The 201915-nt window shown below is 45.1% G+C and overlaps 3 protein-coding genes across 8 annotated transcripts; 2 read left to right on the forward strand and 1 right to left on the reverse strand.

The window, feature by feature from the left end:
- Positions 1-9187: 9187 nt before the first annotated feature.
- On the reverse strand, positions 9188-144332 carry PIK3CG (phosphatidylinositol-4,5-bisphosphate 3-kinase catalytic subunit gamma). 6 transcript variants are annotated; one of them, XM_048500086.1, is made up of 12 exons: positions 47520-47964; positions 40725-40790; positions 36728-38719; positions 25944-26009; positions 25618-25843; positions 24230-24333; positions 22116-22262; positions 20008-20098; positions 19168-19298; positions 17287-17398; positions 12906-13063; positions 9188-10395 (listed from the first exon to the last, which is right to left on the reverse strand). In XM_048500086.1, the coding sequence occupies exons 3-12, from the start codon at positions 38705-38707 to the stop codon at positions 10114-10116; spliced, it is 3297 nt and encodes a 1098-aa protein (XP_048356043.1). In that variant the 5' UTR covers positions 38708-38719; positions 40725-40790; positions 47520-47964; the 3' UTR covers positions 9188-10113. The 6 variants fall into 6 exon arrangements, with proteins under 6 accessions (XP_048356043.1, XP_048356040.1, XP_048356045.1 ...); XM_048500083.1 differs by lacking the exons at positions 40725-40790; positions 47520-47964 and adding an exon at positions 144225-144332; XM_048500088.1 differs by lacking the exons at positions 40725-40790; positions 47520-47964 and adding an exon at positions 73710-73762.
- CCDC71L (coiled-coil domain containing 71 like) lies at positions 75763-77765 on the forward strand. The gene has a single exon (XM_048500089.1). It carries the CDS (start codon positions 76075-76077, stop codon positions 76870-76872), a length of 798 nt encoding a protein of 265 aa, XP_048356046.1. The 5' UTR covers positions 75763-76074; the 3' UTR covers positions 76873-77765.
- A 377-nt stretch (positions 144333-144709) lies between the features above and the next one.
- On the forward strand, positions 144710-172959 carry NAMPT (nicotinamide phosphoribosyltransferase). Its single transcript, XM_048500061.1, has 11 exons — positions 144710-144900; positions 152589-152745; positions 156055-156158; positions 157606-157734; positions 158862-159020; positions 159341-159477; positions 163275-163500; positions 164789-164908; positions 168396-168536; positions 168671-168802; positions 170089-172959. The coding sequence occupies exons 1-11, from the start codon at positions 144835-144837 to the stop codon at positions 170200-170202; spliced, it is 1485 nt and encodes a 494-aa protein (XP_048356018.1). The 5' UTR covers positions 144710-144834; the 3' UTR covers positions 170203-172959.
- The last annotated feature ends 28956 nt before the right edge of the window (positions 172960-201915 follow it).

The raw sequence follows: 201915 nt of genomic DNA on the forward strand, positions 1-201915 counted from the left end.
TCTGAAGCTGCCGAATTCTTACTTTTTTAAAATTGGCGTCCACGCCTGTGTGTTCATAATAATGGTTAGATCAGCAGGTGAAGCTTCATGCAAAGCAATCTTTTAAAAGTAGTGCAGCGGCCGTTCGGTTGACAGCTACCTGATGAGAGAAAGGGGGCTGGCTCTTTCGGGGTGATTTTATCTAGATGTTAAGCATTACTAAGACGGGAATCATGAATCCCAAGGAGTTTAGGCTGGAGTAACTTTCCCTATTGCAGTTAGTATTACTGTATTCCTATATAGAGTTGTTCTAGGATAACCCTGCCAATTTCCATTCATTTTTTAAATTTCTTTAGTACAATTTATCAGATTTATCTATTTGTCAGATTTATCTATTCAGTAGGCTTAGACTGGGGTAACTGCATACTGAACTCTTCAGAACAAACCTGCAAACTATACAGAATGATCTTAAAAAGAGTTACTCCCTTTCAAGTCCACTGACTTACATGAAGGATTTCATGTAACTCCACTATGGATTGCTCTTTAGGACTTTTAATTTCCAGGCATGCTAAATTTTAGGCTGTGCTCTAGAGAGCCAGTATGGTGAAGTGGTTAAAGCGTTGAGACCCACTGTACTGTGCAAATCACTATGTAAACTGTGGGACAATCACCCTCTCAGCCTATGTTACCTCACAGATATAGGAAGGGAAACTAATGCATGCCAGCTCTTTGGAGGATAAAATGTGCCCAATAATAAGTAAATAGTACTCAGCTAATTCAGCTAAATTTCACAGAGAATGAAGAACAGAGGCACCTCCTAGAGTGCGCACACATTCTCCCCCATTTGGCAGCCACATTTAATATGTCAGAATGGCCCTCTTAGGCTCTCTTGTCTTCCACGTTGGGTCATCCAGAAAATCAGTTCCCCTTCTCACATAAGCTGTACATAGACACACACACACACAAAAGTCTGAAGCTTCCCACATGGACCTATGCTGGCCAGTGACTCTCGCAAAAGAAAAGAAGGCTTTTGCCTCAAAGTAGTTCACACCAGCAGGTCCCAGCGTTACTGAGTAGGGAGGATGACCCAGCCTACTTGTGTCTACCTCACACGTGCTGCTCCATTGGTGGAGTGTGAACATCATGTTTTCCCACTTGAATGTGCAAGATTTATTTGTCAGTGGCCTATGGATGCTTTCTGGCTGGTTGCCCAAACAGAGAAACCATCACTTTCCATGAAGGGTACATTTATCTCCTTTCTTATTTAAGAAGCTCCAGCTGGAATGCCAACATGGACTATTTTTAGTACTGACACTGTGAAGTTGACATGCTGGGGAAATTATTGTGATGCTACTCTGTGATTTCTCCCTCCATCTCCCCCCCCCTCCCAAATCTGTTTGCATTAGAGAATGAAGATGTACTTTGTGTCGTAAAATTTCCAGACTGGTTTTGCATTTTTTGCAGCAGACCTGTGAGTTCAGGTTGAAAAGGATAACATAGATATGTACATGGACTAGCAGGGGTAACCATGGCTTTTTTACTCCCTTCCCCATGGGGATCAGAGCAGCATATATCATTCTCCTGTCCTGTTTTTTATCTGACAACAACTCTGTGAGGAAAGTTAGTGTAATTGGACTAGCAAACTTCCATGGCAGAGTGGGGATTTGAATCTGGGTTTCCCAAAACCTAGCCTGACACTCTAACCATACATTACACCTCACTGGCTCTCAGCATGACAATAGCTCCCAGCACATGTATATTGTGGCATGCCCTTTTACCTCTTGTTTGTGGCAGGCTCAGGCAGCCTCCGAATTATTCTGGGCATGTTCTCCCATATTTTCTAATGACTGAGCTGTTTTGATGGTAGTGTATGAAGTGTTCAAAGATATTTGCTCAGCCTTAAGAACTCGAGAAAGAGGAAGGGAGCCTGTTTTTCCCTTTTATGACAAATCCCCCTTTTCAGGGCACCAGAGAATTGAGGCAAGTTCAAAAAACAGAAGTGAAATGTATTGAAGGAACTAGAGATATCAGGAGATATTTCAAATGGATGGAAATCAAGGGAGAGATAACTATTTGCAAATATCAGTTTTCAGCATGGGCACAGTTCTTAATCAAGCTTTAATTCTTCAGTTGCTTAAATGTAATGAGAGATTTTTAAAGGTGATGCAGTTAAGTGTTCCTGGCTAATGGATTCATGCTGATTTTGCATTCTAATAGGCTGGCACCCTTTCACAGAGTACACATACAGCCTTGACACTGTTAGATACCCACTTCACATAAATCTCCTTCCTGAGATAACTTTAGCAAAACACCAATATGCCGGACTGGGAATCTACTTGTGTGCATAATTCCCATATTAACTGGATTAAGAATTCTTCACCCAGAAGGCATATTCCCTTCCCTTTTATTTATGGTCACTTCTGGAAAGTCTCAGTACTATTCCACCTTCAGTTCTGATCACTTTAAAAAATCCTCCCAGTTCTCTTGTCTGTGTATTTTCTGCTTTCATCACAACTAAACTCAGTATATTTCAAGTCAAATTCACTCTCTCACTAAAATTCCCTCAGAGTAGATATTCAACACATGCAGTTAAAGGACTTTGATGTTAACTCACAGGAATCCATACCCAAACGTTTTCCTCCGCACAGGACAGGTTACCCAATCAGGATGCTTTCCCATTCCTATGAAGTTAGCACCTTGTTCTACTGGCTGACTTTTAAACTTCATTTTTGTGCAGTCTGTCAAACGCATCATGGGCTCACATTCTTTCAACTATCATAGGACAGTAGGGGACCAAAGGGTGCACCACATTTTCTGCCTAATGTGTGAACTGGCACGTATCTTATCCCCCAATATAATTTTTCCCAATCGGATCTAAAAGCAATATCACAGGCCATGCAACAGTATGCTTTATCTCTGACACATCTCAGCACCCTTTCCTTTGACTTCTAAACAGAAATGTTTTTTTCATGGACCTTCCTCATCTCCTTCCTGAAGAGAAGGAGAGACTGGAAATCATGTTCCTGTTTCTCATCCACACAAATTAAAACAGTTAAAGCCAGATTTATTTCTCACAACATAACTAGTTCACATGCATACTACTTCCTAGTATAATGAAAAGAATAATAGCTGTCATTGCGATAACTTAAGTCATCCCCAGAATGTAGCTGTGCAAAGGAAACCAGGATGCTTTAGAGCCTAGAAATGTCTCCTGTCCAGCATTACATTTCTGTTTTCAAGTATGGCATTAAAGGAAATTCTGATTAACCCCTATCTGGAAATGTGCAGTGGGACAACTTTTTTGGATTTTAGGATATTGCACAGGAAATGTGCATTTGTTTGTCAGAGTGGGAGAGGACAAACATACCTGCAATAGCTAGGAGAGCCAGAAGACAGCAAACAGCAAATGCAGAAATCAATAGCTGCTTCATAGTCTCTTCCCCCCAAAACACACACAATATTTATTTGATTATTTATTCCACCTTTCTCATTGAGACTCAAAGAGGATTACACAATGGAAGTTGATAACAATCCATATGAATTGGGATTTTACATAGGAAAACACTGTGTCATGTAAAATACAAAGAGAATATGTTAATTTTATTTTTTAATCCAATTTCAACTCAATGCAAGTAATTATAGTTGATACTTTCTGCCTTAGGGAGGAGCAAGCAGGTTGGCAGACAACTGTCCCACAATAGATTCAGTCTCAAAATATCTGCTGCCACCTCAACCCCCTGCCCAGCTCATCTCAACCAGCCTCAGATACATTCTTTTTCCCTTGTCAGATTTAAACTGCACAAAACCATTCTTTCAGCCCCACTCCAGCAGGTGAGCACGACACATTCTACAGGATTGGAAGAACCCTGACCCATCAGAACGCATTCATGAACTCTGTTACTTAGTATCAAGTACAGAAATGTCCTAAAAACTTGAGACACTTGTCATCACACAACACCCATTCCCCATTCTTTGGTAAATGTCCTCATGCAACATAAAACCTGCACAACAGTTGGGTGGGGGGGAGAGGGGAGGCTGCACAATAGTGAGAAAAAACACGACCTCATTCCTGTAAAGTAACAGTTATAAATGACAGATGTCACAAAAGACAGGTCAGTAAAAGAATGTATGTGGTAGAATCAATAAAATCAGTGGTAGGATCAATAAAAACTCATAGTAAAAACAGGATCAGCAGCGCAAGAAACTTGAAAAGGGTAGAAAACAAAATTAAGCAGGATCAAAAGCCTGGTAATACACTGGCAAGATATGGTGCTGGTATTTGCTGCCTCTCAGCAACTTCGTGCTGATGTCTCTGAGATTACAGCAAGGATCACAGTGCCCAAAACTAATTTTTTCCAGGAAGGGATACAGCCAGTTAATCAACCAAAGCTTACCAACCAAAGCTTATTAACTATCTCATTCTAAGTAAAGCCACAATCTTCTAAGTCTATTAAAGTAAATACATTTAGAAGCTTGTAACTCTGCTTACAATTGCATTGCTATTTGCCACAGCAGAAATTTGAAGTAGGACTGGCAAACTGGCAAACCTGGAGATTTGATGGTGGCTTCTGGGGGAAGGGAGGCATTTCACCTTCCAAAGCAGCCATTTTCTCCAGGAGAACTGATCTCTGTAGCCTGGAGACCAGATCTCCAGACACTACCTGGAGGTTGGCAGCCATAATCTAAAGGCATTGATCCAATTACACTTCAAGCTGTAAACCTGTTTCTTGGACAGAGGGGGAGGTCCAGCTCAATCCAGAACAAGCTGCCTCCTCATTCCATTGGTAGCAACTTTATCAACAAACAACTGGTGTTTTGTTTGTATTCAGTTTTAGTTAATTGGCTCTTGTTCAGTACCATCTCTTGACAGTCCTGCTGGTCTCACCAGAGTAAGACAGTCAGTATCTTCTGGTCACATGGCACTTTCAGATTGAAAGCTTTGTTTCCAAAAAAAAATTATGTTGGATATATATGAAAGAAAAGCAAAGAACAGTTTGGAAATATCTCTTCAGTGCTGCTTCTGCGTTTTATTCTTTGCGTAAAACAGATCAGGGTCTACTTCGCACTTACCAAATAAGACCTATTATGCTGCAGGAAAGTGTCCTTTTGTGTTCTCAAAAATGTATCCTGCCTCAGTTCATGCTGATTCCAAAGTGGCTGTCTATTCTTTTGTTTCCCCAGGTGGCTTTTCTGGTGCAGTGACATCTTCCTCTTGCTTCCTTAGATTTCCAAGATATATAGCATCAGTCTTTCATTCAGCAATACACTTCAAACAACACCTTTGAAACGTTGTTAAGAATAAAATGGATGCCTCTTTGAGATCAGCACATCTTATTCAAAAGTTTTTGCCATCTGAATTTTCACTGAGAAAAACATCTGCCTTTCCACTGTAGCAGAATGTTTTGTTGGATATAATAGATTCACTAATGCACCTAAATACATAGAAACTGTAGTTATGAAACAAATTATAATTTGGGGTGATTTTTCTTGCCCTATCAACATCTTGACAATTATAAAGCAGACAACTGTGTAAATAAATAATACCTAGCATTTATATAGCATTTTGGAATGTTTCAAGTGCTTTTTGTCCTAATTCATCAAGCAACCTTTTAAAGTCAGCAAAATTATCCTCCTAACCACTATTCCTTGCCTTTTAAAAAATGAGCTCCAAATGATCAAAATCCATCTTAAGGCCAAAGTATTTCCCCTTCATTTTTCCTACTGTAACTAACCTGGTTGCTGGTAAGGGAATGTAGAATTCCCTTTGATACTTCCCGATGCCATCTACAATTTCTCCTTAATTTAAATGCTTTCCCAATTGCTAATTGTCCGGAGGATATCTCTCCTTTCCCAGTGCAAGAAAAGGGGATTGTGCGTTGCCAGTAACAATCAAAGCAGCTCCAAGAATTCTTGAACAGATTGTGGTGGGTTTTCCAGGCTGTGTAGTGGTGGTCTGGTAGATCTTGTTTCTAATGTTTCGCCTGCATCTGTGGCTGGCATCTTCAGAGGTGTATCTAAGAACATAAGAACATAAGAACAAGCCAGCTGGATCAGACCAGAGTCCATCTAGTCCAGCTCTCTGCTACTCGCAGTGGCCCACCAGGTGCCCTTGGGAGCTCACAGGCAGGAGGTGAAAGCAGTGGCCTTCTGCTGCTGCTGTTGCTCCCAATCACCTGGTCTAAGGCATTTGCAATCTCAGATCAAGGAGGATCAAGATTGGTAGCCATAGATCGACTTCTCCATCAATCTGCCCAAGCCCCTTTTAAAGCTATCCAGGTTAGTGGCCATCACCACCTCCTGTGGCAGCATATTCTCCTTCGCCCTCTGACTTGTTCAGTAAAACAGAAAGAGTGAGAGGGAATTTGTTCATGAGAAGGGGGAAAGGGGAGGGGAAAGGGTGGGCAGGGAAAGGAAGAAAAAGGATAAGGAGGGGAAGGGGAGAAGGAGAAAGAGAAGAGGGGGGCGTGGGGAGAAGGGGGGGAGGCCAGGCGCATTGGTAAGACCCCAACTGCCTCCCTCCCTCCCGCCCTCCCTTTCCAGTTGGGGTTCCGCAGCATTGCAATGAAGAGCCCTGCGGGCGTGGGAAGCGAAGCGCTGCACCCCTCCCTCCAGGGGTGGGCTTATGCCGGGCTGGGGGTCCAGCGGCTACTGGGGGGTGGACGGGGGGCGGGGAGCTGGGGCGCCTCCTCTCCCGGAGACAGCCGAAGGCCGAGCGGCCGCTTCGGGCCCCTCTGGGGGGTGGACTCACCTCCTGCCCCGCAGCAGCACCATGGGCCTGCCCACTGCGGGGGCCGTGGGAGGCAAGGGGGCGCGGCCCGGCCGCCGCCGCCGCTGCCCAGAGCTCTCAGAGCAAAGTCTGTTTCACACTGTGTCTAGTGAGAAGGAGAAAGTTTAGTGGGGTATATTGTCCATGTCCCAGGGTGGGGAACCAATCAATAAGTGTTTGGGTGGAACTTGCTATGCAAAGGTGTGGTTGAGTGCATTGTATTGTGGGTGGGATTATCAGTCCATTTGTTAACTACTGGTGGCCAAGCTTTGCTAATTTTCAGAGTCTCTTCTTTCTTGTTGGTGTTTTTGAATTTCAATGGCCTCCCTGTGCAGTCTGACATAGTAACCTCCCAAATTGTCCAGAATTTCAATGTTCTCAAATAAAATGTTATGTCCAGTTTTGTTTAACACATGTTCTGCAACTGCAGATTTTTCAGGATGGTTAAGCCGACAGTGTCTTTTGTGCTCCTTAATGCGAGACTGAATGCTGCATTTTGTGGTTTCTGTGTAGACCTTTCCACAGCTGCAGGGTATGCAATAGACTCCTGCAGAAGTGAGGGGGTCTCTCTTTTCCTTTGCTGAGCATAGCACTTAGCATCTCGGGCTTACGTATTTTCTTCTGTAGTAGGGAGTTTGAAGATGATGGTTTGTACGGAGTTGTGTTGTTTTTCATCAGTTTCCCTGTTTGATCTGTAATTCCCTTGATGTATGGTAGAAATGTTTTTCCTGTACTGGACTGTTTCTCCTCAGTCCTCTGGGTTTCTCTTGGTCTTAAAGCTCTTCTGATTTCTGTTGTGGAGTAGCCATTAGCCTGTGGAGTCCAGTCTAGATGATTGATTTCATCAGGGAGGAGGTGAGGTTCACAAATTATTTTTGTCAGTTTTGATTATGCCCCTTTTCTGTTGTAGATGATGGTTGGAATTTTTATGTAGATACCAGTCTGTGTGTGTCGGTTTTCTGTATACTGTGTGGCCCAATTGGTGGATTGTGATGATATATTATGTTGTTAGGATATTTCGATACTGTTATATTAAGAATTGTTATGATGTTATGTTTTATTATGAGGGTTTGTCATGTGCTACCATGTTGATTATGTTTGAGTAATGCTGATATTGAAATATTGTCTATGGTTTATTGATTGCTGTTTATTGCTGATGTTGCCACTGTTATGACTATTGTTATATGTACTGTATTATTATATTGTTGTGCACTGCCTTGAGCTCTTCGGGGGAGGAGGGTATAGAAATTAAACATTCTATTCCATTCCAATTATATTTAACACTTCAACATAATTAAATAATGTCCCTTTCTGTAAATCCTCTGTTTTTAACACTATAATTGAAATAATGAGGAACTTCACTATCACACAAATACAAAACTAATCCTGTTGTCTGGACCATGTGTTTATTTATTTATTAAAACATTTATATCCCTCCTCTTGGTTCAAGGCAGCATGAGATAATAGATACATTATCCCCAACTAAAACCAAAGATAGCAAACTTTAAATTTCTCCCCCACCTCCCTTAAAATATGTTTGCCATTAAAAACCCCTCCAAAGTCCTGGCAAACTGGCAGGCCATTTGCAATAAGGTAGCCCATTCCATAGAGCTAGAGCCATGATGGGAAAGAGCTGGGCTCTAGTTGATGCTAGATGTTAAGTGGTGGGATAACCAACAGATGGCTGCCTCGTGACCATAGTTGTTGCATAGGGACATATGGAAGGAGATCAGTCTTCAAATGTGGATCCCAAATCATGAAGGGCTTTAAAGATCATAACCAGCACTTTGAATATAACTTGGAAACACACTGGCAGCTAACATAGCTGTTTCAAAATGGCCAACATACGTTCGCAGCAGTTAGTCCTGGATAGCAGTTGGGTTGCCTCATTCTGGACCAACTGTAGTTTTCAGATTATCTTCAAGGGCAGCTCTAAATAGAGTTCATTGCAGTAATCCAACCATGAGGCTAGAGAAGCGTGGATCAGTGTGGCCAGATCAGCTAAGTCTAAGTAATAAGAAAGTTGGCCTATCAGATGCTGTTTTTAAGCACTCTGGCCACCATGCCAACCTGCTTTTCAAAAAGCAAGGTAGGGTCCATGAGCATCCCCAAGCACTTAACCTTCTATGGAAAAGTCATCCAGGATAAGTGAATTCAGTTCCTCCAGAATATCAGTCTTCTTGACCAGAATGGAATTTGCCTTTTTCACAACAGCTGCACCCTGGGTTGACAATATTTTCATTGAGCTATCCACTGCCCCTCCAACATCCCTTTCATGGACTGTTGCTGCCAGCTCAGATCCCAACAACAGTGCATACATGAAGTTGGGATTATTTACCCCAGTATGAGTTACTTTACACCTGCTCATACTGAATCTCATTTGTCATTTTATAGCTCCCTCTAAACAAACAAACCAAACTGGAAAAACAACACATGACATGATCACCAGGAAAAACAAACTTTATTCAGGAATGTTTTACAAGGAAATAGCAATCTGATGAGCCGCAAGCTGAGGAAACCTCCTTGAGAAACAGCGAATGGCAGTAGAAGGGAATCTCAACTGCAGAAAATGGCGGACACAAGCTGCTGTGAAAATGGAAGTCAGTGCTCTCACAGGGGAACGGGGGTTGAAGACGGGAAAAATGAGACGTCTCCTGGGCTGCATTCTGCAAAACCAGGCAGGAGACATCTTAAAGACAACTCCTGGAAAAGAGGTCCACATTTTAGTGACTTTTAAATAAGATGCCCTGAGTACAAATAAAACATCCTAAGGACTTTTTGAGGAAAAGCTGCTTGGAGTTTTCCACCAAAATGCTTCTTTTAATATCCTCAAGACATTTTATTTGTTTATTATATAATCAAAATTGTTCTTTTAAGACTTCTTCAGGATGTCTTATTTGTGCTGCGAAGAGTGAACAAGTATTTAGAGGTATTACAAGAGAGTACAATTTACTACTACAAAAAAATAGCTTAGGAAGGATAAGAGAATATTTTGCTTTTAATGTTATACTGAACAGTAACATCTCAGAAGACTGGCTCCCTTCACCATATTATCTTCAGATGGCCTATCTAAATATCACATGTAAGTCAATCAAACAATACAAAGTACAACTTCAGGAAGTTCCATCTCATATTTAATGCTGCCTATAGCCAGTAGGAAACATAGAAGAATCGGTAAAACGTTTGTCTGTCTTAAATAAATTATCACTTTGTACTGTCAGTAAATGCAAAAATGAGATTTTACAAAGAATGCCTTGTTTTTAGACAGACAAGAAAGCTCTAGGAGCCCTCTGCACCACCCTGGTTAAAAATTATAAACCCTCAAAAGCTGAAGAAGATTCCTTGTTCAAAGCTACCTTGAGCAACCATCAGGCAGAATGCTTTTCTACCCCTTGTTTGATTCCCAGCATCAGGTGTAGAAACCAATTGAACTGTACTGTCCAGCCTTTGTCTCTACAAACTTCAATCTGGTCCAAGAAATATTTTTTAGCATCTTCATCATTTTTCCCCACTGTCAGTGCATCACGGATGTATTCAATATCTTCTTTGCTAGTTAGCTGAGGCATGCCAGTCATTAGCATCATAGAAAACAGGATGATGAGGAGGTTTGTATGATTCCGAAGAGCCAGATAAGCTCTTACACAGATGTCCTAGAAAACAGAGAAGAAAGTTCTCTCAGTATGGCTGTGAATCGAAGGGCTCAGAAATGCCACTGGGTTCGGAGTTAGGACTCCCTTTTATGCCATCAACTTGTGAGATTAAGATGATGCTGATGTAAGCTCTTCCACACTAACGGACAGTGCACACATCATACCCTCCCAGGCATTATGTTTCCAGCATTTCTGTCTCATGGGCTGGAAGGGTACACCACACATGACTCTTATTTTGTATAAAAATGGCAATGCATGTATTCAGTGGCTTCAGAATGTATAACTGCATGTACTAATATAGCATACTGTGGCTGGTAAACACACAAAACAGCAATTGAGTGTACCAAGAAAACTCAGTGTAAAGAATTTGTGAGGAATGCCTGAATGCAGGTTTTGAAAAGTTATATCTGAGGAGTACTGTAGCAGAAACAAAGGGAAAACAGAATCTAAGAAAAATGCAAGCAGCTATATTGTAAATAATGATATTGCAAGGGATATGGAAATTCTTTTGTACAAACAGGCAACAGGTCTGTGGTTCCTGACCACTGGGGACCAGGAACCCCTATGGGAGAAGACTACAGAGTTATTGCAATGGGTCCATGAATCTGTATATGCTCCAAGCTTCTCATTTTTGTCATTATGTATTTTCTTGATCAACAGATACTAATAGTGCAATTATTATCAAACAGGGGTCAACAAATGTTTTTGATGTTAAAAAGAGGTTCTCATATGCGAAAAGGATGGGAACTATTGTAATAAACTAATTAGGATGTCAAAACCTTCTGGCATCTCAGAAAATGTTCTGTTTATTTCTATACAAGGAATATGCTACATTGAAGACAGCTCTGGGATATGTTTAAGGAAACACACTCCAGCCATGTAGAGTGCCAGCCAAGCTTCTTGGCCAATATTATTATACTGACTTTATTATTTAGTTACTTCATTTATACTCTTGACTTCTCCCCAATGGGAATCCAAAGTGGTTTACACCATTTTTCTCTTCTCCATTTTATCCTCACTTTCAATGTTGTGAGGATGGTTGGGCTAAGAATGTATGAGGGACCCAAGGTCTCCCAGTTACTGAACTATGTATATGTGCTAGAATGAACACACACATCTTTCTCACAACTGTGTATTGTTCAGAAAGATTAGTAATGTAGGCACACAGTGTTTCCAGGAAGAGCATTTGCCATTTCTGATCTGCTTATTGAGGAATTTCTGGTTATTTCTTGGAATCTATAAACAGCAGATTGCTTAAAAAAGAATTATTGCAATTGATGAATGGAAAACTCCCAGGATTTCACAAGCAGTTGGAGCTTCAGTGTCACCATGCAGAGCTTTTCAAGACAGATCCCACACTGTTTTGATTTTTAGCAATCAAAGGTCTTGAATTCAATCTCAAGTATATGGAAATTTATCTACCTCAATATCTGCTCATATACATTTATATGCATTTATATGTCTCTGAAAAAATGAGCTAAAGTGCTTAAATAAGCCCTGTACAAATGACCCGCCCATGCACTGACTGACTATGCAGGGTGGAAGAGAGGGCATGTACATGCTGGCCCTGCCCCATAGGACTGGGGTCAGCAAAACCGGAGGTGAGACACCTGCCCAGATCCAAGACTTTTGGCAGGGTCTCTGGCACTGGCCATTCATCTTCCCTGCTTCCCACCAACCCTTTCCATGATCCAGACGCACACACTGCCAAGCATAGTCATGTGGATTGGGCAGGCATCTCTGTGTGCAGGTGAGGAAAAGATGCAGAGGCATGTGGTCAAGTGTTTTGGAAAGAAGGCATGGGATGAGTGTCTGATGGTAGGCAGTGGATAGGAAGGGAATCCTGGGCACTCTCTGTTCAGAGCCCTCCAAAATTTTTAACTGGCCCTGCCGCCAGCCCCGCATCTCTCCTGAGCTGTCAGCACAGAGTGAACGTGCTAGATAAGAATCTGTGCACATACTCCCTTCTCTGTGATCAACTATATTCAGAAACCAGATCTGGAAGAGGGAGTGTATAATCAGATAGGTCCTCTGCACACTTGCTCCATACAGAATCAGCAATTGTGAAGAGGCAGAGGGTGGGGCCAGTGCACTTATGCACACTCTTCCGCCTCACAAGGTTAGTCAAAACACGGGCGGGTCATCTGTACAGAGCTAGACTGAGCCAGGATTAGAGTCAGCAGAGAAATATTCCACCTCAAGAGACATTGAGGGAGGTGTGGAGCCTAATCGCTATGAGGTTATCTGCTCATATCTGTTAGTTTTTATATCTCTAAAGAAATACATGGTCTACCATTAGAGAGAAGCACACAACCTTCAGAGATCGTATTCTTTCAGAAGTTCTTTCATCTCCTTTCTCCACCATCTTGTATCTATTAGATTAAATGTTAGCAGCCAGAGATTTTGTTTACTTTGTTTTACAAACTGGGATGGTAACATGGAGCTCTTTTGAATATTCTACACTTCAATCCTAAAAGAGCATTCTGACTTGCTCATATTTGCTTCTTTACCTGAAAATTCTGAAAGCGGGGGCTTGTTTTCTTCCCAGAAGTTCCCATGACAAAAAGAAAATCTGGTGTCAACACAAACGGAACTCTTTCCTTGTTGATTCCAAGGAAACTTTTGTAATTTCCAAGGATATGGCCAAAATCAATATGAAAGAGGTTACCTTAGGAAAAAGAAAGTGGTATTACAAGACTGACTCATTAAAACTTCTTGGTGATGCTGCTTATCAGGTGGGGAGGAGAAAGAAAAGGGTTAAATTTAATTTCCAACAGTATATCTAATATGACTTCTTTCTTGAACTTCTTCAGCCTTTCCTCCGTATTTACCTTTCCAGGAAAGCAACTCTTTATTTCTGTCACATTGCTCAATAAATACACATACGTTATTCTCTCTGGAGGGGAGCTCCAGAAAAAAAATTGAACTAATCCAAGCATGAACTGGAGGCAAGACGTAGGTAAGGGGGGTGGGGTTTCCTCGGGTTCAACCCCCCTATTCATGTCCGAAGCTCCGCCCACCAGTTTGTGGGTTTTTAAAATATTTTTAGTGTTTTTTGTTTTTTGCCTGCAGGGGGCGCATTGTTTAGGCTAGCAGCACCAAACTTTCAGGGATTATTCGGGGGAATCTCCTGATGACACTACCCAGGTTTGATGAGGTTTGGTCCACGGTGTCCAAAGCTATGGACTCCCAAAGGGGGGCCCCCATCCTCCATTGTTTCCAATGGGAGGTAATAGAAGATGGGGGCTACATCTTTGAGGGTCCATAACTTTGGACACCCTTGACCAAACTTCACAAAACCTGGGTAGTATCAATAAGAGACTCTCCTGATGATACCTGCCAGGTTTGTTGAAGTTTGATTCAGGTTGTCCAAAGTTATGGACCCTCAAAAGTGTAGTCCCCATCTTCTATTAGCTCCCTTTGGGAGTCCATAGCTTTGAACCCCCTGGACCAAACTTCACCAAACCTGGGTGGTATCATTAGGAGAGTCTCCTAAAGATATCCTAAAAGTTTGGTGCTGCTAGCTTAACAATTGCAACCCTGACAGCAGGCACCCCCCAAATTTCCCCAGATTCTCCTTTTAAATCCACCCCCTTCGGCATGGATTTGAAGGGAGAATCTGAGGTCCTCGGTTTAGAAGAAGAAGAAGAGTTTGGATTTATACCATCCCTTACAATCTCCTTGACCTTCCCCCCTCACAACAAACACCCTGTGAGGTGGGTGGGGCTGAGAGAGCTCCAAAAAGCTGTGACTAGCTCAAGGTCACCCAGCTGGCCTGTGTGGGAGTGCACAGGCTAATCTGAATTCCCCAGATAAGCCTCCACAGCTCAAGCAGCAGAGCGGAAAATCAAACCCGGTTCCTCCAGATTAGAATTCACCTGCTCTTAACCACTACGCCACATTGAAAGTGATGCTGTTTCCTTGGCAGTGGTAGGGGAATCTGAATCCAATCCCAAAACAGCATCACTTTCAATGTTGTTTAACTGGGGACCCCAGATTCTCCCTTTAAGGTGGATTTAAAAGGAGAATTTGGGCTCTCTAGTTTAAACACCATTCGAAGTGATGCTGTTGGGGGGTGGATTCCAGCATCACAGTGGCTGCCCGGGGGGGGGGCGGCAAAACTCAGATTTTGCACAGAGCTCCATTTTCCCTCTATGCCTTTGCCCAGAGGGGAGGACAGAAGGAACTGCCAGCTGCCGGCTGGGAACCCAACTGGTGGGGGGCAGGGGAGGTCAGGGCGGGGGAGTCTGCCGTCCCCGGCCTTGGAGAGCTGCTTTTATAAGCGGTAGGCCGGGGGCGGGGTTTAGAAAGGCGTGGCCATGCCCTAGGGGTGGGTGGGGGTGTGGCTCCACCCCCAAACCCCCCCCCATAAAAAATCTATACCTACGTCCCTGACTGGAGGGAGGGAGCTAGCTGTGAGAGCCACCTCTAGTAATCATGAGCACAACAACATACTTTACTTCTCCAATCCATGAAGAACTTGTATGTTTAAAAAATAAGATGAAGGTGGAACATATAAAAAATGAACCTTTTTTTAAAGCAAATCGACTGCCTAATTCAATAGAAGATGGGCAACAGTAGGAGCTGAGACTAGAGGTGTCTGTTTCCCATTCAAGTTATAAGTCAGGTTCTCACAGTGAGCGAAGAACCTGCTGAGAGTACTGCTGAATCCACCATCACACAAATACTGTTGTCACTTCTTAATCTTTTTCCCCCACAGAGCCTTCGGCATCCCCTTTACCATCACTTCCTTCTAGCAGATAGCATATTAAAAAGACAGCCCAAGCCCCACAGCTATTTCTTCAGCCAGCTAGGTAAAAGCAGCACCCAGATCCATTTGCCAAGAATTCCATAGACAGTGTCTATTTCATAGATCACAAAGGAACTCTGAACTAACAAAACAGAAATCCATACTACAGAGGCATAAAATCCTGCCCCAGTTTCTCCTCCTCTCTTTCCCTAGACAGCAGCATCACAAACATGAAAAAGCATTTTGCAAAACTGCAGAGAAGGAGTTCCCAACTTTTTTCACTCACTTACCCCTTGACAATCCCTTTCCCTAAAATTGTGCCCCTGTATTAGTAAATCATTATGAAAACTTTTTTGCATACAGCCAAATGCTCTGGCGCATACCCTTGTGGGTACACACACCCCAGCCTGGGAATCACTGCTGTAGAGGACCACAATCCAGAATATCATGCAGCAAGTATCCAAGAAGAACAGAATTGCACTTTCCTGTGTAACAGTGGTTTATCAAGTGGACTTCTGTGCAGGCCTTCATATTGGGGACTGCACATGCACAGGCCTGCCTTCAGAGACTAGAAAGCTTATTTCTGTTCTGTTGCTTTAAGAACACTCGCTCCCCCTAAACACAGCGTGGTAAAAAAAAGGGGTGGAGAGTATCCCACTTCAACACAGTCTGCGTTGTCAGCTTGAAACTCTTGTGCTTGACCATAAAAGGACAAAGAGGCTGTCATCTCTGCAGAATGTCTTTGGGTGGCTGATGTAGAACAGCAGGTCCAACATCAGGTCCAACATGTGAAGGGTTGGCTCAGGCTTTGTTGCTGGATTAGGGCATAACACCAGCAGCACAATGTCTTGGGCCAAGTGAAACAGTTAGCTGGGGCAAGGAATCACCTTATCACTATGGAATTTGGTGAATGGGGAGTCCCAGTGCAGAGCCCTTAAATCTCCCACCCTCTGGGACAATGTTATGGCACTAGGAATGCCACCTTGTAAGAAAGCACATCCAGACTGCATGAGACCAATGGCTCAAAGGCCCTGCTCATGAGTCTAGAGAGGACCAAGGTCAAGCTCCATTGTGAGACAGCAGGCTTCACAGAAGAGTATGTATTATTGAGCCCTCTGATGAATCTTTTCAAGGAGGGATGGGGACTGAAAAGGAGCAATATTCAATGTGAAGATGGTGGAAACAGAGTGCCCCAAATCAGCTGTTGTGGCAACACCAAGTATCTCGATGCCATGGCACCAGGACAGATTTGTCTCCTTGTGCGGCTCCTGCCCCTTGGTTCTGATGGTGGCTGCAGATACCTGGATAGAGAGCAGCAATGGGGCACCTTTGGATCTGGAGACCCTCGTTATCTCAGTGGTGGCCTCTTCTTCTCCCGATGCTTTTCTCTCACTTCTTCTTTCTGGCCTTTTTTAGCAGAGGCTCAGAAACAGCCCTAGCGAGGGACAGTGAGACAGAGACTGAGAAGCCAACCAGCACCAAGAGGGCAGAAGGAAATGATTTGTTGCTTCGCTCCAACCAACAAAGAGCCCTCTCATAAAGAGTTGCCTTCAGGCAGGAGATCCTACCTTGAATAGCCCTCCAAGTGAGGGACAGGCAGGCTTTACAAGTGGATGGATCTCACCCAAACTCAGGAGACATTCCCTGTGCAAGTCCATCTTTGCCATCTTCATACTACATATAGCACACTTTTTGAAAAGCGTGGTATCCTTCTTTGGTTCAGCCATTGTAGAAGGCCAAGAACCTGACAACAACAGAGCTACAATCGATCAATCTAAACTCCGTGGCAGCAAAGAAAGTTCCCACCTGAACAAAGGAAGGAGAGGCAAATTCCCTTAAAGAGATGGAACAAAAATAAGCTTTCTATTCTCCAAAGGCAGGTCTGCACATGCGCAGTCCTCAATGTGGGACTGTATCAAAGTTCCACAAAGATGAACAAAGAAATACATTACAGCAATAATCAAGCTCAGACTGAACCTAGTGCTCTAACTTGATTTAAGTTGCAGTATTTTAAGAAAAAGGTCCAGGAATGTGGACAGCAAAGATGCAGTCATTTTAAATGACAACTGGAGGGGGGGAAAGGCTTGGCCCACAACCAATTTTAACTGAAATATCTGCTAAGGAAAAAAATCAACACTCACCTGACTCTGTAATCATAATATTGTCATTGTGCCTGTCTCCTATTCCAAGTACAAAGGTTGCCACACAGTAACCAGCACAAGAGTAAACAAATCTTTCCACAGCTGCCTGAAACTAATAATTTAAGGAAAACAGCTTTAGGAAGGTTGGTAGCCATGAAAGTATTTCAAATCCATTTGACTTCCTCAGGAATTCCCAGGGTATGCTGAGCTTTAGTGCTGAGTTTCTTCTATTCCAGGGCATATCTTATTTTAAAGCCACCAGTCAACCGTTAAAGATTGAATGTCACACAGTAGCTTTGAATTTAAAATTTTTTTGCTCAAACCATCAAAAGTTCTGCTCAATGGTTGGGAAGTTCCACTCAGTAGTGGGGGGAAATTAGATGGAACATTGATGGCAGGTCTTTATGAGACTCAAATCAGCAATCAGGACAAGAGCAAGATGGTATATTTGCACTGGAAAGGAAGGGCTTTCCTTTTCTCAAATGTTCCACCTGGCTTTTGGTGGGCTTTGGGATGTAAAAGTCCACAGGCTTGAACAGGAAAGGAAGGACTTTTCTCTCTTTCCTCCATTTATGAAGAGCTGGCTTGCTCAGGAGTTGGGCAGTAGCAGAACTGGGGAGCAGAGCAATTTCACAGGCTTGTGTGGTGGAAAGCTTTTCTCTCTGAGAGAAAATTGATTTGAATGGGCAGGAAGACCGATAATGTTGAAAATGCACAGCAGCTTACCTTGTCATTCAGAGGAATTTTTTTGTTGTGGCTGCAGCTGCAACCCCGCCCCCTTTCCCCAGCAACATTTAAAAAAAACACCTGCACAGCCCATCAGAAACCCTGCTGTGCAAAAATTCCAACCTGGCCTTGCCCACTTTCCAGCGACACTTGGCCAATGTATGTCTGTGGGCACCATGTTAGGGACCCATGCTTTAAACCATTACATGGAGATTAAAACTTCTGCTCGAATTAAAGTAGTGCATTAACCTCTAAACTACAGTTCACATTGGTGACCGAATGCTCCCTGAAAACATTCAATCTTTGCAGGGCATAGCCTTCAAGCTTTAAGGGAGAAGTTGAGTTTTATTTTTATGTTCCAGGTTCAAAAGTGAAAATCTCACATTTCCAAATAATGAACAGTAAATGTATTAATTAAATCTTTAATTTAAAACTAATCTGGTAACTCTAAATCTATTTGAACAAAACATTATCAAATACATATACTGCCATACCCTCATAGAAGTCAATTCTATATAAGCAGACCTGTGCTTCCTGTTGTACCTAAATTGCTTTTGCTTTTAAGAAAAAAGGATAAAGTTCTAAGCTTCTTATCCAGAACTTTGCCAAAATAGGCAACAGCATATTTCACTGAATTCCAAATCTGAGATACTCATGGTTTATAGGATGTGGCCAGCTTCTGTAAATGGTGTTACGAGGTCAATACATGACTTTACTGAACTTTCTGATTCATGTCCTCTCAGGTGTGATATAATGCACTTCCGGTCAAGGAGCAGAGTTTTAATCTGCTGCAAGCACTGCACTCGCTCAGTGAAATTAAAAATTACAGTAACCCCCCCTTCTTTCCATTACATTGCAAATTGAAAATATCATCAAGGGAAAATAAAATGCTACTAAAGAATGTAGGTTATATCTCAGAGGATATTTTAAACAAGTCTTTACACTATCATATATATATTGCACACTAGATATAAGGTCAGATAGAACTACACAGTGACATTCTTGAATCCTTTTAAATGGATATCAAGAGGAGTCATACTTCGGGGGGGGTCGGGTCATTGCTACCCAATTCCAAACGCAATTAACTTTTTCTCATAAAAGCACCAAACAAGTGTCTTAAACTGAAAAGCAAAATAGGCAGGCCAACCATGTTACCTTTTCTTCAATTATACACTTCTCCTTGAGCCACTGGTTTAGTATTTCATCCTTAAAAGCTCCCGTGTTTCCAACTGTACTTTGCTGGATTTTAGCAATTGTCGTAGCATCTTTTACAATCTCTATCATTCCTATAAAAGGAAAGCATGGTGAAATTCTCATTGTAAAGCCTTCCTTAAACCTTCAAACAGAATCAATACTAAAGGAAATAATGTGTATGCTGAAACGTGAAATGTTAGGTGACTTTATTGGGATGAAAGAGATATATGCTGGAAAGTGCAGTCAAATCACAGGCAACTTACAGCTGCCCTGTAAGGTTTTTAAGACATGGGGAAAACAGAGGTGGTTTGCCATTGCCTGCTTCTGTGTGGCAACCCTGGGCTTCCTTGGGGGTCTCCCATTAAGTATTAACCAGGACCAACCCTGCTTAGCTTATGAGATATGATGAGATCATGCTAGCCTGACCCACACAAGTCAGGGTGCAATACATACATATACATTAATTTCCTTCCCAAGTGACTTCCACATTTATGTTAAGTGACTGTTGGTATGATATTAAACCAGTGTCTACCTCACAAATCAAGAGCTGGTTGAAGAATACAGACAAAATACTGAGGAAACAGTATTGCAGAACTTTGAAATGACAGACAAGTTACTTTAGAGTTCAGATAATGTAATTTAATTTCTTTAATTCACATTCCTCTGCCTGGAACATCATTTCTGGTGTAAATAAAAATCAAACATGACTGGTGTATAAAAAACTAGTAACTAATACAAATCCAAACATTACACCATATACTAGATAAAATGAAGACTGAAAGTCTGGTTCTGAGCGCTTACCTATTTTATTTCCTGTAGAAATACAACCATATGGTAATAAACATAAATCCAAGGATTCTTCTTCCCAGACTGACTCCATTATTCGTAGAATCTGATAAAAAAGGGGAATGGAGATTAAAAAATATTTTACTGTGATTAAATGCCATCTATATGTATAAAAAGCTAACAGTGTGTTTGTTAATGATAGTATACCTCAGTAACTGCTGGGCCAATTCCTCTGAAAATTCCCAGCCACTATAGTCAGCCAGGTGAGAGTGTTTTTAGATGTTCACATACCTGAAATTTCACAGCTGGCCCAGGTAAAATGCCTTTTTCCTGGAGCTCCATGGTGAAGGACATGCAGCTGCCTGTGTGTAGTCACCCTTAGAATGTCCATGCAGCTTAGAATGTTCACTCAGATGGCCAGATATGAGCAGTGAAAACAGTAGATAGGCAATAACTCGAGTGGAAGTGAAACACATACACACACATACACACGAGGGAGAGGGAAGGGAGGGAGAGGGAGAGGGAGGGGTGGCATGCAAGGGAAGAGGGAGGGAGAGGAAAGGGATGGAAGGGAGGCATGCAAGGGAAGAGAAGTGAGAGAGGGGAGAGAGTGAGGGGTGGCATGCAAGGGAGGGGAGGCAGGGGGCCCAGCATCTTGATATGACCCACCCACCCTAGCGGAGGGAAAGGGGAGGGAGGGCGAGTGAGGGGCGACATGCAAGGGACGGGAGGGAGAGGCCAGGAACCCTAGATTCCCTGAATACTGCGGTTACAGTTAAGAAAACCAGGCACGCGTTATTCAGGAGTAAGTTCGGTAAAGCAACCGTGACATACTTTGAATGGCTGCGTCGCGCCCCTCAGAGGGTTTCCTCAGAAGCGACACCCATTGCCACCAACCAAACTTACTCCCAGGTAAAGGATCATGACCAGTCAGCCTAGATGTGTGGGAGGGGTGCCTTTCCACCCCCACCCCCCCAGGAATGCGGGAACACACATCACTGACATCGCACAGTATCAGGCTGCGTGTTTGCATGAGCATGTACTGCTGGCCTCTGCAATTTATTTGCTGCTACTGTTCCTTTCCCATTTCACCACAATAAGCCACAGCAACGCATGGCCGGGCCACGCTAGTCTTCTTTTAAATCTACAGTTCAACAAGGATAAGTGATGAGTTCTACTGGGTAACAAAAATGAGGAACACACATACTGCACGGGACATATACTACTTAGTAGCAGTTTGTATGAACAAGATCTTGGAGTATGGTGGACCATAAGTTAAATATGAGCACCCAGTATGATCAGTGACAAAAAAGGGTAATGTGATCATGTGGTGGATCAACAGAGGCCTAACATCCAAACTGCAAGATGTCCCAGTCCTACTGTACACTGTATTGGTCAGGCAGTACCTGGACTATTGTGTGCAGTTCTGGAAATGTGGATAGAATGGAGTGGATGTGGAGGAGAATGATTAGGATAATCAGGGCCTGGAGACCAAGCCCTGACCAAGCCCTGAGAAAAGGATGAGGGACTTGGGAATGTTTACTCTGGATAAGACAAGGTTGAGAGGGGGCACAATTGCTCTCTTTAACTATTTTAAGGGATGTAACATAGAATGGGACAGGAAGCTGTTCCTGTTGGCAGAAGAGGACAGGACTCATGATAATGGTGTGGCTGGCATTCCAGCCAATGATGGAGTATGGGCAGGGTCAGGATGAGGCTGAAAAGGATGGGGGGGATGAGAAAGGCAGGAGTGAGTGAGACAGGTGTTGAGGAAAGCTGATGAGAGTAGGAGTGAGCATAAGAGGAAGAAGAAACATCCAGAAACTCCTTGATCAGCTGAAGCCAACAAAGCAGCAGGCCACTGGAAAGACTGGCCAACTCTTGAAGCCTGCACCACATCATGGGATTACTCATCAATAGGGAAGGCAACAGGGGAGGCTGAGAGCCTGGAATATAAAAAGCTGCAGCTGGCTGGCTGGAGTCTGGCAAAGCACCGGCCAGTAATTTGCTAAAGGGAAGGGCCCGGATTATGCACAGAACTCTCTATTATCCAGGGCGCTTGCCATAAGAAAAATGGACTAAAGATCAATGAGCATTTCAGTAGCATAGCATGCAGACAATACCTGTAAAATAAGCATGTCCTGTCGCAGGTCATCTCCATGTTTGAAGATAATGCCAATCGTTTCATTGGACAGGGATGTAGGATCTGCGCACTTAAACTCTAGCCAAAGTGGTTTTTTCTTAGATGCCATTATTTTACACTTTTCTATCTGCAAGAAACACATTTATGTATTTCATACAGCTGTAACAATGTCAAGGCTGAAACAGGCTTTTTAAAACTATGTGTTTACTCTTAGGTAAACAAAATTGAAGTGTTCATCATCTCCAAAATTAATTACCTCTAGTCAAAACTATGTTCATGGATCTTATTAAAAGATCTGTTTATGATCAAGTTTGTTCAAAACAAAAATCAACACTTAAAATGTCATGACAATAACACAGTAATGACCAAAGCTAAACTAAGGGACTCTTTGGCCAATCTGGTTGTCTTTGTGCTTAGCTCCTACTCTACTTCCTCACATGGCTTCATGATTCCCCATCTAGCATGAAATTTTGGGCTGCACTTGATTCACAGTACAATTATGTAGCTTATTACCTCAGGACAATGAAATTGAACATAACGAGATTTACCTTTAAGTAAACATGACTAGGATCAGGCCATGACAGAAACTAACTTGCAGAAATAAATTCAAACTTTGGGTAGGTGGAGGAAGAGCTTTGAATTGTGGCTTTGTAGAAACAAGGCCACACTGTGTCAAAGACTGAAGAAGATCACAAGAAGAATTCTGCTGGATCAGACCAATGTTCAGCAACTTGCTTTCAATCTGGACAAACCACAAGCAAAGGTCCAAACCTCCCCTTTTTTGCATCCCCTGGCAGGATAATTTTGCACATGGAGGTTCTATTTAGTCACCTTGAGACACTGATAGAATTATCTAACTTGTCTAATACCTTTTCAAAAGGGGCTACACTAGCTGCTACCATTTCAACCAGTAGGAGAGTTCCAAAAATGGAATGTGTAAAGTTCTTTTCTCTCTTCTCAATCTGCCTCCTATGAACTTCATAGTGTTCCTCTAAGTTCTAGTACTTTGGGAGAAGAAAAGGTCGCAATATCCACTCTTCTGCATTAAGTTCCACTGAACTCTGGCCTCAATGTTGTACTCTGCATAATGGATTAGTCTTCATACCTTCTCAGTTCTTAATCTGGGAACAAGCAGATTGTGACATCATGGTTTCAACATCTCTGATACCTACACATTCTGGGCCTTTATAGAAGATTTCCTTTACTAGGCAATCCCACATTCTCATACTCAAGAAACAAATTTTATTAACAGCCAATCCAGACTGCTCAGGCAGTGGGACACGAGGCCATTGTGGAACGAGCCATGCTGCCTCTAAAGGGCTTCTCCACAGCATGGGAAGCACAAGAACAAAAGGTAAACCCAGGCCGTTCAAAATTCCCTATAGGAGATAATGGGCATATGCCACAAAAAATGTGGCATGCATCTGAGGCTGGTTGCATCGGCGCATGGGGACTGGGAGGGCAGTGGAAGCTGACTGCAGTTGGCTCCACCCCCTGGCATGCGCCTATCCACACTGTCACATCTTTCTGTACTGACAGGGCTGGGGGATGGCAACGGCTTCTGGGGTTCGATGCCGCATGGCATATTTACCCTTGCTGCCATTGCATTTGCCTCTTGCACTGGCAGGATGGGCACCCATGTCAGCACAGGGCTGAGCTGACTCTTTAGATGAGTCCGCACCCCCCTCTGGATTGGGCTGTAATTCCCCCCCAAAAGCCAAGGGAATACAAGGCTCAGTTTACAAGTTTCTTTTTATCATCATGTTTTTGCTTGGTATTCAGAGAGTTTATCTTCTTAGCTGTCTCTCCACCATATTTTAAAGAGAAAGTTTGAAGTCTGTTGTAGACCAACTTAAAGAAATCTGCTCTCATCAAAATGCAATATTTTTCCTCAGCTACCTTTCAAATCCCTTGTCACCCAAGCTACTTTTTAAACTTAAAGATTAATTAAATTTGGAACACTCCATGAAGTATCTGTCCGAAAGGAAATAAACAAAAGTGTAATTTAGAAGTGTATACATTTTAGAAGTTAATTTTAGAAGTTAAATACATTTTCAGAAATACAAACACTAAATGAGCATCCAGTATATTTACCACGAGGGCTCCTGCTTTCAATCCAGGGTCATATGGAACTCTAAAGCATTCAGGAAATTTACTGTCCTGCAGTTTCTCAAGTTTTTGTTTGAGTTGTGTGATAACTAAAAATTGTAAATTAGAAAAAAATCAAAAATTAGTTCGGAAAGTGGACAGATTTTTCAGTGTTGTGTGCAAGCTGAAAGAAAGGTTCTGTCCTTTAATGTACATTCACGGTACGTTGTTTCAAAAAGCCTATTTGACTAGACAATCTTCAGGAAACAATGGAAAGCAAGGGCCTCCCTCAGAGCACTTCTAGCCCTCTCAGGATCTATCTGCAGCTTTACCCAACTTGACCTTTGAGGGAACCATGACCTAGATTAAAGGTAAAATGTGCTGTCGATTCACAGCTTAATCACAGTGAACAACACATGGAGTTCTAACTCATGGAGCTTTCAAAGCAAGAGATGAGGAGAGGTCGTTTGCCACTGCATTCTCTTCCCAGCAGCCCCAGTCTTCCTTGATGGTCTCCCATCCAAATACTAATCCTGTTTACCCTCCAAGGTCTGATGAAATCAGGCGCTCCATCATCTAGATTGGAAATTACCAAAGTAACTGCACAGTTAGTGAAACTTACTCTGTGGCTCACAGCGAGCCACATCCCTAACTAACGTCAACTAAAAGAGCCACATTACTACAGAATGTTGTGTCACCCCACCAAACACACTCATACAGTGATATAAGACAGAGTTGTTAAATATATAACAGTATCTATAACCTTTTCAATTATCAAAATACCTCTGAATGTGTGGGGTTGTCTCCCTCCATCAGTGTTGTACCCCAGCCAGCCCTTAGGTATGAAGCAAGAGCAGATGCTTACAATTCAACCACAACCTCCACTAGGCCCACTCTTCAGGAACACTGGTGGCATGTCAAACAGCCACACATGACTCCTGAGTCACTTACTGTCCCAAAGTTTTTTCAAAATGTAAAACTGTTCATTCAGTCTACTTTTGACACCAAGTGGTGTCATCAAGGCTGGACTTGGGGATAGAAATTCAGAGTCCCAGATTACAGGATTGGGGGGGGGGGGGGGGGGGTCAAATGCAAACTGTAGTTAGTAAGACTTGTGGAACACAATGGAACTTACTTCAGTGTAAATATAGAATCCAGTCACACCAGGAGTACTGATGTCAAAACAGTGGGGACAGACAGGACAAGTTTTTTGAATGTTCATGGCATACCTCTCATTTGAAGCATGCATTACCGTCTAAATAAGGATGGGGCCATACATCTAAAATGATCTAACTGCACCACTAATGACTTTACATAATTTTACAGCTTACCTTGCTTTGTACATATAGTAGGAACACATTACAACTAAGATACTGTGTAAAATCCATTCATACCTTGAGGAGTGACATCATATTTTTCAGCAGAAACCAGCTTTATCTCCATTGTTACTTTATGTAAGAGCTCAATTACTTGAGCCTGTTTCAGGAAGTCTTGAAGCATTGCTTTTCCACAGCCTCTAAGATAAGCCTCTAGGATCACAGCAAACCTTTGCTGATAGTGCATAGATTGTGCAATCTCACTTCTTAAAAACCAAAACAAAAAGTGTCCAATTCTTTTGTTCTATGGGAACAGAGGGGTGTGGGGGAAGGCATTAATACACAGGACATCTTCAGATTCCATTTTGTCAATATTTCCATTTTTAAAAAATCCAAGCACTTACTTTTAAGCCTCGTTTAAGAAGAAATCGGGCTAATGCACTGTCATGATAAGGCTCAAATTTCACAGCCTGAAGAAGAGATAAACAGGAAAGGGTTTATTTAAGTTTTCCTATCATTTGATATAATCGGACTTCAATGCAGTGTATGAAACAAAAAATCCTGATTAAAAATAGATTTAAAAGGAAACAACATCTAATAAGTCTGGTTCAGGAAGAAATGTCTCAAGGGATCCTCCCCATATACTGGATCTATTCTTCAGAAGAAACAATGGGGGTTTTGCAGCATTTCACTGCATCTGACAAAGTGGGCTCAATGGCCACAAATGTTTACGTTACAATGAACATGTTAGTTCTTAAGATCTGCATAAACCTCTTGTTCAAAGTGTCTACTTGAGGATAATCTGGAGTTCTCCTAAAAGGAGAGGGAACAGTTGCTTTGTAGTAGACAGAGACATTCTGGGAAAGAAAGGAGCAGACCCTTCCTTAAGGGTCACTTGACTGTTCAAGAGTAGTGGTACTTATACCCAGTTAATACTCCCTCCCTCCCTCTCTCTCTCTCTGCCGCCCCTCCCAGGTCGGACTCGGGGTGATGTACAACCAAAATTACATTACATAAAAACTGTCCATCTTCTTCCCTGCTTTAACTTATCTCTGAATGGTTGTTGATGCAAGGACAACACAGACAGAATAGGAAATGTCTGTTCTTGAATTTTTCAATCTGCTGAGTAAACATATATGACTAGCTTAACATGAGATCACTTGGTCACCTGTATTACTACAAATATGATGTAATTTTTTTCTTGCTAAGCTTCTGTTGACAGTCATTTGCATCAGCAAACAACAAATGAAGAACTAAGTGGGGGAAATTGTACAATTTGTTCAGAGTTTTGAAGAGTTTCTTTTTCCTGCTTTTCTCTATAATTTTTCAAATTTCACAATACCCACACTTTATGTGCTTTGAAACATTTAAACACTGCAGTTTTCATTACATTTATTAATATGTTCTTTATGGTTTTATGTCTTATGTATTTTATTTCATTTCTATCCCAACTTTCTTTCCAATGGAGACCCAAAGTGATTTATAGCATTCTCTTCTCCATTTTATTCTCAACAACAACCTTTAAAAGTAAGCTAGACTGTAAGAACATGATTAGCCAAAGGTCACCAAGAAAGCTTTAATGGCAGAATGAAGATTTGAACTTGTGTTTCTCAAGTCCCAGTCAGACACTCTAATCATTGTACCATGCTGATTCGAAGAAACCATAAACCAGAATTCTCTTAAGTTACATTTGCTCATGTGAATGGGGGTGGGATGAATGCATATATAATTGTTTATTCTAATTCATAAAGCAAGTCTTTGTGGAGGAGATTTCTACATATTGATGACAGCTGACTCCAAACCTAAAAATGATCCAGGGTGGCCAACCTATGGTGCTCCAGATGTTTATGAACTACGATTCCCATCAATCCCTGTTAATGCATTTGATAGTCTAGATCTAGTTTGATGTATGTTGTTGTGTTATCACTGCTGTTATTACTATTAGTATATTATTAGATTTGTAGTGTTAAGTCGCCATCTGAAATTGGACTTTATTTTAGTCTTATGTATTTACCAGTCATAATGTTATAATGTATTTTATTTACCTATGTTGTTAGCCGCCCTGAGCCTTCAGGAATACGGCGGGGTACAAATTAAATGGATGATGAGGATGATGAGGATGAGGATGAGGAGGATGAGGATGATCATCATCATCATCATCTGGGGCACCAGAGTTGGACACCCCTGATCTAGTTTAAAGGCTTTAAATAAAACTGACAAACCTGTGGGATAGAATTGCACTGTGTGGGACCCCATAGGATAGGACCCACACTGATAATAACTGATCTCCAAATGCAATTCTTTGAGTCTGGTCAGCGAGGAATGATTTGATCCAATCCAAAGCACAATCCCCTAATGCCTACTTCTGCATCAAGGAACCTCAACAAGAGGGTATGGTCCACTGTTTCAAAGACAGCAGATAAATCCAGCAGAAGCAACAAGGAGGCCAGCCTTTGCATTGAGACAGAATTTGTCAACTAAAGCCAGTAGGGCCACCTCCATCCCATAGACTGGCCTAGTTGAGGAAAGTTGTTGGTGACAGATTTATAATAGATACTAAGGATTAGTTGACATAGGCTGATTCCGCATGGGCCAAAAACAGCAGTGTGAAACCGGTGTGAAAATGGTGTAAAAGGGTTTAAAACAGTGTAAAAGGGTTTATACTGTTCTCACACTGTTTTCACACCGCTGTTTTTAGCCCATGCGGAATCAGCCATAGTCTTTACATGATTTTAGAAACCAGATAGGAAAGGATCCAGGGCACGGGTAGTGACCTCCACTGATCCCAGGAGTTTGTCAATGTCCATCACAGAAACTGGGTTAAAAATTCTCAAGACTGGAGCCAGAGCAGTTGTCGAATAATGCGAACACAACGTGATAGGTAAATAACTAACTATGGACAGCTGTGCTTCGTATACAACTGGAGAAAAAAAAACCCTTTAGAGGTAAACTATATTTGTAATCTCCTTTTCAAAAAAACAAACCTATGTTTATTCATTGCTCACCATTCTGAAGTGCACAGATACTTTTCCTTCCACCACCAATAGACCTGAATATATTAGAGGTACCAGTTGGTGGCCCAATTTATTATGAACCTCTAATCCCTATTAAAACCTGTGAGCTCTGTTCTAAGAAGAGGTAAATTACATGTTTGCAAGATGCCCAGTAAGCTTTCAGGTACAATGTTTTCTTTTGTGCTACTAATGTAAGTAGCATAATTTGTTCTCTGAAATTCCACAGGGTTGTTATTTTTCAAAATCTCTAGCAAAAAGCAAATTTGGCAATAATAGGACCTCCAAACCATTCACTGAAATCATTTGTTGTTTTTAATTGGCTAAGTATGGTTTGTCAGCACAGTGAACAAGTGACTTATAGATCATGCCCATCAGAATTACACCCTTCTAAACTGATTTACTTCTAAGGTATTTGAACAGTATAATTCTGCTTGGGATGACATTGTTAGAGGCTGTCCCTCTGCAGTCCAACAGTCAGAAACAAAGGTATCTTCATCTGTCAATGCCTTTCCCCCAATCAGACCTGCTAAGTCCAATAGGTGTCAATGGAATTGCTTCTAGCAGTAGTAAACAAAGTAACACCATTCTAATTCCACCGAAATCTATGGGTCAAAAGGATGTAATTGTAAATCACTTCCATGTTGCACTGTTGCACTGAAGCAAAAGAGCTAGTATAGTGTAGCATAGAGAGCCAGTGAAGTGTAGTGATTGGTGAAGGTTAGATTAGTGCAGGGGTAGGGAACCTGCGGCTCTCCAGATGTTCAGGAACTACAATCCCCATCAGCCTCTGTCAGCATGGCCAATTGGCCATGCTGGTAGGAGCTGATGGGAATTGTAGTTCCTGAACATCTGGAGAGCCGCAGGTTCCCTACCCCTGGATTAGTGGCTGGAAGACCTGGATTTGAATCCCCACTCTGCCATAGAAGCTCCCTAGGTGACCTTGGACCAGTCGCACACTCTTAGATAAATCTATATCTATAAATACCACTCACTGACTGACTCATGCACAGAACTCAAAAACCACCGAACCTACAAAGTTGAAATTTGGCACACCGTTTCAATATGTGGTTTAGGTGCTCACTAAGAAAGGATTTTTTCAAAATATTCAGTTTTACTCGAGTTATTACATATTTACTGTTTTAACTGCTCATCTCTGGCCATTTGCGTGAACATTCTAAGGGCAAACCAGCCCCTCAGTCCACAGACATGCTGCACGAACATTCTAAGGGTGACAGTTAAACACCACCAGCTTCAACAACAAACAGGCTGCAAAAAAAGCATGCTGAAAGTCACCCGGTGCTAACAGACATTGTGGCTGTGAAAAGTACTCCTCCAACTCCACCCTCACACATTAAAACACTGCTACAGCCAAATACAATCAAAAACAGATTACAAAACCACACTCATCACCTTTGGACTCTACCAAACATTTGTCAGGTTTTGCATATGGACATCAGATTGATTACTGTGCAGACAAGTTTACTGCTCTCGGCCTCCAATCACCCTATGCTTGGTGTCGTGCTCTGAAGTGGCAGGATGAGTCCCCAGGAATGTGCTGCAGTGGCGGTACATTCCAGCTCCCTGCCCTTCAACCCTGCCCTGAACCTCTTCACAGCCTGCTCACTCATCAGCATCCAATGACAGAACACTCCCTTTCTGCATCCTGAAAATACAACGGCTGCTTCCACATGACATCTTTTGGAGCCCACCAGGTGAAAAAGAGCAATAACACATTGCATTAGAAAAAGACAACTACAGGAAGCTGCTGCAACATATGCGAAAACAAACCCATCAGTCCACAGACAGGCTGTGAGAAAATATGCTGCATGTCACCCAAAAGTTCACAAACAGGCTGTGAAGAAGTATGTTGAATGTCACACCAAAATTCATAGAGAGCTTGTGATGAAGTATGCGTAGCGAAGCACAGGTGCCCTGCTAGTAACTTATATCACAAGGTTGTTGAAAGGGTAAAATGGAGGACAGGAGAATGTTGTAAGCCACTTCAGATCCCCATTGGGGAGAAAGTTAAGGTATAAATGAGTTAATTAAATAATAATCGATAAGATTAATTTAGAATAAATGGTTTGGGGATCATGTTACAGATAAATAGGTAGTACAAGCAAGGGGCTTGTGAAGAATCACCGAAGGAGGAAATAATTTATAAAACATAGACCATCCCACGTGGCGTAGTGGTTAAGCACTTGCACTGCCACTCACACAGTCAGGAGTTCGAGCCCCCTGTGGGTCAGACATCCTGGCAGCTGGCTCATGGTCAACTCAGCCATCCATCCATTTCTTGGTCGGTAAATGAGTCATAGGTCATAGCTAGGGGATAAAGAATAGCCAGGGAAAGCAATGACAAACTACCCCACAAAAAAGGTTTGCCTATGAAATCACTGCTCACAGTGGTACCCCAGGGTCGGATAGGACTGAAGGGGAAATTTTTACCTTTACTAGACCATTCCACAACATTTCCTCCCCAGGGTTCTCCAAAACCAGGGGTCTTCAACATTTCTGTGCCAGTAGGCACCTTTGAAATTCTAATACATTGTGATGTGCACAGCCACAAAATGCTTTCCATGAAACGGTTGCTGGAGAAGGTAGAGCCAGGCAGAAAATGGCTGCAGCAGTTTACCTTCAGTTTCAGAAGGCAATTTCGCACATGCAGAATAATGCACTTTCAATCCACTTTCACAATTGTTGGCAAGTAGATTTTGCCATTTTGCATAGTAAAATCCAGCAGCAAAGCAGGGGCGAAGCCACCAGGAGAGGGTGGGGTGCACGACGCACAGGGCGGCACACCTTAATTCATTCCTAATCACGGGAGGGGTGGAAAATCTCCTCCCCACCGGCAAGAGCTCCTTCACCAGGAGCTCCCCACCACTTACTTTTAGGAATGGAGCAGGCTGGAAGCCTGCCTGCGTTGCCTGGGCCTTGTGGGAACTACATTTCACAGGGGCTCCTGGGAAATGTAGTTCCCACCAGGCCCAGGCAATGCAGGCAGGCTTCCGGCCTTCTTCTCCAGCCTGCTCCTTTTCTAAAAGTAAGTGGGGTGGGGCGCCGCAAGGGGGTGCCGCGGGGGGGGGGGGCACCGGGGGCGAAAAAGCCAGAGTGTGCACCAGGTGCACTCTGGTCTAGTTACGCCTCTGCTGCAAAGTGCACTGAAAGTGGATTGAAAGTACATTAATCGTATGTGAAGATCCTTGTGATGAAATAGCAGCTATTGCCAAAGCAATGTCTTTAAAAATTTGCTCACCTAATCAAATATCTAATGGCCAATCAGAAGTCTTGCAGGGGAAAAGTCCTACTTACCCTGCCCACTTTCTAAAACATGTGGTGGGCACCAGAAAAGGTATCGAGGATGCCATGGCACCAAGGACGTAGGTAAGGGGAGGGTTCTCAGGTTCAGACCCCCCCATTGCATGTCCGAAGCTCTGCCCCCCGTTTGTGGGTTTTTGTATTTTTAAAGTGTTTTTTAGGTTTTTGGCCTGCAGGGGGCGCAGTGTTTAGGCTAGCAGCACCAACATTTCAGGCTATTGTCAGGTGACACTCCTGATGATACCAGCCAAGTTTGGTGAAGTTTGGTTTAGGGGGTCCAAAGTTATGGACCCCCAAAAGGGCTGCCCCATCCCCCATTGTTTGCAATGGAAGATAATAGGAGATGGGGGCTACACATTTGAGAGTCCATAATTTTGGACCTCCTGAACCAAACTTCACCAAACCTGGGTGGTATCATCAGGAGAGGCTCCCAAAGATACCCTGAAAGCTTGGTGCTGCTAGCTTAACAATTGTACCCCTGACAGCAGGCACCCCCCAATTTTTCCCAGATTCTCTTTTTAAATCCACCCCCTTCAGCATGGATTTAAAGGGAGAATCTGAGGTCCCAAGTTTAAACATTGAAAGTCATGCTGTTTCAGGGTGGGGGATAATCCACCCCAAAATAGCATCACTTTCAATATTGTTTCATCTGGGGACCTCAGATTCTCCCTTTAAGGTGGATTTAAAAGAAGAATCTGGGCTCCCTAATTTAAACACCATTGAAAGTGATGCTGTTTGGGGGTGGATTCCAGCATCACAGCAGATGCCTGAGGGGGGGGTGTGTGTGCAAACCTCACATTTTGCACTGAGCTCCATTTTCCCTAGCTACCCCTCTGCCTGGAGGGGAGAGAGAAGGAACTGCCGGCTGCCAGCTGGGAGCCCAGCCGGTGGGGGAGGCGGGGTGGGCGGGTCACGGGAGCCTGCCATCCCTTGCCTTGGAGAGCTGCTTTTATAAGCACTTAGGCTGGGGGTGGGGCTTGGGAAGGCGTGGCCATGTCCCCAGAGGCAGGTGGGGGCGAACCCCCCTATAAAAAAATCTATACCTACGTCACTGCATGGCACTCAATTCATGCTCATGCTCTAAACTCTCAGGGGCTTGGCTAAACTTTCCATGAAATGGCTGCTGGAGAAGGTGGAGCCAGGCAGAAAATGGCTGCAGCAGCTTACCTTCAGTTACCTTCAGCACTTTCTCCTGCTGCAACCATATGGATACAGTGGTGGCGAACCTTTGGCACTCCAGATGTTATGGACTCCCTGCCAATTGGCCATGCTGGCAGGGACTGATGGGAATTGTAGTCCATAAAATCTGGAGTGCCAAAGGTTCGCCACCATGGGCATAGAACCTCAACTGCTATAAGCCCTCTGTCCCTTCTGTCCTCATCAAGCATTATTGTGTGAATCGAGGAATGCTGCTGTAAATTTCGTTGTGCGTGCACAATGACAATAAATGCTTATGCTTTAGGTTTTTTTTATTTATTTTAGGAAGGTTTCCCCTCAACACCAAGAACATATGTTATATGCTCAACACACAAAAAAAAGTGAGTACTGTGTTCAACCACAGATGGCACATCTTTGCCCTACATGCTCTGCCACCATTCATCTCCCCACACTCAGCAATCTGCCTTACTAATTACCTGTATCACTTTTCCCTCCAACAGGACTAGCTGCATGCTAAAAAAACAAAATATCTCCTAGAATGCTTCACTGGACTATACAAAATGAAATCTTTAAAATAGGGAAAGAGAAAGTGAAGAACAATGTTTAAGCCATAGGGAAAGACTCCAAACCTGTAGCTTTGTTACAATGGAGAGTAGGGTGAGCAGCAGTTAATCCGTGGTGAGGGATACAAAATGCACCAAGGGCAAAGGTACAAAGAAGACTTTTGACTTGTGCTCACTAGTTTGTATTTTGGTTGGTCCTAATAAAAAGGCATTATATTATTGTTGTTGGGTTTTTTCTCTATGACCAATGTGGCTACCAACTTTTTTCATCCTGACAGTAATTCTTTAAAAATAGTGCCCATTGATTTTAATGTGGCTATGGTAGAGTCCCCCACTACATAAAGTATTCAAATAATGAAGCTGCAGAAACCCTTCCCCCATCACTTTTTCTATTTCAAGTGTCAGATTTAACCAGCACAAATTCTAATGACAGGATATACAAGGCTAATTTTGGAATCATGTAAACATGCAGAGTCATACGGTATATCCTGTTCTAAAGCTCACTGCTTTTCTCTTCTTAAGAAAGGTGTCAGGGCTATCCTTAATCACCACCTCCTACTCTTTATCCATAGGCCGAAACAAAAACTGGCAGCACAGCCATTTGTGAGCCCATCAATTCCACAGCCATTTGTGAGCCCATCAATTCCAGCTACAGTTATGTAATTGTCAGTTTTCCCAAGCAGGAAAAGCAATCCATCAACATAATTCAGAGGCAACCTCTGTTTCCACTCTAACAGAAATATACCAGAATGCAGAATTTACATCCATGGCTTTGGCCCTTAATTATGCTGCATCCAAATGTTAGAAGAAACCTGTGTCTTCTCTTGTTTGCATTTGTTCAACCCTCTTCTCCCCCTTGAATAGATCATGAGTGAAGGCATTTTGGTTTCAGAACCATAAAATATATGTTTTCTACAGGTGCAGAGTGTAAGTTTAAATGTCCCATGAATCTGCTTAACTAATCAGCCTCTGTAGTGCTGTGAGCCAGCACACCAGGGGCCACCCCAGCTCAGTCCTCATAGGCAGAGCTGGTGATAGGTAATAGCTTACACATTGCCTCTGATGGGAGTATAGAAATACTCATGAGCTATGGTTGTTGCTGCAGAAGGATCTGAGCCAAGACATCCTTGCAGAACTACAGGAGCTGTGGGGGCTTGACCATCAGGAACTTGCCTGGCAAATTAAATGGCCAATCTGCCCCTGTCTTTTCCCCTACAAGCTGGGATTTTAAACTGTAGATCCTGTTATCTCAAGGGATACATAAGCTGTCTTATACTGAACCAAAATTTTAGTCTACCAAGTTTAATATTGTCTACTCAGACTGACAGCAGCTCTCCACAGACTCCTCCGATGGAGGCCTTTCACATCACCTACTGCCTGAGTCATCATGCCAAGATTTTTATACACTTTTGCTGTCCCTTTAAATTCTGGCTACTTGACTTAGATGTAAGTGGGACTGATGCAATTCTCTTTTACTTTGGCCTCTTTGTTATCACAGCTGTACATGGAAAGTTGGATCACAGGTATCTTTGGAACTCTATTCATGAGCTTTTTAACTGTGTTGTTGCACTATTCCTTTTCTTTGTACTTCTGACAATCCACTAAGCTTGTATTTCATTTATTACAGATTTGATTTAAGTGTTTTTTCTTCTAGGTTTGGATGAAACGAACAATGTGTTATTTTCTCTGCTGTAATGACTACACTTATATGTTGTATCATGCATGTAGATATTTTCATCCTTGTTTTTATAGACCGTTCACAACAACTGCACAAGGCTAGACTCCAACAGGACCATAACAGGAAAAAATTTTTTGAAGAAGATATTGAAACAATGGTTTAATTAGCTGGCAAACTGTCAAGGCATTTCATATATCAGGACATTTAGTCTTGCATAATTTGCATTCTATTGCTAAGAAAATGTTACATGTATTGCAATTTGTTATCTAGACATTTAGTGTTGTGCAATCTATACATTCATGCCAAGAAACTGTTATAATTTACTGGAGTTGTCTGCACTGTATAAGATTTTCTGTTACAGCAGTGATCTATTCTGTGGGAATGATTCTGAGTCTTTTGTAAGCAGCTCGTTGCTGTTCAGATTTGGTTACATTTATTGAGATAATAATAATAATTTGTTATTAACTCAGTTAAGTAGAATTGTCCTTTTCCTTTTTGTGGCCTCTGGTACCCTTTGCATTTTCTTACAGAGATGTCTCTCTTTTTTGCATTGTCAAAAGGCCAAGTTTCCATATGATAGAGACATAGCAACTCCAGACAAAGAGGTTTTTCCTTCACAGAGAGAAAGAGATCTCCACATAAGCTAACAACCAGGCTTCTCCAACTGCCTCTTACACGCACTCCGACCTTCTCTCAGTTTTTCATCAGGCTACCTTCCTTTCCTGCCTTAAACCTAATTTCTTCCACCAACCCCTTCTCTGCATGATGGGTTGTCACTTTCTTAATGTTTCTTAAAAAGCAGCATGACTGTTCAGTTAAAACCTAAGGAAGTTTTTGGCTGGCACGGTGTGTAGAAATGAGGAAAATCATACCTGCTACATTTTAACACATTAAAGGCACCCAACCTCAACTAGGAACTTTGCATGCAAATTCTGTATCCTTATCAGGCTGTTTCTACCATTTGTGCTGCTGCCATATCGCAGTCAACTTATGGCAACCCAGTTAGGTGTTTTGTTGTTCCCTTCCTCTGCATAGCAATCCTGGTGTTCTTTGGTGATCTCCCATTAAAGCAGGTGAACTCTAATATGGAGTAAATGATTTGTTTCTGCACTCCTACATTCCTGCTGGGTGACCTTGGCTAATCATTGTTCTCTCAGAACTCTCACACACACACCCCAACCTCACAAGGTGTCTGTTGTGGGGAAAGGAAGGAAAAGGAGTTTGTAAACCACCCTGAGTCTCCTTACAGGAGAGAAAGGTAGAGTATAAATCAAAAGTCTTATTATTATTATGTTATATTAATTTTACTATGGTGGTTGTGTTCTGTTCTAAAAGAGCAAACAACAACATTCCTGTCTTGAGAATGATCCTGGAAGCATGTGTCAACATTCAGAAGTGTCAACATTCAGAATGATCCTGGAAGTATGTGGCAACATTCACAAGGACATTTTCCTTACCTGAACTAGCTGCAGAAGATAATGAAGAACATCATCATCCTCTAAACCCTCCAGTTTTTGCACTGCCATGGCTCTTACATTTTCATCTGAGAAATTGCAGTCCAGAAGTTGCATCGTCAGTCCAACATCCAAAGGGCTACAATCCCAAGCATCTCTTTTAGCTAACAATTGGTATGTTTCAGCAACAATTTCTTGTTGTCCCCATTTCACTGAGCTAAGCAGTTTCGGGTATGCCTTTGGATGCTTTACACTTTCATATCTAAAATGCCACAACAATTCTTTGTCTTCAGGGGTAAGTGGATTAAGCGGGTCGGTAGCTATAATCTCTTCAAGCTGTTTCCGCAGCTGATTGGGCATTTCAGCTCTAGCCCTGTCTCCTAGGGGATCAGTAGCTATCCTGTGTTTAGGTAAAGCTATTGGGTGGCAGTATTTGTCTAGAATAATTGAAATAGCCATTGAGTTTTCTTTATCTGGATTGGTAGCTGATGTTAGTTTATCTGCATTGATGCTTCCTTGATCTTCCCCTTTGCCCGGGATTTTCCACATATGAAGCACATAGTCACCAGTCCGTAACAGGGAGCGGTGATCAATCAGCAAAATATTTACATAATAGAGAAGCTGGGTTTTGCTTTTGGTATTGGAACTGGAGGGATCATGTGACTGGAGATTAGCTTTAGTGGATGGTGGAGGTGCTTTGCCACAATACACCTGCAGGTTCAACAATGCCCCTTTGGGTAAGTCTTTAATCTTGATGTCAAACTCAAGCCAAACATTCCACAGGACTTCTTCAGTGAATGGTTTAGCTGTTGTTCTTCTCTGAGACAAGAGCTGTTGTCCATGTTGAATATTAGCCTCAATAAATACAGTCAAATCTGTGTTTCTTGGTAGTACAGGGATATCAGTGCCAATTATCTTAACCCTAAATTTCCTGTTGCAGTCCCACAGTGAAATAGTGAACACTTTCTCATGATCCTTGCCATCTATTGTTAGCTGCTCATGATATCCTGAGACTCCAGTGCAGTCATCAACTAAGGGCCACTCTTCTCTCTGAACTTCATCCTGATTTGGATCAGGTGGACTGTCCAGCACCAGGTGAATCTCCTCCCCATTCTTAAGACATTGTCTTATCCAGTGGAAGTTTCTGATAGGTATCTCCCCGACGATATACTCATCTCTGCCACTTGCCCTGAGAACAAAATCTTGCTCACTGTATTCTTCAGGAATATTCATCAAAGATTTCTTATTTGCCATTTTGGTGAAAAACCTCTGAAGGATTATGTCTGGGGTGTCATCAATGGACACTTTAATCTTCTGGCTGGTTGTTCCTCTGTGTATATTTATTAAAATGTTGTTATTGGTAATTCTACTCATCAAATATTCTGGAAGAGGTTTGGATGTAGTCCAAGGGTGCATGGAATACAATTTTGGATCTCTGCAGGATGCTTCAATTGTCCGTGGAGTGACTAGCCTGCGGCGAGCAAATTCCAGCTCATCATCATGTACATTACTTACATCTGTGACATCATAGCCAATCAAATAATTGAGTTGCTTTTGAAACTCCTGAACTTCTTCTGTGGGTTTTTGCTTTTGGACTACATGGATTTTGCCTACCTTCTTCTGTAGTACTTTCCAGTACAATATACAGTCCAGGGTCTGTATGATTTGATGTTTGTCATAAATTTCATACCACTGTCCTTTCTTTTGGTATTGAAGAATAAATTGATCTGGAGTGAATTTATGATAGAAATCAGAGTTCTGATTCCTCTCTATTGCTCGCATCCAAATCTGTGCTTTCATCTGCTCTACTGTACAATTGCCAGCTATGTCTATCGGCATGTTGCCTGTAGGCAGAATGAATTCAATGGATATTAACTCTGTTGAAGATAAACCACTTGCTGTACAGTAAGGCTTCATCCTCCTCCTCCGCCGTTTATTATCTTCTCTCATAACAACAGGTTGTTCATTGTTCTCCAACTCCATGCCATAGGAAATCTAAACAAATACACAAAAGAAAGAAAATGTGGTCAGTTTCTTAATCTACTTGCCTTCACATTTCTGCTGATTCTTCATTCAATACAATAATCAAAATAATGTTTCCCTTTTAGTTTTTCCTTTTAGTTCTTGTCAATTTTTATTTTTTCATATTAAAATTCTCTCCATTAAAAATCAAAAATCCAACTATGAACATGAAGCTTGCTAAAATGACTCCAATTTATTTTACTAAATACTTTCCATTTTCTACATTTGTAACTTCCTGCCCCATGTCAAGAGTTTAGAGCCAATACGGCAGTTCAAGTACTGGCAAGGCCCACCTAGTTTCAAGAGGAGAATGGCATCAGTCATTTTGAAACCATTTCTCTGAAGTGCAATTCCCCACTTTAGCTCTGATTTTTATCTTGTTCTAGATTACATGTTTAGACAGTTCTTCTGTGAATCCCCAAAGCACAAACTTAGTATTTTTAAAAAATTGTCAAATACCATTTGCTCAGAGAAGATAAATTATGATAGCATGCTAGTTGAAAAATTACCAGTCTTTAAAATATCCCAGGATATGGTTGCCCAGGTACACAGACATTTGACATTGGATTGTACAAGACTGATGCTTGTGCGTAGGCCTACGAATTATTTTTGTAGCCTTGCTTAAAAGATATTAATAAGATAGCTAGGGAATGGAACAGTGGTGGGATTCAGCAGGTTCACACCACTTTGGTAGAACCGGTTGTTAAAATGGTGCTTGTAAACAACCAGTTGTTAAATTATTTGAATCCCACCACCAGAACCGGTTCTTAAATTATTTTAATCCTACCACTGGAAAGGAACTTATAGATTCTTTGCCACCCCTTATTTTCAAATATCCTGTCCTCTTTAATAAGAGATGGTTTTGTTTTTTTTCCCTCAGTAGTAACAATTTTTATTTGGACTTTACAGTCAAAATCCAAAACATACATAAGGACAAAAAATTGATCAAGTTATAAAGTACTTATTTCACAGAGACTTCCAGTTTCCTCTGCACCAAATATTAGCCTTAAAAACCTAAACTTCCAGCGCTTGGCCATTAAACATTTTAGTAAAAAAATGATCAAAGCTCCCCAAATGTCAAGCTACCATCTTCTGCTAAACATACATTAGATATCTTTACGTTATTCATCTTGAGTGGTTATCAGTGTCACATTACTTCACATTATTCATATCTGACAAAGAGAGCTTTGGTTCTCAAATGCTGAAACCCAAAAAAGCTTGATGATTTCTCGAATGTAGCTGTTTTACTGCAGCCCAACACAGATACCTTCTGAAACTATCTTCACGTTATTCAGGTATCTGACAAAGTGAGCTCTGACTCAAAAGAATTTATGGTAAAATAAATGTGCCAGTCTCCAAGGACTCCTGTTTTATTTTCCTGCTGCAGACCTAACATGTCTGGGATTCATATTACTTGATAACCACAAGTGTTTTCAAAACAGCTTTACTGTCAGTCCCAATGACTGATGAAGTGACACCCAGCTAACATACAGAGAATCTCTCTCTTTCTCCCTCCCTCGCTATTAAGGAAAGCTGTTGGTTCTGCCTAATCCCACCTAGTCCAACATTTTCAGGGCAGTTGTTTCTGGAAGATCACAAACAGGGTGTGAAGTATTTTCCTATATGGTCCCAGCAAGTCCTATCCAAATTAAATAATCTCCCTGAAGTCAAGAAAACACAAAATGGATTTTCTCCTTTCTCTCCTGCATTAGACAAGCTCAGAATTGCCAGACACACAGTTGATTTTCCTTCACTTGTATGCCCCATGCTCCTTCACATTAAGATTTTTCAAAACAAACTTGATGCACAAATAACCTACCTGTTCCCCATCCTCTGTCCCTCAAACAACCTTAGAACAAATACAACAAAACCCTCCTATACCAGAATATACAGGGGTTTTTTATTATTATTTCCTGTAGGTTCACTTATTATACAACATAATTTTAAGAAATAAATGAACTGTTTAACAAAACATTACCTGATCAAAAAGCAGAAACTGAGCAGCAAAATACGGTTCATTTATTTAGTTTTTCAGTCCAATTATCTGAAAACAAGAAGTTTACAATAGGAAAAGATGTTCATGGAAATGGTTCTGCTTTTCTTATTTGCCTTCATAAGCAGATGCAAAGGAAGTGCTACCGTAACCAGGAAGGAAGCTTTAACCCACTGGTTATAAACACTGTTGTGTTTTATAGTCAACTTTCTTCCTGTTAGAATAGGCAAACAGATGATTACAGTAATGGCTACCCCACAAAAAGAGGGAACTTGCTGGTAAAAAGATGGTTAAATGTGTTGTTAAGAAGGGGGGGGGGGAGGGAAATGAACAAATTTAACATTTATGGAAATAAGAGATATCAATGCAGTCCTGTGCAGAGTTACTCTATTTGAAGCCCACTAAATTCAGTGGGCTTCAACTGGAGCAACTCTGAGCAGATTGCAATGTAAGGCTCATTCCGCACACGCAGAATAATGTACTTTCAAACTGCTTTCAATGCTCTTTGAAGCTGTGTGGAATACCAAAATGCACTTGCAAACAGTTGTGAAAGTGGTTTGAAAACGCATTAATCTGCGTGTGCGGAAGGGGCCTTTGTCTCATATTTGGTGATATTTGATACTGCTTCACTGAATGATTCTCAGATTCTGGGGCAAGCTCCAAATGGAGGGTATGGAACACTGGGATTGAGGAGGATGAGCCAAAGTAAAACACTGTTGAGGCAACATAACTCTTCAAAAATCAAGTTGGGATGATGAGGAAGTAAAGGAACCCTCACCACTGTAAATGCAACACAGATCAATAGGGACTGTCTCCAAGACAGCTGTTAATTAACTGTGTCTTTGATGCTGGGGTGGGGGGAATGTTCCCACTGCTTCAGAAACCAATCACTAATTGTAATTATGTATGTAGTCTTGTATCTCTAGTATTTTATTACATTTATTGCACTGTTGGTTTTAAATAGTCAACTCCCTTGAGTTGAGCTGGTTCCATATATAGGAAGCCATGAAAACTCTCCAGGAAAAGAGAGTATTTCATTTCCAGGTTACAGTGTGAAGAGACCAACTCTTTTACCGTATAACCTATTTTTATGTTTTATATAAAAGGAATATAGCTTTAGTAAAATGGAATTTCTCATAAGGGTGTTTTTATAAAGGAAATAACATTGTAAAACAGAATAAATCAAGAAGGCATTTTTATAATGAACATACAATTCAACTTTAATGTGTGAATTTTAAAGCAATTTTATTTTAATCTTGTATATATCATGCTGTTTTATGACATTCTCCTCTAAAATTGTGTTCCAAGGTTGTTGGGGTAGGTGGATTTGGACTCTTTTCTGCATGTGTTTCAGTATGTTATTCCCTTTTTTATTTAAAATATTTATATGCTTGTCTTTCCCTAAGCATCTCAGAACCCAGTATGAGAACAATATTTTTTATAAAACACACATTAAAACAGAAGATATTAAAAACTGAAAACCAACCTAAAAATATCTTGCTCACAGCATCAGGGTATTCCCCTTTTGCCCAGGATCAGACTTCCCCTAAAAGCACTCCAGAATAACTTTGTTTTGCAACCTTGCCAGAAAGCCAGGAGATTTAGGAGCCCTGCTGACCTCTCCCAGGAGGCTGCTGCAGACTTATGGGGTGGCCACTGAAAAGGCCCAAGCCCAGTTGTAGCCAAGTGCACACTGGACAAGAAGTTACAAGGTAGACCCTGCTGGGAATAACACAGTTTGCCACAGGCAAACATGCATGGAGAGCAGGTCCTTCAGGTGATTGGGTCCCACACATGAAGGGCTTTAAAAATGAGCATCAACTTTTTTAATCCGACCCCAAAAGTAATGGGTGGCAAGTGAAGGGACTGCACAACAGAAGTGATATGAACATACCAGCTAGCCCTGACAACAAATAGGCTACTACATTTTGCATCAGATCATCTTCAGGGGCAGCCCCATGTAAAGTGTTTTACTGTAATCTAGCCTCCATATTACTGAAGCATGGGTCAGCATGGCCAGAGCTGTATCTGCAAACTGGGAGCCAGCTTCCCAAGTCGATGAAGTGGGGGTGGGGGGGGAGGCATTTTTCAGTGCCATGGAACCTACTTCTCAAACAGGAGATCAGGATCTAGCAAGATTCCCAAGTTCTTAACATGACTTTCACTATCTTGCAATTGTAAGATATTACATTGTTTTATTGTATTGTTTTCCTCAATTCTCACTGAGAAAGGCAGACTATAAATGAAGTAAATAAATAAAATAAATGGGAAGATTTATACAGAGCCTTTGATTATTAAGGCTTCAGAGTCATGTTTTTCAGCTCATGACTTTGGGATCATACGCTCACTCACACAAATGCTCAGGATGCCCATGTCCACACTGATCACTGGACCCTCAGGTGATCTTTTTAATAGCACTATCCTTAGTAATGTTTTGCTCTGCTCATCCCATTTGATTTCAGTTAAATTAGAAAGGTGCAACTCTGCTCAGGATGGCACTGCTGTGTGAGGTGTCTACAACACCGGTGGGACAAGAATCCCAGAAACTGTTTCTTTTCTTCAGAAAGGAGAACAGAACCTCAGAAAAGATAACTGCAAGACTGGAAAGGAGATGTAGAAAATGTTTCTTTCAATATTTGTTTCTAATAAGCTTGAACAATATTTAGTAATATTAATAAAACATGCTATTCTCTAAGCAAATGATGCCTGTTCTTATGGAGAACTATAATCTCCAGCACTCGTCAGCTTAATATAATTCTAAAATCTCGTGGCACCTTACAGATCACATTTATTTCAACATTAACTTTTTTGACTCACAGCTCACTTCTTCAGATATATATAGAAATTAAACACAGAATCTTTCTTATGCAGCAGGTTACTGGGGAGGAGGGAATGTTGCTGGACTTCTATTTTGTAACAAAAGACTAACATGACTACACTTCTACATACACCTAATAGTCAAAACATTTCAGCTGTGCTTTGAAACGAATAGAAAATCTTCGTAATGGAAACTATTCTCATCTTCGCAGGACTCCTTCCTCAATGTAAAAAAAATCCTGAAGAGCAGCTCTACAAAAAGAACAGAAATGACAATATGATAAACCACGTAGCACTTGACAGAGCTCCACTGAGCAGGTGCTCGGTGGCAAGGGATTTCCACCATGTCTTCCTCTTTGTCAAGGCAGAACTAGAAGCAAAATTATCTAACAGAAGTTGCCCAGCAGGTCTCACGAGACAAGAGCCTATTCTGAGGCAAGCATGATGTGGAAAATAAAATAAGCATGAAAAGGAATGTTTAAAGCCAAGGAAATCTGAAAACCAGATTCATTCTGCCACACAGATGCTGTCATGCTCAGCGTCTCTGGTAACTGTCACAGTTAAAGCAAGATCATGTGCCCAAGAGATAGGGTCAAAAAACCTGGCTTAATCCTGTCAACCACGCAATCCGAATTACAGTCTCTTAATTTATGAGGGCCAAAAAAGTGACTGGATGTCATGTAATAGGGGTATTATTGCTGACCTCACCACATATCCACCTCTACCATTTCGACACTAGTACAACACAGGCTACTGCAACACTAGAACTGCATTCACTGTAGAACTGATACAAACCATAGGTAAAATATATCAAGGTATTGCACCAGTAATAAAATCCTTCTGTCCAGGCTCAGTTTGGGGGCTGTGGCTCAGAGACAGAGTATCTGCTTGGCATGCAGAGAGGCCAAGGTTCAACCCTTGCAAGTAGCAGTTGATGCGAAAGACCTCTGCCTGAGACTCGGCAGAGCTGCTGCCAATCAGAGTAGATGATTCTGACTTCAATGGACCAGTGTCTGACTCTGCAGAAGGCAGCTTACAAGATAGGATGAAACAGTCACGCTATTGTGCACAGGCTTGCAAAATAGCCATTTGTATCTGAAGTGCAAAGACAAATTATGTTTAACAAAGAGGAAAAAGCTCCCTTATGCCTAGATTCGTGAGGAACCTTAGAATCTTTCTTGGTGCCGCTAGTGAACAAATTACAGGTATATGTGCATGGAAGAACTTAATGAAAATAACTGAAACAGATGCAAACCAGATACTTGGGCTATAACTGAGTTCTCTCAGAAATACCAAATAAATTCTGTTGTAGCCTCAAGGAGTGTTGGGAATTACAGTGTGAGTAGGTTTGCCAGCTCCCTGGAAGGAAAAAAAAGTCTTGTCCCTTTAAAAGAGGCTGAATGGGATATTATCAGGTGACCTTATTTTCCCTCATGCCAAGAAAAGTTCACATTGCCAATTTCCACACATCAAATACCCTAGCAAAGGGGCTCCTAGCCTGTTAGCACCCTTAGCACACTGGAATCAGAAGTGGTCTGGGCTTGGTCCTCAGTTTCCCAGTTGCCTACCCCTACTTCAAATCTTTCTACAATTTCATCAATGTCTACAATGCAGTCAAAATATTGAGATTTGAGGTTTCTTATTATTATGTTCTGATAGTTATATTATGAATCCAAGCCTGGCCCATTGGAAAATTATGTTATGCATTTCAGGAAGTACTGAAAGCATTTATGGTTTAATCAAAAGCTTTTAGCTGACTGAGTGAAGTAGTTTTTTAGACCAATCTGATTCTGGAATTTAACAGGAATAATAAGAACATGATGACCACTTTGTCTAACAATGAGTTAACTTACAGTTCAATAAACACATTTTTAAATGACTCACTCACATTTACTTCAATATCTCAGAACAGGCATCCATAGCACAGCTTGGGTAATGTACAGATTTACATACATGTGAGTAATCTCCTGCCTGTTTACCAATTAATTAACTGGCACTCAACTCAATTAAAGCAAGAGGATAATTAAAAAACCAGAGGTACTGCAAATATATATGAGCACTGCGATGGAAGAAAAATGAAATATTTAAAGTAGAGGTCATCTCTGGTTAAGGTCTTTTTTTTAAAATGAACTCTGTTCCAGCCTTCTAAACTCACTTTGATTCTAGTTCCTGGAATAGCATTACACAAATGAAATTTCTGCCAAGAAGATGGCTAGAAGCATGTACAAGACCAGACCCTTCTGCTGCATACATGATCAGGGCACGGACACTATCTTCTTGGAACACAACACTCTGCCTACTCGGAGCTCTGTAAGCATCAGAGTATAATAAACTGTCTTGTTCAATACTGAACATCATGTCTGTGTCACAGGCAATGACTGCTGCACACAAGACCCTATATTTTAGCTTTCAGTATATATTTGAGTAAACGTCAGTGAGAACAGTAACATCAAAACAACTGGAGATGCAGTCTTTGGGTTCATTAATTATTTCCCTCCAATACAGAATTAAGTGTGCAGTAACACTTTCCCCCAGACTCACTACTACAAAATGAAAGCCTCTCTGTCAGTTTGTCACAATTAAAAGCAGATAGAGCATCTTACATGTATGTTTTTCTTCATGCAATAAACAGTGTAATAGCCATTTTTAATTATTTGGGAGTAATACATTCACATGAGCAAAGGCAAATACTGTAGGGTACTTCTATGGAAATTAATGAGAAATATATACCTCTATGGAGATGCAATGTTTCCTCCTTTGAAAAACATTTCCATGTAATGGCATTTCTTTTTGCACTCAGGAGTACAGCTGTCAACAGGCCTTAAGAGGTGTCCTGTCCCTTTAACAAAGGTTTCATGTGTGAAAATGGGCTGCTGAATGAAGCTTTTCTTGCAATTAAAGTAAATAACATGCCATTGAGCTTTCATTAAAGGGACAGTACACATATTTCCTCCAGACAATGAGAAACCTAAGAATACACATGATTATAGACTACAAAGGCACTTTCTCAAGCTGACATACCTGCAGAAGGACTATTAAACCCCTTATTCCCCACAGCAGCTATACCTACAGGAAGCACTCTAATAAAGCTGCACGGGCAGCAAAATATAAAAGAACTTTCCCAGCATTTTCTGTCATGTGGAAAGCAGAAGTGCAGTCAGTCTTGTTGGCCTTCAAGCCCTTTGCTTAATCAAAATATGGTGACAAGTAAAATCTAGGTTTAGTTCATACAACCCAACTTTAATTTAATAGATAATGCTTATCTATTAAAAATCAAGCAAACATGCATCAATCCCAAATAATTAAGTGTGATTTATGCATGCTTAATACGTCCTGTATTGCTTCTAAAAGTTTGTTTATTTTTACAACCAAGCTATCTAAATGTTAACTCTTCACACCAGGGAACAACTTTCATTTTCCAGATCCAACCCTTCAGTTCTAGAACAGGTCAAGTTCTAAGATCTTGTTTTTATCCCTTGATTTTCTCTACCTTTTAGGAGTTCTGAAGTAGGTTACAATCACTTTCTCTTCCTCTCCCACAACATACACCTTGTGAAACAGGCCAGGCTAAGAGAATTTTGAGAGAATTGTGTGCAACCCAAGGTCACTCAGCAGGCTTCATGTGTAGGAGTGGGGAAACAAAACCAGAGCGTTTTCCTTTAAACATGTATGAAGCCACTTCCTTTATCAGAGAATGACCAGAACTAGCCCACACCAACATAAAAGGATATTTAGTGTCTGTCACTCGGGGTGCTCCCACCACTAGAAGTGATCATGGGGGTGGAACATTTCCAAGATGGAGTAGGCCCCACTTCAAATGCATATGGTGCATTTCACAGCCCTCAGCCCCCCTACTGTTTACACTTTCCCCCCTTCATAAGGAAGGATTTTATTAATAGTTGCAAACAGCCGAGTCATAAACATGCACCCCTCGCACCAGGGTCATTTACTCTGGAAACAAACCTTGCTTGCCTCCACAGGGCCAGCTACCTCCTGTTGACGCCTTTATCTGTTGCCACAGAGGAAGGAGGTTTCGTCTGCGGAGACCTCTCCTGCACTTGGGCCGGAGTGTCACGCACAGGTCCTGGAGAGCACCTCCACTGGCTGCAGGTCTCCTCGGGTCTGAAACCGGCCTCCCTCTTCAATAAGAGCGCCTGCGAGTCAGGTGAGGGGGCCGGCTACTTGCACCAACCTGCAGCCGCTCTTCTGGTCGGCCGACGCGAGAGGGGGGCAGCCCCAGCTGGGTTCCCGCCGGGGTCGGACAGAAGGAAGGCCAAAAAGCGCCCCCGCCCGACTCACCGCCCTTGCCGACGTCTAGGGGTGCAGAACCGGCCGCCGCGGCCACTTCCTCGTCCTAGGCGGGCGGACAGGCGGTGCCTTCCCAGCGCCAGCTGACCCGGGCCCTTCCTCTTGCCGGCGCCTGCACAGCACCTGCCCCGACAACTCAGGCGTCGCACTGTCCCGGAAGCCGAGGTAGCGCCCGGAGAAGAGCCAAGGAAGCAACAAGCGGCGGAAGGCGTTGATGTCCCCCTTCACTCACTGTCGCCCCCAAAATGCCTTCTGGACTACATCTGGGTCCCGCTTTCCTTCGCGGAACTCAGGAAGGCACTCGTTGGCCTTTCCTCCTGCTTCCTCCTTTCACAACCTTGCGAGGTAGGCCAAACCCAGATAGAGCAAAGGTCCGCGAGTGGCAGAATGGAGTTTTCAAGTTAAATTTCGAAGCTCCAGAGCGTTAGTCCTGTTTACAGGTGACAATGAACACACGTCCTGAAATTGCAAATGCCTTAACAGTCCAGGTGCTCCGGAGCAACAGCCGCAGAAGGCCATTGCTTTCACATCCTGCATGTGAGCTCCCAAAGGCACCTGGTGGGCCACTGCGAGTAGCAGACAGCTGGACTAGATGGACTCTGATCTGATCCAGCTGGCTTGTTCTTATGTTCTTATGTCCAATCCGTATAGAGTGTACTCTTGATTTTATTCTGATATGCGTGTTGAGTAATTCTCATGTTACAGTAAGTCAACACATATACTGCTGAATGTGTGCTACAAACCCCACATTTATCCAGGGACTTATTCTTGGTTTCATTTGTGCAGTGAATGTGCATTGGCTTTTTCTAACAATCAGATGCACACACAAACAGACAGGATGGTTGTGCCCTCACTACATTCACTGCAACCCGACCTGGACTACTGTCATAACTAAGTAAACTCCTCTGACTGCAATGGGACAACCTAGTGAGTGGGCTACTGAATCCAGACATGTTTACTCTGAAGTCATTCTTTCAACATCTATTTATTTACAGTAAACCATTCATCATTATATTAATATTTCTGTATTTGAAACACTTTACCTATGTTTTACAAAGAAGATTCAAAGTGGTTTGCAAAATAGATTAAAATTGCTGTACTAATTCAGCTTGTGTTTCAGAACAATGCACATTTGGTACATATTCATGGATCCCAAGCAAAGGTCAGCCTCCATGTATCATCAAATGCTCTCCTGAATAGTTCAATTTTACACCACATAATCCTTCATCAAAAGAAGCAGAATATAAGTATTGGGAAGTAAGGAAACCCTGCTGTGTTCAGTAGAACATATTTCCTATAAAACAGCCTACAGCTACCACCCTTTCCCCACCCCCAGACAAAGCTTCTGTGTCTTTCTAGTTCCCATCAAATCACTACATGACAAGCAGAAGCTCAACAGGTATGGCTTTAATTCACCTATTAAACACATAGAGGCCCACAGCCTGGATAAATAATGGCAACTCTTGGGGTATATAAAAAGGTTGCTGCAGGTCTAGGATTGCAGCCTCTCCTTTTCAGACAGTGTAGTTGTCTGTTATGCATGAATTCAACAGGTGAAGCTGGAGATGCAGCAATTCAAAAAGTATCATCACTTCACTTTGCCTCTCATACAGTGCATATAAGGCATGGGAGATTTGTCAGGTAAAAATACAACAGAAGAAGACCGCTGTCTAGCCCTAATCTCTTGACACATCATTTTCTGTTTATATTTAACTTATGGCTACAATTATACTGTCACGTCTGCCCCGTGTTTTCTTAACAAATAAATTTCCATTGATTTCAGTGAGACTTCCAAGTAAATAGATTTAGGACTATTCATCTCCGGTGGAACCTACCTAGTTCACTGTATGTGTATTTAGGGATCAGAGTTTGTTGAGTAATAACATTTTGAGGAGTAAAATTATCACTCTGGTTCAAGCAATTTGCACCCTTGTTGCTAAAATTTACCAAGTGGTTAACAGTTAAGTAGAAAAAACAAACTTATGTGTAAATAAAATGATGCTGTTCCAAATTAACAGCTATGGTTTATTTTCTTTCACAGTAGGCTGAATAAGGACATTGTGTATCAGGGCCAAACACAGCTCTTGTATCACATCTGGGTCTGCCTGAAGATTTTCTTTCAAATGTTCACGGAAAATTCACCTCTAAAAACTCAGTTCCCAGAAACACAGGAGCAAAATCCAGATTGGGACCATGACATACACCACACCATTTTCCCAGACTGAAATTGGCCTGTGGGGAGAGGGGCTTGCCCATTGGGGCATCCACATGAGCTGGTACTTTACACATATGTTTTTCCAAATAGCATTTCTTGGGGCTGTCTGATATTGGGAAAAATAGTTTAAGTATCTTCTCTTCTCACATTGCGGTCTCAGTCCAGACTAGCCTTAACACACTTGGGAACTGAGTTCTCCCATTGGTGAACATAAGGCACTTTTCTGATAGAAAATCCACATAGCACACCTAAACAGCGCACATTGTCTTGGGCTACAAATGTTTTAAAAGCATAGCCAACATTGTTTAATGGTAAATGTTCATGTGGAGTCATGGAGTGACAAACTATTAAATACTATGCTGAAGGAAGTTTTTTTTAAAAAAATAAAAGAAACAATTGGTAAAACAGGATTTAACAGAATGGGGATACTTGTAGTCATAGTTTATTTTTGCAGTAAGTTTTTAAATTTACTTTCCCATGACTCTATGCAAAACAGGGTCTTGCCAGGAGGATCCATCCTGCTATCTTATGCAAATAACTGGGTATTTTTTATATAGAGACAGCAACAGTCTGAATAAGTTGTTCAGTTCATCAATCCTCATGTCCCTAGGAACTGGGTTCTCCACCAGGAAAAGTTACAGTTCTAACTTAAGAACAAGACGATGGGATCTACTGCAGCGTTTCCCAAATGGTGGGTCGTGACCCAAAAGCAAAATGCTGGGTCACCTAATGTCCGGGGCTGGGGCCAACCACCACGCCACCATCCTTGCTCAGAAGGCACCACCCACATGGAGCCCAGGTGTGTGGTGCCTTCTGACATCCTTTTTGTCTCTGCTGTCTGAACAAAAAATTAGGAGGCGGCTTTTTTAAAGACATCCCCATGAAGTCTTATTTGTGCTGTGTGTGATGGACCTATGTTAGCCAAATGGACAGTAACTGCAGGATGTATAAATTAGATTTTGAACAAGAGAACTTTAAATTCTATTTTTAAATCAAAACAGGCCCTCTAAAATTATCAGCCTTTAAAACAGATAGCAAATGTTGTTGTGCCAATCCTTATTATATTTTGATTTGAGCCTTCATCAAGAAGCTTAAGAATGGTATACTTAGCATTCTCAGAGACTTCCTCTTATATCTTGGCCTAGCAGTCCATAACTTCAGAGAGGGAAATACCCATTCAGAAAAGAGCTGGATAGAAGTTACCGCCAAGCACTGGCGTTCCTGCCTAGGGATATGGGGTACCCCTTGTCCCCGGGCGCATCGATTGAGGTCACATGGGGGGCGCCAAAACATCTTCCTACACAGGGAGGGATTGAACAAGCCCTAAAAAGCAGCCACTGAAGCAGCCCACTGCTCCCACTTTGCCTCTGTCCCGAGAAAGCCCTGCCTACCCACTCTGTGCACGGTGGCCTGGGTGTGTCCAGAGGGGGGCGGGGAGAAATCTCACTGGGCTCCCAGGAGCAGGACTGGGGAGCTCCGCCTCCCCTCCCTCTAACCCAGCATGCCTTATTCGCCTTAAATGAAGTGTGGCATTACTCAGGGCGCTGGCAGGCACAGGAAAAGGCAAGCTGAGCAGGGAGCCCAGAAGCAGCAGCAGAACTGAAGATGATGCTGATGTTTGCTTGGTAAACCTTCAGATGGGGGTGACTTTTTTGAGAGAGATTTTACACTGCAACAGAACTTAATTCCCACTTGCACTGGCTTGGGAGGCTGTTTCTCAGGCTAGCAGCCTACCTCCCACAGGAGTTAGTGTGAGGGACACAATTAGAGAAAGTGGTGGGGAGGAGCCATGTCTGTTTGCTGGGGGTAGGAGGTGATTTGTGAGAGAGATGATGCTGATGTTTGCTTGAAGTAAGAAGCCTTCAAGAAGGGGAGGGTGACTTGTAAAGAGAGATTTACATTGCTTAAAAGTTAATTCCCTTGCACTGGCTTGGAGCTGTTTCTCAGGCTAGCAGCCACTACCTCACAGGAGTTGGTGTGAGGACACAATTAGGAGAAGTGGTGGGGGAGGGAGCCATGTCTGTTTTGCTTGCACAGGGGTAGGAGGTGATTTGTGAGAGATGATGCTGAGTGTTTAGCTTGAAGTAAGAAGCCTTCAGAAGGGGGTGACTTGTGAGAGATTTACACGCTTAAAAGTTAATTCCCACTTGCACTGGCTTGGAGCTGTTTCTCAGGCTAGCAGCCTGCCTCACAGGGTTGGTGTGAGGACACAATTAGGAGAGTGGTGGGGAGAGAGCAATGCCTGTTTTGCTGGGGGTAGGAGGTGATTTGTGAGAGATGATGCTGATGTTTGCTTGGTAAACCTTCCGAAGGGGGTGACTTGTGAGAGATTTACACGCTTAAAAGTTAATTCCCACTTGCACTGGCTTGGAGCTCTTTCTGAGGCTAGCAGCCTACTTCACAGGGTTGGTGTGAGGACACAATTAGGAAAGTGGTGGGGAGGGAGCCATGTCTGTTTTGCTGGGGGTAGGAGGTGATTTGTGAGAGATGATGCTGATGAATGTTTTGCTTAGTAAACCCACAGATGGGGGGTGACTTGTGAGAGATTTACATACTTAAAAGTTAGTCCCCACTGCACTGGCCAGAGCTGTTTCTCAGGCTAGCAGCCTACTTCACAGGGTTGGTGTGAGGACACAATTAGGAAAGTGGTGGGGAGGGAGCCATGTCTGTTTTGCTGGGGGTAGGAGGTGATTTGTGAGAGATGATGCTGATGTTTGCTTGGTAAACCTTCAGATGGGGGGGGTGACTTGTGAGAGATTTACATGCTTAAAAGTTAATTCCCACTTGCACTGGCTTGGAGCTGTTTCTCAGGCTAGCAGCCTACTCACAGGGTTGGTGTGAGGACACAATTAGGAAAGTGGTGGGGAGAGAGCCATGCCAGTTTTGCTGGGGGTAGGAGGTGATTTGTGAGAGATGATGCTGATGTTTGTTTGGTAAACCTTCAGATGGGGGGTGACTTGTGAGAGATTTACATGCTTAAAAGTTAATTCCCACTTGCACTGGCTCAAGGAGCTCATTTCTCAGGCTAGCAGCCTACCTCACAGGAGTTGGTGTGAGGACACAATTAGGAAAGTGGTGAGGGAGGGAGCCATGTCTGTTTTGCTACAGAGGTGAGGAGGTGATTTGTGAGAATGTGATGCTGAGAGTGTTTGCTTGGTAGAAAAGCTCAGATGGGGGGTGACTTGTGAGAGATTTACATGCTTAAAAGTTAATTCCCCTTGCACTGGCTTGGAGCTCTTTCTGAGGCTAGCAGCCTACTTCACAGGGTTGGTGTGAGGACACAATTAGGAAAGCGGTGGGGAGGGAGCCATGTCTGTTTTGCTGGGGGTAGGAGGTGATTTGTGAGAGATGATGCTGATGTTTGCTTGGTAAACCTTCAGATGGGGGGTGACTTGTGAGAGATTTACATGCTTAAAAGTTAATTCCCACTTGCACTGGCTTGGAGCTCTTTCTGAGGCTCATAGGGTTGGTGTGAGGACACAATTAGGAAAGAGAGTTGGTGGGGAGAAAGCCATGTATGTTTTGCTGGTGGTGGGAGGTGTTTTGTGAGCTGGTGCAAAAAAATCATTGTTTGGTCGTTGTGGGGGAGGGTGGTCGTCCATACCTGGGGTGGGGGGCACCAAACTCAGATTTTGTCCCCGGGCTCCAGTTTGCCTAGATTCGCCCCTGCCGCCAAGGAAAACGTAGGTGTGCTTATTTTGCTTTTTATGGTTGCTAATTTTTAAAAATAAATCTTAGGTTAGCCTTAGGTTACCAGCTTTTTTTTACTGAGCCTGTTCCTTCACCTTAATTTGTACAAACCATGTTTAATGTTGTGCCGAAAAGTGTTAGCAGTGGATTCTTGCAGTTCATTTCTGTTAAAAGCATAGGAGCAAGCCAGCTTCTTTTGGATCGAATGGCAACCTTTGACAGAATTAGCTGAACACATTGTTTCATGTCTGTTGAGATTGGAAGGGGTAGTGTTAACGTTTTCCTCAAGAATAAAGGAAAGAAAAATCCAGGAATGCCATCGATACACTCAAGAAATTCACAGACTAATGAAAGTGGAGGCCCTGATTTGGTATTCAGATGAAGTATTTTTAATCAAAATTAGTCATGCAAACAGGCAATCACTATGTTAATATAATCTAGAGGAACAACATCAGAATGCATTTGTCAGCCCTGTATTTCATTGGTAAAAATAATTATATGAGGCATGAACAAGCATAGAATTTTTCAGTTACACATATTTTAGTTTTCCTACATTGTGTTGTTACTAGAGGGTTCATTTGGCTTTTAAAAGAGCATCTTAAGTTTTTTCAGGAGAAGTTATCAGTGGATAATCGTTACGAGTATGCCATGGGGTTGCCAGTTTTGTTTTGTTTTTCTGACAAGCAAACATTTAGCTGGTGAAGATTTTCCCAGCTTTTTCCAGCCACAATAGAGACCATTCCCAGACCAGAAAAAAACTGATTTGGAATGCACACAGCTTTCCATTGTCCTATCGTATATACTGGGTCTATTACAATGCCAGATATTTGTACAAGAGAACTGCTGAAAAGCATGTGAACATGCAAAGGAGGGTTCTGTAGATAGCTTTAATAAACCACTGACATATAATAAACTTGTGTAAATATGATGTTGCAAGTCATTTAGAAAGCATTGCAGGGGAAAAAAACGACGACTGCTTTCAATGCTAACTGAAGCACAATGTATAAATTCCACCTGTAATAGAGGCTTATGCCAGAGAGCATGTTGGATATCTGATAAGGGGTCTCTTTATCTCAATTTCTCTGATCCATGTTAAATTACACACTTGTCATTGCTTAATGAGGAGAGAGGAGGGAAGTACAAAGATACCTAATTTATACAGCCCGAACTCTATCAGAAATAATGTACTACAATAGTTAAAGAGTCAGACTTGGATCTGGGTCACTAGGTAACCTTAAGCCAGTTATCTGTGTTAACCTAACTGACCTCACAGGGTTGTTGCGAGGATAACATGAAGAGAGAATTATGTACTCTGAGCACCTGGGAGGGAGAATCTCATCAAATATACTCATTTTCTGTGACAGAGAAACAGGTTGTACCACCACCAGCAATTCAGTCCTCAGAAGTGCCTTTTGATTTCTGTTGAACAATGCAAGCAAGTTTCACATGGGATCACAGAGTTTCTTCCACCTTGTCTGGGGCCTATATTCAGCAGAAGATGTTATTCTAGTATACAGATCCCCATTTCAACACTTTTAGATGTCACTACCAGAACAAGGGCAATTGTGTAGCTCTAGCAAATTAATGGTTGGTTGCTTCTAGCAAAGCCGTGAAGACGGACCTAATAGCTGAATAAATGTGAGAGAGCTAAGCTCTCATCTTGACCTCATTTGTCATAGACCAAAATCTGTAATCTCTATTTTGAATTGTTCCAATGAACTGAGAAGGCCCCCAACTTTGAGTAACCACACTATTAACCACTAACACTAAAGAAGGTTCACTGAATAAAGATGTGAATTCATGCAGAGACATTTGGATAACTTTTTAGTGTAGTTTTATGGCTGTGAGGAAGAACATCCTTGTCTTTAAAAAAATCATCTAGTGACATCTGCTGGGCAGGTGGAAAATAAATGAGTTGGACTCTCCCAAATGTGATTTCTATCATAATTGATTCTAGTTTTTCTGAACTGTAAGGGAATTGAAGGTATAACAAATACTATTAAAGATTTCTCAGACAAACTATATAACCACCATGAATCATCTGTTGCAAATTTATTTATGGACTCTTTGTGGTCATGTCATACTCCAAACTTTAAAGAATAACCATTCTTTTATTATAAAGAAGTTGGTTTGTTGGTAATCATTATGTGTTGCACAGATTGCCTCATAAAAAACTACACATTTTTGAACACTATTGAAATGTACATCTTTAAAATGATTGCCTACCAAATTATATATTATTGGAAAAATCTGTGGCATCAGTATTGATTTACATTCACTAGTTTTTATAATACTGCTTATTATGGGACAGAGAAAGGATCTGTGTCCAATAGGTGTGTTAAGAATTGAACTTGCTACACTTCTATCATTCCACAGAATGTGCAAAACAGAAATATTTGAGCAAGCATTTCTATAAAGGGATTAGAGCTGTAATATAATGGAATAGCTCAGGCGGCTGCTTTTATAAGAGAACTGGATTGTTGTCTATTGCAATATTTACTGTATTCATTACCTTGCTTTTGCCGCACTTTCTTCTACCTTCATAATCTACTTCCTGCATTTTTTCCTGCTTTCCACAATGGAATGTTGCTGGTGACTTTGAGCCAGTCACATACTCAGCTCAACCTACCTCACAGGGTTGTTATGCGGATAAAGTGAAAGAGAGGAGACTAATGTAAGCTTCTTTGGGTCTCCATTAAGTAGAAATGTGAGATATTAAAAATAATAATAATTAATATAAATAAATAAAAGGTCAATGAATACATATAAACATTACAGTGATATACAGCACACAGACTTCTGTTTCACACTGCAGCTGTAGAGAATATTTTAAACTCTTTGTGTGTATGATAAATATATTTTATGTTATATATTGAGAGATGTAGAATGGTGTAATATAGCTCAACCTTATCGGATCTCAGAAGCAAAGCTCGGCCAATCTGATACTTGGAAAAAAGACCTCCAAGAAAGACACAGTAGAGACAGGTAATGCCAAATCACCTTTGTTAATTTCTTGCCTGGAAAACCCCACCAGTAGTTGTTCTAAATCCACTGCAACTTGGCAGCACTTTATACTCATGTTATATCTTGAACTGAAAGAACAAACACCCCCCAATGTTTTAAAGCAGGAGAAGATGGTATAAATACTATAAAAGGTGCAGGGTGCTTGGTACAAGAACTGGGAGGGTAATAATGTGCCCCTGCTTGTGACCATGAAACATTGGAGAGTTGTTTGACTGTTGTGGGTTCCAGGCTGTGTGGCCATGGTCGGATAGTGCTTTCATCTGCATCTATGGTTGGCATCTTCAGAACATGTTACGGTAAGATGTATTTCTCTCCATGGCACAGTGTGAAGCGATAGTGTGGTGGGATATATGTTTTGTCCTCCTCACAGGGGGTGAGACGTATTTGCATGTCTCCAGGTGCAAATTAGGCACATTTCCATAGTTTCATTTGTTGATGCATTTGCAATCACATTTGCAATTGCATTAGCATATGTCTGGGTGAAGTCCATTTGCAGTTGCATTTGAATGTCTCTGGTTTTGTTTTTAATTTTTTTAGTGTTTTTTAGTTGAATAGTTGTACTGGCAATCCTAGAGCCAGCAAGAGGAGGGGATCTCAACAGAGGCGTTTCTAGGCAAACTGGCGCCCGGGGACAAAACCTGAGTTTGGCGCCCCCCCCCCCCCCCCCCCCCCCCCCCCCCCCCCCCCCCCCCCCCCCCCCCCCCCCCCCCCCCCCCCCCCCCCCCCCCCCCCCCCCCCCCCCCCCCCCCCCCCCCCCCCCCCGCCCCCCCCCCCCCCCCCCCCCCCCCCCCCCCCCCCCCCCCCCCCCCCCCCCCCCCCCCCCCGCCCCCCCCCCCCCCGAGCCCCCCCCCCCCCCCCCCCCCCCCCCCCCACCTCCCCCCCCCCTCACCCCCCCCCCCCCCCCCCCCCCCCCCCCCCCACCCCCCCCCCCCCCCACCCCCCCCCCCCCCCACCCCCCCCCCCCCCCACCCCCCCCCCCCCCCACCCCCCCCCCCCCCCACCCCCCCCCCCCCCCACCCCCCCCCCCCCCCACCCCCCCCCCCCCCCACCCCCCCCCCCCCCCACCCCCCCCCCCCCCCACCCCCCCCCCCCCCCACCCCCCCCCCCCCCCACCCCCCCCCCCCCCCACCCCCCCCCCCCCCCACCCCCCCCCCCCCCCACCCCCCCCCCCCCCCACCCCCCCCCCCCCCCACCCCCCCCCCCCCCCACCCCCCCCCCCCCCCACCCCCCCCCCCCCCCACCCCCCCCCCCCCCCACCCCCCCCCCCCCCCACCCCCCCCCCCCCCCACCCCCCCCCCCCCCCACCCCCCCCCCCCCCCACCCCCCCCCCCCCCCACCCCCCCCCCCCCCCACCCCCCCCCCCCCCCACCCCCCCCCCCCCCCACCCCCCCCCCCCCCCACCCCCCCCCCCCCCCACCCCCCCCCCCCCCCACCCCCCCCCCCCCCCACCCCCCCCCCCCCCCACCCCCCCCCCCCCCCACCCCCCCCCCCCCCCACCCCCCCCCCCCCCCACCCCCCCCCCCCCCCACCCCCCCCCCCCCCCACCCCCCCCCCCCCCCACCCCCCCCCCCCCCCACCCCCCCCCCCCCCCACCCCCCCCCCCCCCCACCCCCCCCCCCCCCCACCCCCCCCCCCCCCCACCCCCCCCCCCCCCCACCCCCCCCCCCCCCCACCCCCCCCCCCCCCCACCCCCCCCCCCCCCCACCCCCCCCCCCCCCCACCCCCCCCCCCCCCCACCCCCCCCCCCCCCCACCCCCCCCCCCCCCCACCCCCCCCCCCCCCCACCCCCCCCCCCCCCCACCCCCCCCCCCCCCCACCCCCCCCCCCCCCCACCCCCCCCCCCCCCCACCCCCCCCCCCCCCCACCCCCCCCCCCCCCCACCCCCCCCCCCCCCCACCCCCCCCCCCCCCCACCCCCCCCCCCCCCCACCCCCCCCCCCCCCCACCCCCCCCCCCCCCCACCCCCCCCCCCCCCCACCCCCCCCCCCCCCCACCCCCCCCCCCCCCCACCCCCCCCCCCCCCCACCCCCCCCCCCCCCCACCCCCCCCCCCCCCCACCCCCCCCCCCCCCCACCCCCCCCCCCCCCCACCCCCCCCCCCCCCCACCCCCCCCCCCCCCCACCCCCCCCCCCCCCCACCCCCCCCCCCCCCCACCCCCCCCCCCCCCCACCCCCCCCCCCCCCCACCCCCCCCCCCCCCCACCCCCCCCCCCCCCCACCCCCCCCCCCCCCCACCCCCCCCCCCCCCCACCCCCCCCCCCCCCCACCCCCCCCCCCCCCCACCCCCCCCCCCCCCCACCCCCCCCCCCCCCCACCCCCCCCCCCCCCCACCCCCCCCCCCCCCCACCCCCCCCCCCCCCCACCCCCCCCCCCCCCCACCCCCCCCCCCCCCCACCCCCCCCCCCCCCCACCCCCCCCCCCCCCCACCCCCCCCCCCCCCCACCCCCCCCCCCCCCCACCCCCCCCCCCCCCCACCCCCCCCCCCCCCCACCCCCCCCCCCCCCCACCCCCCCCCCCCCCCACCCCCCCCCCCCCCCACCCCCCCCCCCCCCCACCCCCCCCCCCCCCCACCCCCCCCCCCCCCCACCCCCCCCCCCCCCCACCCCCCCCCCCCCCCACCCCCCCCCCCCCCCACCCCCCCCCCCCCCCACCCCCCCCCCCCCCCACCCCCCCCCCCCCCCACCCCCCCCCCCCCCCACCCCCCCCCCCCCCCACCCCCCCCCCCCCCCACCCCCCCCCCCCCCCACCCCCCCCCCCCCCCACCCCCCCCCCCCCCCACCCCCCCCCCCCCCCACCCCCCCCCCCCCCCACCCCCCCCCCCCCCCACCCCCCCCCCCCCCCACCCCCCCCCCCCCCCACCCCCCCCCCCCCCCACCCCCCCCCCCCCCCACCCCCCCCCCCCCCCACCCCCCCCCCCCCCCACCCCCCCCCCCCCCCACCCCCCCCCCCCCCCACCCCCCCCCCCCCCCACCCCCCCCCCCCCCCACCCCCCCCCCCCCCCACCCCCCCCCCCCCCCACCCCCCCCCCCCCCCACCCCCCCCCCCCCCCACCCCCCCCCCCCCCCACCCCCCCCCCCCCCCACCCCCCCCCCCCCCCACCCCCCCCCCCCCCCACCCCCCCCCCCCCCCACCCCCCCCCCCCCCCACCCCCCCCCCCCCCCACCCCCCCCCCCCCCCACCCCCCCCCCCCCCCACCCCCCCCCCCCCCCACCCCCCCCCCCCCCCACCCCCCCCCCCCCCCACCCCCCCCCCCCCCCACCCCCCCCCCCCCCCACCCCCCCCCCCCCCCACCCCCCCCCCCCCCCACCCCCCCCCCCCCCCACCCCCCCCCCCCCCCACCCCCCCCCCCCCCCACCCCCCCCCCCCCCCACCCCCCCCCCCCCCCACCCCCCCCCCCCCCCACCCCCCCCCCCCCCCACCCCCCCCCCCCCCCACCCCCCCCCCCCCCCACCCCCCCCCCCCCCCACCCCCCCCCCCCCCCACCCCCCCCCCCCCCCACCCCCCCCCCCCCCCACCCCCCCCCCCCCCCACCCCCCCCCCCCCCCACCCCCCCCCCCCCCCACCCCCCCCCCCCCCCACCCCCCCCCCCCCCCACCCCCCCCCCCCCCCACCCCCCCCCCCCCCCACCCCCCCCCCCCCCCACCCCCCCCCCCCCCCACCCCCCCCCCCCCCCACCCCCCCCCCCCCCCACCCCCCCCCCCCCCCACCCCCCCCCCCCCCCACCCCCCCCCCCCCCCACCCCCCCCCCCCCCCACCCCCCCCCCCCCCCACCCCCCCCCCCCCCCACCCCCCCCCCCCCCCACCCCCCCCCCCCCCCACCCCCCCCCCCCCCCACCCCCCCCCCCCCCCACCCCCCCCCCCCCCCACCCCCCCCCCCCCCCACCCCCCCCCCCCCCCACCCCCCCCCCCCCCCACCCCCCCCCCCCCCCACCCCCCCCCCCCCCCACCCCCCCCCCCCCCCACCCCCCCCCCCCCCCACCCCCCCCCCCCCCCACCCCCCCCCCCCCCCACCCCCCCCCCCCCCCACCCCCCCCCCCCCCCACCCCCCCCCCCCCCCACCCCCCCCCCCCCCCACCCCCCCCCCCCCCCACCCCCCCCCCCCCCCACCCCCCCCCCCCCCCACCCCCCCCCCCCCCCACCCCCCCCCCCCCCCACCCCCCCCCCCCCCCACCCCCCCCCCCCCCCACCCCCCCCCCCCCCCACCCCCCCCCCCCCCCACCCCCCCCCCCCCCCACCCCCCCCCCCCCCCACCCCCCCCCCCCCCCACCCCCCCCCCCCCCCACCCCCCCCCCCCCCCACCCCCCCCCCCCCCCACCCCCCCCCCCCCCCACCCCCCCCCCCCCCCACCCCCCCCCCCCCCCACCCCCCCCCCCCCCCACCCCCCCCCCCCCCCACCCCCCCCCCCCCCCACCCCCCCCCCCCCCCACCCCCCCCCCCCCCCACCCCCCCCCCCCCCCACCCCCCCCCCCCCCCACCCCCCCCCCCCCCCACCCCCCCCCCCCCCCACCCCCCCCCCCCCCCACCCCCCCCCCCCCCCACCCCCCCCCCCCCCCACCCCCCCCCCCCCCCACCCCCCCCCCCCCCCACCCCCCCCCCCCCCCACCCCCCCCCCCCCCCACCCCCCCCCCCCCCCACCCCCCCCCCCCCCCACCCCCCCCCCCCCCCACCCCCCCCCCCCCCCACCCCCCCCCCCCCCCACCCCCCCCCCCCCCCACCCCCCCCCCCCCCCACCCCCCCCCCCCCCCACCCCCCCCCCCCCCCACCCCCCCCCCCCCCCACCCCCCCCCCCCCCCACCCCCCCCCCCCCCCACCCCCCCCCCCCCCCACCCCCCCCCCCCCCCACCCCCCCCCCCCCCCACCCCCCCCCCCCCCCACCCCCCCCCCCCCCCACCCCCCCCCCCCCCCACCCCCCCCCCCCCCCACCCCCCCCCCCCCCCACCCCCCCCCCCCCCCACCCCCCCCCCCCCCCACCCCCCCCCCCCCCCACCCCCCCCCCCCCCCACCCCCCCCCCCCCCCACCCCCCCCCCCCCCCACCCCCCCCCCCCCCCACCCCCCCCCCCCCCCACCCCCCCCCCCCCCCACCCCCCCCCCCCCCCACCCCCCCCCCCCCCCACCCCCCCCCCCCCCCACCCCCCCCCCCCCCCACCCCCCCCCCCCCCCACCCCCCCCCCCCCCCACCCCCCCCCCCCCCCACCCCCCCCCCCCCCCACCCCCCCCCCCCCCCACCCCCCCCCCCCCCCACCCCCCCCCCCCCCCACCCCCCCCCCCCCCCACCCCCCCCCCCCCCCACCCCCCCCCCCCCCCACCCCCCCCCCCCCCCACCCCCCCCCCCCCCCACCCCCCCCCCCCCCCACCCCCCCCCCCCCCCACCCCCCCCCCCCCCCACCCCCCCCCCCCCCCACCCCCCCCCCCCCCCACCCCCCCCCCCCCCCACCCCCCCCCCCCCCCACCCCCCCCCCCCCCCACCCCCCCCCCCCCCCACCCCCCCCCCCCCCCACCCCCCCCCCCCCCCACCCCCCCCCCCCCCCACCCCCCCCCCCCCCCACCCCCCCCCCCCCCCACCCCCCCCCCCCCCCACCCCCCCCCCCCCCCACCCCCCCCCCCCCCCACCCCCCCCCCCCCCCACCCCCCCCCCCCCCCACCCCCCCCCCCCCCCACCCCCCCCCCCCCCCACCCCCCCCCCCCCCCACCCCCCCCCCCCCCCACCCCCCCCCCCCCCCACCCCCCCCCCCCCCCACCCCCCCCCCCCCCCACCCCCCCCCCCCCCCACCCCCCCCCCCCCCCACCCCCCCCCCCCCCCACCCCCCCCCCCCCCCACCCCCCCCCCCCCCCACCCCCCCCCCCCCCCACCCCCCCCCCCCCCCACCCCCCCCCCCCCCCACCCCCCCCCCCCCCCACCCCCCCCCCCCCCCACCCCCCCCCCCCCCCACCCCCCCCCCCCCCCACCCCCCCCCCCCCCCACCCCCCCCCCCCCCCACCCCCCCCCCCCCCCACCCCCCCCCCCCCCCACCCCCCCCCCCCCCCACCCCCCCCCCCCCCCACCCCCCCCCCCCCCCACCCCCCCCCCCCCCCACCCCCCCCCCCCCCCACCCCCCCCCCCCCCCACCCCCCCCCCCCCCCACCCCCCCCCCCCCCCACCCCCCCCCCCCCCCACCCCCCCCCCCCCCCACCCCCCCCCCCCCCCACCCCCCCCCCCCCCCACCCCCCCCCCCCCCCACCCCCCCCCCCCCCCACCCCCCCCCCCCCCCACCCCCCCCCCCCCCCACCCCCCCCCCCCCCCACCCCCCCCCCCCCCCACCCCCCCCCCCCCCCACCCCCCCCCCCCCCCACCCCCCCCCCCCCCCACCCCCCCCCCCCCCCACCCCCCCCCCCCCCCACCCCCCCCCCCCCCCACCCCCCCCCCCCCCCACCCCCCCCCCCCCCCACCCCCCCCCCCCCCCACCCCCCCCCCCCCCCACCCCCCCCCCCCCCCACCCCCCCCCCCCCCCACCCCCCCCCCCCCCCACCCCCCCCCCCCCCCACCCCCCCCCCCCCCCACCCCCCCCCCCCCCCACCCCCCCCCCCCCCCACCCCCCCCCCCCCCCACCCCCCCCCCCCCCCACCCCCCCCCCCCCCCACCCCCCCCCCCCCCCACCCCCCCCCCCCCCCACCCCCCCCCCCCCCCACCCCCCCCCCCCCCCACCCCCCCCCCCCCCCACCCCCCCCCCCCCCCACCCCCCCCCCCCCCCACCCCCCCCCCCCCCCACCCCCCCCCCCCCCCACCCCCCCCCCCCCCCACCCCCCCCCCCCCCCACCCCCCCCCCCCCCCACCCCCCCCCCCCCCCACCCCCCCCCCCCCCCACCCCCCCCCCCCCCCACCCCCCCCCCCCCCCACCCCCCCCCCCCCCCACCCCCCCCCCCCCCCACCCCCCCCCCCCCCCACCCCCCCCCCCCCCCACCCCCCCCCCCCCCCACCCCCCCCCCCCCCCACCCCCCCCCCCCCCCACCCCCCCCCCCCCCCACCCCCCCCCCCCCCCACCCCCCCCCCCCCCCACCCCCCCCCCCCCCCACCCCCCCCCCCCCCCACCCCCCCCCCCCCCCACCCCCCCCCCCCCCCACCCCCCCCCCCCCCCACCCCCCCCCCCCCCCACCCCCCCCCCCCCCCACCCCCCCCCCCCCCCACCCCCCCCCCCCCCCACCCCCCCCCCCCCCCACCCCCCCCCCCCCCCACCCCCCCCCCCCCCCACCCCCCCCCCCCCCCACCCCCCCCCCCCCCCACCCCCCCCCCCCCCCACCCCCCCCCCCCCCCACCCCCCCCCCCCCCCACCCCCCCCCCCCCCCACCCCCCCCCCCCCCCACCCCCCCCCCCCCCCACCCCCCCCCCCCCCCACCCCCCCCCCCCCCCACCCCCCCCCCCCCCCACCCCCCCCCCCCCCCACCCCCCCCCCCCCCCACCCCCCCCCCCCCCCACCCCCCCCCCCCCCCACCCCCCCCCCCCCCCACCCCCCCCCCCCCCCACCCCCCCCCCCCCCCACCCCCCCCCCCCCCCACCCCCCCCCCCCCCCACCCCCCCCCCCCCCCACCCCCCCCCCCCCCCACCCCCCCCCCCCCCCACCCCCCCCCCCCCCCACCCCCCCCCCCCCCCACCCCCCCCCCCCCCCACCCCCCCCCCCCCCCACCCCCCCCCCCCCCCACCCCCCCCCCCCCCCACCCCCCCCCCCCCCCACCCCCCCCCCCCCCCACCCCCCCCCCCCCCCACCCCCCCCCCCCCCCACCCCCCCCCCCCCCCACCCCCCCCCCCCCCCACCCCCCCCCCCCCCCACCCCCCCCCCCCCCCACCCCCCCCCCCCCCCACCCCCCCCCCCCCCCACCCCCCCCCCCCCCCACCCCCCCCCCCCCCCACCCCCCCCCCCCCCCACCCCCCCCCCCCCCCACCCCCCCCCCCCCCCACCCCCCCCCCCCCCCACCCCCCCCCCCCCCCACCCCCCCCCCCCCCCACCCCCCCCCCCCCCCACCCCCCCCCCCCCCCACCCCCCCCCCCCCCCACCCCCCCCCCCCCCCACCCCCCCCCCCCCCCACCCCCCCCCCCCCCCACCCCCCCCCCCCCCCACCCCCCCCCCCCCCCACCCCCCCCCCCCCCCACCCCCCCCCCCCCCCACCCCCCCCCCCCCCCACCCCCCCCCCCCCCCACCCCCCCCCCCCCCCACCCCCCCCCCCCCCCACCCCCCCCCCCCCCCACCCCCCCCCCCCCCCACCCCCCCCCCCCCCCACCCCCCCCCCCCCCCACCCCCCCCCCCCCCCACCCCCCCCCCCCCCCACCCCCCCCCCCCCCCACCCCCCCCCCCCCCCACCCCCCCCCCCCCCCACCCCCCCCCCCCCCCACCCCCCCCCCCCCCCACCCCCCCCCCCCCCCACCCCCCCCCCCCCCCACCCCCCCCCCCCCCCACCCCCCCCCCCCCCCACCCCCCCCCCCCCCCACCCCCCCCCCCCCCCACCCCCCCCCCCCCCCACCCCCCCCCCCCCCCACCCCCCCCCCCCCCCACCCCCCCCCCCCCCCACCCCCCCCCCCCCCCACCCCCCCCCCCCCCCACCCCCCCCCCCCCCCACCCCCCCCCCCCCCCACCCCCCCCCCCCCCCACCCCCCCCCCCCCCCACCCCCCCCCCCCCCCACCCCCCCCCCCCCCCACCCCCCCCCCCCCCCACCCCCCCCCCCCCCCACCCCCCCCCCCCCCCACCCCCCCCCCCCCCCACCCCCCCCCCCCCCCACCCCCCCCCCCCCCCACCCCCCCCCCCCCCCACCCCCCCCCCCCCCCACCCCCCCCCCCCCCCACCCCCCCCCCCCCCCACCCCCCCCCCCCCCCACCCCCCCCCCCCCCCACCCCCCCCCCCCCCCACCCCCCCCCCCCCCCACCCCCCCCCCCCCCCACCCCCCCCCCCCCCCACCCCCCCCCCCCCCCACCCCCCCCCCCCCCCACCCCCCCCCCCCCCCACCCCCCCCCCCCCCCACCCCCCCCCCCCCCCACCCCCCCCCCCCCCCACCCCCCCCCCCCCCCACCCCCCCCCCCCCCCACCCCCCCCCCCCCCCACCCCCCCCCCCCCCCACCCCCCCCCCCCCCCACCCCCCCCCCCCCCCACCCCCCCCCCCCCCCACCCCCCCCCCCCCCCACCCCCCCCCCCCCCCACCCCCCCCCCCCCCCACCCCCCCCCCCCCCCACCCCCCCCCCCCCCCACCCCCCCCCCCCCCCACCCCCCCCCCCCCCCACCCCCCCCCCCCCCCACCCCCCCCCCCCCCCACCCCCCCCCCCCCCCACCCCCCCCCCCCCCCACCCCCCCCCCCCCCCACCCCCCCCCCCCCCCACCCCCCCCCCCCCCCACCCCCCCCCCCCCCCACCCCCCCCCCCCCCCACCCCCCCCCCCCCCCACCCCCCCCCCCCCCCACCCCCCCCCCCCCCCACCCCCCCCCCCCCCCACCCCCCCCCCCCCCCACCCCCCCCCCCCCCCACCCCCCCCCCCCCCCACCCCCCCCCCCCCCCACCCCCCCCCCCCCCCACCCCCCCCCCCCCCCACCCCCCCCCCCCCCCACCCCCCCCCCCCCCCACCCCCCCCCCCCCCCACCCCCCCCCCCCCCCACCCCCCCCCCCCCCCACCCCCCCCCCCCCCCACCCCCCCCCCCCCCCACCCCCCCCCCCCCCCACCCCCCCCCCCCCCCACCCCCCCCCCCCCCCACCCCCCCCCCCCCCCACCCCCCCCCCCCCCCACCCCCCCCCCCCCCCACCCCCCCCCCCCCCCACCCCCCCCCCCCCCCACCCCCCCCCCCCCCCACCCCCCCCCCCCCCCACCCCCCCCCCCCCCCACCCCCCCCCCCCCCCACCCCCCCCCCCCCCCACCCCCCCCCCCCCCCACCCCCCCCCCCCCCCACCCCCCCCCCCCCCCACCCCCCCCCCCCCCCACCCCCCCCCCCCCCCACCCCCCCCCCCCCCCACCCCCCCCCCCCCCCACCCCCCCCCCCCCCCACCCCCCCCCCCCCCCACCCCCCCCCCCCCCCACCCCCCCCCCCCCCCACCCCCCCCCCCCCCCACCCCCCCCCCCCCCCACCCCCCCCCCCCCCCACCCCCCCCCCCCCCCACCCCCCCCCCCCCCCACCCCCCCCCCCCCCCACCCCCCCCCCCCCCCACCCCCCCCCCCCCCCACCCCCCCCCCCCCCCACCCCCCCCCCCCCCCACCCCCCCCCCCCCCCACCCCCCCCCCCCCCCACCCCCCCCCCCCCCCACCCCCCCCCCCCCCCACCCCCCCCCCCCCCCACCCCCCCCCCCCCCCACCCCCCCCCCCCCCCACCCCCCCCCCCCCCCACCCCCCCCCCCCCCCACCCCCCCCCCCCCCCACCCCCCCCCCCCCCCACCCCCCCCCCCCCCCACCCCCCCCCCCCCCCCCCCCCCCCCCCCCCCACCCCCCCCCCCCCCCACCCCCCCCTCCCCCCACCCCCCCCCCCCACCAGCCCCCCCCCCCCCAAAACCCCCCCCCCCCCCCCCCCCCCCCCCCCCCACCCCCCCCCCCCCCCCACACCCCCCCCCCACCAACCCCCCCCCCCCCCCCACCCCCCCCCCCCCACACCCCCACCCCCCCCCCACGCCGCCCCCCCCCCCCCTCCCGCCGCCCCCGCCCCCGCCCCCCCCCACCCCCAATTTTTGCTAGAGGTAGGGTTCTGCCACTCCTTCCTAATTCGCTGTTCGAAGGCTTCTGGGATGGAGAAGCACGATTTGTCTGTTCCATCCTGCTGGAAATAATCCTGATTTCCCTTGGGTCTGCCTTTGATTAATTTGAGTTGTTGAGAATTTCAGTAATCTCCTCTGCCTCTGCAGAATCGGGCGGAGATCCGGTGGCAGAAACGGTTCCCCAGAAACGTTTTGAAGGTCCTCTAACTTGAAAAATCTGGGGGTTTGCTCACTGGTTTCAATCTGACTATCTTCTGTGTCAGAAAACTTTTCCTCTTCTTCTATACACTCCCCCTTGCTGATGCCTGCTTCGCTCTCTGATTCATGTGTTAGGAGTGGGTTGAACTGGACTCCAGCCGATGCAGTTAGGGTGCATGTAATTGGAGTGCCCTCTGCTGTTGGAGTTGTTGGATAAGTAAGTTAGCAAACTGCAGGGGAGAAATAGAATTCCAGGCGTTTGGGTTATCTGAAAGGTTGACCTGGCCTCCCTCCTGAAGGGAACCGGAGTTTGGTTGCCCGACATTAACACTCCCCTCGGACACATTTACTTGCCGTGGTTCAGGAGTTTGTTGCACCTCGGTCTCGATGTGCTTGCGCTTCTTTGTCGCCTTGCGTCCCTGGGAGGCATCAGGGGGCCCCACGCTTTTAGGGGCTGTGCCCTTACGCGTTTGGGGTTGGTGGTCCGCCGATTTAGAGCGCCCGGATTTGGACAACTGACGGCTGGACTTAGCGGCTGCGTCTGCTGAGGGAGCATTCCTGCCTGCCTCGGATTGAGTGGAGGAAGCTCTGGCGGTAGACGCTCGAGTGGCCTCCGCCGCTGTGCGGGTGTAGGTTTCCCTCTCAGGGGAAAAACGGCCATCCGCCATCGTTGCCGGCCACTATACCGGAAAAAACGCCTCCGAAACGAGCTCTGAGGGAGCGTGCGTTTTTCGGCGAGAGAAAAGCGGCGTTCAAAATGGCGCCCGTCTGCGAGCGCGCCAAGAAACGGCCGGCCGGATCGTCGACGAGCCGCAGGTTTGCGCTACTAAAAAGCAGCTGGGCAAGGCGCTTTGCAGGAGAGCGCTTTGCCCTTCAGCCCTCTGCGTGTGGAGCTGCGAAGCTCCGTGAAGCTCCGGGTGTGGACGACGGGAGCCCTTCTGAGGTGAAAAATAGTCTAACATTCGCTACAGTTGAGGGAAGAGGAGGGGGGGGGGATCACAAACATACATAAGGAAATATGAAAAGGGGAAGCTAAAAACCTAGAGTCCTGAGCGTATTGAGGAGCTCTGGAAAAAGCCTTGCTCTCCTGTAGAGGCAGGAAGTCAACTGGGGATCTTAACCCTGACTAGGGGTCAAAGGGAAGCAATTCGTTTTAAGAAGATCCTGCCTCCTGGTAGCAGACAACAGGAACACCCATCGCAGACTTCCTACGTCTACCGGAGAATGGCAAAATCCACTTGCAAACAGTTGTGAAAGTGGTTTGAAAACACATTATTTTGTGTGTGCGGAAGGGGCCTAAGTTTCAAGTAGCTGGCTTAAGGTTAACTCAGCTGTCTATCCTACTAAGGTTGGTAAAAGGAGTTCCCAGCTTGCTTGGGGGGTTAAGGCTAGCTAGGTTGACTGGGGAAGGCAATGGCAAACCACCCTGGAAACAAAGCCTGCCTAGTGGACAGCATGATATGATGTCATCCCATAGGTCAGTAAACCCTTGCACAGGGGATTATCTTTAAGCAGAGTCAGCTCTGGTCAGCATTTGGGTGGGAGACCACCAAGGAATACCAGTCGCTATGCAAAGGCAGGCAATGGTAAACCACCTCTGAATGTCTCTTGCCCTGAAAAACCTACAGGATTGCCATAAGTAAGCTTTTTTCACTTAGGAAAAAAGAGCGGTTTGTTACTATTCTTAGAAGGGCTCGTTCACTTCTTAGGCTTGAGACCTAAGGATATGTACCTGTGAGTAAGCCTTACTGATTAACAGGGGGCTTACTTCTAAGTAGACCTGCTTAGGCTTGCTCCCAAGAAGCAGGTTAAACATCTTTATACTGGAAGAGGCTTTATCTGCTGAATATGTCTTGCTCGTTTCACTGATTAACTCTAAGGATCGCCCCATACCAGAAAAGAGAGACAATACTACTGTGCATAATAGAGAGGGGTGGGGAGAAGATTAATTACTTTCTGAACCAATTGAGAAAGAACAGAGGTTTGAGGTCTGCAGACTTTCTCTACAGCAAAACCTACTCTCTTCTTGTTAGGTATTGTTGTTCACAGACTAATGAGATCAATCGGGTGAAGATAAGAAAGTAGTTTAATCAAACTGGGAAAGAGATAATTTAATTACTTTGTTTTCCCAGCTGTGTAATCTGTCTATAGCCTAAAAGGGAAGGGACGGATCCCAAGGAGAGACTCTACACTCTCTGAAGCTGCAACTTCTTTACCTAAGATTTAAATAAACCCTCTCCATTTTTAACCTAAAATTATCAGAAAGTACATCAGCATATTATTATGGGACGGGGCTGCAATTCCAAGAACACATTCCTACTAGTAATCCTCATTGAATAACTTTGAGTAGGTCTAAATAGTATAAGTGCCCCTCCCAAGTATATTTGGGGGGGGGGGGTTGGTGTGTTCAGATGGAAGATATTTCAGAGGGAATTGTGAGTTTTGTCTTATGACAAAAATGAGTCCTGTGGCCAATAGACTGCAGTATAATGTTTCCTGTGCTGAAGTCCATTTGGTTTGATTTGAGTAAGAAACAAAGGAAGATAGTTGTTGTTGTTTTTTTAAAAAAGGCATGCCAAGATCTGAAAGCACCTCTGGCAACAGAGGTAAAGGTCAGGCCAAAACTTATATAATACCTATATTCAAAGATAAAGAATGCATTGGTTGAAATTTAGAATGAACTCATCTTCTTATATGCCTTTCAATTCATTTAAAACAATATAACTGAATTTTCAAAACAGCACCATCTTCATTCCTGTGTGCTCAGAAGTTGGATGCAAGAGGTGAAAAAGTGGTATTCATTGGAGTGGTGTAGTGGATAGAGAGTCAGATTAGAATTAAGACAAAACCCCTATTCTGCCATCAGCTTTCTGGGTGACCTGCAGTCAGTGACCCACTCTCAACCTGACCCTACTTCACAGGGTGGCTGAAAAGATAATATAGAAAATGGAATTGTGTAGAGGAAGGACATGGTACAGATTACTAGATTTTAGAATTACCTGTCAAACTGGATTTTGAATTACCTGTCAAAATATTATTTCTTTAAATATCAATATTCCGAGTTCTGTTTCCACGAACATGAATTTCTTCTGTTAACTTAAATAATTTCCCATGGAACATGGTTCCTTTTTTCTCTTACTACATACTTTCATAAACTTCTAATAGTAATGCACCAGTTGACATCCATTGTAAGGCCCACTCGTTTCTCACTTTCTTTCATACACTTTGAGTCTCTGTGGGCATTAACAGTCATTGTAAATCCACAAGCATATCAGGCAGCAACACCGCCCAGAGCTCTTCGAAGTATATCAAGCCCAATAAAAAATAAGTTAAAACTGTAAATGCAAGTCATTGAAACAATTTAAGGAAGTAATGCTACCAGTGAGTATCTAGAGAATTTTCTGGGAAGATACATGAGGAGATTTTGTGGTGAGTCAACTTGCAGTCATTCAGGGAGTGTCAAGAAAACTAGACAGAGTAGAAGGAAAGTAGAAGAGTGGAATAGGTCGAGCTGCACGGTGACCCATGCACCAGTAAAATAGGAACAGGAAATGCCCCAAAATTGACAGTCCTAAGCACAGTCCTAAGCACATTAAAAGAAAATGCAAGTTACTTCTAAGTAAACTTGGATAGGATTAGTGATTTTTAATCCTTAATTCAATTTGAAATTGGTTTGGAATTTATGGATTTTCTCTGGAAAAAGCTCATGGGTGTTTTCAGAGAGTCCTTTTTTAGCTCTTCATATTGGCACATGGATGCTACTGTGCACAATTCTACAGCCCCCTCAAAACAGTAGTTTGGTTTCCCCCTCTGCACATAAATCAGCCCCCAACCACCACAAAATAGCACACACTGGAATGGCAAAGGGTTTTAGACCTTGATGGAGGTAACATCTACATGAAACATTTCCCAAGAAATGATCAGAACTGAGCATGGTGTAGAGATTAGAATGTCAGATTAATATCTGGGAGACCTGGGTTCAAATTTTCACTCTGCCATGGAAGTTTGTTGGGTAATTTTGAGCCAGTCACATTGTCAGCCTACCTACCTCACAGAGTTGTTGTGAGGATAAAAAGGAGAATATTGTAAGTCCTCACTGGGGAGAAAAGAGGGGTATAAATTAAGTAAAATAAATAAAATAGGCAAAATACAGTTTGGATATGAAGTCTGGTTAACATCATTTGCAGTAAACAGTGATAATTCCAGTTAGTCTATTAGTCTGTGAGTGAGTCTGTTGCAGCAAAAGAAAGAAAGAAAGAAGGAAAGAAAGAAAGAAAGAAAGAAGGAAGGAAGGAAAGAAAGAAAACTGGACTCTGGAGGCACCTGAAAGACTGATAAAATTTGATTTTGATCCATGAAAGACTCCCCTGCCCCACCCTCACCAGCTGGGCTCCCAGCCGGCAGCCAGCAGCCCCTTTGCCCTCCCCTCTGGGAAAATGGAGCCTGGTGCAAAATCTGAGTTTTGCACACACACCCATTGGGCGGCTGCTGTGATGCTGGAATCCATCCCCAAACAGCATCACTTTCAATGGTGTTTAAACTAGAGAGCCCAGATTCTTCTTTTAAATCCACCTTAAAGGGAGAATCTGGGGTCCCCAGTTAAAATAGCATTGAAAGTGATGCTGTTTTGGGGTGGATTATCCCCCACCCTGAAACAGTATCACTTTCAATGTTGTTTTAACTGGGGACCCCAGATTTTCCCTTTAAATCCATGCCGAAGGGGGTAGATTTAAAAGGGGAATCTGGGGAAATTTGGGGGGTACCTGCTGTCAGGGGTGCAATTGTTAAGCTACCAGCACCAAACTGTCAGGGTATCTTTAAGAGACCTTCCTAATGATACCATCCAGGTTTGGTGAAGTTTGGTTCAGGGGGTCCGAAGTTATGGCCCCTCAAATGTGTAGCCCCCATCTTCTATAGCTCCCTTTGGAAACAATGGGGGATGGGGCACCCCCTTTGGGAGTCCATAACTTTGGACCCCCTGGACCAAACTTCACAAAACCTGGGTGGTATCAGTAGGAGACTCTCCTGATGATGCCACCCAGGTTTGGTGAAGTTTGGTTCAGGGGTCCAAAGTTATGGACCCTCAAAGGTGCAGCCCCCATCTTCTATTAGCTCCCATTGGAAACAATGGGGGATGGGGCACCCCCTTTGGGAGTCCATAACTATAGATCCCTTGAACCAAACCTCACCAAACCTGGGTAGTACTATCAGAAGAGTCTCCTAAAAGATCCCTGGTGCTGTTATCCTAAAAATTGCTCCAACACGGTGGGTGGAGCTTCTAACATGTAATGGGGGGTTGGAACCCAAGAAACCCCAACCCTTACCTACATCCTTGGGTGTATCTAACTCATGCCAGGAAACAACAAACCCATAGACCAAAATTTTATACTACAGACAAAGGGGAAACTCTATAACAGTACAAAACAGGATAAACATAAATAAAACTTGTCTCCTAATTTTTAATTTCCAGCTAGTTGGAGTGCAGTCCTATGCAGAGTTATGCCCTTCCAGGGCTATTAATGTCAATGACATTAGAACAGGGTTGCCAACCTTCACATGGTAGCTGGTGATCTCCCACTAACACAACTGTTCTCCAGAAGAGACAAAGATCAATTCAGCTGGAGAAAATGGCTGCTTTGGAAGGTGGACTCTATGGCACCACACTCCATTGAAGTCCCCTCCCCTCAACCCCAGCCTCCTCAGGCTGTACCCCCAAAATCTCCAAGTTTCCCAACCCAAAGCTGGCAACCCTACCTTGGAAGCTGTTTGGGGTTAGATAGTTAATATATTAAACAGCTTTAGTCACACTGATATTCGCTGTCCTGAGCCCTTCAGGGGAGAGCAGTCTATAAATAAAATAAATAAATATATATATAAATGTCACATTCTAGTCAAAAGGATGTGTGAGAACACCATAAAGGAGGAACTCCATTCCCTGCAATGTTATCTACCTGTCACACTTTTATCCTGCCCTTCCAAGAAGCTTATCAGCTACTGTATGTACTGTTGCAACAAACTACAGTCATACCTTGGCTTTCGTTGCCTTCAGAAATCGTTGGTTTTCGTTTTTGCCGATGAGATCCAGCCATTTGTTGTCTTTGATTTTCATCAGTCGCAAATCCGAGGTGACTTTTGCATAAGTTGCTACGCCAGATAGCAGTCTATCTGAGCACACAGCAATCTATCTGAGCAGTCTATCTGAGCACAGAGAGCTTGGAATTTGGATAGCAGCACTGCAAGGGATCTCAACTGTTCTTCACTTTCCCTGGTGCAAGAACCTGGCTAGTGGTGATGGAAAGACACAGAATTCTCCCTGAAAGGGTGGGGGGATTCTATTTATAGAGATCACATTTCTCCCATATTTTAGCATTATTTGCACAGTGACAATAACTACAAACAATTACTATCCAAATCAAGCAGAGATAGACAAGGGAACCATTGTTTCAGAGTGGCAATATGCATATTTACATGTCCTTAAGCACCATGCAGTTCCATCATAGCTGTGTACTGTTGCATCTATACTTATATGTAGGATATGGATATAAAACATCTTAATGCTATGTGAAAAAATGTTAATTTGCATCTCACCAGTTATTCTACATGTATTCTGTAATATAAAACAATACATATTACCAGCAACTGTCAGGAGAAAATCAGTCATCTCTAAATCTAATGGAAATTGCTGCACCAAGTTACTTGCAAGTCTGACCAACTCAAGTCAATAGGAGTCAGGCTGCATTTCTATAAACATGTGCAACCAAATTCTATGCATGGATATGATTTTAAAAAATCTTTAATGCTATGAAACATAATTGGGAATGAGCCTAAATTAATCCAATGGGAAATTTTCAAACAAGTATAGGATTGGACTTCACTGTCCACTGAGTTCAAGGACACTTGCTTCCAAGTATATATAGGACTGCAGTCTTTGGGAATTGGAACAGAGTGGCATAGGGGCCAGAGCGTTGGACTGAGGTGACCTGGATTCATATCCCCATTTTGTAATGAAGATGGGTTAGCCTACTTCAGAAGACAGTTGTAAGGATAAAATGGAAGACCGGTGAATGAAGTACACATCCCTTTGAGGAAGGTTGGGGTCAAAACTATAATAGATAAAACTCCATCAAATTCCTGAGTAAAATTAGTATGATAGGGTTGTCTAGCAGAACACAACTAAAACTTGAATCTTAAACATACAGTGCAATCCTATGCATGCCCACTCAAGCAGATTCCGCATGGGCCAAAAACAGCGATGTGAAAACAGTGTGAAATGGTTTAAAATGGTGTAAAAGGGTTAACACGGTTTTCACACCACTGTTTTTGGCCCATGCAGAATCTGCCTCAGTCCCACTATTTTTCATAGTGCTCACTTTCAGATTGGTATACATAGGAATGTAACCATACTTATTCATAACTAGCCTGAGCATGGCTCTCAATGATAGGATGTTTGGAGGTCATTAGCGCACAGGGTCGTTATAAGTTCGAAGCGACTAGATGGCACTTAATATACACGCACAGATTCCAAGGAACTGCAAACATGCATGAGATTGCATCACTGCAAGTGGGTCTGATGGATTTTGGTGGAATTTTCTCCCAAATAAAAAAGAACAGGAATCCAGGCTTAGAATTTTTACAAGCTAGTCAACTTTGCTAAACTTTTTTGGAACCAACAGAGAAACATCTTGAGCTACAAGACTATTTTGGACTAAGTGGACACATTTGGATGTGTTTAGCCAAATAACCCCAAAATTGTTATCTGGAAGCAACTCCCATTGACATCCTTGTAAATGGAGAGCTTAGCATCCTGGGGTATTTATTCTATGTAACTCAGAACATCATCTGATACTATAACAGAACAGGCATTCCAGTCAAACTCTATTGAAAGCCATAAGCTTAGACTGGAGTAACTACAGAAGAGCGCACTGTGATTCCTTCTTCAAGGAAAAAAAAACCTTCCAGTGGTCTCCATGGTGGACCTAGTGAGTGGTAGGGCTGCTCATTGTGGGCGGGGCCTAAACTGAGTGACGCAATTCAAACGGGCCAGTTAAAAAAGCGAAGGGTCTAGGAGGGCGTGGAAAATATCGCCTTCCACCTCGGGGCTTTAAAAAGGGCTCCATTTTGTGCCGGCCGCCCGGGAGTAGGTGGTGGCGGCGGGATATCGATCGGTGTTCTCCGCCCTGTTGAAGGGAAAGAAGTTAAGGCGGGCAAAGAAAAAAAAGTGCTATTTCCACGTAGCCTTTTAACAGGGGGGAGGCGCCTCAGCCGTGAAAGACTGAAGCGAAAAGTGGACGCCGTTTATTCCTCCACACCGCCCAGCAGCCGCAGTAGCCGCTGGACGGCAGACGGCGGCGCTGGAGAGAGGAGGTGAGAGGCGCTGCCGCGGCGTGAAGAGAATGAAGCAAGGAGGAGCCGCCGCTGCCTCCACCGCTGGCCATGGAGCGGCGGAAGCAGCAGCGGCGGCGGTTTCATCAGACGCCGCCTGTGGGCTGGAGCCGGCGAGCTGCGAGGCGGCGGAGAAAGTAGTCCACTCTCGTTCACAGGTGCTGTTTTCGGGCGGCGGCACCAAAGCGCTGGGCGACGCCTTCAAGCTGCTGGTGCCCAAGTCGACGGAGTTCATGAGCTCGGACGCCGAGCTGTGGAACTTCCTGTGCAGCCTCAAGCACCAGTTCTCGCCCGTCATCCTCCGCAGCAAGGACGTCTACGGCTACGCCTCTTGCCGGGCGGTGGTGCCGGACATACCCCGAGGGGCGGCGGCGGGCAGAAAGTGCCGGCCGTGGAGGAGGGCCGCCGCCAGGGGGAGGCGCCTGCGAGTCTCTGCAGCCGCTCGAGGAGGAACTAGCGGCGGCGGCGCCAAGAGGGCGGGGAAGAAGCGCTGCTCAGAAGGGGCGGCCGTGGCTGCCTCTCCTGAGGCGGCCGAAGTTCCCGACCCCGAGGGGCTGGGAGACGCTCAGCAGCCCCGGCCACCATCGCCTCTCTCCGCTTCCCCGTGGGCGCCTCCCCAGGGCAGATCCCTCGAGGAGATCTGGAGGGCGGCCACCCCTCGCCTCACCACCTTCCCCACCATCAAGGTCCGAGGGAGCGTGTGGAACCGGCGCAGCCTGGAGGCCAACCGGCGCAAGGCGCAGCGCATCCTGCGAGTTGATCTGTCCCCTGTGGTGAGGTTGCATCGCTTCCCGCTGGCCAGGTGCTGAGAGAGAGGAGAGTTTCCCGCGAAGGAGCCACGAATACATCAGCCTATTTCCACCACGGTTTATGGCGGGGGGCGGGGTGGAGAACCGAGGCTTGGACAACTTTCTCCTTTGGTGTGGAAGCAAAGAGGCACATTTCTGCCCCCTGTTTACAAATGTTTTGGACTGGATCTGGTCCTCCTTAATCCAGTTAACTGCACTTTAAGACTGAGATGGAAGGAAGTTCTCTGTTCTTTACACTTGGATTGACAACTGTTCCTCAGCTGGTTTCCCTGCCGCCTTGATGTGCAAGTTTGTGATCCCACAGTAAACACTGATATCTTAACCTAGGTTGGGGAGCTACTTGGCATGAAGAGATTTTTCCTTGTCTCCACCCCTTCCCCTTGGACTACCTCGCTTATCTGGAATTCTGAGAAAGATAACATTTGTTTTCTCTTTCAAAAGAACCTTCTGGCCTGCTAACACAATAAATGCCAATTGAGCTCTTTCCCCCCTTAAAAGATGTAGCTAGTTAACTATGATGTATGACTGTTATGTGCTACTGCATTGTGCTCAGGGTTGCTTGAATGCCAAGTGTTTCAGATGACAGACTGAAGCTTTGACCAAGGATGCTCCAGGAATAAAGACTTCGATTCCATGGCCTATTTGATGGTGCAAAATGTTTAACTCCTGGGGTTTTTTTGGGGGGGGGGGGTTGGGGTTTGTAAGAGTTGGTCTTGACAAATTTTCAATATAATAGTAAAAAATTTTCTATGTAAAAGTTTTATAGATCAACTGAACTGATATTTCTGTTACAGCTTCTTAATATACTTGTATTGGATACATCATTTTTATATAACTTGCTTTGAAGAGGTTGCCAACTTAAGTGAAAATTAATAAACATTAAAGATTAAGTATCTGCATTGAAGTAGTTATTTACAAAGGTATATGTTGTTCAATCTTGATACAATATTAGGGTTCAGTAATACTTTCTAATTGACTAATTCAACATGGTCTATAGATCTATAGATGCATTTAAAATGACCAGGAGGGAATAACTGGCTTTGTGGCCCATGGCAGTATTTTACAATTGTTACTCTATACTACAACTGTAGCTAGGGACGTTAGAGGCTTTCCAGTGTAACCTAAAGGATGTTTACATATTTGTCCCCAATTCCCAGGGAGTCTTGTGAGAGGAAATATCAGTGCATTCAGTTGTCAGTTACTATTTAATCTGCTTCAAACTTAGAATGATGTATATTACCTCAGTGAAGGTTCACTGTCTTAAGTTAAATGCAACTTCAGTGCTTTTAGCACTTTTCTGCACTTAAAAATAAGTATTTTAACCTCTTGGTGCCAAGTGTGCCAAATGCAGAAGGGCTGTCTGAAATAAAAGGATATGCTTAAGTTGCACTTCTGCAACACAGTGTTAATATTTTCATGTGACTTCATGGTCCTCTTATATGAAATGTGTCACTTGTTAACCAAGCATTTTTTATTATACGTATGAGTCTACATGTCATTCAAGGAAACACTTTTGTTGAATGGAAATGTAATAACTGCCCTTGAGAAAACAGTTCTTCACCAGATATTCCTAGTGTTCTTATTACTGTAACTCATTCATTTTGGATAACAGCTGCATGACGACTATCAGTGCACTGTTTAGGACCTTAGGGGCATGCCCATACTTCCACCATTAATGCAAATGTCTGATTTTATATTTAATTAATGTGTCTAATTATTTAAGGCTGTATCTTAGAATTAAAAGATTTAACTTCAGTAAGACAGCCATCTGTTAAAACAATGGTACTACTCAATTTGAAAATTATTTCGTTTTCATGGGGTATTATTTACCCACTGCTTCTAGGACTTCAGGGTTATTACAATGGGTGGAAGCTTAAGTACTTAACTACTTTCAGGGAAACTAATATGTATGCTGGAGGGTTACATAGCTTCCTTGAGCAAAAATTTACCTTGGTTCACTGCAAAAATCTAAAAATCAAAAGCTACGTAGTACTTTTTATTAATATCAAAATGATAACATGCAAGCTTTTGAGTTTTTCAGAACACTTCATTGTTGGCATGCTGGCAACAAGAAGCAAAGAAAAAGTCATACTCTTTATAAAGCAACCTGGAGGTGTTCAGATGAATTGCTGATGTTAAATGGAACACACAGGTCTCTTGGAGGCTGATAGCAAAGGACAAACATGGTCTGTTGGACCAAGGGCTGACAAGTTAAATACAAAGTTGTAAAAAGAAGCTACATGGGCCAAAAAAGTGCAAGACAATTAAACAACCCAATTTACAAATTCTGAGAGTACCTAATCAAGATTTCACTTAGTTTTCCTCAACAGGGCATTATAGTTTTGAAAAATTGGAAACCTGCGCTCAATGGGAACATCTCCACTCTGCAATAACTTCCAACAATTCGAAGCTACTCTGGGCTGTCCTGAATAATTTTAACCGAAGCAAGCCTCCTACCCCTACCTGTATTACCCCTGATATTTGGCATGACTATTTTAGCAAACTTTTTAATGACGATATTTTAAGTAATGGATCTCTTTCACCCATCCCTTTTGATTTGTCAAGTTGGCCTCCTGTCTCATCTCAAGAAGTAGTTGAGCTGTTAGAGGACCTCAAAGGAAGGAAAGCCCCTGGCCCTGATTCTATAATTCCAGAGATTCTGAAATTTCATACTGATTGGTGGGCCCCTATCCTGGCCACTCTTTTTTACCCAAGTAAACAGTTCAGGTATTCCTACCCAAGACTTGGCTGTCTCGCGACTGTGTTTCCGTGCATCCATAAAAAAAAAAGGAAGTCACTCAGAGCCTGCCAACTTTTAAGCCCCATCAGCAGCCTCCTCTCAGTGATAGGAAGCTTTATGCCAAATTGCTACTTACAAAGAAACTTCAGCTGTGGCTTTCCCTAACTCTGGTGCAGTGGGGGCTGAACAAATAGGTTTTCGCAAGTGGAAATCTCCTTCTGGACCATGCCTTGGTGCTATTACACCTAGGCCAGTAAATATTCAATCAATGCAGATAAACTAAACTCCTGCACGGCTTGCCTTTTATTGGATTTAAAGGCTGCCTGCTTTGACTCTTCTGTGCCGAGAGAACTTCTCTGGACAAAACTGGCTGCCCTTACTTAACATTGATGCCAGACTCTTGTTCTTAATTAGGCAATTGCACACAAATACCAGTTGCTGGATCAAGAGTGTTCCCACGAGAAGGCCTTTTGACAGACAGTGCATTCCAATTACCAAAGGAGGTTTCAAACAGGGCTACAGATCCTGGCCTCCCACTCTCTTTCAATCTTTTTTCTTAGAGTGACTCCTCCCCTCTGCCTCTTCCTCAGCAGAGTGAACAGCCATGCCCCCAAACTGGGTACATCCCATGTATCAATTCTGCTGCTCTATGCAGATGGCAGCTGTCCCTTCTCTCTCGATCCAGAGTTGGCCTCAGGCGGCTTAATGAAGAGCTGTGGTGGATTACTGTGAATCCAAACAGACTGACAATAAACTATAGAAAAAACCATGAGTATTGGTCTTCTCTAGGCTTTAAAGAAGCTCACATGGGCAATGAAAAGCTTACCAAATCGAAGACCAGGTTAAGATAGCTATAAATACCTTGGCCCCTCTCTCATTTCTCCTTTAACCTTTCTATGGGCAACTCCAGAGGAGAGGCCGGCTCTCCTAGCTACATCTAATAGTATGTCCAGCACTACTCACGTTTCTTTTTTACAGCAGTGGCCACTCCCTTTTATCCCTTCTCCTTAAGCCCTCAAAATTTTTCAATGCCAAAGTCGCCTCGAGATTGCTTTTCACCCGGAGTCCCAATTTGGATTCAAGCTATTAACTACTCCTTGAATTCTCTTCAATCCAAATTTTTTCATCACAAGATAACTGGACTCCCAAATTAGCGTGCAGTCCTATGCAGCCCTTTGTCTGGAGTTAGGTCCAAAACTCCTTGGAATCAGCCGCCTTGGCTGAGGACTTTTAGATTCTGGCTAAGTAATTCATTTTCTCTCAGACCGTAACTCCCTGGCCCAATTGTCTGCTCTCTGACACCCATTCCAACCCCTGGTTTTCCATAATTGAATTGAAAAATTGCCTCTTGTCAGGACTGTCAAGTGGATCTCACTTTGCCCTTTGTCCTATCTGCTAGAAGCTTATAGAGGAAATTAAAAGGTTCAACTATTGGATAGAGAGTTCTCCACCTTAATCACTGCAGCCAAGAAAATGTGCTCCCCACCTGTATTTCTCTCTCCCATTTGAGCGGAATGCCAATTTTGGCACACTACCTGTATTGTTTAATAAACCCTGTTCAAAGGAGAGCCATAATGCTCGCCAGGTTCAATGTTATGCCTTCTGCCCTGTTACATGGCAGATTTAATAAGCAAGAAAAGGCTAAAAGATTGTGCCCATGTAACGATGGCTCAGTTGAATCTCTGGCCCACCAATTACTTCACTGTCTCAGATTCAAGGAAATCAGATCCAAGTATGTGAATCTCACTCCCTTATATTTACCCGACCTCCCCGATTTATTTAGATTACACTACTTGTTGGACAACCCTGATCCTTCTCTCTGTATGATAGTGGCAGACTTTCTTCTGGAAATTACTAAATGCCAGTAGATTTCCTTTGTCCTAACATGTATATCCTATGTTGTATATGCTTTTTAATCTGTTTTTATTATTGTTTTACTGCTGTCTATGCCAATAAAGGCTTGCTTCAAGATAAAAAAAAAATTCTGAGAGTACCTAATCAAGATTTCACTTAGTTTGCCTCAACAGGGCATTATAGTTTTGAAAAATTGGAAACCTGCGCTTTTGAAGTCTTGAATGGTCTTAAAATGATTAGCCTGAACTCAGGCTTTCTCACAATACTAAAACCAGGGGGCATACATTGAAAATTCTGGGGGGAAGAATTAAGACTAATAAAAGGAAATATTTATTCACGCAACACGTGATTGGCATTGGGAATATGCTGCCACAGGAGGTGGTGATGGCCACTAACCTGGATAGCTTTAAAAGGGGCTTGGACAGATTTATGGAGGAGAAGTCGATCTATGGCTACCAATCTTGATCCTCCTTGATCTGATATTGCAAATGCCTTAGCAGACCAGGTGCTCAAGAGCAGCGGCAGAAGGCCATTGCTTTCACATCCTGCATGTGAGCTCCCAAAGGCACTGCGAGTAGCAGAATGCTGGACTAGATGGACTCTGGTCTGATCCAGCAGGCTCTGTCTTATGTTCTTAAATATACACACTTGTCTTATTGAGACTTTGGTACCAGATCAAGACTTCCTGTTCCTGAAAGCTAGCTATCCAAAGGAGTTTTAGGCCCTTAAATGCTTGGTAGCACCTCAGTCTTATGTTCAACAGATTGTGTAGAAAATCGTCTAGCCCTTAAAATAACATTTTAATTAGAAGACATACAATTTCTAGTTTTTCTAGATAAAAAAATATATCCTGGGAAAGATTCCTAGATTGCTTACATACTGAAGTTTTGCTCTGGCTTGGCATAAAAGCTTATACAGGGTATAACAGGGTCTCTTATATTCAAGGGTGAGGGAGAGATATTATCCCACCTCTAGCCACCAATTGTAACAGGATGTGTGTGGTCTACAATCAAGGTTCCCACTACACTGACCAGTGGGGTTTCCTTTGCCACCTAAAATATCCCAGGCTAGTATTCAGGGATCTTCTTTTTACTCTGCTGCCACCATAAAAGAGAAGGAACTAGGAATCCCACAACTGCTGCTAGCTGCCAAATATAATAAAGGATCCCACCTCACATTCGCTCTTGGTCTGAGGGGAATGTCCTTCAGAGTCCCATATACAAAAAATGGAGGGAACTCAAAATTGGCTGGGATTCTAGTCTCTCAGACAGGCACTCTTCAACCTCTCACACACAAACGTAGGCTGGCATGAGGGTAACTTGAACACAACGAATGAAATTTATTTTAAAAACAAAAAGGCTTCTTAAACTATCTCAGAGAGGTACTACGCTTGATGGTTTCAGAGAGGTTCTTTTCACTTAAAAGTTACAAAGCTTCAGATGTTACTTAGGTTTCACAAACACACAGACACACGCAGGTGTCTCTTCAGGAACTATTTTGCTTTAGATCTACTAACTTTCTTCACAGACAGACACTAGTCCTTTCTGATCCACAACCCACTGAATACACACACACACTGTGAGATTCTGGCATACAAAGCCTCCCTCTCTCACACTAATCCCAAACTGGCCTCTGGATCGGGCTTTTCCCAGACTGGTGTTACACAGGGGTAGGGCAGACTCTACGTCTGGAAAGTATTCACTATCAAGCCACTGACTGGCGTGTCACTTTGCACCAAACTCAGGGCCTCCTTTCTCTGACAAGCCTCCTCAGCTTGTAGAGTGACTGGACTTCTGTCAGCTAACACTGCTGAGACAGAATCCTTCAGTTCAGATCTGACAGACCGCTCTCTGTCAAACTCTAGCTCTTACTGAATCTCTCTCCCAATCTTGACTCCTTCTGATCTCTGTATTAGAATCTCTTCAGAGAGAGTGTATCTACTGATAGGCTCTGCTCTGTCTATTTTTACTGCCAGCACTCTGGCTCCCCCTATCCCTGGCTATAGGCAACTGTGCCTTTCTCGACCAATCAAATGGGGTCTTTTGTATAGTGGAGCCTGCTGCCTTAACTCTGGCTGTTACTAAGGCCTTTTCATTTGGCCTTTCACACACACCAGTCCTTCAGGATGGGGCAAGTTCGTTACACAGGGCTTCTTTGGAGCAGCCACGCAATCACTCCCTGTTGATGTTGCCTCCACTTTCCGGGTTCTCCATTATTTACTCCAGTCCTTCCCAAGCCTGATTTGATACAATCTTTCAGGGAACATTTTAGTTAAAACATGGTTTGCACACCATATGGGCAGGAAAGTGCAGTCCTGCAGGTCCTCCCCATCTGATTGCCTCTTTCCTTGGCATCTGATGGCTTGTAAAAAAAGAAGTGGTTATGTTGCTACAGAAGAACATTATAGTGGTTTCGGAATTACTGGGGTTTTTATTTAAGTGCTGTGGGAGTGGGAATGGCAGATACTGGGTCGAAGGTAAGGGAAACTCAAGGGAAACTGCCTGGGGGCTGACCCAGGTTTGTTTAAACATCTCTGTACCTGATTCCAGTGGGTCACAGTCCTGGTTTAGAATTAGATACAGAATAATAAACTATTTTTAGTTCCTCTGAATTTCCATTTTGTTTGTCTAAACTTTTCAGCCCCTTCTGTTGTGGAGGCCTAAGGGAAAGCCATATATCTCCGCAATGAAAAGGGCTAGAGAAAAAGAAAGATGCAGAGGAAGTAGCAAATTGTTATAACAGTATGTCTATTGCAATTTCTTTAAACTCCAAAAGCATTCCGGTGGCAGGGGTGGGGATGGCAAAGGGCCCCTGGGCAAGGGAAACTCCTGATATACCATAAGCTCAACCAGCAATAATCCACATCTTTCCCTCTACATAGCATACAAACAAGTTCTATGGTCTTTCCAAAAAGATCATACCAAAGCAGGTTTAAGAAACTATTCAGTAAAGCGGAGTGGGGGGAGGGACAACAAAAGTGAACAATTATGTGGCTGCAGGGCTGGATCAGGGGGAGGGGCCTCCCCCTTCAAGGACCACATGTTGACAGCGGCTGTAGTAGCTTTGAGCAAGCAGCATCTGTGTATGTGTGCATGCATGCGTAGGGTGGAGAAAAGAGTTTTGGAGGCTAGTGACTGTTAAAGGTTTACAATGCCTGATATGCCGCTCTTTCCTGCCCCCCTGTCTAATGCTCTGCTGAGGTGCTGCAAGTCCTGCTGCAGTCTGGAGTTGAATAGGACAAAGGAGAAGATGAAGGTCCCACCTCTGCCTCTCCCACCCCCACCGCTTGAAATCTGGGAACTGTGTTATGCTTGGCTTTGCCAAAGATCACAGGTAGACCTGTCCCCTCATTTGATAGGCTTGGCTTTCCCTAAAAAGCCTGATTTTATACCTTGGGAAGTGGTGAGGGGGGCAAGAACTGAAAGCATGTTCACGTGTGTTATGTGTCATCAAGTCACTTCTGACTTGTTAATCAATGATCTCCAAATGTCCTTTTGTTAACAGCCTTGCTCAGGTTGTGCAAACTGAGGACCATAGGTTCCTTTATTGAGCCAATCCATCTCATGGTTGGTCGTCCTCTTTTCCTACTGTCTTCAATGTTTCCTAGTATTATTGTCTTTTCTGGTGAGTCTTTTCCAGTGACTATAGTGCAGTAGCTTCAGTTTAGTCATTTTAGCTTGTAGCAGCATAATTATTAGGTGAAGCTTTTCTTGGGCTGTACTTTACCAGGCCATAAAGGAGTGTGATGTATGTTTGGTGTTTCCCATGTCAAAATTATGTGTGCTGCATTTAAAAAAATGTCCAGGAAAAGGCTAGGCTGAGAAACTTTCTCCTTGAGTTGTACTTTTATGTGTGCAGAGAGTTTGAGGGAATATTCAAACATTATAGATAAAATAATGTGAAGGTGTTCAGTAACAATTCATAGAGGTCTACATAATTTATTATTTATTTTAAAAGTTTTTATTATATACATTGATTATATATGTATATATAAAGAAAAATATGTATACAATACATAGGGTGGCCATTTTGCGCTTTTGCTCCCCTTTTAAAAATGTAAATCAGGCCCTGTGTAGATGTGCCAACCATCCCCACCCCACCCCCCATAAAATCTGGTTTGAATGCCAAATTAAATAAAACCTTTATGTAGAAGCAGCCTCTGTTACCTGGTTCATTTTTGGTAAGACGATTTTTGAAGTTAGGATCTATCTGTAAGGAAGGAAAGGCCTGCCACTCAGGGCCTGTGAGAGATAACTATTGTTATCCAGTATAGACTATAGGTAATTGATGATGTGTTGGACTGGTTTGAAAAAGAAGATAATGTAGCCAGAGGGACAAATAATAATTATTTTGTTTTTAATATAGTTTTGATAGACATATAATGTTAGCAGAATTTAGGTTTTATTCTGGTTTTCTGTAAGGTTTTTTCTTCCTGCTATAAAATGTATCATTCCCTAAAACCATTGTCTAAGTCACAAGCTTGCTGAAACAAAAGATTAGATTATGCTAAAGGTGGACCCAGAGAAACAGGATGCAGACAGTTAATGAATCAGGCAAACCCCTTTTGCATTTTGACATAGTAATTGTCACACACTCCCAGGAAAAACCCACAGCGGATGGTAGAATTTATGTTAAGTAATTGCCTCCTAGTTTGGGAAAAATCACTAAAGAATAACTTAATCATATAGCTATACTGAAAGCCTCTCCCAAAACTGTAAGTTTAGAAATACCCACTAACAACCAAATACAGGGCGGAACGTCAAGGCAAATATGCATAAGAGCAAGCAGGTAAACATCTGGGTTATCACAAGGACAATAATCCCAAAGCAATAGACAAGAAACAAAATCTAATACAATGTAATAGTTAAAGTTCAATCTAAAATGTTACTCGGGAAGGAAATTCAGACCCCCAAAGTGTCTGGCTGCTATGTCTTGTCAGCAGCAATTGGAAGCTGTGGGAAGAAGAGTCTCAGCTGCAGGTGGATCCTGGCATGGTGGAGGGGGACTGGCTACTTCTTGCCCTCCCTCTGAAGAATATACCTATATTTAGATTTTCCCCAAGTTCACATACAATGTACTCATAATGCAACATTTCTGGCTGTTCCATCCTTGTAATGTAGAATTCCTTCTAAATATGAGAATCCCAGCCCTTGCCAAGCCTATGTTCTTAGACTCTCAAGAAACCATCTTAAGCAGGTTGTGGTGGGTTTTCCAGGCTGTGTGGCCGTGGTCTGGTTGATCTTGTTCCTAACGTTTTGCCTGCATCTGTGGCTGGCATCTTCAGAGGTGTATCTCAGAGCAAAGTCTGTTTCATATTGTGTCTAGTGAGAAGGGAAAGTTTAGTTGGGTATATTCTCCATGTCCCAGGGTGGAGAACCAATCAGTAAGTGTTTGGGTGGAACTTGCTATGCAAAGGTGTAGTTGAGTGCATTGTATTGCGGGTGGGGTTATCAGTCCATTTTTAAAGTACTGGAAGCCAAGGTTTGCTAATTTTCAGAGTCTCTTCTTTCTTGTTGAAGTTGTCTTGGTGTTTGTGAATTTCAATGGCCTCCCTGTGCAGTCTGACATAGTAACCTTCCGAATTGTCCAGAATGTCAGTGTTCTCAAATAAAATGTTATGTCCAGTTTTGTTTAACACATGTTCTGCAACTGCAGTTTTTTCAGGATGGTTAAACCGACAAGTGTCTTTCGTGCTCCTTAATGCGAGTCTGAATGCTGTGTTTTGTGGTTCCTGTGTAGACCTTTCCACAGCTGCAGGGTATGTGATAGACTCCTGCAGAAGTGAGAGGTTTCTCTTGTCCTTTGCTGAGCATAGCAACTGCTGTATTTTCCTGGTGGGTGTGAAGATGGTTTGTATGTTATGTTTTTTCATTAGTTTCTCTATTTGATCTGTGATTCCCTTGATGTATGGTAGAAATATTTTTCCTGTGGCAGGCTGTTTCTCCTCAGTCCTCTGGGTTTCTCTTGGTCTTAAAGCTCTTCTGATTTCTGTTGTGGAGTAGACATTAGCCTGCAGAGCCCAGTCTAGATGATTAATTTCATCAGGGAGGAGGTGAAGTTCACAAATTCTTTTTGCACGATCTGTCAGAGTTTTGATTATGCCCCAGATTGTGCAAAAAGGCTAATTTTTACTCTTCCTCATTAAAGGTAAAATTGTTTTTCTGTGAGAGAAATGTGCCTCCAGATTTAATCCATTTTAAGAACCATTTACTTCTATTTTGATGCCTTCCTTTGAGCAAATTTCCAACTTTTATCCACACATAATCCCGTAGATTATTCTGAGACATGTACAACCTGAACAACCTAAACTAGAACAAAATATGAGAGATCAGGGATTTGGATCTGCCACAGTTTTTTAAAAGCTAGCTAGCATCCTAGGCAGTTGCTTTGAGGATCAGAGTAGGAGATTAGGGAGTATGTGTTTAACTCTCTCCCACCAGGCTTCTTCCGCCATTTAAATAGCTCTTCTAAAACTGTATGCAGAAGACGGGAGACAGACATGACTTGACAGCATTTTTACACTTTCTGTGTGTGCTTTTTCTTCACTTTTGCCATCCATGGAACTGGTTTCAGTTTTGGAGGGTCATAATGAGAAAATTAAATACTCTGCTCTCCTTAATCTTTAAACTGCCCCTCCCTTTTTTGCTGGCAAGTCAAGTTGCAGCTGACTTATAAGTGACCTCTTAATGCAGTGGTGGTGAACCTATGGCATGGGTGCCAGAGGTGACACTCAGAGCCCTCTCTGTGGGCACGCACAAACAGAGTCCCCCCCCCCACATATCTAGGTTGACCTGGGCTGCTGGGTTCGATTATTAGCATTAAACCCAAGACCTAGTTTTGGGGAAGCAGTATAGGTAACCCTGTCAACCGCTGTTAAACCCCACTGATTTTCATGCGAAGAACTAAAGCACGATCCTTTACCTGGGAGTAAGCTTGGTTGCTGGCAATGGGGCTTGCTTCTGAGTAAACCCTCCTAGGGTCGTGATTCACCCGTTGGAAGCGTTGCACGGTTGCTTCAAAGCAAAGCCACCGATTACCACCAAGCTTACTCCCAAGTAACGCATGCCTCGGAGCCGACCGTTTTTTCTAAACTAAAACCTCACTATTCAGGTTAAATTGCCGTGTTGGCACTTTGCAATAAAAAAGTGAGTTTGGGGTTGCAATTTGGCCACTTGGTCTTGAGAAGGTTCGCCATCACTGTCTTAATGGGTTTTCAAGCCAAGAGACCTTCGAAGATGGTTTGCCACTGCCTACCTCTGCACCCCTGAACTGCCTTGATGTTCTCCCATCCAAGTACTAGTGAGGCTTGACCCTGGTTGTCTGGGGATTCCTAATTAGCTTTGTTTAAAAGGTGATTTTCCTGGCTGAGTGGTGATTTAAACTGGGATTTTCCTAGTCAAAGTCCCATCCTCTTTTGCTGCTCCAACACACATTTACCAGAATAGGATCTTCCTGGACCCACAAAGCTTGAATCTCCCTTGCCCCTTCTTCAGTCACCTTATCAACATTTACTGTAGAAAAAAACTGAACTGAACTGAAAACAAAACCTCAGTGAAACTGCTGGCTGCCAGGAAGCTGAGTAATCTGAAACCGTGCCCTCCAAACGGGACACCCTGTACTCCCAAAGACACAACTCTCAGCCATTCCCCCCTCCCGCCCTTTGTAAGGAAAGATTGCTCATAAACTTTGTTCTCAATTTGTTCTATACAAACTCTGGGGACTGTGAGTTTAGGAGCCACTAGCAGCTCATTCCCTATCCACTTTGTGCAGTTAGCAGCCAGCTTTCCCCCCCAGAAAATACTTGGGAGACGAAGGGAATGCAAACCACCATGATTGTTTTTATTGCATTTGTGAGCTGTAGCAGCTTGAATAGCCCTGACTAGCCTGCTTGGAAGTTAAACCAAATAGGCCCTGCTTAGTATTTGGATGGGAGACTACCAAGAAAGCGTGGGGTTGCTATGCAGACAAAGGCAATGGCAAACCACCCCTGCCTATATCTTCTCTTGAAAAGGTCAAGAGCTAAAACTTCATGGGGTTGCCAAGAGTTGTTTGTGACTTGATGACACACAGTTAGGAGTCAACTGTGCTTCCTTTAACCAAGCAGTAAACAGGACAGTGACTAATTCAGGTTGGACCCTAAGCCAGTGACTCTTGGCTGGATGATGATTTTTTGGGGGAAAGGGCAGGTCTTAGATTCAGAGCATGATTCTGTACAGAAAATGTCTCACAGTGTTCAATGGAACTTGTTCTTGAGTAAGTGTACAGAAATCTGCAATTGCAATAGTCAGGTCTAAAGACCTGTGCAACTAAGCCTAAAGGCATGTCGGCCTTCTGTTTCTTGAATAGCACTGCTTTTGAAATGGAATGGGTGGCCTCAGAAGGGGTGTGGGACCAACAAAAGAAGCTTAGCTCCATTTCCTGGCTGTATGGGTCTCAGCTCTGTACAACCTCCTAGCCCATCTCCTCCTCGGTCTCAGCACATGTTGATATTTAAAGGGAGCTTGCTCCACCTCCTTTCCTCCCCTGCCAATGGGCCTCATGGGGCCACTATCTACCCTCTTTGCCCGTAGGAGGCTGTATTCCAAAAGCCCCTCCCAAGCCCCAATTGAACTCTCCCAGCCTTGCCTCCTCCAGTCCCATTACCTTCAGGTTTCTTGGCTTACCTCCATGTGTTTCTTCCCCCTTTGCTGGGCTTGGACTCAGGGAAACCAGAAAAGGAGCAGCCATTACCACCTTCTGCCAATTTGCCCAAGTCAAATGCTGGACCAGTCAAAGCTGGCTTCAACCCTTTATCTTTTCCCCTTGTTCCCTTTTCCCTCCTTTCTTCTTTTGTCCTTTCCTCTTTCCCCCTTCTCTTATCCTTGTTAGATCCACAAATAAACGAATAAATATAGCCCATGTCATTCATTTTTGGGGTCTTCCTTTTCCCCAGGAGCAGCAGTGGCTTAGTGGTTAAGGTGTACTCTAATCTGGAGGAACCAGGTTTGATTCCTCGCTCTGCTGCCTGAGCTGTGGAGGCTTATCTGGGAAATTCAGATTAGCCTGTACACTCCCACACACGCCAGCTGGGTGACCTTGGGCTAGTCACAGCTTCTTGGAGCTCTCTCAGCCCCACCCAGAGGTGGGATCCAGCAGGTTCTCACAGGTTCCTGAGAATAGGTTACTAATTATTTGTGTGTGCCAAGAGGGGGTTACTAATTGGTGATTTTGCCATGTGAGTTTTGCCTTAGTTATGCCCCTCCTCTCAGAAGTAGCGCACAGAACTTGAAGCAGTCTAGCAGGAGGTGCACCGGCGTGCGTGGCAGCCTACGCCTGCATGCATTTGTTTCTCGCCCAAGGACCGGCGCAGCGGCTGCGTCTTTGCCACAGCCCCACCCCCGTCGTGCCCCGCCACGCCCCCGTCGTGCCCCGCCCAGCCCCATTGGCACTATGCCACAGTTTGAATCCCACCACTATGGGAACCTTTTACTAAAATTTTTGGATCCCACCACTGGCCCCACCCACCTCACAGGGTGTTTGTTGTGAGGGGGGAAGGGAAAGGAATTTGTAAGCCCCTTTGAGTCTCCTACAGGAGAGAAAGAGGGGATATAAATCCAATTCTTCTTCTTCTTTGTCCTTCCTGCAACATTGTAAGCACCATATGCCATGGAAAGAAGGAACAAAATCCTAGAATTCGAATTGCATTGATTTTCTGTTTAACTGAAAGTGATTTTTATTATCTGGCTGTTGTGGATTTTCTCACCTCATGGAAAGGAAGAAAGTGGGAATTTAGATGCCAGTCTTCACAAGCTTTCCGGGGAGAGGTGCCCCTGATCACCTCACTTACCAAGCATTTCCAGGGTTCCCTTTTGCAAGCTCCTTCTCTTACCTTGGGAAATTTCCACAGGAAAAAAGAGAGTGAAAGGCAAAGCATTGTTGGCTTTCCTCTTAGTCATCTTGACTGCTTTCATCAGTGTTTGTGTTCTCAATTCTGTTTTGTGTGTGTGTGTGTGCGTGCGCATATGTAGGAAGAATGATACTTCGCTTGAGGCATCTGCATATAACTATTAAATTGACAGGTTGCCCAATGTGCACAAAGTGTTCAGGATTGAAAAAAAAATTATCTAGAGCATGGCATGTTTGGCCCTGACTTTTTGGTGTAAGGAAAAATGTGAGGAAGGAAAGGAAAGCACTTTTTAATTTTTAACTACAAATGTATTTTGAAAGAGAAACAAATGGACCATACTTTAGGAAATCCCCTGATGAGTGAAGAAAATGCTGTGGTATCAGATCTGAGGATCAAACCATAGTGTCACATCAGGAAGAGCAGGCTGGCTTTTTAACTTACAGGGAAAGTTCCTGGTAAACATTGCCCTGGAATGCCTAAAACCAACTGGCTCGTCTAATACCTTAGACTCTCCAGTGGTGCCATTTGACCCTTTGCTTTCTACTATACCGTTTCTAGTTAACAGGAATGGGCATTGGTGTAAATTGCCAGCACTGCCTAGGTGAATTCTGGGAGATTTTGAAGGTAGTATCTGGGGAAGGTGGAGTTTGTAGGAGATTGTGATGTCACTTCTGGGTGATAATCTAGAAATTTCCCCAATCCCTCCAGTACAGTCCACAGCAACATGGGATAGTTCCTGGAGTGTCATGATGGAAGTCATTTTCTGGCTACTTTTTCTCCTGTTTCTTGAGGGCAGGGATGGGTGTTCCCTTGCTGTCTGTGTGCATGGGATGAAGACAAATGGCAAGCTGAGTAAGGAGTAAGTCAGTATTCATCACTTGGGCTGTTGGTCAGGTCTTATTTGAGGACTCCCTGCAGTCCTGCTCACTGTAATGCTAAAATAGTCACTCAGCTTGATTAGATCTTGGGCAATTTTAACTTCTCAGTGCTGCCCTGAATATGGGAGGTCAGCGATAAAATTTAATAAAAATTCCATGCCTCTGCAGCTTCTGAAGCTTCAAGGAACTCCATAAAGAGGTTCTTAGGAAAGAGCAAGATGAAACTACTCGCTGTGGGAGTCTGTAGACTGGTTTTAATTTGTGGACCAGTATTCAAAGCAAACCTCTGCTCCAACCTAGAGAAACCTAAGGACTATTCAGGTTTTCCCCCAGTGCATTTTTATGTATTGCTGTTTATACAGTAGGTATTTGGTGCGCAATGGGAGCGAATGTCCCTCGCAGAAAGATTTATTGTATGGACAACTTTCCTCAAGCCTCGCTTTCACTTTCCATTCTCTGCGGAAAATGAGATCACAGTGTGACTTTTAATTTACTTTGCTGCCAGAGTGGACAGATTTGCCAATGAGCACAGCCTAGCCCCGGACATCTTCCCTCCATTCACAGCCAGCCTACCTAGCTTCACTCTTCCAACTCCCTTGCACTCCCATACAACCACAACTCAAGGATTCTAATCTAAAATGTATTCCTTAACCCAAGTTTGAATCCCCCCTCTGCCATGGAATCTTGCTGTTACCAAGGTGGACACACAGCTTCTCAATATAGTGGGGAATATTAGCTTAGAGCAGACTGCTTATTAATGTTGTGAGAGGCTGGGTAAGGAATCTTTAATACCAGTGTATACGAAGATCAGCTCTTAGAAGAAAATTCACAGAGAAGGATATAATGCAAATTTGACAGTCTTTATAAGGGTTTTACAGTCACTTGGTTCAGTGCAGCAAACATGCACACACAAGAGTTCCTAAGATATAGATAGGTTGGAAAAAAGATTTGGAATAGAACAGGGTATGGGATATATGGGTAATATGACCTGATCGCGATGTGAAGAAGATCCAGGGTTCAGAGCCAAATGGTCAGCGTTTGGTTCGAGGGGATAACGTGTTGGACACAGTGACAAAGATGGAAGGGTGTCAATGGCACTGAGCAATTGGTCCTTTGGGGGTGGGGTATGATATTTATAGGATGAAGAACTACCTATGGGGGTGTCAGGACAACCTTTGGAGGATGTAAGAACAATCTCTGGGAGGTATCTGGATAGATTGCTTAAGAAACAACAGAGTGCATTGTAAGGTGGTCAGAAGAAGTTTGTTACAGAAGGAAGTATCTGGGTTAAGATAATCAGGGGAGGCAATGACATAAGGAGACTTCTTGTGGCTGGAAATGAGTATCCATTCAGCAGGGCTACTGTATTGTGTTGAGGACACATTCTTACTTGGCTGTGGAGCTGAAAATGTGCTGATATGGCCAGTAAGCTGAGAGCATGAGAACTGGAAAACAATTGTAAATTTCTTCTAGGTAGACCTGGCTATTGCCAGAGAATGGGCTCCCCATCTCTGAAACGCCAGCATCACCCTTTAGGCTGGCATGAGGGCAGGGATACTTGAGTAAGCACCCCATCCCCCCACTATACCAAGGTGGTAAGGTAACATTGATGGGTGACCTTGGATCAATAACATACTCTCAATCCAGCCTACCTAACGCAGTTGTTGCAAAGGTAAAATGGAAAGGGGTGAAAAATGTTGGAAGCCACTTTGGATCCCCAGTGGGGAGAAAAGTGGGGTGTAAATTAAATAAGTATTAAAGATGCAAACACAGGATGGAGATGTCATAAATTTAAGTGGCAGAAAACATTTGATTGTAGCATTAGGTTATGAAGTAGATATAATTACTTGTATGCATCTAAAGTGCCATCAAGTCTCAACCAACTTATGGAGGCCCTGTAGAGTTTTCAAGGCAAGAGACCTTCAGAAGTGATTTGTCATGCCCTGCCTACTGGGGCTTGGCCCTGTTTCTTCCCAGCTGTCAGCAGTCTTTTGCAGGCAGTGGCCTATCAGGAACCTTCCCAGTAAGTTAAACAACTGTCCTGCCCCTGACTAGATGGGAGGACCACAGTCAGGTGCTTCTTTGACAGACATTCATTTTGCTCAGATCCTGTTGCCTATTACATAAAATGTAGTAATACTGAGAGCTCCTTGAGCATCTTTGTTTTTCTTTCTCATAATAGGGGGCTTGCTTACAGAAAATTGTTAGGTGCAAATGTTCCAGCAGAGGGCAGTATAGGAACAATTGAGTTGACTGGATTGAGTTCAGTCTGGAGCAGGGACAGGTAAAGACCTATAATCCAGTGAAATCTCTATTTTGCTAAATTATGTCAATAATTCACTAGATTGCTCCTTGCCCAGGTGATTCTCCATCTAGAGGTCCAACTGGAGAGCAAATGGTGGTGGGAAGAGGTGCTTGGAGGGTTCGGAATCTCCATCTGCCTGATGCTGCTTCTTAGAAAACGACCGCCCTATAGTAGTTCAGGATCAATTTGCATTTGAAAACACTCTGCTAATTCCACATTTAGTTTTGCCTGCAGGTCATCAGCATAGAGCTTGAAAAGCTGGTAGGTAACCTCCAAACTTTTTAAGGCCTCCCCAAAAACTACCAGAGTATCCAGTGATGGGGTTCAAATAATTTAACAACCGGTTCCGATGGTGGGATTCAAATAATTTAACAACCGGTTGTTTCCAAGCATCATTTTAACAACCGGCTCTGCCGAAGTGGTGCAAACATGCTGAATCCCACCACTGAGAGAATCCCTGATGCCACCTGCAACAGATCATATCTCACCCCTGAATGGCTGATGCTGATCTTGGTTCCACATGTGACCCACCAGCTACTGTCCTCCCCCTGCCTACCTTCTACACCTCCCCCCTGCCCCTGAATCTGTTAAATTAAAAAGTGCAAATCCTAGTTGTTGAAGCCTTTCCCCCAGGTTTCAGACAAAGTAGGTTTCCCTGGCTGACATCCCCCATCCAGAGGTTTATTTGTTTTTATTTTTTGGACACAAATAGAGAATAATTGTCCAGTTCATGTTGCTATGGTCTAAACCAGAGATTATAAATTTTAGGACAGAGCATGTGGTGTTTTCTTCCAATTCTAACCGTTAAAACTATAATCTATCAGACAATACTGTGATGCTGAGGATTAAGTGTGAAATCTGACCTGGTGGATGATTCTCCGTTTTCTTACCGCAGCAAAACTATGCATAGAAACCAACTGGGGGAAAGGTCAAAATCACCTTCAATGATAGATCAGTGTCAGAAAATCTAGAAAACTCTGCTTACAAAAAGAGTAACTACAAGATGTAATATTATGTTTAGTAACGAAGTCAGTTGGTTTGTGGAGAAATGGTGTATGTTGATCATGCTTTGGAGGAGCAAATTCCAAGATGGGGCTCATCTTCATGTATCTTTTGGCCAGACAGAGTCTTGTGGGCTGTGTGTCATTTATATTGTCCTACAACTTTGCATAAAAATAGTTTGAACACAATACAAAGTGTTGACAGTTCAATTCTGCATACCCCTTCTGATAGACACATAATCCGTTCAGCCACCATCTCATTATTCATTTTTGACATTTTTGCCTGCCTTCTAAACTGCAGCATACAAAAAATGCCTAAAATCATGAGATTCAAAACTAAATATTTCCTTTTATTAAGACTCTTACCTGTAGTCAATTGTCCACTGCAATTCTAGCTTCTTAATTTAAGAGGCTAGAATTGCAGTGGACAATTGACTACAGGTAAGAAATTCAAAGCTCTAAAAGAGGAAGGGAGGCAATCGAAAGGTTTGTTTGAGGCTGCTTATCAGGATGAGGCCTCTGCAAAGGAATAATAGGAGACTGAGATGTGATATGGGGGGAACATGTGTGAAATTCCTGGAGATTTGGTGGGGGTGGCAACTAGAGATTGGGGGAGGGCTTCCATTTTGGGAGACGTTATCTACGGGCAAACTGATCGCTGAACTCTGAAAACGAGTTGTAATTCTGGGAGATCTTCAGGCCCATGGACAGTCCTAAGGGAGAACCACCAGGGTACAAGACAACCTTGAGAAGGAATGTAATATAGTAAGCCATGAGGTGTCTGTGCCCCCACCTTTGGACACGCTGTAGAGCAGGGGTAGGGAACCTGCGGCTCTCCAGATGTTCAGGAACTACAATTCCCATCAGCCCCTACCAGCATGGCCAATTGGCCATGCTGACAGAGGCTGATGGGAATTGTAGTTCCTGAACATCTGGAGAGCCGCAGGTTCCCTACCCCTGCTGTAGAGGATACTCAGTCTATGGTGGAGAATTGCCAAAGAGCTTCTTATGGTGACTCATGACTACAGTCAGCACAGTATAATCTGTTGCTGCTCTGTTTGAAGGCTAAATGATTAGTTCAGGGGAAGCATTGTGTTCAAGGACACTGTTAGAAATTGCTGAAAGCTCAAGATAAAGGACTAGATCCTGTAGAGGATTTCCTCTGACAGAATGAATGGGGGGAGATTTTTGCCTGATTCCTCCATCACTGCAGACCTTCAGTTCTAACTTCATGCTGTTCCTGGGAGTCCCATCCCCTAGGAGCAGCACTTTGGGAGACATTTTGGAGTGCAGTAGCAGGCGGTAGGCATGTAAACAGTCTTCCATTGATGAAAATATTTCTATCAGGATCTGAGTCATGAGGACTCTACCACTCTGTTGAACAAAATTTTGAAGACTTCCTCTGGCCCGAGGGAGCTTCTTTTCTACCTTAAGTGGCTCCTTTACAGGTAAAAGAAAAGGTTGGAGAAAGTCTTGAATCATTGCTCATCAGAGTGGTAGGGTACAGATCAATGTGTCCAACTGTTTTCTGTTGACCCAGGAGGTCTCTGAATTGTTATATCAGTGAAAGTCAGTTGAACATTTATTTGTTTTTGAAGTTCGCTACAGAAGCTTGCAGAAGTAAAAACTATAATGATGCACAGGGACATCTCCGTATTTTGGGATTCCTTGGGAAGATCTATGGTGGGTTTCCCATTCCTTTCTCCTCACCCCCACAGAAGAAGGAAGGGAGCGCAACTCCTTCATGGTTCTTCAAACCCTGCTGGCACTGGCAAATCTTCAGGAAGTGTAAATAAGTTGTATTCCATTTCTTCTTCCTTGGTATCCACCCAGCAGGAAATGGGAGACTGCCCTAGAAGACCCTGCAATGACACAGGAGCTTCCTAGGGGGTAGTCCCACTTCCTGCTGGAAGGTGCACAGGCAAGCAGTAGAATACAGCACTTTTGTACTCCTTCATGCTTGGTTAGGGGTTGGCCTTGGTGGAGAGCCCTCCTGAGACCTTAGCAGCTGCCCAGCCATTCTGATACCCAACACCAATCCTCATATCGCACACAGATTCCAGTGACACCTACTGTGACTTTAAACCATTATAAGAATTGTCAGTGCACAGTTAGAAGGGTCACTTCAGAACACTATGCATAACACCTTCAAGGTATGTATTACCCCTGCTGGATAGAGTGAGATGAGAAAAAGGGATAATTTTGAACACCTAATTAATGTCATTATTACTGGACCCCTCCAACCAAGTTCTCTTCCTAACAGGTAAACTCTATACATCTTCTCAGAGTAGGCAGGGAGTAAACTGGGTCTGGGCCTCCTTGTGGCACCAAAACTCTGGAACCCTCTTCCTTGAATTCTCCTGTTGCCCTCTTCTATCAACAGATGAGTATTTTTTTTGTTATATTTGCCATTCCCTCAGTGATCTCTTCTTCCTGTCCAGTGTTTTAATTTTTAAAACATTTTTGCATATTTTAAATTCAGGTTTTAATTGCTTTAATGGGTTTTTGTTAGTTTTAATTGCTTTTTAAAAAAAGATATGATTTCTATCTTTTTTTTAGCTGACTTGGAGACCTTAATGAGGGCAGAAAGTTTTGTAAACAAATAATAAAATGAGCATTGACTATACCCCTGAATTTGCAGGCACCAGCTTCTCTGAGTTTCAGTATGCCTAATGCTATGGTGCTTGAACCCAAAGCAGCTTGGGATGAAAGTCAGGACTCAGATGCCCATATGGACTGTTCTCATCTTCTTATCTAAAATGTATGTCCTCCTGGTTCAGGAACTGGATTCCCATGCAAATTATGGAATCTGCAACTCATCCTGGTGGATGTTATAGTTAACTAGATGCTCCGAAGTTCACAGTTGCTGATGTCAATTTTATAGTACATATACAGTACAATTCAAAACTAAGATAGGATTCAAAGGAAGCAAAAACAAAAAAAATCACCCAAAACTGTTGATTTATATTATTATCATTAGTAGTAGTAGTAGTAATTTTTCAGTTTGCCTCTCTCCCCACTAGATTGGCACAGAGAGCTAACAACCTACATAAATACAGTTTGAAATAATAAATATAATATATAAATGTAAAACAGTCTAAACCAGAGTTTCCCAAATGGTGGGTCACGAAATCAGAGTGCTGGGTCACCTAAGGTCCGGGGCTGGGGCCAACCAACCCACCCCCATCCTTGTTTGGAGGGCACCACCCACCTGGAGCCGGACCAGCCGGGATGATACAGGAGCTTTGGGTTTCCTCTCTGGCCAGCCAACCACCCAGAAAGGGGCCGGGGACGGAGCCGAAGCTCGTGGCAGATGCTGGTGCCACGAGGGAGGTGGAGGCGGAGGCGGCACCCCGAGGAGCCTCCCTGACGTTGCCGCATGCAGATGAGGCCCAGCGCAGGTCCATGCAGATTTGGCCCAGCACAGCCCTGCCAAGTCAGCATGCATGGGCAGATGCATGGCAGGGTGACATTCCAATGTGTTTTATTTTACTAAAAAATAGGCCATAAAAATTTTAGTGGGTCACAGAGAAGAGGTTTTAAAATAACCGGGCCAAGGGGGAAAAAAGTTTCCCATGGCATTTTGCCAGGACCGAAAAAGCTCTGGCCCTAGTTGAGGACAACTGGACACTTCTTGGGCCAGGGACCTCCAGCAGATTATTATTAGTAGAACATAGTGCCCTCCAGGGGGTGTTCTGGGAAAGGCAGTCTTACAAGTATGCTGGTTCCAGTCCGTTAAGGGCTTTAAATGGCAGAACTAAAATTCTGAAATGGATCCAGTACTCTATCTGAAGCCAGTGCAGCTCATAGAGAACTGATCTAATATGGGCTCTCCACAGTGTTTCGGTATAGACCCATACAGTCGCATTTCAGACCAGTTGGAGTTTCTTGATTAGAGCCAAGAGCAGCCCTGTGTAGAGCAAGTTACAGTAATCAGTTCTGGAGGTGACCATTGTATGGATCTCTGTGGCAGACTTGGTGCAGGACAAATATGGCACCAGTTGCCTGACTTGGCGAAGGTGGAAGAAAGAGGGCTATCTTTGTGACCTGTGCCTCCGCAGAAAGGGAGGAATCCAGAGTCACACCCAGACTCCTGATAGATGCCTTAGGTGACAATTGCATAACAGTTGGCTGTTAAAACCCAATCTCCATCCCACCCCAACCCCACAGGATTTCTTCAGCTTATTCTGCTTCATCCATCCCATCACATTCTGCTTCATCCATCCCATCACAGCAACATCTGGTCAAATTGTCTGGAACAACGGTTTGTTGGCCACTCATCAGCAGGTACAACTAGGTGTCATCAGCATATTGATGACAACTCAGGCCAAAACTCCAGACCAGCTGGGCTAGAGGGTGCAAATAAACATCAAATAGCCATGGGGAAAGGATTGCTCCTTGAGGAACTTCACACACCACCATGGCATGGGGAGGTTCTCTCTCCAAATGCTATCCTATGTCCATGACCCTGGAGACCAGTCATTACAAGGCTGTTCCCCCTATATTGGCATTGGCAAGGTGTTGTGATCCAGTCCAGCATGTTAGAAGATGCCTCAGATGAGGATCTAGATGGGAAAGAGGGCACAGCTTCAGCCCGAAAGACCCAGGTCAAACCTGCAGACTCAGAACCTGAGCCTCTGGTAGTATTGGGTCCAGAGACTCAGGCAGAACCTGCAATAGTCCAGAGGCAGAGCATGCAGTGGCACCAGCTCTGTAACTCCCCAGAGTCCTGACACCCAACTTGGGGAGGACCCATCAGTCCCCTCACCTCCAGGGCAAAAGGCCAAACAACCTGGGGTCTTGACTGCCTATTTATTCGAGAGTCAGCTTTTTGTAAGAAACCCACAGGAGAGCAAATAAAATTTAACAATTTTCATTAAGGGATAAAATGGGGGTACACAAGCACACAATAAAAACAGTAGAACACATACACAGAATAGGATATAGACAGTTGTTAAGGGATAGATCTGGAATAGACAAGGAATAAATGCGGAGGGGCAATAAAAGTTACAGTCACCTGATCTTGGAGTGGAATTGTCCAATGACCAGAACTGAATGACCTACCTTTAGCCTTGGAAGAAACAGAGCTGTGGAATAATATCACAGACAGAGAGCTGTCCAGAAATGCTGAACACTGGCTATTGGGAGAGTGGGCTTCTTATAGGAAAAAACTGGACCCTCAGGGTTATGCAGAGTGATCCTAAATCTCCCTAGACAAAGAATTTCCTGCCCTATCTGGGAAGAACAAGAGACAGACATTAGCCTTAATGGTTGGTCACTGATCTAAAAGATTACAGCTGTGAAACAATGACAATGCAAAGTAAGGTGGTCGTTAAAAGTATTAGTCAGAGGAAGAGTACAACACTGGGCAGGTAAGCACATTAATACATCCTTTGTATTCTCTGGGGCATATGGTCCAGGTATGGAGATGGGAACTCTCTCCAAGGCTTTTGTGTAGACTTTTTAATTAATTCAGGCCTTTATTGGCATTCCATTTTGTGTAGACTAAATACTGTCAGGAAGGGTGTGAGAGAACATTATGCAAGTTGCTTTGGAGGAAGACAAGTCCAAACAAAGTTCTTTTTCCTTGTAGGTACACTGAGCCAATGCCCAAAATAGGCTCTCCTATTTTGGCACTGCTGCTGGGCATCCCAAGGATAGGCTGAGGTGGTAGAGCTGGTCCACCATATGTCAGTCTGGCAACAACTGCACTGTGACATAAGGTGACGTATCAATAGATCATAATCAACCAGGTCAGACACCACTGACAGATTGAGAAGAATCAGCAGTGCTAACCCTTGATCCTGCTGTCTTCCTGAAGTTGTCTGTGAGAGCAACCAATGCCATCTTCACCCCATGACCAGGTTGGAAGCCAGAATAAAATGGATCCAAGGCCAATGAATCATCTAGGACAGTGATGGCGAACCTTTTCGAGACCGAGTGCCCAAATTGCAACCCAAAACCCACTTGTTTTACCCAGCCAAAGTGCCAACAACGCGCAAATTTAATACCTGAATACTGAGGGCTTTTAGCTTTAGGAAAAAAAATGGCTATTGGCTTTCTGAGGCCATGCGATTTACTTTCGGGTGTAAGCTTGTGGTAGTCGGTGGCTCTGCTTTGAAGCAACCATGCAACTCTTCCAATGGGTGAATCACGACCCTAGGAGGGTTTACTAAGAAGCAAGCCCCATTGCCAGCAACCGAGCTTGCTCCCAGGTAAAGGATTGCGCTTTAGTTCTTCGCATGAAAATCAGTGGGATTTAATAGCGCTTAACAGGGTTACCTACACTGCTTCCCCAATACTAGGTCTTAGGTTTAATGCTAATAATCAAACCCAGTGGCCCAGGCCAGCCTAGATGTGTGGGGTGGGTGGGGGCGACTCTGTTTGCACGTGCCCACAGGGAGGGCTCTGAGTGCTACCTCTGGCACCCGTGCCATAGGTTCGCCACCACTGCTCTAGGAACACCTGGAGCTGCACTTTCAATCACCTTACCCAGATACAGCAAATGTGAAACTGGAAGGTAGTTGCCTAGATCCGAAAGGTCTAGTGATGGTTTCTTCAGGAGTGGACATACCACTACCTCCTTCAGCTCCACTGGAAAGACCCCTTTAGTCAGAGACAGATTTATAATATCTGTCAGGGGAGCTCACATGCTGCCACCACTGACTTTCACCAGTCTTGATGGATGTGGGTCTAGAGGGCAGGTGGTAGGCTTTAGAGCTACCAGTATTCTGTCCACATTGGTTTGAGAGAGGGGGCTTAAGTGGTACAAATTTGGACCTGAATATGGCCAAGAGGCCTCTAGTTCTCTAACTTTATCAAAATTGGCTGGGAGTTCATGGAGAAATGTCAATATTTTATCTGCAAAAAAAGTTCACAAATGCTTCACAGCTCATGACTGAATTTGTATTATTTGAGGACTCCTCAGTGAGGGTCATTAAAGATCTAACCGCCCTAAACAATTGAGTCAGGCATAAGCTTGCAGATGCAATGGAGTCTGTAGAGAAAGCTTTCTTTGTGGTCTTCACTGCCATCTCACAGGCTATCATAAGTGTCCTATATGATCTTGATCTTGCATCACAAGACTTCTGCCAAACTTGCCCTACTTGTCTCAGCTCCTGTTTAATCCTCCTCAGCTTCCAGGTATTCCAGGGAGCCAATTTGGAACGTGAGCAGAGAGAACATTTATCAATGGCTTGAGAGAGCTATCCTCTCTCAGCTCATCTAATGAGTTGCTGGGAGGTATCAGATCCCACAGAGTGTTCTGAAAACCAATAGGATCCATGAGGCTTTGAAAATGAGCATAAATCCACGCTTTGCCTATACAAAAAGAGTTTGGGATACACAGATGGCACTTTCTCAATTGTATCAGGCCAATATCAATCCCACATCACAAAGATCCAATCTAGGGTGTGGCCTGGATTTATATAAATTGATATAAATCAAGTAGCTAGAAGAAAAACTGCAATCCAAAAGTATCCACTTGCTAGAGCAAGTTATCGCTGATCTGTAAAATATAGAACAGTAACTTACTCATTTAGGGTTTTATCCCGTTGGATAACATACCAGTAATCTAGTAGAATGAGAGTGAGAGGAAAAGTTTCAGAAGTTTAAAAGATACACAAAAGGGGAAACTAGCATAATTATAGATTTGGGGTGTTCAGTACAAGCCCATCCAGTGTGATCACTGTTCCAAGCAATGACAGAGGTGTGTGTGTGTGTGGGGGGGGGGTGGTGGTGGTATGTTTTGTGGGTATAGGCTATGTTTTGCACTAGTCCTTCCCAATACAGGAAAACACATTATACTTATTGCACTAGTGACTGCAACACTTCCTTTTTAATACAATTTCCTTCCCTTCTTGTGTTGCAGGAAGTTTTTTTGTGGAGCATAATTTTTTTTTGCAGAAATGGGCAACATATGCTTCCATATTCTCCATGCTACACCAGAGGTACAGACTGCTGGCTGTGTGATTAATTTTCTGAAAGATTCGAACTTTTCATTCATACATGAATTCCGTTAAGGTAACTGTCAGCATTCATGGGGTAGCCCAGTTTCTGGACAGTCACAAAAATGTGCCTGGCAACACAATTTGATGCATGTTTGTTCAGAGGCAGTGCTGCTATGGTTCATGGGACTTACTCCAATGAAAACATGCACTGGATTGTCACCTAAGTAGGGCAATGTTCACATAGGAATACTCAGCCACCAAATTTTGGACATTCAGTGGAATGTGCTTATTTGTTTACTTCATTTATGCCCTTTTTTCCTCCTCAATGAGGACCCAAAGTGGCTTACCACTTTCTTTCCTTCTCTGGTTATTCTCACAACAACCCTGTGAAGTAGGTTAGGACTGGCAGAGTGAAGATTTAAACCTGGGTCTTGCAGAGCCTAGTCTGACACTCTGTCACTGACCCATGTTGGTGGTGTGATAGATTACCCTGGAAAATGCATTTATTTGATAACACAGGACCAAATAGCAGAGACCATTCACGCACTTATGGTCTCTTTCATATCAAGTAGGCATTCCTTTTGAGTTTGATTCTAAGTGACACACACATTTCCCTTTCTTTGGCAGTCACCCCGCCACTCCCCATGGATTCTGACAGCTCTGAAACTGCAACATTTCCTCTCCCTTTGCAGAGAAAGTGAAGGAGATCAGAACGCCTTTAGCTGTCTTCAGCTTTTCTCACTCCCACCTGCACACAGCAGTTCCTTCCTCTCTTTGGACCACCCAGCCCAAAGGATCAGAAAAGCTTCCTTTTTGTTATTTTAATGCTGAAGGTCTATCACCAGAGCAGTGGACCCAGTGAAATGTACAAGAAATTGACTAGGTCTAGCAAACTAATGCTAGACCAAAGTCAACCAGGGGAGTGGCGGGGGGAGAGGGAGTTGGCAACCTCCCCAAATGGAGGTTGTATGGTGGCGGGCAGGCAAAATGGTGGACTGGCTCAGCTAAGGACACTTCACAAGATAATTCCTGTGCAAACCAAAAACTGCAGGAAAACCCCACTGTGAAACAAACAGTTGTGGTGTAAGTAGTGCAAGCATAAATGGCCAGAGTGTCACATGTGCTCCACAGTACATATAGAGAGGGGGTTTCTTTTGACAAAAGTGGCAGCTTGACACAGAGATTTGCTCGTCAAGGCTGCTGTTTTATTGAAGTGGAATGGGAATCTCCATCACAAGTGGCTTGCAAAAATGAGGGAAAGCTGACATTTCTTCTTAGGCCCCTTCTGCACATACAGAATAATACACTTCCAATCCACTTTCAGTGCACTTTGCAGCTGGATTTTACTGTGTGGAATAACAAAATCTACTTGCAAACAATTGTGAAAATGGATTGAAAGTGCATGTGCAGAAGGGGCCAGAGTCATCTCTTCTTGGGTGTAAGAATAGGAAAACTCAAACCGCAAAGAGGAGGACTGAAGAGGAGCTAAAATTGAATGGACTTGAAGCCTCCCTTTTGTCAGTTTCACCTTAGCAGCGAGTCTATGTACACTCGGGTTGCCAACCTTCATGTGGGGCCTGGAAATCTTCTGGAATGACAGCTGATCTGCAGACTACACATGTTAGTTCCACTGGGGAGAAATCACAACTTTAAAGGTTTGACTGTATGGCATTATGCGCTGCTGAGGTCTCTCCCCTCTTCAAATCTTTCTCTTCCTAGACTCCGCAGACAAGTCTCCAGGAATTTTCCATCCTGTAGTTGGCAATCTGGCTCTTCTTTGTAGGTTGCACAAGGGGGTGGGGCACAGAATGTTTATGCAGGCAGAGTAGTGTTGCTCTTCATCCAAACTATGACAGACTTCATCTTGTACTTGTTGTAGACCATGATAATAGCAAACTCATATTTCAGACAACCCATCAAAGAGCACATATTTGAAAAAGTAATCTCTGACTCACAAAAAGTCTATACTGAAATAAATGTGGTTAGTCTTTAATGTGCCCTGTCCTGGATAGTCCCCAGTTAGCCAGATCTCAGAAGCTAAGCAAGGTTGCCCTGCTTTGTATTTGAATGGGCAACATCTAAATAATAGGAACGAAAAAGGTCATGATAAAGATAATTTTTTTAACAAAAAAAAGATGGTACATGTTGCATTACACAGTACTAGATAACTAAAATTAAAAACAGGTCACATGAAAATTCAAATCAAGCACATACGCCAATATAAGCACTTCTAGTATTATACACTTAAATAGTCAGGAATATCAAATACCAGAAAACAACTGATGCATTTTGACCCAAAAAGGGTCTCCTTCAGAGCTCAGTAGAATATACACACAAAAAAGCTTTTTTATATTAATTCTTAAATGATAATTTCTTATTCAGGCCAGTAGGTTCTTATTTCCTTTATAATAAACTAGCACTAAAGCTTATTTTTAATTAAAATAAAATGGACTTAAGGAGGGAGGGGGACTCCCCTCCTTCTGCTTTCCTCCAGAAGAGCAGCCTATATTGTTTAGGGCGGGGGTGGGGGCTCCTGGGTTGGGTGAAGGTGGACGGGGATGGGATGGAATGTTATGAGCCATGCACAATCATTGGCTGGGGGTTTGTCATCGGACATTCCATCCCTTAGGCAATTATTTATAAGGCTAATGGCTCCCAATAAACATGTGATTAAATATTCTATATATCAAAGAGCTATCTTTTCTTCTGAGTGGTGTCTATAGGCCACTAAGACTGTTTTTACATGGTCAAAATATTCCAGGGTGAGCACAGAAAATATCCCTGTGCAGCTGGGAATTCTGCACTGGGGGATTGATGGGTCTATGAGGTCTGAGGTCAGGTGAGTAAGTTCCATCAACACTTTCCAAGACTCAGGTCTGAACCAAAATTCCTTGTCCTTATTCAGTCCTAGTTTGCATTAAACAAAGCCAACTTGAGAAGGACCTTGGCGAGATGCCATATAAATTCTCTGAGGTTTACGTAGAGTTGTTAAGTATCTGCTCCAGTGGTTCTTAACTTAAATTCACTGCAGCCTTCAAGTATGCCATATGATCACCACCTTTCCCCAAGCCACAAGTTAACCCCCCACCCATAAAAAAAACAGCACTAAAGCAATAGGTATTTTATCTTCATTGTGGGGTGAACAATATATAAATCTCTTTTGTCAGTTGTCAGAAGCCACTGCATGTGGGGAGAAGGGGTTGTCCAACATCCCAAATGCCATTCCCACATTTGTGGGCCCCCATAAAGAATCACTGACCTACTCCTAGTAAACCAGACAGAGCTGGTGTAAACAAATGATTTCTACTAATAATTTTTGCTTGACTCTGTCTAAATAAAAAACATAACTTTCAGCTCTCTTATATTGCAGCAAACAGATATCTCTAGCACAGAACGGTTGCAATTTATGTCAAATCTTTCCTCATGGTTCACTTCAGTTCTTCAAATAAAACACACACACCGAATGTCACAAGCTCAGTCTCTTATGAAACCTAGCCCATGTTTACATCAGTTTCCTGTTCTGGTGCTACTAAAAAAGATCCCCTCTCTCTCTCTTTAAGTATGACTCACGTTTAAGACATTAGCATTTAAAAAATGGACATGCACCACCTGCCACAAGCCACATTCTCAGTGCAATCCAAAACAGAGTTCTGTCTTCTAAGCATGTTGAAATAAATAAATAAATAAAAAGTGTCACTCTACTTAGGAATGCCACTATGTTACCCAAAATGCTGCGGTCTGCCCCCTTTTGCTTAGCAAAAGGAAGCAACACGAGATCTGTCTATCTGTTTTTATGGTAGGTTTTTCTCCATAGAAATCCACAGAAGTCAGGAATAAAGTTTAACAAGTTTTAAAGAAAAGAAAATAATAAACTTACATATGTAACTGTAATGCAAGCATGCAAAGAGTTCACACAGTCCTATGATATAGAGTTGAGGGGACAGATCTGGAATAGATTGAGATTTTAAGGGGAAAGAGCTGATAATCCTTATCTTGGAGCAGAAGGGTTTGAGAAAGCAGAGTTTAATGCCTGCGTTGAGCTCCAAAGAGACAGGGTGAAAGCAGCTGGCATACTATGTAACTAAACCAAAAAGGTGGTCCAGAAAATACTGGGCACTGACTGCAAGGTGGGCAGCTAATCTATAGGGAAAATTTGGTCCTCTGGCTATGGTAAGAGAGCTAATCTTCACAGGACAAAAGCAGCTCCTGTCCTCTGAAGGGGAACAAGAGATGGACACCTAAGCTTAATGATTCAAGCCCAGGGAGTATCCAAAGATGATTAGATTTTAGGGCAAGCTGATTGAATCACATCTCTGGGGCTTTTCCGATTCGAATGAAGATGATATTTTCCTAGAAATTAGTCAGGAAAAGGAAGATAGGATTGAAGAATAACTGAAAGGAGGTCTTGATGATATCAGTTAGAATATCCTTTGTTGAACTGGAAGCGGCTGTATTGCAGTTTCAGGTGAGAACTGGTTTCTCAGGTATAGGCTTTTGTCTTTCCTGATTGCTTTACGAAAGGTGAGGCTAGCTGTTATGCCTTTCAATGACTGATAAGGAGACATGCCCAGGCACATTTTATCTTATTGGTACCACTGAGCCAAAACAGGAGATGGAGACCATCTTTGGCCTGTGTGTTTAGGGCACCTATACAGGAGACGTAACAGATAGACCCACTGCTTTCCTAAAAACAGACCCCTCCTATCCCACCTCAGGTCTGCCTGATAAGAACCATGTTGCTTGAAGTCAGTTCAATACAAGGATCTTAGCATGTCTTATAAGCCCAAGAAGCAAAGAAGTCTTTAAAGAAAAAAAAACCTCAGATCATATTAAAAGTCCTTATTCTGCTAGCAATCTATGTCACTTGTAAGGACAGTCCAGGAGACTTAGCTAAGGCAAGCAGTTCAAAATAGCCAATGTGGTGAACTAGTTAGAGTAACAGATTAGGATTGTGGAGTCCTAAGTTTGAAGCCCCACTCTGCCACAGAAACTTGCTGGGTGACTTTGTGTCAGTCATTGTCAGCCTAGCCCAGGGGTAGGGAACCTGCGGCTCTCCAGATGTTCAGGAACTACAATTCCCATCAGCCCCTTTCAGCATGGCCAATTGGCCATGCTGAAGAGGAGACACAGTGATGGGAATTCCCATCATTTCCAGCGTGATGGCCATGCTGAAGAACTGATAATTGTTCCCTAAACCGCAGGTAGCCTATCACACAAGGTTGTTCTGAGGATAAAGTGGAGGAGAAGCAAATGATGTAAGCCGCTCTGTGTCCCCACTGGGAAGAAAGTTGGGATATAAGAAAAGCAAAATAATAAATAGAGGCTTTTATCTTTCAAAAAACTTCTGCCTCTCACCGACAACCCCCCCCCCTCCCAAATGCTGCCTTTCTAGAATATGGGGACCAACTTCAGCTACTGAGAGGCAGACCTGGTTCTCCAGCCAAGTTACCCAGGCAGTTGCTTGGGGCAGCACAATCCACACCATGAATGGTGTGGTGGCACTGGAGAGGATTGGAGACATCTCCTGGATTATCACAGGTGCAAATAGCTTCTGTACTGCCTACCTGTGGTCAAAGAGCATCTGAGTTCTTAGCTGCTTTGAGTCCTCTGTGCCAAAAGAGACACTGTTACCGCTACAGGAAAATAAAGAAATATTTTCCTGAAGTCAGATTGCCTGGCTACACTGGTTCAATGCCCAGATGCAGAGACTTGTGTGGTTCATAAGCCTTCATAAGGTTCACCAAGAATGTATATGTATGATTGTGCCAATGTTATATGGTTTCCCTTGTGTTATGTCATTTTAGGATATAAATGTCCCTCTTTAAGTTGAATTTAGAATGTGCCTGCTGCCTAGGAGGTTAGTTTAAGGTTTTGTTTTTGTTAGATTTAAGGAAGCCGTGCCAATAAGTATTTGTGAAGTCTTGCTTATAAGTATATGTACATGCATAATCCTTAAAGATTTCCCTAGCGTTTAAGTTAGAAATGTTACTTTTGAAATATTGTCTGTTAATAAAAGCAATAGCCAGTTAAGATCTGATATTAAGGGACCCGGAAGCTGGCTCGGGAATGCAGCTCAGACCAACGCCCGGCCGACTCTTTGATAAGGACGACAACTCTCTTTGGAATTACAAATCGAGTCTGCAGCCAGCACCCAAAGGTCTCCCAGCTGTTGGAGAACGTGCAGGGACCATCATTGGACAGTTTAAAACTCTCTTTGTTGCCAGGCGAACTGCGGGAGCCCCAGGGCATGTCACAAGGAAGGACTCATCTGATAGCCGAGATAGCTCAGGGTAAAACCATCAGCCCGCTTGGAGTTCCTGAATGAACTCCTTATCAGCTGTCCGCTCAGCACCATGGCGAGATCCGGCGAGAGGGGGGTGACAGCGAGACTTTGCTACCAAATTTAAAAGTTGAAATTGTATCTTGTTTGGTGTTGTTGTTTTCCTATTGGTGTTTGGCGAGGGACTTGCCCCCTCCGCCTGCCCCTTCCCAGCCTTTTGATGTTTGTAAATAAAAACTCCTGCACGAGGGCAGGAGGGCGCGATTCCCTCCTGACCGAGCTGCGACCACCACCTGCAAATAAAATCCTTTCGCTTTGAAGAAATGCCTGCTTCCTGCGCCTCATTACGTTGCTGAGCTGAAATAACTTATTGTTACCTGGCAATTCACGGTAACAACATTGAAATTCAGCAGTGATGGCTGTGGCTACTGGACCTTTCTACCTACTGGGCAGCAGAGATTGTTCAATCCTGTCAAAAGTTTTCACCAATAAAAGGACTTCTATCCACAGAAGCATGATTTTCCTACTTCCCCTACCCACTGCAGCCTGAAACTCCCCTTCTGGAGGACAGGAGACCTCCCCTAGGTACAGCATGTGGTTTCAAGAAGGGAGAATTGGCAAAAAATTGCCCCTCCCCTGGCACATGTGGACATTTTAGAGAGAATCCAAGCCATAGTTGTCCTCTCCTCCATTTTATCCTCATCCCATGAAGTAAGCTGACACTGACTGGTCCAAAGCTATGTAAGAAGCTTCATAGGTGAGCTGGGATTTGATCTTGACCCCCAACCTCATTGTTAGTTTACCCCTATAGAAAGGGTATTTTGCCCAAACTACACTGAGCAAAACTATCAACACATATTATGAGAATAGAAGTTTACTGTAAATTCAGTGAATGAAATCTATTTTTAAACAACCCAGAAGGATTAGGTTTCAAACTCAAATTCAATATGCAAGAAGCTTCCTTATCTTCATCCAGAATTTTCAGAGCTGCCAACATTTGAAAACAAAAGATGAAGCAGACCTCTCATCTTCCTCTGTCATACTTTTACCTAGAAACTTAAAAAAAATGGTCTTGTCACTCAAAGGAAACAGTTAGGAAATAACTGCTTTTTACAGTCTTTTTAAAATTATTATTGTGCACCATGAAATAGTAATTGCTTATGTTTATATAAGCTGCTTCCATACAGATATTTTTTTCTGCATGAAGCACAGGAAGTGCCATGAATTCAGTTGGAGCATCATGGCAACAACAAGCAGTGAGGGGACAGGGTGAATAAATGCTGTTTCCCCTCACTCCTTGCCACATGCTGTGGCCACTGTTACTGGGTATTTCTGCACCACTATGTAGATGCAGCCATACGTAGCTTCAACAATGGCAAACGTTTTCTGCTAACTTTTAGCTGTTTACCTTAGAAGACTACAGGATCTGCTCTAGTGAAAATGGTAAAGGGCAGCCCTCTATGGCTTATTTAACAAGGGCTGCATAAAACATGCTGTGTGTTCACATCTTCAAGGTGTTTAATGTCATCATTAGTTCTGTAATTAGTTCCCAGAAGATTTAGATTTCATGAATTGCAGCCTATAATAATGGCAACTATTGTAAAGCGCAATTATCACAGAAGTTGTTTGAATTATACTGCTTGACTGTTAACATTTTCATGGGCTGGACTAAACCCTTCTCAGAACTTCTTATCAATGCTTTTATTTTGCTGCACTCTGAGCAGTCATTGAGATTGACACTTACCATTCCTATTGATTTTTTATTATCTAACTAGATTTGGGGGGGGTTGCCTGTGGCGTTCCTGGTGTGCAGTAAGAAAAATGGCATAATTGGCAGATACATCCTTTGAGAAGCATCTCAAGCCTGCATCCAGGGTATGACTCATGAACCACAAGGGATGCTGTTATTACTGAATACACCACATATACTTCTAATCTCTTTATCCTTCTCTCTGCTTTTCTTTTAATTCTGTTTCCACCTTAGAAATTAAACAGATGCTCAGTTCTGCTAACAAGAATAGGAAACTATATGATGAATAGTTCTATTATCACAAAATAGTATCACAACACAAGATAAAATTATACAGCAGAGATAGCAGACAAATCCATCACATGTATAGCTACATTTGCCATGCTTCGTATCACAGTCACTGAATGGAAGTCTGTAAGCAAGTGTCAAGGTTTGCTCTACTCTTACCTACCCATTGGGTCAACACTTCTCAGAAGTCTCTTCAGAAACACACATGAAGCTGCCTCATACTGAATCTGACCATGGGTCCATCAGGGCCTGTATTGTTTACTTAGACTGGAAGTGGCTCTCCAGAGTCCCATATAAAGTCTTTCACATTATCAAGCGCTTGGTCCTTGTAATTGAACATGCCAGAAATTGAACCTGGAACCTTCTGCATTCTAAGCAGAGGCTCTTCCACTAAGTCATGCCCCCACCTATAGCCTTCCCCCATGAGAAAATAAATTTCCCATAATTTCTACTATGCCAAAGCCTGGACCAGGCATAGGAGTGCTCATTCAGCAGCTCAGGCCCTCTCACACTTCTTTTAAGGAAGAAGAGGCAATAGCGTAGATTTACAGGACTGGGGGTTTAGCTCTGGCTACATGAAAGGGTGGGACTCCTGGTTCCCTACATAATTCTGCAGTTGCACCCCAACCTTTGCTGGTTCAATACCTTCTTTTAACCAGCTTGTGCTTTAGCAGGGGTCTCCAACCTATGGCCCTCCAGTTGTTCATGGACTACAATTCTCATCAGCTCTGCTAATTAGTCATGCTGGCAGGGGCCAATGGGAATCATACTCCATGAACATCTGGAGGGCCATAGGTTGGAGACCCGTAGCAGACTCTAAATTCCAGCTTTCTAAGGACTGCTTAGTGGAGATTTCTACACCCCAGCTTCAGCTGTTGACTTGAACTTTGGGTCCTGCCCTGCTTGTTTCTTGCCCTCCTCCTTGCCAGTGATCCTTGAACCTTGCTGCTAACTTGCCAGAACAGATAATAAGTGAGGAATACATGCCAGGATGTTCTGGTATAATGAAGTTTCCCATTGTTTCTACATCCGTTGTCTCTGGTACACCCACCTCCCATTTAGAGATACACAAAAGGACATTTGCTAACCAAGATCTGAACAATGCCCTCTTATGAATATTGAAAATGTTCCTAAATCAAAAGACTATCTGCTTTTCAAAGTGACAGAAGGGAGAGTTGTTTATTTATTTATGTTGTCATTGAACTTTCAGTTAAGTTCCTGAGGAGGTTGGAGCCTCAGATTAGGATCTGTTCTGTGGAATCTTGCTGTGTGATCCCAAGCCAACCACACTCAGCCTAATTTACCCCATAGGGTTGTTGTTCTGAGGATAAAAATAAGGACAGAAGAACAATAGAAGCTGTTTTAGGTCCCCACTAGAAAGAAAGGTAGGGCATTTTGGTAAAAATCCAGATCTTCTGTCAATTCATTATGTGAGGTTCCTATGAAAGAAGAGCACATTTATGCCCACAAACATTTGTGTATACAGACAATTCAGAAGAAAAATTTAATTGCCTAAGGAACAGATGCTTTCTGCTAGCTACCTGAAATTTGGTAGGGAGGATTTCTTGGATGAAGTGGGCAACTGGGAATGTCATTAGTGTGGGGAGTTACAGCTGGAAATCTGTTTCATGCTGTCAGTGATTTCCTAATATAACTAGAGTTACTTCTGAAATTTGCCATGTAAAACAAAAACTTTGCCTTCCAGAGGTTGGTGGTAGGAATTGAGGCAAGTATCCAGAGAGTCTAAATTCATTATGAGCCTCCCCAGTGTATGCTTGTTTCGTGGAAGCCAGTCTACTTCCTCAGTGTAATATTTCAGACTTGCCTGTAATATTCTGGGATTGGGCTAAGCGACAGATTTGCTCTATTTAGCTTCTATCACTGAGACACTGCCCAGCAATTGACTCTTCCACATTAGTTTACCACCATATTATCTAGCTGGACTGAAGTATCATAAATGTGGAAGGGCTTTGCTGAGAATTCAAAAGAAAGTATTTTATTCAGACTTTGCAACAGGGATCAGCAACCTGCTTGGCTTGTGTGCAAAACTTCCATGAGACAGTGCTGCTCTCATGATGTAGGTGGGGTTTTTTTCTTTCAAACTACCACTCTGGTTAGCAGGGCAACAGAGGTACAGATCTGATTCTCCATCACAATTCAGGGCCATGGGTCCTTCTGCTCCTATCCAGGAGAGCCACAACAACCCTGCTGCCCATGCTCTTGTGATGCCCATGCTGCAAATTGCCTGGTTTTCGCCTGTGTGTCCAAATAACTATGCCAAATAACACCTTAATTAAACTACTAAATGTGTCTGTATGTAAAGTGCCATCATGTCACAGCTGACTTATACTAAATAGGCACAAGTAAAAATAAAGCAGAATGAAGAGTTTTTGCATACTGGGCTTGCACTGGTTTATGAAGAAAAGTTTTAAAAGTAATCCTTTCAAACTAATATAAATATGGACTCTAATTGAGAGGTTAGCTTGTTGTATCAGCAAAAGTGAGTGCAAAATCAATACAGGCCTATCAGATCTATGGTATTTTGCCTCCATGTGCCCTGACAAAGTGCAGGGCAGGAATGAAGTGGACCTCATTGCCTTTATGTTTTATTTCCCACCAAAAAAGATAAGAGCATTCGAACAACATAGTGCCTGTGATAAAAAAAAACTTGAGCTAAACAACACATAAGAACAAAGTCCATGTAGTAGTTGTGCAGCACGTTCCCTCACTCAGAAAAAAACAAAGTGATTTTGACCACTGGATGCAATGGCATTGTGTTGTGCTTATGTTAACCCCAGAGTTGTTCCTAGACTTTGCTGGCTAATCTATAACTTTTTTTTTTGGATTGACAAAGACTTGACCCTTGCCCCAATACATGGACCAATCAAAATGCTCTTAGTTTTAACTGATTTATTTAATTAATACCCTGCCTTCTCTCCAGTAAACTCAGAGTGGCTTACGTGTGAGTCCCACAGTCATATTTAGGCAATACTCTCAGCAAGACTGTCTTCACTTGAGCAGTATAGCAGCATGATATGCCTTCAGACCAATTTCTGGACTATTAGGAGAGATGGTATTTATATGCAGAAGGAGGGAATATATGTTGTTGGACTCATCGGAGGGGCAGAAACAGGAAAATTGGCATTTTCTGTGAGGGCTCCTTCTGTCCAAGGAAGGAAGGACATTTTAGAATGGGTGAATTCTACCTATCTGTTAAGGATGCAGGTATTAGTTTCAAACTGCGTCCCCAGTGGTGGTAGGGTCGCTTTACTCAGTTCAGGTGCTCCTCAAACCATATAATAAATTCTCTTAGAGCTCAGAGAGAAAGCAATAAAAAGGCAAACATGCAGCTAGGCAGATGCCACAGGGCTCTGAACAAAAGAGGAAGCAAATGTGAAGACATGAAGACCATTAGCAATGTGATGGAAATATGTATAGATATCAAAAACACAAGTGGAGAATCTATCAGTAACCTCAAGTGAGGAAGTGGTGATAAGGAACTGCAAATTGCAATGTTCATTGCAATGCTAGGGTTGACTTGGACAGACAAGGATGAAACATTCCCTGACCCATTTGCTCAGCATAAGACTGAGACCTTGTACCCATCTGGGTAGGTGGAAAAAACTGGAACTGGGCAGAAACTGAACTACCTAATGAAACTTTCCCCTGAGGGAAAAACATAGATCTGCCCCTGAAACCAACTTGTATCGCTTCTTCACTTGGCATGGAGGTTAATATAAGAGGAGTAGAAGCAAAAACCTCTTAGGTCAAGACTCTGCAATTACTCCTATACTAATATACAGTCTGTTCCAGTGACATCTTATTTCAAGGGAGATACAAGGACTGGTGATATCAAGGTTCCCAATTCTGAAATCCTACCTGCTGAATTTACAGCTTAGGAGAGATCTTTAAAAAAACTGTTTTTTTAAAGAGGGATTCCAATATAGATCTGAAGTATAAGGTCACTGGGGCCAACGGTATCAAATGCTGAATATGTCAAGAGATTGTACAGGGAATATGTCAAGAGATTGTCACTGTTGTATAAATCAGTCTTACAATTAAAAGTCAGCATTTGGTTGGGTCATAAACTTAGAGCAATATATCCTGCTTCTTGCTGCTATCCAAATGTGAAGAACAACACCGGAAGAGAGGGGGATTTCTGTACCAAAAGATTCCCAAGCCCAAATTAAGAGTTTTGCATTTCAAAGCAATCTTATTTGAGGTGTTCTGGGGTTTCCGGGCTGTATGATCGTGTTCCAGTAGCATTTTCTCCTGACCTTTTGCCTGCATCTGTGGCTGGCATCTTCAGAGGATCTGATGGCAGGAAAGCAAGTGGAGTTTATATATATATCTGTGGAATGTCCAGGGTGGAAGAAAGAACCATTTGCATTGATTAACAAGCAGAGGCGTAGCTAGGGAAAATGGAGCCCGGGACAAAAATCTGAGTTTTGCACCCCCCTTCCCATGGGCAGCAACTCTCCCCCACCATGACCAAAGGCCACCATCATCCCCTACTACAACCAAAGAATGATTTTTTGCATCAGGTCATCTCAAAGCCACAATCACATTATAGAACATGTCCCAAATCAGAAATCTGAACTCAGCAATGGGCCGTGCCACACAGCAGAAATTTAAAAAAATTGACAAAATGCTTCAAAATGTTTAACAACTGTTATAACGCTCAAAAGTGTTTTAAGTGTCATATGACTTAAAATGCTTTCAAAACTTGACCGAATGAGCTAGAAAAGATAATAAATGGAAATTGAACTATTTGCTATTGAGTAAGGACCAGAGAATTTCCAGTAATTTAGCTCGGTTTTATGTTTTAGTTAATAAATACTGGAAAGCAGGTGGATAGGAGACCAAGGGCATTTCCCCACTTGCCATGACCCCCCCTATGCCGCGTGCTGCTCTCAGCGTGCGTCATTTCTGGTGCGTGCCTGGGCTTCCCCATGACCCCGTGCTCTGCGTGGGATCATCAAAAAGCGCCATTGGAAGAGAGCCAGGAATGACGCACGCCGAGGGGGCGCAACAGCGGCAGCGTCGGGGCGGCTGCGTTGTCGCCGCCCCTGTAGTGGGGAGTGCTGGGGGACCCTGCGCTACTTGCCTACAGTAGTGCGCAGCTACTGGTAAGTGAGAAAATGCCCCAAGAGTTCATTTAGAGGAATGTTAAACTAAGTTCTATTTTATATTTTAACTTTTTACCTCTTTGTTAGTAAAAATTTGGAATTTGGCCTTTTATGAATTATTGTATTACTGGTTGTTAACTGTAAATAAACATTCGTTCATTCATTTATTCATACTTCCTTGAATCTTTTTGGTCCCTTGTGAAAGAGATAAAGACAAGGTGTATCATTTAGTGACAGAGCTCCTGTGTTTGCATGCCAAAAGTCCCAGGTCTAGTCCTTTGTACGTCTAGTAAAAGTAACCACAATGTTCACAGATAGCCTCTGGGAATGGGCCAGACTCCCGTGGTAGAAGAGGAGTTTGGATTTATACTCCACTTTCTCAACCTTAAGGAGTCTCAAAGTTACATCCTTTCTCCACAACTGACATCATGTGAGCTGGTGGGACTGAGAGAGTACTGAGAGAACTGTGACTGACCCAAGGTCACCCAGCAGAAATGGAGAAGTTGGAAAACAAACCTGGTTCATCAGATTTGAGTCCGCTACTTATGTGGAGGAGTGGGGAATCAAACTCAGTTCTCCAGATTAAAGTCCACCACTTTTAACTCCTACACCATGCTAGTTTGGCTTGTACAGGATCCTCCACTGAGTCCCTGACTGAGCCAGTGTGGCACAGTAGATCAAAGTGTCAGAAACCCAAGTGTGAAACCTCACTCTGCCATGAAAGCTTTCTAAGACTGAGATGCAGATTTTGTGTTTTTCTTTTTCTCTGTGGATTATTCGGCATGTGCGGAAGGGGTCTGAGAGAGGGAGAGAAAAGCCCCTCCAAGGTGATGGGTGGCGTAGGTCAGGTAGAAATATTGGTGCCCAGAAACCTCTGAAAAGCAGAACCAAAGTCAGAATGGGGATGTTCTGCCACACAAATTTTAATAGAAAGCACCCTAAAAAAAAGATGGACTACTAAAAACCAAATGCCTAGATAGTAAGTTCTTGAAACAATAATGGCTAACTGACCCCAATGGAGATCATAAATTCTCTGGAGATAGTGAAGAAGTCTCTCTTCCATTTTGAAAAGCTCCTTGAATACGCACAAATTATGAAGGACTGTACCTAAACCATAAGACTCCATCTTGTCCATATGGCAAGGGACAATGGGGAGAAGCTCCAACCCAGAGAACTAAGGAAATGCTAAGCTTTAAACAACTTCAAGTATTACTAGCCCAGTGATGGTGAACCTATGGCACGGGTGCCAGAGGGGTGGTGCAGAACCCTCTCTGTTGAGCACTTGCCTTGAGCACAGAGTTTGTCATGTTGGAGGTGGAAAATCACACACACCCCACACACACACAGATCTAGGCTGGCAGGCCACTGAGGCATCAATGTAAGCCCACTGCGGAGTGAGAGCAGGAGGAAGCTTGGCACAAGGCGGGGCCTGGTGCCTACCTGTGCTCCGGGTGGCTGTTGCCTGGGGGGGGGGGGGAGGGCACGCAGAGGAGGCAAAGATGCTAGAGAGGCACAGAGTGGTGTGTGTGGGACTTGCTGGAGGCTAGAGCAGGCTGGCCCCTGCTCGAGCAGGTGGGGCAGAGGAAGAGGGAGCCAACCAGTTTCTTCTAAAATAAAATCTCAGCATTCTGGTTAAATTGCCGGGTTGGCACTTTGCAATAAATAAGTGGGGTTTGGGTTGCAATTTGGGCACTTGGTCTCAAAAAGGTTCGCCATCACTGTACTAGCCTGTCCTATTTAAACAAGTTAGGATAAGTACCAAGTGAGGGGAAAGAGAGTGTATTTTGACCCCTCTTTTTTTCTACCCTTAGTCAGCCTGAATGCTTGAACAGACCACGTATGCTCTTTGTATTCATTTATTAAACATTCGTATATTCTGAATCAAATCAGAGCCTGATCTCTGGAAACATAAACCTATTCAGTCTTGCTTTCTGAAATACAGCAATGGGGAGGGGCAACTTCATCTCTGGAGGCTGGAGCCCAATCGTATGAAATTGTGAAGCTGCAATAGATTGTCCCTATGCTAATTTTTGAAGCCTGTCTTCAAAACCAAAAGTAGAAGGTCATCTTTTCTTTTAAGACTTACCAGTGCAGTTTTGAGAAGGGCAGCATGCAAGCTCTGTTCTCCTGGCTAGCTCCATCCCAGCCCTTTTGTCAGTATTCAAAAACAAATTCTTTATTGCAGTCAAAGACCAGCACATAATAATACAAACTGAGAAGTGCACTTATACACAGTCGGTGACCGTTTACTAAAAGGTCAACTCGCGAAAAAGCAAGTAGTAGATAAAATACATTTGATTATGTCAAAAGATTAAAAAGTTAATATAACTACACTTGTAAAGTGCCTGTGCAGTCTTGCTAAAAACCTATAGTGACATTACTAGAAAACTCCGGCCTCCGACCATATCTTCTAAGGACCACAGTTTCTTCAGTCTTTCCCTCCCTAAACTATTCAACCGGCAAATGTCTCTTATTGTGTTTGTAGATTAAAGAGTAAAAGCAGGGCCATTGCCGATGTGTCAATTTTCCTGGTCCCTACCTGTCAATATGTGAGCCAGTACATGTCTTCCTGTAGTTTAGGCCACTATTAGACCTGTCATGGCTGGAGCTGAGGATTTCCCTTCGGGGCTTTTCAAAAGTGGGACATCTAAATAACATGTGTTCCTAATGTATCTGTGCCCGCCTAGAGGGGCAGGGGGCAGAGCCTCTTTTCATAAAGGATTTTCTTGTATTTCCCCTCTAACAGCGAGGAGGGAAGAGAATTACATCTGTTGCCAATGAGAAAGCTCTTCTTGTGTTGCTTGTTTTTCAAGGGAAAAAACAGATATGGTGCCTGTTACTTGCCATCTTAGGTGTTCCGGTGCAATGTATTTAGGTGTCTTTAGGAGATCTGTTTGTTTCTCAATGTCAAAAATTCTCTGCTTGACCTGTATACGGGCCCTATCAGCTCCCATAGCTATTGGAGCTTGTATGGAGAGTCCCATCTTTTGTATGGTGGCTAGGACTTTCTTGTGCCAGCTGGACTGAAAATTATCCTGAAGGACCTATGGGAGAAGGCCTTGTGGGTTATGAATGCAACCAAGCCATTTTTTGATTGATGATAGGCTGATTAGGGCTTCAACTTTTAACATCCCGGTTTCAAGCCTAATCCATGAGTTGGAAACATTTTTTGGAACATGTACTAATGATCTTAAAAACTTGGATTGCACTCTTTTCTAATGGAAGGCGAATGAGGGAGGAGGAGAAAGATCCACCAAAGAAAGGATCCATATAGGTAGTTGTGCTTGAAGCATTGTTTTTTACTTTAAAACGAAGTTTTCAAGGGCTGCTGGAACATAGGAACCCCTCCCTCTTAGCGTGATTAGAAATTTTAGGATGCTATTTGCTGACCTCTCACTGACATCTACCATTTCAGTATGATGGGCAATTTGGAGCCTGAAGCCTGAAGGGACCACCCCTAGATATTTGAAGCTGCGGACCTGTTAGATTTTTGTTGGAACACCTGCAAGCTGCCAATTTCTGTGTCTAGAGGCGGTTTCCAAAATGCAAAGTATCTTAGTTTTGGAAGTTTATTACTAGATGTTCTTGCTGAGCAGTAAAGTGTAAAGTTTGTTTTTAGAGAGCCTCTTTTTTAGGCCAACAGGGGTCCTCGAGAGGATGACTGCATCATCGGCATACAGCAGAGCTGAAATATGTTGATTTGCCAGCTTAGGGGATGAAAGCATTAGAATTAGGTCAGATGTGAGACAAGGTCGTTTAGATAGAAGATGAATAGCTTTGGGGCAAGTAGACAGCCCTGTCTTACGCCCTTGAAAGTTCTTATTGGGTCAGTAAGAAAACCATTCCGGTTATATCTGACTCTTAGATTAGTGTTGTTATGCAATAGTTGGATAAGGACTAATAATCTCCTATCTATAGTAGTGGCCTTCAATTTATTCCAATTTATTTATTGTCAGTATTCTAGCCCCCACCCCTTCATGAGGCGAAATTGAAATTGAAAGGAGCCAATGAGAAGAAGGCTCATTTGCATACAGGCTCTGATGATGCTGGGGGACAGTTTGGAAGCAATATCTTTTTGGAGGGGCAGAAAGGAATGAGAACAAATTACAAACTAGTGATATGCAGATGCCCTGAAGAGCTTAGGAAACTGTAGAATGAAATTGAGACTCACCATAACTTTAAAGGTTTGTCAATTGTGGAGACTTAAATAGAAAACTGAATAAGCTTTTTATATATATATATAGAAAGAGGCAAGCAGAGGGAGAGATGGAGACAGAGAACACCAGCACGAGAATGACAGGCAAAAGGGGGGGCGCAGGCAAGGGGCGATTTTCCGCCCCCCACGTGACTCTCCCGGAGGGTGCCTGGGTCATTTGTCCCTGGATGTCCCTGTGGGAGCTCTGCCGCTGTTAACAAGTGTAAAGGGTGTAATTAGCAAGTGTTAACCAGTGCAAATGGAATTTACTAGTAAAATATATGAACAAATAGGATAAACAGTTTATGATAGAATGCAAATAGAAGTTATTGTAATAAGCACCATATTATAATTACAAAGATGAAATGATCTTTTTTAATGTTAATTCATAGTTTGGTTCTTTTGCTACTATTTGTATTTATTTGTAATAACTGGATAAAGTATAATAGTATGATAGTCAACAGAATTTTAGATTCAACATTGTATGGAACAGTTTATAACAGAGTTAAGTGAAAAGAGGAAGAGGATATGTTCATTCATTACATATAGGAAAAAAGGTAGAGGGTGTGGAAGATGGATAAGGGGAAGGTTGGGGAGGGGAGATAAGGGGAGGGTATAAAAGGGAAAAATGTATGTACTTCTTGGGTTTTTAATACTACAGGAAAATAGAGAAGAAAAGATAAAAACGTATGTATGGAATTTTATTATGATGAAGATTATAAGATTGTATTTGTTTATCTTTTGGCTAATTGTTAAATTGAAATATAAATAAAAATGTTTAAATAAAAAATAAAAAAGAAATGGAGAACTTGAGAAATATATGAGCTTTCGACAAATATGTGGGTTTTAACCTACTTCCTAACATGTAAATCTGAGGTCATCAGATTTTTGGAGGCAAACACTTTCTGAAAGGCAAGGTGGAGGATTAAAGAGACAGTAGTAGTTTAGATTATGGAGATGATACTCCTGAGATTCCCGCAACCAGAAGCTTGAAAGTCTGTTTTCCACAGCTTGCCTGAGCAGTCATCATGACTATCAATTCAGAATTAAAACTTAAACTGTACCCTTGAATAAGCTGGGATGTGATATTCAAACAGCCAAAGAGGATCCTGCCTTCAGGGGATTTCCTCAGGCCTGAACTTTTTTTCATCTACATACTGAGAAAGACATGAAACGGGAAGTACGGAAGGCAAGTCCTTGGGTTGAGTGCATAGCCCAGGGGTCAGCAACCTTTAACACCCAAAGAGCCATGGGGGCGTGGCCCCACCTCCCGAAGCCACACCCCCACCCTGGCCTCCCCAAGCCCCGCCTTCAGCCTGCAAGCCAGCCATACTGTAAGGAATCAGCAAAGTCCAGGCCAACAGTAACTTTAATAGTTCTTTATTGATCTTCTACAGACAATGCGAATTCTGACCAGACTCTCCCAAGCAGCCGCTTTTTACGGGCTGACATTTTCCCGTGAAAACCCCAACACAAACAACCCTTCTTTCCCACCTTACTATTCCCACCAAGAGCAGGTTCACACAGGACAGTAGCAAGCACGCAGCAAGGCTAAGCAAGAGATAACGATAGTTCCAGGCAAGACGCCCAGAAGCAGGAATGTGGTGCCAAGGTTGAATCAAGCTTCTAGCTAACCGAAACAACCTTACACATACAAGCTGACAGACAGAGTAAGTTGCAGGGGCGACTGCACTTATGGAGGATGCCCCCAGCCGGGCAGGTAACAGCAAGTGGCAGACGAGGGAAGGAGGGGAAAGGAAGGAAGGAAGGAAGGAAGGAAGGAGGTGCACTCATCGCGTTCCAAGTGCAACTGGCCGTCGTTGGCATCGCCGCTGCCGTCTATCCCGCCCATGCTGGCAGGGGCTGATGGGAATTGTAGTCCATGAACATCTGGAGTGCCATAGGTTCGCCACCACGGTTCTAGGCTATTGCATTATTTGGGGCGTGTATGTATGTTCTTATGTAACAGGATTATCCCTGTACATTATGCAAAACTGGATTCAAATTCTTTCCAAAAAAGCATATTAATAACTGAGCATTGCTGCTTATTAAGAGTCTCTGTTCTAATACCAATATAATGGTGAGATTAGGTGTAAAGGAGCAAATGACACAGTCAATAATCCTCTACAAGAAGAGTGTGTCATAGTTTCTTTCTTGACTTTTTCCTAGTTAATTTCTGTATCATAGCATAACTCACATGTTAAAAGGCAAATAGCTAAGTTACCAAGCCATTTGAAAAGATTTTCAGTATTCTAATGCAGTTATTTACAGGATTTCTCAGAAAGATATATGAAGCGTCTGTTCCTTTTGTTCATCAGAACTCAGTTTGAAAATGAATGTTTTATATGTTTATTCTATTTGAATTGGCAGGAGTTCAAGTTTGAAGTTCTTTGCTTGGCTAAAGCAAGATTTCTGTGATCTAATTTTTTGTAAGTTATGAACACCATTGACAGTTACATGTTTTCAGAGAGCAAACATCTGTAACTGTTCTTGAACTGTTCTTAGGTACTTTATGAATTTAGGTCAGTGATGAACAAGTTACCTGTTTTTTTCCTCATGCTCACTTCCTTCTTCCCCCACACAGTAAAGAGTCAGTCCTGACTTTCCTCCATTTAATTTGAGCAGACAGGACTTCAGGAAAAAGCAGCAGGCATCACCTTTTTCTCTGCCTAGAGCACCCATTTGAAAACAGCTGCCCTCATAGAACACTAACAACTCAATCTAGACAACTCGGGCACCACACCACCTCCTTCAAAGGACTTCCCAGCAGTGCAGAAAGCCCAAAACAACAAACCCAAACCCTGGCCGGCAAAACTTCCTCATGGAACGTAGACCACAAAAAACATTTTGACTGATCCCAGCAACCCATGGCAGCCATTTTGTGGCTGACCTCAACCGCACAGAACAATTTTGGGGGGCACCAGCTACCTGTTTTCAAAATGCCTACAGGTTCAGCCAAGTTGAGGGACTCCTGAGTTAGATATTATATACATAATATGCAATGTATGCATAGGAACAATTGTATTTAAACTTGTTGGCCCTGTATTATTACTGTCTGTTTATCTTGAGATGGAGCTCAGAGCAATGCACATGGCCTCTCCACACATGTGTCCTGTACAACAAGCCTGTGAGAGAAGGTTTAGATTAAAGTAATCTGCCCAGGGTCTGCCAATGAGCTTCATGGGCAAGTGGAAATTTGAGTTTGGCTTTTCAACAACATTGTGTCTCTCATGCTGAACAGTGAAGATTTCAGATTTTCACCAGTTAATAGCTACGATTGGCTCTAGTCTACATTATACAATGTATTATAGCACATATGTCCTTCCAAGTTCCTCTGATGAGCTTGAGCAGTAAGTAAGGAGCCTTTGTTTCTTTAAGGAAAATATGGTAGAGAGCTACTTGGCCATGGCTAATGTAATCCTTGGATCTCTATTCACCAACAAATAGGGAATTATATTATCTTTTCTTAAGGTAAAAGGTAATCTAGTTAAAATAGAGCTAATACATGAATCACGATAAGAGTTACAGTGAGGGCATTGCAAAATCATGTGAGATAGAGAGTCAACCTTTTTCAAATCACATTGGCATTCAAATCACATTTGAATGGGGCAAATAATGATATCTCCCATAAAAGACTTTTGAAGGGGCAATGTTCAGAAGTCAAGAATAACTACTCTATGATCAACGTCTCCTGTAAGTTGCATAGCCACACAGTTGCAAAGGCACTGTATTGGTGCCATGAACTTTGTGCAACTGCCTAAACGGGGAACTCCAGCAGGCAGCTCTGTTCCAAGCAGAGGTAAGGGAACTTCTGCCCAGTTCACTACCAGCATTACAGGAACTGTAGCCTAAGATTTACAGTCCCAGCCAGAGGCAGAGACAGCGGGACACCTCCAAAGGGCTTTTATTAGTGGCCGGAGGCAGGAGAAATGGTGGACGCAGTGGCGTATCTAGGGAAAATGGAGCCCGGGGATAAAATCTGAATTTGCCCCCTTCCCCCCAGATGACCATCTGCCCTTTCCTACCGCAACCAAACAATGATTTTTTGCACCAGGTCATTTCAAAGTCACCATCACATTATATAGAACATGCCCCAACTCACAAATCTGAACACAACAATGGGCCATGCCACAGAGCAGAAATAAAAATTTTTGACAATATATTTCAATTCAATATATTTCAATATATATTCAATTCATATATTTCAATTCAAAATGCTATCAAAATGTTTTCTTACTGCTGTGAAAACATTTTAAAGGCAAACTCTTAAAGGCATGCCTCATCACACACATTGCTTAAAAACATTATTCTTTGTGGTCCATTGCAAAGATTATTGAGACAATCTTGCTTGGTAGACAATCAAAGAACAAGCAGAAACATGAAGGCGAAGATAGCCAAAACGCTAAATTTTTCAAAGAGCTTACAGGGTCTGTCAGATCATATGCAGTGCAAGCCCTTGTTAGTACTTTGGACTCCTGCATTCCCCAGCACGCACACTTGGCCTTGAGGAGCTGAAACATTAAATAAGGAAATGATTTTTCAGGACACCAGAGGGGTACAAATATCACCTCCCCATCCCCACACATATACTGGAAAAACTAACCTTTGGCTGGTTGGTACTAGGCAGGAATTTGACAGATGCAGCTTTTTATGCTCCTATTATTTCCATTCTAAGGAAAGCTACACCTCTGATGACAAGTCCTAATGGAACCCATAAAAGCCTTTGGGGGAAAGCAAACTTTTGGGGGAACACAAAACACAGGTTTCATTATCAGATCACACTGCTCCCCAGCTCACGGTACACAAACTGGAAGTAAGACAGAGGCCAGAAAGATGTAATGCTAATGGAACCCAGAAAAGCCTTTGGGGAAAACAAAATTTGGGGGACACAAAACACAGGTTTTCATTATCAGATCACACTGCTCCCCAGCTCACGGTACACAAACTGGGAATAAGACGGAGGCCAGAAAGATTTAATGCTAATGGAAGTTAGAAAGAAGCCTTGGAGACCAAACTTTGGGGAACACAAAACACCGTTATCCATTACTATCCACCACTGCTCCCCATTTCCGCGATACACAAACTGCAAAATAACTTTACCTCATGGTACAGGCTGCCGGACTCTGCCTTGCTGCCTAGAACCAGGTGAGTCAACCAGAGGGCTCGTGGGGAAGTGACGAATAGGTTGGGACTAAGGAGTCACGGAGGCAGCAGGAACAGGAAGATGTGGGCAAGGCCAATAGCTAAGCCCCGCCAGCACGACATGGATGGGGCTTAGAGGGATGATTTTTGTGTCCTCCGCATTAACCACATAAAAGATATTTGCCCTCAGGGGACAAGGTAATTCCATGCATTTGCGACTAAAGCGTTGATGCTGGGTGGGCGGAAGCAGAACAAACAGTACTACGTTGGCGAGCCATTCATGGGGCATATGTCCAGAGCCCCAGCCGCAGCATTTGCAGCCCAAAAGCCCAGGTTGTTGGCTCTCCCCCTGGGAATGCCCTGCCCCACCCTGTGCTAACATCTGATTGGATGCCAACTCAGGGCAGAATGCCAGCTGCCCTTCCAGGTCAGACACCATGGAAGTCTGTGGCCCCTGCCCATCGACCAGGTTGCCCACCCCGCCCCCTCTTGGCTGGGGCTATTAGAGATGGAGGATGCCAAAGAATTGGGTAGAGCATACTCTCCGAGCTCATACATTTCAATTGAAATAATCTAGACCAGGGGTAGGGAACCTGCGGCTCTCCAGATGTTCAGGAACTACAATTCCCATCAGCCCCTACCAGCATGGCCAATTGGCCATGCTGATGGGAAACCAGCAGTTCCTGAACATCCTGAAAAACCTGGCGGCTCTTCTATTACATTTCTTGAGTGGTTAATACACTTTCCTCAAATTATTAAAGACTTAGTGTCATCCTTTGCTAGGTGGGGGTTAAGAAATTTCTTATCTGTTTCTTGCATCCACTGAGAATAAAGCTCATTTTGATTGAGTTCATATAGCAGTCCATCCTTCTTTGTGGAAAAAATAATCTTTCATCTATGTTTAAATGCTTGACACACTTTTAGCTTCAACAGAGCCTTGGACCAGTTCTAACCTTAAAGTTACCCTAGCAGCACATCTTGGGGTCCCTGTAATTCATCACAAAAATTGACACAAAATATGGTCTAAATTCTCACTGACTCAAAGGATCCATATTGAGGCTCCATCTAGGAGCTGTGGAATAATTTTCATGTTGAACAACTGCAATCCTTCTGCAATATGTTTGCCTTCTTTAGAAAAGGAGAAAAAATTCACTTGCTTCCACCAAGAGTTTCATTTAATTTGTTATGTGAGATGGGATTGCCAGTTAAGATTAGAGTCAAAGATCATGCCCAGGTATGGAAATTTGAAAACTTGTTCTAATTGAATACTATCAGTTCTCAAGTCATAGAGATGACTTCTTGGCTTTAGAAAATACCATAACCTTTGATTTCAAAAACTGATCTCAAATTCCTGAGATTTACAGTATTTTGAGAAATGGTTTAATAGACTTCTTAGGCCAACCTGAGTACAGGACATAAGATTGGCATAATCTGCATAAAGGAGTAAGGTAAGCCTTTGAGGAGAAGTACAGAGGATAAAATTCTGCTCAGATAAAGCAGTTGTGAGAGAATTCAGATGGAAAAATAAGGGTGTCAAGCTTGTGTAATTCCTCTATTAAGACAAAAGCATGAAGTTCTCCCTTTTCTCCACATTCTACATGAGCCACATAAGAGGAATAAAGGTTTGTAATTAGTCAAAGGAGTCTTGTCCATTGAGATGTGATCAAATTTTCCAAGCAGCCTACTCCTGTCTACAGTGTCAAAAGCTCTTTTAAGGTCTATAAATGCAACATCCAAATTTACCTCTAGGTGGGAAGGTAGATTTTTCAGCTAGGTAGCATAAAATGAAACAATGATCTTGAGAAGCAAAGCCAATTTGTTCCAATCCTAATATATTATCAGAAGTTATCCATTCCTCTGATTTGCGGTATATTGACTAAGTCAAAGTTTTGTTATACCTGGAATCTTAAATGACAAGTAAAGAATTGTCTGGTTTAAAACAAATTTACTGTATTTTACCCATTTCTTTGGAAGGTTATTAGTACTGAGGTCAGAAACTTGATACAGTCTGTGGCTGCATATGTAAGAATATGGTAACATAGTTATAACACTGCACAAATAACAACATTGGGGCTTTTAAAGATGTACTTGCACGAGTTCCACAACGGGGGCAAGCCAAATATCTATGTGGAAACTGATAGTGGGACGATACTTTTACAATCTGGAGCCATGGTGAGGAGGAACTGCTGAATTTTCTAGACCACCTTAACAGCATCTACCCAAATATCCAATTTACCATGGAAACTGGAAAGAAGCAGGTTGAAAACTGTTTCCTTTTTTAGATGTCTTGGTCTTTTCATGAACTAAATCCATCAATTGGGCCACACAGTATACAGAAAACCAACACACAGAGACCGGTATATACATAAAAACTCCAACCAACAAAAAAGGGGTATAATCAAAACTGACAGATCGTGCAAAACGAATTTGTGAACTTCACCTGCTCCCTGATTAAATCAGTCATCTAGATTGGGCTCTGCGAATTTAATGGCTTTACTCCAACAACAGAAATCAGAAAGAGCTTTTAAAGACCAAGAGAAACCCACTGAGAGGGAAACGAAGCCCGCCACGGAAAAATATTTCTCACCTAATCATCAAAGGGAATCACAGATCCAAATTAGGGAAGCTGATGAAAAAAACAACCTACAAACCATCTTCAAAATCCTGGAGAAAACACACCACAGATGTTGCAGCTTCAGCCAGAGTCAAGTGAGAGATCCCCTCAATTCTACAGGAGTCTGTCACATACTCTGCAGCTGTGGAAAGGTCTACATAGGAACCACAAAAAGCAGCATTCAGACTCGTACTAAGGAGCATGAAAGACACTGTCAACTTAAACATCCTCAAAAATCTGCAGTAGCAGAACAGTTCTAAACAAAACTGGACATAACATTTTATTTGAAAACACTGAAATTCTGGACATTCGGAAGATTACTATATCAGACTACACAGGGAGGCCATTGAAATTCACAAACACCAATTTTCAGAAAGAAAGAAGAGACTCTGAGAATTAACAAAGCTGACTACCAGTGCACTTAAAAACAATCCAAGAATTAAAGGCTGGGTCCAGGGCATGCTAAGTTCATGGACAATGGATTCCACTTAGACACAGGGATTTGTGATTCATAATGCTGCTGCTAAGCAAAGGAACGCATAAATGTGACTAAGCAATAAAATGGCCAAATGGACTGATAACCCCACCCACAATACAATGCATTCAACCACCCCTTTGCATAGCAAGTTTCACCCAAACACTTACTGATTGGTTTTCCACCCTGGGACATGAACAATATATACCCCACTAAACATTCTCAACTCACTAGACACAGTGTGTGTATTAGGACTTCTCTCTGTGATACATCTCTGAAGATGCCAGCCACAGATTCCCGGAAGTAGCTGTTAAGGAACAAGATCTACCAGTTCACGGCCACACAGCACGGAAAACCCACAACAACCAGTTGAATTCGGCCATAAAACCCTTCGACAATACATTGATAGTAGGTTGTTCATATGTGAAAAAAGGATATGGTGCAGTCCTTCTACAGTGGTACTTTTTCACATAGCATACAGAGAATTACATGTTTGAATTTTCCAGCAATGCACAATCTCTTTACACACAGAAAACTACAGTGTCAGGGAGAAGAAAATTTGGGTCATTCAGTCTCTCTCAGCCTAACCTACCTCACAGTATTGTGAAAATAAACTGGAGGAAGGGGGAAATAACATTATGAGCTGTTTTGGGTCCCCTCTGGGGAGAAAAGTGGGGTATAAATGAGTTAAATAAATAAGCAAAGCTAAGAAGACCAATTCAAGGATGCATTTCCGATTTTCCATCAATCAGTGTTCAGTTCCTTTGAATGGATACATCCTATATGGAAAGACACATACAAGAAGTAACCAACACCAACTGAATGTAGTTATTGCTGTCAGACTCATAAGAATTTGCTTCTGATTTTGGTTTTGTGATTTAATTAGTACTTACAGTTGACAGTTTAGCTTATGGCAAATGAAGAGTCTCTCCTTTCTTATCCTTTGATTAATATACTTCAATGGTTGTTACTTTGAACTCACACTGCAAACCTGTCAACTTGTGTTCAGAGACCTGCTTTCAAGAAACAGGGTCTTTTCAAATTTTTCTTGAAAAAGAAAATGTCCTTTTCTTTAATGGGTAATACTGAATAAATACTGAGGTTTGCAATTTAGAATTAAATAAGATACCGTTCCTGCAATCATTATTTCTGGTGGTTATATTTAGCAGATGTTATCTTGACTTACTCTATCAAGGAGGCCTTAATTTCAATTATATTTTTATATTCAAGATTGGGTTCTTCTTTTTCCTTCATTTTTCTTAAGTTACATGGCACTCAACTTATTCATAACTACAGTTCATCCATTTTATACAACACGTTATAAAATTATAATTCCACATACAACTGTCACTGGTACCTACAGATGGTGGTGACCTTTAATCCTTCAATTCTACTCAGCAAAGTCTGAAATGCAGCACAGCTGCTGGTGCCTCTACATAAAAGAACCCCCAAGTTTGGTGAAAATCGGGTTAGGGGTTACATTTTTATGGGGTCCCATTTTTTGCTATTGGAAACAATGGAGAATAGATGGAACACCCTTTTGGGGGGTCCATAAAATTGAACTCCCTGGTCCAATCGTCACCAAACTTGGAAGTTCCTGTAAGAATAGTCACCTGCAGTTATGCTACAAATGTGGTGTCTCTATCTCAAAACATAGCCTCCCCAGAGCCTCTCAAAGATTCTCTTAAGTAAAAAAATCAAAAAAATCTGGGGAAAACCGTTTTTTTAATGTGCCTTTTTTAAAAAAATGTGCCTTCCATTGAAATGGTAGGCCTCTTTTTTGGAGGAGGAGGAGGAGGAAGGAGGGAGGGAGGGAGGAGGAGGAAGGGAGGGAGGCAAACAGCTTTTTCCCCCCAGTTCAGCATATCCAAATGAACACTCCTGGTTTTGGTGTAACAGAATTGAAACTGTGATGTTGATTTCTAAACTTACAGGGAACTTGGTGGAAATCAAGCAGGACTGTGACCGAATCATTTTAAAAAACTGCTTATAGCATACTTTTTACAAGTCAACAGTCCTACATCATTGTTACATAATAACCAGCTAAAATGTGCATACCGTATATCAAAATCAATGCATGCAAATGAGAAATAGCTATTCTTCCCTTGAAAAAAAAGTTTTAATTTGGGTAATTGACATAAACTAAGACTACAACTCTATGCACTTTTACCTACAAGTAATTTGTGAGTACAAGCTGCATGCCTGCAGCCCTGTACACACTTTTGAAGAGTGGGTGGGCAGGTCCAAGTGCGGGCGGTGTGGGTGAGAGGGTGGGTGTGTGAGGGGAGGGAGAGAGAGAGGGAAAGGGAGAGGATGCTGAACTAGATAGACACCTGGTCTGATCCAGTATGTGGGGGGAGGGTGACACTTTGAATCACGTTATGGCTTGTGTGCCCTGTTTAGAGGCCAGCTTGGAAAGGTCTGATCAGTGCTCAGCAAGGAATGTCCTAACACAGCTTTCCCACATTGAGCAAGGAGAAAGTGGCCTTTGGCATAGGAGCCAAACCCTTGGTGGCAGAACTCATCTGAACATGCTCTTTCCAACTCAGTGGTAAGTGTCCTTGTTAGTATGGCAAAGGGACAGATTATATCCAACAACATTAAATTTAAAATTCCAAGCGCTGTACCTAATCCAGTTCTGTGATATAATTAAAAAACAAAACAAAACAAAGAATTAAAAGTGGCAGTATTAGAATGATACTGGCTGGCTTCTTTCTGAATTCCCAAATTTGTTACCTAAACAATCATGACCCTTTTTTTGCTTTCAGAAGTTCCCAGCCTTTACCTCTCTATTTTATCTTTACTTTAGAAAGCTTTCACATAGATTGTCTTAAATGTTGAACTAAGAGTTATTTTAAACACTGGACTTGCCCTTCCAGATGACTCTCAGCCAGTCACCTGAACATTAAAAAAAACCCCAGCACTAAATAGCTTAGGGATGAAAGTAGAATTGTGCTGATCACCACTAACGGTGTCACAGATATTGTTCAGTGAGCTTCCTGAGGCTTGCCAAGCACACTGTGACTTGCTATGGGAAGAGATGCTAGCCAGACCAACCATTCTGCTTTCCCCTTTACTCTGATCATAGAATAGGCTAGTTGTCCTCAAACTGTGGTGTATGGTGGAAGGTTTGACTCTTCCTCAGATAGAAGGAGGGATTCCCAGTTACCTTCCTCGCAATGGTGGAAAAAAGAGAAGAAAAGAGCTGCCACATTCCCCCCTCCTTTACACAGTTCACCCATACATCCAGAGAGATTTGGCTTTCTCCCCACCATTAGGAGTGTGGAGGTGACAGGTGTACCCTACACATGCACTGACTTCCTGACCAGCAAAATTGGTGGTCTGTACAACATGTCTTCAAAGGTAGAGCTAGAAGTTGATTTCACTTAAAAAAGCCAGAGAACCACTATGTTAGACCAACAGTAGTATATTAAGGGTCATGAGACTCTGAGAGCCAGCATGGTGTAGTGGTTAAGAACAAGTGGACCCTAATCTGGAGAACCAGATTTGATTCCCCACTCCTCCATTCACTCCATGAGAGCAGTGGACTCTGATCTGGTGAACCAGATTTGTTTCCCTATTCCTACATTCCTGTGAGCGACCTTGGGCTAGTCACAGTTCTCTCAGAACCTCTCTCAGCCCTCCACCTACCCTACACAAGGTGTTTGTTGTAAGAGAAATTTAGGAGTTTGTAGAGATCTCCCTTTACAGGTGAGAAAGCATGTGCGGAATTTATAAATCCAAATAGCTAACTGTCTTTCTCTGTTCCTTGGATGGTCCAGAAGCTAGCCCCATCTTGGAATCCTAAGCTTAATGTAAAGCCTTGGTTATTATTTGGAGGGGAGACCGCCAAAGAAATCCAGGTTGCTAGGCAGGCAAAAGCAAACCATCTCTGTCTCTTGCCTTGACAACGTTATGGGGTTGCATAAATTAGCTGTGATCTGATGACACTTTCCACTTTCAAGTAATACCAGTGCCTCAAGCAAAGGCTTCTTTGAGGAAAGGATATGGTAGAAATTGTAGCCAAATCTAATATTGTGTGGTAGCATGTTATAGTCACAGATGAATGAAACTGTTTAGAAAATGGCATTTTAGGGAGAACTCTCTTCCTTTGGCAGGCTCCTTGAATCTGAAATCCTCTTGGGAGCATTTAGCAATTGAACATATGACTGCTAACTGCGTGATTTTCTTTTAGCCTCTCTGTTTTGAGTGGCTTTGTCACATTTTAAAGGTCTTTCTCTCCTCTTCATGAAGTTAGTTGCTGCCCTTTTTAAAAAAAACCACACTGATTTCTGTCCAGTTTCAGTTGGATGGAGGAAAAAGGTAGTCTGCACTAATGAAAAGGAGGGCTCCTTGACTCTTTTTCCTGCTAGGATTTCTTATAATCATCATCAATCACTTCAATAAGCAGGATAGATGATGGAGGGGCTGTGGATTTCTGCTTGTTCTTGATGATTAAAAAAAAGAAACTATCTCAAGCTTTTGCTGCCAACACCAGAGGGATTTAGAAGGCTTAACTGAGCCCAATACAAAACTCCAGAATGAGCTGGTGAATTTGAATGATGGCTTTGGAAGAGTTAAAAGGTAATCAGAAGACACTGCCAGCTAGAAGCTCAGTGACATTCCTTAGACACAACTATCCCTTCTGTTTAGTGCAAAAATGCAGCTATTTTTAAGGACACTCATCTGGCCACTTATCTCTTGAACGCTGCTTGGACATTTCATAGGTTCTGAGAACACATTAGATCCCAGAGGGGCCTAGGGGATACCTGCTTGACCCTCTCAGAATTGGTTCAGAACTACAATTCCCATCAGCCTCTGTCAACATGGCCCAGTAGGCCATGCTGGTGAGAAGCTGATGTAAATTGCTAGTTCCTGACCCCATCTGGAAGAGAAACTGCAAGGATCCCTACCCCTGCATGGGCTCAAAAGGAAGCTTGGTATGGAATTAATTTGGGATTTTATGTTGTGCCACCTTAGGGAGATGCAACTGACTTTCTGTGCCTTTTCAGATGTACTTCAACTTGTACTGTTTAATTAATTCATTCCCAGCACTGAATTTAAGGCTAACAGAACTCACTCTGAAATGGAGGGAATTCTGAAAGGGTTGCAAAACTGAAATACAAAATGGGGTGGGGGGTGGATTAGGGTCAGGTGTGGACTGGGACATTAAAACAGCCTTGGAGCAATGTGAGAGCAAGCGATCTACAATCAAGCTCTCATCTCTTTATCCTGGACAGAGTATAACATGGAGAAAAAAAGACATAGATGTACCTGTCACTCTAATCTACATACATTTATTTATTATTTATTTATTCTTTCGATTTATAAACCGCCCCATCCCCTAGGGGCTCTGGGTGGTGTACAACATCCACACACACACAATTAATTAAAAATTCAATAACAATCAATATAATACTAAAATTCGTTAAAATCTATTTAAAACAGTGGTTACTATAACAGTGACAGGCGTCCTATAGTCCAATTCATTAAAGACTTCACCCCCAACAAAGAAGAGAGGGAGGCCAGGCTCCTCTCACAGGAGGGTGGTGGTAAGGTGGTAAAAGAGATGCATAAAGAAAGATAGTAGAGATGCAGAAAGCAAGGGGGGGGGGAGGAGGGAGAGGAAGCCACTCAGCGACTGGACACTCCAAAGAGACCCGATTGAACAACTCGGGTCTTACAGGGACTCCATGCGAACTCACACTGGGTCCCCAGAGCGGGCCCAGGACAGCACTGGGAGGAAGAGTGTTCCCACCAGGCCGGGCCAAGGCGTCAGAAGGTCCTGGGCCCGTGTGGAAGGCTACTAGCCGCGATCATTGAGGAGCCAGGGAACCACCAGTACCAAATTGGCTCTCTGCTGTTTAGCGCGGAGGGCGGTAAGGAGGGCATATGGGGGTAATGCGGTCTCTCAGAATACAAGGGTCCCCAGGTCAGCCGTAAAGGCCTAAAAGATCAAAACTTCCACACCTTGAAGATGATTCGAATTCCACTGGGAGCCACAATGCAGCTGGCGCCCAACACAGGTTGAATGTGTGATGGCGAGAAGGCGCCTCGCATTGAGCAGATGCGCCGCTGCATAAGCTTGGACCAGTTTCAATTTCCAAATCGAGCGCTAAGGGAAGCGCCCTCAGCGTGAGAGAGTTACAATAGTCAAGTCTGGAGGTGACCAGTTGCATGTATCAAGCAGTGGCCAGGTCTGCCTGGAGAGAGGGAAGGGGGGCCGAGGGCCATCCGCCGGGCCTGCCGGAAGATGGAAAAACGCCAGTCCGGGCTTACAAGGGGCCATCTGGGTTCTCCATTGAAAGCAGACAAATCCAGGCTGCGGACAGAGGGGCCAGCACCAAAGATGGCCCCTCCCACCGGGCGGCTGGAAACTCCCCCGCCTCCCCCCTGCGGCCAAGCCAAAGGATCTCCGCTCTTCGATGGATTCAGTTTCAGCCTACTCTTGCTGCAACCAACCAGAGACCGCCTTCAAACAGTGCGCTGTGGGAGAGCTGTAGGGCCGTGACAGCTCCCCCCTCCATCAACAGAATGAGCTGAGTGTCATCAGCATACTGGTGACAAATCAGCCCAAAGCTCCATACCAGCTGAGCAAGTGGTCGCATATAGATGTTGCTAAATAATAGCGGGGACAGCAGCGCTCCCTGAAGTACACCATTCATTACTGGAAGTGGGCACTTCCGGGAGACTTGATCCCCGCACCACACTTGCTGGCAACAGTCCCGGAGAAACGAGGCAATCCACTGAAGGACAGTACCCCGTATCCTGGAAACGGCCAGGCGGTGGGTCAAAAGGTCGTGATCAACCATATCAAACGCTGCGGTAAGATCTAACAACACCAGCAGCGCCGATCCACCTTGGTCAAGCTGCATATGGAGTGTATCTGTGATGGCGACGAGAACTGTCTCCGTCCCATGCCCAGCATGGAAGCCGGACTGGAAGGGGTCGAAGGCCGATGTGTCATCCAGGAAGCCCTGAAGCTGTTCCAACACCACTCTCTCAATTACCTTCCCCAGAAACGAAAGATTCGAGACGGGGCGGTAATTGGCCAGATCCCCCGGATCTAACGATGGTCTTTTCAAGAGTGGGCGGACCACTGCCTCCTTCAATCCATCCGGAAAAACTCCTTGCTCAAGGGAGCTATTGATGATATTCAACAGATAGGGTTGTAACTCCGCCCGGCAGGTTTTAATAAGCCAGGAGAGGCACGGATCCAGAGGACAGGTAGTAGGTCTAACAGCAGCCAGGGCCCTGTCAACTGCGGCCTCGGAGAGCAGGGAGAACTGGGCCAAACAAGGGCCGGAAGACGGCATGGGAGCCTCCAGTTCGCTCATTGTAGTCAAAGTGGAGGGAAGATCCTGGCGGAGCAACAAGATTTTGTCTGCAAAAAAGCTCATAAATGCCTCACAGCTAATAGCTAATTGATGATTTACAGAACCTTCCGATAGGGAGGTTAAAGACCGAATTATACGAAACAATTGTGCTGGGCGTGAGCTAGCAGATGCGAGAGAGGAGGAGAAGAAAGTTCTCTTCGCCTCCTTTGTCGCCATCTCACAGGCTTTCATAAGCGTCCTATAAGATGTTCGCGCGGCTCCGTCACGAGATTTCCTCCACACTCGCTCTAGCCGTCTAAGTGCCCGTTTCATATGGCGGAGCTCCTCCGTATACCACGGAGCTCGCCAAGAACGGGGGCATAGAGGGCACCGGGGGGCAACAACCTCGATGGCATTGGAAAGCCGGGAATACCAGTCATCCACCTGCTCATCAAGTGTGCCGGCAGGGGCAGGATCCCGTAGAGCATTCAGGAAACCAAGTGGATCCATAAGTCTCCGCGGGCGGGCATAAATCAGCCCATCGCCTAGACGGGAGTGTTGCGGCAAGTCCACCCGAACCCTCCAGGCATAATGGTCGGACCATGGCACTCTGTCAACAGAGGATACGACCATATCAGTCCCCAGCCTGAAGACCAAATCCAGCCTGTGACCGGCTTCATGGGTGGGGCCAGAGTTTACTAAGGAGAAGCCCAGCGTCGCCATGGATGACACTAGGTCCACAGCAGCTGCACACGAGGCGGTGTTGACATGGACATTGAAGTCGCCCAAGACAATAAGTCTAGGGTACCGCAATGCCCAGTCTGCCACCACCTCCAGCAGCCGTGGCAAGCTGTCTCCCGGTGCACTAGGCGACCGGTACACCAGGAGAACCGCCAACCTCTCCGAGGCCAACCACTCAAGACCGACACATTCCATGCCAGAGATCTCCGGGCCTGGGGCAGCCCTGAAGGGGATAGAATCACGGATGAACATCCCCACCCCACCCACCCCCCGGCCCCGGGTTCGTGACCGGTGGAGGCACGCGAAACCTGGGGGGCGCGACCTCGCCCAAGGCGACGGTCTCACCTTCACGCACCCAGGTTTCGGTGACACAGGCCAGATATACACTACAAATACATATACTACACATATTTTACTTACCACCCAGATCCCATTGTTAACCTTATCCATACGGTACTATTATACTTTTTATTAACCTCAAGCCCAACAAATATAGATTCTTTGATCTTATACCTCTCTCTCTAACTTAATTCCCAGAATAGAAAGCTCACATCTCAAAAAGATACTTTGAACAGACATCTGTGTATCGTTCTTTGATTGCAACAGAAGACAACTGTATGACTGTTTCTTGTAATTATATACTTTTTGCTTTTCATATCTTTGACACACCTTTGGACGGTACAAAATGGTCCTAGCACTTGATGGTGATCTATAAAGCATTTGAAATAAAGCTACTGAAATCTGCCTCATGCCGCAGCTATTAGTCCAAAGGCTGAAAAAAACAGTTGTATGTAACTAAGAGAGAAAACAGTCTGCTGAGAGAGAAACTGAAAGAGAAAACAATATACCACAAAAATTCTGACCCTGTACAAAAAATGCTCTGGAACCTTCTACAGGAAACCTAAATGAAGAACAACATGGCATGTTTGTTTATAGCTTAGCTTAGATATGGGTTTTTAAACATGACCCTTTTAAAACATGAGCCATTAGTCTTTCACAACAAATTAATAACATAAATCACCTTCATTTAAAATATTCATACCCCAACTTATGTTTGAAAACACAAGGCAGCTGACAAAACCCACAAGCTGAAAAGACAAAATATTGTAAGCATCCAGCAAACTTAAACCAGCTCACAAGCACAGTTAAAAGCCATACACATAGTTAAAAACAGTCTAAAAATAATTTGCCCTACACCAAATGCCCTCTGGAACAGGACAGCCTTACACAGCTTCTTAATGTAGCAAATAAAAGTACCCGCTGCACCCACTCTGGTAGGTCAGTTAATCTTGGTAACACGCTCTTTGAAGGTCATTCAACATCTCTGAGGAATTTACTTGGCTTTTAACAGGGGGAAGAACTAGATGATACATCTGTAATTGCTTTTGAAGAATGGGCTCAAGCATTTAACTGAAGCCCTGAAATGGTTTAATTTCCTATACATGTTGCACCAAAAGATAAAAGTAAAATTAGACGCAAACAGAGCATTCTAAAACTAAGACGGGCCAGCATGTGGTGAATTAAGTTACAATTTTACTTTTCTCTTTTGGTGAAAGAGTTCAGTATACATCACAACTTCTAAAGATTTCCACAGGTCACTACCTCCCTTTCAGGGCATGTCAGTCCTTGCTATTTTTGCTCATATTCTTTCACCAATATATGGCAAAAATAGTATAAATATTAACAGAATCAACTGAATACATCACTGGGTTTTCTTCACAATTCATTAAAAAATGGATGTTCTGAATCTGCACATTATAATTTGGTTTTATATAACCTAAAGGGATGAATAATAGTCTACTTTTTAAATTTGGGGACTCTGCCTCCCTGTATATATTTTATCTGGTACTTATATTTTACTTTTCTCCCTATGGGGACTCCAAGTGGCTTACAATATTGATCTCTACTCCAACATTTTATCCTCTCAACATCAATCCAGTGAGATAGGCTAGGGCGCTAGGCTGAGAGAGACTGACTGGCCCAAGGTCACCCAGCAAGCTTCCAGGGCAGAATGGAAATTAAAAGGGTCTCATAAACAAACACTCAAACCTCTACACCAAACTGTTTCTCTTTGTTTAGAATACACCTCTAACTATCAGTCTTTAACCCAGATCTCCTTGGCTTGCTTTGTATAAGATAACGCCTGGTTGCTTCCACTTCTGGCATCTGATACAAGAGCTGTGGGGTAACAGCCAAAACTGTAAAAGAGGAATTGAAGTTTTGGCATTCTCATCTCATATTCCCCTTTCAGGCACAGGTGTTCGAACAGTTTAAACAAAGTATGGGACCAGATGCAATAGTGCACAAGATCAGTCTGCAGGTACACTAATATGTGTGAATGGTTACCATCCTAAGAACCCTTTCCTGGGAGTAGTCCCTCTGAACAACACAGGACATACTTCTGAGTAGACCTGTTTAGGATTCGCTCCTAAACCAAAGCTTCCCTGAAAATCACACTCAACTCTCATTATCTGGCCTTGCTCACAAAACAGCAGAGAAGATGACACGCTTTTTTCATCATTATTGCCACTTCAGGCAGAATCTCACATGACTCAATGTTTTTCCAGAGAAACACATCCCTGAATCTAAAAAACTAGAGTATCAGAGAGATGGCTAAACTTTGCTTTCCTTTGACATCTAGTTTTCTATATGGAAAGATTATTTTTATATGGCAGATGTTTAGCTACATGAGCTTCCACTTGTAGTCTAAAGTAGTACACTCCAGAAAATTATCTGCTCTAACCTTTCAGAAGTTTTATTTCCCACCTATAGGCAAACTGTTGTTCTTTCTGCTTTGGTTTCCTACCTGCACTATGGGCATAATAATTTTGACCTATCTTAGAGGCCTCTTGCTAAAATTATTAAAATAGACAAAAATGATTAGCACATGCATGTAAAATATATTATACACATCATTATTAGTTATTATTTTGTGTTTTATAAACAAATCTCAGCTGGCTACTTCAGGACCACTGCAGCAGTTTCTCCAGCACACTGACTAAAGCCAAAATCCACGTTCTGTTCTCATCAGATACTAGTACCATGTGTTCATTTAGGAATTATGGCCCTATCTGAGGGCTTTCTAGTCACAAATGTGAAGTTTAAGCTTTTTCAAGCATAAGCAGCCATATATTACAGGGACAGGGTTGGCATTTAGCTAGCAGCAATGTGTAACAAAACTGAACTATTATTTGTTGAATAGCAATACACAGTGACATAGGTATAGATTTTTTGGGGGGGTTTGGGGCAAGGCCACACCCCACCTGCCCCTGGGGGCGTGGCCACACCTCCCCAAGCCCCGCCCCTGGCCTCAGTGCTTATAAAAGCAGCTCTCCGAGGCCAGAGATGGCAGACTCCCCTGCCCTGCCCGCCCCGCCCCCCCACCGGCTGGGCTCCCAGCTGGTAGCCAGCAGTCCCTTCTTCCTCCCCTCCAGGCAGAGGGGTAGCTAGGGAAAATGGAGCCTGGTGCAAAACCTGAGGTTTCCGCCCCACGCCCCAAAGGTGGCTGCTGTGATGCTGAAATCCACCCCCAAACAGCATCACTTTCAATGGTGTTTAAATTAGGGAGCCCAGATTCTTCTTTTAAATCCATCTTAAAGGGAGAATCTGGGGTCCCCAGTTAAAACAACATTGAAAGTGATGCTATTTTGGGGTGGATTATCCCCCACACTGAAACAGCATCTCTTTCAAGGTTTAATCTGGGGACCTCAGATTCTCCCTTTAAATCCATGCTGAAGGGATTGGATTTAAAAGGAGAATCTAGAGAAATTTGGGGGGTGCTTGCTGTCAGGAGTCAATTGTTAAGCTAGCATCACCAAACGTTCAGGGTATCTTAAGAAGACTCTCCTGGTGATACCACCCAGGTTTGGTGAAGTTTGGTTCAGGGGGTCCAAAGTTATGGACCTTCAAAGGTGTAGCCCGCATCTTCTATTAGCTCCCATTGGAAACAATGGATGGGGCACCCCTTTTGGGAATAACTTTGGACCCTCTAAGCCAACCTTCACCAAACCTGGGTGATGTCATCAGGAGACTCTCCTGATGATACCACCTAGGTTTAGTGAAGTTTGGTTCAGGGGGTCCGAAGATATGGACCCTCAAAGGGTAACCCCATCTACTATTAGCTCCCTTTGGAAACAATGGGGGATTGGGGCACCCCCTTTGAGGGTCCATAACTTTGGACCCCCTGAACCAAACTTCACCAAACCTGGCTGATATCATCAAGAGTGTCACCTGACGATAGCCTGGAATTTTGGTGCCGCTAGCCTAAAAATGTTCCCCCTGCAGGCCAAAACCCGAAACAACACTTTAAAATACAAAAACCTCATAAATGGGGGGTGGAGCTTCGAACATGCAATGGGAGGGGTTTGAATCTGAGGGGAAAAAACTCCTTACCTACATCCTTGACAATATGAGAGTACATCATCATCTGTACTGATCTTAGTTGACCGGGATTGCCTATGTGGCCAACCACCATTACTTGGAACAACTGATTTAGAGATCTGACTCATAATGTAAATTACAGATTGTTTTAGAAGTATGCACTCCTAACATATACATATTACATTATTAAAATAGGAATCAGGGGTTTATTCAGTGAATATTGTAGTCAAGAAATACTACAGCCTGATCCAACAGCTCCTTTACTCTGGCAGTCAGTAATGCCACAGTTTAGCCAGGGCAACACAGCACTCTTTTTGGTGCACAAAAGCAGTGAAGTGAACAACCAATTAGTAGAAATAGGCATCAATGAGTCATATAGCAATTCGAGATTTCAGAGAGCCACAGTCACAATTCCAAGCAACCAAAGCAGTCACATAACTACTGTATGCCCTGTACCCTAACCTAAGCAACAATATATAGAACTGTAACAACCAGAATTCCTCTAAGCATGTAGAGCTGTTTCTCCACTACTGCTGAACTATAGCCAGCTGCTGTACACCTTGAAGGGCTTACAACACAGAGTTCTAACACAGAACAGTGTACAAGCTTTCAAATTCTCCAGAATTCTTTTATAAAGCTAGATGTAAAAAAAATTGCTTCATGTTAAATATTCCCTTCAAGTTTTACTGTAGATCTGCAGAAGCGGTGGTTAGGGTTAGTAGTCCCATGTAGATAGTCCCATCTAGCTCACAATCTCATTTAACTTCTTTCCCCACATGTTCCTTGGATGATTATGACTGGCTATTCTTCCAAGCCTCTTGCATACCCCTCTTGGTTTATTACTCATTACAGCAACAAAAACAAGATAGCAAGAAGACAATGAATTATTGATCCCTATCCACCATCCTGTTGGTGAACCAATGCCATGAGTTGGGGTACAGACCCTCAGCCCTAAAGTGACAGAGGATCTCACAAAGACAGCTGAAAGGAGTAACAAATTACAGTACTGATGTTGGGGAAGACTCTACTATCTATCTTGAGAACCAGTATGCAGATGCAAAAAAAATCAGTTTTTAGTGACCAACAATCAGTGTGCAGTGAGTTCTGTAACTTCTTTCAAACTGATTTGAGTAATCCGTACTAATGATGCATCAGATTTTATCTGCTGGGAGAAAACACACTTTTATATAACTTGGCACTAATTTCAATCATGTGTCTTTTGATGGCCACACTTTTGTTCAATACAAAAAACTCATCCTATTGGGAAATCAGTACATTTAAAAGGCTGACAAACATACTCTAGAGATTCTTGGCCTTTAAGGGCATTTTATTTAGTATTTATTTGTTTTTATATTAATATGCTATTTTAATCCACAACCAGGATGTGGAATGCATCATCATTCTCCTCCATTTCATCATCCACACAATAATAACCCTGTGTAATAGGTTAGGATGACAAAAAACTGACCCTCAGTCACCCAGCAAGCTTCAAAAACACAGTGGGGATGAGAACATGTCTCCTAAATCCTAGCCCAACACACTAACCACCCCACAATACTGGTATCTACAACATTGGAAGCTGCAGACCTGGAACACAAATGCAAAATATTTCCTAGAAAAGACTGATTCTGGACAGAATTTGGAGCTTTTCAAATCATTTGGCTATTCTTCAGAGTTGCTAGCATATTTGAATTAGCAACAAAGTGACTCAGCTGACATCTGGCTTGCAGATCTGCAGCAAATATATCAATCACAATATAAAATATCAGAACTGTTGGAGGAAAAGTGTCTTACATAGTGACACTGCACCTCCCTCCTTCATGAGTACTTTCAATCAATCCAATTACATGGTCATGGACAACTTTTCAAAACATCAGTTGAGGAACAGGGCGAGGAAGGTTGTAAAGGTCCCATTCATCATTACCTTCAACCAAAAAACCCCCACATTTATTTCCATTTGTGACATGAGGCTTATATCTCAGGAAAGCCTGCAGCTTACTCAGTCCTTCTGTGGAAACCGCCTGCCAGTCCCATGAGGCAAGGCTTTGCCCACTTTCCTAGAACACGTAGCAGGTGTCACATTGGAGGACGGTTCTTAGAAGAGCCACTACAGCATGTGCTTCCTATGTGAAAACACAAACATAACTCAGCAGGCAAAGGTCTGGGTAACTGCTTTGAGGTAGCCTTCCTACCCCCCCACTGAGCCACATGGGATTGGTTAGGCCTGAGGGAAGGCCCAGTTAGACATGATTATTTTTAGTTCGCATGAAGTTTTTACATGAGGAAAAATTAAAATGTGACACTTGTTATGGGCACAAGTCTGAACCGACGTAGCCTAACACCGCATCCTTCTGCATGACAGCAGACGTGCAAAAAGCATCGGCCATCACAGTGAACACACTGAATAACACTGAACCCTGTGGACTTACGCCTACAGTTAGAACATGTGCAAATTCCTTCATAAAGGAACCCAAGTGAAGCCCTTCCACATCCTAGCTTCATTTTCCATTCAATTTCTGAAGAAACGAAACTGGACCTCGAGCCAGGCCCCGAACGCGCCTCGTGAGCTGCCCTCCCCCACCTTTATGCCAAACCATCGTGACCAATCAGAGAGAAGAAAAAAATAATAAGGCGTCAATCCTTGTGACGTCAACTTTCTAGCACCGCTCCTCCCCTTTTTTTGGTTGCCTTTTTTTTGTCTCTCGCGCACAAGCAGAGAAGACCAGCCTCGCTGCGTCACTGGTCCTCTCTCTTCTTCGCCGTCGGCTACGGGCCAATTGACGACCACACTGATACACCCTCCCCCTGACGTCACCGCCTGCCCTACCCATTCCTCTACGGGCGGGGAAGCCGCGTCCAATGAAGAGCGCGGACGGGGACACCTCTCCGTGACGTCATGGCCCCGCCTTTCGGCCGCCCCTCGGGCGCTTGGTAGCGGGCAACTGAGGGGAGACCAGGTTGAGGCCACTGCCGGTGGCGGCGCGTCTTGTCTCCGTGTGCTCCCGGCGGCCGGTGCTCGCGCCCTTCTCCTCAGAAGCCATGGAAAGTGCGGCGGCGGCGGCGGTGGCGGAGTTCAACATTCTCCTGGCTACCGACTCCTACAAGGTTGTGGGGTGCAGCTGGAGGGGAGGCGGGTTGGAAGAAAGAGGGCGATCGAGCGGGAGGGAGAGAGGCAGGCGGGCGGGCGGGCATTCAAAGCCCCCACGATGGGCTCTTGTCGTTCCGGGCGCCCGAGGCTTCTTCTCCAACCTCCCTGCTAATTCCCGCCAGTCGCGATCTCCTCTCTCCGGCTCCCTACCCTGAGTCCTGCTTCTCTCCCCCCCCCCCCCGCTTTCAGGACCTGCATGGCGCTGGGACTACGTGTGTGATGGCTCGCAGGCCATGCCTGCATGAAGGGACCTGCCAAAAGAGGACAGGGGAGGGTAGGCCCGCCTGCCCGCCCCTGCAGCCCGTGCACCTGATGAGAGCAGAGGCTCTGGGTAGTAGAAAGGCTTCTACCGCCTCGCGTTTGTTTTTTTTTAATTGGGGGTGGGGAGGGTCGAAAAGACGCACCGAGATGCTTGTGTCGACTTTCTGCTGTAAAACCTAGCGACACTTTAACTTGGGAGTAAGACCCTTTGGGAATAGGAAAAGGGAATCCCTTCCAAATGCATTTTCCTGTAAAGCTTGGCAAGTGGCTGGGATGGGGTTGATGGGAATCTGCTCCCCCGCCATGATTGGAAATGCTGGAAAAGGCTAAGGAGAGGAAAGTGAAACTAGTCACTTTTTCTGGAGCCTGATCTCCCTCTCTCCCTCGGTATCATTGCATTTCTTCACAGTTAGCTTGGCAGGGCACGAAGGTAGAAATGAGAAACTTAACATTCACAGGTGCTGTCGGAGGTGAAGAATTGGCAAGGGATCTTATGGACCCAAGTTGCTGCCCTCATGCTGTAAAGTCTCCAGAAATCAGAAGGGGGGGGGGGGGATGAGCAATATAGAAAGTGAACTGTGTGACAAGGAGGACCTGACTCAGCACTGCAACCTTCATGCACTTTATTTCTTTTTCCTCTATCTCTATCCTAGTTCTCACTGGGTGAAGTTGGAGGGGGGATGACTGTGAAATGGTGCTTCATTCAGCTAGTAGGCTAATGTAAAGGTACTGCCATTAGTTGACAATGGTGGAAAGAGGAGTGGCAGTGTTACAGGAAAGATTTTTTGTAGATAAACTAAATTAATTTACCTCAAATCATGCCAGATTTCTCACCGGTAAAGATTATGCTGTTTTTGAATCTTTATCAGGTTCTGTCTTCTGCCCTGTAGAGTGATTTACTACACTTAAAAACTTAACACTATTAGTATTTTGTTTAGTGTGTTTTATTCTACCCTTCAAGGGGCTTAGGGCCAACTACAGAGTTCTTTGTCTTTATCTTCACAACTACCCTGTAAGGTAGATTTGACTTAGCTATAATAACTAGCCCATGGACACACAGTAAATTTCATAGCAAGATGAGATTTGGACCTTGGTCCTAGTCCAGCACTAACTATTATTCCACACTGACTAGGAAACATCATTTCTTGGCTTTTGTTGACCTTGGTCAGCAGATTTGGGTCCTTTTTAAAAGCTTTGTTTGCCACACCAGGGGATAAATTTTATGTTAATGAGGTTAGACTGGAGATGAAACTCCACTTTAAAAATTGCACAAGATTTGACTGTTGCTTACTTTTGGGTTCAGTGATTGTCTTCTAATGTGTAATTTATTAAAACTTTAATTCAGCATTTAAATGGTTGTTTTGTAATTACAGTAACTTGCTCTAGCGGTCTAATTCCCTTATGCAATTGTTGGTGTTGTAAAGCTTGAAACCTGCAATGAAAGTAGATCTGGTGGTTATGAAACAGAAAACATTTCTAATGCCAGCAAGATCAGACTGTTCAAATCAGTTGTACTAGCCCTGTGGGTATTGATTATGAAAGATTTTAACTATGTAGTTCTGTTGACTGCAAAAGGAACAAGGAGGGAATACCTGTGGTTGAGGGGAAGCTACATCTAAAGTACTGTGTTGTTTTATGGGTATTGCAACAGACTTTTATTTTACCATTAAAATCAAGGCCACAATTCCATGTTAAATTTGTTTCACTAATTTGTTTGTTGTAGCAGTAGGCCCTATAAGTATTAGGTGAAGCCTTTTAGGTTCAGTATTCAATATGAAATTCTAGTTCTATATTTTGTTTGTTTCAATAGGGCGTTATAATTGTTGTTTTTCTTGTATTTTTAATGATATTGTATTTATGTTGTATTCATTTATTTTTATATTTCTCCCCTGCTCATCCCTGAAGGGCTCAGGGTGATGTACAACACAATAAGAACAACAATAAAAAACAACTCTAAAATACATTAAAACCTTGTGTTCCACAGGGGAGAAAGGTAGCTAACAAACGTTGTAAATAAACGGGAGAGTTAAGCGTGTCGGATTGTGCTTTATGTTAAAATATACTAGTGATAGTTACAGTGCTGCACATTTTTGTGGTAGAACAATATAACTTTTTTGTTATAATATTAAGAAATCTTTATGAAAAGTTAGCCTAAGAGGGGGTTGGTCTTGACTTTTAAAAACTGTACAAATTCTTTCTGCTCCACATGAACAATATCCATGTATTTTCATATTAAAGAAGAAGAAGAGTTTGGATTTATATCCCCCCTTTCTCTCCTGCAGGAGACTCAAAGGGGCTTACAATCTCCTTGCCCTTCCCCCCTCACAACAAACACCCTGTGAGGTGGGTGGGGCTGAGAGAGCTCTGAGAAGCTGTGACTAGCCCAAGGTCACCCAGCTGGCATGTGTGGGAATGTACAGGCTAATCTGAATTCCCCAGATAAGCCTCCACAGCTCAGGCGGCAGAGCTGGGAATCAAACCCGGTTCCTCCAGATTAGATACACGAGCTCTTAACCTCCTACGCCACTGGTATTATTTGTCTACACATATATTTTGAGAACCCCCTGTTGAGTAAGTTAAGGAGTATCACTTTCTTTACCCATAATAGTTTTGCCATCCAATAATCAATTAAAAATGAGTATTTGTGAAATGTGGTCTCCAAAGAATGGATTATGATGCCGGGGCTTTCTTGAAAAGTTTAGTGACTCACTCAAAGCCACTATTTTTCTGTGTCTCCTGTCGCAGGTGGCTATTGAAGGTCTCGTCCCCCTCTTTGAGCTCCTTGAAGGAATATCAGGATACAGCTAATTCCAGATCACCCAAACAATAACGTTGGAGCATTTGAATTTGACATTGGTTTCTTATACTCTTTAGCAATGACAAAGCTTACAAGAATAAATTGGGATAAGAAAAATATAAACTTTAAAATAGTGTAGTTACAGACAAAACATAGAAATAACTTCTGGTTTCATTTTTTGATGCGTCTTTGTATCCAAATGAGCTGATCTGCAATATTTATAAGTGCTTGCATTGTTCACAGTACTTGATAGAGCATGCCCTGCCAACAATTCACAGTTGAAAATAGAACATCTTTTTTAACATATCTATTTTTATACTGAGCTGCAACTTTTGTATACATTGCTGAGGGGTTTTTCTCTACCTGTGAGTTGCATTTTTTCATGCTCCAGTAGCTTGCCATATGCATAAGTATATTGGGCTTGATGGCCCTTGTGGTGTCTTCCAGCTTTGTGATTCTTTATATTTTAACTTAATTTCACAGTGGGCCTGATTATAATAGAATACGTACATATTCTTTTGCTATGCCTGTAACTTTAGTAAAATATAAAAAGTTCAATTTGACATGGAGCTAAGAATGTCATAGTGTAGATGAGCACTATATATATTTCATTATAGTGTTAGATGGGCTGCTTGCCCCCTGTCTGGCAGTAGTCAGGAGCAAGCATAACAGGAAAACCTACTGGTCACCGGCTATAACTGGGGTCAGTTCCAAACAGGAAATGAATTAATCTCACTGTTCTACAGTACACTTTCTAACTCTTTTATAATTAGCTTAAGAACAAAACCTTTCAGTGATTTATTTGCCTGTTTCTCCAATAAAGTCAACATTTTAAAAATATTTGACCAGAATTTTTTGCCAATCAAATTGCTAATCCTAGGTCCGTGATGGCGAACCTATGGCACGGGTGCCCAAGGCGGCACTCAGAGCCCTCTCTGTGGGCACGCATGCCGTCATCTCCCCCTCCCCCAGCCAGAGACGGCTGCCAGCAAACACGTTGGGAGTCACGCTGCATAGGCTGGCTATGCACAAGGCGCTCTGCCGGCTGGGGCTGAGCTTCAGGGAGGCCCTCTTGAGTCGACCCGATTTGCTGTAAGTGCCATCTATTGTCCCACAAGTACCGCCCGCCCCCCCCCCCCCCAAGCTTGGGAGACTGGAGGCAGGCATGCTTTTCTTGGCATGTAACTTTTGGGACCAAACTAAAACTTTGGGGGTAGGATTAAAAAGTAGCAGTCCGGGTGAGGGGCTTCCATTAGGAGGAGTGTGCCTGCCAAGAGCAGAGCAGGTGCAGTGATGGGGTTCAGGCGCTCGCCCCGATTGGAGTGAACTGTATGTTAAGGGCCCCCTCCCCTGGGAGAGAGAGTGATGGGGCTTTTAGTGCCTGGGAGCCCAGGACGGGGAGGAGAGATCTTGCAAGGTCCCTAGGCTCCCAATGCCAATCTCGTTCCCACAGGATCAAAGCAAAAGTACAAAAGACAAAAGGCATTTCACAGCAATAAAGAATTGAGCTAAACCAGGTCCCGACCAACTGGCAGGAAAGGAAGAGGAGCATCCCTTCCTGCCCTGAGCATCCCTCTCCCCCTTGACAGAATTAGGGCCATTCTGACAGAGGCAAATGTGGGACAGAGAGTTCCATTTCAAAATATTCTCCATGCCTTTATTTTTCTGTTCCTGTTGCATTTTTGTGGGAAGTCAAGTACTGTGATGACACGTGAAGGAAAAACCGTAGATCAGATGGCTGCTCCACAAATTTCGCTTTTCTGAAGTTATCCCACCCCTCGCACAGAATTCTTGTTTAGGATTGCCTTACTTGACTGCCTTTTTACATCTATTTTGTGGTGGTGGGGTTATTTGGTTTCAGAAAGCAAAAGTTTTACTTCCCTCTCCCCCCACACCTCTCCCCCTTCCCCTGCCAGGCCCCCAGTGTGATAATAGTGTAATTATTTCAGAAAGATTATTAGCATTAAACCTCAGACCTAGCTTTGGGGAAGCAGGGTAGATAGCCCTGTTAAGCGATGTTAAACCCACTGATTTTCATGCTAAGAACTAAAGCGCAATCCTTTACCTGGGAGTAAGCTCGGTTGCTGGCAATGGGGCTTGCTTCTGAGTAAACCCTCCTAGGGTCATGATTCATCCATTTGAAGCGTTGCACGGTTGCTTCAAAGCAAAGCCACCGACTACCACCAAGCTTACTTCCGAGTAACGCGCACCTTGGAGCCAACCGTTTTTTCTAAACTAAAACCTATTCAGGTTAAATTGAGTTTTGGGTTGCAATTTGGGCACTCGGTCTCGAAAAGGTTCGCCATCACTGTCCTAGGTAATCAACCTTTTCTCTGTGAAGAAGTAATTGTAATTGGGAAAAAATGAGGCAGTGCTCTAGTGTTTTTGTGTCTCTGTGTTAGTGCATTTACTTAGGCTTCTGCACTAGTTAAGATGCACTCCCCCTCCCCTCAACAAATTAACTTCTAGGGACCTGGTATAAGGGGGTGAAATTTAGCATGCACACATATGCCCTCTAACAATTTAAATCACAATCCTAATACCTTCCCAAAAGGTAAAATAAGCAAAGTTTTTCTTTTAGTAATGTTCTAGTAAGCAGGAGCAACTGAACAGTGTCACCAATAAGCAAAAAAGGTAGGTCCATGCCCCAAAGATCTCACAGTCTAAATTAGCGGTTCCCAACCTGGGGTACATGTATATGCTAGGGTATATGCTAGGGTATTTTGGGATATGCAGGGGTATATGCTAGGGTATTTTGGGATATGTAAAAAATTACATAATGGGTTTGTTAATATGGGGGTACAGTTTTAGGGAAATGAGTTGCCAAGTGAGAAAATGTTGGGAACCACTGGTCTAAATTTTAAGTACTAGAGAAGCAACTGATTGAGGCAGTGCTAATGAGCTAGATATATGCTAATACAACTGAGCCCATTTCCTGTTTAAGTGATTAAAGGCTTCAATGAAGAAGCAGAATTTGGAGGCAGAAGTGATGTTATACAGGTGTTCTACGGTAGGAACAAAAGTGTGTAATATAGATTGTGATGATAAACCCAGCTCTCTACAATCGCAAAGAATGCTTTACAGCCTAAACTCCTGTACCCCAAACACAGTTCCTTTATATGACCATGAGCATCATAATACCCCTTGGTTTTCTTTTGGTGTCTACCAAGCTTTCCAGAAAGTGGATGGGGCTGTTGTAATGTAAGTCTTGTTATAGGCTGCCCTTTTTAAAATGAAAATATTTTAAAATGAAAATAGGTTCAGGAGGACTGGTAAGCACCTAGACTTTCCTTATACCTGTTTCAATAACAGCAAAAAAAAAACAAAAAAAAAAAAACGCACCCACCCCGGAAGTAGAATTGTAACTTCATCCACCATGTACTGAACTGTCTTTGTTTTAAAATGCTCTGCTTTGTTTTAGAATGCTCTATTTGGGCCCTGCTAGAAGGGCACTAGGACCCAAGCAGAGCCTTCTAAAACAAAGATAGTTCAGCATGTGGCAGATGAAGTTACAATTCTACTTAATTTATTTTTGTTGAAAAGGGTATAATTATAGTTGCATTTCCCCTTCAGGATTTCTTTCTTCCCAGGAGAAGTGTGAGGTTCTACCTCTTGAGGCAGTCACTTTGGGTTTGGCTTCACTACCTACTGTGTGTTACTGGACACAGCGTGTAACACACCTCTGGAGATGCCAGCCACAGATGCAGGCAAAACGTTAGGAACAAGATCTACGAGACCACGGCCACGCAGTCCGGAAACTCCACAACAACCAATCTTGTAATGTTTCTTTTAAAACAAAGCGTAATAATGAAATGGGAGGAAATTCTGCTGACAAGTTGGCAAAGCCCATATTTAAGAGTAAAATTTTGTCCTGCTGTTTATATGTTGCTCTTCTATGTAACTTGGCAATTTAATATTATCAGAAGAACATGATGGACATGTAGTCTTAAAAGGACCTCACTCAGACTTAGACTTCCAGTACAAATAAGGAACATACAACTGTACTTGGTGATGATGCCCCTGGTAAACACATTCCCACCAAAATACTCAGTTGCAAGCAGTGCTTTTATTGTTTAGTGTGTACCTTTGCAATGCAAACTGCAGGTCCTGAAACAATAGCTTCATCTCTGCAAGCATACTGTTTTATTGCTGCTGTTGTAATATTTGACAGTGGAGCTAGGGAGTGAGAATTGACCTAAAGTGTCACTTCTCAGTTTCTCCAGAATCCTGGTCAGTTTCATCTCTCTGTTTACAAAATAAGGTGAACATTGTGGAAAATAAGAGTTCATGAGGCAATAATGCAGATGTCTGTTGCTTGAGCATCTTGAAACTGGAGGGTTGGTACTTTGGTTGGACTTTTGTATGTCCTGTGTGCTGCCGGCAGAAGAGGTGCAATGATAAAATGGTCCTTGTTCCACCATCAGAAAAATTAGAGCTACTTTGAGCTTGCCATGTTCTTCAAGGCTGAAGGACAAAACAGCTCCTTTTTTGAAAGATATATGTGACACAAGTCTAGCTTGTTTGGGATATTTTTTCTTGTACATAATAAAATGTTTCAAATTCATACTGAGATTTTTCTTAATGCAGGTGACACATTATAAGCAATATCCACCCAACACAAGCAAAGTTTATTCCTACTTTGAGTGTCGTGAAAAGAAGACCGAGAACTCCAAATTAAGGAAGATGAAATATGAAGAAACTGTTTTTTATGGGTTGCAGTATATTCTTCATAAGTATTTGAAAGGTATTCCATCCTATAATTTTAACCATAGTTTTGGAACATGAATAACCTTAACTCCTTTAATTAAACAACAGTAACAGCTTTTAAAATATATTATTTGTATCTCAGAATTAACAATGAAACAGAAAATTCACAAATAGTAATATTTTCTAACTTGCAAATATGCCTTTATGCCTAAGATCTGTGTCCAGAGGCCATATATGTATATATAAATAAAATGTATATATAAATAAAAGGGACTACTGTTATTGAGACAGAAATGGTCTATATTCCCCTGTAGTGCTTTGGTAGTAGCAGTCCCCAGGGTCTAAGGCTGGATTTTTTTCCAGCCCTGCTTTTAAAGGTCCTTAACTGAAGACTGCAGCATTCACCTTTAGTTCCTATATGTGCATATTGAAAAACGTAGTCCTTGAGAATGAGGACTAAATTGCATTAAAAATTAAGGAAGTGATCCTATTTTCTTTGGGCTTTAGTTAATGCTTGAAGGAAAGAGTTCAGCACTAACAATGTATATTCTTTTTCAGACAAAGTTCTTTTGTGACAACTTAAGTATGAATGTCAAAAACAGTTGCTGGGTTTTCTAGAAAAAATATGAATTGGAAAATTTCCCAGCACCCCAATAGAATATGATTTGATTAGCATGCTTATTTGATACATTTTGATAGGGACCATTTAAAAGATACCCAGTGTTAGTTCTGCATACTTATACTTGAACTCAAATATTTGATTAGGGAAAAAATCCAAGTATAGCCTAAATGTTATGCTTAAAGAAATTCAGAGCTTTATGTAGAAATTATTGTTATTGTAATGCTACCTGAAAATTTAAAGATAATATAGTTTGTACTTACCTTTATTTCAATTTAAGGAATTTTAAGGCACTGAATACCGTTGACACCCTGGATAATAACCAAACTAAATTGCAATTTCTGCTGGTTCCCCCTTATGCCATTCCTTGGGGTTCCTGCACCTCAGAAGTAGAATTTTGTGGGGGGCAGGGAAGTTCTGTTTTGCAAATGGAACATTTTATGTCAATCCAACTCAGTGATACTGAAATCACTTTTCTTAGCTCTAGTTTTAATTTGGCCTGCACAGCCCATCAGATGTTCATGACTTGATTTCTGTTCGGATTATACTCTGTATTTGTGTTGTATGCTCCTGCCCCAGTTTACAAATCAATTAAGCATATATGTACTCTCTCTGGTGGATTCCACACAGCACAAACATAACATCTTTAGCGCATTATAGATAGAGTTTTGGGGAAGAACTTTGTACAGCTCTCTTCCCCTGAAATAATTCAACCCATCATATTTCTCTTAGCGCAGGTTTTTCAAAGATTGCTCAACTAGCCATCTTCTCTCTCCCCCCCCACCCCCCCAGCCGGGGTTGAGGACAATCTTACCTGCTGAGTGAACACCAGCAAGCAGAAAACATTTTATTTCATGCACCCAAAACTTTTCCTTTCATTTCTGCCTCTTGCATTTGCCATGTTGTGGGCTGCAGGAGATTCTCCGTGGACATTCCCCATGGAGTGTTGTCGAAGGCTTTCACGGCCGGAATCACTTGGGTGCTGTGTGGTTTCCGGGCTGTATGGCCGTGTTCTAGCAGCATTCTCTCCTGACGTTTCGCCTGCGTCTGTGGCTGGCATCTTCAGAGGATCTGATGTTGGGAAAGCAAGTGGAGTATATATCTGTTGGAGTGTCCAGGGTGGGTGGGGAAACCTTGTCTGTGAGTAACAAAGGCGGCAACCAGGTCAGTAGTTGAGGGCATCTGAATAGAAGTATGAGTAACAATGAAGACTATAGCATGGGAGTAACAATGGAGATAGCAAGGTCACTGGTGGGAGCATCTGAATAGAACAAGGTTTCCCCACCCACCCTGGACACTCCAACAGATATATACTCCACTTGCTTTCCCAACATCAGATCCTCTGAAGATGCCAGCCACAGACGCAGGCGAAACGTCAGGAGAGAATGCTGCTAGAACACGGCCATACAGCCCGGAAACCACACAGCACCCAAATTCCCCATGGAGGTTTCCTTTGCTTGCAGCTCATCCCTTTGTTATTTCTCTGTCAAAAGTAGATGTCGAAGTCTTTATTTACGGTCAGTGACCAAATATCAAAAGTAGATGAATAAAGTTAGTTTAGCCTAGCTATCCTGTGCATGTGTTGTCTTTCTTTCTTTCTTTTTTGGTTTGAAGAGGCTGTCTGTGAAGCTACAGCAATGTGACTGGAGAAGCTGCAATATGCAAACAGCCCCCTCAAAGCAACAGAAAAGGGAAAAATGACACTCATGTGATTGCTAGGCAAATTTTGTTCATCTACTTTCAACAGCAAAATACGAAACAAGTGAGCTGCAAGCAGAGGAAACCTCTGTGGGGAATCTCCTGCAGCCCACAAGATGGCGGGTGATGCTGCGAAACTGTCAAGAGCTCCGTGCAGCAGGCAGGAAAAAAGATCTGTTTTGGCTGATGACACTTGTGTTCTCCCGTGCTGTGGGAACACAAAATCCCAAAATAGACCTTGTTCATGTTATGCTTTTTCTAAAAGGAATTATATTACTGTTTTCAGCTTGAACATATATTTGATATTTGCCAAAAGAGAGCAAGCCACTGCCACTAATTTACCAAATGGATAAATCTGAGTTATGTGTAATTAAGAAATCCAGTTCAAATAATGGTACTATGTAGAACCATGCAAATATGAGAGTACAGAGTTCATTATTGAAGACAACTTCATACTAAGATATGATCTCTTTCCTATTAACCATAAAATGAAGATAACTAAGAGTAAGAGCATTAGATTTAGAATTTGACAGTTGTAGTCTTCATTTGATTGCAAATCATGGATGATCTGCCAAGGATAACGTCCTCACTACAAGTGATTATCTACTAATGGTCAGTGTTTAAGAACGATATACCCTTAACTAGTTCTGTGATTCATTCTGCTACCAAATTGTTAATTTTGGGCTGTGGGGGTAAATTCAACTTAAACCTGTGGCACCTGTCTCCACATTATAAATGTGTAGGATCAGAATACAATACATGTTTATGTGAAAGTTCTACTGGGTATGTGGGATGTACTCCCAAGTAAGTTTGCATAGAATGGCAATACAAAGTGATTACTATAGTAGATAAAATATCTGTGGCTATGGCCAAGAAGTCAACCTTTGCACAATGTAGTCAGCTTCTATGCTACAAAATATATCTATAAAGTGACATATGATTAGATGAGATCGAATTTCAATAGGCATGCTCGTATTCCAGTGCTTGGTCATTTATTGGTCATGACATTTAAACTTCTTTTGATCACAGGCAAAGTGGTAACCAAAGAAAAAATTCAGGAAGCCAAAGAGGTATACAAGGAACACTTTCAAGACGATGTCTTCAATGAAAAGGGGTGGAACTACGTTCTTGAGGTAAAAATTTAGTTTAGGAGAACACTGCTTGTTCTTCTGAATAGCTGTCCTGCATATAGCTAGTCAAATGAAAGTTTATGTTGCTTACACTATAAGGCTGCAGTTGGCAGGGCCTTAGCTTCTTGAGTTCAATGTGGTAAGCCAAGCAGCTGTCATTTTCTTTTTTAGATACTTCCAATACCAAGTAGGGTTTTCCAGGTAATAGGGATTTGCTTCTGGTATTGCATAGTAAAATGCATGGGAGCACAGCTGGAGGGGCACAATTCCACACAGACTAGCAATTTAAGATGATGTTTCTGAAGGAACTTTACAACTGTTGTTTGACAAGTATTATACCTGTTGGTTAATGACATATAGCACTAATGGTACAGGAAACACAGTTGTCTCAGCACATTATACTGGTGACAGCCAGGATGAGTTGAAACTTCATGAGCAAATCATGGCGTATGCTGAGGAGTCAGAGATCAACAACTGTGTTCTACCCAGTTGTCCGTGCTTTCTGAAAGAAACTTTCTTCCCAGTGTGTGAGCACCGCTGTAAATTTCCTAACAATACCATTATTTTGCTGTCTATGAAGTAGTGTCATACACAAACTTTGGATGTGTGTTGAACATACTTAACTTTGAATTAAAATAACTGCCTGCATGGTACTTGCAAGGAAAGAAAGTGAGTACTACTAGGGATGTACATTTGGATATGTTAAACTGAAAAAGTTGCTGTGGTCTTTTTTGGCTTTTGTCAGTCAAAAAAAAAAGAGGCATCATTTTAATGGAGCCAAAAAGGCAAAGCTGAAGCAAAAATGAATTTTAATATTTCTAGGGAGTGGTTTTTTGGGGGGTAGAGCCACCAAATTTGCAGCATAACTGCAGGTGACTCTCCTTACAGGAACCCCCAAGTTTAGTGAAGACTGGAGTCAATTTTAGAACGGAGAACTGAGCTGAGACATAATTTCCCCAACATTCTCATAACAGGAATTTTTTTCCACAACTTTCTATTCTTTGGGAGTCTGTACAGGGGGAGGGCTGTTTTTAAGGCAGTGGTACCAAATTTTCAGTGTAGCTGCAGGTGCCTCTTGTCATGTGAATTTGGTTACGTTTGGGTTAGGGGGTCCAATTTTGAGATATTTTGGGGGAAAGCAAAAAAAACCCCCTCCCCACCCATAATTTTCACATTTTCTGAAAATGTTGGGGTCTGTTAAATAATCTGAAAAATACCCCCCTTAAAATGATGTGCATCCCTTGTGAAGACTTAATTGCATGCTAGATGTAGCCTTGGTGCTTTTTCACTCAAGTTGCATGTTTTTGTTACAATGATTTTGTTGCCACTTAAAGAAATATTGTCAAATAGAAACAGTCATTGATAGTAAAGCCTGTTCTTCATCCAGAAACATGAACGGCAGTATTTAACCCTTCATTTCTAATCCTGTATGTTTACTATTACACACCAGAAGTATGAAGGGCATCTTCCAATAGAAGTAAAGGCTGTCCCTGAGGGCTCTGTCATTCCCAGAGGAAATGTACTCTTTACTGTTGAAAACACTGATCCAGACTGTTACTGGCTCACAAACTGGATTGAGGTAAGTTGTGAAAAACTGTCCCTAGTTAACCAGAGTGGCTGCTTGCATCATGCCATGGTGGCTATGTAAACAGCTCAAAAACAGGAGCATTAGCCCAGGGCTGGCCACCATCATCAGAATGCATGCCTGATTACCAACCCTTTACACACACATGGCCTGGTCTGGGAAACCCATTTCAGGTTTGAAGACAATAGGACACATGATGTTGGGGAACTGGTGTGTTATCCCTGCTGTCTTTTTTGTACCCAATTGGCCCCTATGTTGTAAGCTGCCCTGAGTCTCCTGTGGGGTATAGTATAAATATAGTATAGTATATAGTATATATAGTATATATAGTATAGTATAAACCCCCTGTGGGGGCTGAGTATAAATAAATAAATAGTTCACGAGAGGCAGTTGGGAGTGGGGGTGGGAACTGAGACATGTGAGTGCTAGCCCGTCCCATTAGCTGCAAAGCTGCTTTTGGCCAGCTCGGATGTAGAATGTGTTATGTGTTGCTTAGAATTCATATTTTTACTTTGTGTTTATATTTTGACATCTTACTTCTCCCCACAAAGCCCTCTTGCTTTCTGTTTTTAATATCCCCCACCACCTTGTTGTCCTCTTCCTGAGTAAATGTATTTTTTTCAACATGAATTTTTTTCAAAATGTATTTTTTTCAACATGTTGTCCTCTTCCTGAGTAAATGTATTTTTTTCAACATGAATATACAACTGTACTTTTCAAAAACTGTTCATGTATCATCTTACGTATCAGGTTTAATTGGATGGTTTGCAAGATGGATTTCAGTGCCAACTTCTTAAATGTCTGCAAGTAGGATGGTTCAGGCTAAACCGATCTCCTTAGATCTCAGTGTTAGCCCTGCTTAGTATTTGGATGGGAGACCTGCAAGGAATACTAGGGTCTCTGTGCAGAGCAGGCAATGGCAAACCACCTCTGTTAGTCTCTTACCTTAAAAACTCTGTTGGGTCATCATAAGTATGTTGTGACTTGACAGCATTTTCCACCACTATTCAAATAGGTTTGCCTTTCATATATAATTTTAATTGCTGTTTTGTAATTCTTATGCCTCTGCAAGATACTCAAGAGGTACTATCTTATTCACAGAACATCTTATGTTTTCATAGACTATTCTTGTTCAGTCATGGTATCCAATCACTGTTGCCACAAACTCCAGAGAACAAAAGAAGATCTTGGCAAAATACTTGCTAGAAACCTCTGGCACTTTGGAAGGACTTGAGTACAAATTGCATGACTTTGGCTACCGCGGGGTTTCTTCACAAGAGGTAATCCTGGTTTCTCATTTCATTGAAGGCTTGAACTGAGCAAATCATGTTTAGAAGTCTGGATCATGACATGAGACTATTCGACAATTGCGTTTGGTGTCTTTTTCATGTAAAATTCATATAGCATTCTAAAATCCTGAGCACCTTAAATTGTTAACACCAAGCATTATGTTTTTGTTGTGTAGTATAATACCCCGCAGAGTAAAAGAAGCGTGGTACTTCGTATCGTATTTATACCATGAGATCAGCTGTAAAATTCAAGTACTTACTAGTCTGGAGTTCTATGCATTCAAACATTCCCTGTCATGTCTTGTTCTCAGACAGCAGGGATAGGAGCCTCTGCACATTTGGTGAACTTTAAAGGAACTGATACAGTAGCAGGAATTGGTTTAATTAAGAAATATTATGGAACGAAAGACCCCGTGCCAGGCCATTCTGTTCCAGCTGCTGAACACAGGTATCTCTCTTCCCTTGACCCTTTGAATGTTAAATCCCTGCTCTTCCTTTGATTGCAATACTTTGATTGCAATGTAAATCTGGACTGACTGTTCTCACTGTGAATGCCATGTCTTTTTAAAACTTGAATTCAAGTAAAAGTTTCCTTAATTCATTTGCAAGATTGATGCTAGACAGCGACAGCTGTTGGTCACAACAAATTCTGCTGGTTTCACATTACAAATGTCACTGTTCTCTTTATTGAAGTTGGCCGAGAAGTGTAACCTAAACTGTTTCAAGATCCGAAATAAGTAAATTGAATGTCAGTGCAGTGGATTTGTCATGTACCATTTCTTTATGCACCCAGTTCATATTATATGTTAATCTCTTAGTAATAACTGTACAATGAGTTACAGCTGGTCAGCATTGACGGTCAGGATTTGAACATTTCTGTCAACATGCTGAACTCTTTAGGAAAGGCTGCTTCTACAGTAATAAAAGCCTGGTGTAGAGAAAGATTACTAAGAGTAGAAATGATAAACCTTTGTTTTTATAGAGCAAAGCAAAATGTTTAGTGTGCAGGATGTAGATGCAATAATAGGAATATGTGTTCCACAGATGTATCCCATAGAGCAGGGGTCGGCAACCTTTGCCACCCAAAGAGCCATTTGGACCCGGCGGCGGCAGCCGGGGAGCCTCGCCCCCACCCGTGGCGCTGCCCCGCACTCAGCCAGTCCAGCTCCGCAACTCCAGCTACCACCGATAGCAGAACACCTCCTCCCCCCCCACTTCCAGAACAGAGGGCGAGTGCCTCCTCCCCAGCAGGGTCCTGCCCGCCCTCCACACCGGCCAGCTGGCCTACCGGCCATCATTCCCCTCCTCACCCTTACTCCCCCTCCCCCGGCAGGCTCTGAGGCTCGGCTTCTGGCAGCCAGCCTCTATGTGACTTTCTTAAAAGGGCAATTCTCTAAAGATTGCTTTCCCCTTTAAGCAATATTTTGGGGAATTGCCCCTTTAAGAAAGTCATAGAGGCTGGCAGCCTGGAGCCAGCCTGGGTAAGTCCGGGGCAGCTGCTGAGGAGGCAGGGCTGCGCGTTGTGCTTACTCGTGAGTAAGCGGGGCTCTGCAGGGGGCGCCAGGAGGGTTTTTGGTCTCCAGGCACCATTTGGACCTGGTACGCCTCTGGAAGGGGCAGCCACGCCAGGAGCCACAGTACAAGCGGGAAGGAGCCACATGCAGCTCACGAGCCACGGGTTGCCGACCCCTGCCATAGAGCATTTGTGCCATTGTTTTTGCCTGAGACAATCTTAGGGCCGCTGGTATAAAATAGTCTCCCTTTGTGCAAAAAAAAAGAATTATATGGTGGGTAAATCTTTCCCCTTGCTGCATATTTACAGTGTTTCACCCACAAGCCGGAGCCTGAAGTGTCACTCCCAGAAAACTAAAACTGTTTACCTGTTATAGCCTCTTCATTTTTTATATGCCAGGCCTTGATTCTTGGCTGTTTGCCAAAAGCCATCACCTTAGTTTTATGACAAATGTTTTTTATCACAATATTCAGCTACCGGCAAGGACTCTTTTCAACCCTTTTCAACTCTTTTCAATAGGTGTTCTGAACAGTATGTTTACATCGTTAGCATAAAATGAGAGTGATGAGCAAGTTTAGGGGAATGTAACCTACCATATTTAGGCAACTTACTAAGTTGCTAATATAATAGATAAAGAGCATCGGAGCTAAGAGACAACTGACCTGACTCCTTTGTAGGTGTTGATCAAGTCTGGGATTTGCCTTTTTTTTTCTGGTGCACCTTATTCTTAATGCAGACCATCCATAAAGGACTCAGGTAAGAAACAGTAATCTCTAGTCCATAGATAACTCTTCCAATTTGGCTCATAGTAGGGATCTTGAAATATTCCTCCTTAAAATCAACAAAGGCTGCATTTATTGAAGCTGGGTCCTTTGAGTGGTACTTTTCAATAAGGTGTTGGAGGGTAGAGCAGTGCTTAATTGTTGAGCTGCCTGTTCCTGTGCTATTATTACCTTCTCCTGATCAAACCAGATGGTGAATTTATCAAGGAGGTGCCAAGCATACCGTCAATACTTGTTTAAGTCAGTTACATCCATAATAAAAACATGTTAAGCAGCCGTGGTATATTGTATGGACTGGATGCAGCTATCTGTCAGGAGAAGACAGAGATCTTTCATATATTTCCTTCCCCACAGCAGCCCTGTCAGAACATGTCAAAGTTGATTTTCAGGGTCATTCTACTTGAATGCTGCTGAAAGAGGAGTGGTTTTGCTCCCTCAGTGCAGCTTCTTCCAATCCATGTGGCTGTTAGTCCACATGTATCCTGTGACCCAAGAATCCACTTTCCAAAGGTTGGGATGGATTGAGGACGGGTGAGATAAGGGAAAGATTGGCAGTCCTTGTGCCTGAGGATCATTGAATGCAATCCTCTGTTGTATTGAGGCTAGGAAAGGAGGTGTTGCCGCTGCATGTCCTCCCCACCCCACAAATTCTCATAATGTCCCTGCTCTGGGACGCATCAAGAAATTTCCCTGTGGGGAGATCTTGAGAATCCTGAGTGTCATCAACACTCTGGCCTTGAGACAGGGTTTTCTGACCCTTCCGTGGGAAGTTTCTGTGATGCACCCCATGGCTTATGACTGAAATGGATGCAGTGAGGAAATTTTTGAATTATCTGGCCATGTCTTAGCCTATGTAATAATTGAGAGTCTGCTGAAACTTTATGCTGCATTCCAGAATAGGGACCTAGCAAAAAAAAAAGTTGGAATACCAACTTTCAGTAGTTCTTTGAACTTAGAGGTTGTGATCTAATACTCCATCCCCTAGGAAATTTATCTGAAAATGAAATGCAGACCTCTCCCCCCCCCCAGTCACATGCAATAATTATGGTCCACATGTGCACCTCAGAGATGAATGGGATGACATGTAAAATCCATCAAGGATGTGGGTCCTGTGCCTGAGTTGGGAAGCGGTGGGTAGGGCTTCCTAGCTCCCAGATTCTGGCAGGGTGCAACTAACACCTGTGCAGTCTGTCAAGAGTCCATGAGTGATCTTAGATGCCTCCTTATTTATGGAGGCACAGGTCACGAGTTTGGCACGCCTGGCATTTTACCACCTTTGCCAGGTGACTCACTGGCCCCCATCTGCCCCAGTCTGATTTAGCCACAGTGATTCATGTGATTTAGCCACAGTGATTCACCTCCAGACTAGACTACTGTAGCTCACTCTGTGCAGGGATGTCTTTGCTCTGGAAATTCCAGCTGGTTCAAAATGTAGCTGCTCAAGTCCTGACAGGGACTCCCTGGCAAGCACATATCCAGCCAGTTGATTGCCAGAATTGTTATAGGTTTTATTTATTGTTTTAATCTTTTGCTGTAAGCCACCTGGAGCTTGCTGGGGAAGGACAGTGTAGGAATAAATAAATGAATAAATAAATTCTGTCTTGAACAGGACTTTTTATTTCAGTTGGTAACCGAGTTACTTGAATGCATGTTCCTGGTGTTCAGGGTTAGCCATTCACACTTTTACTGCTATGCTACAATAAATCCCGTGGAGCGGTGAACAGCGAAATGTGAGGGAAAGTAGCATATACACTCTTATTGTTTAAAAGAACAATCATTAAAGTAATCATATACTGTAAACGCAGCTGTGGATAGTATATTGCAGAAACAAGTGTATTTGTATTACAGTAAATTCTGCTTATTTAATGCAGCATTACGTGTGTGCTAAAAGGGAAGTAGAGCAAAGTGACATGCAAATTTTGAGTGCCTAAATCGCTCCTGTCTTTCCAGTACCATAACAGCTTGGGGAAAAGACCATGAAAAAGATGCTTTTGAACACATTGTAACCCAGTTTTCTTCAGTGCCTGTATCTGTGGTCAGTGACAGTTATGACATTTATAATGCTTGTGAACAAATATGGGGTGAAGATTTAAGGCATTTAATTGAATCAAGAAGCGCAGAGGCACCGCTGATTATTAGGCCAGATTCGGGAAATCCACTTGACACTGTGTTGAAGGTAATGTTTGTTTTGTTTTCTGATCATTTGAAATAATTAGAAACCCTGTTTTGTTTAACAGCATTTTAACACTGTACATATTAGTGGGCAGGACTATCCTTGCTAATTCCGGTGTAGATGTTTTGTATTATGTAATGATATCTTTATAAGGCCATGTATCATATATATTAAGTTATCTGTGTCATTAAAGCAAATGTTTGGTAGAAAGATAGTTAGCACGTTTCCTGAAGTCTTGGCTTGTGGATGTTGTGATCACGGGACAGAAAATGTCCTGCTTTGCAGATACAGCCTCTCTACCTTGCTAATAAAAGTTAATGATTTCAGTTTACCAGCACAGTGGAGTGCTTGTTAAACAATCATAAACATTTCATCTACAGCTACCTAGGAAAACAAATATGACTTTAACTAGTTCGTTGGAGTTGGTACTGATTACAGTCGGGCTGTGCATCCTTTGGAATCTTCCTTTTTGAGAACTGGAGAAAGCCTTCAGGTAGACAGAAGCAATTTTGTGGAAAAAAATTGCTCAGTGAGTTCCAGGTGAGGGGTTGGAATGTACCAGCTGCTTTACCAGACAATAGCCTTCGCAAAATGTGGTTTTTGGAAGCCATTTTATTTTTTATTTAAAATGCTTGTAACCTAACTTTCCATAATAGATCGCAGCCATAATTTAAAAAATAGCTACAAAAATGATAAATGTAGAGAGAAGGTAACTGTATAACTCACAGAAGCACTGGGACTCAAGGGCAGATCCTCCCTCCATTTAATCAAGGATCCGCCAGGATAGATCAGTCTTCAGGGGGCATTGAAAGGTCAGGAAGGAGAAATGGTAATTAATCTGTCTTGGAAGTTCTTTACATAAAGCAATAATAAGCAGCCCCTTGGAAGGCTTTTCCTAAAACGCCTCCTGCCTTACCCTCTCCCCAGTAATCTCCCCCAAAAGAATAATTCCAAGTATGATTTCCCTTTCACATATCTAAAGAAGTGAGCTGAGATTACTGAATTAAATTTTGTTATTCTGTTACTTTTATTTTCCTAAACAAACTGACCATTGCAACATTAGTAAATCTTATGCTAATCCAGTTCTTAGCAGCACTGAAAAATTCATTCATTTTTAATAGTATATTTGGTTTTTACTTCGTGATAAATTCAGTTGAAGTCAATAGCTGAGCTCATTTCAGTTCTTGAAATGTACAACTTCAGAAATGAAATGTACAACTTTGTCTCCAAAATGTAGTTTGAACCAAGTTATTCAATACAGCAACAAACAAATTTGCTTTGCTTTCTACAGGTTTTAGAAATTCTTGGAAAGAAGTTCCCTGTTACAGAGAATGAAAAGGGTTATAAAGTATTGCCTCCATATCTCAGAATTATTCAAGGAGATGGGGTGGATATCAACACATTGCAAGAGGTAAGACTTCCCCCCCCCCCATTAAGATTTTTTTCATTTGTATTTCCTCATAGGATACTAACGGTAAACTCTGTGTAGCCTTATCACCCACTCTCTTCCCCAACATAGCCCATCAACAAGAGAAGAAGCTGCACAGACAAAGCCAGCTAAGTTCCGTTATTTTTAAAGTAGTGGGAATAAGAATGAGGCAGAGGAGGTGAGAGGCAGTAATATGGATCCAGCTAACTGGCAAGAAATTAATGAGGTGAGACTAGGCATTAAGAAGGTGAGATGCGAGACATTTTGCCAGATGGAAGTGAAGTTTTCAGGAGCTCTCATCTGTTTTATGTACAGAGATCTAATATATCATTGACTCAGTCATCCACAGCGGGACAAATATGAGATTTCCAGTGCTGTAAGATAATTTGCTTGGCAACCAAAGCTGCCCTTTGGATCCGTAACACGGTGTTGGAGAATGCCCATAGAGACAGTAGTTGGTACAGTTATCAGCTGGACACTTGATGGTTGGTACAGCTGTCAGCTGGACACTGTCTAGAACTGGTAGTCAGCACTCTCCATGTAACCTGTTCCCATCCAGCCACATGATCTCCATCTTCGTTGGATTTAGCTTCAGTCAGCTCTTTCATCCATACTACCATAGCCTTCAAACAACTGGCCAGAACTTGTGGGGCAACCCCCAGATGACCCTCTATCAACAGATATAACTGTATGTCATCAGCGTACTGATGACAACCCAATCCGAATATCTGAATTAACTCAATAAGAGGTTGCATATAGATGTTAAATAGTATTGGTGAGAGAACTGCCCCTTGCGGGACTTTGCATACTAAAGGATAGCAGGCAGGGTTTCTCTTGCCAATTATTACCCTCTGTCCCTGGCCTTGGAGTAATGAGCACAGCCACTGCAAGGCAGTCCCTTGAATCCCCATCCAACAAGGTAATTGGCCAGAACATTGACCGTCAAACCCTGCTGACAAATTCAATAATATCAACAGTGCCGACTTTCCTTGGTCCAGGTGACTCCAGAGGTCATCTGTGAGGGCTTTCAGAGCCGTTTCCACCCCATGGCCAGCACAGAAGCCAGAGTGGAAAGGATCCAGCTCTGATGACTCATCTAGAAACTTCTGGAGCTGCTCTGCAACCACTCTGTCAATCACCTTGCCCAGGAACAAAAGATTTGGCGCTGGGTGGTAATTGAAAGAATCTCAAGGATCCAGCAATCCAAGAGGCACTTGGTGGGCTTTAAAGCCTCAAGAATTCTGTCCATATCATCCTGGGAGAGTCAACTGAAGTGGTCCAGAATAGGGCCGGAAGATGGGCAAGGGACATTCAGAAAACTATCTGCATCAAATTTGGCAAAAAGGTCCTGGCAGAGTAGTAAGATTTCATCAGTGAAAAAAATTGTACAGTTGTCACAGCAAAGGGCCAAGTTTCTGTTATTTTGGGGGCTGTCTGATAAGGCTATTAATTGTCACATCACCCTAAACAGTTGTGCCCGTGTGAGCTAGCGAACATGATGTTTGCCATGAAGTAGTCTTTTTTCATGGCTTTCATCCAATAGAATTTTGGTATTAAGTTACATAGTTATCAAATTTTTATGAGCATTCCTGTTTTCTTAAGCTTTGCTTTCCAACCCTTCACAGGTATGAAATATTATTACATCTGTACTTACATAGTTTGTTTGTTCTAATTAACATTTCCTCCTTAACCGTGAGCAAGCCTAACAGTCTCTAGGTACATAATTGCCTGGAGATATGTAATGTTTGACCACCAAATAACATATGCAGTTGGCAGAAATTCTTCTGTTGGGAAGGGAAATGGTGTTTGAGACACATGGATTAGGGGTGGCCAGACTTGCTTAAAATGAGAGTCACATAGAATAAACTTCAGACGTTTGAGAGCCAAAGGGCATGAGCAAATATTACATGCACATTTTGATCATTACATGTACATTTTGTTACAAACCAAAGAACCCTCCAAACTCTTCATCACCACCCCCACCAGAAAGGAAATTCAATGAGCTGTGTGGGAAGAAAAAAAGGAGGTGGGGGAGGAGTAAGTTGAGGGTTACCCTGATTTAATTTTAGGAGGTTGAAAAATTAATTTGGGACTCAACAACAACAACAGCAGCACACCCCTCCCACAATTTTAGATATTTGGAGGATTCTGCTGCCAGTTCCATTTATGAGAAGAGCCAAGGCAGACCTCTTTTCCAGGCCAAAACAGGTCTATAGAGGGAAGGGGCAAGAGCAATGAGAGAAACAGCAACTATGGCTGCTTCTGTCAGTCTGCTCCCAAGAACACTGCTGGGAAGTTCCTTATGACTCCCTCAGAGGATTCATTAACACTATCCTCCACTCTCCATTCCTGAGAGATGACTGGGGGGGGGGGCATCTTCCCCACCCTCCCAGACTGAAGTGGCAGGGACCAGTGAGGTGGAGCAGAGCCAATCCTGACCTGCTGCCCTCCCAGCCCCTCAACTGAGGCTGCCTCGCTACCTTCCCTTGGAAGGGTTTGCCAGGGAGGCGAGGGGCAAACATCAGTTTCCTGTGCAACCCACCCCAGAGCTTTCGCCACAACTTGATTGGAATTTCCTGCCCAATAGCTTCTGCCTTCCTACTCTTCTCCTTTTCCTTATCTCCTCCCATGTTCTGGAGCCCAGTGTGGTCTTCAAGAATCCGGCCCAACTACACACATGCCACAGTCAGAAAAAGAAAACAGAGCCACACAGACTTGGACGTGAGCTGGGAGAGGGAAAAACCCACTTCCCCAGCCTCAAGCAGCACAATATCTTGTGAAGATCTGCATGTGGCTCACAAGCCACAGTTTGGCCACCCCCGTCATTGGTTCTCCATGTGAATGAAAAACTAAGGAAGGTTGGAAAAAGAGCAATTGCAAGGCCAATTGGGTAGTATGAATCATATAGTGAAACTGCTATATATAATGTTAAACTACTATAGATATGTTGAATAGTTAACATGTTGACTTCTTGTAATGCTTGAGTGCTGCTGGTAACTGGCAAAATACACTTGGCCTGTATAAAGCACTGTCTGATTTTAAACCGAAATAACATCTGAGCAAACACTAACTGAAAAGGTAGCAACGTTTGATTGTGAAAAGGGTCATGCTGTATTCATCTGCAGAGGGTGCTGAAAAGCCCGGGTTGTCATATTAATAAGATGCCTTCTCTGTCCTTTCTTCAAAAGAAAACTACCTGGACAGAAATTAACTTTCTCTTTTGGTCTCAACAAAAATATACCAGTGATGCAGTTATTTGGTGATAAATTTCTGTAACTAATTCAGATGACATTTTGGAATGGAAATCCAATCAATATGCTATGGATGGATGGTTACTAAAAGGCCTTCATTCTCATGTTCCCCGCAAGGTCCATCTATTGTCTGTAAAAGAACATGATAAATTCATGATATGGAAAAATATCATGACTGATTTGTCAAGCTCTTAAAATACTTTCTGTTTTCTTTCCAGATTGTAGAGGGAATGAAACAGAAGAGATGGAGTATTGAGAATATAACGTTTGGTTCTGGTGGAGCTTTATTGCAGAAATTAACCAGAGATCTGCTGAATTGTTCCTTCAAGTGCAGTTATGTGGTGACCAACGGTCTTGGGGTATGTTCTCTAAATGTTGACTGTTGCATTGCAGGTGGGGGAATTAATCCATTGATTTCATTGTTTGCTTTGACTGAGGGCTGGTTTGGAGGAAGGATTAACCTTGCTCACAGCACCTTTCACTTTTTCTTTAGGTAAATGTCTTTAAAGATCCTGTAGCTGATCCCAACAAAAGATCAAAGAAAGGCAGGTTGTCTTTACACAGGACACCAAATGGAGACTTTGTTACCCTAGAAGAAGGCAAGGAAGATCTTAAATATGGGCAGGTATGTGTGTCTTAAAATCTTGGCATAAAAACAAATAACTGCATTTGCCATGGAGCCTTAAAAACCTTGCTGGTATGCTTTAGCAAACTGTGCATACACAGCACAAACATTATATCCCACAATTCAGAAGTGCATGCTAATTTAGAGTATGTGCCCAGAGCAGTATGTCCATCTACTTTTAACAGCTTGAGTGGTCCATACTAAGGGGGGTTTCTATGTACCAGCAGCATTAAAATTATATCAAGCTAAAATATTGACACAACTTCTATACGGTGTCTATTTAGGGAGTATGATACAGCTAGAAAGGCTACAGTCCAAATTTTTAAGAGCAATCCTTCAGCTTCCTCCAGGAGTCCCAAATACATTTATTAGGCTTGAAACAGGAGTAATGAGCCTGAAGGACAAGATAATAATAACAACGGCATATAAATGGATAAAGTTACACACTGATTCAAATGGTCTCTGGCCTTTTCTAGCAAAAGATCCTTATAAGCCTAGGTGGGCCCAAGATATGGAGAAGTGCCTTAATAAATGTGGCCTTCCATATAACATCTATATGATCAAAAATTGGGATCATTTTAAAAGTGAACTTACTCAAAGAATCAAAGATGTATCACGACAGTCTGATCTGGGAAGATATTCAGATTTTCCTCTATACTATATACAGAAATATATCACTGCTCCTGCTCCTTATTTAACTTATCTGGATAACAAAGATCTAAGGAGAGCTTTTACTCTTGCAAGAAGTGCACATTTACCTTCTGCTGTCTTAGAAGGGAAATATCAAAAGATACCTTATGCTGCAAGGTTATGTTCTTGCTCTCTGAATTCTGTAGAAACTATAGAGCATATGTTATTAAAGTGTCCCCTTTATGAAGAGGCAAGGAAAAATGCCTGTCACATCTACTACACAAGATGACATATTGTTCTGATAAAGTTTGTTGTGAAAAACTATTACAAGTTAAAAAGGAGAATATTACTAAATGGGTAGCAAAATTCTGTCTATTCATTAAGAAAAAGAAAAAATGATCTGAATATGGCATCCCCCTTAGATACTTTTGTTTTGTCTAGTATTTTTATGCTGTTCGGTGTGTTTATAATGTATAATGATATATAGATGGATAGTGCTGGAATACGGGAGAGAGATCTGCATTCTTGTTTTGTTGTAGATATTTTTACTAAATTGGAGATTTGTAATATATTTGGTCATTGACTGTAAATAAAGTCTTCTTCAGCTTGAGTGGTATGATAATGTTTTATTAAAACTGGAAAAAATTGTCTTGCAGGATCTTCTTCACACAGTGTTTAAGAATGGAGTAGTAATGAAATCTTACTCATTTGACGAAGTAAGGGAAAATGCCAAGCTGAAGACAAGTGAACTGGAAGTGACACTTCACTAAAGTTTCATTCCACATTTGTATGTGTGTAACCATTATGTACTACATAGCTAAAGATTTCTTGTACAGATCTGTGTGTTTGTGTTTGCCACATTGTAGCCAAATTATTTGTTGGTTTATGGACATCACTGCCCTATTTTTTCTTGCCAATCTTTAGAAAAGATGGAATTGGGAAAAGCCTTGCAGTGTAAACCATGTTCAATGTGCTTCTAAGGGCCTTTTGTCAGCAGTGATTCAATCTGGTATTGATCTCCTCACAAGTGACAGAGCTGAAACTTTTATATATAAATATATATATAGTAGGATACCACAAAACAGATTTGCATAAAAGTATCATTGCTTTATGTTTATATTTAACTTGTATTTTTGTACAAACAAGATTGTGTAAAATATATTTAAAGTTTCAATAATTGCGTCTTACCAACTTTTCATGATTTTTAAGAGCACAGAATTTCAAGGAAATACTTGGGGTGGGGAATCCATTGCCTTTTTTTGTCCATTGATCAGCAAATAAAACATGGCCTTAAAGTTTTATTGTGACAATTGTACTAATTGAACACTTAATCAGGATCCATCACTCTCTTGGGATCTCACAGAAGTACAAATTCCGCTGTTCATTATAGTTATATCTATGTCAATCAACAACTATGTTTCTGTTTTTAGTGGAATGGTGAAGTGCTATAAATACATAGACCTTGCTAGATGGCAGGAAATGTAAATGGAATGCCAAATGTGGAAAGACTTTTTACTGCCACGGAGATTGCTAAGAGCACCTCTTGTGTGTTAATAGTAAGGCCAACAGTCCTGTGCATATTTTTCTGCATGTAAGTCCCATTCAGGTCAATGGGAATTACCTCCAAGCAAATATGCATTCAATTGAACCACAAAACTTCCAAGGGATCTCCTCTTTTGCTACAGCCTGTGTCCATGTAAAACACTATTATGGAAGTGATGTATTAAAGTAACTACAGTTTGGGGTTTATTTTTCCACATGTTGTGACATCTCTAAAGCAAATATTGTACTGAAAAGTGCACTTTTTTTACTTTTTTGTATTTTGGTCATTGAGTTTTGTCACTGGATGTTACATTGTATAGACATCTTAACTATTTTTTTTGGTTAAAAACAGTTTTAATAAAACATATTAGCCAAAACCTTTAACATTGATAGCATCCCTTATAAGGGAATACTATGCAGAGGTTAACTATTTTAAGAACAAAAGGGAATGAAAGGTACTTCCTTTTTTCTTTTCTTTCTTTTTTTTGAGGTTGAACTTGTTTTATGTTCTAACTATGCTCTGAGTTGCTTAAGAAAGAACAAGATGGTCAGTGATGCATCCTGACCAACTATGTCAAGTTCTCAGGTATGCAGCCATGTTTCGGGACAGTTCCTAGAAAAGAAATATTTGCCCCCTTTTCTAGAAAATAATGGCCTTGGATTAGGTTTGAGGTGTAAAGACTCTGGTCGCTGCTGAGAGGGGGCACGTGGCTTCATCAATTCTATGGGATATGGTTTACAAAAAGTCTCAAAAAATATAGAAAACTAAAAATATTGGAAAAGCCATATTTTGACATTCTTGCTAAGGATCATATTTAACTATCAAGTTACATAGTTAAACAACTTTTACCCAGCCTTGATAATTGATTTTGCTTAATAAGTTTCCTGCTATTACAGTATCTGGTTATACATAGAAGAGATGCATTAATTAAAAAACATGGTTTGGTTAATTCTATACACCTTGGCATTCATGTTCAAAAGCAGCCTGCCCTGCCCTAATTGACTGCATTTACTCTTTCAGAGAACAGGTTCAAGGTCAGCAAAGGTTTTCACTCCACCGCACAATGGATTAGACCCCCTTTAAAAAAGATGTGCTGATTCCGCTTCCTGCAGCAGCCCTACAACTGCCCCTTTGTGCTGCTCTTGGGGTCCTCTGTTCCTAAGGGGGGCATTTTGGGCTGCTGTGTGAGGTGAGAGATGGAACAGTTTTGGATAGAATCCAATCCAATGCATTGGGGAACAGATTGTTTGATAGATGGTATCCAAAACTGGTAAACCTCCCACATAATATTTTTGTATTTGAAAGCTGTAGAAAGACACTGTTATATACTCTTTATCCCCTGAGTGAATGTTTAATTTATGAATCGTTTTGTACTTAGACGCTCTGAGTTTCCTCAGCTTAGATTTGTTAAATTAAAAAAAACCCTTCAATTCAAGTCACCTGGTGCTAATGAGTACCTAGCTCTTACCACTAAGGTATTTAGTGTCAGACAGTTGACATCTCAATCAGTTTCACACTGGATAGGATTTTCTACAGAACCTGAAACTTAAACATTCAGATTCTTCCATACAGAAGTAAACAGCATGCTTGGTTTTGTGAGAAACAATTATAGGAACTGGTACTTTTAAGCTCCTAATACAGAACAGTTAAATACCTTGATTTGAAAATGGCCACTGGAAATCTACTGTTGACGCTAAACACTTATTTGTAACATGTATTTAACAAATGATGGCTATTTTTTCCTCAGAGGAACGGTTGTAAAATTGATATAAAATCTTTTTATAGCAAAGATTGCCTTGGAAGATTTATGATGTATTTATTGTTTGCCAAAATTGAAACTTTAAACAGACTTTTCCTCTAGTTTTACATTCCTTAATCTACCTAGCAGAGTAAGTATTCACCTATGTTAAGTAGTTATAATGTACCTGGCATCAAAGGTCAATGTAATGAACATGGAAATAAAGTTTTAGTTCTAGTAGTGAAACTTCTAGCTATTTGACTTATTTTAGAATTGTGTTGTTTAATGAGCAGATGACTTGGTAATAGACTGTAAAGTACCTTGCGGGTAAGAGAAAAGTACGGTGCCCTGAATTAGGGATGGCCGGCCTCTTATGTTCTTGGCACCCACTCTCTTCTTCAGATGGGGTTGCTGTGTGAATCCCAATTAACCTGGTGGCCTTGTGCAAAAATTCTTACAGATTTGTAGAAAAGGTGGGACTTTATTCTCTTAACTGAATGTGTTTCTTAGTGAGCATCAAAATTTCTCTTATATTCTCTTACATTTGCAGTATGGCTCTGTACCTCTAAAGTGTTGTATGTCACTACCCAGGTTACAGAAAAACAAGAACATGAAGTCTGTTTGTGCAATTAAATCTGTCTCTGTGCATTAAAACAGTATAGACAAACATACAAAACTGTCTTTGCTGTGTGTGGATACTCAAAGCAGGAGTTACAGCTGGCCACAATCTCCTATATAGCTGGACATGCAGTATTTAAGTACCAGTAGTTAAGTTAGGTGCCAAGCTTAACAAAATGCCTTTTAAAATACTGACAAACTCCATAGCTGTAATGAAATATTTTGCATGTTTGTATTCCACTTTTTCACCTAAGCATACAGATTTGGCAGAAGTTCTTCCTCTTGGAACAGCATGGTCTGGAAGGGGCTATAGCTTACTGCTTTGCTCATAGATGTCTGACCTTCTGTTGTTAGCATCTCCCATTTGGAAGGAATGCAAGCAGTATTGAAATATTAGGTTTAGCTGACTGCTCAACGCACATTCACACAGCAGAATACTATCTCATTTGCACATGCTACTAAGAAACAAGTCAGGATAAAGTCAATACAGGTTTCTAATCTGTAACTAGGATGGATAGAGAGATGCAGGATGCCCTACTCTCATGGTGCCACAATGGAAAAGAGAGAAGTGTGAAGAGAAGGCTTTAGCAGGAAGGATAGAAGGTTCCTTAAGAGTAGCAATCTACACATCAAAGGGATACCATCATAGCCGTAGAAAGGATGTTCAGTGTCCTGGCCTATCTATGACTATATTCCCGCTCTGAAATCTGAGGTTAAGAGACAATGCAGAATACATCACTTCCAGCAGATAGGACTAGGAAAGCATCTCCTGGAAACCTCCTGGAAAACCTGACAAATAACAGAAGGGCTTCCAGCTGAGGAGGTAGTAGCATTTCAATACTGTGCATAACTGCTATCTCCTCTCCCTGGGATGTAGTCAAAACAAAATAAATTCAACTTGGCATATAGCAACTGCAGCTCTGCCCTTATTAACTTTGGGAAATTAGTGGGCACTACCTTACTCCAAAACCTCAACACCGGCAGATCAGCAGCTGATACTAGCAGATTGTAACTGATTAGCAGCTGATACTAGCAGATGAATAATTTCTAGGCTCTGCTGAAGAAAACAGGCAGATGTAAGAAAATTCTATGTGCTAGAAAATGTAGGGCTATTCATTACATATTGCACTTAAAGATCTTCCTCCAGCATAACACTACATCAGTGGAACAGAATGTCTGTTAGCAGAGTAGAAGGAAGGCTACTTTTACTGATTTCTGTCTCCCATTGCAGTGCCCCCACCCCCCCTCCCAAAATGCCACACAGATCCCCTGGACCACAGAATTCTGGAGGCTTAGTAGACTGCAGGGGAAGACAGGGAAGCCCCATTCTGCAAGCTTCCTAACTGAATATTCAAACAAGAACATGAGTAAAAGTTGCTTCTTGCCAATGAGGCAAGTTCAGACAGTGCCCTGTTGTTTATTGTATGCAGATACACATACCTCCTTAGAAATGTTCGCTTACATTATGTTATCGCCTTTTTGTATACACCACACCTGTTAGTCATCAAGCTTGAAAGAAAATTCCAGGGGGGAGGGAGAAAATGTTTGCAAGGAGAGATTGTAGAGTAGAGTCCTGAGTGGGGGAGAGGTGGTGATTTAATGGCTATTAGTGATGAAATGTCAGCCACAGTAGAATCTTGGAGCTTTTTAATTAAACCTTTACTCACAGCAGCAGTGGCTGTACTCAAAAGCAGCCATGCTGCTCCCTGTAACTGCAGTTTCCAGATAAACAACCTTATAAGCAGATCAGCTTGCCAGGGTTAAAGCATAGGCAACTGGAGAAGGCATTGGCAAACCACCCCATAGAAATAGTCTGGCTAGTAAACTTTATGACATGATGTCACCCTATGGGTCAGCAATGACCTGGTGCTTTACCTTTAAGCAGATCAATACTCCCCCAGCTCCATTCTGTCTGCTTTAAAAGGAAGCAGCTCCCCAGAGACCTTCCCAGGCCTGGCGATCAAATTCTTTAGCTGGTGATACCAGTAACTCATCTAGAAATCTCCTACATATGAATCACACAGCTGCAACTTCTCTCTTCTCAATGCAGGACCTTTACAAAGAGTCAAACTTTTTTGCCCTTAGCACTACAGTCAGGCACTGGGTGGGTGGGGGCAAATAGGAACAACACTCCCACACCTGAATACAAGATATATTTCTCCTATCTCACAAAGCCAGGGTGGCCAATGCCCTGGAGATGGCTTAGAGTTTTCTGCTTAATCACACAATGTTCAACTTCTAAAGAAGGTAGGGTTACTGGCAGGGAGTAAAGTTGCCAGGTACACATTGGAGAACTTGGAGATTTGTAGATGGCACTTGAGGAGGCCAGGGACTTCAGTGGAATGCAATACCATACAGTCTGCCCTCCAAAGCATCCATTTTCTCCTGGAGAACTGATACCTGCAGTCTGGAAATATGCTTTAATTCTGGGGATCCCTATATCCCAACTGGAGGCTGGCATTCCTAAAAGAAGGTAATTTTAAAAACTAAACTGTTCACAAAATGAGAGGAGGAAGACCAGTGACCTGAGTCAATAGTAGTGACCCAATAACTCACTTCAACACTCACAAATACGCTAGATGGAGTAACCAGATAGGGAAATTGCACCTTCCCGGCACCAAAAAATTGACACTTGAGCCCTGGGTAGATGCAGAATCCTTGCAAGTGAAGTCTCACCTGTGGGTCTGTGTATCTTTAAACAACCAAGCTACAACTTTCATCCCTTTCTTTTTTATATTTCCTTGCTCTCTCCTAACTGAAGGCCATATATTATATCACTAAACTTTGAGGAGTAATTATTTTCTCTTTGTCAGTCTTGCAGAATCCTTAGGAATACTGCACCCCACTACTGTGTTAATGTAAATATTCAGAGTTTCACTGTTGCTGACTAATTTTCCCTCCTTTTCTAATTTTCGCTTTCAAGAATCATTTCTTGAAATGTGTGTGAACATTGCTGGGGTACTTGCATTTGCCTTTTCAAATAAAAATAGCATCTGCAAGAGTTATTTTTTTCCCAACCCTTTAGTAATGCTAGCCTTTGTAAACACAAGGCTGAATACAAAACCAAATCAAAGTTACCAAATCCATCTATTTTATCTTCCTTATGCTTCTTCTAATGCTTTATATTTTGCAATCCAGAGGACTTGTTGGTGAAACTTTTCAGTATATTTTTAGCAGCTGCTCCATGAGCTCATTCTGTTATTTTCAGTTGTTTGTGACTGACAGTTCTCAGATGAAGAGCGTTAAGAGGGAATGCCATTGCTGCTGCATAGTTCCTAGCCTTGACACTGCACCCCATGAGTTATATTGCCTTTTCATTGACAAACCACAGCAGCAGCCATTTCTCTAGATGTGGCATCTGGTTGTTCTTCCAAGGAGAACACCTGGAGAGGACGCCATGGCAGCAAGGAAGATGGATGCAAGGGACACCTATTTCTTCGGATATGGAAGCAATGCTATTGTTATGACTGAGTACAATCAATCCACTTTTACACCCAAAAGGCTAATTCACTTGTCCCAAGACAATGAATATTTTCAAATCTATATAATGTAATATATATACATAAATGCTTCCCTAATCTTTCACCAAAGTAAATATGGTTTGTTCATATTTTGGCTTAGGCATATTTTGGCTTGCGCTAACCAAACTCCGGTAGGTTTAGTCTCGGGAATCCTTCAGTTAGGCCCAATACTTGTAGCTCAAATTATAATGCTCTTAAAGAAGTTTGCACTAATAGTTTCTGGCTTTTGCTCTTCCAAGATTACAGCTGACTGCTTTCTCTCATGTCTTGTGGGTTGCCTTCAAGAGAAGAGCTTGATGACAACACACTTTTGATGACAACACACATTTGATGACTGCCAAATGTGCATGTTGTTAAGTGGTTTTATTGTTTAAATAATAATGAAAAAGATTGGCCAAGCCATAATATGGTTGATGACTGACAAATGTGTAAGTTGTTATGATTTTTTGTTTAAACAACCAAAAAAGATTTATTTGCATTGTAAACATTGTAGTCACTTGTAAGTTTAAATTATTTACTTTGGTGAAAGATTAGGGAAACATTTCTGTATATATATTACATTATATAGATTTGAAAAATATTCATTGTCTTGGGACAAGTGAATTAGCCTTTTAGGTGTAAAAGTTGATTAATTGTATCTATATAGTGCCTCCAACCCATAATAATATTTTGAATATACTGTTATGACTGAGGCAGACAGGGAAGTTAAAACGGCCCACCAGCTGAGCTGAGCCGAGCCCCAGAGATGTGGAAAATGATCTATGTGCTGATTGGCTAAGACACTCCAAACACTGTCCAAGCTGAGAGGTCCTTTGTACCACTGTCAGCATTTCTGGGTCCTGGCTTACTCCAGGTTGCCAGTGGCCCTCTTAAATAGTAGCTGTCAAGAGTTTCTATCTAAGATCCCTCCCAGGATGGAGACAGCTAATAGAACAAATTATAAAACACTGAAGTGTGACTCCTCACGCCTTAGTTAGTAGCTTGCCACCAGTCCCTTTTACTACCTAGTCTGCCAGAAGCCTGCCTGTGACTCACCTAAGACTAAAATGAAGGAAGTCACCCTTCCAAGGCAAGTTTCAGAGGACAATTCACTTGGTAACCATAGTCAATGAAGTTTAAAAGGCTTTTCACACAGGTATAAGCATTAGTTGAAATATCAAAATGTTATCTAAAAGGCTGCATTCTTTCAAAAGTCAAAGTCCAGAATCAGGGCTTCTGGTCGGTGAAACCCATCAACAAGACAAGATAGCAGATTCAGGGTACATACCTGGGCCAAAGCCCAGGGCTACCCAGTGAGCAAGAGCAAAACTAAAATAAAGGATCTAAAGGTAATGCTCCAAGACCTGTGTTAGCCTGACCTTGGTTAGCCAATCACATGTATCGCCAATGATGCCACTTGATCTATGAAACCTGTTGCTGGCCAAGTTACCAAGGGGTCAGAGGAATTTGCTGAAGCTGTGCCCAATCTCCCTCCAACAAAATCTCCCTTCCTCTACAGCTGTGCCCAATCTCCCTCCAACAAAGCCTCACTCCAGCCAGATGAGCTCAGGTGCTAATTAGAATGAATACACTTTCCCAGCTCAGCTATTGTTGGAACTGATTACATTTGCGGTGTGAACTGCACCTGGTTCTCATTTCCTCATCTAAGTTTCTGCAAGTCAACAATCTACTGAGTTTCAGTAAGGAAACTTCCATCTTGACTAGGTCTCTAGTCTAAACCAGTGTTTGAAAACAAGAGGCTGCATTAAGAGACCAGCTGGACATTTTCCTGCTAAGTTGTCAAGTACTTCAGCTAGAAGAAGAATGTACCATCAAGTCATTGAGTCACAACCAACTTACAATGACCCCATCTACACAGAGTTCCAAGTGAAAGACAAGCTGAGATAGTGTGCCATTGCCCTCCTTCATATAGCAACCCCAGTCTTTCTTGTTGCTTTGACTCCCACTACCAAAGGGGAAAAACGGAATGTGATTCCTGTGATGCGTGCATGCATGTGCATGTGTGAGAGAAACTCCAGGGTACAAAAGCAATTTGTACTTTTAAGTGGCTTCATACACATGCAAAGGTAGGAATGTATAATAGGGTATTTCCTATTAAATTGTCAGGATGCCTTACCAAGCTCTGTGGGAAATTGGGCCTTTCCCCACTTACGGTTTGCGGCGCGCTACTCTCAGCCCGAGCGATTTCCGCCGTGGGGTTGTGTTCCCCACTGCCCCGCGGTCAGAAGGTGCTGTTTCTTCAGCGTCAGAAATGACGCGTGCTGAGGGGACGTTAGAGCGCAGTCAGGGCGGCTGCATTGTCACCGCCTGGACTCGTGGGGAGCGCCACTGGACCACGCGCTATTTGGGGAGAGTAGCGCGCAGCAAACGGTAAGTGGGGAAAGGGCCAGTAACTCCTGAGATTGGGTCTTTTGGATTTTTGCCCTGCATTATATTCAATAGTCTGGCTAAATACCCTGCAATTATATTCACTTCTTTCTTCCAAAGAAATGTAAGTCTTGGAAGAACATGCAACATAATGAAACCCAGTGGATCCTAAATAACATGAATGTTTCACGCTTTGAGCCCTTTTATACATTGAGGGCACTCGATTGTGACAAAACCTTTGGCATTCTGTATTAGTTTGAAGAGTTTTACTAGCTGCTAATCTAAAACTAGCACCATTTTAAATTGTCTCTGTGCAAATGTGGGTGATGATTTGTAACCTGAGAAGTGTGATATGAGTGAGTTATAGTATAAAACATTATTTAAAAGAGGTTTCTTTTAAAAGTTTGAGCTACTGTACATCTTGCTTGAATTTCCTGGGGCTTCACAATATAAGGTGTACACTTCTGTCACTATATAATTGCCACTCCCAAATTTATGCACACTTAATCCTCCACTCCACTCCCAGTCATGAACCAGACCTCACAGGCTAAATGCAGTAGATCTGCCTCAGCCAAAATGGAGACATTGGTTTATCTCCTGATTTCCTTTGTACTTGCTAAAAAGATGTGTCTGTATTTGAGGAACTGGGATGCTTGCAAGTTTGCGGTTTAGTCTGGAATTGACTTATTTTTTTCCTTCAGTTTTAACAGAGTCTGGGACTGCTTCTGCTTTGCCATGCAAACTGGAGTGCTTTGGTTTTGCAGTGTCCACATGGCAACATGCTTTAATAGTCTGTTTCCTGTCCTTAATACACTCCATCCCAAACCTAGTTTGAGGAGGGGGATGCAGTCCCAGTGTGCTATCACACTGTTGGCATGGCGAAGTGTATGTTTTCAAAGGTTCCACTCACACTGGCAACCTTTTACTTTTGTCAGCCCCTATGGTTGCCATATTTTCAGTTTGCATACCTCTGCATTCACAGCAGTAACAAAAGCAAAGAATCCTTGCCATGTGATTGCAGGCTGGATAACATTAGTCAGCTATTGCATTCCATCATGTTCCATGTTGCTGTCTCATAATTTTTCAACCCTGATTTGGCTCAACTTTTAAAAACTAAAACGCAGTATCGTACCAGTCTGTTCATATGAATAGTAAAAGGGTTCTCTGGGCTATTCTTCTTTTAAATTTTGCCCTTTCCCTTCTGCTTCTTGGTGAATTAAATTTATTTAAATGTATTCAAAAATATTTATACCCCACATTATACCAAGTCTCTAGGCAGTTTACACAATAAAAGATCACAACCAGACATCACAAATTAATTATTTTTATTTAACTCACAGCCCACCTGCAGCACTCTGGAATCAATTAAGTACCAGTTTTTGTTCAAGACAGAGGTGGAGTTTAGTGCTTTTCTCTTTGCAATCACAGCTATTGCCTGTCACAGTTTTTTATTATTATACTTTCATAATCACACTATCACAATAATGCATACTAAATGCATAACTGTTCTGACTGCAAAGTAGTTCTTAAACCTGCCCTCCCCTCCACGGAGTATGAAATGATGAATTATAAATGATTCAGGAATGCCACCCTCAAAAAATGGAACTTAGTAAGCTGTAAATAAAGAAACAGAGGGAAATTTTCAAGGAGATGTAGAACTTTTGTTGAATGAAATTAGTTTCTGAGGAAATACGTAATATCATCTTGCCTACAGGATAGACTTTGATGGATTTTTAAGTTCTATGGGAAATGCCAGTCACTTTCAATTTCAATTTGTAGCTGTGGTAAAAAATGACGAAAGATTGCTAAAGTGTCCTAGTGTGGAAGCAGAATTATTTTCAGTAGAAAACAAAGATCAGTGGCCCTAGCTGTCCTAGCTAATAAGGTATCCAAGGGACATGATCAGGAGCATGATAGGGTATGGACAGCATCTACCTGAATTCTTCTACCCAACCCCCTCCCTATTTCCTTTCCTTGCCATTTACCTGACACTGGGGCTGGTGGGGCAGAGCAGGACCAAGGGGTGCCCTGCCCCCACATGACCAAACGGGGGCCTGCATGGGGCAACCTGCCCCATGGTAGCTATGCCACTGCCTGACAGTGGTGATGGAGCAGGGAGATGAACTCTTAGGGGAGGCCTCTCTGTGGGACTTATTTGTCATCAAGAATTACATAAAAGCAATGTGCTCATCAACATTCCAATCATGAGGCCCTAGAAATGTAGTTTCCAGAGTATATGATATCCTGAAGTCCATACTCAGGTGTCCTAAATTTCCCAGAGCCCTTAATATCTGGGATACTGGCACGGATCCATGTGACAAGGAAGAAGCCAATTTTACCTTAGTGATTTCTTACTAATACTTAAGAATTACTTTGAAATGGTAAAAATTCACAGAAAGGGCGAGGAGGAGGGATTTAAAGAAAGGAAAAGAAGTGGTACCACATAGGCATGCCTTGATGTAATTCCAGGCAAAAAGATGAGAAACAACAAAGTTGTTTGAGGGAGCAGAAGACCTTTGGATGGCTGAGGCTGGGACCTAGAATTGTTAAGGTCAGGCAGGAAGGTATCAGGACAGGGCAGGACAGAAAACAGGTAGCAGCGGACAAGACCATGGACAATTTTGTCAGAAAAGATAAGGAGTTTGTAGGGATTTAAGGGGTTGCATAGTCAGAACAAGAGAGGCAAATGATTTTGGCTTCAGAATTCTGAAAGAGAAGTGAGCAGTGCAACAATGAAGGAAGTTACAGCAGTCAACATGAGCGATGGCCAGGGAATGATCCAGACCAGTTTCAAGTTGGGGTATAGATGAAGAATCTTTGTTTTCGGAATGTTAGGCAGGGAAAAGCAACATGATCTGGGGACAGGCTGCATATGTGAAGCAAAACAGAAAGAAGCATCAAAGCTAAATCCAAGTCATCATGTCAGCTTTACAGGACAGATGATGGTGAACTTGCCAATGGATATAAAGAGTATACAAGGAGGAGAGGAATGCTCAGAGGAAAGATGATAAGTTAGAGTCTTGGGCATGCTGAGTTTCAGACAGCAATAAGACATACAGGCAGAAATATCAAACAGGGAGATGTGGGATTAAACAGAGGCAGAAAGTTCAGGGGTAGAGCTGGTTGTCAGCATATTATATAGGTGAAACTGAAAGCTATTAAATTTGATGAGATCACTTGGGACAGTGTATAAATGGAAATTGGGGAAAGGTTAAAGCTAGAACTCTGCAGTCCCCCAACCCAGAGTGGGAAAGCAGGGAAAAACTTTCCCCTCCCCTTAAATTGGAAAAAAATCCCAACTCAGGATAGAGTTAAGCAGGAGGAATTATAAACTCTGTTAAAGGAGACTAGAAAAGTCAAGGAGGTGAAGTGAAGACTAGGAAGTCAGTAAAGTTAGAGTTTTTGCCGAGGGCAGTTTAGTGGACAGCACGGTACAGAAGTTGGACTGAAGGGGGATGAGTGGAAAAATGAATTGGAGGGGAAAAAAGTTGAGAGTGGGATCAAGCAGCATCATTTTCTAGGACAACAGAGGCAAACAGTAGAATATGAATCGGGCTGTTTAGAGAAAGAGGATGGGTGGATCAAGGAAAAGATTTTTAAGAATGTGGGGAACAGTAACGTATTTGAACAAAATGAGGAAGGAATCAGTGATGTGTGTGAGTAATGGATTGAGCACCCAGCAGACAGGAGGAATAATGTTGGGATAGCTGGTAGAAGATAGGATCAAGTAGACACATTGGAAGCAATTGGGTAAGGTCAAGAGGGAGTCATCTTGAAGAGGTACTAATTCAAGGAGACGTGCAAAGCATGAGAATTCCAAGAGGATGAAGAAGTTAGGAGAGGTAGAGAAATCATAGCAGACAGTTTCAGATGTATAACTGGAGGTAGATTTTTTATCAGAGACAGTGGCGTACCTAGGCAAACTGGAGCCCTGGGCAAAACCTGAGTTTGATGCCCGCGCCATGGGCAGCCAGCCTCCCCCACCGTGACCAAACGATGATTTTTTACACCAGGTCATTTCAAAGTTACCATCACATTATAGAACATGCCCCAACTCACAAATCTGAATGCAGCAATGGGCCATGCCACAAAGTAGAAATTAAAAAATAATAATTTCAAAATGCTTTCAAAATGTTTTATTACTGCTATGAAAACATTTTATGGTGTTGTATCCAGTCCCCCCCCCCAATTGGGGGAAACAGCATCACTTTCAATGTTATTTAAACTGGGGGCCCCAGATTCTTTCCTTAAGATGGATTTAAAAGGAGAACTTGGGCTCCCTGGTTTAAACAAGTGATGCTGGAATCCACTCCCAAACAGCAGCATTTTCAATGGTGTTTAAACTAGGGGGCCCAATTCTCTTTTTAAATCCACCTTAAAGGAAGAATCTGGGGTCCCCAGTTTAAACAACATTGAAAGTGATGCTATTTTGGGGTGGATTCTCCCCCACCCTTAAACAGCATCACTTTTAATGTTTAAACTGGGGACCTCAGATTCTCCCTTTAAATCCATGCTGAAGGGGGTGGATTTAACAACAACAACAACAACAACCTTTATTAGGCATTGAGAGAATAAAAGAAAGAAAGAAAACAAGCATTGGTAGGAAAGGGGTGGATTTAAAAGGAGAATCTGGGAAAATTTAGGGGGTGCCTGCTGTCAGGGGTGCAATTATTAAGATAACAGCACCAAAATTTCAGAGTATCTTCGTAAACCCCTATTGATGATATCACCCACGTTTGGTGAAGTTTGGTTCAGGGGGTCCTAACTTATGGACCCTCAAAGGTGTAGCCCCCATCTCCTATTAGCTCCCATTGGAAACAATAGGGGATGGGGGCACTTCCTTTGGGAGTCCATAACTTTGGACTCCCTAAACCAAACCTCAGCAAACCTGGGCGATATCATCAGGAGAGTCTCCTGAAAAATCCCTGAAATGTTAGTGCTGCTAGCCTAAAAACCACGCCCCCTGCAGGCCAAAAACAGGGAAAACACTGAAAATACCAAAAAATCCCACAAACAAACCTACACTTTTGGCACCCACCACAAGGGGGTGCCCTGGGCAACTGCCCACTTTGCCCAATGGGAGGAACGCCTCTGATCAGAGAACAAAAAAAGGACAGATAATATGGGAGAAGGCCCTTGCAGGGTATCAAAGGGAAATACTAAGGATTTGAAGAATTCCTATGGAACAGGGATCAGTTGTAATATGGCTTAGCAGATAGATGAAGAGGTTGTTTTTTTTAATACTGTCACAAGACCAGGAAGGGGGAGGGCGGAGATCCATGTCTGTCTTATAAATCCTGGGTTCCGTTTTCCAGATACTTAAAAAACACTGAGTGTTCAAAGATTTTTTTTTTGTAAAAAACAGAAAACAAGAAAATGTTCTGATACAGATATTTCTCAGTTAACAGCATGATTCCTGGCAGGCACCTGGCAGGAGGTGCTCCCTTCCCAGCTTGGACTAGAATACCCTTTGTTCTCTCTTCTGGGTTTCCAGATAAACTCTGTTTCCTAGCCATGCTGTAAACCAGCTTTTTTGTTCTACCTATCATTTGGCTACTGGTTTCCTTTTGGATAATTTTATTCAAAGCCTTTTGGTTTCCTATCTGGAGATCAAAGGCCCTTGTCAGGCTAGAATGAATTTGCCTGATGCTGTAACCAGAGCAACCTCTTCACAAATACTTATTCTTTATGGTTTTTAGTTCTTTGCAAGCCACTTTATGGTTTTTAGTTCTTTGCAAGGCACTTTCATGACCTGATGGTTGAACAGCACAATCAAATTATTTTTAATAAATTCTGCCTTGAATGCCTAGTGTCTTGAATTTTATTTATACTTGGTATTAGTAAATTCACCTTGAATGCCAGTTAATTAGAACAGGATGTGTAATACTCATATCAAAAAAGGAAGGTAGTATATCTTTAAAAATCAGTAAGGGGAGGGTAGAAGAGTACAGCAGAGGCAGACTGGGTGCTCAAAATGGCCCTGGAAAGGGGCTACATCCCCTCCCACTCATGCCACCCTTGCCTGAGTGTAAATGGGTGAGCTGGAGGGAAATGTAGTGCTGAGCTTCTCTTTGCCAGGTGCACTGTGTGTGAGGACACTCTGGGATGGGTAGCTCTTCAGAGCAGCTGTTCACCAGGGGTTTTCCCAGTAAAATAAATGGCCATCTAACCCTGCTGACTAAAGAGCTTTGCTTGCTTCAGAATCAAAACCTCCCCCCACTTTTCTGAAAATGTCAGCATTCGACAGGAAAGACTCTGACTCAGAGCATCTGCTTGGCTGGCATGAAGAAGGTTCCAAATTCAATCCCTGGCCATCTCCAGTAAAAACGACCAGGTTGTAGTCGATGTGAAAGACCTTTGCCTGAACTGCCTCTGCCAGTCCAAGTAGACAATACTGACTTTGATGGTCAGATTCAGTATAAAGTGATAGGCTAGTAATTGATACTGATTGAAACACAATCTCACAAACATAATAGAAAAGCTCCAACAGCAACTTATAAGATAAGCTGGCACCACAAAGGATGTATACAATCAATCCAGCTTTCTCAGTCCATATCGTATAGTCAATATTCAGTGAAACAGAAAATAAAGAAAATACGAGGTAAGCCAGACACTCAAAGTGTGCAAATAGTCAAACTAGCTCCTTCAGTCATTTATATATATACACTGGCATATATACACATATATACACTGGCATATATACACATATAAAATAGCCAAATTACTTACCTGAAGTATATTTACCTGCAATATATGTGATATCCATTTCTCACAGCTCCTAACAACTGAGGAAGCAGCAGAGCAACAGCTACATGTCTGAAAGCTGAAGAAGGGGCTTGTTTCCCCGTGAAATGGGATCTATTACACCGGTTGTCTTGTTCTGACTATTTATAATCTATTTATAGAAAGTGACTGAAGGAGCTAGTTTGATTATTTGCACCCATTGGGGATCTAACTTACCTCATTGTACTTTATCTTTCGTTTTACCAAATATTGACTGTATGATATGGACTGAGAAAGCTGGATTGCTTGTATACACCCTTTGTGGTACAAGCTTACCTCATAAGTTGCTATAGGAGCTTTTATCCTATGTTGGCAAGTCTGTGTTTCAATCCGTACTGTTTACTTGCGCACCCACAGCCTATGGCTTTTGTTTCAATATAGTTGCACAGCATTCATCTCTTGTGAGTTTAGAATTGTTGTGTGTGTGTGCGTGCGTGTCGGTATGGTTCCCTTTGTTATACTAAACTCACCTTTTGTGTCTGATTCAGTATAAGACAGCTTCATATGTGCAGTGTGAATAATTTTCTTATACCATGGACTTCTGTAGGGCCTTCAACATATTAGATATGAGCACAGTTATTGCTATATTTTATAAGATGCATTGTCGAAGGCTTTCACAGCCGGAATCACTGGGGTGTTGTGTGGTTTCTAGGCTGTATGGCCGTGTTCTACTTTTATAGGATAGTTTCAACTGCAATCATCCACAAAAGCTACATCGAACAATCTCCAATGTTTGCCAGTAATTTTTGTCCAAGATTTCTTATTTGCAGAGTTGGTGATTTGTGTGAAAGATGATCAGTAGCCGCTTGATTTTTAAAAGTGTAATTTGCACCAAAAGCTAATCTAGGATAAACTCTCTGCACAGCATCAAGATCTGAAAACTAAGACCCACAAGGACTGACTGAAAACTGCCAAATTAGTATGAATATGTTTTGAATGAGAGACGACTTGCCCCAGGAGGACTGCCAATGGAACAGAAAAAGAACTGTCTCCTTTCTTATCTTTACAAAAAGATCAATGTGCAGAACTCAGTGGGCGAAGCTCCAAGGCAGGGGGGCATGCTGTGAAATGCCTCATTGTACAGAATAAACTTTTATAAGCATCTCAGTGACCAACAAGATTTTTGGGCTACATGTTTTCAACAGTGAACACTCCCTTCATCAGACATGAGTTGGAAACTTGTGGAAAACTTGTATTTGACAAAGGCAGCTCTGACTCTTGAAAGCTTGAACTCCAAAAATCTTATTGGTCTCTAAGGTGTTACTGGACTTGAATCTAGCTGTTCTACAGCAGACAAGTATTATCCTCTGAAACTTTTACAGCAGTATACTCCCTCTGCAGGTCAGGAGGCAGAAGTGCCTTTATTTATCAAGACTGAATAAATATCCTAGGCTGATTTTGCACTTTCTAAATGCTCTGTGGCTTAGCCAGGGAACGTACCTGTTGCGTGGCTTCTCACCTTGCTTGTAGTTTCCCACTTCTGTCCGGCTCTTTCCTTTGCTCGAGTCAGGGCCGGCACAGGAAGCCCTGAATGATTCCCCACAAGCACGGGCTTTCTCAAAAGCACTGCTTAAGCACCACGAGCTCTTCCATAGTCTCTTTCACGCATAAGCGGGCAGCCTCCACTTCCTGCATTCAGATTGGTTGAATCTTACCCCATTCCCCTCACTCACTTTCGCTAATTTAGTTTTAAATGACTCTGAACACAAAACAGGTGCTGAGCATCAGTGCCCTCCCCCCCCCCGCACCCCCGTCTAAAATCCTTGCGTGTGCAACAGGATTGCTGTCTTCCACCCCCTCTGACTAAAATCTAAATCTGAAATCCTTGCGTGTGTGAGAGAATCGCCGTCCTCCTATTCAAGGTGCCTGCACACGCCACTTTTCTGCCCAAGGTTTCTCCCTCTATAAAAACCAAGATTTCTCAATCCATTTTTTTCACTGCAAGTGGGGGGAGAGGGCGCCACTTCTCAGCGCCTGTCCATTGGTGGGACGGGCCAGAGCGGTGAGGCAGGAAAACTGGTCCTGTTTCTGCTACGGAGGAGTTTTGCTCAGCGGTGGAAGCCTCCGGAGCAACAAAGGGGCATTTCAAAAGGACCTCAACCTTTGAGGTTCAGGAAATTCGCAAAGCAAAGCCATTGCCGCAGGGCAGCTCCGGGGCAGAAACATGGCAGCCACACTGCAGCACCAGGGGCCGAGCAAAACTCCCAGTTGCATTAGGGCATTCCCTGTGCCAATAGAGAGGCAATTTCGGCATGCAAAATTGGCCCAAGAGGCCATCTCACTGGAATACCTCTCCCAAAGGTGAAATAAATGAGGAACAGAAGTTGGAACTTTGCTGAGCTTCACTTGCAAATGGCATTGAAGGTGTTCAGAGACAACCTGGGCCAGGATTCTTTGCATTCCCTTTCATTTTCCAATTCATTTAATTTTTTGGCCTTGGAACTCCTGCAGCGGTTCTGAAGCTAGTGGCCAATTTTGAGATTCATAGTTTTATTTTCTGCGTTATGCCTGGCATAAATGGGCAGACGGGTGGGCATGCAGACTCTTTATTAGTATAAATGTATGTTAACAGCCAGGCAAGTGATTGGTTTTGTTACGATATTTGGTTTGGATCAGGATCATATTGAAGACCCAAGGTGAATCTCAGCAATGTGGGACATCTCACAACCACATAATCTCAAGACATTTTCCTTACCTTCTCTTATTAACGTGCTTTTGCTACAGAACACTTAATGAAAATGTGTCAAGGAGCAGTCACTTTGAAACATCTTTATGAAAATCCAAGGGTAAGAGCTCTGGCTCCTCTTCAAGGGCATAAATCCTTCCACTTTGTTTTGGTTAACTTTCTTGGCAAGATAACCCTAGTATGACTCAATAGCTCATTAAAATGTTTTTGATAGTGGAGTGGGGGGGAGGGCAGGATGGGGAAGCACAAAGACAATGCTAATTACTTAACTCTCCACAGAGGTCTTTCTCTTCCCTTATCAGAGGTTATGGTAGTGTAGGTTTCAGGCAGCTGAACAGCCTCTTTCCATTCGTAAGCTGCAAATTAATGTGCTGCTTCTCTGCTGTTCAACAAAAACTAAATGGTCCATCCCCCCCCCCCCCGTGACCCCCACCCAAATGGGATTTGTACCAAGAGGCACTGATCTCCACATTTGGTCCCCTGTGGCTGAAATGACATTGCTCAGCCTACTAGTGTGTAAGTCTCATGCTAAACCTTGAGAATGTTCCCTAAAGGGCGGGAGGAAATATTCTCAAATGCCAAACTGCTCTTCCACAGTCATGACATAATAGTCGCTGTGTGTAGATTTTGCTTGGGCTCTGTGGTTTATCTTAATTCCTCACTTAGTTATCCAGCCTGTCCCAAATTATGGAGCGTACAGAAGAAAATAATCTATTTTTGGAAGCATTAACATCATGCTTTTTTAAAATGCTTTTTGCAGGCTTTTGCAAATCTCAGTGTCAAAACAATCACAGACTGGGATCTAGAGAGATGGAAATAGCAGCTGCATTGGATTGACAATAGCAGGCTGTCAATCCCACATGCATGCTCATAGCAGAATATATGAGCCTTGTCAGTATACAAGGCTCAAAACCCCATACTGAACACACTACTTCTAAAGGTCACAAGAATAATGGTGTCACAGAAACACTGAAACTTGCTAAGGCTCAAGAGTACCACCTATGTTTCGGATCTTGGACCCCTGGATGTTTACATTAGGAAGACCCCTTCACTTCTGTTCCACATTGGACCATCCTTGCAGACTTAATCCCTTTTAGACTACCTTTACCTTCTCAGCAACTCAGTTCAGATGTTCACAGGAGTTCCTGAGTGGTGGCAGCAGTTTACCAGTGTGTTTTCCAGGGAACCTTTGACCTAAGTAGAGTTTCTCAGCAAGGAAAGAACATTTCCCCCTTCCTACCATAACACATGGGAATTTAGAATCCCCTAAATATAAAACAAATCAGTCATGATGCAAAGTTTGGGGCCATTTGATGTTCCATATATCTGGAATTTTTATCTAGACATCAGCTGAACATTCAGCCAGATATCTGAGTTCTATTTTGTAATACTAGCTAGCCAGTGCAGTTCATGCAGACTTTTAGAGAATCTTTAAACACTATATGTGTGCAGTAGGAGCTGCTGCAGCGTCCACTCTTGAAGGTAGAAAGCCTACAAGGGGACAGAGGTTATCCAGTGTACTGAACAATGTATCATATGCATGACTATTTGCCTGCTGCCAGTCAGAAGTCTTGGGTATGTGTTTGGTGTAATAAGCTTCTGGCTCTCAAAGCATGAATTAGCACCTCCAAGGCAAAGGATGATGATCTGGAGAAGCTGAAAAAAGGCAATCTGGAGAGGCTGAGAGAACCAAGGTGATATATAGATGAGCGATGTGATCTTTGGGAATGCAGAGACGTGGGTCTGTGACAGGTGTTTTGCCTTCCTAGAGTTAAGGTTACATGCATTAAATCCAGTGTGGTGTAGTGGTTAAGGGCGGTGAACTCTAATCTGGTGAACTGGGTTTGTTTCCCCACTCCCCCACATGAAGCCTGCAGGTTGATCTGGGCTCGTCACAGTTCCCTCAGAACTCTCTCAGCCCCATAACTTCACAAGGTCTCAGTAGTGGGGAGAGCATGGGAAGGAGTTTGTAAGCCACCTTCAGATTCCTTTCAGTGAAAAAACGTGAGGAAACAGCCAGTGGACATGGCACATGTTGGCACCAATGGTGACCAACAGTCATGCAGCCACAGAGGAAAAAATTTGGTTGCTAGGCAGAAGGTACAAGCCCTAGATCTCTAAGGAAGCATTATCAGAAATGTTGTCTGTTTCACATGGATGACCACCTAAAGAGGTGGAGATAGAAGTCAATGCATGGATGATGATGAAGCAGGAATCTACCTTAAGGAGTCTCAAAGCAGATTAAATTCACAATACCTTCTTCTCCCCACAGCTGGCACCTTCTGAGGCAGGTGGGAATGAGATTGTTCTGAGAGAACTGTGTCTGGCCCAAGGTTACACAGCAGGCTTCATGTGGAGGACCAGGGAATCAAACCTAGTTTTCCAGAATAGAATCTGCTGCTCTTAACCATTATAACACTCTGGCTTTTGAATCAGGGTTTAGATTTGTTAGGCACTAGGGAACATATTGGAAGGCAATCAATCTGCTGTTGCTTAATAGCAAAAAGGTTGCAGAGTAATTTTTAAACCAATTCCTGGGGGAAAGCCAATAGGAGAAACAGGATGACTAATCTAGGGAATAAGTTACTGATCCTGGTAATCTAGATGGGGATAGCAAGCAGGTGCAAGATGAATGATGTATGCCAGTGTTGGCCCAATATGGTACATGAAGTTGTTGGACCCTTCCTAGGCAAAGGTTTCAATGGGACTGTCAAACTGACAGGGTGCATCCCCAATCATGGCTGGCTCACCCATCATATTGATTCACCACTAACCCTTCCCCACTGGGGGGCAGGGTCAACTCTGCCCAGCAGACAGCAAGTAATAGATTTCGCAAATCAAACAGGGAACCAAGGGGCACCTGTTATTCTAGCATTTCTGTTTCCACATTCTCCATCCAAACTTCAAAGTTATCTGTTATTGTGATTGGCCAACAGGCTCCCCCCACAACTATATGCTCTATTTTTTGTGCTTGTTTTGAGCCCCAAAGCAACAGAAAGTTTTCTCATACACCACTGACTTAAGTAGTCACCTTTAACCCATGTTTCTGGATTAAAATTAATTCCAGTAAATCCTGCCCAGGAGTTTTCCAAATCTGCAAGCATAGAGTCCACACAGTTTCAAATCTAAACGAAACTCTGTTTCTATGAACTTGTGTTAGGAATTTTACTTGATAATCTCTCTCATTCCTTCTTTCAGCCACATTCGTAAGTGCTAAACAGATTGAAATAATCTGTTTCACTCTAAAAAAGGATACATCTAAAGAGAAACTCCTCTTTCAACTATTATTTTGTTTACTGCAATCCAAAATTCCTGTTCTTTGTGTGTGACCTTACTCACCTAATGTCTATAGATAAATTCCCTCTCTGGCATTGACAGTGACCGAAAGTAAAACCACACTACCCTGAAACCATAGCTAACAGAAGGGAGAAGATACTTCCCAGTCATAATTATCTGGAAGACAATGCTACAAAACCCTGTTTCTGGCAGAGGACTATAGTCTGTGTGCATGTGTGCACGCAAAGTGCAGTCGAATTGCAACTGGCCTATGGTGACTCCTGGAAGGGGCTTTCAAGGCAAGCGAGAAGAAGAGGTGGTTTGACATTGCCTTCTTCTGCAGAGTCTTCCCTGGTGATCTCCCTTCCAAGTAGCCATCCTAGTAGCCATCCTTCCAAGTAGCCATCCCACATAGCTTCCAAGATCTGACAAGATACCATGCTGCCATCCCTCCTTCATTTCCTGTTACAAGAAGATTTTTAAATTACTTTCTTAAAAGCATATGTAACAAGGCCCAGACCACTGTTTATAGAAGGATCTTACTACCTGACTGAATTGCTTTTCATTTTTTGTAATCCACCATGAGTCTCAGAGATAAAGGTGTGCTATAAATGATGATGATGACGATTTATGAAACCCTTATAGACAAGAGAAACATCTAAGAATAAGATAGGTTAAGCCAAGGTCCAGTTCTACATTCAGATCAGAATGGCTCAGGGTGACTGTGTGGCAATTGAGCGGGGCAAGACAGGATATTCTAAGTATGTCACTGACTTCATTATGGCTTCCAGACACCTCACCATGGCCAGTATTTACAATGCTATATGGAAGGCATTTGTCTGTGGGTCCAGGAGAACAGGGATAGATTTCCTCAAACTTCGCATGTCCTCCATTCTGGACTACCTATGAGACAGCCATAAGTCTGCACTTAAGAAGTCAACTCTTTGACATCAAGCGGCTGCCTTGGCTACTGTACTTTCATGTTACAAAAACCTCCTGTTATTGAGACAGCCACATATTCAGAGGTTCCTTAAGGGGATTTATCAGTTGGAACCTCCGCAGGTTCACAGGTTCCCCGCTTGGAATCTACATACTGTTTTGACAGCGTTAACCAAATCTCCCTTCGAACTGGTCCAGTCCATCCCAATGAAATGGCTTCGAATGAAGATCAGTTTCTCAGTCAGGAGAGTGTCGGAGCTCAGAGCCTTGTCAGTCAAGATGAAGCTGTGTATCTTTCACCCCAACAAGGTGATGTTATGCACCGATCCAACATTCAAATCCAAAGTAGTAAACAAATTCCTCTTGACCCAGGAAATCTACCTTCTATCATTCTGCCCCAGGCCCTATCACCCAAGGGAGAGACTGTGGCACAACCTACCAGTGGCATAGTGGTTAAGAGCAGGTGCACTCTAATCTGGAGGAACCAGGTTTGATTCCCCGCTCTGCCACTTGAGCTGTGAAGGCTTATCTGGGGAATTCAGATTAGCCTGTGCACTCCAACACACGCCAGCTGGCCGACCTTGGGCTAGTCACAGTTCATTTGAGCTCTCTCAGCCCCACTTACCTCACAGGATCTTTGTTGTGGTGGGGGGGAGAAGGGAAAGGAGACTGTCAGCCCCTTTGAGTCTCCTTACAGGAGAGAAAGGGGGTATATAAATCCAACTCTACTTCTTCTAGATGTTAGGCTCACAATAAAGGCCTACATACTGAGATCCAGGCGCGTACCTGCCAGAGGGACATGAGGTAACCCATATCCCCGGCCACCACCTATCTGGTCAAGTGCGGGCGCAAAATGGCCCCCCACAGACCAAAGCCTTTCATGGGCCCACCAGGATGCCCCTCAGCCCAGCCCCACAAGTGGCCAAAGATGAGGCAGCAGGGCTGGCACCAATGGAGGTTGATTGGGGGGGGGGGCAGCAGCTGGGCCTGCCTTTATTCCCAAACCCCTCCCTCCCCCCTCCCACTCCCTCAGGATGTGAGAGAGATACAATGGAAGGAGAACCATTGGGGAGGCGAACACCCCAAGGACAGCATAGCGACACAGCAGCCACTTGCTGCCACCCCCTTTAGAATCGTCGCCAGAGTTGTTCCTAATTATCTAAAGTTGCCAGCATCAAAGGAAAAGAAAGGAAGAGAAAGGTCCATTAACATAGGAGAGTGGAGCAAGTGCTGCTCCTTCTCTGGGCTAGGTGTGAATGCCTCCCTTGAGGGCATCTCCTTGATGGAAGGAAGGAGCACCTCCTGACACCTCCCAGTAACTAAGCCATACAGGAAGCAGACTATGCTGCTATAGTCATGCTGCAGCCAGCCACAGTGGTGCAAGTGCCCTTCAGGATTGCTCTGCTCTTCCTTCTTCTTCAAGAAAGGCTGAAGTGGCAGTTCTTTTCCACTCTCTTTAACATACTGAAACATTTTTCTGGTTTGGATTTCTGTTTTGAACTTTTTATCACTCCCATATACAGATGCTTATGCAGACATCTCTGGAAAGGGGAACAGGCCACTGGGGACTTTCCAGTTTTACAGAATGTTCCCCCCCCCCCCCTTGAAAAGGCCAAAACTAACAATGATATGCCAGCATGTGCCACTGGAAAAATCACAAGTGGGACGTAAGCCAAGAAAGAAATGTCAGAAATGAGCAAGGACAACCACTGGTGGGAGACCTTGGGTGACAGTTTTTTCAAAACTCTTTCAGCCTATGTAGAGGCAGACAGTGGCAAACCACTTCTCTTTCTTGCCTTGAAAGTCCTATAGGGTTGGCATAAGTCAGCTGAGGATGGCATGAACATACACACCCACACATTACTTTAAACCCAACAATTTCCAGGCTAAAATAGTGTTAAAAGATCAATCCCCCTTAATTAAAAGCCTGAGTGAACAGAAACACTTTGGCCTGCTGCCTGAAAGAAAGCTCTGGCGGCACCAGGCAAGGCTCAGGGGGAGGGACACTCTGTAAACAAGGTTCCATTTTTGGCTGCTATCTACCTCACCTCTGGTTGCCACCTCCCTCATTTTGGAAGGCAGGGGCAGAGAGGGCAGGGCTTGTGAGGAGGACCTTAACTGGCAGGTTGAACAATATGGGAGGCGATAGTCCTTCAGGTACCCTGACCCCAAGAGATTTAGTGCTTTAAGAGTAAGAACCAGCACTTTGAGCTGTGCCCTGCAACAAATGGGCAGCTAGTACAAAACTTTTAGCATTAAGGCTGCCAACCTCCAGGTGGGGCCTGGATTTCTCCCAGAATTAAAAATGATCTCCAAATAAAATAGCAGCTTCAAATGGTGAACTTTATGATATCACATCCATACTGAGCACCTTCCCTAGTTTCCACCCCCAAATCTCCAGGAATTTCCCAAACTGGAGTTTGCAACGATCTCTAGCCTACTCCTCAATAACCTGGCTGCTGCATTTTGAATGAACTGAAGGTTTGGGGCCATTTTCAAAGACAGCCTCCACCTAAAATGGATCACAGTAATCTAACCTGTATATAATTAGAGCATGGACCACCATGGTCATATAATGTCTTCTGAACAACCACCACAGTTGTCTTATCAACTGAAGTTGATAAATCCACCTGGATTCATTTCTATCTATGGAGACCCAGGTGGCCCGTATAACCCGTTTTTTCATTTGCACCAGGCACGGCGGTTGGCCCCTTACCTCTCCCAGACCGACCTGGCCACTGTGATAAATGCTATGGTCACCTCAGACTTGATTATTGCAACTCACTCTACACGGGCCTTCCCTTGTGACTAATCTGGAGGTAGAAGTTGGTCCAGCATGCTGCAGCGCGACTGCTCACAGGGAGTTCAGTATGGGATTATATCTCTCCTGTGCTGCACCACTTGCACTGGCTTCCAATGGAACACCAGATCATTTTCAAGATGCTGGTATTGACCTTTAAGGCACTCTGTGGCCTGGGACCCTCATATCTTAGAGACCGTCGTTCATCCAGTCCAGTAGCTTCTTTCACACAGTGGCCAACCAGTAGTATTAATCTAAAATTATGCCAAACAAGAATATGTCCTATGGAATCTTTTACTAAGACAGTTGAAAAGGCAATATTCTACACAAATAATTGAGCTTTCTCATTAAATATATCGTTTTGCAAGCAGAACCTGTGGCTAACATTTGCATGAATTATCTGTATTTGGATGTATTACACAGTCCTCTCAATATTTATTCCTTTTTAAAGACCATTGTCTTTATTTAAGTTTAGTACATCCTATTTGTTTCATCTGTTCAAATGACTGTGATGGATTTGTTTCTGTTTGAAATAAGAAGGTTGCCATATTCCCAGTTATCTGTATTGCTAATAATCTGCCTGGGTCATACAATTATTTATACTTTGTGAAGTCTTTGACTTTCGCTGTCATTACAATCTTTATTTAGTTCAGGGGGTCAACAAACTTTAACATCCAAAGAGCCATTTGGTCCCATTTTCCAAGGAAAAGAAAACACTTGGAGCCACAAATACTTTTTGACATCTAAAATAAAGATAACACTGTATATATTCTCATGCAGGGAGAAGTTCCTTTCCTTGGGGCCCATTTTTACCCATCAAAGCAAAAAGGGTGGTGGTGGTAAAAAGCCTGTTGTTTTTGTACATGATTCAAATGACCAGCAACAGAACCCCCATTTCACACATTTCTTTTGTGTTGAAAGACACTGATTATGCTCCCCCCAAAAAACCCCTCAATTTCCACTTGGATGGTGGATCAAAATTGGTGCCTTTAATGGGGTTGTCAACTTCCGAGGGGGGGCTGCCCCCCCCCCCCCCCCGAGAAAATGTCAGCCACATTCCTCACTGAGAATGGCCCCATCCTGGTCCAAAAAGCCACAGTTTCCGAGAATCTACCCCCAAATGTCCTGGGATTTGCCCATCAGGAGTTGGCAACCCGCGACAGGAGTTGGCAACCCGTGACAACCATGGCTGAGGATGATCCCGGCCTTCCTCCCTTCCACGATCTTACCCTCCACTGACTTCCTCTGATCCACAAGCAAGATCCACAAGCAAGGCTTTCCCCATGCGTTCCTGCCCTCCTTGGCAATGCAGAAGCAAACAATTCCAATTCACCCCCGCCTCCCCATCAAACAGCCCCGACGAGTGCAACCTTGCAGGGCTGCAGGTAATAGCTCCTTTAAAACCTGACATTGTATTTCTCACCTGGACTCAGCCAGGCTGCCATCCGGCAGGAAAGCCCCTGGAGCTCAGGGGGCTGTTGGGGGGGGGGCTGCAACCCAAGTGGTGCTGCTGGGGTGCCCCATGTGGTCCCGCCCCCAAGAAAGACCCAGGGAAGGGGAAATGAGGCCACCCAAAGCAGGGTCAGCCCCTGACCCCATTAAAGGGGGATGGACTGAGATTAGGATTGCGCTGAAAATCTGCACTCCTACAACTCCCTCCCGTTTCCCGCCCTTCACTGCTCACCTGTTCAAGAGGATCCAGCAGCGGTGCTCCGCCCCCACCCTATGCCATCATCACCGGCATCAGCCAACCAGGCAACTGGGACAGGGAAGCCAGAAGTGGCTTGGGATAGCCCTCTCGGGCTGTGCCTCTCTAGGAACAGGGACTCTTTCCCATTAAACCTTAGGGCGACTCTTCGAAGGAGGCTGAGAAGACCCAAGCCACAAGGAGCCACAGTGCAAGGACGAAAGAGCCACATGTGGCTCCAGAGCCGCGGGTTGCAGACCCCTGATTTAGATACTGCTTTACTCTATGTCAATTTCTTTTTGGGCAGAAAGTATCCTTGTTTCCCATGCTAAACAGGCAGCAGTCTTTTCTTCTGGCAGGACTAGTTTTGTTTTCTCTGGTCTGGAACGTATCATCTGAGGTTACACATCTGCTTTGAGTCACATGTTGCAGTGAAGACATGCAAAACAATGACCGTTATGCCAAAATCAACAAGACTACACAAAACAAAAGCATGAAAACACAGACAATTTAGTTTTTGGAACTGAACATTTTGGAACAGAACAGAATCTCAGCCATCTCAGTAGAATGACCTATCAACTAGCATTTGAAGAGATGTTTCAATGTAAATCCCATTCATCTGAGACTTAGTTAGGAATGAGTGTTAAGTGAACATTACAGGTGTAAAGTCAGCATAATACAGAAAGCAAGAAAATTACAGTGACTACAGTGACTGCTGTGAATGGGTTGTTCTATTCTTACCTTTTACTCATTTGTGATCTGAATAGAAATGTCACAGCTATTTGCATTTAATGGTAATTTGTTTGAACCCTCTCTTCAGCCCCGTATTTATATGCATGCATCTGTCAGTTTAATATAAAACTTAACCCATCTGACAAAAGGGGTTCCAGTTATATACCATAAATAAATCTGGCGTTTATGCAATTTACTGGTTATGTTTAATTTTGTTATGGAGATGGAAAGTCTCAGCCTGAAAACTGGAGTTCCTCAGTGTTTTTCTTTGTGATTATTATGTTGCTTAAGAGAGTGGCTGTGTAATTCTAAGCATATCTGCTTCACAAGTAAACTCTGTGAGTCAAACACCTAACCACAACAATCTGTCAATTGTTGGCCATGATGAACCAGGCTTGAGTGGTCTGGGCTCTGAGCCAGCTAAAGTAAGGCATGCTATCCTGCTCCACATTGTTCCACAATGTACTACGTTCTGGCTTCTGCATCTGGATGCAATAAAGTAGCAAGAATCAAAGGGCAAATTAGCTCCTCTTCTGTCTATTTGTAGTCCCTATTCTGAGCTGGGGATGGAGTACTAAATCTCTAGCAATATAGCATCCATTTTCCAGGGCCCCTCACCTCTCAAGTGAATTTGCACACATCAGGATGGTAACTGATGTAATTGAAATACTCAACCATAAAGCAGATGAGAAAATGGCTTTAATTTTTTTGGACTCTGAAAAAGCCTTCAACAACGTCAACTGGGAATTTATGTTTAAGGTTATGGAAAAACTAGGCTTTGAAGGGAATTTTCCTAATATAATAAAAACAATCTACAATAAGCAAAAAGCAGCATTAAAAATTAATGGTTTGTTATCAGGCAAAATAAACATAAACAAAGGGACAAGACAAGGATGCCCCTTATCACCTCAGCTGTTCGTCTGGGTGCTAGAAATATCACTCCATAATATCAGACAAGATGAAAATATAAGAGGCTTAACAATAGGGAAAATAAGTTATAAGATAAAGGCATTTGCTGATGATATAGTCATTATCTAGACAACCCAAAAAATAAGATAAGAGTATCTATGGAAAATTTTTTGGAGAATTAGTTGGTTTCACTATTAATAAAAGTAAAACTAAAATACTAACATTTAATTTAACAAAAGATGAGGAAAATAAATTAGAAAATTTAGCTAAATGTAAAATAGAAAAGGAAATCAAATATTTGGGTATAAGTCTAAGTTGAAGGATCAAAGATATTTTTAAAAAACAATTATGATATATTATGGAAGACAGTTAAACAGGATTTGCTAAAATGGAAACACATGCAACTATCAACATTAGATAGAATTGTCTTAATTAAGATGCCCATTTTACCAAAAATGATGTATCTTCTACAAAACATTCTATCTATATATATATAAAAAGCTAACTGTGCGTTTGTGGGTGACAGTTCAGCTCCCAAACAGCTGGACCGATGGCTCTGAAATTTTCACATACGCCAGCTTACCCATCCATCCGTGTTTCCAGACATTCACATACCTGCCATTCTACACCTGCGCCAGGTAATCTGTCTTTTCCTCCAAATCCGGCATCGGCCCAATCAGGGACCATCTTGCACAGCAAAGGGCGATAGGCAACGTGCCTTTGCTGCCATGGCTGGCGCATGTGCATTGCGCCCAGCACGCCAGCCACGTCACACCAGGAGGCACCACCAAGAGTGGGCCCAGGGTGCCACTGTCCATGGGGTGAGGGTAACTGCTGCGGCAACCAACAGGCCTTTCCCCCCTCCCGCCCCCTCAGGCGATTCCCTCAGTGCTCTCCGCCACTCACCCAACCACGCAGACAGAGTGCTCGTGAGCCCTTCCCCTCCCCAGCCCTCCGCCAGCCCCTCCGCCACCGCAGGGGAGTGTCGCCTCGCCAGCACGTCGCCATGGCACACTGGGAGGCACACTGAGCCACAGCTACACTCACCAACGCCCTTCCCGCCGCACCGAAGCTGATCGCCGCCGGCCCCTGCAGAGATTGCCCAGCCTCAACACCAGCCCAGCCAGACCCACCCCAACAGACACAGGTTGCTCTGCTCCCTGCGCCGCAATGACTGTCCTCTGGACAGAAGCAGGGAGAAACTGTGCTTCCTATCCCTCCTCTAACTCTGCTCTGCAGTTTGTGGAACACAACTCCCCAAACACACAAAGCTCAGCTGCTCACAGACCCTCGGGTGTCTCCTCCAGTTACACCTGTTGTACAGGCCACTCCGATCAGCTGCCCTGGACAAAACACCTGCTTCACTGGGAGGACTCTATGCCATGATACCCTTACAAGCCAAACATCTTGGAAAGCTGCACTTTCCCTTTCCTCCCTTTCTCACTTCACCACACTGAGCCACAGCAACGCGTGGCTGGGCCCACTAGTTTATAGATAACCAGAAACCATTTAAGCAATGGAGAAGTGATATATCTAAATTCATTTGGGGTGGAAAGAAACCAAGGGTGAGGTATAAAATAGTAATATCTTGTAAAGAAAGGGGAGGCTTCTCGTTACCAGATCCGTATTTGTATTATGTAGCAAATGTCTCTGTTTGGTTAAATGAATGGCTAGAACTTAGAAATACCTGATTACTATCTTTAGAGAGATATAACTTACAACAAGGTTGGCTCAGGGAGGGGGAAAATATACTCTATTTAACCAGCATTATGTTAGGAAAACATTGATAAAAATTTGGGATAAATTTAAAGGTATATTTTACAGTTCCCCTATGGATATTATGGCTAGAAGCTTTGAAAATGAAGGGAATGAACATCAATGAAAAATGGCCTACATACAAAGAAAAATTGTTAATAGAGGGCAATGTGATTAAATTTAATCAAAGAGAGGACTTAGAATTTACAAGTTACTGTTAACTTATGAAACTGATGATGAATTAATACAACCAAACATGTTAGAGTGGGCGAAGAATATAGGTAGAAATATAAATCTGGATGAATGGAAAATTATATGGATAAGGGCTTATAGCTCCATAACAAACACTGAAATGAGGGAAAACATCTACAAAATGATTCATATTACACCCTATATAATATCTAAGATAGATAATAAATATTCACCTCTCTGCTGGAAATGCAGAAAAAAAAATTGGATCCTTCTTCCATGCTTGGTGGTCCTGTAATTTTAAAAAAATTGGTTAATGATACAAGAAATGGGTGTGTGTGTTGAATTTAGCCTGTTACCAGAAATTTACCTGTTAGGGTTATATGAAGACAATAAATTACATTCATACAGTAAGTTAACAACGTATCTTATAACAGCAGCAAGAATAACTATAGCCAGAAAATGGAAATTTAGAGAAACTCCACATTTAAGTGATTGGTGGGAAAAGATATTTATGTATATGGATTTAGACTTATTGTCACTATCATTGCAGACCAAGATAACAGAGAAGAAAGAAGAACCATGGAGACGATTAGAAATGTTTTTCTATGCAAAATTTAATATAGTCCGATAGAGAACTACCGTATATATTCGTGTATAAGTCAAGTTTTCCAGCACATTTTTTTGTGCTGAAAAAGCTCCCTTCGACTTATACATGAGTCAGCTGTATTTTAAAAAATATGTTAGGGCTTTTAACTTGTCGGCCGCTAGGGGGCGCAGTTTTTAGGCTAGCCGCTAGCGGCACCAAAATTTCAGGATATCATCAGGTGACACTCCTGATGATACCAGCCAAATTTGGTAAAGTTTGGTTCAGGGGGTCCAAAGTTATGGACCCCAAAGGGGGTGCCCCCATCCCCCATTGTTTCCAATGGGAGGTAAC

This window comes from Sphaerodactylus townsendi, linkage group LG06 (genome assembly GCF_021028975.2).
Source record: "Sphaerodactylus townsendi isolate TG3544 linkage group LG06, MPM_Stown_v2.3, whole genome shotgun sequence".
Lineage (NCBI taxonomy): Eukaryota > Metazoa > Chordata > Lepidosauria > Squamata > Sphaerodactylidae > Sphaerodactylus > Sphaerodactylus townsendi.

Bases quoted from the DNA above. Each gene is read 5' to 3' on its own strand.
- NAMPT (XM_048500061.1), top strand. From the start codon at position 144,835: ATGGAAAGTGCGGCGGCGGCGGCGGTGGCGGAGTTCAACATTCTCCTG. The intron at 144,901-152,588 runs GTTGTGGGGTGC...TTCTTAATGCAG, and splicing joins TGGCTACCGACTCCTACAAG to GTGACACATTATAAGCAATA. The intron at 157,735-158,861 runs GTAAGTTGTGAA...ATGTTTTCATAG, and splicing joins GGCTCACAAACTGGATTGAG to ACTATTCTTGTTCAGTCATG.
- CCDC71L (XM_048500089.1), top strand. From the start codon at position 76,075: ATGAAGCAAGGAGGAGCCGCCGCTGCCTCCACCGCTGGCCATGGAGCG.
- PIK3CG (XM_048500082.1), bottom strand. From the start codon at position 46,340: ATGCCATTACATGGAAATGTTTTTCAAAGGAGGAAACATTGCATCTCC. The intron at 24,334-25,617 runs GTATGAATGGAT...TACAATTTTTAG, and splicing joins ATATGATGTCACTCCTCAAG to TTATCACACAACTCAAACAA. The intron at 22,263-24,229 runs GTAAATATACTG...TGTTTCTTGCAG, and splicing joins TGAAAGCAGGAGCCCTCGTG to ATAGAAAAGTGTAAAATAAT.